The sequence below is a fragment of the Cervus canadensis genome, chromosome 6 (genome assembly GCF_019320065.1).
Source record: "Cervus canadensis isolate Bull #8, Minnesota chromosome 6, ASM1932006v1, whole genome shotgun sequence".
NCBI classification, from domain to species: Eukaryota; Metazoa; Chordata; class Mammalia; order Artiodactyla; family Cervidae; genus Cervus; species Cervus canadensis.
This window is the reverse complement of record NC_057391.1, coordinates 3,757,029-4,045,386: the sequence shown is the minus strand read 5'-3', so window position 1 is coordinate 4,045,386 and position 288,358 is coordinate 3,757,029. Positions and strand designations below refer to the sequence as shown.

At 41.1% G+C, this 288,358-nt stretch overlaps 4 protein-coding genes and 2 pseudogenes across 25 annotated transcripts in view; 3 read left to right on the top strand and 3 right to left on the bottom strand.

The window, feature by feature from the left end:
* The first annotated feature begins 48,952 nt into the window (after positions 1–48,952).
* LOC122442960 (SH3 domain-binding protein 1-like) lies at positions 48,953–139,334 on the top strand. Of its 17 annotated transcripts, XR_006269841.1 has the most exons (7): positions 49,172–50,860; positions 51,483–51,557; positions 53,448–53,516; positions 106,520–106,609; positions 106,771–106,893; positions 111,754–112,128; positions 113,577–113,627. XR_006269841.1 is itself a non-coding variant. In XM_043470650.1 (4 exons), the coding sequence occupies exons 1-4, from the start codon at positions 50,855–50,857 to the stop codon at positions 111,859–111,861; spliced, it is 273 nt and encodes a 90-aa protein (XP_043326585.1). In that variant the 5' UTR covers positions 49,172–50,854; the 3' UTR covers positions 111,862–112,266. The 17 variants fall into 17 exon arrangements, 2 of the variants coding, with proteins under 2 accessions (XP_043326585.1, XP_043326584.1); XR_006269840.1 differs by lacking the exon at positions 113,577–113,627 and having other exon boundaries at positions 111,754–112,266; XR_006269848.1 differs by lacking the exons at positions 49,172–50,860; positions 51,483–51,557; positions 53,448–53,516; positions 113,577–113,627 and adding an exon at positions 48,953–49,142 and having other exon boundaries at positions 111,754–112,266.
* On the top strand, positions 139,334–181,273 carry LOC122442957 (TIR domain-containing adapter molecule 2). 6 transcript variants are annotated; one of them, XM_043470648.1, is made up of 4 exons: positions 139,334–139,800; positions 144,799–145,044; positions 148,466–148,597; positions 178,737–181,273. In XM_043470648.1, exons 1-4 carry the CDS (start codon positions 139,606–139,608, stop codon positions 179,370–179,372), a joined length of 1,209 nt encoding a protein of 402 aa, XP_043326583.1. In that variant the 5' UTR covers positions 139,334–139,605; the 3' UTR covers positions 179,373–181,273. The 6 variants fall into 6 exon arrangements, with proteins under 6 accessions (XP_043326583.1, XP_043326577.1, XP_043326578.1 ...); XM_043470642.1 differs by lacking the exons at positions 139,334–139,800; positions 144,799–145,044; positions 148,466–148,597 and adding an exon at positions 164,056–164,207 and having other exon boundaries at positions 178,615–181,273; XM_043470643.1 differs by lacking the exons at positions 139,334–139,800; positions 144,799–145,044; positions 148,466–148,597 and adding an exon at positions 164,091–164,230 and having other exon boundaries at positions 178,615–181,273.
* An 11,772-nt stretch (positions 181,274–193,045) lies between these two features.
* Positions 193,046–196,510, bottom strand: LOC122444002 (annotated as a pseudogene).
* A 281-nt stretch (positions 196,511–196,791) lies between these two features.
* Positions 196,792–216,464, bottom strand: LOC122444001 (annotated as a pseudogene).
* A 2,982-nt stretch (positions 216,465–219,446) lies between these two features.
* On the top strand, positions 219,447–245,005 carry FEM1C (fem-1 homolog C). Its single transcript, XM_043470641.1, has 3 exons — positions 219,447–219,811; positions 220,665–221,397; positions 241,988–245,005. The coding sequence occupies exons 2-3, from the start codon at positions 220,854–220,856 to the stop codon at positions 243,295–243,297; spliced, it is 1,854 nt and encodes a 617-aa protein (XP_043326576.1). The 5' UTR covers positions 219,447–219,811; positions 220,665–220,853; the 3' UTR covers positions 243,298–245,005.
* Positions 245,006–283,481: 38,476 nt separating this feature from the next.
* Positions 283,482–288,358, bottom strand: part of LOC122444000 — a 5,841-nt gene continuing 964 nt past the window's right edge. Inside the window, exons 3-4 of the mRNA XM_043472811.1 lie at positions 284,441–284,557; positions 283,482–284,091 (exon numbers count right to left, since the gene is read on the bottom strand). Coding sequence (XP_043328746.1) covers positions 283,910–284,091; positions 284,441–284,557 — 299 coding nt within the window. The 3' untranslated portion in view covers positions 283,482–283,909. The remainder of the gene's footprint in view (positions 284,092–284,440; positions 284,558–288,358) is intronic.

Below are 288,358 nucleotides of genomic sequence, written 5' to 3'. Positions count from 1 at the left end.
CCTCTGCATTTTAGTCTGTTTCTCATTTGACTTTGTTTTCCTATCACAGCCCTGTGCTAGGAGGAATGGAAAGAATACTCAGTCAAGAGATATGGGCTTCTGACCTTGCTCTGTTACCAGCTTGTACTGGGCTTTTAACTTCTTTGGGCCCTGGTTTCTTCATCTTTCAGTTAGAAGAATTGAATTTTTAAATGCTGAGTTCCATTAAACCCTGGAACACTTGGATTTTTCCTCCAGACTCAAAGATTTAATGAAGGATAAAGGATAGACTAACAGTCTGGGATTAAGCCACCACCCCTCAACCCCCAACTCTTTCAGCAACCAAACCAGCTTGGTTTTGAATTTTTACTTTATAAGTTGCAATTCCAATAATAGTTTTGTTTCAGCAGAGGAGAGGCCTCACTACTGATTTTTAATTTTTTTGATCTGCAAGATTTAAAGAGATCTTTAAAAGATTCCCTTAATCTCTAGTGTCTGTGGTACCAAATCCTGGCTGGAATACCTAGCACAAACCCTTCCTCGTGGAATTATCTGTCCTATCTCACATTCAATCAATGGTGGCTCGCGTTATTAGCATGGGGAGAAAGGATCCACTCCTGGGAAGCATGCCGTGGTAAGAGCCAGAAGTGTGGGTAGGTGACAGGGGCAAGTGATAACCAGTGTTTACGGGGATCAGCTCAAGAGTCATTAAGCCTGACCATTGGTGAAGGACAACGCCCCATCCACTCCTGCCATCTCCACCAGAGTTACTGCTTCCCCTCCATGTCGCCCCCCTCACAGTGATGCCCCTGATAAGCTATCCACAAGTTGTGCAGATAGTGACAGCAGACTGTCCAGAGGACACTCAGAATGTTCAAAAGGCACAGTTCTCAAGACGAGATAAGATGGTTCCTCTGCGTTCTTTCTCTCTGTTCAAGGACAGAACGCTATCACCCCAGCAGAAAGTCCCTGGGACTGGCTGCAAACAAGGGAGACATACCCCAGTTTGAGCAGCCATGCCACGTTCGGTCATGGGAGAAAGCAATGGAGAGGTGAGCCAAATAAAAGAGTCACATGATCAGAGCTAGGTTTTAGGATGTTTTACCCAGTTCTTGGTGTGAGTCGGGCTGGGGAAGGAGAGAAGTTAAGACAGGGAGGTCATTTTAGAGGCCTCTGCAGGAGTCTTGACAGGGAGATCTGGACGAGGAGTTGACGCTTGAAAAGACAAAAGCTGAGGAAGAGAGGAGCTGTTGGCCAGACTGAATCCTCCATGAACTGGCTGGAGGGAGAAGTAATCAAAGATGACCCTGACATCTCCACCAGGCTCGAGGGAGGAGGAATAATTCATATTTACCATAGACAAGTCAGGAAGAAATATATCCTGTAAAGATAAAACTGTTTAATTTGGGGTATTTTCACATGGACACAAAATTAGAGCTGATCTGCTTTATATTAATTCTCTTATCAAGTTGACTGGTGCTGCCATCAGAATCTGCAGAGAAACATGAGTGAGGTAGAGTAACAAAAATGAATGAAGTCAGTGAAGATGCTTTACAAGGACAGCCAATTCTGTGTGAGTCACTAAGAATTCAGCATGTAGAGTCACTTCATTTCATTCTGTCAATAACTGTTTAACTTTGTTGAAGTAAAAATCATAACATATTTAATATACAGCATATGATGATTTGATATATTTGAACACTGTGAAAGAATTCCCACCATTGAGTTAACACATCCATCATCTCACTTATTTGCCTTTTCTTTTGGTGGAGGTGGCATGGAGGTAAGAACAATTCAGTTTTACTCTCTTAGCAAATTGCAGTTGTATAATCTAGTGTTGTTAGCTATAATCACCATGTTATGCATTAGATCCTCAAATGCTATTCATCTTACAAGTGAAAGTTTATACACTTTTATCAGCCTCTACCTGTTTCTCCCACCCCCAGCCCCTGGCAACCACTTTTCTACACTGTTTCTATGAGTTCAACTTAAAATATTCCACATATAAGATTCTCTTAATTTACTTGGGTAAATAGGTTATTGAACTAAATATAACTGAATCTAATTCTTAGGCAGGTGATGGAAAGAATTGCCAAACTAATTTCTTTTGGGAAAAAAATTCCTATGCAAGTCATAAAAGGTACTTTTAAGGCTGCCTGAAAAGCTAACTCTACTTAACTTTCTATGATTTATAGTTCTCCAAGATACAAACTTCCCTGCATGTGTTAATTCATCCCTTGTTTGCCAGACCATCAAGTTTTTTTCCCCATCTGCAATATTTTAAGTCCAGTTTTGAATCTGATGCATTCTTTCTTTATCCAGACCAAATATTGGCAGGAACTTCCAGTGGTCCTAACAGGGAAAAATTTGACTTTAATTTATGGGTTTTACTTTTAGTGTGGGTAGGTCAAACCCAACTTCGTGTTTTTTTATTTTTAACTTCAAAATCCAAGACGGTTGGAAATATAGAACTCTTCTACTTTAAAATTTTCAAATATTTTTGTATCTGAATAGACTATTCTGAATAGTTGCAAAATGATGTCTTTTGACTCCCTTTACTCTATCCTTGGGTTTTCCAGGCAGCTTAGTTGACATGGGTTTGGCCCCTGGGTCAAGAATAACTCCTGGAGAAGGAAATGGCAACCCACTCCGTTATTCTTGCCTGAGAAATCCCATGGACAGGGGAGCTTGGCAGGCTACAGTCCATAGGGTCGCAGAAGAGTCAGGCATGATTTAACAACTAAACAACAGCCCTATCCTCATTTCATAAAATGTGAAGAAACTGACCAAAATCATCTAAAGATAATTCAAAGATTCAAGTTAACAGAGGTCCAAAAAGCCAGTCCAGTCTACCTCCAGGCAGGAGGTTTAATCTTGGAAATGTCCTGGGTCTCAGCATGAGAGGGTGGTTTTGAAACTACAAAGCAAAGTCACATAAGAAAGAGCTAAAATAGGGGTCAGGGTGTTGAAACTGGTGTCCATAACCAGCTGAGTCCAGCTGGCCCCTGGCCTCCAGAGCATCTGCACAGATTGAGCTAATCCCTTCAAAAAATGAGAACAATAATAAAAAGTAAGAATCCCTACTGCAGCATAGCTACTTATGGTAGGCACTGCATGCGTTTCCACATGTCGCTTCACCCCATCTTGCAGCAGCCTTGTGAAGGGCGGCTTATATTCCTTCACAGACAAGGACAAGCTACATAGGCACAGGCTTCTGAATGGGATCAAGTTCTGGCTGCCTCCAAACTTCATGCTGCATGTATCCTGCTGCTCTGCCTTGCCAGCAGGTTTTTCTCACACTCTTGAGCTGGAGGCCAGATGAGCGTCCTGGCTTCAGCCTGAGCTGTTCGGATGCTGAGAGCCAAGAAACTGAGCCTTTGGGCATAAAACTGAGACTCTGTCCAAATTATCCTGGCAAATGGCCCTCATTTTAGTTCTTACTTATGTTTCCATTCCACTGGACGTTATTTTCTAATTTCTCCTACTCATAAAACATATATTTTTCTCTATATATTCCACTTTATATAAAAACAAGATACTAACGAGTTGCATTGCACTTCTACTCATCCTCATGGTTTTGCTTCCTCATTCACTAAAGGAGAACTTTAGGATGCAAATAATTCCCGTAGTTGGCCCTTTTGCCCAATTTCTATTGTCTGAGATCCTTTGCTATTTTAATTCTAAATGATTTTTAGATTTTTCACTTGCCATATGTGTCTTCAATGTCTTCAGTTTTGAGACTCTGTATTTGCCACTTACATTGCACATTTGTAACCTTTGTGCCGCTATTTATTTAAAATATAACAATATGAGACTTTTCTAGCAGTCCAGTGGTTAAGACTCTGCCCTTCCAATGCAGGGGGCACAGGTTCAATCCCTGGTTTGGGAACTAAAATTTTGCATGCTGCAAGGCAAGGCCAAAACAAATAAATAAAATATAACAATATGTATGTCAAGGTTCATTGCTTATCACTCTTAAATCTTCTCTTGAGCTTCCTTTAGCTTGAAACATTCTTTCTTAGTATTTTCCTCAGCTGAGATACACATGGGATATGTAAATCAGCCCATATTCACCAACAGGTTTCATCTTTCTCTGGGAGGTGGATGGCATCTTGGCTCAGAGCAGGCTTTTGAAATTGCCTTCCTTTCTTTCCATGCCCTGTACTTTTTATTCTGTCATCTCCTGGCTTCCATAGTTGCTGTTGTTACTTTTTATCTGTCTTTTGTCTGTTTGTCCTTGCACTTGAAAAAGTTCACCAGGATATTTCCAGGAATAGACATATTATTTATTTTTCTCAACCTGCCCAGAACTCAGTAAACTTTTTCAAGGTGATGACTTCAGTCTTTATTTAAATCAGAAATTTTGCTCTTTGTTTTGAGACATGTCTTGGTTAAAATCTCCCTTTAGCTCAGTTGGTAAAGAATCCGCCTGCAATGCAGGAGACTCTAGTTTGATTCCTGGGTCAAGAAGATCCCCTGGGGAAGAGATAGGTTACCCACTCCAGTATTCTTGAGCTTTCTTTGTGACTCAGCTGGTAAAGAATCCTCCTGCAATGTGGGAAACCTGGGTTCGATCCCTGGATTGGGAAGATCCCTTGGAGCTGGAGAAGGGATACCCACTCTAGTATTTTGGCCTGGAGAATTCCATGGACTGTATAGTCCATGGGGTCACAAAGAGTCAGACACGACTGAGTGACTTTCACGTTCATTTCACTTTCACAGCTTGATTATTACAACATCAGTTGGATTCTCAAATGCATCTCTTCTCTCCATTTTTTTCACTGAATAATTTAATTTCAAAATAGTACTTTTTAGGCCCAGAAAGTCCCATTTATGCTGTAATAGAACCTCCTTGAGTATCTGGTTGTTTATTATTAAAGTTGTCTTCTACACCAACAACCTGTTATGTGAATGGCTGGAACACGGTTAAGTTCAGGTTGGCACAGGCAGAGACAGATGGCAATCACAGCCCACTGTGAGTAGCCACTGCTTCATCCCAGCCACCAACGACCCACGGGGCTGTCCCACCTCCTCCGAGGTTTCACTGTTGTGCTTAGACTTGGTGGTAAAAGGTTCACGGCAATATAACAAGTTAATGAACTTGGAGTTTAAATTGTGTACATTTTTAAATTGTAAGATTTTTACTGTATATTGATGCATAGTGTGATTCAAATAAATTGCTTGTAATTTAAAAACTAAAAAAAAAATAAAGTTGTCTTCTAAACTATAAAACACTGATGAAAGAAATCAAAGAGGACACAAACAGATGGAGAAATATACTGTGTTCATGGATTGGAAGAATCAATATTGTGAAAATGAGTATACTACCCAAAGCAATCTATAGATTCAATGCAATCCCTATCAAGCTACCGGATGGTATTTTTCACAGAACTAGAACAAATAATTTCACAATTTGTATGGAAATACAAAAAACCTCAAATAGCCAAAGCAATCTTGAGAAAGAAGAATGGAACTGAAGGAATCAACCTGCCTGACTTCAGGCTCTACTACAAAGCCACAGTCATCAAGACAGTGTGGTACTGGCATGAAGACAGAAATATAGATCAATGGAACAAAATAGAAAGCCCAGAGATAAATCCACATACCTATGGACACCTTATCTTCGACAAAGGAGGCAAGAATATACAATGGAAAAAAGACAACCTCTTTAACAAGTGGTGCTGGGAAAACTGGTCAACCACTAGTAAAAGAATGAAACTAGAACACCTTCTAACACTATACACAAAAATAAACTCAAAATGGATTAAAGATCTAAATGCAAGACCAGAAACTATAAAACTCCTAGAGGAGAACATAGGCAAAACACTCTCCGACATGAATCACAGCAGGATCCTCTATGACCCACCTCCCAGAATATTGGAAATAAAAGCAAAAATAAACAAACAGGACCTAATTAAACTTAAAAGCTTTTTGCACAACAAAGGAAACTAAAGCAAGGTGAAAAGACAGCCTTCAGAATGGGAGAAAATAATAGCAAATGAAGCAACAGATAAAGGATTAATCTCAAAAATATACAAGCAGCTCCTACAGCTCAATTCCAGAAAAATAAATGACCCAATCTAAAAATGGGCCAAAGAACTAAACAGACATTTCTCCAAAGAAGAAATTCAGATGACTAACAAACACATGAAAAGATGCTCAACATCACTCATTATCAGAGAAATGCAAATCAAAACCTCAATGAGGTACCCTTACACACCAGTCAGGATGGCTGCTATCCAAAAGTCTACAAGCAATAAATGCTGGAGAGGGTGTGGAGAAAAGGGAACCCTCTTACCCTGTTGGTGGGAATGCAAACTAGTACAGCCGCTACAGAGAACAGTGTGGAGATTCCTTAAAAAACTGGAAATAGAACTGCCATATGACCCAGCAATCCCACTCCTGGGCATACACACTGAGGAAACCAGACCTGAAAGAGATACGTGTACCCCAATGTTCATCGCAGCACTGTTTATAATAGCTAGGACTGGAAGCAACCTAGATGTCCATCAGCAGACGAATGGATAAGAAAGCTGTGGTATATATACACAATGGAATATTACTCAGCCATTAAAAAGAATATATTTGAATCAGTTCTAATGAGATGGATGAAACTGGAGCCCATTATACAGAGTGAAGTAAGCCAGAAAGGTAAACACCAATATAGTATACTAACACATATATATGGAATTTTAAAAGATGATAACGATAACCTTATATGCAGGACAGAAAAAGAGACACAGATGTATAGAACAGACTTTTGGACTCTGTGGGAGAAGGCGAGGGTGAGATGATCTGAGAGAAAAGCATTGAAACATATATATTATCAAGTGTGAAAGAGATCACCAGTCCAGGTTGGATGCATGAGACAAGTGCTCAGGGCTGGTGCACTGGGAAGACCCAGAGGGATGGGATGGGGAGGGAGGTGGGAGGAGGTATCAGGACGGGGAACACATGTAAATCCATGGCTGATTCATGTCAATGTATGGTAAAAACCACTACAATATTGTAAAGTAATGAGCCTCCAACTAATAAAAATAAATGAAATAAACAAACAAAACAAAACAACAACAACAAAAAGTTGTCTTCTGTATCCTCTAGCAATGACTATTGTAGAAGCTAACCCAGTTCTGGGCTTCTGGCTGCTCTTTATTCAATTTTGGCTCTTGGATTGCTTAATACAAATTCTTTGACACAAGCTTTTAAAATTGACTAATCCAAATGTTATTATGCTGTTAGTATAAATTCTAACATAAGAGCATAAATTTATAACAATATCCTGGCAGTATCCATAGAAAGAACATCATACACTATTTGAGCAGAATAAAGCCAGGACAACCAACACAGTTAGGGGAGTCTCATTCTTTGCTTTAACTTTGAATGAACATTTTTGCACCTTTAAACAAACATCTGTATTATATACATCAAAAGCAGTGAAATTGATCTCATTAACTTCTAACTCAGTAAGAGAACCCTTGCTGAAATTTGCTAGTGTTTCTGAAGTCTTGTCTGGAAGAGATTTCACTCACAATGACCTTGTGAACAAGTCTTTTTCACATAAAGCAAGAACAGGAAAATTTTTTTTCTGGTTATGGTTATTTGTGGCTATGCTGCAAAAAGATGAGGAAGCATTTAGATTGTTGATAACCTGTGGTAGTAAATGCAGTAACACTTTATTATGGCCATAGATTTTGTCCCAGCCCTTGAGTATGTACTGGCAGTTTTGGAATCAGAAAATCCTCCTGGTAACAGTACATTTAAATATTCAAGCTAAAATGCAGCTGATGATATAGACCGTGAAGGCCATTATAACTTCTGCTGTGATTATTTTATCTTCATATGAATTTCTCTTAATCAAAAAATTTTAATATTTTATAATTTTCTTTGGTACTAGATGAGGAAATCATACATCTCTTATGCTCAGCCTTTATTATATGCTGGTTTATGCCTGACAGTTTTTATATTGAATAAACTGTTGTGTATTAAACAAAGGTTTCAAATGAAATTTTTTCTCATTTAATACATGTCCACTGTTTGGAAATTCATCTCAAAATTACTCTGTGTTTTGGCATTTGAGGTTTCAAATATACACAAATTTAAAAATCATTGATTTGTTATTATCAATCACTGCAAAATTTGAGACAACTGAACTTGATAATCTTATGGCCACATCAATTCCATTGGTCGCTCACAAATCTGAAATCATAAGGAACTACGAAAAGGGTTGCAAGGTTGCTGACCAATAATACACTGAACTCCATATCTGATGCAAAGTAGGTAATTGTTCTGCTTGCCTGCAAGGGAGAGCTACACTTGTAAGACAGTTTCCATGAGCAAAACCAGAGCTGACCTTACATAAGGTCTTGGGAAACTTGACATTCAGAGACTAAGAACTTTCAGAAGCAAGTGTGTACAGAGACTGAAGGACTTCCAGCTGCGTTGGTATGGTCACTGGAAGAAAGTGGCGGGTGGTCAGCTGACTGTGACTTCCAGGAGTGCTACTTGCTGGCTGGTATTGTATACAGAAGCACAGGCTAGCACAGAGCACTGACCTTCAGGACTGGGGATTTGTCACTGATTGGCTGGCCTTCAGAAACCAGGGCTGGTACTAATTTGCCTGCTTTTAGATGCTTGCAGCGAGGCTGTTGACTGGCCAGCTTCCAGAAGTAGGGCTATGGGAGTGAGGCGATAGCTATTTGGCTGATATTCAGAGCATATAAACTGGTACCAAGTTATTGTGAATTAACAGTGATTTCTTGTTCACAGCTTGGCAATTTGGCCAAAGAAGAATGTTCTCTTTTCTTGAATATGAAAAGTAAATATTTTTAATTCTCAGTTTCCCCTTTTTCTCTCCCCTCAACCAAACCTGTAGGAGCAACAGGAAGAGATTGTCCAGATGTTTGTTTATAGAGGTATAGTTTTCTGTGCCTCAATATGGAAATGCCTAGGATTGCCATTTAAGTGATTTAAGCACCAATCATTGTGACAGAAAAATAGCTCTAACTAATAAATATTTGTAATTTCTCCAAAAAAAAAAAAAAAAGCTGACTACAAGGCATTTAATGGGTTCCAACAAAGGCTATATAAAGGGTAGGCCATGTTTAAATACAGATCTTGTCCCATATATATAGGATGCCTGACAACCTGTTTAATATAATATTCTAGTTAAAACAAACATTAAACATTTTACATAATAGTAAAAAGATTTGCTTTCTAAAATTAAAAAAATATATCATTATTGACCTTAGTATCTTTAAAAACAGCAACTTAAACTGAGCTTATGCCTTTTTCTCTCTCTCTCATTTAATCTCCTCAAACTATACAGAGATATTTAAAATCTATTCTATTATATATGTGTGTTACTTGCTCAGCTGCATCCAGCTCTTTGTATCCGGTTGGACTGTGGCCCACCAAGCTCCTTTGTCCATGGAATTCTCCAGGCAAGAATACTGGAGTGGGTTGCCATTCCCTTCTCCAGGAAATCTTCCCAACTCATGGATCGAACCCAGGTCTCCTGAATTGCAAGCAGATTCTTTACCATCTGAGCCACAAGGGAAGTCCCCTATTGTATTAAAGGAGGTGTTCAATTTTTTTCTGATGTTGATGGTAATAGTTTCCTACTAAAAATTTCTTAAAATAAGATCTGAATTTGCATGTAACTGTTTTGCTTTTACTTACCTCTTTGCTTTATCAAAAGCTATAATTCTACTTTCTTGAGAAAAAGATATACCAATAAATAGGAGATCAGTAAATACAACCAAGAAAGTGATTCATGGCTAGTGTTGCCTTTTTAAAACAGCAGTCTGAGAATTTTACATTTCTTTAGAAATTTTTAAAAACAACTTTTGTAGGTCATAAAGCAAAAGATATTTTGCTTGTTTGTTTCTGGCCATGTGGCTCACAGGATCTTAGTTCCCAGGGATTGAACCTAGGCCCTCAGAAGTGAAAGTGTGGAGTCCTAACCTCCAGGGAATGCGACCCCATGAATCGCAGCACGCCAAGCCTCCCTGTCCATCGCCAACTCCCGGAGTCCACCCAAACCCATGTCCATTGAGTCGGTGATGCCATCCAGCCATCTCATCCTCTGTCGTCCCCTTCTCCTCCTGCCCTCAATCTCTCCCAGCATCAGGGTCTTTTCAAATGAGTCAGCTCTTCACATCAGGTGGCCAAAGTATTGGAATTTCAGCTTCAGCATCAGTCCTTCCAATGAACACCCAGGACTGATCTCCTTTAGGATGGACTGGTTGGATCTCCTTGCAGTCCAAGGGACTCTCAAGAGCCTTCTCCAACACCACAGTTCAAAAGCATCAATTCTTCTGCGCTCAGCTTTCTTTATAGTCCCACTCTCACATCCATACATGACCACTGGAAAAACCATAGCCCCAACTAGATGAACCTTTGTTGGCAAAGTAATGTCTCTGCTTTTTAATATGCTGTCTAGGTTGGTCATAACTTTCCTTCCAAGGAGTAAGCATCTTTTAATTTCATGGCTGCAGTCACCATCTGCAGTGATTTTGGAGCCCAGAAAAATAAAGTCAGCCACTGTTTCCACTGTTTCCTCATCTATTTGCCATGAACTGATGGGATCAGATGCCATGATCTTAGTTTTCTGAATGTTGAGCTTTAAGCCAACTTTTTCACTGTCCTCCTTCACTTTCATCAAGAGGCTTTTTAGTTCCTCTTCACTTTCTGCCATAAGAGTGGTGTCATCTGCATATCTGAGGTTAATGATATTTCTCCCAGCAACCTCGATTCCAGCTTGTGCTTCATCCAGCCCAGCGTTTCTCATGATGTACTCTGCATATAAGTTAAATAAGCAGGCTGACAATATACAGCCTTGACGTACTCCTTTTCCTACTTGGAACCAGTCCATTGTTCCATGTCCAGTTCTAACTGTTGCTTCCTGACCTGCATACAGGTTTCTCAAGAGGCAGGTCTGGTATTCCCACCTCTTTCAGAATTTTCCACAGTTTATTGTGATCCACACAGTCAAAGGCTTTGGCATAGTCAATAAAGCAGAAGTAGATGTTTTTCTGGAACTCTCTTGCTTTTTCGATGATCCAGCAGATGTTGGCAATTTGATCTCTGGTTCCTCTGCTTCTTCTAAAACCAGCTTGAACATCTCGAAGTTCACGGTTCACGTATTGTTGAAGCGTGGCTTGGAGAATTTTGACCATTACTTTACAGCATGTGAGATGAGTGCAATTGTGCATAGTTTGAGCATTCTTTGGCATTGCCTTTTTTGGGGATTAGAATGAAAACTGACCTTTTCCAGTCCTGTGGCCACTGCTGAGTTTGCCAAATTTGCTGGCATATTGAGTGCAGCACTTTCACAGCATCATCTTTCAGGATTTGAAATAGCTCAACGAATTCCATCACCTCCACGAGCTTTGTTCGTAGTGATGCTTCCTAAGGCCCACTTGACTTCACATTCCAGGATTTCTGGCTCCTGGTGAGTGATCACACCATCGGGATTATCTGGATCTCTCAATGGTGATAAAATCATAATAATACTGATATAAATGTGCTTCATTTTATGCAATGTGTAAATTCTCTAGAATAATATTTGCTGTTTAGAGGCAATCTGTTGTAAGTAACTGTGAAATCCAACTGTAGCTCCAGAAACCTGTAAGCCCATCCAACAGATGCCATTAAGCTGAGAGAGGCCACAGATGTTAATTAGGGAATCCTATGCAGAGCACACGGGTAGGTCAGCCCCTCCTCCTTCTTCCAACAGCAGCGGCAGCAGATGCGCTCAGTGAACCCTGGGGATAACGCAGCACAACAGCCCCACAGATCTGCTGACCCGGTGCGGCACAGAAAGACCTCTTACACCAAAGACGTCTGTTGGGATGTCTCCTCCTAGCCACATAGTCTGTCTCACCCACAGTCCCTGGAGCAGGCTGTAGAAAACAGAAGTAAAACCCACAAACATGTTTACACACAGCCATAGATACAAAGATAAGCACACAACTAAGAATCATCACTTGATTCTTGAAATGCTGTGAATTCTATTTCACTGTTTGAATACTGTGAAAGGGAGGCACCAATGTCAAAGAAACAGAGTGAAGAGAACAAATAGAAAAGAGTTTAAAACAGTTATAATTAATATATACAATAAGATAGGCAATTATTTGAAAACTCCAAAATTCTTAGAGATTAAAAATATGATCATAGACAATGTTAAAGCTCAGTGAATAAACTTAATAGAAAAATGGACAAAATTGAAGATTAAATATTGGTTAGAAGATCTGGTTGAAGAATTGACTTATTAATTAGCAACATCTAGAAATTCTGATGTCCACCTCAGAGGAGGGGTAGACAGAGGGAAATGGGGAGAGTGGTAGGGATTCTAAAAACATAATTTATTTTTTTAAAAGATTTAAGTAAGGAATTAATAAAAATAAAGTAACAAAATAACAGATCTTTAATAGATATTTGTAAATATTAACATGTTTAATGTATTTATTCATAGACTTCATTGTAATACAACATATTTTTCTTCTCAGCTAAATAGACAAGCAAGTCAGATGACTAGACTTATATGGGCTAATTTAGACTATAGAAAGCATTCCGGGCACACATAAAGATGAAAAGTTTCCTACCTCATTCTATTAGGCTCAAATACTACCACCACCACCACCACCACAAACAACAAACAAAGAAATAAAAATTATAGGCCAACCTCAATTGAGTACCCAGCTGAGGCAAAAAATGCACAAATGAAATACTAACAAATGAAGCTCACTGGTGTATTAGCAGGTAGGGTTTATCCCAGGGAGGCAGGATGATTCCATGTTAAAACATAGTCTAATGTTATTTACAATAGTAAGATGCATAAAGAAAAAATTTTATGATCTTGATGTGAGAAAGACATCACTTAAACAAGATTCAGTCAAAGCTTAGAAACCATGAAGGTTAAAAAGAAAATAAATTATATTTAAACTGTAAACATTTTAAAATTCTACAGTACAGAAATTACCATAAGCATGTAAAAGATAACAACCAACAGATTTTTCAGAAAATATCTGAAACATATCTGAAAGGATTAATATATCATATATATAAAGAGTTCATAGAATACATATGAAAAGGATGAAGATGGAATTAAAGGTGGAATTAAATTAGCAAGTCACAGAAGAAATTCAAGTGACTAAGAGCAAATGAAAAGATGCCCCACTTCATCAGTAATCCACAAACTGAATATTAAAACATATATTCTTCACTCCCAACACCAATACAAAGGTGGGGAAAGGGCCATTTTGTCAAATACATGAATAAAAGGTGTTCTCATCCTTTTTGTGAGAGTTCAAATTGAGTCAGGTTGTGTTTCCTTGTAGTGGTGGTAGTGGTTGTTGTTGCTTTTAGGGTAATTAAGCTGAATCTATTAACATATTAAATGTGCATACATTTTAAACCAGAAACTATACTTACAAGAAAGAGTCCTAAAGAAATTCTGGTTGCACAGATTCTCAAAGGTGTAGTTCTGTGAGGTGACAGTTTGTGAACTAGGACATTTTGGTTCACTTTCCAAAATCGATTCCATTTCTCTATTACTGGAAGCTGCCTGGCAGTTTGGGGAACTGAAGTCAGCAAGGATGGTGGGTCTGAAGAGTCTTAGTGACCCCAACCTTGCTGCCATTGACTGGTTCAGAAACAAGTAAATTTAGTGGGTGTTCATTGGAAGGGCTGGTGTTGAAGCTGAAGCTCCAATACTTTGGCCACCTGATGCAGAGAGCTGACTCATTTGAAAAGACCCTGATGCTGGGAAAGATTGAGGGCAGGAGGAGAAGGGGACGACAGAGGATGAGATGGTTAGATGGCATCACTGACACAACGGACATGGGTCTGGGTGGACTCTGGGAGGTGGTGATGGACAGGGAGGGCTGGTGTGCTGCAGTCCATGGTGTTGCAAAGAGTCGGACACGACTGAGCGACTGAACTGAACTGAACTGAGCCAATGAAATGTGAGGTACCTTTAGTAAAGGTTTCTGAAAAAGCTCCTTTTCACTCTTAAAAGAGAACTGTGAGAAGCAAATCTTTTCCCATTTGGCATGCAAATTAGAGAGCATATAGCTCTGGTCATTGTTGTCAGCCATTTTATGTCCGGAGGTGAGCTAGCCTTGAGATGAGAAGAATGCTGAGACTGGCAGGGTAGCCAGACAGAAAGGACCTGGCTCATGATGGTATCTTTTGTTTTTCAAAATTTATTTTATTTACATATAGGTGATTTATAATGTTGTATTATTTTCTGCTATGCAGCAAAGTAAAAATTTAGTTATATGTGTATATCCATTCTTTTTCATGTTCTTTTCTACTGTGGTTTATCACAAGATATTGAATATAATTCCTGGTATAGGACCTTGTTTATCCATTCAATATATAATAGTTTGCTTCTGCTAATTCCACACTCTCACTCCGCCTTGACAACTGCAAATCTATTCTCTGTGTCTGTGAGTCTGTCTCTGTTTGGTAAATAAGTTCATTTATGTCATTTTAGATTCCCATATATAAATCATATCATGTGGAATTTGTCTTTCTCCTTCTGACTTACTTCACTTTATATGCTAATCTTTAGGTCTATCCATGTCGCTGCAACTGACATTATTTCATCCTGTTTTAGAGCTTTCATTCCATTTGTATATGTACCACATCTTCTTTATCCATTCATCTGCCAATGGACATTTAGGTTGCTTTCATGTCTTGGCTATTGTGAATAGTGTTGCTGTGAACATAGGGATGTAAGTACCCTTTCAAATTATGGTTTTGTCTGGATACATGCCCAGGAGTGGGATTGCTGGATCATATGGCAACTCTATTTTTAGTTTTTTGAGGAACCTCCATACTGTTTTCCATAATGGCTGCACCAATTTATGCTCCCACCAACAGTGTAGGAGGGCTTCCTTTTCAACAGCACTTGTTATCCGTACAATTTTTAATGATGACCATTCTGACTGGTTTGAGGTGGTACCTCACTGTAGTTTTGACTTGCATTTTTATAATAATTAGTGATGTTGAGCATCTTTTCATGTGTCTGCTAGCCATCTGTATGTCTCCTTTGGAGAAATGTCTACTTAGGTCTTCTGACCATTTTTCAATTGGGTTGTTTGTTTTTTTGTTGAGTTGTATGAACTGTTTGTATACTTTGGAAATTAAGCCCTTGTCAGTCGCATCATTTGAAATCATTTTCTCCTAGTCTGTAGGTTATCTTTCCATTTTGTTTATTATTTCCTTTGCTATACAAAAGTCTGTAAGTTTGACCAAGTTACATTTGTTTATTTTTGCTTCCTTTTCTATTGCCTAGGGAGACTGACCCAAGAAAACATACCTATGTATGATTTACATCACAGAATGTTTTGCCTATGTTCTCTTCTAGGAGTTATTTGGTGTCATGTCTTTTGTGCAAGTCTTTAAGCCATTTTGAGTTTATTTTTGTGTGTGTTTTGAGAAAGTGTTCTAATTTCATTGATTTACATATCACTGTCCAACTTTCCCAACACCACTTGCTGAAGAGACTGTCTGTTCTCTACTGTATATTCTTGCCTCCTTGTTGAAGATTAATTGACCATAAGTGTGTGGGTTTATGTCTGGGCTCTCTGTCTTGTTCCATTGATCACTATGTCTGTTTCTGTGCCAGTATCATGCTGTTTTGGTTCCTGTAGCTTTGTAGTATTGTCTGAAGTCTGGGAGGGTTATGCTGCCTCCTTTGTTCTTTTTTCTCAGGATTGCTTTGGCGATTCTAGATCTTTTGTTGTTCTCTATCATTTTAGGATTATTTGTTCTGTGTGTGTGTCCTTAGTTGCTTAGACATGTCCAACTCTTTGCAACCCCATGGACTGTAGCCTGCCAGGCTCCTCTGTCCATGGGATTTTCCAGGCAAGAACACTGGAGTGAGTTGCCACTTCCTTCTCCTGGGGATCTTCCCAACCCAGGAATCGAACCCAGGTCTCCCACATTGCAGGCAGATGTGAAAAATATCAAGGGTACTTTTGATAGTGATTGCATTCGATCTGTAGATTGCTTTGACAGTATGGCCATTTTTATAATATTAATTCTTCCAGTCTAAGAGCATGCAATTCATGATGGCATTGTTGTGCCAATAAATCAACCAGCAATAAAGTTTGCTTAATCTATTTAATCCCAGTTATGTGAGCTATAAATTTCTTTATTGTTAAAGTAGTTTGAGTCAGAGTTTCTATTATTTTCAAATGCCTCCTAACTGATGTAATGTATACTGCAGCACTAGTAATAGAGAAGAATAGCTAAACAACCTAAATGCTTATAAGCAGCAGAATGGGTAGATAGATATAGCACATCCTATTGTGGAATATTATGTACAGATGTGTGAGTTGGACTGTGAAGAAAGCTGAGCACAGAAGAATTGATGCTTTTGAACTGTGGTGTTGGAGAAGACTCTTGAGAGTCCCTTGGACTGCAAGGAGATCCAACCAGTCCATCCTAAAGGAAATCAGTCCTGAGTGTTCATTGGAAGGACTGATGCTGAAGCTGAAACTCCAATACTTTGGGCACCTGATGTGAAGAGCTGACTCATTGGAAAAGACCCTGATGCTTGGAGGGATCGGGGGCAGGAGGAGAAGGGGACGACAGAGGATGAGATGGCTGGATGGCATCACTGACTAGATGGACATGAGTTTGAGTAAACTCCGGGAGTTGGTGATGGACAGGGAGGCCCAGCGTGCTGCGATTCATGCGGTCGAAAAGAGTAGGACATGACTGAGCGACTGAACTGAACTGAACTGAGGCAGCCACTAAAATAAAAAAGGCAGAGATGCATGCATGGATTTGCAAAATTCTTCAAGAGCTTGATAAGTGAAAAAAGAAAATGGTGAAATGTATATATACTATTTAATCTCTTTGATGTTTTAAAAATTATATATGTAAACATTTGCAGTCAACTGCGTAAAAATAGAACTAGAAGGATACACAGAACTGCAAAATAAAGTGGGAGTGTGGGTTGGAAGTTAGAGAACCCAGTTTTATTTATTTTTCATAATTTTGTATGTCTTGAATATTTTACAGTGTAATAAAGCTATATATTAATATTAATCTTATGTTTTAAAAATGCACAATTCATTGTACTACACAAAGCTGCACAACTGATCCTTCTTTTATAGCTTCCACATAAGACCTCATAGGTTGTAAGAAGCAATATTTATTTTTTCCTTTATTTTAGTAAGTGCTAACAGACAGCACCTCAAAGATGTTCAACATAGTTGACAATCACTGTTGCTCAACTCCAAGAAAGATTCTATATTTTGTATAAACACTAGCTTCTGACTATAAGCTCTGTCTTTTCATTGGCTATGCCTCTAATAGATAATATCATAAGCCTAAGGAAGATTTGGCTTTCCTATGGATTCCTTCACTGGTTAATTGTGTGAATAAACCCTGAAAACACCATCAACCAGAATTATCCTAGAAAATATTTCAGAGCAAATGGAAAGTCTCCAGCTAATTCCAGGAATAAATGAATTCCATCTTTCCCTAAGGCTAGTGGGGGTTTTTGTTAATCTCATAGCTAATTACAACAAGAATAAAAAATTGCAGCTTCAACATATGTAACTTTTTTGGTCACTGTTGAGGATGCTTGTGGCAGTAAGCGCATCCCTCGAGACCTAAAAGTTGCCTTGCTGTTTTGTAATTGTCTGTTCACGTGTTCATCTCTTTTGCTAGCCTATTTGCTCCCTGAAAACAGGGACCCCTTTACTAACACTTCACTTATTTATTTACTCATCCAGGACATATTTATTGCATGTTGTGATGATTAGTTTTTTGTGTCAGCTTGAGTAGGCTATAGTACTCAGCTGTTTAACCAAATATAAATCTAGGTGCTGCTATGAAGGTATTTTGTGAATGTGATTAACATATATGATCAGTTGACCTTAAATCAAGGGGAATATCCTAAATAATATGGGTACATATCATCCAGTCAGTTGAAAGACCTCAAGAGCAAAACCAAAGTTTCCCCGAGGAAGAAAAATTCTACTTAAGGGCTGCAGCTTTAGTGCCCGACCGAGCCTTTCCTGCCTGCCTTCCCACCTTATGGATTTCAGAGCTGCCTCAGCAGCCCTCAGAGGGCATAAGGCAATTCTCCCCGATAAATCTCACACACGTGTATGACATGTGCTCTTTGACAGAACCCTTGCTGAATCACATGGCCACTTTGTGATGGGCACTGAGTATTCAATGGTAAACAAAACAGAGATGAAATTTACAGCTTAGTATGGGCAGAAATGACAGATGCACAAGTAATGTATATTTGCAAGGTGTGGTGTGTACTAAGAAGGAAAATAAATAGGCACTACTGAAGAGGAAGTTAGAGGAGGAACCTGATTTAAATCAGGTGATCAGGGACAGGCTCTTGAGGAAGGTGACAGATGGTGTGAGGTATGAGGTGTGAGGAAGTATCAGTCTTGAAAAATGTGAAGAGAATAGAGTCCCAAGTAAAGCGAACAGTATGTACAAAGGCTTTGGGAGCAAATGAGTGCTTGGCCTGTTCCTGGAATTTCCAGAAGACTGAAATATAACGTATCCTGACCTCGCCTCCAAAATCCTGTCACCAACCCAATTATCTCTTTGGCTTACCCACATTTAATTGAACAGTTGGGTTTTGGTCTGTCTCTCCATTACTAAAATTAAAGTTCCATAAAGGCGGGGATTTATCTGTTTTGTTCCTCTGCTCCATCTTCAGGAATGAAAAGTTCCTGGTACTTAACAGGTGCTCATAAATATTGAAAAGTTCCTGGTACTTAGCAGGTGCTCATAAATATTGAATGAATAAATGAGTTAGTAATAATTCCAGGAGTCCAGGCATAAGATATTGTTGGCTTGGTTAAAGTGGAGGTGATGGGGGTTGAGAAGGGCCAACAAGCTTGAGATATCTTTTGGAGTTACAGTCAATAGCACTGGTTGATAGATGAGAAGTGAGGTGTAAAAGAAAAGAAGTCAAAAAAAAAAAAAAAAAGAAAGAAAAGAAGTCAAGTGGCTCACAGGTTTCCAACCTGAACAAATAGGTAAGTGATAGTGGCAGAAATGAGAGCGCCAACTGGTAAATAAGCTGACATTTCCAGGACCTTGCTTGCAAACTTTTAACTGTTTGATAAGTGAATGAATGAAATGATGAATTTAATCGCCATCACTATGTAAAGAAAAAAGTAGCTACCTTAATGTTCACAAAAAACTTTATTTTTTCTTAAAATTTTTAATAAGCTTTAATGATATCTTCAGCTCCTTCTAGAAGATAGCACTTTGGTTTTGTACTCTCATAATATAAAGTAAATATCCTACTAGGAGGCTGAAGAACTGTGTTTAGAAAACCTTAGAAGACTTTAAGCTATTATGAAACCCAGTGGACAGGAAAACTCTACAGGCCACACGCTCCCAAGAATACACGTTTCTGGTGCAATAATCACAGAACAGGCCCATGTATCTCCCAAGAAATGGGTCTCCCTTTTCTTGGTACCTCCTTCTGTTTTAGGTATTTTCTTTCATTTCTAATTTTAAAATTTCATCTCACTGAAATGTGTTTAAGTTTTGCAAACTACCTAAACTATTTTTTTTCCCCTCTAAAACAAATTTCTCAAATACTCTACCGTGGATAAGTACTACCTGTGGGCAGAGGAACAGGAGTGGAGACTTGCTAAAAGTGCATATTCTAGATCTCAGTTGAATTGAGTGTATCAGCTAATCTGGGGATGGAGGCCCAGAATCAGTATTTTAAATATGCCTCCTAAATGATTCTTAAGCACATGCACCAAAAATAGAGGACCATTGTTATAGGAATATGAAAACATATAAGTTTCTAGGGGGAAAAAACTTCAAAAGATAGTTTAATTTCATTTCCTGGCTTGTTTTTCAATACAAATTTATGGCTCTTGAAACTAGCAGTCTTCAGTGTGGTCCAGGGGATCCTTGGGATCCCTGAAGCCTTTTCATGGAATCCACAGATTGAAACAACTTTTGTAATAATAGACATTACTTGACTTTTTCATATGCATTCTTCTTTTAAAAAAATTTGTTTCGACATGTACACATTGCTATATTTGTTTATTTATTTTTGGCTGTGCTGGGTCTTCCTTGTTGCACGTGGGCTTTCTCTAATTGCAGAGAGTGGGGTCTGTTCTCTAGTTGTGCTCCAAGGGCTTCTGGTTGCAGTGGTTCTCTTGCCGCAGAGCACAGTCTCCAGGGTGCTCGGGCATCAGTAGTTGCGATTCCCAGACTCTAGAGCACAGGCTTAATGGTTGTGGCACCCAGGCTGAGTTGCTCCGTGGCGTGTGGGATCTTCCTGGACCAGGGATTGGAACCTGTGTCCCCTGCATTGGCAGGAAACTCCTATCCACTACGCCACCATGGAAGGCCTTCATGCAGTCTTTCATGGATATGCAGTGGAGTTTCCCAGAGGCTAAAGCTGAAACTCCAATACTTTGGCAAACTGATGTGAAGAGCTGACTCATTGGAAAAGACCCTGATGCGGGGAAAGATTGAAGATGGGAGGAGAAGGGGACGACAGAGGATGAGATGGTTGGATGGCATCACCAACTTGATGGAGATGAGTTTGAGCAAGCTTTGGGAGTTGGTGATGGACAGGGAAGCCTGGGGTGCTGTAGTCCATGGGGTCGCAAAGAGTACCACAGACTGAGCAACTGAACTGAACTGAACTGAAATGGTGAGTGGTATCACCACAAACTGAATGCAGAAGCAGAAAGGAGAATCTAGTCTCTCTCTGTTAAACTAGCTGGTTGTTAAAGAGATTTTCAAAAAATATAAAACAATGCCACACATTATTTATTTTTTGTTTGGAAAAAGTTTTATTTTTCATAAAACCATGTTATTTATGTTAACATGGGATGCAAGTTTTATTATTTTAAAATAATAAATATTTTTAAATACCTAATTTTAATTTCAAATACAGTAAATACAAGTAGATATAGATTCCCTGGTGGCTCAGAGGGTAAAGAATCTGCCTGCAGTGCAGGAGACCTGAGTTCAATCCCTGGGTCTGAAAGATCCCCTGGAGAAGGGAATGGCTACCTGCTCCAGTATTCTTGCCTGGAGAATTCCATGGACAGAGGGGCCTGGTGGGCTATATAGTCCATGGGGTTGCAAAGAGTCTGGATAGGACTGAGCAACTAACACTTTCACTTCTCATAATTTACATAAGCAAAAGCTGTTCGGGATGTTCAATAATTTTTAAGAGAGTAAAGTTGTCCTGAGCCAAAAAGTCTGAAACATCTATTGACCCAAATTTATTTTTCTTCTATAAAAGCATCCAAGGGGATCTCAGTGGAAACTCCTTCCTGGTCCCCGATCCACTTTGCTTTCTGAACTCTTGTGATTAATGACCAATCAACTGCCTGACCAGGTGAACAAATATACTGTAGGGACTTGGGTGAAGCCCTTTGTCAATTCGAGAGTCAATAGTGGATGGTTTCCATGAAGACTAAGTTAAAAACTAGAAAAACAAGCTCTCAGAATTCTATTCAAGTAGCCAACTCTAGTCAAATGCGGAAAAAGGAACAGATGAGACATTATTAAAACAAAGATGTTTTAGGCATTCATAATATGACACAGTAAAAACAGCATTGTCCTTGAAGCAAGCATTCTTGGAAGTTAAGATTTTATTTCTTGCTCTTCGACAGATCAAACCTCTCTGGGACTCAGTTTTTGCATCTGTGGTTTATACTAGAATCTAATATTCATTCATTCATCCACCTATTCATTCCTTCTTTCTTTAACTCAACAAATATTGATTAAACATCTCCTTGGCTCCAGATACATTAAGTATTGCAGATTTATAGGCCAATGAGCTAATATCTGACTCTGACAGTCTATATGAGGAAGATGAATTACTTAAACTTCTCTGACTAAAATAGCTCCCTGTGTTCACAACTATTAATCTCTTCAGCCTGCTAGGTATTTCTTCATAGCACTTATCATCACATGGTGTATTATACATATATTAGGGGAGGGGTACTCATGCCTCTGCTTCCCTGGTGGTTCAGTGGTAAAGAATCCGCCTTCCAGTGCAGGAGATGCAGGTTCAATCTCTGGGTCGAGAAGATCCCCTGGAGATGGAAATGGCAACCCACTCCAGTATTCTTGTCTGGAAAATCCCACAGACAGAGGAGCCTGGCAGGCTACAGTTCATGGGGTCAAAAATGAGTTAGATGCGACTTGAAGCAACTAAACTCATTTCTATGCTTCTCATCAAATTATCGGTCCCAGGAGGACAGCAACTTAGTCTTGTTGACCAAGGCTTTCCTGACACATGATTGGCATTCAGTAACTGTTTGTTGGATGAATAAAAGGAAAAAGGAGTAAAAAAAAAAAAAAAGAGTATAAATATAGGGGAAAAAAACAAAAAAAGTACAAGAGAAAAAGAGAATGCCTAGGAAAACATATCAGTATATTTATTAAGGAAAGAAGGATGAGTTAAAATTCAGTGAAGTATTGGAGAGACAGAAAGCATTTCAGGCAGGGGAAGAGCATGCATGAAGACTTAAAATGTGGAGTAACTTATGTAAGTCACTTATTGTAAGTCACTCAATGCAGAGAGCTGAAGTGTGTGATCTGCAGGGCAGGAGGAGGGCTGCAAGAGATGGACAGTTCTCACATTCTATGAATTTATGAAGGACCCAGCAATGTAGGCCAGGCTTCCACTTCCTTACCTGGACAATGTGGATTTCTCTGTGAACTGGACTGGCAGATACATGGTTTCATTGTGGGAAGGTTTTTAGGCTTTGAGAGGAAAAAGGTATGTTTTCCTTCTCTCCACACACACTACTCTTAAGACTTTACTTCTGGCCTCCAAATGTGTGGATTTTTTCCCCTTACACTGTCCAGTTCTCTAGCAACAACAATTTAACTCAATTTTGACACTATCTACCTAGAGTTAGCATCAAATGCCACAGGTTAAAGGGATCACTCCCACTCAATGAACATGAATTTGAGCAAACTCCGGGAGATAGTGGAGGACAAAGGAGCCTGTGTGCTGCAGTCTATGGGGTCGCAAAGAGGTGGGCACAACTTAGTCACCGAACGGCAACAGCAATCCACAAAACTAATCCCTCACTTCAGACACCAGTTACAAGTCTAGGTTGTCACTTGTGCTTCTTATTGACTGACTGTAAATCAGGAGTTCCCAAGACCCCCCGCTTCCCATTTGTTAATTTGTAAGAATAATTCAAGGAGTTCAGAGAAACAGTTTACATCCTAGGATGTTGTTTTATTATGAAAGAATACAACTCAGGAACAGCCAAATGGAAGAGATGCATTTGGGAAGGAGCACAGAGCTTCCATGCCCTCTCCAGGCACACCACCCTCCTAGCATCACCACATGTTCACCAAACTGGAAGCTCTCTGACCCCCAAGCTCCATGTGTGCATGCTAAGTTGCTCAGTCATGTCTGACTCTGTGTAACCCTATAGACTGTAGCCTGCCAGGATCCTCTGTCCACAGGATTCTGCAGGCAAGAATACTGGAGTGGGTTGCCGTGCCCTCCTCCAGGGGATCTTCCTGACCCAGGGATAGAACCCATGTCTGTTACAATTCCTTCATCGGCAGGTGGGTTCTTTACCATTAGCACTACCTACGAAGCTTAGGAACTTTTAGGAAAGCTTCATTATATAGGCATGGTTGATTAAATTATTGGCCATTAGTGATTAATTCAACCTCCAGTCCTTCTCTCCCTGAAGGGTGGAGGGTGAGGCTGAAATTTCAACCTTTAATCACATGGTTGGTTTCCTTGGCAACTAGCCCTTATCAGTAGTTATCTAGGGGCTTTCCAAAATTCACTTCAAGAGTGGTTGAAAGGAACTCTTTGTAAATAACAAAAGATACCTCTTTCATCTTTATTGCTCTAGAGCTGTTTCAGGAACCAGGACATAAAAAACAAAAGATGCTTCCATTTTTCTTATTACTTAGGAAATTACAAGGGTTTTAGGAGCAGTATGTAAGAGAGGAAGATCAAATTTATATTTCTTATTATAAATCATAGTATCATAGCCATCATCTAACAATGGGGATGATAGTATTATTATGATTATGTTTAATGTATACTGGATTCCTACTAAGTGAAGAGCACATATATATCACCTCCTCTTTAAATAACTTTAAGAATTAGAGACTATTACTAAATCCCACATTATAGATATGTACATTGGTGCTCAGAGGGATTAGAAAATCTTCCCAAAATAAGTGACAGAGCTAAACTACGGTAGTCAGTCTCTAAGGTGGCCTTCAATGATCGTTACCTCCTGAGATTCCCATCCATGGGCTTCCCAGGCGGCATTAGTGGTAAAGAACCTGCCTGCCAATGCAGGAAAAGTAAGGGACACAGATTTGATCCCTGGGTCAGGAAGATCCCCTAGAGAAAGGCGTGGCAGCCTACTCCAGTATTCATGCCTGGAGAATCCTATGGACAGAGGAGCCTGGTGGGCTACAGTCCATAGGGTCACACAGAGTCAGACACAACGGAGCACTTAGCATGTACACACGCATTCCCACTCATGTGTCATCTACTCTCATAGTGAAGTCAGAGCTGGTCTGTGTGTCCAAAAAAATGTGGCACAAGTGATGGTACGTGATTCAGAAACTAGGTTATGAGAGATATGGAGCTTCAACCTCACTTTTGAGTTGTGAATTATGAAGACACTCCAGCATCCCTGCGGAGAAGTCCATGCAAAGAGGAACTGAAGCCTCTAGTGAAGAGCCAGCAGCATTGGATTCTCCAGTCCCCATCAGGCCTTCAGATGACTTAAGTCCCAGCCAACATCTGACAGTAACTTCATGAGAGAACTCAAGCCAGACTGCCCACTCAAGCCGTGCCTGGATTCCTGATCCATAGGAATCATGTGTGTGTTGGTCCCTAGTCTTCTCTGTCCATGGGATTCTCCAGGCAAGAATACTGGAGTGGGTAGCCATTCCCTTCTCCAGGGGATCTTCACAACCCAGGGATCAAATCTGAGTCTCCTTCATTGCAGATGGATTCTTTACCATCTGAGCCACCATGGAAGCCCAATAGGAAACATAAGAGATAAAAAATGATTTTGGCTGTATTAAGTCACTAAATTTGGGGTTAATTTATTACATAGGAATAGATCATTAATACACTTGGGATTAGAAGTCAGATTTGTCTGAGTTGAGAACCAGATTTCTTCATCTTTTTTCTCTCAGTGTTTGCTTGGTCGCTCACTCACGTCTGACTCTGTGATCCCGTGGACTGTAGCCCGCCAGGCTCCTCTGTCCATGGGGATTCTCCAGGCAAGAATACTGGAGTGGGTTCTCATGCCCTCCTCCAGGGGACCTTCCGAACCCAGGAACTGAAGCAGGGTCTCCTACATTGCGGTGGATTCTTTACTGTCTGAGTCACCAGAGAAGCCCGAGAATACAGGAGTGGGTAACTGGGTAACCTATTCCCTTCTCTAAGGGAACTTGCCAACCCAGGCATCAAACGGGGGTCTCCTGCACTGCAGGCAGATTCTGGATTCTTTACCCTTCTTTTCTCTCACTACCTCTGATTTTTAAAATGTCTTGTCTTACTGAGTGCGACCTAAGCAATGGCCCCAGGAGTTATCAAATCCAGGAGAGTTATAGGACACTATGTTGTTGCTGTTTAGTTGCTAAGTCATGTCCAATTCTTGTGACCCTGTGGACTACAGCCTGCCAGGCTCCTTTGTTCATGGGACTTTCCAGGCAAGAATGCTGGGGCAGATAGCCATTTCCTGCTCCAGGGAATCAAACTCAAGTCTCCCGGATTGGCAGGTGGGTTCTTTATCACTGAACCACCAAGGAAACCCTATAGGACATGATACAAGATTCCAAAAGCACTCAATATGTCCAGATAAAAAGCAACTACAAATAGAAGCTGTTTTCCTAATTTCTCATTTTTTTAAAGTTTCAGGGGGCCATCTTGAATATGAAAACTTTTACTGAAGTAGATGAAATTTTGAAATGATTACTAAACCGTGTCGCTTAATAAATCTGTTATACAAATTGTAAATTACATATTATAGAAAATAATGTTCTAATTTAGAAATTTTATTTTCCCCCATTCTAACATATCCATAAACCATTCTACTCATATTTTTCATATGCATCTTTTACATCCTTGCTACAAATATCCATGGATTAACAGAATTGGCATCTTGGAGCTTGTCAGATACACAGAATCTCAAGATCTCTAGACCTACTGAGTCAAAATATGCATTTTAACTAGATACCTAGGTGATCTGAACAAATCTTGTGAAGCATCTGCTTTGTGCCAAGCATCATGAAGGTACTTTCACATGCACATTCACCTGCATGCAACAGACCCCTCCACGGAAGTTTACTTTACTCATCCGGTCAAAATATTGGGTTGGCTAAAAATTTTTTTCAGTTTTTCCATAAGATGGCTCTAGTAGAGCTTAGTTGTCTTTAACTTCATTTGAAACAATTTTGTTAGATTGCATGGTGATGGCTGCCATGTCAGCACTGCATTAAAAAAAAAAACTTATCAAAATTGGTGAATTTTTGTGTAGCCATTTTAAAATTGAAGATGAAAGGAAAAAAGCAACATTTTTGGCATACTATGCTTCATTACTTCAAGGAAGGTTAAAAACTCAACTGAAATGTAAAAAAAAAAAAAAAAAGATTTGTGCAGTGTATGGAGAAGTTGCTGTGACTGATCAAATGTGTCCCAAGCAGTTTGTGACGTTTCAGGCTGGAAATTTCTTGCTGGATGATGCTCCACATCCGGAGACCACTTGAAGTTGATAGTGATCAAGTTAAGACAGTAATTGAGAACAATGAATGGTGTACCATGTGGGAGATAGCCAACATACTCAAAATATCCAGATCAAGCATTGAAGATAATTTGCACCAGCTGAGTTATATTAATTGCTTTGATGTTTGCACATGGGTTTCCCTTGTGGCTCAACGGTAAAGAATCTTGCCAATGCAGGAGACATGGGTTTGATCCCTGGGTTGGGAAGATCCCTGGACAAGGGAATGGCAACCCACTCCAGTATTCTTGCCTGGAGAATTCCATGGACCGAGGAGCCTGGTGGGCTATAGCCCATGGAATCACAAAGAGTCAGACACTTTCACTTGGGTTTTCACTTGGGTTCCACATAATGCTGCTGCTACTGGTAAGTCACTTCAGTCGTGTCCGACTCTGTGTAATCCCATCCCTGGGATTCTCCAGGCAAGAACACTGGAGTGGGTTGCCATTTCCTTCTCCATGGGTTCCACATAAGCTAAGCAGAAAAAACTTTCTTGGCTGCATTTCTGCATGCAATTCTCTACTTAAACATAATGAAGATGTTTGGTTTTTAAAACAAATTGTGACAATGAAACAATTGTGGTGATGAAAAGTGGATACTGTAAAATAATGTAGAACAGAAGAGATCATCAGATAAGTGAAATGAACCTCTACCAACCACATCAAAGGCCAGCCTTCATCCAAAGATGGTGGTGTTATGTGTATGGTGGAATTGGAAGAGAATCTTCTATTATGAGCTCCTTCTGGAAAACCAAATGATTAATTCCAACACGTACTGCTCCCAATTGAACCAACTGAAAGCGGCACTTGATGAAAAGCACCCAGAATTAGTCAACAGAAAACACATAATCTTCTATCAGGATAATGATAACATAGGACCATGTGTTTCTTTGGTGACCAGGCAGAAATCGTTACAACTTGGCTGGGCAGTTCTCATTCACCCACCGTACTCACCAGGCACTGCACCTTCAGATTACTCTTTATTTCAGTCCTCACAAAATTCTCTTAATACAGAGTATTTCAATTCCCTGGAAGACTGTAAAAGGAACCTGGAATAGTTCTTTGCTCAAAAAGATCAAATGTCTTGGGAAGATGGAATTCTAAAGTTGCCTGAAAAATGACAGAAGGTAGCGGAACAAATTGGTGAATATGTTGTTCAATAAAGTTCTTGGTGAAAATGAAAAGTGTGTCTTTTATTTTTACTTGAAAAACAAGGAACTTTCCAGCCAACCCATAGAAGCCCCGCTGCGGCTCCTCCCAAGCGGTAGGTCTTGCGCCAATCATGCCCAGGAGGCTCCACCCCCGAGGGAGGAGCCAGAGGAGCCAGGAGCCGCTCGCTGGCTTTGGGAACCTGTCCGGTTGTCGCCTTCGCCCCCACAAGGCTTCTGGGTTAAGAATGCATTTTTTTTTTTCTGTAGAGTGCCTTTCATTACTATTACAGAACTATGCTGCTGCTGCTGCTGCTAAGTCACTTCAATCATATCCGACTCTGCAGCCCCATAGACGGCAGCCCACCAGGCTCCCCCGTCCCTCGGATTCTCCAGGCAAGAACACTGGAGTGGGTTGCCATTTCCTTCTCCAATGCATGAAAGTGAAAAGTGAAAGTGAAGTCGCTCAGTCGTGTCTGACTCTTAGCGACCCCATGGACTGCAGCCTACCAGGCTCCCCGTCCATGGGATTTTCCAGGCAAGAGTACTGGAGTGGGGTGCCATTGCCTTCTCCATTACAGAACTATACTTATGCCTAAAACAATCAATGCCCTTCATTAAATCCATATCTTTCCACTGAGAGATCTATTGCACATTAATTTCGTGTTGTTTTTAGTCGCTCAGTCGTGTCTGACTCTTTGTGACCCCATGGACTGTAGCCCACCAGGCTCCTCTGTCCATGGGATTCTCCAGGCAAGAACACTGGAGTGGGTTGCCATTTCCTTCTCCAGGGGATCTTCCTGACCCAGGGGTCGGATCTGCCTCTCCTGAGTTGTCAGGTGAATTCCTTACCGCTGAGCCATCAGGGAATATTAACTTCACCCGACTTTATATCTCACTTAAGGGAACGAGTGGGAGGAAGTCATGTAACAGAGAAATGGAAATAAAGAGGAATCCCACATTGTAGTTTGATCTCAAATCATGATGAGGTATTGGAGTTTAAAAAAAAATTTTTTTTAACATACCAGACCAATATTTCTCAAATTTGAGAGCTATATTAACCTTTTCAAGGAAAAAAACCTTCTTATAAAATCCCAAGAATAGGTTGACTTCAGTGGGAAAAACACTCACTTAAGAAACAGAAGTCTTATTTTACAGAAAGACTTTCTCTGGATATGAATTATCACTGCAGATGCATGATCTCTTGATAACAAGATGATGTTATGCTATCTTTAAAATAAAAAATTCAGCATTTAAAACTCCTCACAAAACTCCCAAGCCTCAAAGAAATAGCAAGTCCCTCTCACCTGCTGCCTAGTTTGAGAAAACCTGTAACAGCCCCAAGTCTATTTCTATACAAAAGCATTCCCAATCACACACAGGGTCTTTGGAGGCTTTAATAATGAAAGGAGCTGGACTTTTTCCTTTTGTGTGGTCTCAGGGGAATATATCACAGCCTCATGCTTGCGGTTTGTCTCTGGAGACTGTTGTTAATCTGCCTTCCGTTGGCCTGGGTTGGCTGGCTGGGTGACTGGCTGCTGTCACAGGCGCAGGTGAAACCTTCAGCTTTGTTTTGCACAAGCTTTTAAGCCCCACCTGCATTCCCAAGTGCCAGACTCCCCTCTGGGATGGGTTCTCTGACCTGGAGATACCCATTCCAACCAGTCAGTGGTGTTGCAAGCACTCCAGGGCCTTGGAGGAGCTTTGTCCTCTGAGGCTCTTGGCTGCCTGGAAATCTGAGTCATGCTTTTATGATGACATCTGGTTGCTTGCCATATGGTATCTCAAGGGGTCTGGAAACATTTTCTGCAAGAATTCAGCAAAGTCATGTTACAGTGTCCAGGGTCTAAGAGAGGCATTTGGCACTGATATGAGAAACACATTACTGGGTGACCTTCTTAGGCACCATATAGAAAAGGGGCAAACCTTGGGAAAGCTTGGGTTAACCCAGTAAGGGATGAAGCAAGAGAGGAATGGCTGGGATGCCCAACAAAATTCCTGTAGTTCAAAGGGCTCATGGTGGATTTATTCTAAAATATTGGACAGAAATTTCAGGGTGATACTTATTAATATATATATTGTTCCAATTGGTTCCTCTACACACTGTTGCTTAAAAAATACTGATCATTAAAAATCACATAGACAGCGTATTGTTATTTTTATGACTGGAAGGAACAGTGTCAGATCTGGCTGTTGTCTTTCAGCAATAGGATGACAAGTGACTTTTTTGTTGCTTCTGTGTATTTTGTGTAATTTCCAGATGAGCTGCGATGATGCAGGAGTAGGAATTCAGTCTCAGACATTTGGTTCCACTAACACCTATGTGGCCTTGGGCAAGTTACTAACTCACTCTACTTTCATTTCCTTCTGTAAAGAGTGGGATAATAATACTAATAATATCTGCCTTCATGAAGCTCTTGTGAGGGCTGAATGAGACAATACAAATAAAGAACTTAAACAGTGCCTGGCACATAGGAACTACACACAAATTTTAGCTTGTGTTACTATTATTATCGTATGCCATTGATTCTAAGATTCACTTTTTCTTGCTCCAATGTGTAGTTTCTTTCTAACCGGGATGTATCTTATATTAGATGGTGTGACATCACTTAAAGGACAGTTCTTTTTTCCTATCTTGGTGATACATGAGACAGAAACTCACCTGAGGTAGTATTTGGTGTTAGCTGAGTAGTTATTTCTGACTCTCTATTTCCTGTGATGGATGCGATGGGATAGCATTTAGCTCTGATTCTTTTGGCCTGTCTCTACCCGCTCCCTTCCTGCCTCCCCAGCTGGAGAGCATGGTGGAGCCTGGGCTGCAGGGACCCACTGCTTCCTTGCCTGGTCCTCTTGGACTGAGGATGGAGAGGCGAGTTGAATCTAGGGGAATGCTGGGCTTTGGGCATTTTCAGAGAACCTGGAGAAATATGTAAGGAGTAGAATTGATTTGGGTGCCAAGCCATCTTAGGTGGGGCCGCGTCACACGGATTTTTTGACCTTAGTGTTTGATGCAGTCTGCACAAGTCACCCCTAAGTGCTGCAGCCTGGACCAGAGTCTCTTTCCCCTGGGCCACGTGGTGTTTTGAACTTGCTGGTTACTGCTGCTTATGAGGTTTTAGCCAAAGGCCTGTGGTTGTCTTTTATGAAAGAGGAGACAGAGTAAGTGTAGGGGGTCCATGATTGGCCTCAGCAGACAGCCGTGAGGGGGGCTGGTGAGCAACCCAACCCCGGCCTTGCTGTCCTCCCCGGAGGTACTGTCCCCAGGTGGTGGCCTTGACATCCAGGCTGCAGTTCCTTGGATTACAAAGACACATGTGCTTCAGCCTCCTGGGCTTCCTGCAACACCAGTGAGCTTCAGAAGGATTGATAGTGGAGGGGCTGAGGCACTCATCCACTTACAGGGGAAAGAAATTGTTTTGGACACACTTATAAAGCAGCGTTCTTTTGCTGCTTTTAGAATGTGATGTGGCTGGTGTGTGTGTGTGTGTGTGTGTGTGTGTGTGTGTGACAGAGGGTTTCAATGATGAGTGCCAGACCTTGGTAGGGAGCATTAGCTGAGCTGTGTCAATTCCATTCTGCCTCCAGACCAAAGAAGTGAGCTGTCAAGGAGCTTGTGCACAGATTCAAGAATCACTCTCCACCATGTGATATTAATAAGGCTCAGATTACAAGGCAGGACTTTTAGGACTAGTGAACCCACAGCAAGAGGTAGTAGAAACAGCATCTACAGCCAAAGATGAGAAAGGCCTGCTCACAGAAGAATGTAAATGCTGTGTATTATAGCAAACTGGGGTCTACATTCAAATTAATATTGGGGTTCTAGTGAGGTAAAAGGTGCGCTCTAATAAAAAATTATGTAACCTTGTCCCATTTAGACTAACACACGCCTTTTGTGGTTATCCAATTCTGATTTCGTGGAGCTATTTTACAACTCTGTAAGTTGAAAATAACTGATGGCAACACAAAATAACTGTTGTCTGCTGACATGGAAATGATTCCTTCCATGGAGGGACAACACCTACCCCTCCATCCTAGGCAAAAGCCAATTTTGTATCTGTTTGTATATTCACTTCAACAATCCTTACTCTGTAAGAATTTGTGCTTCTTTGCCTTCTCCTTTGAACCAGTTGCTTATCTCTTTGGTTTACTCAGTGAGTTAAATAAAATCTTTACCTTGTATTCATTTTATATCTGTGTGTGAGTTATGATTTTGCATCTTTCGAAAATATCTTTTAACACTAGACACATGGAGTTTAAAGGCAAAATTGAAACTTAGGAAATGTTACATACATTAGGTAGAAATGAAAGTCCCCTCAAATAAGACTGGGGTTGCCACTAAGTCAAATTTTTAGACTTTGCTCAAAGCAGCAATGGTTTAAATGGTCTTCTCTGAGAAGACAGTAGGCATAGGCTTCTCTCCCAATCTAGAAAATTGATAGTTACAAAATAATCTCTTGCCAAGAGATATTTCCCAATTGATTTAAAGTTCACAGGTCATGGTCTCTGGACAACTGATAAAAACTCTGGTACACTGGCACAGCTCAAAACAAACTGGTACTTTTCTGTCAATGCTGTTGAATCTCTACTGTTTTCTTGCCAACTCTTTTTGGTTTGGACTAGGTGCTAAGTTCCGGGAATATAATTTTGTTCCAAGCTAACTGCCCAAGAGACTAGGGATTGAGTCATTTTCTAAATTTGGTAGCTGTGGGCCAGAGCTATCATAATCCTGTATGTCCTACTAGCAATTAACTCTGGACTTCTTTCAAGGGTGGTTTGTAAAGATTTGGCAATAAATAATACAGTTCTTATGAACTACATTGACTACAGTACAAGGCAGTTTACGCTATAGCTGCTGCAAGAATCACTTTACCCAGGATGGAGAATCCCTCTATTACAGCTGAACAAGATAAGAAATTAGGAAGGGTGCATTTTGAATGTTAATATCTTTTTAATTCTGAAAGGCAAGGGAAATTGATTTTCAACTTTTCATTTCTTTTGACCATAATGGCTCTAGATTCATTTTATAAGTAGGACTTAATTTATGGACCTCAACTCCTCTTTGAGAATGAAAGGAAGTTTATAGTCATATTTCTGTGTTGACCATTCTTTGTTGGACTAAATTTATATTGCCACTTGCTGTCATGGTGAACCTGTTACAAACTATGTTGGATGATGAGGCTGCTCAGGATTTGTGATGGGAAGCAAAAGGGGTAGTCAACATCTACAATTGGGTAGAAAGCAGCTTTGCCCTTAATCTACCTAATGTATTGTTCCGAGCCTCTGGAGGCAAAATCAAAGCTTCCATCAGTGGTTCCAGGATGCTCTTCAAAGGGGAAGGCATTGGTATTGGGAAGCGCTGATGGTGGGAGAGCCCCGAACGGTCCTGGCCAATGGCTGATATTTTCCCTCAAGGGAGTGGCCACACCCCAGGATGAGTGGTTAATAGGACACAGAATTAGAGAATATGTTTTTTCCCAAACATATTGGATGTTTCCTTCCACGTGAAGCACATTCATTAGGTACCACTTTCTCCACCCTCTGTCTTATCACACCCTTGAGTTCAGAGAAAGGAAATCAGCATGGGTGGCTTATACTCTTCATTTGAACCTCCCTTCTGAGAGTGAACGTCCCCAGAGAGAGCACATATGTGCCTTCCTCCTCCATGTGCAGAGAACAGCCCTGCCCGTGCTGTTGAAAGAGAGCCCAATTCCAGGTTCAGTACCAGGAAGTTTCCTGTCCACAAATATAGACCCGCCTTCTCCAGAATCAGTTTTTTCAGAAACAAAAGAGGTAATAGATCTCACATCTGGTTTTTGTTTGTTTTTCTGGTTCCCTAACAACTTGTCATTAATCTCAGAGCTAACGAGTGAGCACAGATTGACCTGACTGTAAATCTACTCTATCAGTGGTGTTATGGTTTATGAGCTGGTTTCTGCGAGTGAATGTTGGGCTTGTCTTGGGTCTGGCTGGTAGAGATCACGCGCTATTGACCCCTCGTGTGTTCCTGTGCACTCACGAGACGTAATCCATTTCTAAACACTTTTGCCAACTTGAGTGGCTCTAGACATTTTTTAACATCTCTTTGGTTTGGAAACCCCTCTCTCCCTCCCAGTAAAAGGAGGGGGGAGAACATCATGTTACTTACTTGAACTTCATAGTGGAGAAAAGGCTTTGCAGGCTTGTCTATTTCCTCCTATTGCACTGTCCTTTCTTCCTTTTCCCCTTTCTGTTTGATGTGGCATTTGGTATATCTATTTTATAGTAAAGCTCTACACCCTTTGTTATAAATACTGAAAATATTTATATCTGTTTCATTTAAATGTCATTTAAAAACTCAAGGAGAAGAAAGGTGTCATTTTTTAACTATCTTTGAATCCCAGTACTGTGCATTGTTATTTTAAATGGCACATGTATTTTATTTAAAATTATCTCTTAATTATTCAAAATACATTAATCACTTTCCAAATCAGTTTCTTATATCTAAAATTAGCCCCTGAACTAGTGTGTGTTCATATATGCATACACACACACACTATATATTCATTTTCAATATTTGAATGAGAGCTAATTTATCTAAGGAGATATTTTAATAATCCATTCAAGAAACAACAGCTTTGTAGGAAAATAAACCTTTATCTAAGGTCCCTGGATAAGGATCTAACCAAAATTCATCCACATTATAGCAGTTTTGTTATAGTCTCAGTCTCCGAATATATTATTGACCAAATAACTTCTCTTATAGTGAGATACAAAAAAACTGAACATGCACATATAATCACACAAGTGCACATATAAGAAAATTAAGTTACAGATTTCGCACATTGTAACCAGCTTTTCAGACCGTTATCTCTGTTTTTATTTCTTTCAGCTATTTGCTTCACTTTTATCTTCCTCCATTTCCCATATTACTTAAGAGAGTATATATATATATATATATAATATACATAAATACATGTACATACATATTACATATGTACATTATGTATATACATACACATATATATATTTATATTTTCTTCTTTCTTCACAGTTGATATTATGATACTACTTTTATTTCAAGTAGTAGTAGATATATTCCTTTTATCATCAGCGTAAGAGTTTGGGTGTCAAATCTTCAAGTGTTGCCAGTGTGAAAAACAGCAGTGGGTACTCCCTGGTGGTCCAGTGATTAGGACTCTGCTTTCACTGCAGAGGGCTTGGGTTTGTCCCTGGTTGGGGAAAAAAGACAACATAGGGTGTGGCCAAAGCCAACCAACCAACCAAAACACCACCAAGGAGAACAGCATAGAGAAAATAGAATCCATTCGACACCGCACAGTGAAGCTCTCAGCTTCCCCAAAGGGGTCTGAGACCCACTCATCTCAGGAGTGTCTGGCCCTTTCCCGTAGACCCCTGGAGGGTCTCCCCGGCTGCCCACACTCAGCGCTCTCAGCCACCGGGGAAAGGCTGCGTCAGTCCCCGACTCTCCGGGGCCCCTTTCAGGCCTGCCGGTAGGCGGGTAGGCGGCGTGTGGGGGACCAGCCGCGGGCACGGGCCGGGGCTGGGGGAGGGGAACCTCGGCCTCTCAGGATGCCCCTGCTCTCCTTCAGACACCTCTTTCCCGCACCTTCTTTTGCAGGTGCTCCCTTTTCCTGCGGTGAGTCTTTTTTTCACTCCGGGAGCCCTAGAGTCCTCTCCACGGGCCTGTCTTCTCATGATCACATAGCTCTGAGTCCTAGGTCAGCCTCAGCTGGGGCTCAAGCTAAGCCTCCTATTACGTTTCCTAATTGGTTGAGGTGTAAATAGTGAAACTTGTATTTGTTGGGAAACAGAAATTCAAAAAAGTTTTAGGTGGAAATGCAGTTCAGTCTTCACTAATGCCTCAGTGTAATCTGAACATGAGTCAAACTTTCCTCAATGACTCAAGATCAACATTATAAACATGATTTCTGACAGTTTTATAATATAGCTCTTTCCTGCCTGTTGAAGGGTGCAGCTGTTTGTCTCCACTCCTAAACTGCTATGCTGTTGCGTGTCCTGTTTGTTTTACTCATGGTTATATTGCCTCCCTTGCATCCTTTCTATCAGTTGTCATGTCTTGTAGTCAACATCCTTAGGAATTAGAAACTGGGAAAGAAATCTTAATGAACTAGGTGTAAAATAAATAAGAATTGCACTCATCTCCCCTGCTAGTAAGGTCATGCTTAAAATCTTGCAGGCTAGGCTTCAGCATTATGCAAACCAAGAACTTCCAGATGTCCAAGCTGGGTTTAGAAAAGGAAGAGGAACTAGAGACCAACTTGCAAACATTCACTGGATTATAGAGAAAGCAAGGGAATTTCAGAGAAACATCTATGTTTCATTGACTATGCTAAAGCCTTTGACTGTGTAGATCATGACAAACTGTGGAAAGCTCTTAGAGAGATGGGAATACCAGACCATCTGACCTGTTTCCTGAGAAACCTTGTGTGTGTCAAGAAGCAACAGTTAGAACCCTGTTTGGAACAACAGATTGGTTCAAGATGGAGTAAGGAGTACGACAGGGCTGTCTGCTGTTACCCTGTTTGTTTTATCTATACTCTGAGCACATCATGGACATGTCGGGCTGGATGAGTTACAAGCTGGAATGAAGATAGACAGGAGAAACAACAACCTCAAATATGTGGATGATACCATTCTAATGGCAGAAAGCCAAGAGGAACTAAAGATCTTCTTGAAGAGGGTGAAGGAGGAGAGTGAAAGAGCCTGCTTAAGACTAAATATTGAAAAAACTAAGATCACGGCATCTGGCCCCATTACTGCATGGCAAATAGAAGGGGAAAAGGTGGAAGCAGTGACAGATTTCCTCTTCTTGGGCTCCAAAATTATCAGAGACGATGACTGCAGCCATGAAACCGGAAGACTTGGCAGGAAAGTGATGACAAACCTAGACAGTGTGTTGAAAAGCAGAGACATTACTCTGCTGACAAAGGTCCATATAGTCAGGGCTATGATATTCCCAGTCAAGGCTGTGGTCTTCCCAGTGGTCACATAGAATTGATGCCTTCAAACTGTGGTGCTGGAGAAGATTCTTAAAAGTTCCTTGGACAGCAAGGAGATCAAACCAATCAATCTTAAGGGAGATCAGCCCTGAATAGTCACTGGAAGGACTGATGCTGAAGCTGAAGCTCCAGTATTTTGGTCATCTGATGAGAACAGATAATTCGTTGGAAAAATCCCTGATGCTGGGAAAAATTGAGGGCAGAAAGAGAAGAGCACATCAGAGGATGAGATGGCTGGATGGCATCACCGATGCAATGAACATGAACTTGAGCAAACTCCAGGAGATGGGGAGGGACAGGGAGGCCTGGCATGCTGCAGTCCACAGGGTCGCAGAGTCAGACACGACTGGGTGGCTGAACACCACCACCAACAAAATAAGATTAAATGGGCTCTGCTGAAAACTATTAGCGCTTCCCCATAAATACTACGCATGACCTTGAGTGAATTTGTGGATTCTTCATTTTGAGGTCTTCACTTTGGCTGCTCTGCTGCCTTTGTGGTTTCATGTTTGGATCACAGCTAAATCTCTGACCTGTGACTATATATCTAGCTTTTTCCATGAGAGTCCTGATGCCCTAGGGTAATATATTAATGGTGTCCAGTTTCATTCTCAAAAGTGTTCCACATACAATCACAGATTCAGTAGTCACCCTAAACATGAGTGATAACATCAGCATGATTAAATGCTCTAGTAATTTCTTCTCTGAGTGGTCTGTATATCAAGATTATACTCGGGTTCACAAAAGAAAAATTAAAAAGAAAACATGAAAATATATAGTGGCGCTCCATTCTAAAGATTTCTAGATTTGTCCACCCAACAGAAAACTGAGATGGAAGGAGGAGAGCTCATATTAATTACCTCCTGTTTACTTTGGTCTACATTAGATACATTCACATTTACCAAACTTGTTTAATCTTCAAAGTAGATGTAATTTCCTTTTACGTAGAAGAAGAATTAGCTCACAAACCTTAGAGATGACAGAAGGAAAGAAAAGATAAGTATTGTACCAGAGATGGACTTGTGTCAAAGTCTTTCATCCTGTTTCCAATCACAACATATGTTGATGTCATACAACCAGCTGGAGTATTTCTTCCTGGTAACTTTATAGATTGTCCTTACTCTTAGTTAAGGGGCAGAGGTACGGTATAAAAGAAGCTTTAATTTAATTCTGAAATATTTGGAAAGACTTAGTTTGGAGGAAGTGCTGAATATTAGATCATAGCTTTAGGTAATTGTGCCCGACTGATTACTGCTTTAGTTTCTAAGGTCTGTGGTTTGAAGAACATCTTAAAGTTTTTAATGAGTCAAGTGAATGGAAAATCATGAGGGAAAATGTGACCTTAACTATGCTGGATGTATCTGAAAATGCAAGCCTTCATTTTAACAAATGAAGGTTTAGAGCACAAAATAATAGTACTCTGAGGAATATGGGATGGCACACATATATCCATAATCATTTTTTAATGTATTAATATTTTAGAGCTTAACTAAGCCACCTGGGGGGGGGGTTGTTTGTTTTTTAAATTTTTGTCGGGGTATAGGCCACTTCAGTATTCTTGCCTGGAAGATTCCATGGACAGAGGAGCCTGGTGGGCTACAGTCCTTGGGGTCACAAAGGGTCAGACATGACCGAGCACGAATGCACGCATTGTTCACTTACAGGGCTGTGTTAGTTTCAGGGGTGCAGCAAAGCGAATCTGTTACACCAGTCACACATTCACTCTTTCTTAGGTTCCTTTCCCATATGGGTCATTACAGAGCATTGAGTAGAGTGTCCTGTGCTATACGGCAGGTCTTTATTAGTCACCTGTTTTATATATCGTAGTGTGTATGTGACAATCCCAGTCTTCCAATTTATCCCTCCCCCTTTGCCCCCAGTTACCGTAAGTTTGTTTTCTACATTTATAACTCTGTTTTGTTCTTTTAAGTTCACTTGTAGCCGTTTTTAAGATTCCACACATGAGTGGTATTATATGATATTTGTTTCTCTCCGACTTACTTCACTCGGTATGACACTCTTTAGGTTGCTGCAAATGACCTTATTTTGTTCTTTTTTTATTCCATTGTGTATATATACCACATCTTCTCCATCCATTCCTCTGCTGATGGACATTTAGGTCGTTTCCATGCCCTGGCTATTGTAAATAGTGCTGTACTGAGCATTGGAGTGAATGTGTCTTTTTGAATTATAGTTTTCTTTGGATATGTGCTCAGGAGTGGGATTGTTGAATCATATGGTAGCTCTATTTTTAATTTGTTAAGGAACCTCCATACTATTCTCCGCAGTGTCTGTACCAGTTTACATTCCCACCAACAGTGTAGGAGGGTTCCCTTTCTCCACATCATCTCCAGCATTAGTTGTTTACAGATTTTTTGATGATGCCCATTCTTGGATTCTGGGTTGACAGTCCTTTTAGCACTTGACAACTGTGAGTCACATCCTTCTGGCTTCTGTGGTTTCTGATGAGAAATCTATTATCAGTCAAACAGTCTTTTTCTTATTAGTGAAATATACTTTCTCTCTGGTTTTTTAAAGGTTTTCCCATATCTTTAGCTTTTAGAAGCTTGATGATGAGGTCTTGGTGGGAATTTCTTTAGGTTTATCCTATCTGAAATTCGTTTAGCTTCTTGAATATGTGCATTTTTGTCTCTTGCCAAATTTTGGAAAATTTTCAACCATTATTTCTTTGAATGCTTTTCCCCCCATTTTTTTCTCCCCTCATTCCAGAACTTCAATAATACAAACATTAGAATTTTTGTTATGGTCCTATAGGTGCTTGAGGCTCTGTTGATTTTTTTTTTTTTTTCCAGTTTATTTTCAGGTTCATTGTGCTGTCTTCCAGTTCACTAATTCCTTCCTCCTTCCTTTTCACTGTCTGTTGAGCCCATCAGCTGAGGCTCTCACTTTGGTTATTATATTTTTCAGCTCTGAAATTTCCTTTTGGTTCTCTGTCTTCTTCCTCTTTTTGGTTGTTTTTCGATAAGACTTTTTTTCCATTTGTTTCAAGTGTGATGGAAATCTTGTTGAAGTAATTTTATGATAGCTGTTTTAAAATGTTCGTCAGATAATTCTAATAACATATGTGTCACCTCAGTATTGGCATTTTTTTTTTTACTTCCCTTTCTTATTCAAGTTGAGATTTTCCTGGATTTTGTTATGAAATGACTTTTTTAATTGTATCTGGACACATTGGGTATTAAGCTGTAAAACTACGGGTCTTACTGGAATCTCCTGTTTTGGCAGGCTCCTCCAGCGTCCCACTAGCCGGGGAAGGCACTGTCAGGCCCCCAGTTCCCGTCTCCACCCCAAAAAGGGGAGAGGGCCCTTCCCAGTGAGCTGGGGGAGGGTGAAAACCTGAGCTCCCCACTGGAACTTTGCTGCCAGGGGTGAGGGTAGCGTTAGTTTTCCCCATGGTGTTGAGCTGGAGCTGGGTGGTTTTCATGGCAAATGTTCTGGCTTGCTAGGCTGACTTAGCTAGAGAGAGCAAGACTTTAGCCAGAGAGAATCGGTTTTTCTTACTGCATTTTTTGCCTGCGTCTGTTGCTGTTTCTGGGTTTCAGGCTTCTTCAGCACCTAGTCCAGAATATATCAGGCAAAAGAAAGCCGTGAGAATTCACTGCCCTGCTGTTTTTCAGGTTCCAAGGTCGCTAGCTGGTCTGTCTTCTTTCAGCCTTTCAGAGTTCTATTGCTTGTTCACATACGGTATATGCACAGGGATCTGGCTATACCTGGAGGAAGGAATAGGAAGAAATGCATCCACTCTAGCTTCTAGTCATGTTCTTTTAACTCTTTTGGTGTATGCTCGGGGTCCAAATATTTTGAAATAACTTGGCTCCAGAAAGTTCTATAAACAAGGTAAAATATATGGATTCCTGTTTAATTGGTTCCATCAACCAGTCGCATGAGTTTGAGTTGTCATTTGTAACTGGGGATATTAATGTAGGCACAAACTTACGTTGACTGACTTACCTTGCACTCATTTGCTTTTTCACACACTGCATTCTGCCAAATACTATTGGTCAAATTTGTTTTCTTTTCCAAAATCATATATAACTTTTTAGGCTAAGTTCCTAGCTTCTAATCTCCTCATTGGTGAATTAATTTCAGAGAAGTTTACTTTGGATGTAGAAGTGAAACTGCTTCCTTTAATCTCAAAGCACATTTCAAATAAGGGCTCCATTTGTAGAGTTTACCTCTGGGGTGTGGTTGCTAAGTAAATTTCAGGGTGTTACAAGTTCCTTTGCAAGAGATTATAAATTTTGCTGTCAGTGATGTGAGAGTCCTAAAGTAGGGCAGCGCCAGGTTGGGACCTAGAATAGATACCTGATTGGAGCCTCCAGAGTGGTGGCTTTGCAACAGGGAATTAGGGAAGACCCTAGGTGATGAGCGGAGAAGGCAATGGCACCCCACTCCAGTACTCTTGCCTGGAAAATCCCATGGACGGAGGAGCCTGGTAGGCTGCAGTCCCTGGGGTCGCTAAGAGTCAGACACGACTGAGCGACTTCACTTTCTAGGTGATTAGGGAGCTAAGGAATGACAAGCAGAGGAAAACAAATGCATGCTACAAGGAGTGAGAGAGTGCAGTGGTGCGGCTGAGGCTCCACAGGCTAGAGCGGGGAAACCAGCAAAGGTGGCATATCTCGGAAAGTTAGTCAGTATGACTGGCTTTGCCTATCAGGGTGGAGAAAGCCACATGTTTTGTCCTGTCTTATGATTTTCCTATGAACTGTCACAGGAATTGCAAACTCAGATGTCTACAGGGACCAAGAAGGGGACATGGCTATAAAAAATATTTCCTTTCCTTCTTAGCTCCACTAAAATCAACAACTTTACTGTGATTATTATTAGCAAAACATTTGAATGGCTTCTCATCTTACCCAGTAAATGACAATAGACTACAGGACCCATACCATCTCTACCTTATAATCTCTCTAATCTCTTACTTTATGTACGTCAGTCACTCAGTCATATCTGACTCTTTGCGACCCCATGGACTGCAGCATGCCTGTCTTCCCTGTCCATCACCAACTCCCAGAGGTTAATCAAACTCATGTCCATCAAGTTGGGGATGCCATCCAACCATGTCATCCTCTGTCATCCCCTTCTCTTCCTACCTTCAATCTTTCCAAGCATCAGGGTCTTTTCCATTGAGTCAGTTCTTTGCATCAGGTGGCCAAAGTATTGGAGTTTCAGTTTCAGCATCAGTCCTTCCAATGAATATTTAGGACTGATTCCTTTAGGATTGACTGGCTAGATCTCCTTGCAGTCCAAGGGACTCTCAAGAGTCTTCTCCAACACCACAGTTCAAAAGCATCATTACTTTGGTGCTCAGCTTTTTTATAGTCCAACTCTCACATCCATACATGACTACTGAAAAATCGTAGCTTTGACTAGACAGATCTTTGTTGGCAAAATAATGTCTCTGCTTTTTAATATGCTGTCTAGGTTGGGCATAGCTTTTCTTCCAAGGAGTAAGCATCTTTTAATTTCATGGCTACAATCGCCATCTACAGTGATTTTGGAGCCCCCCAAATAAAGTCTGTCACTGTTTCTGTCCTTTCCCCATCTATTTGCCATGAAGTGATGGGACCAGATGCCATGATCTTAGTTTTCTGAATGTTGAGTTTTAAGCCAACTTTTTCACTCTCCTGTTTCACTTTCATCAAGAGGCTTTTTAGTTCCTCTTCATTTTCTGCCATAAGGGTGGTGTCACCTGCATATCTGAGGTTATTGATATTTCTCCTGGCAATCCTGATTCCAGCTTGTGCTTCATCTAGCCCGGCATTTCACATGATGTACTCTGCATATAAGTTAAATGATCAGGGTGACAATATACAACCTTGACGTACTACTTTCCCTATCTGGAACCGGTCTGTTGTTCCATGTCCTGTTCTAACTGTTGCTTCTTGACCCGCATACAGATTTCTCAAGAGGCAGGTCAGGTGGCCTGGTATTCCCATCTGTTTCAGAATTTTCCACAGTTTGTTGTGATCCCCACAGTCAAAGGCTTTGGCATAGTCAATAAAGCAGAAGTAGATGTTTTTCTGGAACTCTCTTGCTTTTTCGATGATCCAGTGGATATTGGTAATTTGATCTCTGGTTCCTCTGCCTTTTCTAAAACCAGCTTGAACATCTGGAAGTTCATGGTTCATGTATTGTTGAAGCCTGGCTTGGAGAATTTTGAGCATTACTTTGCTAGCGTGTGAGATAAGTGCAATTGTGTGTAGTTTGAGCATTCTTTGGCATTGCCTTTCTTTGGGATTGGAATGAAAACGGACCTTTTCCAGTCCTGTGGCCACTGCTGAGTTTTCCAAATTTGTTGGCATGTTGAGTGCAGCACTTTCACAACATCATCTTTCAGGATTTGAAATAGCTCAACTGGAATTCCATCGCCTCTACTAGCTTTGTTCATAGTGATGCTTCCTAAGACCCACTTAACTTCATATTCCAGGATGTCTGACTCTAGGTGAGTGATCCCACCATCGTGATTATCTGGGTCATGAAGACCTTTTTTGTACAGTTCTGTGTATTCTTGCCACCGCTTCTTAATATCCTCTGCTTGTTAGGTCCATACCATTTCTGTCCTTTATTGTGCCCATCTTTTGTATCTCTAATTTTCTTGAGAAGATCCCTAGTCTTTCCCATTCTATTGTTTTCCTCTATTTCTTTGCAATGATCACTAAGGAAGGCTTTCTTATCTCTCCTTGCTATTCTTTGGAACTCTGCATTCAAATGGGTATATCTTTCCTTTATGTACTTAGTCCGCACCAAACCACTTTAGATTTTTTTTAATATATGTAATTTCAATTTAATTTTATTAATTCATTTTATTTTTGGGGTGTTGGGTCTTTGTTGCCGCACAGACTTTCTCTATTTGCAGGACAGTGGGGGCTACTCTCTAGTTGCAGTGTTCCGGCTTCTCACTGAGGTGGATTCTCTTGTTGCAGAGCATGGGCTCTAGGGCTCACGGGCTCAAAAGTTGCGGCACTCAGGCTTAGTTGCTCTGCGGCATGCGGAATCTTCCTGCATAAGGGATCAAACCCGTCTCCTGTATTGGCAGGTGGATTCTTTACCACTGAGCCACTAAGGGAACCCAAACCACATGAGCTTTTGATTGAAGACACTGGGCGACCTCCCTTGCTAAGAATCTTCCGCTGGGCTATTTCCTGTGCCTAGAATGTTCTTCCCTGGGATATATCCATAGTCACTCTCTCACCCCTTTAGGTGAGTGTTGCTGTTCTGTCACTAAATGGTGTCTGACTCTTGGTGACCCCATGGACTGCAGCTCCCCAGGTCTCCCTGTCCAGGGGATCTTCCCAACTCAGGGATCAAATCTGAGTCTCCTGCATTGCAGGCAGATTCTTTACCATCTGAGCCACCAGCGAAACCCCATATAAGTGCTAGATAATATTATTAATAAAATATTATTCAGGTGAGTGGCCTAAATTAAGCATAGCTGCAAGCCTAGTCTAGCCTGGGGCAAGCCAATTTGTCTGAGATCCTGAGATTCTTTTTCTCTCTGGAAACCTATGTCTTTAGTGTGGTTTTTCGCCTACGCAGGCCCTTTGAGACTTGACCCCAGATTTTGTATATTCCCCATCCTGAGGCTGTGAAGCCAGGTGAAGACCGTCGCAGGAGGCCATAGCTTACGGCCTTGGTAGTGCTCTTCACCCATGCACCCTCTGCAGAGGGGTGGGCTGTAAGGGGTGACCCTGCCACAACAAGGTTCAGCCTTGGTGAGAGAGTGTATTGGCGCAGCTCCATGGACTGGCCAGTGGGACAGTCATTCATAATCTACTTGGGGTGCTCACTTGGGTACTTCTGCCTGGTCTCCCACCGCTCCACCAAACAAGCAGACCGGGAGCCAGAGAGGCTTCTGCCCTCTCTGTGTGGGTGGCCCAGCCAGCCCCTCAGCTGCTCCAGGCAGCCTCTGCCCGGGCCTTGCAGCGAGACCTCCAGGAAGGCAGGCATCTCCTGTTCTCTGTAGCCTGAGAGGGAGGAGAAACTGCCCAACTGCTCTGGACATTAATCCCTATTTATTTTTTATCTTTCCTTTCTACCAAAGGTGGAAAGGGGAGGGGGAAAGCCACTATTGGCTCTGGAACGTACCAGGGTCCTTTGCAGTAGCTGCAAAAAAGCAAGTCAGTAGAAGGTCAGTTTGGGCAAAGATAAGGGGTGGTGGCCTTGGGAGACCTCTGGTCCTTTGGCTGAGGTGCTGGAGGGCATTGACCAGCAGGACTGTGGGGCTCTTTGAGGGCCACGTGAGGAGGGATGTCCTTTGGGCTCCTGGTGAGGCAGGTCACCGCAGGACAGACAACAAATGGGAGACTAATGTGGTACCCAAGATGGCTGGTTTTAGGGTGCCTGTGGGATGCCTCCCGCAGGCTCCTTAAACAATTTGGGGTAAATTAGAAGGGGCTGGGTTTCTGCAAGTCAGGTGTGAACGAATGCAGAGAAAAACTGCTTTGTTTTTAGTACTACACCTCTACCCTTTAAAATAAAAATAAGTTAAATTTTTTCCCTCTTATTCCAATAATAATACATGCTTTAAAAAATTCAGAAAATTTAGAAAAGTATGAAGAGTATAAAAGTCATTTGAACTTCCACTGAGTAGTAATAGCCCCTGATAACTTTTGAATAATTGCTTTCTGGATTTTTAAATATCCAGGGAGCCAGAGGATATTTTATACATATTTTATACATATATATATAATTATATATACACACATATACATGTACATATACAATACATATATATGATACATATATACACACATATCTAATGATAAAGAGAGAATCTTAGTCTATTACCTTCCTTCTGGGGCCAGATGTTGGGAGGCACCAAAGCTTCCCAGGAATCAATCAGGAGAATGGCTAAAGAGCTATTGAGATAGGAGTCCAAGTGCCAACCATCATTCTCCTTAAAACTTCAATAAAGTCAGCAAAAACTCAACAGAGGCTTAGTGTGAGTGGATTTATTGTGAAAGGACCAAGATTTACCTCTGAGTTTCATGAGGTGAAACAAGACAGGTACACAGTGGGTTAGAAGTGCCGAGGCAATTGGAAACATGAAGAAGTAACTTAGGGGAGGGTGTTGAACATTCAAAGATCTTGAAGTTCATGTTAATCTAATACAAGTTTCTAATACTGGATCCTCAAAGGCATTGGGATTGAACTGTCTGGCTCATTTTTTCTCTCTCTCTCCTTGTGTATGTATGTATCAATACATATACACATGTGTTAATGTATTTTGCAACCCCATGGACTATACAGTCCATGGAATTTTCCAGGCCAGAATCCTAGAGTGGGTCGCTGTTCCCTTCTCCAGGTGGTCTTCCCAACCCAGGGATCGATCCCAGGTCTCCCGCATTGCACATGGATTCTTTACCAGCTGAGCCGTCAGGGAAGTCCAAGATTACTGGAGTAGATAGCCTATCCTTTCTCCAGAAGATCTTCCCAACCCAGGAATGGAACCGGGGTCTCCTGCTTTGCAGATGGATTCTTTACCAGCTGAGCTACCAGGGGAGCTCATTAGCACACACATACATGTATAAATATGCATATATATCTAAATAAATGTAAAATAAGTTGTTATACATGTTTTGTTGTCTGATATCCTTTCTAATTTTTAGTTAATTTTATTTCTAAGATTCTTACTGAGATATAGTTGATTTACAGTGTTGTGTTAGTTTCAAGTATATAGCAGAGTGATTCAGTTATACATATATACTCCTTTTTTACACTCTCTTCCATTATAGGTTACTACAAAGTATTGAGTATAGTTCTCTATGCTATACAGTAGATCCATGTTGATTATTTTATATATAGTAGTGTGTATATTTTAACCCCAAACTCTTAATTTATTCCTCCTGGCCCTTTCCTCTTTGATAATCATAAATTTGTTTTCTATGTCTGTGATCTATTTCTGTTTTGTAAATAAGTTAGTCTATATCATTGTTTTAGATTCTACATAAAAACATGATATTCTTTTTATAAAAAAGAAATTATAAAATTGTTGTGTAATGGGATTTTCTGTAACTTGTTGTTTTTGTTCAGTCACTCAGTTGTGTCTTACTCTTTGTGACCCCATGGACTGCAGCACCCCAGGCTTCCCTGTCCCTCACCATCTCCTGGAACTTGCTCAAACTCATTTGAGTCGGTAATGCCATTGAACCATCTCATCTTCTGTTGTCCCCTTCTCCTCCTGCCTTCAATTTTTCCCAGCATCAGGGTCTTTTCTAGTGAGTCAACTCTTTGTATCAGATAGCCAAAGTATTGGAGCTTCAGCTTAAATAGCTTTCTGTGTCAGTAAAAGCATATTCACATTGTGATCTTTTTAATAGCAGCAGGATATTCTGCTATATGATTGGATCATCATATATTTAATTCATTCATATTCAACATTTAGATGATTTCAGTTTTCACTGTTATAAACAATGCCACAATAAATGTTTTGGACATAAATTTATTTGTGTTTTTCTAATAATTTTCTAGGATTAATTCCTACAAGTAGAGTTGCTGTGTCTATTTTGAAGGTTTTGTGGTACAAATTACCAAAGTGTCCTTCACAAAAATGGTAGCAATTATTCTCTCACCAGTCCTACATGAAGCTCATTTTCCTATATGCTTGCTGTAACTAAATATGATGAGGCTTATACTTTTTGGCCATCTGTTTAGCTGAGAAACTGTGGAACTTTTTAAAAAATTATTTTACTTATCTCTTTATAGCATGGATGTATTTCCTCCTTTTTGAACTGAATGACTATAGAAATGTAAATATCTCATACTTTAAAATATATTCTAGTTTTTAATTTTGACATTGTTTTATTGCACCTTTTGGCAATATAAAGTTTTCTTTTTTCATTCTTAAGTGTCCTTAAATGTAATCCTGTACTTCACGGTTCCGCCTTTGTGTCATGCTGAAAGACCTTTATTTACCTATGGGTGGAAAATGATCCACCTATTCCACACCTTTTCTACTATTTACATAGTTTAAAATTTTACTTAAATTTTTAAGCACACCTGTTGTATTTTTTCCATGGAGGGTTAAGGCAATGATTTAACTTTTTTTTCCCCCAATTAGATAGCCAGTTACCCCAACACCATTATTCCCTCTGTTCTGAAATGTTTGCTTTATGAAAATCTTTGGCCCCAAACTGGCACAAACTGAGAAATGTAAGAAGCACATGTGGCGCCAGCTTGTCCATGGCTAATGCTTACCCTTATGATATTAAACTTCTCCATCCCAGAGCTGCACCACACACTAACCCCACTATAATGCTTACTTGTTTGCTGCTTGAGTTCTACCCTAATAAGCTTGTGTGACTTTGAACGTATTACCCAGTCATTCTGTTCCCTAAGCAACCAGAAGGACTTGCCCAATTTTTCTTCTGAAGATCAAATACTTTTGCGATAAACTATCTGAAAATGAAAAATTACAAAAGAGACCTACTTGTGTGTCCGCTCTAGGTTTGGGGGGAAAAAAAAGGTAATTTTCTCTCTCTTCCAGGCCTTAGAGAAATTTCTTCTTTTGTACCAACTTGTAGAATACTTGTAGACAACTTGTAGACAGTAAGCTGGCAGCATGTTTAAATGACACTGTTTCTGCTCTTGGCAGCCAGCAGTTAAGACTTGCTGCTAAGTGCCTTGAATCTGGTTTTAGGCTGAGAACTACGATGGAATCTCCATTAACTTGGGCCTGTGGATCTGACATGTGAGAGAAAGTTCGCTATGCTCGAATTTCAAGACTCTTATTCTTAGTCATGTCAACCACAAGGCTTCAGGGAAGAGGAGAGCCTTCCATTTGAACACTGTTTACGAACTTTTTATTCTGTCACACTCTAAAATTATTTACCAAGAAAGTAGGTACTCATCAAATCTTTTTAGAAAATGTGAGCTCATGATTACACCCTACTTTATATTACAGTTATTTTTGTATTTCACTTCCTTACTAAATTACATACTTCTTAGGGGGCAGAGCCCTTGTCTTGTATGTATTTGTCTCCTCCTGGGGCACCTAATACAGAGCTGGGGATAAAGAAAGGTTTTTTAAAAAATGTTTGCTGTGGTATAGCTGCTTTCCAGTATTCCCTCAGTTTCTGCTGTACTGCAAAGTCGATCAGCCGTATGTGGACATGGACCCCCTGCTTTCTGGACTTCCCTCCCACTTAGTCACCACAGAGCACTGAGGAGGCTTCCCGGAGCCATCTAGTAGGTTTGCATTAGTTATCTATTTTATGCTTAGTAGTAATAGTTTATATATGTCAATCCCAATCTTCTAATTCATCCCTTCCCTTTCCCCTCTTGCTATCCTACATTTGTTCTCTGTGTCTCTGTTTCTGCTTTGTAAATAAGATCATCTGAGGCAGTGTCCTTAATACAGGCTTTAGCTTCAGACAGGACAGACGTAGCGGACTGTCTCCATCATCAGTCAAGCGTATGACTGTAGACAGGTTGCTTAAGCTCTTGGAGCCCTGCTTACTTATCTGCCAAATGAGGATTGTATTCTTTCTCTTCCCCCTTGCCTTCTCTTCCCTCTTTCCTCCTTTCACAAGCACTTACTGACCACTTCATGTCAGACACCAAGGGGATACAAGACAAAATAATATAGGGATGGTCTTTGTTCTCCTGGAACTGTTTTAAGATTTGGAAGGATGATGAGAATGAGTATGGTGAGGAAACAAAATGTGAGATAGCTAGATGAGAGATGGATAGGACTGGAGAGATATTATTCACTAAATGAGTTCGAATTGAGAGAGGCTAAGGGAATGTGACTGCCTTTATTTTATTTACTTCTGGCTGCACTGAATCTTCGTTGCTGTGCATGGGCTTTCTCTAACGGCGGTGAGCAGGGCCTGCTCTTCATTGCAGGGCACGGCCTTCTCACTACAGTGGCATGTGGGCTCACGGCACACGCGGACCCAGGAGTCGTGGCTCTCGTGTTCAGGAGCTATGGCACACAGGCTTAGCTGCTCCATGGCATGTGGGATCTTCCTGGACTAGGGATGGAGCCCATGTTCCCTGCAGTGGTGGATCCTTATCCACTGTACCATGAGAGAAGTCCATGATTCCTTTGAAAATGTCTGATTGATTACCAATGGAAGAGAAAGAGAAAAAGAAAGAATGAGATAGGAGAGGAATGAAAAGGAAATAGGAGATGTGGATGCAAATGAAAAGAGAAAGTACAGAACAGGGGAGATGAAAAACAGGCTGGTGGGTTTAAGCTGGTGAGTTAGCTGAGCTGTATGTAGATTTATCATCAGGATATAAAAGTGTTGCTAAATTGTAGCTGGAAATGTGGTTAGTAAACCTCCCAGTCCAGTACTCTCAACTCACTCATTGCTGGACCCTGTGAGCTGTCTTCCCTGTCCTTCTGGCTTAGAATTTCTGAGAGAATATAAAGAGACAGGAAGACCAAGGATAACTCAAAGATTGGGGGCTTGTGTGACCAGAGTAATAATGATATCACTCATAGAAACAGAAAAATGAGCCATAGAAATTAGGTCTCAAGTTTGGTTTAAAACCTAAGTTTCAGCTATGAGCAGCTTGTCCAGGTGGAGCTGGAGGTTGGAATGTGATTTGGGGCAAAGGTCCCTTTAGAAACATGCATCTGAAAAATGCACTTTGCGATCATGAAATCAGATAGTTCCTGAGGGAAAGAACAGAGACAAAGGTAAACCAAAGAGCAAATACTGAATTGGAGGGTTGTCACTTGGGGGTGACTAGGTTCCTTCAGGTCACAGGAGGAGGAAGGGCTACAACCAATGGAAACTGGAGTTGCCCATGAAAGAAGAGCCAAAGGAGTATCATATCAGTGAATCCAAGAGAAGAAATTTCAAGAGAAGGATGGCAAGTGACCACTGTGGAAAACAATACTGTGGACGGATTAAAGATGCTAAGAACAAAGGGACGAGCCATTGGATATGAGGGTAAGAAGATCAGTGGTGATTTTTAGGAACCATTTCAGGGAGGTGGAAGAAATGGTGAGGAATACATGAATAAAGTGAATGTGCTGACTGGAGAGTCCTCCACATGGGCATCACCCGGGTGCTCATTAGAAATGATGATTCTCTGGCCTTCACTGACTCAAAGTCTGCCTTCGAATGCAGATGCACTCTGGGTGATTTTCCTGCAAGCAATGTTGGAGCAGCTATAGGGTCCTTGTTCAGGGTGACTGGTAGGAAAAGAACATTGACGGTAGTATCTTGTAGTGACAGCACAGTGTCAAGAAGGGTCTCAGAACAGGGGAGATGGGTGCAAGTTTTTAGCCCAAAAGGAAGTTATAGGAAGAGGGGAAGATGGTCCAAAGGAGAAAAGAGAGACATCCCTAGTGGGCCAGTGGTTAAGCACCTGTGAATCTGCCTTCCAATGCAGAAGACGCAGGCTTAGTCCTTGGTTGGGGAACTAAGATCCCATGGAACCAGGAGTCAGAGAAAGAAGCTCATCCTCTGCAGGAAGGAAAAAGATGCCAGGGGTGGAGAGGGAGGGGTGGTCACAGAAGGTGGAGAAAAGATAGTGGTTTTCTCATACCATGCATGGCCTTGAGGACAGGGGCTGGCCTCCATCATGTTTGTGGACATCTGAGACACTGCCGCAGCTTCGTAATGACTCCTGAAAGGGAAACAGGTAAGCAGGTTAAATCTCAGGAAAAGCAGAATTATTCACCAGTGTTATGATTTCTAGGTCACTGCAAAGACACTGGTACCCATTTTGTTCCTTAGTCTTTTTTAAAAATGTGTTTCTTGTGAAATGTCCGTATTGCATCTTAAGGATATTTTAAAATAATATCTCTCTCACATGTGGTTTCTTGAAAATGGAGGGTTAAACTAAAATTAAATTTTCCTGAAGTTAATATGGATTTAGTATTCAAGCTTTGGGTTTGAGTCAGTAGTTATTTGTAAGTTTGTCTAATAAGTAAAACAAAAAATGAATGAAAAGGGACACAGGCTGGCTAAAAAACTCTGAAGATTTCTTTTAATGGAAAAATTAAAATTCAGTTTCTTTTGGTTTTCCTTTTGCTAAGTCCCTGCTGCTTAATGTTTGATACCCAAAAGAAAACTACAAAAACCTTCCATTGTAAAAATGGTTGCATCCTTTGAAAAAAAAATGTGCTCCAGGGAAGAAATAAGTCATAAGAATTTGTAAGGAGACACAGTCTTTCTTCCCTTGACCTTCTTTCCCTCACGTTCTTAAAATCAGTAGCAATTTTTGAACCAGAGCTTTTTAAAAAAGATTTTTGCAAGTTTCTTGTGCCTTCCCATTGGCCCATGCTTTGACAGGGGGAGGCTGAAGTGTGGAAGAACGTCTGATCATGAGAACTGTGGAGGGGGAGTGGTGGGCAGGACAGGCTGATAAAGATGAAGGAAGTACCGAGAAAAGAAAGTTTGTACCCCAAAGAGAAATTTCTCCTGTTTCACAGATTTTCTTTGGGTCACCCTAAAATGTTTCCCCTCAATTCATCTGCCTTTAATATTCATGTTACGTGAGTGGCCTGCTAGTTATTTGCAAACTTGTCTTTAAAATAATTCTAATTGTTTATCCATGGTTTTCATTTTTACTAACATGAAAGTTTAATATCCCAATGCCCAACTTGGAGTTAAGGTTGGAAATATGCTCCCCCTCCCTAGTTTTCCTCTCTTTTTAACCGATTGTGAAATAAAGCAGAGACGTGATGTACTCTGTACACTAGGCAGGGTTTGAGAGTTTTTAATCCAGTGTAAACATAGCAAGTTAATTGAAAAACATCCAGAATATTAAATCGTTTGTCAAACAAACATAGTGTGTCTGACTCAGAGTCACAGTGGTCCCAGCTTTTTTCATTTTATAACAAAACTAGTTTCATGCAATTTCACAGTAGAGATTATTTTTTAGTACTTTTTAAATTTGTAAAAATTTTATTGAAATATAGTTGAGTTACAATGTTGTGTGAATTTCTGCTATACAACAGTGATTCAGGTAGACATATACATATTCTTTTCCATTGCAGCCTATCACAGGATACTGAATATAGTTCCCTGCCTACGCAGTAGGATCTTGTTGTTATCCTGACTTCGCTCTTTTCTTTCTTTTTCCACAGTGGCGATTATTACATAAATTGAAATTAAGAAATCTTAACTTGTTCTCACCTACTTGGCCTCAGTTTAAGATCTTATAATATAGGCAGTGCGTGCACGCTAAGTCACTTCAGTCATGTCCAACTCTTTGTGACCCCAAGGACTGTAGCCCGCCAGGCTCCTCTGTCCATGGGATTCTCCAGGCAAGAATGCTGAAGTGGGTTTGCCATGCCCTCCCACAGGGGATCTTCCTGACTCAGGGATCGAACCTAAGTTTCCTGTGTCTCCTGCATTGCAGGCCGTTTCTTTACCGCTGAGCCACTGGGGAAGCCCAATTTAGCAGAGTTACAGAAACAAACTTCCAGCTAAAGAATGTAAGGAATATGTGATAGTTGGATGGGGGCCTGTTGTCACTTCACAGAAGTGTCTCAGTGCTATCTGTCACCACATATCTCTTCCGCAGGGTAGTTTCAGTGATCATACAGGCGTCTCACCCAAGTGGAAAATTCCTGTGCCTGACATGTGCCAGCAGGTAGGTGGGGTTTCAAAGACCTGCAACTGCTTGTATTAAAATTCTGCTGAGACAGAAACCATGCATTGCACACCCCAGAATATTTTTTTTCTTTTGCTCCAAGAAAAGGACTAGTTGAAAGTTAGAACGTGTGTGAACTAGGGTAGCAGGGTTTTAACGAAGTTCTGGTATTGCCAGTCACTGTGCAAGAGGACAGCCCAGTAGTACCTTCTCCCTTCGGCTTGAAGCAACTAAGTAAACAGCCCTCATCTCTGGAGTCCAGAGTCAAGGCCACCTGGCTTCATTAGTGGAGTGACTTTACTGGGGTCTGGTGAGCAGACCCTCTCATCTCCAGAGCCACCAAGCCTCCAAATCACTACTTGGAGGGAGGCTGGCAGCACTTGAGTTCTCTCTTAAGGATTCTTGCCAAAGTTTGCAAACTCGGATTCTGCAAGGGACAGACAAGTGATGTAATAGAGCAAGGCAGGCAGATGGAGAGCTGGAGAAAGCTTTTTGTTCCATACAAAGCCCCAGCACGGTGCAGAGAGGCCAGCCCTCTCAGCTCATCTCGTTGTTGTTCAGGGAGGGGGCTCCATGTTGCCAGATCTTTGGATGTGTCAAGAGAAGCCAGGTATTTTTGTAAAATATATTCATCATAAACTATTGGCAACAAATTCAGAAAATATTTTGAGCAGTTTAGAAAGTGTTCAAAAACTTTTTACCTCTTTCAATTCTTTGCTCAAATATTACCTTCTCAATAAGGATTCCCCTGACCACCCTATTGTAAATGACACCCCCTACTCCACTCTGGCCCTTCCTTATTCCCTTTCGCTGCTGTATCTTCCTCTACGGCACTTGTTACTATCCACTAAGGGCATAAAATTTTATCTGACTGCTCTCCTTCTGATGTCCACAATCAGGAACAGTGTCTGACTCTCAGAAGGTTCTCAGGAGCACTACTGGGTAAATGCAGATCTGAAACACAGAGACAGGACTAGGGTAAGGTGAGTGAGGCACCCAGGGTGCAAATTGAAGACACAGAGCTTCAGTGACCACGGAAGTGAGGACCTCCTTAAATTTTTTCATCTTAGATGCCACCCTCTCCTTACCCTAGTCACTGTCATGGTGAGGCAATTGCTACAGTGGTCTCTGATATAATTCTGAGGGCAGAGTGAGAGAGAGGGAAAGGGATTAGAGTGTTTAAAGATTAACATGCTACTGTTATTTTAAACAGTATGACTCCAATGGGTCTCTGATAAGTGCATCAACAGCACAGGTGATATTGACCAAGAATGGTGCAGTGATCTGCTGGTAGGATGCAGATCGTCTGGGGATTAGGAATTTGAGTTTATGCCTTCACCTGCATTCTAACTTAGGGAAATGTAAAACATGATGAGCTCATAGGAAAATTTTCCATCAGCAAGGAGAGACAGAATTGATTTCAGGTCTAAGCATAGGATGACCAGAGTTAAGAGTTCTTATTTACTAAAAACCACTAAAATGTGGAACGAATTGAAAAAAGAATCAATTTCTGCGGAAGAGGCATTACAATCCATTTTCAAATTGTAGTTAAAACAAAACTTTGAGAGAATTCCCTAGAGGTCCAGTGGTTAGCACTCAGCGCTTTCCCTATTAGAGCCCAGGTTCAATCCCTAATCAGGGAACTAAGGTCCTACAAGTCATGCATTACACCACACACACACACACAAAAATTGAATGAAAGAAAATAAACATGAGAAATTTTCCAGGTACTGTAACAAGGGCCAGACAACATTTTTAATATGTAGTTTTCCTGGCTGAGAGGCATGTCATTCTACACTTATACTCAAAGTGTCTGTCCAAGTGACAAGGAACCATAATATGTAGGCCTTATGTAATGGTGAATATTATAGGCTGTTAAGTAGGAAATGCGGACTGAGATTCTGAAATAGAATATCTATCAGGTACCAAAAAGGCTGAGGAGACAAATCAAAATGGAAGTTGCTGAAATTTAATGAGAAACTGTTGGTTTCTCAAGCAGAGTGAGGGACCTACCAAGGGAACTTCCAAGGAATCCACAGTGATCCCTATGGGAGAATCAGCTTTAAGCATCTCCCATGCCAGATAGCATGAAGCCCTTTAGAATGACACCAGTCAAGGAAGAACTTTCTACTCCTTTCCCTCTTCCCTCTAACCCCAAGGACCTACGGGCATTGCTTAGCAGGTTGGTAGTAAGAAAAGGCCCACCACCACCCTTGCTGGAACTCTGCCCTTGCTGGGAGAGGAAATCTAACACTAAATCAAAGAAAGAGTTCTTTGTATTGCGTGGAACGGGGCATCCTCACTATTGCATGGACACTGTTTCGTGACATAAAGTGACCTGAGATGGCCTGTTTCCCAAGAATGAGCGGTAAAGTCATGGAACATGCTGGATTTCATTCCCAGGAAAGGGAAACTGAGCTAATTTTAAAGGGACAGTTGGAGTCAGAGCTCAAGTTTCCTTTTGATTACCTCTCGTGAATGTGCTTGTTCACTGCACTATACGGAGAATTAAAGCAGGCCCTGCAGTCGTTCTATGGCCGTTCTCTGCCATTATTGTTAAATTACCTAAAAAACATGCTCTTAGGAAGAATAACTAAGAATAGCTTAAAAAGAGAGAAAGGAAGATGATGAGGTATAGTCTTTAGGTGCATTTGTATGGCTGTGCAGTAACTGGGGATCAAGTTTCTTAGTTCAGGCTATGGTAACAGAATACAATCCACAAAGTGTAGTAAACAACAGACGTTTATTTCTCACAGTTCTGGAGACTGGGAAACCCAAAATCAAGACATCTGGTGTCTGGTGGGGGATTCCTTCTGGTTTGCAGAATACCATCTACTAGTCATATCCTCATACCGCAGAGAGACCAGAGGGGAAGCAAATTCGCTCACGTCTCTTCTTAAAAACTCTCTAGTCCCATCTAGGGTTCCATCCTCATGACCTAATTGCCTCCCAAAGTCCTCATCTCCAAATACCATTAAACTGGGGATTAGGGTTTCAACACATGAGTTTTGGGGGCACACATTCAGTCTATAGTAACAAACGAAGGAGCTCAGAGTATAGGTCTCGGAGGGAAGAATGAAGCCAACTAGACCTGGGAGCTTGGTGGTGGGGTCCTCTCCTTCAGAATCCACTCCTCACCAGTTACAAAAGATGAGAGTCTCCCTTGTAAAATAGAATCTATCACTCTTGGTTCATACCTTTCAATTCAGGTGTTGTAAATGAGATTTTGAAGCACAATTAACAAACTCTAGAAAGTAAGATAGTAAGTGATATATTGCTGGATAAGATTAGGAAAATAAAATAAAATCATAGAAATAAAGACTATATGAAAAATTTTTTAAAAAGATGAGAAAGTGGAAGGAATAGAATTTTGGAAGGCAGAGTCAGATCTGCCTCTTAGGGCTCTGTGCATCTCAGTTTCCTCGTTGGTAAAAAGTATGGATATTAATACTGTTTTTAGGATTGTTGGGTGGATTAAATGAGAACATATATGTAAATAAATTGTCTTATACTATGTTGGTTCACAGGCAGCATCCAACAAATGAGAACTATTATTATCAAATGCTAGAAGACTCACCATCTACATTGGGAAAAATTATTTGTATCACTCGTATATTACTTACCTCTGTTGTCATCATCATTATGCAGTGACAGGCTTATGAACATTCTTGCAAAAAGCTTATATTGGAACATATGTGTTTACTTCGTGTAATTTGCTTTCCTTACATGAGTAATACAAGGAAGCATGTAACAAAATACTTGTATAATAGTCAAGGAAAGCCCCCCAAATATACTCCCCTAGAAAATTAGCTCTTTTCAATTTTATTTCACACACTAAAAAAAAAATGTTTGAAGTGTTTCAGTAATAACTTCAGCATTCCTTAAGAAAACTGAAGTGAAGTGAAAGTCGTTCGGTTGTGTTCGACTCTCTGCAACCCCATGGACTGTACAGTCCATGGGATTCTCCAGGCCAGAATGCTGGAGTGGGTAGCCTATCCCTTCTCCAGCTGATCTTCCCAACCCAAGGATCGAACCCAGGTCTCCTGCATTGCAGGCAGATTCTTTACCAGCTGAGCTACCAGGAAGCCCTTTAAGAAGATTAGGAGAGCTGTTCTAAAATGATTGATTTTTATGTCTTTAAAAGGGAAAAGCCTAGTTTATTTTTGGAGTGTGGAAACCTACCCTAATGCAGCTAATGTAATAACTTCTAATGCAAACAGTCTTATGACTTTGTTTTGTCTTTGCCATCTCAGTAAATATTTGTGGGGCCTGGCAAACTAAATTGCGCTGATTTCCCAGAGTCCCAGGAGATAATGGGAGACTTTTTTCTTTTAAATGAATGTCTATAGTTCTCAAGAGTTTCAATAAAATATAACGCAAGCTGTGGGTAATATAAAACAGCTATCCTCAATCCATGTACCAGTAAGTTAGTAGCATTGCATGCAATCAGTCAATAAAAACGGACGTTCAGATTCTGGCCCTTTCTTAACCAGTGTGATGTTGTGATCTTGATAGAGGTTACATAAATTTTTATAGGTAGACATGTGAGGACTGACATTAGGCTGTTCATGTATGTACCCCATGAATACATAAGACCCTTATTATCAATAAGCCATCCCTTTGTGAACCTACATTGTTCTGGGGACTGTTCTCCTGAAAGCTCAGGTTCTGGGTCCCTCAGTGAAGAACTAGTGTCTTTGTGAGCCCAGAGTGGGGATCCTTTGAGAATGCAAGAGCAGGACATACAGTGTTTGAAATTTTACTTTCTATTACCCAAACTGTATTTAATTTTAGTGGTAGTTACATGTATATCTGCACATTTGTCAAAACTCACTGAATTTCTAAAGGCATATGCTTTATTATATTTATAAGGACCTCCAAGGTGACTCAGTGGTAAAGAATCTGTGTGCTAGGCGGGAGGCTCAGGTTTGGTCCCTGGGTCAGGAAAATTGCCTGGAGAAGGAAATGGCAACCCATTCCAACATTCTTGCCTGGGAAATTCCATGCTTAAAGGAGCCTGGCTGGCTACAGTCCATGGGGTCGCAAAGAGTCAGACAAGACTTTGCGACTAAACAACAATACCTCAATAACATTGATTAAAAGTAATTATGCTCCAATCAGATTATTGAAAAGTAATAATTGACATAAAAAAAAAAACCTTCAGTGGCTCCCATTGGACTATGAGATTAAATTCACACTTCTAAAGATATTTAAAGCTCTCTGTTACATGGTTGAAGATCCTCTGGAGGAGGGGATGGCAGCCCACCCCAGTATTCTTGCCTGGAGAATCCTATGGATGGAGGAGCCTGGTAGGCTACAGTCCATAGGGTCACACATAGTCATACACGACTGAAGTGACTGTATGTTATGTGTGCATGTATGTTATATGGTTGCAAGCTACCTGCAGCAAAGGTTTTTAACCTATTTGGTGTCATGGCCACTTTTGATGGTCTAGTGAAAACTATGGGCTCCTTCTCAGAGTAATGTTTTAAAATGTGTAAATAAAACACATATGAGTATAAGGGAAACCATTTAGATGGAATTTATATCAAAATATGTATCAAATTTTTTATATAGTAAGATATTACTTCTTCATTAACTCATTAAATGACTAGATCTGGCTTAAGTCTCATAACTACTGTAATGTCAAAGTATTGAACATAGACAGTAGTTTAAGATTGATATGTGAAATCTGCAACAACTATTCATATGTGGAATCATCTGTGAATTTATTGGTGACAAAGTCACACATACTGCTCATACAATTTCATTCAAATACAAAAGGGAAGGAAATGCTAAATTTCAGCTAGAAGTTAGTGAAAATAAAAGTGGATTTTTTCCCCCATCAAATTCCCCCTTTTTCATACACCACTCCCCAGACTCTCTCTGCCTTAATTCCAGGTGATGATCTCCTGCCTGTTCCCTTGTTCCCCGACAAGCCCTCAGACACTCTCTACTTTAGTAAACAGGGTTCATCCCCTCCTAAAACCTATAGGACAGCAGCTAACACAAGTATGCGAATGCTAAGTCAGACAGTGGAGAAGGATGATGGATACACAGTCCATGTCCTTCCTCAGGGCATTCAAATACAACGTTTGTTTTTGGGGAAAAAAAAATACAATAATGTGCCAGCCAAGGGAAGATTAGTGCAGAGTTGGCCAGTGTACAACTGCTGCTTGATCAAGCAGAATGAACTGCCTGTTCTCCTCTGCCTGCGCTCCCACCGCCTCACCAGGGAGCTTCACTTGCGTAGAAAGTCCTCCCCTGCTAATCTCTGTCAATCAAAATACAGCTAGTTCAGAGGCTGGCATTTCCTGCTTCCCCTAGCTGGCATCATCTGACCTCTTTCTCTCTTCCCAGAACACTTGGTTCAAATATTTTTTTTTTCAAACAGAGGTGCCATTTGGCGTTGTATTGTGGTGACTGACGTCCACACTCATCTTCTGTCATCCATCCTAAGCCTGAGGGATCATGCCCCCCGTGTCTGTTTGCATCTCCCCTGGTACCTGTACTCTGGTGCACGCAGAGCCGCGGGGACCAGTGGATCAGACTGATCGCCCTGGGCCAGCCTCTGCCTCCCCCGCCCCTCTCCCTCACATCTTGGTGTCTTTTACTGATGGATTCTGATGCTTCCACTGCTGGAAACAAAGCCCTGACAGATTTCTCTTTCCTGGAAGGGCCTACCATAGAGCCGCAAAACCCCCGGCCAGAAAAGTAATTGATGTCCTTTAAAGCCTTCCTCCAGAAATTCACTCAATCATTCATTCAGGTCCTCTCTCATTCCCCTTAAAGGCCAGGTGAGAGCTTACTGTCTGAAATACATCAGCTGGGGACTGGCAGGATATACATATGTGATGCACGTTTGTGAAACTGTTTCTTAATAGCCTAGAGACAAGGACATTAATGCTTCTTCATGAAAGGCACACATTCCTCCTCAAATGAGGTGGAGCTGTCAAAGCAGCATCCTATGATTTATATTTTATTTTTAAATTGAAGAAGTGAAGTGAAGTGAAAGTCACTCAGTCATGTCCGATTCTTTGTGACCCCATGGACTATAGAGTCCATGGAATTCTCCAGGCCAGGATACTGAAGTGTGCAGCCTTTCCCTTCTCCAGGGGATCTTCCCAACCCGGGGATTGAACCCAGGTCTCCCACACTGTGGGCAGATTCTTTACCAGCTGAGCCACAAGGGAAGCTCAAGATTACTGGAGTGGGTAGCCTATCCCTTCTCCAGTAGATCTTCCTGACCCAGGAATCAAACCAGGGTCTCCTGCATTGCAGGTGGATTCTTTAGCAGCTGAGCAATCAGGGAAGCCTCTTTAAATTGAAGTATAGTTAATTTACAGTGTCATATTAGTTTCAAGTGTACAGTAAAGTGATTCATTTATATGTATATATATTCTTTTTCAGATTATTTTCCATTACAGGTTATTACAAGATAATGAATATAGTTCCTTGTGCTATGCAGTAGGTCCTCCAGGTTTACCTATATTATATATAAATACATCCTTTAAATACATGTAAATACATTAGGGCTTACCTGGGGGCTCAGACAGTAAAGAATCTGCCTGTAGTACAGGGAATCCTGGATCAGGAAGATCTCCTGGAGAAGGGAATGGCTACTCACTCTAGTATTCTTGCCTGGAAAATTCCAAGAACAGAGGAGACTGGGGCTATAGTCCATGGGGTCGCATAGAGTTGGACACAACTGAATGATTAACACACAAACACAAACATGTTAACCCCAAATTCCTAATTTGTCTTTCTCCTCACCCTGCTATCCTCTTTGGTAACCATAAGATTGTTTTCTATGTCTGTGAATCTGTTCCTGTTTTGTAAATAAGTTCATTTGTATCATTTTTTAGATTCCACAAGTGATATCATATATTTGTCTTTCTCTGTTTGACTTCACTTAATATGATTTCATTCTTTCATATGGCTAGGTAATATTCCATTGTATATGTATACCACAAGTAGCATCCTATTAATTTGGTCGGTCAGCAGTGCCCACGGCCCCACGGAATATCCATAGTTATGGTCTCTGTGAAGCTACATTTAAAAACATGAAAAACAATAGAATATGAGTTTGTATCCTGGCTTTTAATATTATTTGCAGTGTGACCTTGAGCAAGCTGTTGAAGATATTTAAGCCTCAGTTTTGTCATCTATAAATGTGGATGGTAAAAACGTCTACCCCTTAGGGTTGTTCGATGGCGAGATGAGTTAATACATGTACAGCCCTTACACCAGTGCCTGGCACATGATAAGTGCTCCATGAACCCCACACGTGTTCACTAAGACAACACGCCTCCCATGCATCTATTTTTTATTAAGTACTTCTATGGGCTAAGCACTGGGCTAGGCATTAGGGATTTAAATCTAAACAAAACATCGCTTTATCTTCAAGGAGCTCATGGCATAATGTAAGGTTTTTCAACCTGTAGACTGGAGATTCCTTAGGAAACCTTTTTCTGAGAATCTATTTGTTCATCTGACTGAGTAAATAATCTGCCTTAGATATATATGCTTTATTTTAAAAGTGTATATAGTTACTTTAGGATTAATAATTGTTAAAATCATTTAGAAGGATTCATTTCATATTTTTTTGTCATTACACATCATCTCAACCCATATGAGGGGAACAAATGTGATCATGTGATGGTGCCCAGCATATTTTTAGAGGATATTAAAAATAGCTTCTTGTGGTCAAGTTGGCTGCATCTACTGAGTAGATGGTACGTTTTGATAGAAGCCCAAACCATCCCGTCTGCTTAGGCCTAGAGGGAATTCTGCCCCTGCCAAGTGGCAGTCAGTGCCAAGATACTACGTGGGGGAGACTCTCAGGGAATACTTAGTCAAAAGTTTCCAGGTGCTCCCCCCTAAATTGGGAACACTTCACAAAGAAGAAAGATATAGAGGGAAACTCGCAAACTGACTCTACAAAGAGGGCTTCTGTTTAGGGAGTTTCTGTTTCTCTGGTCCAGCTGAAGTGGGAAAAGGTCTCCAAGATGACGAGGAGCAGCCCGTAGTTGCTAATGCTGGATTTCTGTGGATGCCTCTCGGATGTGGCTGCTGGTGGAGTCCCCGCAAACTGATGGAGGTGGCAGAGAGGCATATAATTGCCTTCTTCACGCTGCTGTTCTGCTACTGTAGAAATTACAGAATTGTTCGTGGCAGTTGCTGACCAGCAGGGTTTTTTTAGATCATCTCTTTTTGTGATTGATCGTATAGGGAGGTGGAGAAGCATCAGTGAGTTGGACTCTGATCCGTGTCGCAGTTTGAATTTTCAGTCTTGGCAGTCCTCCTCGGTAAAGTCTTTAAAAGACTGCAATGACTATTCTGGCAAAATTAGTGGGAACTACTGCCAACACTAAGAAACTCCTACCAGCAGAGACTGGATGAGAACCTCCTACCTTGTTCTTTACAGAGTCCCATGCCTTAAAGTAGTTATGGTGCAATGTTCCCTTAGAGAGGAGAGCATTAATATTTACTTTCTGGTCCAGAGCAGAAGATCGGTACACTTGGCTTGCAGACAAGTCTGGGTGATCTTTTGGTTGTTATATCATTCTCAAGCCATGAGTTGATCTCCATGGAAAAAAGAGGCTCCCCACTATGGGTTGTTTTGCTTTGTTTGACTTTTGTTTTTCTTGCCTGGGAACTCATGTCTTTAGTTCCTCCCAGAAAAACTAATTCAGCGCCAACTTTACTGGCTCACAGTAGCAGACACTCGGTCCAGATCTGTTGACTGACTGAAGAGGTGCTCATTCACACAGCAGTTAAACCTCCACCTGAGCCAGCCTTCCTGAGCCTCGGGCCCACCCCTGAGGGGTTTTCTTCTGGGCCCTTAGGTTCTTTTACCGAAAAAGTTGTTGTGGGCCTGATGAACAGGTGGGATTGTTTAGTAGTTAAGAGCATCAGCTTTGCAGTCAAACAGCACCTACATGTGATTTTGGGCTCTGCAAATAACTAGATGGGTGATCTTGAACAACAAACTATTTGAGCCTCAGTTGCGTCTTTGTGAAAATGTGCTGAATAAAACTTACCTCATAGAGTTGTTGATAGAATTAAATGAAATGAAGCAGATTTTCCCAGATTTCAGTCATTTGCAACTTACCCATACAAAAATGGCCTGTGTGATTTTTGCCATATTTAAATACCACCTGTACTATGATTCCTTTAATACTTTCTTTAAATTAACTTGGTTTTTAAGACAGATTAATTTTAAAAGATATATGGATATTCATCACCTCCCTAGTGATAGAAAATAAATGTCATGGAGACTAAACAATATTAAGTTCCAGCTTAATATTTATACCTCCTAAAGTCTCTGACCTAAGGTCTTCTGTCTTTGTTAGGAAGATTCCTGTCATGTGTTAAAGACATATTAGCCCCAGACTGACACTTTATTTTTCCTTTAATTGAAAGAACTAAAAAATGATCAAGAAGGAATAGCGTTTTCACTGTTTGATTCCATGTAACTTGATACCCTGCGTATTTTGTCTCAGATATTGCCAATGGCAATCACATTTTGGAAAGCTGAGCTAAAATTTGTGAAGATGTTGTGTTTCCAAGTGAAATGATAGAGACACCTTGAAAACGCAGCTGCACTGGGTCCCATGCAGGCACAATATCCACTCAGAAAGTACAGTTTGGCCAGAGAAAAGAGAAAAGGAAAGTCTGCTGGGGGTTCCCTCTGACTGTCGCATGAGTTTCTATGAAGGACTCTGAAGTCAATGGTAGACCCCACTGTGGTGCCTCAAATCAAGAAATCACTGCTGGCCTTAGGGGAGGTTGTGAACCTTTGCTCGTCTGCACAGCTCACAGCCAGGAGTGGTGGTGTGCAAATAATGGGGACACTGGAGAGCGAGAAGCACCTTTTGACAAATCCCATCTTGGTCTCCACTTCCTTGGAGTCTGTTGTGGGCTGAATAATCCGCACGCCTCAAAATGTGACTGTACTTGGAGAGGGGTGTTTAAAGAGGTAATTAATAGCAGCCATTCTGACTGGCGTGTAATGGTACCTCATTGAGGTTTTGATTTGCATTTCTCTGACAATGAATGATGTTGAGCATCTTTTCATGTGTTTGTTAGCCATCTGCATGTCTTCTTTGGAGAAATGTCTGTTTAGATCTTTGGCCCATTTTTCGATTGTGTTATTTATTTTTCTGGAATTGAGCTGGAGGAGTTGCCTGTATATTTTCGAGATTAATTATTTGTCTGTTTCTTCATTTGCTATTATTTTCTCCCATTCTGAAGGCTGTCTTTTCACCTTGCTTTAGTTTCCCTTGTAGTGCAAAAGCTTTTAAGTTTAATTAGGTCCCATTTGTTTATTTTTGCTTTTATTTCCAATATTCTGGGAGGTGGATCATAGAGGATCTTGCTGTGATTTATGCCGGAGAGTGTTTTGCCTATGTTTTTCTCTAAGAGTTTTATAGTTTCTGGTCTTACATTAAGATCTTTAATCCATTTTGAGTTTGTTTTTGTGTATGGTGTTAGAAAGTGTTCTAGTTTCATTCTTTTACAAGTGGTTAACCAGTTTTCCCAGCACCACTTGTTAAAGAGTTTGTCTTTTTTCCATTGTATATTCTTGCCTCCTTTGTCGAAGATAAGGTGTCCATAGGTACGTGGATTTATCTCTGAGCTTTCTATTTTGTTCCATTGATCTATATGTCTGTCTTTGTGCCAGTACCATACTGTCTTGATGACCACTCCTGGGCATACACACCAAGGAAACCAGATCTGAAAGAGACACATGTACCCCAATGTTCATCGCAGCACTGTTTATAATAGCCAGGACATGGAAGCAACCTAGATGCCCATCAGCAGACGAATGGATAAGAAAGCTGTGGTACATATACACAATGGAATATTACTCAGCCATTAAAAAGAATACATTTGAATCAGTTCTAATGAGATGGATAAAACTGGAGCCCATTATACAGAGTGAAGTAAGCCAGAAAGATAAACACCAATACAGTATACTAATGCATATATATGGAATTTAGAAAGATGGTAATGATAGCCCTATATGCAAGACAGAAAAAGAGACACAGATGTATAGAACAGACTTTTGGGCTCTATGGGAGAAGGTGAGGGTGGGATGATCTGAGAGAACAGCATCAAAACATCTATATTATCAAGTGTGAAACAGGTCACCAGTCCAGGTTGGATGCATGAGACAAGTGTTCGGGGCTGGTGCACTGGGATGACCCAGAGGGATGGGATGGGGAGGGAGGTGGGAGGGGGGTTCAGGATGGGGAACACATGTAAATCCATGGCTGATTCGTGTCAGTGTATGACAAAAACCACTACAATATTGTAAAGTCATTAGCCTCCAACTAATAAAAATAATTGGGAAAAAAAATAAAGAGGTAATTAAGGCAAAATGAGGCAGGTAGTCCTAATATGACTCGTGTCTTACAAGTAGAGTTTAGGACCCAGACGTACGCAGAGAAGGACCGTGTGAAGACACGGAGTAGACAGTCATCTCCGAGCCAAGGGCTGAGGCTGCGGAGGAAACCAGCCCCGCTGATGTCTTGATCTTGGACTTCTGGATTCCAGAACTGTGAGATGATGCATTTCTGTTGTTCAAATCACCCATTCTCTAGAACTTTGCAGTAACAGCACTAGCAGACTAAAAGAGTCAGTGCTTCCCCTTTGGACCAAGGGGATAAGGGCTGATTAGCTCATCACTCATAGACAGTGACATCCAAGCTCATAGACTGGCTGGTATGTCAGAGAGAGCCAGGCTTATTTGACTTTTTACATATGTTTTCTCATTACTGTGCTCTCGATCCATCCATCAAAATTCCTCTTTGGCGGGGTGGTGGTGGGCGGGGGGGGGGGAGAGCAGGTGGTTTAGAAAAGACTAATTTTGTCAGCTTAGAGGACAAATTTTAGTGAAGTTATAATCTTGATAAGATTTGGATTGTCTTAAATGTCAAAGCAGAATTCTGTTTCTAAGCCTGTTCAAGGTCCAGATAAACTGATTTTCCCTATTTTGACCTTTTCATTATTTTTATTCCTTAAGCACAAAAACAGCATTTCAACATTGTTGCAACGATGTCTTGTGCATCAGTTCTGATGTGACATTTACCCATTTATCATGTTTGTGTCCTTTCCCCTTCCCACTATGTCCTCGCTCCTTTTTATCATCATTGTATCAAGCAAAGGCTTTAATTCAAGTTCTTACACCATCTTCCCACCACTCTTGTGCATTTCTGAGTGTCCTTGGCGTGTATAAAATTCAACTAAATTGTCAGTTCACAGTTGTGTTCATTAAGTTTGTTATATATTCTTCCTACTCATGGTGTACTCAAAGAGTGCAGCACAGCCAGGGTCTCACAGACTCTCCTATCTAGAGCAAAGCGGAGCTTCTCTTTGTGCCTGCCTATCTTTGTAAATAGCTCCAAAAATTCTGACTGTCCCTAATTAACTTGTAAAATGTTTGCCATTGTACATTCTGTCTCTTGAGAAAAGCTCTCCTGGTTTCATGGGTTCAAACAAAGTTCAGTTATGACTTCTTTGAATATCATCTGTAATCACAAACATTGGCCAGAAGGCCCAGTGCTTGGAAAGGTCTTAAATGCTTCCAGCTCCCTACTTGGTGAGTTGGTTAGGAAGATGTTTGAACATTTTATGGAAGAATAATGAAAGTGTTTTGAGGCCCTTTATCCAACCAGTTTATCTAGAAGTAATGGGTGAGTGTTGGAGATAAGTGACATGTCTCATCGTTAGCCACATAGCACGTACTAGAGGAAAGGAACAAGACAAAGAAAGTTCTAAGACCCCTAGGTGAACAGTGGATCACTCACATCCTCAGAGCCTGTGGTGAGTGAGTGTGACCTGCTAGTGGCAAGATGAGACCTGCATGTTAGAAACCCCTAGTGTGAATAGCATCTGGGGAAGGAGACGCTGATTATTCACTGCTCTTCTGTGTTTTGTTTTTTGTGGTCACTGTTTCTTCTTTGGGAATAAATCCCTCCCTCTTAGAGTTTTTCCTGGCCTGATTTCAGGGCCTACCTCTTCGTTATACAGTATGTTGTGATTTGTAAGTTTTCGTGAGGGATCAGCCTGTAAATAGAGCTTTTGTCCTGTTTGAAAATTTCTGTGCAGTTAGAATTTAGAAAATCTGCTGGAGAGGAGGCCAAAGGCAGTCTCTGAGTTCTGATCCCTCTATTTTTCACGCATCTTGGGTTGTTATTGTTGTTGTTCAGTCACCCAGTCATGTCTGACTCTGCGACCCTGTGGACTGCAGCACGCCAGGTCTCCCTGTCCCCCACCATGTTCCGAGTTTGCCCAAGTTCATGTTCATTGCATCGGTGATGCCATCCAACCAACTCCTCCTCTGTCGCCCTCTTCTCCTTCTGCCCTCGGTCTTTCCCAGCATCAGGGACTTTTCCACTAAGTCAGCTGTTCACATCAGATGACCAAAATACAGGAGCTTCAGCTTCAGCGTCAGTCTTTCCAGTGAATATTCGGAGTCGATCTCCCTTAAGATTGACTGGCTTGATCTCTTTGCTGCCCAAGGGAATTGCATGAGTCTTCTGCAGCACCACCACTCGAAGGCATCAGTTCTTTGGCATTCTGCCTTCTCCTAACCATGTGTGACCACTGGGAAGACCATTTTGACTACATGGACCTTTGTCAACTGAGTAATGTCTCTGCTTTTCAACACACTGTCTAGGTCACCGTGTAGGAAAAGTCTAATATTTTTTTCTTCCCTCTTAACTCCTCATTTCTCCCCTTCATAACCGTGTGATTCATAGGAAGTGAGGCTGGGTGTGCTTTCCTGAATGCCTGTGTCTACCCTTGGAGACAAACACACTAGCATGTGAACACAGCCACAGCAGTGTTTTCCATGTTGAATTTGTCTAGCGTGACCGTTTGTCAATCAAACTTCTGCCCTGTTTCTGCACATTTTAAATTAATGGTGAGGGTCACACCCTGACTGTCTGCTGTGCTCTCCTCCTCGTGTCCCTGCTTCTGCACGTTTGCTTGCCCACAGCCTCACAGCCTGGGTCAGATTTAGTACAGCGAGACAGGCCTCACAGGAAACACTCTAGGGAAAACAGTCAAGTCCTCGGTGCTCCAAGCCATATCCGGTCTTAATCTTTAGCTGGATCTTTGAGCTGCTTTAATGCTAAAATTTTTCCTTATCGTTTCAGTCTCTCTGTCTTTCCATCTGTTTTCTCTTTGTGTCCAGTGTTGCTACCAGGAGAATGCAACTCAAAGAAAACTCTTCCTGAGGATTTTTAAGTTATAAATACTATAAAAAAGACAGACAGACACAGCACCCTTGTTAGTGTCTTTACAGCACTTTCAAAGTTTATGACAACAGAGCCTCCCAGAACAACCCGGGAGCCTGGGCTCCAAGCCCTCCTGAGAGCAGGTTGGGTTTCTGTCTACCAGAAAAGGAGACTTTTCCCCTCCTCTCTTATCTCCAGGCTCAATTTTCTAAACAGCTTCTTCACCTATAACCTTCTGTTGTAGAAGACAGACTGGTTAGCTAGGAGTGAAGAGACATCTTTACACATCAGATGTGTAAAGTCTTATTCTTGCCCATCATGTTTATTCCCCTTCTTTATCACATGCATGACACCAGAAATCATTCACTCACAGACAGACGTTCGTTGAGGAGGGGCACTGTTTTGGACTCCAGATACCTTCCTGAGCAGGTCAGACAGGGCTCCTGATCTCACCCGTTCACACTGTAGGTGAGTGCACCGAACAATTCTCTGAGGTGTCACAGGGCTTCCTTCAAGAGGGTCCCGAGAGACTCTGCGGTGGTCCATCACAGTCCCACGGTCTGGAGCTCATGTCCTCTGCTTGAATACCGGCTGACCCGTGACTGCCAACAGTAGAATGTGGCCAAAGTGAGAGAATGTCACCTTCTAGGCAAATAGCGTAGGGGCTCCCCAGAGCAAGAGAATCAGGCATGACTTTCCTGACATAACAGAGGCCATTTTTGTCCTAAGCCATTATGTGATCTAAGCTTGAACACAATGCTTGCCCTTGAACAGATAATGATCTTAAGGGAACAAAGCAGGTTCTCAACTGGTGCTAGTGGTAAAGAATCTGCCTGTTAATGCAAGAGACGCAATCCCTGGGTCAGGAAAATCCCCTGGAGAAAGAAATAGCAACCCACTCCAGTATTCTTGCCTGAAAAATTCCATGGACGGAGAAGATTGGCAGGCTACAGTCCATGGGGTCACAAAGTGTCAGACAACTGGAACCCAAGAAATGATGTTATTGACCTTTTCTGACCCTTGTAACTTCATTAACTAAAGCTTAAACTCCATTGACTGCCCGAGCCCCTTCATGAATATGCATATGTCCTTAGCTTAAAACTTCCCCAGTTTTGCTCTGAGAAAGATCCCCAGTGTTCTCCTTCCTTGTTGCAAGTAATAAATCCTTCTTTCTCCCCATCTTTGGCTTAGTTATGTCTTTTAACTTAGTATCCAACAAGAGACAAACCCAGTTTTTCAGGTAACGATTTCAGTGATCACAATAGGATGTCTTGCTTAGAGGGCCCTTCTGGGTACAATAGCCTCTCCATGTCCCCCATTTCTTGTTTGTAGAAAATAGGATTTGGTCTTCTAGGCCTTCCCTGAGTTTCAAAAAGGAAAATAGGCGATTACTAAATAGGGAAGGGAAGGAATGCAGAAACAAAGGAAAAGTCATTAAACAAGAGAAGTTCAGCAGTTAAAACAGAGTCCTCTTTTTCCACAGCAACTAAGACACCCTCCCCAGCCAGCTACCCGCCCACGGTGGCAGATGGTGACTACATGCTGAGCATAAGCACAGAGACTCCAGAGTGGTTGAACCAGAAGAATGGTTGAAATTCTTGAATCACCACCCTGTTACCTCACCACTAACCAATCAGAAGGAAGTCATGACTCTTGAAGCCCTCACTCCCAAATATTGCCTTTAAATGCTTTCCTGGGAAGGGATGGTTAGGGAGTTTGGGATTGGCATGTATACTGTGCTATATGTATTTTCTTGATGTATTTTTATTATGTATGTGTGTTTATTTGTGTCTGTGCTGGATTTCCATTGCTGCTTGGGCTTTTCTCCAGCTGTGGCGAGTGGGGGCTACCTCTCTAGCTGCTGTGTGCAGGCTGCTTATCGCAGTGGCTTCTCTTGCTGTGAAGCACAGGCTTTAGGACTCACGGGCTTCGGTGGTTGCAGCTCACGGGCTCTAGGGCACAGCCTCCATAGCTGTGGCACGCAGACTTAGTTGCTCAGCGGCATGTGGGATCTTCCCGCATCAGGGATCGAACCCACGTCTCCTGCATTGGCAGGCAGACTCTCTACCACTGCGCCACCAGGGAGGCCCCAGACTCTGCTGTATTTACAGTGGATAATCACAAGGCCCTACCGTACAGCCCGTGGAGCGCTGTCAGTGCTGTGAGGAAGTCTGGATGGGAGGGGAGTGTGGGGGAGAATGGATGCATGTGTGTGTACAGCTAGGGCCTGTCCTGTTCGCCTGAAACTATCATAGCATTCCTAATCAGCTATCCTCCGGTATAAACTAAAAAGTTGAAAAGTCTCCCTGAAGTTTGGGTCTTTCGAGCATAATATAAACCCTGTACTTCCCTTCTCCACAAACTGGTGCCAATAAACTGGCTTTGTTGCACAGCCGGTGAGCAGATGCAGGTCCACTTTGGTGACGCATATTCATTCTACAGGGGCTTTCCTGATGGCTCAGTTGGTAAAGAATCCTCCTGCAACGCAGCAGACCTGGGTTCGATCCCTGGGTTGGGAAGATTCCCCTGGAGAAGGGAACGGCTGCCCACTCCAGTATTCTGGCCTGGAGAATTCCGTGGACTGTATAGTCTATGGGGTCACAAAAAGTCGGACACGACTGAGCGACTTTCACTTCACTCATTCTAGAAACTCTGTAGCTGACTTTGAAGAAATGGGGGCTGTATTGGGAGGTTCATGAGACAAGCAACTGAGGCAGCTGCCGGTCAATGAGCAGCAAGAAGGCGCGGGCCTCAGGCCTCCAGGTGCCAGCACCCTGAGTGTGCTGTCAGACGAGAGCAAAGGCAGGACTCTGACTGAGCCTGTGAGGCCCAGGTAAACCATTCCTAGCCCCCTGATCCACAGAGTGGGAGATGATGTGTGGTGTTAGCTTAAGCTCCTGAGAATGCGGCAATGTGTCAAGTAGATAGAAAACTAATACAGAGACCCTGCATCCAAGAGGAAGACCCTGGCCTAGGACTGACCCACAGGCTTCTGGAGCTGTCTACACAGCTTCCTCTGTTTACCTCTACTATTTTCCATGGGGTCCTTGGATTGCAGAGCTGTGACTTCACCTTGGAACTTACGTGACCTGGGAAAACATGTTTACAACATCCCAACTGCTGGAACTCCTTAAAATTAGAAAAATGCTGAAGCAGAGTCGTCTGAAGCAAGACCACAGACAAAGAGAGATTCCTAAAAACTATAAGCTGGACACTGTGTCACTGAAGGGATTTAAAAGACTTGTCCTCTCCCACACTGGACTCCTTCACCGCCAAGTACCTTTCCAGACCCCAGATGGATTGTCTCAAGGTGATCCATTTACTTACATGTGGTAACTTTGCATCTTTCATTCATTAGTTCAACTAACAGGTTTAATTTCCTCATCTGTAAAGTGAGTACAACATTAGTGTCTACCTCAGAGAGTTGCCATGAGAGAAAATGAGTTAATACATGACAATTGTATATATAGTCGCTTAGCACACATTAAATACTATACAAATGCATGTTATTACTATTGACATGGTTTTGAGTGTGCTTATTTATTAGTATAGTGAGGCAGTGACCTAGAGCTTGGGAATACAGATAGATATATAAGCTATAGACTCGACCCTGCCTCTGGTTCCTTATCTATCTACTAGAGAGCTAAGTTTTGAAAAAAGAGACAAACTGGACAGGAGGTTTTATGGAATGGGAGCTTAAAATCAGTAATACAAATTCCAGAGCCACATAATGTGCCCTGGAAAAACACATTCTAAGTAGGTGAAGTCTGGAAGTGATAGATGTAAAAGATGGATCCAATAGCATCCTATGTCCTCTTGGTATCATAGGAGTCAATTAGGGCTGAAAGAGAAGAAATGGGTGAAGACAAGCTCACTCAAATTATCGTTCTCACTGAGCCAGCCCTGCTAATGCAAAAAAGAAAAAAAAATTAAACTACAAACACTTGGCATAGCTATAGCATTATTATTCACAGCAAATTATATGCCTGGTAAACACACAGTACAATAAACACTCATTTATGACTTCAGTTTAAGTCATGGAAACGTTAGATTGGATTGCTCTTTCAGGAAAGTTATGTAAGGGTGAAACAGTCTTTGGTGGGGGGCAGGAACTACAGTCTGGCCCCTGTTCTCCAGGATCATAGTTCCTTTTCATGAATAGTAGAACAAAAGGGAAATGGGCTGTCCTGCCCTTCATGAGACAATTAAAAATTAATCTCTTAGGGACAAGACTAGGCTTCCAAACAAACAAGTCATTTAAAATTAAATCCATGTTTCCTTGGGGTTTCTTGGTCAAGGTATCATCTAAGATAAGGATAAAAATGAGATTGTACCCTGATGAGAGCATGTCATATTTTAATTGCTGGCTGCTGAGTACATCTCAATCTGTGGCTGAATTTTTTATCCCTCCATTTTATCTCTATAGCTACCATGGTGTCTGCAAAGAGCAAAATATTCTATCTGTATTTACGAATAATGAGTCACCGAATGCTGATTAATACAACTAGACAAAGAATGGTTAAATAATCAAAAGAGGGGAAAAATAACTCATTACTCAATTGTTCTTATTTCTGTTTGCAGATTCCCACATTAAGGAAGTGTTTTGACCAATTTGAATACAATTTTGGTAGAAATAGAATTTCAGTCTAGAAGTGAGGGGACTTTGTTCAAATATTGCATCTATAGAAATAGTTTCTTGAGACTTCCCCTAGACCTTCTTACTACAAACAACAAGTGCTTTGTTTTTTTTTTTCTGGTGTAGAAAAGATGAAAAATAATTCTTTAGTGCTCTTCCCTTAAACTTCTGCTCTGCTGGGCTTTGTAAATATATGTGACCAAGTGAAACCAGATGTTTCAATTTCCTCTCCCCGCCCATCACAAGATGCCTTGATTTTCACCTTTGGGATTGTTTGTTACAGCTTGAGATCTTGTTATGAAAGGCCCTGTGATGGTTATTTTTATGTGTCAATTTGATTGGCTAAGCATACCCACATAGCTGAAAAATATTATTTTCAGATATATTTGTGAAGGTGTTTCCAGAAGAGATTACCATTGAGTTAGCAAACTGAGTCCAGAAAAGTGCTCTTACCGACATGGATGGATCATCCAGTCATTGAGGGCTCAAATAGAACAAATGGTGGAGGAAGGGTAGCTTTGCTCTGGGACATCCATATTCTGCTCATAGACATCATTGCTTCTGATTCTCCTAGATATTCTAGGGCCTTTAGACTGTGTCTGAAATTTATGTCACTGACCCCTATGAGTCTCAGGCCTTTGGATTCAAATTACGCCTCCAACTTTCAGGTTTTCCAGTTTGCAGGTTGTATACCCACAATTGTATGAGCTAATTCCTCATATATATGTAGCTACATATATATAGATATATCCTACTGGTTCTATTTCTCTGGAGAATCCTGACTAATATATATTTCTTTCCATATCAACTAGTGAATATATAAGCCTGAATTAAGTTTACTGTTTATTTCCTGGGGTAAAGGAAATATGTAAATGAGCCATCACAAGGAGATAGGATTTGCAATGGTTAAAAAGAGAGACTTGTAATAGAATCTGAGCTCTACCATTTACTGTCTTGAATGAACTGTTTAAACTTTCTAAACCTCCTCTTCCTCTAAATTGAGAATACAGTTACTGAATTTAGATCATATGGTAACTTAATGAGATAATTTGTCTGAAAATACTCAGTATATAGTAAACCAATCAATAACTATTTCTATTATGTTTTGATTGGAAAGCAGGAAAAGGAAAGAGTTGGAAGGGTTAAGAGCTTGGGTGCTGTCTAGCTCTGTACAGAAGAAGGAGGGGGTATAGGAGGGAAAATTTTAAAAGTGTTGATAGTAGAAAGCTATAAATTTCTCTAAATTCATCATCTCACAAAGGGCCAATTCTGGGTGTTTATACCTGTGCCAATGCATTCTATAAGAATATCATATCCGTTCCCCACCAAATTCTTGGGAATCAGGTGATTTTAATATACTTTGTCCAATAGTGTGTCATAGGCATAATGTGGCCCTCAAAGTTGTACATGTCCTAATTTGTAGAATTAAATATGTTACCTTACATGGCAAAAGAGACTTTGCAGATATAGTGAGGATTATGAATCTTGATATGGATCTTATTTGACTAGGATGCATCTAACTGTATAAGCTGTTAAAAGTGGGAGAAAGCAAAAGTCAGAGAGACATGTCAGAATTGGAATTTTCCAGGAGAGATTCAGTGCCTGAGAGGTACTCACCCAACCCCCTGTTTATGGCTTTGAGGTTGGAGGAAAGAGGTCATGAGTCAAGGAACACGGGCAACCTCTAGAACCAAGGCAAGCCCCTCCAGCTGACAGTCAGCAAAGAAGTGGGTACTTCAGTACTGCAACCATAAGGAACTGAGTTCTCCCAACTGTCCATGTGCTGGAGGATGTGAATTATCCCCTAGAGCCTTCAGAAAGAAATGCAGCCCTGCTGACACCTTGATTTTAACCAAGTGAGACTCATTCTAGACTTCTGACATGGAAAACTATAAGATAATAAATTTTTTGTTGCCTAAGAGACTAAAATAGTGGTAATTTGTTTGAGAAGCAATATAAAACTAATACATGGAAATAAAGACAAAAGCTTCATTTAATTTCATTCATTCATTTATTCAGTTTTCAACATTCATTGATCAGCTATAGTAAGCGAGGCTCTGAGCCAGTTGCTAGTAATAAAAGCATGAGTAAGATCCTGTCCTGGCTCTCAACTTATTTAGACAAAGTCAATGGAATGACCAGAAAAAATTTCAAACTACCTAAACAATTTGTTCTGGCTGAATTCTCTGAACTACTCCACCTCTCCTCTTGCCTGCAATTTCAAAACAATTAGTCATAGGAGAGGTGTGGCATGTTTTGCAAACTCACTGGCATGGATTTAGCATGAGCAATCTAAAGAAAAGCTAATGGATTTTCCCCCTTGTTCTATTTCCAATAAGATCTTGGCTTTGGTGCCCTTTGGGGTAGGGCTTCGGCCACTTAATAAACACATCATCATGCTGCCGGTGACACAGTGACATCCTTCTTCAGAAGAGTAGTCTGTTGGTGGTTGCCTAGGTCAGGGCTCCTCGAGCCTTGGTGTGCCTAAAAATCGTCTGGGAGGCTTGTTAAAACGCAGATTCCTGGGTTCCATTCCTGAGATTCTGATTCAGGAAGTCTGGCCTGGGGCCCAAGAATCTCGAATTCTTTTAAAATATTTGTTAATAAATAAATATTAATATGCATTTAATAATTTAAATATTAATATTAAAATATAGTAAATATTGAATTGTTCCAAGTCTTAGTTGTGACTTGAAGGATCTTTTTTTTTTTGGTTGCAATATGCGAGATCTTTAACAGCAATATGTGAACTCTTCACTTCAGCATGTGGGATCTAGTTCCCTGACCAGGGGTCAAAAACCAGGCCCTCTGCACTGGGAGCATGGCATCTTAGCCACAGGGTCACGGGGAGTCCCCAGAACCGGGCTTGCTAACCAGCTCCTGGATGATGCTTCCTGTCCACAGGCCTCACTTGCAGTGTCTTTGGTGGATCCCTCCTTATTTATTAATGAACATGGCTTATGGAGCCTGGATGGTCAGAAGCAGACAAACTTCGAGAACATGCAGCATCTCTGCCAGTTGGTGCCATACATTTGAACACCTGAGCCCTGACAGTCCTCCACCCTGGTCCTTCTCCTTTTGGTTCTCAGATGGGACTTCCCAGCCCTCCTTTGGTCACCCAAGATGCACAGCAACTTGCTGCAAACTCAGACCCCTGAGAGGTGAGGAAGAGGAGGACAGTATGCGTGGTGTTCTTCTAGCCTGTAAGTCTTGATGCCCTTGCATCATAAACAGCATCCTCACCGATAAGGCAAAATGAAACACTGAAGTCTTAACTTACGCAACTCAGCATGGGTGCAAAGGACGTGTCTCACTGAGGGACACGCAGAGGGATTACACAACACGCTCTGTACACTGAGACGACACATGATATGGCAGCCTCTCCTCAACTCCAGCAGTTAACCACTCACCAATCTCTGCTGTCCTTTATTTTCCTCCCTGCCGTCCTTCTATGAACTTTTTAAAGCCCAAGGATACCCTAGAATGTATTGACACAGACAACTGCGAATGAGTTACTGCTCAGTTCTCTGACATCGTCCTTCTCAGGATCAAGGACAAGATCTCATGTCCTTCCTGAGGTAGAAAATGGCCACAAGTCTTAATACATTCCAGGCAATAACCCTGGACTCCTAAAGTGAGTATTTGTACATATCTCATCATTTTGATTGGCTGTATGAATCCCAGTTCCTCTGTTTAAGATTCAGAAACATAAAATGGGATTTGGGTCTATTGCTTAGAACAATGCTGTTGAAATTCCCAGACACCCTCTTTGTCATTTAAAGAGGAAAAATATCATAAATAAGGGCTTTGTCAAATACTGCTTGCTTGATTAAAAGGAAAAAATCATGTTTCTTGTAAAAATTGGTTTTCACTGAAGTCTTCTTTCTAAACAAAAGATACTTCTAGAGTTTTAGGAAAATGGTTTATCTCTAGATGACTGTGGTATTATTTTCTTTATGCTCAGTCGCTTAGTTGTATCCAACTTTTTGTGACCCTTTCTTTATGCTAGGTTTTTACAAAATAAAAAAAACTTGGTTGACATATAGACTATTAATCTCATAGCAGGAGTAAAAGACCGTTATTTCTTTTATCTGTTAAATTAACGTTAGTGGGGTTTTTTGCTCATTTTTAAAAATTATAGTTGATGTAAAATATTGTATGTTACGGATTTGCAATATCGTGATTCAGTTTTTAAAGGCTATACTCCATTTATAGTTATTACCCTATACTGCCCCGCCCCCTTCCCTGTCCTAACTGGTAACCACTAGTTTGTTCTCTGTACCAGAGAGTCTGCCTCCTTTTTGTAATATTCACTAGTTTTGGGTTTTTTTTGATTCCACAAGTGAGTGATATACAGGATTTGTCTTTCTTTGTCTGACATTTCACTTAGCATAATGCCCTTCAAGTCTATCCATGTTGCTGCAAATGGCAAAATTTCATTCTTTTTAATGGTTGAGTAATATTCCATTGTACATATACAATAGACATATACAAACATCTTCTATATCCATTCATCTGTTGATGGATATTTAGGTTGATTCCATATAAGATTGCTTACCTTTCTTGGCATAAGAATTATTTATTGACATTAAAACTTTATATATCTGAACTTTAGTTTTATTTTGCTGTAAAGTAAAATTTCTTAACTTATTTTGTATCATGAACCTCTTTGGAAATCTGTTGATGTCTCCAGGCCTTTTCTAAGAATAATGTTTTATTTATTTATGTGTTTGGCTGGGCTGGGACTCAGCTATGGCATGTGGGATCTTCAATCTTTGTTGCAGCATTTTTTGCAGAGGGATCTTTTAGTTTCAGCCTGTGGGATCTTTGCAGCATGTGAACGCTTAGTTGCAGCATCTGGATCTAGTTCCTTGATCAGGGATAGAACCTGGGCCTCCTGCAATGGAGTGCAGAGTCTTGGCCACTGGACAACCAGGAAAGTTCCCAAGAATAATGCTTTAGATGCATTAAAAGCACCACTTATAGGGAAAAAATAAAAATAATTATTTAAAAATACAGTTACCTAAATATTAAATCAAATTTATGATACAGTAATATGCTTTTTTGGGCTTTCCTGGTAGCTAAGATGGTAAAGAAACTGCCTGCCGTGTGGGAGACCTGGGTTCGATCCCTGGTTGGGAAGATCCCCTGCAGCAGGGCCTGGCAGCCCTCTCCAGTATTCTTGCCTGGAGAATCCCATGGACAGGGAGCCTGGCGGGCTACAGTCCATGGGGTCGCAGAGAGTCGGACACGACTGAGCGACTAAGCACAGGTGCTTCTTTAAGTTATGGCCGAGCAGCCGGCTTACTGCCGACTGTAATGTTGATGTAGTGATGAGCAGAAACAGTATTTTGAGGTATCTGCAAGAACTAATGAATGGGTATGATTTCTGTTGGAGATATAAATACCCTTGTCTGTTACTGTGGTTTGCTGTCTGCATTCTTTTTTCTTAATTAGAGGATAATTACTCGACCATTGTGTGATTGTTTTTGCCATACTTTGACGTGAATCGGCATTAGGTACATGTGTGTCCCCTCCCTCTTCAATCCCGCTCCCACCTCCCTCCCCACCTCCGCTCTATGTTGTCCCAGAGCTCTGGCTCTGGGTTCCCGCGGCACACATCAGACGCCCGCTGGCTGGCTGTCTCACACATGGTAATGTGTATGTTCTCTCATATCATCCTACTTCTCCTTCCCGCTCTGGGTCCAAAGTGTCTGTGTCTCCTTTGCTGCCCTTTAAGTAGGGTCGTCAGTACTATCTTTCTAGATTCCATATTTATGCGTTAATATGTCTACATTTTTAATTGAAGGAAATTCTAAATTTCAAAGAGGTTAGTGAAAATACAATTATTCCCTTCCAGGCCCATAGCCTCCCTGCATGTTATGCTAAGTCACTTCAGTCATGTCTGACTTTGTGACCCTATGGACTGTAGCCTGCCAGGCTCGTCTGTCCATGAGATTCTCCAGGCAAGAATACTGGAGTGGATTGCCATTCCCTTCTCCAGGGGAACTTCCTGACTCATGGATCAAATCTGCATCTCTTACGTCTTTTCCTGAATTGGCAGGCGGGTTCTTTACCACTAGCACCACCTGGGAATCCTGAATTTTATCCATAAAACTGCATGGGGATCAGTAGACCACAGGTTGAGAAAATCAGCCTAAAGCCTCTTTTCATGAACTCTAAATTTTAATGCATTCCCAAAAGAGGATTTCTGTGAATCAGCCAGACTTTAATGAATGGAGACTATTGATGGAATTTCAGAAACTGTTATGATGAAAGTTTCTGACCCTCGTGAAGTTTTAATTACTCAGGTAACATAATGATTTATTGATTTTGACAATTTTCTAAAAAACACTGAAGTATGTATACCGAGTTATAAAAAATAGTTTATTCTCCCTCTCAACTTCCACTCTGTTACCAAGAAGGGAATCACTACTGACAGTGTGTTTGTGTGTGATCTATGTATTTTATAATTCTCTCACCATCATATGCCAGTGGGAACATGAGTGTATTACTTAGCAATAACTGGGGAGAAAAGACAATTTTTTTCCGCAAGTTTATATTTACAGTGCAGGTCCCAAAGAAAGATGAGCTGTATTTTCTCTCACATGCAAAAAAGTCCCAGGAAAGTTCTGTCAGATCTAGCTAGGGTCATATGTCAGCTTGGTCCAGGCACTTGGCTGGAAAGGTGTAGGGTTGGATCAGCTTAATACATGGGTACTTTTGCTGCAACCATGTAAATATGTGGGTTGAGCAATTCTGTGTTTCAGAAAGAACTGAGCAGATGTCTTCACTAACTGACCTTTAGAAAGCTGGTAACACTTTGTCCTCAGCCTGAAATAGAGCGGATATCTTCCTGGAGAATGAGAGAACCAGGTTTCCCTCTTCTTTCATTATGAACAAGGACCAAGAGCTCATTCTCTTTTAAAATAATCTCAGTGTTACATTTTCTGAGTAAAAAGTAATTCACAAGACATTGAGAATTTGAGGAAAAAATTTAAGTGCAGTAGAGCAGTAAAGTATCTTGCATCTTTTAAACCTGCTTATGCCCAGATCCCACTTCTGGTGCATGATCAGTTGTTTAGTCGTGTCCAACTCTTTGCGACCCCCTGGATTGTAACCCACCAGGCTTCTCTGTCCATGGCATTTTCCAGGCAAGAATACTGGAGCTGGTTGCCATTTCCTTCTCCAGGGCATCATCCCAACCTTGCATCTCCTGCATCTTCTTGCATTGGCAGGTGGATTCTTTACCACTGAGTCACCTGGAAAAGCCATCCCACTCCTGGAGACTCTGAAAAAATTTATTTGGGGTGTGCCCTGATCCTTGGGTATTTTAAAAATGTCCCAGGTTACTCTGACATCAAGCCCAAGTTGAGAAACTTTGACTCATCTCATATTCTTTTTAGCTATACAAGTAATGCATGAATACATTCTTGTTCATTTTTTCAAACATGGTTCTAATTTTCAAAGCATTTATCAAAGTACATGGAATCAGGAGTCTTAAAATCTGATGTGCAGTGGAATCACCTAGGAGAATATTTAACATGCAGATTTCCATGCTTGATCTGCTTTATTAAGTGTGAGGAGAGACCTAGGAATGTGTAATTTTTATAAATGCCCCTTTCCCCTTTTTTATTAAAACTTTTATTTTGAAATAATTTTATACTTACAGAAGAGTTGCAGAAAATTCCATTCATTGGGCCCCAAACATCTTACTTAACCATGGTACACTTAAAACCAAGAAGTTAACACTAATACAATACTATTAATTAAACTACAAACTTCACTTGGATTTCTCATTTTTCACACTCTTTTTTCTGTTCCAGGGTACCATATTACATTTAGTTGTCATTTCTCCTTAATCTTCATCAATCTATATGGTACTTGGGTCTTCACTTATCTTTCATAACCTTGATTCTTTTGAAGAATTTTAATTAGTTACCCCCAATTGATTTTGGTATGGAATTTTCCCAAGTTTTTTTTTTAATTGAAGAATAGTTGATTTACTCAGGTATACAACATAGTGATTCAAAATTTATATAGAATATACTCCATTTAGGTCTTCCCTTGTGGCTCAGCTGGTTAAGAATCCACCTGCAATGCAGGAAACCTGGGTTCCATCCCTGGGTTGGGAAGAGCCCCTGGAGAAGGGAAAGGCTACCCACGCCAGTATTCTGGCCTGGAGAATCCCATGGACTGTATAGCAAAGGAAAATCCCATGGACATGTGTCGCAAAGAGTCGGACACAACTGAGCGATTTTCACTTTCACAGTTTCACATACTCCATTTATAGTTACTGTAAGGTGTTGGCTATATTTCCTGTATGGTACAGTATTTTCTTGTGGTTTATGTATTATACACATAGTAGTTTGTACCTCTTAATTGCCTACCCCTATTTTGTCTTTCCCTCCTTCCTGCTCCTCACCGGTAACTACAAGTTCTGTGTATCAGTGAGTCTGTCTTGTTGTTGCTATTGTTAACTGTTGTTATATTCACTCATGTGTTTTATTTTTCAGATTCCACATAAGTGATAACATATAGAGCTTGTCTGTTTTGTCTGACATCTTTCACTAAGTATAACACCCTTCAGCATCCATGGTGCTGCAAATGGTAACACTTCATTCCTTGTATGACTGAGTAATGTTCCATTGCACATGTATACCACATCTTCCTATCCCGCTTTGGTGACCTCAAGTTTGCTTTCTATGTCTGTGAGTCTGTTTCTGCTTTGTAAATAAGTTCATTAGTATAAGATTCTAGATTCTACTTAATAAGTGATACCGTGATAGTTGTCTTTGTCTGACTTACTTCACTTAGTATGATAATCTCTAGGTTCATCCATGTTTATACCAATCCATTCTTTCTTTGGCTGAGTAATATTCCATTGTATATATATACCACATCCTCTTTATCTGTCAACGGATATTTAGGTTGCTTCCATGTTTTGGCTGTTATGAATAGTGCCGCTATGAACATTGGGGTGCGTGTATCATTTTGAATTAATTTTCTCCAAATGTATGCCTACGAGTTGGTTTGCTGGATCATATGGTAACTTTATTTTTTAAAGGAACTTTTGTACTATTACCCATAGTGGTTACACAAATTTACATTCCCACAAACAGTGTAGGAGGGTTCCTTTATCTTTATACCCTCTGCAGCATTTATTATTTGTAGACTTTTTGATAATGGCCATTCTGACTTGTATGAGGTGATATGTCGTTGTAATTTTGGTTTATATTTCTCTAATAATTAGTGATGTTGAGCATCTTTTCATGTGTCTATTTGTCATCTGTATTTCTTCTTTGAATACGTGTCTAATTAGGTCCTCCGTCCGTTTTTTTATTGGGTTGTTTGTTTTCTTGCTATTGAGCTGTGTTACTATTTGTATATTTTGGAAATTAAGCCCTTGTTGGTTGCATTGTTTGTAAATATTTTCTCCCATTCTGTAGGTTATTTTTGTTTTGCTTATGGTTTCCTTTCCTGTGCAAAACTTCAGAAGTTTGAATAGGTTTCATTTATTTATTTTTGCTTTTGTTTCTTTTGCCTTGGGAGACTGGCATAAGAAAACATTGGTACAATATATGTTACAGAATGTTTTTCCTATGTTCTCTTCCAGGAGTTTCATGGTTTCATGTCTTATATTTTAGTCTTTAAGCCATCTTGAGCTTTTTTTGTATGTGTTGTAAGGGAGTGCTCTAACTTCATGGATTTGCATGTGGCTACCCAGCTTCCCTACCACTTGCTGAAGAGACTGTCTTTTCCCCACTGTATATTCTTACTCCTTTGTCAACGATTAATTGACCATAGATGTGTGGATTTATTTCTGGGTTCTCTATTCTGTTGCCAGTACCACACTGTTTTGATTACTGTAGCTTTGTAGTATTGTCTGAAATCTGGAGGGATTATGCTTCCAATTTTGTTCTTTTTCCTCAGGATTGCCTTGGCAATTCTAGGTCTTTTGTTCCATATACATTTTAGGATTATTTGTTCTAGTTTTGTAAAAAATGTCATGGGTAACTTGATAGGGACTGCATTCAATCTGAAAATTGCTTTGTGTAGCATGTCCATTTTTAACAGTAGTAATTCCTCTACCCCAAGAGCATGGGCTGTCTTTCCACTTCTGTGAATTGTCCTCAGTTTCCTTTATTAATGTTTTACAGTTCTCAGCAGGTATGTCTTTCACCTCCTTCATCAGATTTATTCCTAAATGTTTTACTTTGTTTTTTATGCAATTTTAAATGAGATTCCTTAACTTTCTGATATTTCATTGTTAGCATAAGAAAATGCAACAGATTTCTGTATGTTAAACTGTGAGACTGTAGTAGTGAACAAAATAATGAGGTTCAAAGGAACTTATTTTGCATCAGGTACATTTTTTTTTAAATTTGGAAACATAAGACAAAATCATCTATGTGCCTCAGGAGATGAAGAAACAGATTAGGAGAGAAGGTGGCACTTGAGCCAGGTCTTGAAGAATGGATACATTTTTAGCAACTGAAAAATGAAGAAAGGGTTGTTTGAAGTACAAATTGGACACTTAATAAATGAAGTTGAAGTGCTTTCTAATAAACAATAGCAGTACAGCAAAATATCTGTCTTTTTGCAGTTCTTAAGAATAATCATTCATGATCATTTCCCCTTTTATTCTGAGCCAAGTGATTCCTTTGTTCTCTTCATTTCTTTATATTCTATAGGTAGTTGTTTTTTATTTAATAGAAATTCTCAGGTAAAGTACCTCGTTGGAAGCTTTGGATTTAGAGCTAACTAATATAAGAGGAGAATTTTTAATCAGTAAGCCCTAGAAAACACTAAGAAAAAACATTCTGACATTGAATTAGAAGTATGAAGTTATTCCACATTCTGGAAATGGAGGTGGTAGTGGTATGTATGTGAGTGTTTCACCTGTTCTGAGAATTTCTCAAATGAGCTGGTATTTCAATTAAGAAGTTAGTTAGCAGTTGTTTTAAAGGCCTTTCCCCAACCCCTTTTAAAGATAGACAGTGTACACCCACCCTTATCCCAAAACTCCTTCAACAAATAAGTTCTTTGACCTAATTGCTACCCTGAAAAAGTTCTAGACTGTCTTGAACTACATGTTTTATCTATCAGCTTCTCAAAATAACTAGATACCTAATAACACTTGTATTCATAAAGGTTTGGAATGGGAATTATCTAAGAAAAAAAATAATTCAATACAAATTAATTTAGTCTTATAGCCAGAGGGAAGATAGGGAGTACAAGTAAATTCTGAGGGCTTCGGTATTACATGAAATTACACATGAAGTGATTAGAACACAGTCAGTGTGCAGCTTGGCATCAAGTTTTAATTCTGCAGCAATTTGCCTTTAGTTAATGGAACTTTCCAGGTGGCGCTAGTGGTAAAGAATCCGCCAGCCAACGCAGGAGACGCAAGAGATGCGGGTTCAGTTCCCAGGTCGGGAAGATCCCCTGGTGTAGGAAATGGAAACCTGCTCCAGTATTCTTGCCTGGAAAATTCCAGGGACAGAGGAGCCTGGTGGGCTACAGTCCACTGGGCTGCAAAGAGCCGGACACGACTGAGCGACTGAGAACAGCAGCAGCCTTTAGCCAATAATAAATGTGACGGTAACCAGTAACTGTCCCTGGTTAATGTGAAACGATCCACGGAGGAGGAAGTACCAAGCATGTCATCACAGTGTATTTTCATTGTCTAAGATTGTTCAAACACAGCATCTAGCATTTCAAATGTCAGTAACTAAAAAACATTTTTAAAATGGAGCTCTTAACATTTTCATAGCACAGTAGCATCTCTTGTGTCACCCTGTCTTCAAAATCGTTTGTGAAAGTGGCAGACATTTGCGGTTGTCCTAATGACATCACTGAAAACCAAATGTTCTCAGTCTAGGACAGAGCCATCCATCAAGGAAGCTGCCATCGTCAAGTTACCAGATGGCAAAATGTTAGCTGTGACAGGGGCAGAACCGGAATGAGACCCAGGCTGTCCAGGCCTGGACTGTTTTTAAGGACACTGCCAGAACATCTTTTGAAAAGAGGGGGGAAAAAATCTTTAAAACATCTGTTAACCAACTTTTTGAGACACCAGCTCATCTGGCAAATTCTGGATACAGAGAAAATGCTCACATTCATGCCACCATCATTTCCATTTCCAGAAAGTTCTTAGTTTTGGTCTCTGTTAAACTGATTTCTCCTCCCCCCACGCACCACCCTCCCCCATGCTCTTCTGTGACAAAGCACCCTGTAAGCCCAGGAAAACAGCTTTGAAATTTCAGAACGCTGTGCTAGCACCTTCTCTCATAGGCACTCTGCTGTTTTCTCATGAGTCCACCTTGTTCTGCAGATTTTCCTCCTCTGTGGAAGTTTCCAGAAGGCCTTAATAAACCATAAGGGCAAGAGGGCCCAGTGTTTAGATCACTTCCCTGCTGAAAATTTTAGAATTCTCTGTGAATGGTCACTTTTTTATCTCACTGCCTGGCAGCATTCCTGACCCACCACATTCATTCAGTAGTATTTAAGTGAATAGATATATCAAATGTGTGTGTGTGTGTTTAATCTAGCCTGCTAAGGATGGTGAGGCTTTCCCCCCATATATTGTTTGTTATATCCCATGAATGGAAGTAATGATGTCAATTCAAGTTTTTTACCTCTTTTGCAAAGACAGATTAGTAAAACGGTCACTATTATTACATTGCACTACCTCTTCTAATACCAGAGCAGCTCAGAAACATGAATGTCTCCCCTCACTAAGTCTCACTTATATTACAGACAGCGTAGTACGCTTCTTTTCACCAGGAAATATGTGTTTCCCAGGCAGTGAGATGAAAGGGCTGATTTTTTTGCTTGTCCTGGAGTGGACTTCTCTTGGGGGTGGGTGAAAGAAGGAAAGGAGCAGATGGATCCCACCCTTACCTGCAGGCACACTGGTACTCTGGGCTAGACCCTAGACCCTGCTCCCAACCCCCGTGGGGAGCTGACAGTGTGTTAAAGCTGGTGGGACACTGAGGGAGTTTGTGTCCAATTGGCGGTTCTGCTGAGGCTGAAACGAGTTCAGGTAGGCGGGAAACTCCCTAGTTAGCTGTGGCGCAGGCAGGGAAGGCAACTGGGGCTCTTGGCCCTGTACACACGTGGAAGGCGCCTTCTTCCCGTGATGCGGCATGGCAGTCCTGAGTTTCCTCCACTTTTTGTTCCAGTTTAAGATTTTGCTCATGGAAACAATGTTCTAAACTTTCAGGTTCCTGGAGTTAGGAGGTGTTGTTATATTTCTTTCTGGATTGCAGAAAAATTGAAAAGCTGAATGATTAAAGAAAAAAATAACATATTTATGTGTTTTCTGTCATGTCAAGTTTTTTAAAAAAAGCAAGTTACAGAAAAATGTATAGAGATCAAACCCATTTTACATATGCGCAGTTTAAAAAAAGGTCTGAACTAAACTGTAAAAAGGTTATCCCTACAGGTGTGAGTAGGATTGGCTAGCAGGGTACGAGGGGGACTTTCATATTATTTTGCTAAATATTATTCTACTCTGTTATTTTTACAGTCACAGTGTAATCATGTATTCATGCGTAACTTGTTAAAAATTACATGAATTCAACAAAAAACCAGTATCTAAAATACACGGAGAACTCTCAAAACTCAATAGCACAAACAACAACCATTTCATTTAGAAAATGAGCAAAAAACCTGACAGACACATCACTGGGGAGGATATCCAGATGGCAAACAGCACATGAACAGATGTTCGATGTCATTAGGCATAAGAAAAATAAAAATTAAAACCACAATGAAATGTTATTACACACCAATCAGAATGGCTAAAGTAAAGGATAGTCAATACACCAAATTCTGACAAGCCTGTGAAAAAACTGGATCCCATTGCTTTTAGAAATGTGAAATGATGCAACCACGCTTGGAATTTTCTTACAAAACTAAACCTTGTACACTTAGGTGTTTATTCCAAAGAAATGAAAACTTCACGTAAAAATGATTGTTTGTAGCAGCTTTATTCATAATAGCTAAAAACTGGAATCGGCCCAGAGATCCTTTGATGGGTGAACAGCTTAACATATTGTGGTGTGCATGCTTCATGCAATCCCCTTGATACATGCAATGACTTGGATGCATCTCCATGGAATTATGCTGAATAAGAAAAACCAGTCTCAAAAGACTGCATTCTGTATGGTTCCATTTACCTAAGCCTTTGAGATGACAGAGTGGTGGTTGTCAGGGGTTAGAGGAATAGGAAGGGGGTGGAGGTGAGTGTGGTTATGAAAGGAATCCTTGTGATGGAACTGTTTTATATCCTGACTGTGGTTATGAACACATGAATTGACATGCAATAAAACCGCATATGACTAAATCCGCAGTACAAATGTGCCTGGGGAAATCCGATCAGCAGATTATGTCAGGATCACCAGATACGTCAATGCCAGTGTCATGGTGGTAGAACTGTACTATCGTTTTGCAAGATGTTGTTTGGAGAAAAACTAGGTAAAGAGCACATGGAATGTGTATCATTTCTTACCATTGCATGTGAACCCACAACTATCCCAAAACACTTTCCAATAAAAAAAAAAAAAGAACACCTCAAAGCGTTTAAATATATCTGTCAACTCTTGTCTGTAAAGTTGCAGGCAGAAGGCAGGTCCCGACTTCTGTACTGCCTCCAGTGAAAGGTTGAGGCATCTTTTCCACCTCACAGCAGACATTATCTTCCCAAACATGTTTCCCTTGCTCTTTCCCCTGAGCACAAAAGGGAGAACAGTGACTGATACTACCTCAGTGAATTCTTTTCTACAACCATACAATCTGATCATCATCTAGATCTAGATTTTCAGCCCCAGCTAAAGATGAGAACTATCGTGATTCCTTATTAACCTGCCAGTGGCAGCACCCTAACCCCAGATGATTAAGTCTCAGGAGTGAAATCTAGGCGCGGTGTTTCTGTCTGGTGTTTAAGCTTTCTGCATGATTGTGACGTCCAGCCAGGGTTGAGACTCACTCATCAGGGCAGTGATCACAGTGCTGGCTTTTAAAGGCACCCAGCCCGGATCCGCCTGTCTCACTTCAGCAACCTACACTTCTAGGACCAGAAGGGCATGTTTTTAGGGACTCACTTCCCTTCTGCAGTCAAAGCTGACACTGAGCATAAAACCTCAAGAGGAGGGTGTGTCCAGGGCAGAGCGGGTGGGGCAGTTCTAGAAGGCACACAGGCCTGTTCAGTGCTCTCCAGGTTGCGTACTTGGCGGAGTGTCTCTAAACCTGGCCGAAGCTCTGTTGCTGCTTCTGAGGTTGCTGAGAGGCCAAGCAAATAGTGGGCAGAGCCCTTGAGGAGTGGGAAGGGTCGGGGAGACGAACATCCTTGGGGGTTACAGGGCCTTCTTGGGCTCTGTCTCCATCTGAGAGCCTGTGGTCATACCACAGAAGGTTTTGGAATCTAAGGTTCTGAGACGGTCAGGGAGGGAAATGGGGGCTGGGGATTAATCTGCCTTCACAGTAGAAAAGAGGCTGAGGATTTGGTGTCCCCCTGCAGCGTATTGCTCGGTCAGGCAGTCACACTCCCAAACAGCCCTGGAGACCATGTAAAGGAAAACTCATTTAACAGCTCCTACCCATGGTGGGGCTTCCCAGGGGGCCTGCTAAGCAGGAGATGCAAGACATACATTTTTGATCTCTGGATGGGGAAGATTCCCTGGAGATGGAAATAGCGACCCACTGCAATACTCTTGCCTGGAGAATCCCATGGAAAAAGGACCCCGGTGGGTTACAGTCCATCGGGTCACAAAGACTTAGAAACAATTGAGGATGCATGCAACAATAACAATCTTGCAGCCATTCGCCTCTGGATGGCAAGCAGAGCTATTAAAAACTCTGCCCAATTATATCATAAGTACCTCAAGAATTTCTCAAATAACCCGAGCAAATTCCTCAGACTCTGCTAAAAGCTAAGCAGAGGAATAACAACTTTCTGGCCATTCACGCCTTCCCTCCACTGGTATTTATGAATTCCAGACATTTTCTTCATCTAAACCTAATTAATCTCCTGGTCTGAAGATCAGCGATATTAGTCTCTCCCACAACCCAACTGTGTCCCAGCATTCACAGTTGTCACCACTTAGATTCTGTCCCTAGGCTGCTGCTAAGGGTCCATTAAACAGTTTCCAAAAAGCCACATGCTACTTGACCCATATTCACTGTGTTTATAGAATCTCAAGTGCAGTTATTTAAACAGGTGCTGTTCATCTACATGCTGAGATTGTTTCATTTTGTTCTCTCACATGTTTGGCCTCCTTGCCTCATTTGGAGAAGGGAAGAAAATAAATTATTTTCTCTCATCCTTAGTTTTATTTATAATTGCAATCACTCCTCCTAAAAGACTGAAGGCGTCATTGTCAAGGGAAACAAAAGACTGAAAAGGCAAAGCAACTATTAATAGCCCCAGCTGCTTGTTACTGTCTGGACTGTGTGCAGAGGGATTCCAGGACTGCTGGTGCTGGCTGGGACCTTCCCTGGCTGTTCATTCTTAACCTCTTGCTCTTTCTTCTCTCCTCTGGTTTTGACCAAAAGTCACAAGGCAGTGATGTGTTTCTCCTAAAGCAGCTTCCAAACTAGGTGAAAACTCAGTCAAGGCTGTGGCAAATTCCCGCTTCTTACCTCTTTAGGTCAAAGTTGCTCAGGCTTTAAGATAAAACTTAAAAGATCAACCAGTCAGGCAGTATTTATGTGACCAAGTCCCAGTAAAACTCAGGCCACCGAGGCGCTGCCTTCAGCGTGTATGTGACACGTGGTTTCCAGAACAAATGAGCACTGCTCACAGCTCTGCTGGGAGAGGCAGCTGGAAGCTCCAGGGGTGGGACCCCGCTGGACACCACCCCAGGCCCCTCGTCCTGTAGCTGATCCTCATCTGTTTCTGCTTTCACTGTAACAAACCATAACCATCAGTGCAGCAGCTTTCAGCAAATTCTCAGAGTCCTTCTGGGAAACTATGGAGGCCAAGAATGGTCTTTCAGATCCCTACTCTTGCAGTTGTTCTCAGGGGTGGTCTTGTGGACATCGCTGACTTTTAGCTCTCATGATTAACGCTGAAACAGTCAAATGAACTTTTGGCCTTCAGCTAACTCATCTGGAAAGTGGGGACATGATCGTATCTGAGCTGCTGACCTTCACAGAATGAATAATAAGCTGAAACAACATATTTGAAAGTACATTGTGAGCCATAAAACACTTTGTAAATCTAAAGTTATTCATTGTGTCTCGCTGTCTGTTTCAAGGAATTCCTGGTGAGACAGTTAACTTTTAGATAGCAGAGCAGTAGAGGTTAATGGCCCAGGTTTTGGAGTCAGCCATGTCTGGCTTCAGTTTTTCCCATGTCTACTAATTATTGAGGCTACTTAATCTCTTAAGTTTTGCCTTCCTCATCTGCAACATAGAAGTAGTAATATTTGGCTCACACAGTCGTTGTAAGAATTAAATGACTCTCAAATGCTCAACACATAGAGTTATTATTTTTGATGACCCCCCACTATGTTGGCTAGCCAGTTATGGAGATGGGGGTTGGAGGATGGAGATAATTTGCTAAATTATTGCGTAAAACTCAACATATCATTGCTCTTTGCTTTACATTATTACTCCGATGTTTGTTAGTAAAGTTTTTTTAGAATACTAAGTAACTGCCTATATTAACAGAGTTAATATAACTTCGAAACTCTAATTTACCAGTAAAATATAATCAAGATTTCCTTTCATATGTCACTTTGGTTTTACTTAAGCACATATTGGTTGGTTGCTGTTTGATTGGTTAAGATTCCAGATTCTTCTTCATGCTGCTAATGACTGGATTCTAGTAAGAACTTATAGACTCACATAATAAGAATAGACACAGAAATTAGAATAGAGTTGGGGAAAATAGTGTGATGCCAGTATTTCTAAGAATATCTTTAAAATTTTTAGAGGACTTGATCAATTTTCCTTTCTTCTCTTGAAGACATGATTTCTTTCCCCTCTCCCTTCCCTCTTTCGAAGAAGAAAGTAATGTTTCCCTTTCCCCTAGAATGATTTGTGCCTGCCTTTCTCTGCATTTTTGTCCTTTTTTCCAACCTGACTCCTTGCTGAGAATTGGGTATGGTGTCATTGCCAGGCAGGGTTCTCATCTTCCTCTGAAGGGTACTCAAGCTGCTCTTGAAGAGCAAAATGTCCACAGACAAAACAGTCCACTTCTGTTTGAATGAATTGAAATTGGAATGGAGCACAATATTCTGACAACTCTGCCAGGACAGTCTTATCAAATGTGGGCCTAAGACAGACTTTCTATTTTGTTTTTCTTTTCTAACTCTTGAGTAGTGTGTGAAACTGATCTCAGTGTGTGAAACAGTATGTGAAGGGATCTGTTTCCACACCTCTTTTCACTGCTTCTGGCCCACATCTCAGCCTCTCTCTGGCCCTGAGCTTCACCCCATCTCTGGGGCTCACCTCTTCATGGGTTGTACCCTATTCTTCCCCCAACCCTGAGCTGCGCTCTCATTTCTGAGAGTCACCTGCCCTTGACTCCCGCTCCCATCTCTGAGCCTCCCTCTCTCTTACTTCCACCTTCCAGCCATCAGGAGAGAAGGAAGGAGAAAGGCATTACCATAACCCTTTAGGGATGACCACCGGAAAGCACACACGCCTCTTTTCGTATTCCACTGGTCACACTCAGGTTACAGGGCCACACTAAGCTGCAGGGCTCTTAATTCTGGTCTCCGTGCACATTCTCTGCCAGTACAAATTCACCTGCTTTACAGGGATTTTCTTTCTTCCTTTCTATTTTTTTAAAATGGACTTAGTGGGTTTTTAAAAAAATATTTATTTGGCTGTAGTGGGTCTTAGTTGTAGCACATAGGGTCTTTAGTTGCGGCATGTGGGGTCTACTTCCCTGACCAGGGATCAGACCTGGGCTCCCGGCACTGGGAATGCAGTGTCTTAGCCACTGGACCACTAGGGGAGTCCCTGCAGTGGTTTTCAACAGTATATTTTGTGTTGTTCCCTAGGATTTTGCACCATTTTTTTCCTGCTCATCAACGATATGTGGCCGCTGCAGAAAATTTAGAAAGCACATAAGGCTGCTAAGGGGGCAGTAAAAATACGACTTACGAGCTTATCATCCAGGAGGAGCATTTATTCCGATTTCTGGCATGTTTCCTTCCAGGACTTTCTCTCTACGTTTCTTTTCTCTACCTAGCTAGGGTTAAGTTGTAAATGCAATTTTGTACTTCTCCTGTTTTTTTTTTTTTTCCACTTATTGGTCCCTCTAGCGTCTAACTGGGTAGGGTTTTCACCTAAAAGAAGTGTCCCCAGTAACTGAGAGAGGGAGACAGGGACTCTGTCCTCAGAGCCCAGAGGAGGGAAATGGAAGGAGGATAAAGAACCGCAGTTCTGGATACTCAGGATGGCAGCCGCCTGTTCTCATTGCAGTCCACACCAGCTGGGGTTGGGGGTGGGGGGCTGTGCCCTGGGGAGGTGACCGGCCAGGCCTTTGAGAAGCGAACACCAGAAGGCCTTGAGCCAAAAGCATGTAGGCCAAGATGGAAGGAACGATGGCCTATGAACTCTGTTCAGGAGACTTGTTCGTGAACCCCAGGTGTCTGCACAGGGAAGACCAAGCCTCGGAGTGAACAAGGGCACCATCATGTGGCCAGGTCACCAGGTGTCAGTTCACCCCCAAATTCCTTCTCTGCTGGGAACAAGGCACTGGGGCAATTAGACATCTCAGTCCTCAAGGCAGCAGGACTGATGAGACCTGCCAGATTCCTGATGATTTTAACAAGGCTGGATCATGGGCAGGCCATAGCAGTAGAGAGATAGCCTCATAGTCGGAAGTGGACGGAGCATTGCCGCATAGTGTGATACACATGTTCTTCCAGCTGCATGTGTCTGGGGGCCACCAGGGAGGAGGAGACCAATCACAAACAGGGCAGGACTTGATGGGAAGAAGACATCATACCGGGCCTCCCGTAATACCAGGGAGTACAAGTGAATCCTCTTCTGTGCAAGTTTGCTTAAAGAGCAGTAGTAAAGTACTTAGAAAGTCATGCCTGAAAGTCTCTTGGATCAATATTCTCAAATTTTCTTGACCTCAATCAACTCTATGGATAAGAGAGCCCATTGTCTACCTAGATCAGTCTCCCACTGGGACACGAATTTGGGAGAGAATTAGGAGAGGGCCAGAATTATAATTTATATGGTCTTATTACAGTAACTGGAGAAAAAAAAACAAAATGATCAACAGAAATAAGACCTATAAGTAATTCTACAAATATAGTGTTAATATAAACCTTACGTAGTAATTGAAATCTTTGGCCCATGTACAGTTAAATGTGTCTCATCTAGAAGTTGTGGCAATCCCAAGTTTGTATTTGTGCAAAGCTTTGCAGTTAAAAAGCAATGTTAACCATTCAGCTTTATTTTATTGTTTAAATCCAATTTATTTTTTCCACTCTTTTTAAAAAACAATTTTATTAATCTGGTTTGGCTGTGCTGGGTCTTCATTGCGGTGTCAGCTTCTCTCTGGTTATGGAGAGCAGGGGCTACCGTCTAGCTGCTGTGTGCAGGCTTATCATTTTTGTGGTTTCTCACGTTGCAGCTCCGAGGCTCTGGAGCACCAGCTCAACAGTGTGATACATGGGATTAGTTGCTCTGTGGCATGTGAGGCCTTCTCATACCAGGGATCAAACCCGTGTCCCCCACATTACCACTGAGCCACCAGGGAAGCCCCTATTCAGCTTTATTTTAAATTACCAAATAATGTGGGCAATAGATACCCTTATCCTACACTGAATTCTTCCTTCCACCCCTGACCCTCACCTGAGTCTCTGATTCTTGCCCACCCTTTCTAGATTCCACCTCTACTCCTGGGCCACAGCCCCATCTTGAGCCCCAAGTAAATAACTTGATAACTTTGGTAAAGTAAAGGAGGAGTCTTATCTTTATGGCATCACAAACCAGGAATAAATGTAAAATATCACACAACTGTGATTACAACTGCTTGCTAGCCCCAGTTCTTCATCATTTAGCGTAAGATTAACCATAGACTTTGGCCCAAACAATTCAGATATTGTGGCAATAGAGGACCCACATTAGAAGTATGAAAAGATTTATCCTGAAATATTAAATATGTGGCACTGGCAAGAGGACTGAGGCAAAGGAAGAAACTGATACCTCAGTTATATGGTGTCACAGAAATTAGAGTGTTTCCTTGGTAAAGAACCAGCCTGCAATGTGGGAGACCTGGGTTTGATCCCTGGGTTGGGAAGATGCCCTGGAGAAGGGAAGAGCTACCCACTCCAGTATTCTGGCCTGGAGAACTCCATGGACTGTATAATCCACGGGGTCGCAGAGTCAGACTGAGCGGCTTTCACATCCACTTTCATGTGCACTATTCCTGAACAGCTTGTTGCATCAGAAATCTCTCATATATGGACATTAATTCGGTACACTACAATCTCAAATCAGTAAATACTTCATGACTCAAAGCAAAGACTTCACAGTACTTGAGAATGCTTATTCTTGTACATCAATAGGTCAGTTCAGGTCCTCTGGGAAACAGATGTCAGATGGAGTTAGAAGTTCAAGAGACTTCCTGGGGAGAATGCCTGTGAAGGATTAGAGGGAGAGGGAATTGGAGAGGCTTCCGACTGTGATGCTGGCCCAACACCTGTGAAAGGAAAGAGGGAAGGAGGACTGGGGGAGGAGCCTCAGCCTGCACACAGCTCCAAGAAAGTCAGCCAGCCCTGGAGCCCAGAGTGCTCATGCGACGAGTCCCACAACAGACAGACGCGCCCCGTCTCTGGGACCCCCACCGTGTTCAGTCACTGGGTACCGCCTGGAGCAGGGTTCCGTGTGGACAGCTAACTGCACTGCTTGCTGCGTGTTCTCTTGGAGGGAGATCTGAGCAGCCCACTCTGGCTTCCCCAGTCCGCCCCTGAGCTGCACAGATCCTTGGCCCCATATAGTCTGGGAACTGGAGGCGTCGCTTCCTGAGGGAACGTCCTGATGGCTTATCTGGGATTGTGACCCAAACCCTCATTGCTTCAGGGTCTGAGCTCTTGGGAGCTGTACCCATTTCAGGCTGCAGCTGCTGCCCGTGCCCATTCACCTTTTCAGCTGGGCAGGTGTTGTCAGGAGGAACCTAAGTGGACTGCCTGGGCCGCACATCGCTCTGCCTGCTCTCATGTAGAAGCATAAGATGGGCAGTCCTGCCTCATGGTCCTACTAGTCAGGTCAGTTATCCCTGCCATCATGGTGACTCTTCTCACCTGCTGGTGTGTGGGTCCAAGGAGTCCAAAGATCCCTGGCAGTAGCCATAGCAGGTATTTCAGTGGGACTCTTGCTGTGTCCCCTGGCAGGAGTGCGCCTCCTTGGATACTGGGAATGCAACTCTAAGCCCAGAGTTGTCCAGTAAGCACAAAGTCCCTTACTGGGTCATTGGGCTTGATGGCAAGCGGGACCTCTCTTGTTTCTACCCCTTAGGTCTCAGTTGCTTATATGTTTCCTCCAGGAGACACATCATCATACAGATTCTCTGATTTAGTGTCTATACTGCATCCCCAAGGAAGGCACCCCATTTTGTGCAGATTATTGTCTCCGAGATGGCACCTCAGTTGTACCTTTGGAAGGCTCCCAAAGGAAGGCCACTGCTTTTGTGTGGTGCTGTATATGACATAATGAATGGCCTCAGGTGAGTGTGGCCACCTGCACACCCCCTTTACTGTGAAATGCGTTTCCTGATTGGATGCTGTGTTGTGGGATTTTATGCCTGTGAATCAGGTATTCTCTAAGTCCCTACATGGCGGTGTTGGCTGAGACTCTTGTGGGCAAGAAAACAAACCCATTCTCCAAATAGGTATCTTTCCCTAGGAAGATGAACCACTGGGCCTTGCAGCATGGAAGGGGCCCAGTGTGGTTTATTTGCCATAAAATGATGGGTTGGTCTCCTCAAAGAATAATGCCATTTGGGAGACTCAAGTTGGTCTCTGTTGCTGGCAGGTTGGAACTTCCCAGGTGCCAGTAGCTAAATCAGCCTCAGTGATGGGCATACATGCTGTTGAGTCCAGGCATGGCCTCCGTCTCTGCCATTTTGGCCACTCCTTTCATGTGCGTAATGTGTCAGTACTGGGAGAGTCGATGATAAAGCCTTCGCAGAACTGACACGTCATGCACGTGAATGGTTGACTGGGCCATTGGTCCCTGCCCCGAAATCTGTATTTTTTCTCACCTAGGGCTACTTTTTCTTTCACACAAAGTCAATGACCAGATGCACCGATCCCAACTCTGCTTATTGAGATTTTTATCTCCACTTTGTTTCAAGGCCAACCCTGAATTTGGCCATAGTGCAACTGCTGTCCACTTTCAGCTTGCATTCGCATACCAGGCCAAGTCACCCCTCAAACCCAGTTTTCCTTTTCCTTTTTCATCTGGCTGTGTGAGATTCCTGCATAGGTGGCCATATGTGTGAGCGAAGGAGGGGCATTGGCATAAAGATGGTGGGTAACATGGAGTCTGGGATGCCTGCCCATGGTCCTTGCTCATACCTTCTGGTCCTATTTGACCTCAATCTCAGACATTTCATTTCCCTCTTACTGGGGACTGCTCCTGGACCTGTTCTACTCTATGACTTGGTGAGTCTAACAAAGCCCACCCCATAATGGGCAATTCTGAATCAACAGTCACTTGGCGCCCTCTGATCAAGTATTCCAGTTCTAACAGGGCCCAGTAACATGCCAGGAGCTCTTTCTCAAAAAGCATATAATTCTCTACTGCAAGTGGCATGGTCTTGCTCCAGAACCCCAAGGGTTTGCATTGCGAGTCTCTCACCAGGGCTTGCAGCAGTGCAACATTTTCCATCCCTGGCTGCGACCGCATGGACTGTAACCTACCAGACTCCTCTGTCCATGGGCTTCTCCAGACGAGAATACTGACGTAGGTTGCCGTTTCCTTCTCCACACCAACACCATAGGGTCTTCTAAATCGCATGGCTCCAGCAGCAGAGCTGCTTGCACTCAGCCCACATTTGCTGCAGAACTCATTTCTGCTCGGGGCACCACTCAGAGCTGGCAGCCTTCCATATTACTCTGTAAATGGGCTGGAGAAATATTTCTAGATGATACTGTGTTGCCTTCAGTCCAAAATGGCTCACCAAGTTCTTTGCTTCCATCTTTGAAATAAGAAATGCAAGAGTCAGGAATTTGTCTTTTACTTCTGAGAGGATGTCTTGGCAAACCCCTGACTACTGAACTTCTAAAAAAATTTACTCAGGTAGTAGTCTTGTCTCCCACCCTATGGAGCACAGGTGTCTATCAAGGCCTCTAGAGTGTTAGCCACCTCTTCTTGCTCAACCCATCCAACCAGCATGCTGTCACTGATGTGATGAATCAATGTAACATTCTGTGAGATGTCTGGAAACTCCAGATCACTTTAGACTGTGTCATGACCTGAGGCAGAGGAGGTAACAGAGCCCTCAGGCAAAACTGTGAAAGAACTGTTCTTATTAGGGAGTCTTGCATCAGACAGAAATGGCCTGGTTCTAGTACTGCCCCTCCCCTGCTCAGCTCAACCACTGGCTGAGCGGGGGTCAGGGGCGTGGCCTCAGGTGGATGAGTCGAGTACTCTGAAGGTGTGGACACTGGAGGCGGCCATCTCACTCCACTCCTTGCATAGTTAGAGAGGTGCCACTTCATGCTTCCCATCGTGTGTTTACAAAGGGTGATGTTTATTCACCTTAGTTTTATCCTGACTGTTGAAATACATTAGTTTTAGAAAAATGTGGGAAATGATATAACTTAGTAAAGAAGTGATTAGAAGTAATATCCAAATCTTAACATCCTTGGATAAATCGTGCTACTATTCTAGCACATTTTCTTTTTTTAATTCATTTTTAACTGGAGGAGAATTGCTTGACAGCATTGTGTTGGTTTCTGCCATATAGCACAAATCAGTGTTGTTGTATACACACACACACACAGGTTTCCCAGGTGGTGCAGTGGTAAAGAATCTGCCTGCCAATGCAGGAGACACAAAAGATGCTGGTTCAATCCCTAGGTGGGAAAGACCCCCTGGAGAAGGAAATGGCAACCTGCTCCAGTATTCTTGCTTGGAAAATTCCATGGACAGAAGAGCCTGGGGATCTACAGTTTATGGAGTCGCAAAGAGTCAGACATGACTGAGCGACTGAGCACACAAACATACACACACGTCTCTAAAACCTCTTCCTCTTGAGCGTCCCTTCCACCCCTTCCCCCAGTCCACCCCTCTAGGTCATCACAGAGCAGGCTGGGCTCCCTGTGTTTATAGCAGCTTCCCACTAGCTATCTATTTTACATATGTTAGTGTATATGTGTCAGTGTTAGTCTCTCAATTAGTCCCACCCTCTTTACCCCCCACTGTGTCCACAAGTCCATTCTCTAATCTGCATCTCTATTCCTCCCCTGCAAATAGATTCATGAATACAATTATTCTGGATTCCATATATATGCATTAATATAGGATATTTGCTTTTCTCTTTCTGCCTTAATTCACTCTGTATAATGTATTCTAGGTTCATCCACCTCACTTCAGCTGACTCACATTCTTTCCTTTTTATGACTGAGTAATACTCCATTGTGTATATGTACCCACAATTTCTTTATCCATTCACCTGTTGATGGGTATCTAGGTTGCTTCCATGTCCTGGCTATTGTAAATAGTGCTTTAATGAGCACTGGGGTAGATGTGTCCTTTTGAATTATGGCTTTCTCAGGGTACATGCCCAGTAGTGGGGTTGCTGGATAGTATTTACAGAATCTCCATACTGTTCTCCATGGTGGCTGTGTCAATCTACATTCCCACCAACCTTGCAAGAGGGGCCCCCTTTCTCCACATCCTCTCCAGCATTTATTGTTTGTAGACTTTTTTAATGGTGGTCATTCTGCCCAGTGTGAGTTTTGATTTGCATTCACTGTAGTTTTTATTTTTGTTCCTCTAATAGTGGGCGATATTGAGCATCTCTTCATGTATTGGTTGGTCATCTGTTTGTCTTCTTTAGAGAAATGTCTGTTTAGGTCTTCTGCCCATTTTTTTGATTGGGTTGTTTTTCTGATACTGAGCTTCATGAGCTGCTTGTATATTTTGTACATTAATCCTTTGTCAGTTGTTTCGTTTGCAACTATTTTCTCCCATTCTGAAGGCTGTCTTTTCATCTTGTTTATAGTTACCTTTGCTATGTAAATTAGACTTTTCTCTTACTTTTTTTCCCCTTTAAAAAGCTGTCATCAAAGTATGCCATTTCTTGCATAATTTTTTCCTCTTCAGTAAATTTCATCTAACAATAGTTTTACCCTTAAAAAAGTGTTACTCACCTGCTGAAAAGAAAATGGATGTCAGTCTGGGAGTTACTGGGATGGGATTACCTTCACTTCAGAAGGCAGAGAGACCTGGTTGGGGGAAGGGTGGCTGTCCCTCATAAATCAGGATATGTCAGGACCTACACCAGTATAGCCATTGAAACGGCAGGCTTGTGTTCAACACAGTGACCAGCAGTGAGTAGACTGGTAAAATGTTGAATTGCTGGAGAATAAAGGAGAATCAGGGCCAGTAGACAGTAAACCCTATGATGAGTTTTTAAAATTAGTTCCACGTCTAGAGTGAACTCCACGGAGAGAGACATGCCCTTGGGCAAGGGTCAATCCCCAAATTCATCATGTGGCAAGGGACAAGGCAGCAGAAAGTGAGGCAAATCAAATTTTCTACTGGCTCTCAGTGCAAGGTTGAACGATTAAGCCCTGGATACTCCTGGGCATCTCATGAGAGACTGGCCTACTGAGAAGAATGAAAAGCTTTTCTCATCACGTTAAGGTCAGAAGAATTAAGAGCTGTGTCCTTATTTTTTAAATTCCAAAGCACAGAAGGTGGTCATATAAGCTCAAATCAAAACATTTTTACTGTGCCTTTCAAAAAGTCTTCAAGTATGGGAATTACACATTAAATAATAAAATATGATTTAGCAAGTAAAAAAGAGTGAAATACTGATACATGCTACAACCTTGAAAACATTATTAAAAGGCCAGTCACAAAACAATTACACATTATATGATTCCATTTATATGAATACACAACTCTGAATATACTAAAATCTATTGAATTATACATTTTACATGTATGCAGAGTACATCATGCCAAATGCCGGGCTGGATGAAGCACAAACTGGAATCAAGATTGCTGGGAAAAATATCAACAGTATCAGATATGCAGATGATACCACCCTAATGGGAAAAAGTGAAGAGGAACTAAAGAGCCTCTTGATGAAGGCGAAAGAGGAGAGTGAAAAAGATGGCTTAAAACTCAACATTCAAAAACCTAAGATCATGGCATCTGGTCCCACCATTTCATGGCAAATAGATGGGGGAGAAATGGAAACAGTGGCAGATTTTATTTTCCTGGGCTCCAAAATCACTGCAGACAGTGAATGCAGCCATGAAAGTAAAAGATGCTTGCTCCTTGCAAGAAAAGCTATAATAAACCTAGAAAGCATATTAAAAAATAGAGACATCACTTTGCCAACAAAGGTCCATCTAGTCAAAGCTGTGGTTTTTCCAGTGGTCATGTATAGATGTGAGAGGTGGACCATAAAGAACACTGAGGGCCGAAGAATTGATGCTTTCAAATTGTGGTGCCAGAGGAGACTCTTGAAAGTCCCTTGGACAGCAAGGAGATGAAGCCAGTCACTTCTAAAGGAAATCAACTTTGAATGTTCATTGGAAGGACTGATGCTGAAGCTGAAACTCCAATACTTGGGCCATCTGATGCGATGAGCCCACTCGTTGGAAAAGACCCTGAGACTGGGAAAGATTGAAAGCATAAGGAGAAGCAGGTGACAGAGGATGAGATAGTTGGATAGCATCACTGACTCAACAGACGTGAATTTAAGCAAATTCTGAGAGATAATGGAGGACAGAGGAGCCTGGTGTGCTACAGTTCCTGGGGTCACAGAGTCAGATACAGTTTAGCAGCTGAACAACACTACATAAATCAAACTTTTTATATTAGAATTTGTTTCAATTCACAAGCTTTCCAGCACATGAGAAGTGGCTACGAGTATTTATTATTTAACATACTGACTACCCCAGTGTCATTTTCCCCTCTTAAAATGTGCCGCCAGAGTTTTAAGCTCATGGCACAAGCATTACTACAGATGTGTCTGCAGAGACAGGCGATTCTCTATAGTTTGAGGAAAGCAAAGCACAAGAGAAGGTTTATGACAGACCTCTACCTATGTAACTAAATTATCTGTCTTTTATGGAATAAGTAAGGAAAATTCAAATTAAAAAATGGAAGTAGCTTATGTGTACCTTGAAAATAAGTTAGATTATGTAGAATAAGAATCAAAAGCAAATTGTCATTCTGTGCCAAACTAGAAATTGCCACGGGCTATTTCCTTCCTTGAGTCAGACATACAAGAAATACTTTTAGAATTAAGCAAAATTTACTACTTTTGTTTGCTGAGAAGAGTAAATCCCTTTTATTCAGTCCATTTTGTATTTTTTTAAGAGTGCTTTGCTATTAAAGAAAGAAAGAAAGAAAAGAAAGAAGAAAGAACCAAAGAAAGAAAGGAAAAGAAATGAGCTTGAAAAGCTCATGCCATGTCCTTTTATTCAGTCCATAAGTGCTTTGCTACTAAAAAAAAAGAAAAGAAAGAAGAAAGAACCAAAGAAAGAAAGGAAAAGAAATGAGCTTGAAAAGCTCATGCCATGAAAAGGCATGGAAGAGCGTTAAGTTCAGGGTACTAAGTGAAAGACACCAATCTAAAAAGACTGTATACTGATTCCAGCCATGCGACATCTTGAAAAAGGTAAAACTATGGAGACAGTGAAAAGATCAGTCATTGAGGGATTGAAGGGGGCAGGAAAGGATTATTAAGAGAAGCACAGAGAATTTTTAGGGCAGTGAAAATATCTTGTATGGTACCATAAGGCTGCATACATATCATTACGCATTTGTCCAAACCCATACAGTGTACAAACACCAAAAATAAACTCTAAGGCAGGCTGTGTACTTGGGGTGCTAACGATGTGCAGGTTCATCAGTTGTAACAAAGGTATACTTGGGGCTGGGGATGGGGAAGATGTCGATAATGGGGGAGGCTATGCATCTGTGAGGGTAGAGGGTATACGGGAAATCTCTATATACCTTCCTCTTACTCTTGCTATGAATCTACAACTTCTCTAACAGAGAAGTCTTTTTGAAAAGCACTTGTGTAAAACAATATGTGTGTAACTGTATTTTGGAGAGTATAACTTATGGAAATGCGATATATTTGACAATACTGCACAGAGAACATAGGTGGGGGTAGAGTCGTGCTGGAATAAGAAGATAACACCAGATGGCAACTCAAACCCACAGGAACAAGTGAAGAGAACTGCATATGATGGATGAGAAAGTTAACATAACAAGCTCTATAAATATATACTTTTTCTCCTTTCTTCTCTCAACTTCTTTAAAATACATAGTAGTATATAAAGTAACGATTATAACAATGTATTGTCGGGTTTCTAACATGTATATGTAATATATGTATAACAATAACAGCACAAGAAGGGGAAATAAGAATAGAACTATATAGGGTAACATTTATATATCATAGTGAAATTAAGTTAGTATAAATCTGAAATATATGCTGATAAGTTAAAATGTATATGGTAAATCTGCCCTTATGATGCTTTAAATTAAAATGCCATCCAAATTTTTAAAAACATCATTAAAGGAATTAAAATGTTGTAGTGAAAATATAGACTTAACGCAAAAGAAAGCGGCAAAGAAAGAACAGTGGAACAAAGAAGGCATGACTCATGTAAGCAAAAACGAAGTAGAATATCAGATGTAAATCCAACTATATCAATAACAACATTGAATATAGTGATATGAAAAATTTAATCAAAAGGCAGAGATTGTCAAACTGAAATTTTTTTAAATAGCAAGATCCAACTATGTACTGTCTATTGTAAGCACACTTTTTAAAAACTTTTTATTTCATATTGGAGTATAGCCGATTAACAGGTTTCCTGGGTGGCTCAGTGGTAAAGAATCCACAAGCAGTTGCAGAAGATGTGGGTTCGATCCTTGGGTTGGGAAGATCCCCTGGAGAAGGAAATGGCAACCTACACCAGTATTCTTGCCTGGGAAATCTCATGGACAGTGGAGCCTGGCGGGCGACAGTCCATGGGGTCACAAAAGAGTTGGGCATGACTTAGCTGCTAAGCGGACTTCCCTGTGGCTCAGCTGGTAAAGAATCTGTCTGTAATGCAGGAGACCCCAGTTTGATTCCTTGGCTGGGAAGATCCCCTGGAGAAGGGAAAGGCTACCCACTCCAGTATTCGGCCTTGAGAATTCCATGGACTGTATAGTCCATGGGGTCGCAGAGAGTCGGACACATCTGAGCGACTTTCACTTTTCACTTTTAGCCACTGAGCAGCAACAACATGGCCAATTAACAACGTCGTAACAGTTTCAGGTGGGCAGCAAAGGGACTTAACTGTACATATATTCATTCTTTCCCAAACTCCCCTCCCATCCAGGCTGCCACATAACATTAAGCAGAGTTCCACGTGCTAAACAGTAGGACCTTATCCATTTTAAATATAGCAGAGTGTACATGTCAATCCCAAACTCCCTAACTATCCCTTCCTCTTACCCTCCCCCACCCCTGCCCCCGGTAACTATAAGTTCATTCACTAAGTCTGTGAGTCTGTTTTATAGTGAACATACTTTAGATTCAAAGATACAAATAGGTTGAAAGTAAAAGGGCAAAAAAAGAAAAATGTACCTTGCAAATAGCAATTATAGAAAGCTGGAAAGCTGGAGTGGCTATCCTAATATCAGACAACTCAGTGAAACAAAAAATGTTACCAAAAATAAAGTTGAACTTTTTATAATGATAAATATGTCAGTCTATCAGGAAGATATAATAATTATAGTAAGTAAGTGTTAGTTGCTCAGTCGTGTCCGACTCTTTGCGACCCCGTGGACTGCAGCCCACCAGGCTCCTCTGTCCATGGGATTCTCCAGGCAAGCATACTGGAGTGGGTTGCTATTTCCTTCTCCGGGGGATCTTCCCAACCTAGGGATCAAACCCAGGTCTCCTGCATTGCAGACAGATCTTTACCACCTGAGCCACCAGGGAAGCCCAATAATTATATATTCACCTAACAACAGGAACAAAAACACATGGAGCAGACTCTGACAGAAATGAAAGGAGAAACAGACAATTCGACAATAGTAAATGGAGATTTCAATATTCTATTTTCAATAATGTACAACCCAAGAGAATTAAAATATATGCTCACATAAAAATTTGTACACAAATGTTTATAGCAGCATTATTCCTAATAGCCAAAAGATGAAAACAATCCAAGTACCCATCAACTTATGGATGGATAAACAAAATGTGGTATATCCATACAATGCAATATTATTCAGCCATGAAAAAAGAATATCAACAGGGTTTCCCAGGTGGCTCAGTGGTAAAGAATCCGCCTGTAATGCAGGAGATATAGGTTTGATTCTTGGGTCAGAAAGATTCCCTGGAGAAGGACATGGCAGCCCTCTCCAGTATTCTTGACCGAGCAATCCCATGGACAGAGGAGCCTGGAGGGCTACAGTCCATGGGGTCGCAAAAGAGTCAGACACACCGTGGCAACTACGCATGCACGTGTGAAAAGAAGTCACAAGAGAATCTTAAAAATACTTTGACATGAATGAAAATGAAGACACCATGTAATAAAAGTTATGGGATGCCACTTAAGTAGTACTTAGAAATTTATAGGTATAAATGCTTATATTAAAAAACAAAGAAGATCTCACATGATCTATGTAAGTCAAATCATTATGTTATACACTATAAACTTATCCAATGCTGTATGTAAATTATATCTCAATAAAACTGGAAGAAAAAAATTTTTTAATAAAATAAGGTCTGACATTAATAGCCTAACCTTTTACCTTAGTACACTTAAGTGAAATGAAGTCGCTCAGTTGTGTCCGACTCTTTGCGACCCCATGGCCTGTAGCCCACCAGGCTCCTGGGTCTATGGGATTTTCCAGCATGAATACTGGAGTGGGTTGCCATTTCCTCCCCCAGGGGATCTTCCCGACCTAGGGATCGAACCCAGGTCTCCTACATTGTAGGCAGATGCTATACCGTCTGAGCTAAAACTAAAGCATGAAGAAGGAAGAAAACAATAAAGATTAGAATGGAATCTAATTTAATCAGGTAGAAAATAGAAACGACAGTAGAGAAAATCAACAAAACCAAAAGTTGGTTCTTCAAAAACTTAAACAAAAATTTAGCTAGATTGACCAAGAAAAAATTGGAGAAGACTCAAATTACTAAGATTAGGAATAAAAGAGGAGACATCACTACTGACCCTAGAGACAAAGAAATAAATGGATGCATCAGAATGAGGCTGCCAACCTTTCCAAAGTGAAAGTGAGCACAAATTTCCCATCCTCTGGCATCAGTCTCTTTGAAGCACAGAAGGAGAAACAGCTTACAAAGCCATTACTGAAAGCCCCTAAGCTTAGTGGTTTTACAATTGCTTGAAAATCTGCCAACATAATCAGGACAAAAGGTATTGCAGCTTACCTACCCAAGTTGTTCCCATCTCCCACTGGACAAAAGAACTTGGTGATAACAGTGACTTAAAAATGGTAACATTGTGGCAATTACACATAAAAAATTCCCATTACATAAAAACAAAATGATCCACAAAAGTAAAAAGCACTCATTTGTATTTATTATTTTAGGAACAGCAGCAGATTAAAGCCATGACCCACTCACATCAGCATTGTTGATGGAGATAATACAGTTCAGTCTGAGAATTATGGAGATTCTGGTCTTTGCATCAGATGTAGTGGAAATTTATGGCACTCAGTGGCAGCCAGGTGCCTTGTATTAGTCTTCAGTAAACTCTGCTAACTGGTTCATTTTAGTATTCACTTAGTAAAATAATCTATGTGAGTGTGCACTAGTCACTCATAGTAAAAAGAAAAACTTGCACAAAGGAGCCCCCAAGCCCATTAGTGTTTGGCGATATTATTTTGAGAATCGTTGCTTTGTTTTGCAGCTGCACATGGATTGCTGTGTATCTACTTGGAAATATAACATACAACCCAGTGTCAGCACTGCCTTCCACCTGTCCTTTCAGAAAAAAATGGTAAAGTTGACTTGAGTCCCAATCACATGGAAGCCTAAGCTCTTCTCATGATTTCTGTGGAGTTTCAGGGGTGGAGTGCAGGTGGATACATTTTACAGTCTCATGATCTCTTTCTTTTGATTCTCTGTTCTCCTTTTATGTGCTGCATAACAACAACACAGATACAAAATTCCATCCCTCTTTAAATCCCACCATCAACAACAAGATCCCCTCAGAAAGACATTCTGGGAAGATGTGTGGGAAGAAGGCAGAAGAGTGAAATGACAGCCACACAAACCCTTCAAGTAATGGATTAGTTTTCTCGTTCTTAAAATAGTTTTCAGCTACCACTTTCTCCACTCCCTTCTTTCCCCTTCTACCTGCCCCCTCTCCCAGTCTTGGAGGGACACTCCTCACCTCACCCCAGTCAGCCTCCGTCGTGTTTGTTCATCTTGATTCTCCTGTGCTCCCTGCTTTTATTCTTGCTTTCTCTCCCTTGTTTAGAACAACAAACAAATGTAATCAGCCTCTCAGAGAGAAGAGCTTTAATATTTTTCCCAAAGCATGGCACCTGTGAATGAATGCTCAGGTTTTTGGGGTCTCACCTTCAGCTTATTCCCAGGGTTGATATAAGAACTCTTCCTTGAGAATCAACTGTGATTGGCGTATAAGATTATGCGAGAACATGGGAAGTGGTGCCAGTTAGATAGGAGGGAGAAGAATTTCTCAAGAAAGGCTGTAATTTTCTCAGAAGAAGGTGGTGGGAGTGTGGTGCAAAAAAAGAACTAAATGTTTAGTAAATATTTGCTGAAGAAGGAGTTAATGGAGTAGGCAAGTTATGGGAAAGAGAGGCGTAATGGGACAGGATAAAAAGCTAGAGTAGAGAGGGAATTCCCTGGTGGCCCAGTGGTTGATACTCTGAGTTTCTACTGCAGGGGGTGTGGGTTCGATCCCTGATCGGCAGGTAAGATCTGAGATCCCACATGGCTGATAGCAGGGCCAGAAAAAGAAAAAAGCTAAAGTGGGGGGATTATCCCTCTTCAGGAGGAAGGGGCCTCTTTTATGGAGATAGCCTATAAGGATATTAGAGGCTACAAGTAAGATGCATTTGCAGGGGAGTAAGGGTGGTCATTTGAGGGCATACTTGTGCAGTGACTTGGATTTTCTCAATGAAGTCAGGAACAAGGTCATCTAGTGACTGAGGCCAGAGGTAGAAGGCTCAGCATTATGGCTGGAGGCCATTATTTACCCGTGTTTCTCAGCTATAACATTGTACAATCTCATCCACCATACACAGCCACCTATTAATAGGAGCAGATGAAACATATAATCATATGGATCCTGGGCTGTGGTTTTGTGAGTCCAGTAAAACAGAAGGACATGAAGACCACTCAGCAAACACAGCACGAACCAAAAATGCCATCTAGGGGGAGATGGTAAATTGGAAGAAAATTTAATAGTTCAGAGGACTGGCCATGGATAAGATGAGCTATATTGGGAGCAAAAAAGTAAGCTATAGAAATAAGAGATTGTTGGCAGAGAGTACTCTGTTAATATTTAGAGGGTATCGCTGAAGATCAGCATTACATTATGACAGAGTATGACCCATGGGAACACTTTCTGTGGGCTGTAAGTGAAAATGCCTGGCATTGAGAAGAATGAGGGACTCAGAAGCTAGGGTGTCGTCAGCTTGGATGAAGACTGAGCCAAGGGCACAGACCTCACAAGAGAGAAATCAGGAGGATGGATTTTGGCAACAACAACATTGTGGTGGAGGAGAAGAAAACTTTCATACCGCATAAAAATAATTTTATTTATTAAAATGAAGTCATAATTTGCATGGAGTAAATACCAAAATCACTCACTTTGTGTGGGAATCAGAGTTGATCCTCGAGTGATGATGGTTAAGAGAAAGTGTGAGGAGCCTGGCAGGCTACAGTCATAGTGTCGCAAAGAGCTGGACACGACTGGAGTGACTTAGCATGCACGTACCGCATAATAGCAGAGAGAAAAAGGTGATCACAACCACAGTGCTTGACTCTGGCGCTTCACAAAGATCAAGACAGAACTCTAAAGCCTGAAAGGATAGCGTGTCCAGATTTTGTTTTCTCAATAAAGGCTAAAATGGGTGTGGGTTGAACGCCTGCTTGCCCAAGTTGTGCTCTTAGGAAGCCTTATAGTGATGGATTTTGGGAGTTACTGAAACAGTTAATGTAAGGAATGCTGCTCTAAAACTGGGTAAACAAGAACAACAAAAGATGCAAGTGAGCTTATAGGGAAAACAGAAGTAGACCTACAGACATAGAAAACAAACTTATGGATACCGAAGGGGAGAGGTGGGGAATAAATTAGGATGGGACATATACACACTGCTATATACAAAACAGATAAACAAGGAGCAACTTTTGTGCAGCACAGGGAATTCTACTCAATATTCTGTAATAACCTATGGGGGAAAGAATGGTGAGCTATAGTCCGTAGGGTCACAAAGAGTTGGGCACGACTCAGGTGACTTAACACACACACAAGTTTATGTGTAACTGAACAACTTTGCTGTTTACCTGAAAATAAGACAACATTGTAATCAACTAGACTTCTTTAAAAAAAATATTTTCACAGACCCAAAAAAACTGGGTAAACAAATGCCTCATTAGAAACCAAACACATACACACATGCGTGCACACACACACACATATGCACACACACACGTGCACACACACACACACACACGCACACACACCCCTCTAAATCCTCACTCTAAAAGGCAGTTATCATGCAGAAGAAACAGATAGTTGAACAAATAACTTAAAAGTGCTTGAAAAAATTCTTCTTTCTAGATTAAAAATTCTTGGTGGAATTAATGAGATAAACTATGAAGGAACACGTATTCGGACATGTTGAGTAAAGCAGTATAAAAGCTCTGGAAACTTTTGCTCTGTTTCTTCAGAGCTCACTGTCCCTCAGGAAAAATGAAATTTTGCCTCTCATTTGACACTCTGACTTGAATTTGCAGATCTGCATCTTACAAAGTACTGTTTACCCATCCGTAAAAATTCCACCAATCAATGAACAGAGAAATTCTCTCAGGCTACCAAATTACCAGCTAATCCTAACAAAAAAGATAAATTTCCCTTCTCGATCATTACTCATAAGCTTTCTGGGACAAAATCTGAAAAAAGGAATAATTCCTGAAGAGAAAGACATCTGAACACGTGATTTCTGTTTATGACTTCAAGCAGCAAAGATTTAATTGCTAACTATAGGCAAATCAAAGCTATTAAAATTATACAAATAATGAAAAGTTTGTTTTAAATGCCAGAGTATGCTCTAAGAAGAAAGTGAAAATTTCCCTGATGAACTAGAATTCAATCCATTCATTGATTCACTTATTCAAGATATAGTTATACTAGACACCAGAGATAATAATGAGCATTAGTAAAAACAAAGTTATTTTTAGCAAAAGTTGCTTGCAGGTATTAAGGCCTAGATACTCCTAGTAGGAGACAGGTATGTTTCTTTTTTTCAGTCCTTTGGAGAAATTTGTGCTGTGTGTGCTCATTCGCCTTAGTTGGGTCCGATTCTTTGTGACCCTGTAGATTGTAGCCCTCCAGGTTCCTCCGTCCATGGGATTTACCAGGCAAGAATTCTGGTGTGAGTTGCCATTTCCTTCTCCAGGGGAATCTTCCCGACCCATGGATGGAACCTGCATCTCCTGCATTGCAGGCAGATTCTTTACCCACTGAGCTACCTGGGAAGTTCAATAGGTGAACCACAAGGGCCTTGTCTTGGAGAACTTTAGATGTGTTCTTATCTGAATTTATTCCAATAATTGAACATTTGTAAATCTGATCTGGCATACCACCTTACATTGGTGAACAACATCCGTGTTTAGAAATAAAAAGAGTCTGGCAGCAAGCCAGAAGAAATACTCCGATTGCTTGTCTGCTGAAAAAGTAGTTCATTTTCAGCATCTCCTAAAATGGGAATGTATCTTGTTTAGTCCAGGAAGAGGGGGGCGAAATCATATACACAAAACCCATCACAGCTACTGTGAGAGAACTTGTTTGCTTGGAGACTGCAGGATTGTCATTTGAATGGCTGTACATTTCACTGGTGAGACTCTAATTTAGAGGGAAGAATTATCCAGTCTTCTGCAGTCTCTAAAGTTCTGTGTGATTAACCACTGATTAGCATCAACTCAGAAGAAAGACCTGCTATCAAAATTCATGCTATTAAAACTGGAATTGAAAACCGTAGCAATGAAAATGGCAAGCTTTCTCAGTGTCATGTTACGTGCTTTGAAATCACCAGAGTCCTTTCAGTCTTCGTGGCGTGGGAATGCGGGCTTTTGTTCCGGAGGAGAGCACCTGGTGAGTGAGGGCACACGCAGTGTTAGCCAAGGACTCGGGCTGGGAGCAGATCCCAGGGCGACATGGATATTAGCTCAGCATTTATGCTACTGGCTCTGTTGGTATTGCTGAGATTTTTATTTCCTCTACTCATAGATTCTGCGGGGAATAGAGGATGGCACACAGAGGGTTTAAGTATTTGAAGAATAATGAGAACTCAACACAGTTTCTGAGAGCCCTGATTTCCCTGAGCATTTTGATTGTGGCAGTAATTATAAATCTCATTTTAGCAGCCTACGCCCAGGAGGTTCTGTGGAAGTAGGGAGAACGATTCTTCAGGGAAGCAGTATTTATACTCCAACTCCTGACATACTTGGGCCCTGCCAAACCACTTTATCTCTCAAATTTAAACTTAGGGCTACTGACTGAATCTTCTGAAAGTTCCAATAAAACCTCATGCAGTTGGCAAAAATTTTATACATGTTGATGCATAATATTGAAACCATAAACACTAATTTGAAAGGAAAAAAATAATTATAACATTAAGGGGAAACGTGTACAGAGATCCTGTGGGCTGCTGAAGAGCAGTGATATTTTAAAAAAGTAGTTGAGATAGATTTTTTTTATAATATTGTCAACAGTTATTAGGACATTGTGGGGGGGGGGGCGGAGAAGGACATTGGGTTGCAAGTGCAGATATCCAGAAGAAAAATGGTTTAAGCAAAAAGCCATTGATTATAGGTTCACCTCCTGCTAGATCCGGGGCCTCCCACATTGCTAGCAGTCACTCCTGCATCTTCTTTCTTGCTCTCCAGGTCTGCTCTGCTTTCCTCTATGTTGGCTTCATTCTCAAGCTAGGCATTCGTTCCATTGTGTTGGGAAGGTGGTTATCACCAACTCCAGGCTTAATTCAACCAGACTAGTAGCCACAAGGAAAGAGAGTGCCTTCTTCCCCGCGATTTCTGGAAAATCAGGAGTGACGTCGACTGGCCTGATGGGGCAGGCGCCATCCCTGACTCATCGCCTGTGAGCTGCGCTTTACATCATCACGCCGGGAGCACAGGCCCAGCCCAGAACTGAGAGAGTGGGTCGGCATCTCAGGAAACAAAACTGTGGGTAATCACAGTCTGGTTCCCAGGAGGCTCTATGGTATGCTGTTAGCAAAAGGAGAGGGAAAGGATGTCGGTCAGGTAAATGCAACAGGTTGCAAGAATTAGAGATAAAGTTCAGTGTACCTCTAATGATAAGATTTCATTGCAAAGATTCATGTGAAAAGAGGGAGGGCAGAAAACAACCTCAGCGGTGTTCATGGAGAAATGTAGTTCCCAATTCGGCTGGAGCTCCAGGGGTCCGACGGCAACCCTGGAACAGAACAGCCTCTCTGGAAACTGCCACGTTCTCGAGTCACATGCAGAGTAGACAGTAGGACTCATCCATTTTGGTGCTTCTGTTCCTTCTGTTCCGTAGCTGCTAATTCACTTCTGCTCTTCATTTTTTTTCTCTCTGTTGACTTCTGTTTATTGCTTTCTTTCAATGCATTTCTTCTCTTCTGTGCTACTAATTTTGTTGTCTATTACATTAATTTCTGCTTTCAACACATTTGCTTCAGTTTTCTTTAGAATTTATCTATGGTTCTCTTTATAGCAAAATTTTCCTTAAATAGCTCATTAATTTTCCATCTTTCTTGTTTTCTAATATATGCAATCAAGGCTATAAATTTCCTCCTAAGTTTTCCATTGGCTGTTTCTCACAAGTTTTGACATGTAGTGCTTTCTGTGTCATTTGAATATTTACAATTTTATTTTTACAATTTTACCATTTTATTGTATGTTTTTTTACAATTTTATTTTACATTTTTTACAATTACAATTTTACAATTTTATTATATTTTATTACTTTTACAATTTTATTATTTTTTTATATTTTACAATTTTATTATAAATTATTTTTTATTATAACTGTTTTCTTTATCCCACAACTTCCAAAAAATTCGTTATGGAGCTATACTGTACATAAAGTGTACAATTCTTAACTGAATAACCTAATAAAATGTTTGTATGTATACACCTGTTTAGTCACTGCTTAGATCAAGATATAGAACATTTTTAGCATCCCAAAGAACATCCTTATGCCACTTCTCCATAAATATATCCCTAGAGGTAACTACTGTTGACTTAAATATCATAGATTAGTTTTACCTCTTTTTGAACATCATCTGAATCATATATTCCATTTTCTGACTGCAAGATTTATCCATGTTGTAGCAATGATTGGCTATTCTTTCCTTGCCATTACTGGAAACAAATATACTCATTTGTCTATTCTAGTTGATGCATATTTGGGTTGTTTCTAGTTTGAGGCTATTATGAATAAAACTACTATGGATGTTCTTACAAATGTCTTTTGGTGGACCTATTTACTCATTTCTCTCACTGACTGACACTGACTTGTATATATAGCTAGCAGGAGAATTGCTACGTCATAGGATAGACATATATTTAGTTTTATTAGATACTTCCAAACAGTTTTCCATAGTGGTTTTTACCAGCTTACACTCCCACCAGTAATATGTGAGAGTTCTCATTGTTTCACATCCCATCAATATTTTATACTGTCCATTCTTCATTTTTAATTTTAGCTATTTTAATTGTGTGAATCACAATAAACTATGGAAAATTCTGAAACAGATGGGAATACCAGACCACCTGACCTGCCTCTTGAGAAACCTGTATACAGCTCAGGAAGCAACAGTTAGAACTGGACATGGAACAACAGACTGGTCCCAAATAGCAAAAGGAGTACATCAAGGCTGTATATTGTCACCCTGCTTATTTAACTTATATGCAGAGTACATCATGAGAAACGCTGGGCTGGAGGAAGCACAAGCTGGAATCCAGATTGCTGGGAGAAATATCAATAACCTCAGATATGCAGATGACACCACCCTATGGCAGAAAGTGAAGAAGAACTAAAGAGCCTCTTGATGAAAGTGAAAGAAGAAAGTGAAAAAACTGGCTTAAAGCTCAACAGTTAGAAAACTAAGATCATGGCATCTGGTCCCATCACTTCATGGCAAATAGATATGGAAACAGTGGAAACAGTGGCTGATTTTATTTTTCTGGGCTCCAAAATCACTGCAGATGGTGACTGCAGCCATGAAATTAAAAGATGCTTACTCCTTGGAAGGAAAGTTATGACCAACCTAGACAGCATATTAAAAAGCAGAGACATTACTTTGCCAACAAAGGTCCATCTGGTCAAGGCTATGGTTTTTCCAGTGGTCGTGTATGGATGTGAGAGTTGGACTGTGAAGAAAGCTGAGCACTGAAAAAATGGTGCTTTTGAACTGTGGTGTTGGAGAAGACTCTTGAGAGTCCTTTGGACTGCAAGGAGATCCAACCAGTCCATCCTAAAGATCAGTCCTGGGTGTTCACTGGAAGGACTGATGCTGAAGCTGAAACTCCAATACTTTGGCCACTTGATGCGGAGAGCTGACTCATTTGAAAAGATCCTGATGCTGGGAGGGATTGGGGGCAGGAGGAGAAGGGGACGACAGAGGATGGGATGGTTAGATGGCATCACTGACACAGTGGACATGGGTCTGGGTAGACTCTGGGAGGTGGTGATGGACAGGGAGGCCTGACATGCTCTGGTTCATGGGGTCACAAAGAGTCAGACACGACTGAGTAACTGAACTGAAGTGAATTTTAATTGCACAATATCTCAAAGTCTTTTTAGTCTGCATATCCCTGCTAATTATAATGTTGAACACCTTTTTATATATTTGTTGACCATTTACATATCTTCTTTTATGAACTATTTATTCAGAACTTTTGCCTATTTCTATAGTGGGTTATTTGTCTTCCTATCATTGAGTTGTAGGAATTCTTCATACAGTCTGATTATGAATCCTTTATCTGTTACATGTACTGTGAAATTTCTCCTCCCAGTCTTTTCATTCTTTAAATGATACTTTTTGATGAATTTGTTTATAACTCTTTGAAATATATTTCTTTTCTTTCAATGATAGTGCTTACTGTGTTCTGTTTAGGAAATCTTTGCCCACTCCAAAGTCATCAAGATCTTTTCTTCTAAAAGCTTCATTGTTTTGCCTTTCATGTTGAAGTTTATTACCCATTTCATTTTAATTTTTGTGTATTGTTTTATATAGGAATCAAAGTTCATTTTCTTTTCCATATGGTTAGCTAGCTGATCCAACACCACTTACTGAAAAGAATATTGAAAAGATAACCTCCTCCCACCACCAAAGAATTGCAGTGGTATTTTTCTGTGAGTCTGTTCCAGACTCTTATTTTGTTTCCATTATTTTAATTGACTACCCATGTGCCTAAAGCATATTGTCTTATTTAATATGCTATGTGGTAAGTGTTGAAATCTTTTAGTCTAAATCGTCAAATTTTTCTTTTGCAAGATTGATTTGGTCGTTCTAGATTCTTTGCATTACCATATTAATTTTTAAATCAGCTTGTCAATTTCCACAAACAAAAATCTGTTGGGATTTGACTGAGATTGTGTGGAATCTATAGATCAATTTGGCTAGAACTGACATTTAGTCAATATTCAGTCTTCTATTTCATGAAAGTGGCATATCTGTCTACTTATTTAGGCCTGCTTTAAATTACTCATTGATGTTTTATTTCCACCTATTAAAAATAATATTTAAAAGATTTTGTATTCAGATCTTCATTGTTAATATTATATAGAAATACAATTGATTTTTGCATATATTGACCTTACATCCAGTAACCTTACTAAATCCACATATGAATTTAAATAAGTTTTTGGTGTAGTGGGGGATAGTTTGGATTTTCTCCATACACACTCATGTTATATGCAAAATAGTGACAATTTTATTACTTCCTTTCAAAACTCTCTGCCTTTTATTTCTTCTTGCCTTATGGCACCCATGAATATTTTGTAGTGTACATCAAGAAATTCCAAAATATATAAGGGTTTCTTCTCTCTTTTTATTATTACTGTCTTTGCTGCACTCTTTTTGGGGAAAAAAATTGTATGATATTTGTTCTTAGGAATTTATTAAGCCCTGCTTTGTGGCCTAGTATATGATGAATTTTTGCACATGCTACATGTGACTTGTCCCCAGATTCATGCGATCTAACTGTGGAGGAAGATGCACCACGTACTGGCTGTTTATCCAAGGCATGTGCCGTATCCCGTACGAGAGTGTCCTGACCTTGAGGGCGCTTTGGCCAAAACTGTGTCTTCAGTAAGCTTTTCTGCTTTGCTAGCAATGCAGTGGCTAAATTGGAGATGGGGCACACAGCAAAATCAGTGAATTACAGCACTGTGAATTCATCAGCATACCTTCTTTGCTGTAAAGTGTGTCTCCACACTAGGACTCAGTGGCCAGGGTCCACTAGTTTTTCCATAAGTCTCCCTATTTTAATGTAACAGACTTCATGGTTTTGACAGTTTAACTGGTGCTGCAACTGATATAGTCAGACTCTAAGCTTGGTCCTCAGACACATCTTTTTCAACTGTAGGAAATAAGATACTCTTTAAAGCTGCTATCAAGATTTCTGACATAACCTGAGTTCTGATTAAGTTAGTTCACGTCTCTTTTTCCTTCCTTCTGCCCTCTAGGCAGATCAGAATAACCTAGAGGACATAATCCCTCAAATAATCCCTCAAATCATCATTGTTGTCACAGAAATCAGGTTCTGCAGCTACTTGATCCCCCAGTACTTTGCCCTTCCATGTCATCATCAGGGATAGTTTGAGTAATCATGATGCTATTGTTTGTCCAGGATTACCCATAGCCCCATTTCTCCTGTACTCTTTAAATATTGCAGACAGTTCTAATCTGATGCCATTTTGAAGATTCTGATTTGTTTTCTGGGTTATACTACCAATTACCATGCCAATTAGAGTCTCAACAGGAAATAGACAACACATTGAAACTGGATAATTTTGAAAAAGTTTTACAAAAGGACAATTTATAAAAGCTCAGGCAGAGTAAGGCAAACCACAAATAGTGCAATATTCTGGTACTATGAACAGTAGCATTCATGAAGAGGCAAGGAGAGGGGGCAGTCACCAGAATCTAGTTTAGAGAATTACCTGTTAGGTAAATAAGGACACTTTGAGCAAGAGATGCCACCCATGGCAGCTCTGAAGGGAGGTTTACATTGTTGAGTCGCCCGACTCCTTTGCAACCCAATGGACTGTAGCCTGCCAGGCTCCTCTGTCCTTGGAATTGTCCAGGCAAGAACACTGGAGTGGGTTGCCATTTCCTTCTCTAAGGGATCTGCCTGACCCAGGGATCAAAACTCCATCTCCTGCATCTCCTGCATTGGCAGGTGGATTCAGACACTCAGTGCTTAAAACTGATGCTCAGGATGCATTCTTCCTGGGCCCAAGAAGAACCAAGCCAACTGGTCTTGAGAATACAAGCACATGCTTTTTACAGCAGAAGAGATACAAACAGTGAGTAAGTATGAAAAGATGGTCAACCTCACCATTGATCAAAGAGACATAAATGGAATGACAATTTGCCTTTTATAAGTAGAGCTAGCAAAGAGTAAAATGATGCAACTGACAAGGGCTTAATTTTCAAAATATATAAATAGCTCATACAACTCTATAACAACAACAGCAAAAAACTCAAGCAACCCAATTAAAAAAAAATGGACAGAATACCTAAACAGGCCTTCTCCAAAGGAGACATATAGATGGCCAACAGGTACATAAAAAGAGGCTCAACATTGCTAATTAATAGAGAAATGCAAATCAAAACTTCAATGAGGTATCACCTTATACTGGTCAGAATGGCCATCATCAAAAAATCTGCAACTAATAAATACTGGAGAGGGTATGGAGAAAAGGGAACCCTCCTATGCTGTTTGTGGAAATGTAAATTTGTGCAGCCACTGTGGAAAACAGTCTGGAAATTCCTTTAATCCTTTAAAAAAGTTACCATTGATCTGGCAATCCTACTCCTGGGCATATTCCCAGAAGAGATGAAAACTCTAATTTAAAAAGATATATGCATTTCAGTATCCATAGCAGCACTATTTACAATAATCAAGACATGGAAGCAACCCAAATGTCCATCAACAGATGAATGGATAAAGAAGATATGGGACATACATACAACGGAATATTACTCAGCCACAAAAAGAATGAAATAATGCCATTTGTATGTAGCAACATGGATGGACCTAGAGATTATCATACTAAGTGAAGTAAATCAGAAAGAGAAAGATAAATATTATATAATACCAACTTATATGTGGAATCTAAAAAATAATATAAATGAACTTATTTACAAAACAGAAATAAATTCACAAAGGAAAAAAAAATAAGTTTACCAAAGAGGAAGCAGGGAGGGGTAAATTAGGAGTTTGGGTTAACAGGTATATACTACTATATGTAAAATATATAATATAACTAACAAGGTCCAACTATATAGCATAGGGAATTATACTCAATATATTGTAATAATCTAGAATGGAGAAGAATCTGAAAAAGTATACATGCTCAGTTGCTTCAGTCACATGTGACTCCTGGCAACCCTGTGGACTGTAGCCCGCCAGGCTCCACCATCCATGGGATTTTCCAGGCAAGAGTACTGGAGTGGGTTGCCATTGCCTTCTCCAGTATCCATTTCTACAGATGAGTAAATCAGAGATTGTTGAAGTTAAGTGAACATCTCAAATCGTACATTTCACCTGGATGAGTGGTTTGAGGGCCTGATGGACAAGTACAGGCAGCGCTGTCAGTCAGACTTCATCTCGTCAGCCTATGGGGCTATTTGGTGCTTACAATCACTTTAAATGTCCAAACTGTTGCCTGCATCAGTTAACAGTTGTTCTCAAAGTCTGCCCCCCACCCCAGATAAGAAGCATCAGCGTCCCCTGATAACTTGTTAGAAATGCAAGATCAGACCAGATAAAGTTCTGCAATCTGCCTTTTTTGATATAAAGATTTTATTTTGGGAAGTTATCCTTTAATCTATCAGCTTAAGGCATTTCTTTTTGAAAAAAGATAGAAAGTTTAATAAATTAAGCCAATTAAGAGATGTCCAGGCCTACCATACAGCAATGGACTTTTATTGTTTAATCAATTGAAAAATAATTAAATTTTTAAATAATCATTTTAGCATTAACCATCTTTTCAGATTTTCAGTATCTTCTTTTATTTTTTTTTTTTACAGTTTATTACAGGATATTGAAGGCAGATCCCTGTGTTATACAGTTGGACCTTGTTATTTATCCATCCTACATAAAATAGCTTACATCGTCTACCCCAAGCTCCCCGTCCATCCCTCCTCCACAGTCCTCCACTTGGCGCCTCCAGGTCTGCTCTTTGTGTCTGTGAGCCTGTTTCTGCTTGCTGGGTGAGTTCACTTGTGTCATGTTTTGGGCGCTGTCTGTGTCTTACCAAGCCCACCGTTGATTCTGTGCACGCTCAACTTTGCCACAGCACTGCTCCCGTGCACCGTGCAACTTCTCACCAGCTGAGCTGTCGCCTTACCAAGAAGCTGCTGAGTTGGTTCCCACACCTGTTTACACCAGCTGTATTCATCACTCTAGTTCCGTATTTTAATTTATTACACTTACCAATGAATGATGTGGGCAAAAAGAAAGAGAATTATTTCAATGAAAGTGAAATGGAATCTTTCAGAACGATTCAATGAACACAAGTCACTAAAAAATATTCTTGAAAGCAGGAAAAAAGAAATACCTAATGTTTTATACTTAGTATGTTTCATTTCAGTAAGCTTGTTCATTGCCTGACTTTATTCCTAGAGGAAAAAGTGTTCAGTGCCAGGCATCTTTGTGAGCATATTAAAAACAAATGTTCACAATTCTATGATAATGACACTGTTTTTTAAATCTAAACTTTAAACAATTGCATACAGAGATAGTTTACCGATTAGTAACAAAGGCCCTGAAACAGAAAGACATGAAATCCCAGTAGCGGACAGGAACAGTCGGACTGTCATAAAAAAATAATAATAATTTAAATGAAAGAAGAGGACAATTTGGACAATGTATTAGAGAAGAGACATTCAGACCAGAGTAGAATAGAGACTATTTTTTGGCTGTTCTTAGCCAATGGCATTTTAAAGCAATTCTTTATTGAAAAAGAAATTGGAAATTAATATTAGGAATAGTGTATACCATTTGTTTATTACACGTAATTATGGTTAAACTAGTTCTTACCTCATAGTGTAGATTCAGTCATTTCTCACAAATCCTGTTGGTACTTTAGTGAAATCTGGACTTGAATAACCCCTTAGGCCCCCACCTCACTCTTCTCTGGAGCACCATGGAATATAGCCAGTCACAGGCCTCCTGCCTGAAATGGCCAGGACTCGGTGCCCAGGGTGGGCAGTATCGCATCAGCAGTCCCTCTTAACTGAATACTTTGTTTATTCCCGTTTTATCGAGATACAGTTGACATACAGCACTGTATAATGAATGGTATTTTAACAGGCTGATTTCTGTCTAGGACTGTAACACACTCTAGAAATCATCTAAGTGTAGCAAAGGTTTCCTTCTGCACCCCTTCCCATGTGTGCCCTCCTAACCTCATTAAGAAAAGAAAACAGGGCTTCCCTGGTGCTGTAGTAGTTAAGAACCTGCCTGCCAGTGCGGGGGACACAGGATTGATCCCTGGCCCAGGAAGATACAGCGTGCCTCTGAGCAACTGAGGCCATGTGCCGCGATTACTGAGCGCGCGCTCTGGAGCCCGCGAGCCACAGCTATGAGCCCGCACACCCTCCTGAAGCCCGCCTGCCACGCGCCGCCACCACGATGAGAAGGCCACGCGCCGCCGCGGAGAACAGCACCCGCCTGCCACACCTCGGGAAAGCCCTTAACACAGCAACGCAGACCCAGCACAGCTGAAAATAAACGTCTTCAAAAAAAGAGAGAAAGAACACAGATGTGAAGACACGCCTCCTAAAGGAAGAGGGCTGGGACTCTGAACCGCTCAGGGCATTCCAGTCTGTGCGCTGGAGAAGGGCTTTGTGACTGAGGCGCAGAGGCGTCTGGGAAACGTGGCTAAGACACAGCTCAGAGGATCCGCGGCCTGGGGCTGGGTGCCGGGGCCTTTCTCTTACCCCTGCAACCAAGGTCTCTGCTTGGTGAAAAGGGGAAGTAAGCGTGGGATTCAGGTGACATGGGCTGAGGCAGAGTCTGATGGAAGGGCACGGTGAGACAGGGGAGGAAAAGAAGGTAACTGATAATAGGTCAGAGAGAGAGTGTTCATGCAGCTGGATGAGGGGGTGTGTGTGTGTGTGTGTGTGTGTGTGTGTGTGTGTGTGTGTGTGTGTGTGTGTGTGTGTGTGTCAGTAAGAGTCACGTGTGTGTATGTGTGTGTAAGTCAGTAAGAGTCACGTGTGCGCTTGCCCCAAGGACAGACTTTAGAGTAATTTGGTTTCAGTGTAATCAGACCACATCCATTTTGCTTACCTTTGTTTACCTTCTTGTTTATCTTGTTTACTTTTTGCAAAAACATTTTTAAAAGATTTAAAGGATTAAGAATTCAGAATCTGGTGTTGGACAGGCAAGGCTTCAATAAAATGGCTTTGCCACTAATTAGCTGTGTAAGCTTAGTTAAACCTCTCTAAACCTCTCTTCATTTAAAGTCAGTCATGGTAACTCCCATGTAATAGGACTGTCCTAAGAAACAAGATACCATGTGTAAAGTAATTAATAGTGTTTTATGCACAGTAAATGCTCTAAATGGCAGCTCCACTGACTGATTTTATGTATGGTATATTAAGAGCTGATTTGCATCAGCTCCTTTTTAAAAAGGTTACTGTCTTGACTGCAATTAAAGCTACCATTAGTTATGGTTTTCACGAGGTTTCATACTTTCTCCCTGTGTCCTGTTTCCCTGTGATTTTTACCCATCCGGAGAGTTGACATGGATGCTGTGAACATACTCTATATGAATCAATCTCATAAAACCTGTAGTCCAAATAGAAAAGAGTTACATTTCTTGTTTTCAGAACGACTTGGTTATGTTATGTAAATATAAATTTTTGAGTAGATGTGCAGTACACATAGGCACATGCATATATAAATTGTAAATATAATTACTTTAAAATTAATTTATCAAAGATATGCAAGAAAATAATCTTCATTATTCTGTTATCTCCTTTCTCTTTTCACTTCTTCCTCTAAAAAAAATAGCACTACCCAGTTAAATTCCCCACATTCCAGTGACATTTGGTTATTTCTTAAAAAATCATCTCCTTTCTTAAATCTAAAATTTTTCTATGCCAATAAATTTTTAAAAAATAGGGTGGTCACGAAGAAGGAGCCCCTGAGTCTTTTGCACTTTGAAGCATTCATTCTTCAGGCTACAATTTTGAGGGTAGGAGGACCGCATTGAGGTGTGGCACATGAGTTTAATCTAGTCTGTCACTTCATGGCAGCCTTTCATCCATATCCTTTGGTTTGCATCTCATACCCGAACTTCACTTGCCATACCACCTTCTCCAAAGAGTCACGGTTCTCTGTTGCAGCTCCTTGCCACATTTTGTAACAGGACCTCACACTGTGACCCCAATTATCCTAAAATTTTGGTTTCTGCCCCCTGAGCTAGTCTACCTGCTGTAGTATTTATTCTTGCATTTTGTCCTTGGAAACATAGTTTCTTTTATAAGTAAGTATAAAGTGGGCTTTATACTTATTCATAAAAGTGTAAATTATACTTTTTATTTATTTATAAAAGTATACATTATACTTTTATTTATAAAAGTATACCTGTAAAAACCATTATTATGTGTGGGCTTAGGAAAAACATAATATTATATAATAGTACATACAGATAATATAGACCAAAGTGACATAAAAATAATATATTATCTTTTATTCCTGTGTAGTATGAAAGCTCATGTGAGATTATTACCTAGACCCTAACCTTTTCTCTTTCATCTTCGCCTTTGACTCACTACCTTATTCTTTTTTTTTCCCTTGTCCTGTCTCTGAAGTGAATCTTCAAACCAAGTATATACATATGTATACCACAGGCTAATTCAGAAAGTGCATCCCTACATGTTTTAAAAGACATTTAAAAACTTATTATTGGGAACCCTCCCACACTGTTGATGGGAATGTAAATTGGTATGGCCACTATGAAGAACAGTATGGATGATCCTTAAATTAAAAACAGAGCTACCATATGACCCTGCAATCCCACTCCTGGACGTGTATTTGGAGAAAGAAAAGCATGATCCAAAAGGATACAGGCATGCCAATGTTCATTGCACGCTGTTTACAATAGCCAAGGTGTGGAAGCAGCCTAAATGTCCATCAACAGAGAGTAGATAGAGAAGATTTGGTGTATATATATACACACAATGGAATATTGTATATCTATATACAATTGTATATACTGTATATATTGTATGTACAATATATTGTATATCTATATACAATGGGATATTAGTCATTAAAAAGAATAAAATAATGCCTTTTGCAACAACATAGATGGACCCAGAGATTATCATACTGAGTGAAGTAAGTGAGACAGAGAAGGAGAAATATTGTATAACATCCCTTATATGTGGAATCTAAAAAGAAATGATACAAATGAATTTACTTACCAAACGAAGAGACTCACAGACTCAGAAAACGAACTTATGATTACTGGGGGGAAGGGATAGTTAGGGACTTTGGGAAGATCATGTACACACTGTTATATTTAAAATGGATGACGAACAAGGATCTATTGTATAGCACATGGGACTCTGCCCACTGTTCTGTACCAGCCTGGATAGGAGGAGCGTATGGTGAAGAATGGATACAGGTATATGCATGGCTGAGTCTCATCGCTGTTCACCTAAACTACCACAACATTATTAATCAGCTATAACCCAATACTAAAAGTTTAAAGTTTAAAGTCTGGAAAAAATTAAAACTAAAAAAAAAAAACTTATTATGGTTTAACATTAGGAAAGCTCAGTGATTTCACCAACCCTCAAGATTAACTATCTCATCACATGTAAGCAGTGAGTGAGGAACCAAGAATGGGTTAATTTTCAGCACAAATAAAATCACAAGTCTTAAAACTAAAGTTTACCCTATTCACCATCTGATTTAAGTAAATACCTAAAATATGAAATATAAGCACTCAGTATTATATCTAATGTTTGTCAAATTACTGGTGGATGTTTTTTCTTCTTGCCTAACCAGTTGTATGGTAAGAAATTTATATATTGGGCAGATAGCCAGTGCCTGCCATCTGGGCATGTCCAACAAACCTTTTCTTTATTTCTTCATAAAGGTCAGTGTACAGTTGTCTAATCATATTTATTTTCTGAAGGTGGTTATCTGGTATATATTATGTAATTCCTGGGTGCCTTTTCTTAATGGGGATCAGACTCTATGTGACACAAGTCATAGAAATTTAATAAACTATCATTCGTGGTGGTGATGGTTATTTAGTTGCTAAGTCCGACTCTTGTGACCCCTGGACTGTAAATTGTCAGGCTCCTCTGTCCATGAGATTTTCCAGGCAAGCATACTGGAGTAGATTGCCATTTCCTTCTCCAGGGGCTCTTCCTGACCCAGGAATCAAACCCCGGTCTCCTGCACTGCAGGCAGATTCTTTACTGACTGAGCTATGAGGGAAGCCCAAAAGCTAAAGGTAACAAAATGAGCCACTGATTATCAGAGTTTTTTTAACTTATGTGTGTCATATTTTAAAGTGGATTGAAGATGGGCAATTATTAGATGAAATTCTGAGCACATGTTGTCACACTATCTGATGAGCTATAGTCTCTGATGGGATGGCCTATCATCATTTTGTCAGGACTTTACAGACAAGTCCAAGAACTTATGTGTAATCAGCATAAATATCATAATGCCCAGTAACATAGGGCTTTGTTCAAATTTTTAAAAATCACAAGCCCCCCACCATCCCAAATGATTATTACAATATACTTGCATGCATATTCCCTAAAAAATCAAACTGAGGCAGTAACAAAAGTTCAGATTCCAGGCTGGGAGGCCAACACTCCAAGGTATCCAGTGATGAGACAGGCAATCTCCGATCTGTGTTCACCTGGAGCAAATCTCTGGGGTACGAGGCAAGAGAATGGTTCTCAACAGCACTCTCAAATCTTAAAAGTGAAAAGTGAAGTCGTGTCCGAGTCTTTGCAACCCCATGGACTGTAGCCTGCCAGGCTCCTCCATCCATGGGATTTTCCAGGCAAGAATACTGGAGTGGTTAGTCTTTCCCTTCTCCAGGGAATCTCCCCAACCCAGGGATTGAACCCAGGTCTCCCGCATCGCAGGCAGATTCTTCACTGTCTGAGCCAAAAGTTTTCCTCAAAGCACAGTACAAAACCTCAGATCTTTCCCATGATTGATGAAGCCTGAGGTCACTGAAAACCAAACCTAGAGATAAATTCTAGGGTGGTCTTATTATATTATTAGTTAAACTCACAACCTCACTATGTTTAAGTAAAATGACTAGGACAAGGATCAGGAAAATCTAGGATCCTGACAATTAGAAGAATGATTTTTAGGACATATCGAGGACTTAGAGAATCTATGCTCCACTCTGCCCTCAAATCTTCTGATATTCGCCCCACCCTGCCTTTGCTAGGAAAGCTCACCTCCCTGGCAGAAGAAAGCTGACAGTCATGCTCTGAGTCTCCACATGGTTTGGCTGATGACCGGAATTCAAACTCAGATAGAGTGAAACATAGAACCGGAGCACAGAGAATGAGGATTATAGGATAAGGAACTGCAGGAATTTACTACTTCACGTCAACATTTTTTATAATGTTAATGAAAATGGATTTTGAAGGTGCTCAGTTGAAGAGGGAGTATTTTCAGATAGCTTATATTTTGATGCAAGTGTTGCCATTCCCTGATCTGGCTCAGGAAACCACCTGTGATTCTAAGAGTGTGTTGACTGGATTAGCAAATAGAAGCCTACAACAAATGACCACGTTAAATGATACCAAAAGGGGGCAAGTTCCTTTGCACGGAGTGGAGGGATGAATTCACAGTCTTCAGGGGACACCCATGTTGGAGTCAGTGTTATAAGCATCCCTTCCATCCAGCCCCTCACCACCACTGCAGCCCTGAAGACTCTTCATCTTGCCATGAGCGTTAGATCGGTGAGGAAAGCACCACCATGAAAATGTGCTTTGAAAAGTGAAAGTGTTAGTCATTCAGTGGTGTCTGACTCTTTGCAACCATGTGGACTGTAGCCCAGCAGGTTCCTCTGCCCATGGAATTCTCCAGGCAAGAAGACCAGTTGGTTGGTTGGTAGTCACTCAGTCGTGTCCGACTCGCCTACTGGACTTCTCTGTCCATGGAATTCTCCAGGCAAGAATACTGGAGTGGGTTGCCATTCCCTTCTCCAGGGGATCTTGGCGACCCAAGGATCGAACCCAGGTCTCCTGCATTACAGGAAGATTCTTTTTTTTTTAATACTTTAAAAAAGTTATTTAATTGGAGGCTAATTACTTTACAATATTGTAGTGGTTTTTGCCATACATTGACAAGAATCAGCCATGGGTGTACATGTGTTCCCCATTCTGAACCCCCCTCCCACCTCCCTCCCCATCACATCCCTCTGGGTCATCCCAGTGCACCAGCCCTGAGCACCCTGCCTCATGCATCTAGCCTGGACTGGCGATCTGTTTCACACTTGATAATATACATGTTTCGATGCTATTCTCTCAAATCATCCCACCCTCGCCTTCTCCCACAGAGTCCAAAAGTCTGTTCTATACATCTGTGTCTCTTTTTCTGTCCTGCATATAGGGTTATCGTTACCATCTTTTTAAATTCCATATATATGCGTTAATATACTGTAATGGTCTTTATCTTTCTGGCTTACTTCACTCTGTATAATGGGCTCCAGTTTCACCCACCTCGTTAGAACTGATTCAAATGAATTCTTTTTAATGGCTGAGTAATATTCCATTGTGTATATGTACCATAGCTTTCTTATCCATTCGTCTGCTGATGGGCATCTAGGTTGCTTCCACGTCCTGGCTATTGTAAACAGAGCTGAGATGAACATTGGGGTGCACACGCCTCTTTTAATTCTGGTTTCCTTGGTGTGTGTGCCCAGCAGCAGGCAGATTCTTTACCAGCTGAGCCACAGTGGGTTGCCATTCCCTTCTACAGGGATCTTCTCAACCCAGGGATTGAATCCAGGTCTCCCGCATGGCAAGCAGATTCTTTACTGTCTGAGCAACCAGTGGAGCCCTAAAATGTGCTTCACTGTCTGTCTGTAGTAAGTTGGGAAGTCTGGTAGTAAAAGCTTTTAAAAAAAAAAAAAAAAAGGTGGGCTCTCTGAGCGCAGAGAGGTCAGCAGTGAAAGTGGAAGTTGCTCAGTTGTGTCTGACTTTTGTGATCCCCATGGAGGATCCAGGCCAGAATACTGGAGTGGGTAGCCATTCCCTTCTCCCTGTTGGGATCTTCCCAACAGAAGGGTCCCTAAAAGACAGTGTGTCTTAAAGAATATGGTTCTGCTCACTGTAACAGGCAGCAGAGTGGGTTTGTTAATTAGACCTAGAATAGAGTGTACTATGCAGAGATTTCTGGTTGTGGTTCATTCGTGGGGTCCACAGGAATAAAACTGGTAAGCAATCTACTAAAGTCCTATTGATTTACAGTCATGGACTACAAGTTTGGTGAAGACTGGGAGAAATCTGACCTGAACTTCCACTCCATAGTCATGGTCTTCTACTTTCAGACCTAAGTCAGTACCCAGTCCTAGAATGCTTTGAATACGAAGATGACTATCAGGCTTCTCTGGGGGGCCAGTGGTTAAGAATCCTCCTTGCAATGCAGGAGACACCAGTTCGATCCCTGGTCTGGGAAGAGTCCACGTGTCGTGGAGCAAGTAAGCCTGTGCTCCACAAGTGCTGAGCCCACATGCACACTGGCGGTCTCACACTGGAGCCCGTGCTCCGCCAGGACAGAAGCTACCACAGTCAGAAGCCTGCTCACCGCCGCTAGAGTAGCCCCCGTTCTCCACAGCTAGGGAAAGCCCGCCGGCAGCAACAAAGACCCAGCACGGTCAAGTAAATAAACTCAAAGAGAGAGAGAGAAGTTGAATATCCTCGAGAAAAGCCCTCTCCACGATCATATGTCTTGCCTTCCTTTTAGGGACTTTGGCCATTTACCTTGGAAATCACATACGTGGAGAAATAATTCAAATTTTGAGGATGATTGGATACTAACTCAGTTCAGTTCAGTTCAGTTGCTCAGTCGTGTCCGACTCTTTGTGACCCCATGAATCGCAGCACGCCAGGCCTCCCTGTCCATCACCAACTCCCAGAGTTTACTCAAACTCATGTCCATCGAGTCGGTGATGCCATCCAGCCATCTCATCCTCTGTCGTCCTCTTCTCTTCCTGCCCCCAATCCCTCCCAGCATCAGGGTCTTTTCCAATGAGTTAGCTCTTCGCATGAGGTGGCCAAAGTACTGGAGTTTCAGCTTCAGCATCAGTCCTTCCAATGAACACCCAGCACTGATCTCCTTTAGGATGGACTGGTTGGATCTCCTTGCAGTCCAAGGGACTCTCAAGTTCAAAAGCATCAATTTTTTGGCACTCAGCTTTCTTCACAGTCCAACTCTCACATCCATACATGACCACTGGAAAAACCATAGCCTTGACTAGACAGACCTTTGTTGGCAAAGTAATGTCTCTGCTTTTTAATATGCTACCCAGGTTGGTCATAACTTTCCTTCCAACAAGTAAGCGTCTTTTAATTTCATGGCTGCAATCACCATTTTTCTCAAGAGGCAGGTCAGGTGGTCTGGTATTCCCATCTCTTTCAGGATTCTCCACAGTTTATTGTGATCCACACAGTTGAAGGCTTTGGCGTAGTCAATAAAGCAGAAATAGATGTGTTTCTGGAACTCTCTTGCTTTTTTGATGATCCAGTGGATGTTGGCAATTTGATCTCTGGTTCCTCTGCCTTTTCTAAAACCAGCTTGAATATCTGGAAGTTCACGGTTCATATATTGCTGAAGCCTGGTTTGGAGAATTTTGAGCATTACTTTACTAGCGTGTGAGATGAGTGCAATTGTGTGGTAGTTTGAGCATTCTTTGGGATTGCCTTTCTTAGGGATTGGAATGAAAACTGACCTTTTCCAGTCCTGTGGCTACCGCTGAGTTTTCCAAATTTGCTGGCATATTGAGTGCAGCACTTTCACAGCATCATCTTTTGGGATTTGAAATAGCTCAACTGGAATTCCATCACATCCACTAGCTTTGTTCGTATGATTGTTTCTAAGGCCCACTTGACTTCACATTCCAGGATATCTGGCTCTAGGTGAGTGATCACACCATTGTGATTATCTGGGTCATGAAGATCTTTTTTGTACACTTCTTCTGTGTATTCTTGCCACCTGTTCTTAATATCTTCTGCTTCTGTTAGGTGCATACCATTTCTGTCCTTTATCGAACCCATCTTTGCCTGAAATTTTCCCTTGATATCTCGAAATTTCTTGAAGAGATCTCTAGTCTTTCCCATTCTGTTGTTTTCCTCTATTTCTTTGCATTGATCACTGAGGAAGGCTTTCTTATCTCTCCTTGCTATTCTTTGGAACTCTGCATTCAAATGGGAATATCTTTCCTTTTCTCCTTTGCCTTTCGCTTCTCTTCTTTTCACAGCTATTTGTAAGGCCTCCTCAGGCAACCATTTTGCCTTTTTGCATTTTTTTTCCATGGGGATGGTCTTGATCCCTGTCTCCTGTACAATGTCACGAACCTCCGTCGGTAGTTCATCAGGCTCTCTATCAGATCTAGTCCCTTAAATCTATTTCTTCTCGTGCTTGGGCATAAATATTAGAAAGGGAGCGGCGCCCCCTAGCGGTCAATATGGTGTTGATGTGGCCTGGAGGATAAGAGGTGAATCTGGAAACCTGAGTTTACTCTGAAGGCCACCGGCTCATTTACAAGGGGAGCTTCCTCCGCTATTGCTTCCTGCGTCTTGGAGAATGCAGGTTTGTTGTTCCCAAGGAATGTGGTGTATTTGTTGCTGTCTTCAACTTCAGTGTTTTAATATACAAAGATATTTTCAAATGCATATTTAAAATATTGCCCCATAACATGCTCATAACCTGAAATCCTAACTCTACAATGTTGAGAGGTTACTTTGGAGAGGGAAAAACAAGATCTGACTACAGCTTTCCAGTGAGCTACACTACAGTGTAGTAGATTCCTGGCTTCCAAAGATTCCGTGTTTTCTATTCAATCACTGGTGAGAGACTAGTGGCTTTGAATCTGTTCTTTTCTTGAGACATAAGTGTGATTTAAATGATTGGCCAACATGATTGGCTTCCTTGTGGTTTTGTTCTTTAATCACTATCAAGTAGGCAGTTGTTGTCAGCAAGATTCTAAAGCAGTTACATCAGTTTCTAAATTTCAAATGTATTGCCTCCTGTGGAAAACTTACATGTCTTAATAGTGCTCACAGATTTGGGTATTCACACGCGTCTGAACATGTACTCTTTCTGCTTATCTCTATGTCTGTCTCTTCAAGTGAATTAAGGAGCTATGAAGAATAATGAATTGATGTGCCCATTTGCCTTTCCCTTAAATATCAGAGATACCAGCTAAGTCTTTGAAGGTGAAAGTGTTAGTCACTCAGTCGTGTCCAGCTCTTTGTGACCCCATGGACTGTAGCCCACCAAGCTTCTCTGTCCATGGGATTTTCCAGGCGAGAATACTGGAGTGGAGTGGGTTGCCTTGCCCTCCTCAAGGGGATCTTTACAACCCAGGAACCGAACCCCGGGCAGGTCTCCTGCATTGTGGCCAGATTCTTTACCTTCTGAGTCACCAGGGAAGCCCCAGCCAAGTCTTTACTAGGAAGCGATCTCTAGGGGTTGGGCAAAAATATAGGTGTCCCTCGCTTTCTGAACTCTTGCCTTCTGAAGACTGCAAACAATTTTACTCCAAATTCACTCTAAATCAGAACTCACTGTAGTAAATCTATGTGCATTTGCCAGACATAATACAATACGTACGTCATGTACACTTCTGGAAGCAGAGGACACAGAGGACGCTGTGGGCCTAGCTCAGACCATTTTCAGATGAGTTGAATCCTTGATCTCCTTGCTGATATGGGTTGTACGTTGTCAATGTCATCTTCATATTATTAAGTTACAGCCTAACTCGAATGTTTGTGTCTCCTCCCCCTCCCAAAATTCATATTTTGACCTCCTAACCCTTGAAAAGTGATGATTCTAGAAGGTGGGAAGTGATTAGGTCATGCGGGTGGAGCCCTTATGAATGGGATTAGTGCTCTATCCCTTTGGAGATCTACCAGAAAAATTTCCACAGAGCTCCATAGCTCCTTCCATCTTGTGAGGACACAGTGAGAAGACACTGGCTTTGAGCCAGGGAAAGAGCTCCCTAGGTGACCAGGCTGGCACCTTAATCTTGCACTTCCCAGCCTCCAGGACTGTAACAAATTTTCGGTATTTACAAGCTACCTGGTCCGTGGTATTGTATTATAGAAGTCCAAGTGCACTGATATTAAATAAAATTATCTATCAACCTTACCAATTAGTTGCTAACTTAGAAGGCAATGGCACCCCACTCCAGTACTCTTGCCTGGAAAATCCCATGGATGGAGGAGCCTGGTAGGCTGCAGTCCATGGGGTCGAGAAGAGTCAGACATGACTGAGTGACTTCACTTTCACTTTTCAATTTTATGCACTGGAGAAGGAAATGGCAACCCACTCCAGTGTTCTTGCCTGGAGAATCCCAGGGATGGGGTCACATAGAGTTGGACACGACTGAAGTTACTTAGCAGTAGCATCAACATTTTGCAGAAGTGATTAAATTAAAGCAAAAAAATCACAGATGCTGCCAATCAAATATATATATTGCTAAGTATTGATATATGCATTTATATAACTCTAATATTATGTGTGTATGGCTGTAGATACATAGGGACAATGCTGAAGAACTTAAAGGAAACTTTTGCTCAACGTAAGGCCCAGAAGAAGAGGAAGAGAAGTACACAATGCTAGAGGTTTGATAGATATTTTAGGTCATGCACAGGAAATGACTGGCGCTATAAATAACTGTGATGATAGCATGAGCAGAAGTCTTACATTCAGAGATGCATTTCCATGCATAGCAATCTTATCACTGGGAGCCACGTAACTGCAATATTCAGTTCAGTTCAGTTGCTCAGTTGTGTCTGACTCTTTGGGACTCCATGGACTACAGCACACCAAGCTTCCCTGTCCATCACCAACTCCTGGAGCCTACACAAACTCATGTCCATCGCGTCAGTGATGCCATCCAACCATCTCATCCCCTGTCATCCCCTTCTCCTCCTGCCTTTACTCTTCCCCAGCATCAGGGTATTTCCAATGAATAGGTTCTTTGCATCAGGTGGCCAGAATATTGGAGTTTCAGCTTCAGCATCAGTCCTCCCAATGAATATTCAGTAATGATTTCCTTTAGGATGGACTGGTTGGATCTCCTTGCAGTGCAAGGGACTCTCAAGAGTCTTCTCCAACACCACAGTTCAAAAGCATCAATTCTTCAGCATTTAGTTTGCTTTATGGTCCAACTCTCACATCCATACATGACTACTGAAAAAACCATAGCTTTGACTAGACGGACCTTTGTTGGCAAAGTAATGTCCCTGCTTTTTAATACACTGTCTAGGTTGGTCATAGCTTTTCTTCCGAGGAGCAAGTGTCTTTTAATTTCATGGCTGCAGTCACCATCTACAGTGATTTTGGAGCCTAAGAAAATAAAGTCTCTCACTGTTTGCATTGTTTCCCCATCTATTATGCCATGAAGTGATGGGACCAGATGCCATGATCTTAGTTTTCTGAATGTTGAGTTTTAAGCCAACTTTTTCACTCTCCTCTTTCACTTTCATCAAGAGGCTCCTTAGTTCCTCTTTGCTTTCTGCCATAAGGGTGATGTCATCTGCGTATCTGAGGTTATTAATATTTCTCCCAGTGATCTTGATTCCAGCTTGTGCTTCATCCAGCCTGGCATTTCACATAATGTACTCTGCATATAAATTAAATAAGCAGGGTAACAATATACAGCCTTGATGTACTCCTTTCCCTATCTGGAACCAGTCTGTTGTTCCATGTCCAGTTCTAACTGTTGCTTCCTGACCTCCTGAGATTTCTCAGGAGGAGGTAAAATGGTTTGGTATTCCCATCTCTTAAAGAATTTTCCACAGTTTGTTGTGATCCCCACAGTCAAAGGCTTTGGCGTAGTCAATAATGCAGAAGTAGATGTTTTTCTGGAACTCTCTTGCTTTTTTGATGATTCATCAGATGTTGGCAATATGATCTCTGGTTCCTCTGCCTTTTCTAAATCCAGCTTGGACATCTGGAAGTTCACGGTTCATGTACTCTCGAAGCCTGGCTTGGAGAATTTTGAGCATTACTTTGCTAGTGTGTGAGGTGAACTGCACTATAACGGCATGCTCTCCATTTTGAGGGGTTGTTTTATTGATGTTTTAGTTTTGTGCTTTGACTTCAGGTGAGGATTCTCAAACACTGAGTCTCTACCGCCAGCTGGGTAAGACTGTCTACCTATTCCTTGACTTCAGACCTGGACCACCTGTGTATGTGCGGCATCACTTCACTCCTTCACTAGCTCACTCCTGCTCAGATTTCACTCATCAAACCAGTACCAAGACCGCAGTCCCTCTTCCCTCCTACCACCGAACCTTACTTGGGCAATTGGAAAGGAACTGTTTTTTACATTGCCTCATTTTATAAAAGTTTGGTTTCCTAAATTTTCGTATGTATCTTTAACATACCTCATCCTTGTTTGTTCATATTACAGTGCATGTTCACTACAATATAGAAGGAAACAGAGCTCAAATCTCATCCTCTATAGTATCTTTGAGAGCTGCATTCAAACATGCCATTGCTAAGCCCATACCATGTTGAAAAATGGGATGATTAGTATTTTATTTTTTTAGTTTTTTCTATTGAAGTACAGTTGATGAACAATGTTGTGTTAATTTCTGCTTACAGCAAAGTGATTCGTTATACACATATACATCCTTTTTTCATATTCTTTTCCATCCTGGTTTATTACAGAATATTGAATGGGCTTCCTGGTTAGCTCAGCTGGTAAAGACTCTCCCTGCAAAGCAGGAGATCCCGGTTCAATTCCTGGGTCAGGAAGATCCTCTGGAGAAGGGCATGGCAACCCACTCCCGTATTCTTGCCGGGTGACTCCCCATGACCTGAGGATCAGTTATACATATATACATTCTTTTGCATATTCTTTTCCATTTTGGTTTGTTACAGGATATTGAATATAGTTTCCTGGGCTGTACCATAGCCCCTTGTTGTTTATCCATTCTGTATGTAATAGTTTGCAGCTACTGGTCCCGAATTCCCAATCCATCCCTCCCCCTTGGCAACCACAAGTCTCTTCTCTATGTTTGTGAGTCTGTTTCTGTTTTGTAGATAAATTTATTTCTGTCATATTTTAGATTCTACATATAAGTGATAGGGTGACTAGTATTTAAAGTGCTTATCATGTAGATATACTTAATGAAATGTTACGTATGTTGAAGAGTATACTCAGTGATATTTAAGAAAATTGGTTAGATTTTTGTATGGATATGGAATCCATGACTATCTTTCCATTTAAAATACTAGAGCATACTGTCCTGACGACTGTCGCTTGGTAGTATAGTCTGAAGTCAGGAAGGTTGATTCCTCCAGTTCCATTCTTTTTTCTCAAGATTGCTTTGGCTCTTTAGGGTCTTTTGTGTTTCCACACAAACTGTCAAATTATTTGTTCTGATTCAGTGAAAAATACCATTGGTAATTTGATAGGGATTTCTTTTTTGCCTAGTTTCTATTTCATTACCCTTTGTAAGATTCCCCCATGTTGTCTTGTGTAACTGTAATATGTTCATTTTTATTTCTATGTAATGTCCTATTTTAGACTGTACTCAAATTTATGGATATTTGGGCTATTTCCAGTTTGGAATTATTATGAGACTTTGGCTTTAGGTATTCTTGCACATGTATCCTGGTATACCTACGCATAAGTGGTTCTCAATCTTTTGATTTCAGAATCTTAAAAATAAATGAATAAAAATTATTTAATTACAGATTTAAATTAAAGAGATCTGAGACACAAAATATTTTCTGAATAATTTATCTTAACAATAGTAAAACAATATATACACAGTGGACTATTACTCAGCCATAAAAGAGAATGAATTTGTGCCACTTGCAGCAACGTGGATATTCGAAAGTGTAATATAAATGAAATAAGTCAGAGAAAGACAAGTACTATATGACCTTGATCTTGGGTAGCTCAGCCTGCAGAGGCTTGGAGTGGGGCTTAAGTTTCTGGTCAGAGGTTGAGGTTGGGTCACAGTGATGAGAGCATCGAGTCCTAGCCACTAGACCAGAGGTCAATGACAAGGCCCTGGCTCTTTGGCTTTGCAGGAAAAGAATTCCCACACAGATGGAAAGTAGTGGAACAAGTAAAGTATTTATTAGGAGGAAAAAAGAAAAGTAGATAGACACACGAGTGGATTCCGAGTCTCGGAGTCGTGTCCTCATGGTGATGTGAATTACTTTCAGGGGGCATTTCTTCTGTTTCCTTTCGCCTGTCATTGTGATTTGTCTGGTTCAGAGTCTATATTTGGTATATTTCAGGATCCTTCCATGTGTGCAAATGCATCTTTCAGCCAAGGGGGATTCTACTGAAGGCGCCTTCGGGTAATTAGCATCACTCCCCTTTGGACCTCCGAGGAGCCTTTCTGAGCATGTGCCGAGTTGGGGCGGTCTCCTGACTTGCAGAATGAGAAGTATGTGGTCTCTTGTCTTCTATCTGGGCAGGGCCCAGCCTCCTTCCTCAACTGTGCTGAGATTCTCATCTTGGAGTATCTACTCTAGGAGGGCCTGTCTCAGTCTCACTTATATGTGGAATCTAAAAACAAAACAAATGAACGAACAAAACAGAGTGGCTGCCAGAAGGGAGGTAGGTGGGGGCTGGATGAAATAGGTGACGGGGATTAAGAGATACAAATTTCCAGTTATAAAATAAGTGAGTCATGGGAATATAATGTACAACATAGGGAATACAGTCAATAATACTGTAACAATTCTGTGTGGTGACAAATGGTTCCTGGAGTGTGGTGATCATTTTGCAATGTGTCTGACTGTCAGAGCATGACGGGGCATGCCTGAAACTGACATAATTTGTATGTCAGGTATACCTCAACAGGGGCTTCCCCAGTAGCTCATGGTAAAGAATCCTCCTGCAAGGCAGGAGCTGCAGGAGGCGCAGGTTGGATCCCTGGGTCGGGAAGATCCCCTGGAGGAAAGCACAGCAAACCACTCTGGTATTCTTGCCTGGAGAACCTTATGGAGAGAGGAACCTGGTAGGCCACAGTCCATGTCACACAGAGTCAGACACGACTGAAGCAACTTAGCACACACACATACTTCAATTAAAAATAATTAATTAATTAAAATAACAATAATATTTGTATTGATTTCCTGAGGCTGCCATATCAAACTGGCACTAATGTGATGATTTAAAACAAAGAAAAGTATACTCTCACAATTGTGGAGGTCAGAAGCCTGAAACTGAAGTATTGCTGGCTTCCAGGTGGTAAAGAATCTGCCTGCCAACAGAGGAGACGAAGGAGACGTGGGTTCCGTCCCTGGGGTTGGAAGATCCCCTGGAGTAGGAAATGGCAACCCACCCCAGTATTCTTGCCTAGAGAATGCCATGGACAGAGGGGTCTGGCAGGCTGCAGTCTATGGGGTCGCAAAGGGTCAGATACGACTGAGCACTCACACAGGGATGGTTCTCCTGGAGGCTCTGTGGGAGAATTTGTTCCACGCCGCTCTCCCAGCTGCTGGTGGCTGTGGACAGCCCTTGGCTAGTAGATGCATCACTACAACCTCTTTGTCTTCATATCGCATTCTCCCTGTGTGTCTGAGCTCTCCCTCTTCTTTCTCTTCTAAGGACACCAGTCATTGGATTTAGGGTCCACCCTAAGTCCAGGATGATTGCATCTTGAGATTCTTAACTTAATTACATCTCAGAAACCTTATTTCCTAGTGAGCTTGAATTCACAGGGCCTGGGAGTTAGGATTTGGACATGTGTTTTGGGGGATACAGTTTTACCTACTACATATGTTAACACAGACAACACATTTTAAAATGAAAAATAGAAATATTGCCCAAATAAAAATTTAGTGATAAGGGTCATATTGCTTTACATTTGTGTGAATCTCTTTAATATCTAGACTCATACAAGAAGCTGGGTACTCATCTGCTTTTACATTTAATATGTTATATGTTGTTTTGGTTGAGATGTATGATGAGAATCCAACCTCTCTTAGATAATCTCAGACCCTCTGAAGGGATTTCAAAGGCTCCCAAACATCTTTGGAGCACACTTGGAGAATCACTGCTGTAAAGTATATACTTTAAAGTATTTGCAAGTGGAACTTCTAGGTCATCCATGTATCTTCCACTTTATTAGACGATGCCACATTGTTTTCCAAAGTGGTTGTGTCAACTTACATATCCACCAGGGATGTACAAGGGATCTTGTTGTTCTATTTACTCACCAACATCTGGTATTGTATTTCTAAAAATTGGTCTATCTGCCTTTCTGGTGGTGTGTGCTATATTCATTATGGCCTTAATCTTTATTCATCCATTCTCTGTATTGCCACTTGATCCATGAAGAAATGGAGGTTTAGAAGAGCAATGTTACTTGCCAAAAGTGAAGAGTAAGAAAATAGAATCCAAGTTTTCTCCTTTGAAACTCAGTCTTCTTTCCACTCACAGATACAAATACTACTTCTTTTTCTGACCGAGTGTTACCGAAAGCGAGGTACAGCTGCTTGGCACTAGAAAGCTGAAACTCAAGAGCAAGATTGGTTGGAAGGGAAGGTTTGCTTTGTTTTGGAGACTGGCAATCAACAGGGAGAGGCAGACTTGTGTCCAAAGGCCAAAGCCCCACTGACAATGAGTGAGCAAGACCTTTTAAAGGGGAGTCTCAAGGGTGTATAGGTGGAGGGAGGGGGCTATACATGCAAAAACAGCAGTCAACTTTGACAGTCTTCTTGAAATCAGTCACGCAGTGGTCTGGTCAGTGTCATCTTGATTGTTTTAAGTACAGTAAATCTTCATCTCCAGTCAGTCTGTTCCTATTCCTTTGATGCCAGTTCTTGGAATCGTGGTAGCTTATGTCATGGGGAGTTTGTGACAGACAGGGAGGCCTGGCGTGCTGCGATTCATGGGGTCGCAAAGAGTCGGACGCGCCTGAGCGACTGAAATGAACTGAACTGATGTCATGGATACAGTCTGGTCATCATGTAGTTAATTTCTTCTAACTGGTGGGGGTTTCATTTTCTACAAGACAGCTCAAAGGATATGGCTCAGAATATTATCTATAGCCCTTGAGAAAGAACTAAAGGTCCTTGACATTGTTTAATAACTAAACTTTGTTATTTTGTCTTGTCTGTTTTCCTTTGTTTCTGCATTTTTTTCACTTCTCTGATTAGATTTATTTTTGACCAAAGTATTTCTACAGACTAAGGGCAGGCTGAGGACATTGGGAGTTGAGGGAAGGGGTTGTCTATCCTGGGAAGGCCCCATAGGGTCCTGCCCCCATTCACTTGTTCTCAGAAAGGTACAGTCTCCCCCAAATCTCATTTCCTAGGGGCTCCTTTTCCCCTGCAGAGGCTTTGGGCACCCAAGGCCATTAAAGATCCTACATCTCTCCATCCCCCTTTCCATAAGCCCCTCTTCCCTGCCTGGTTCCTACCCACGTGCTTATTATATGCTGCTTATTATATGACAAGACTCTTACACAGCATTTTTCAAATAGTAACCATCTGGGTTAAGTACTATTATTATCCTCATTTTACAGTTGCAAAGACTCAAAGAGAGAGCTTAAGCAGACAGTTTAAGGTCAAGCGGCTAATAAATAACAGAGTAGGGATTAGAAGTCCTGAAGTCTTGTGGTCAGAGAATTCGCACTCCCAGCAAAGCTGCTTCCCCTCAAATTTGTTATTATTCACAGGAAAACTCTCCGGAAATCGCGGAGCGCTCTCCTTCCGGGCACGCGCCCCTGAAGGCCAGGAGACCCCTTCCTTCCTCCCTCCCGGCAGCTCCCCCGGCGCTCAGCGGTTGCAGAAGCACGCCCCACCTACCGCCGGCCACGCCCCCTCTCCGGGCCCGCCCCGCCACGCACGCCACGCTGGCCCCGCCTCTCGGCCCGGGGCTGGCGGGGGCAGAGCTGACGCCTCGCGAGCTTCCACGTAGGCACTCCAACGCCTCTCCCCGCGGCCCGGGGCGAGTACATCCGGGTCGCGGGAGCAGGCGCCCCAGGCCCCGCCTCGTCTCCCCCGAGCCTTAGTACCCGCTTCCGGCCGTCGCAGGCCTTTTCCGCCTGTTTTCTGCCGGCCCTGTTTCCGCTCTCCGGGTCGTTCTGGCCTCTGCGCCCTGGTGCCTCAGTACTTTCCGCCGTAGCCAGGGACTCCCTCTGCATTTCGACTGTCTCCGGGGCTCGGAGCCACGCGGCGGTGCGTCTTGGCGGCGCCGCCCGGACCGAGGCCTGCCGCGCCGCGGCGAGTTCGTGCAGACCTGACCCCGTGTCTCCCCAGCTCCGTTGAGGCCGCCGCCTCGGGATGCCCTGGCTGGGGTCCGCGCCGCGCTGGGCGGCCGCCGCGGGCCGTTGGGGCTGCAGGCTGCTCGTGCTGCTGCTGTTCCTGGTGCCGGGCCCCGGCGGCGCCTCCGAGATCACCTTCGAGCTGCCGGACAATGCCAAGCAGTGTTTCTACGAGGACATCACGCAGGGCACCAAGTGCACTCTCGAGTTCCAGGTACTGCGGGCGCAGGCAGCTGCCGGCCGCAGCGCGCGGGTCCCGGGCCGAGGCCGTTTGCTCTTTCTGTCTCTCATTTCAGGATCACATCTAGGTAGCCGATGCAGGCCGTTTGGCTTTCCTTTCTGAAACCTTGAGCATTAGATAGTTAAGAACAGATATTAAGATATATGAATTCCAGAAATGCTTCCTGTGTGTGTGACTTTTCCATCCATTCTCTAATGTCCTTCATTTTGAACTTTTTTCCTTAAGAGCTAAAAAAAATATTACTCCTGTTCTGTAGTGCCCTACGTCAGTTCGCCACTCTCTAAACCACACCTCCATTTTCATAGTATTTCAAGTGCTGCCAGTATTTGACTCCATTGCTTTTCAGCTTTTCCATGGATGTTAGGACTATTGGTTAATGTCCCTGTCGTTGGAAGAGCTCTATTCCAGACCAGATGACCATCTGCCAGAGGTTTTGTAGAAGGAATTGCTGTGATAAGTAAAAGGCACTTTTTCTTTGGGATTATATAAAAGTGCTTATTTAACAGATGTAGTTTCTTAACTTGGAGAAGGACATGGCAACCCACTCCAGTGTTCTTGCTTGGAGAATCCCAGGGACGGCGGAGCCTGGTGGGCTGCCGTCTATGTGGTCGAGCAGAGTCGGACACGACTGAAGTGACTTAGCAGCAGCAGTAGCAGTTTCTTAACTTGGTTCATTTCAGTTCCGTTCAGTCGCTCAGTCGTGTCCGACGCTTTGCGACCCCATGAACCGCAGCACGCCAGGCCTCCCTGTCCATCACCAACTCCCGGAGTCCACCCAGACCCATGTCCATCGAGTCGGTGATGCCATCCAACCATCTCATCCTCTTGGTTAGAACATTCTTTACTCTCTTTTTCACTGATGTTGACTTCGCATATTTGAACAGCTATTGAGTACTAGTTGCTCAGAAGTGAAGAAAACATAAGATCGCTGCAGTCATTCTTGCTTCTCTACCCATACTACCTTCTTTTCTTTATTAGTACTAGTTCATTCTATAAAATTGTGCTTTAAGAGCAGTAAGAATAGGTGATAAACGTTCTGGTCTTTGGGATCTCTTGACTTCCTTTAGGAAGTGATTTGATACCAAACTGTAAAGGATAAGTTATAAATGCTTTGATAAGGAGAAAGAGGGAATGGACTTTGCAGGGTCATTATGGAAACCGTGACTGGGAATTTGAAGAACTGTGGTAATTACGACTAGAAATTTGAAGAAATACTGCAGCTGGGAATAAGGAGCCAGAAGAAGGGAGGTCAGCAGAGGCCAGACCATGTAGTGCCCAGCTGGTTGAGTTAAAGATTTTCGTTTTTCTTGAGAGTATGAGAAGCTATCTTGGGGTTGTAAGCAGTGCAATGGCAAGTTCTAAGTTTTCTGGGTAGCTGTAGGGATATTAACTTGAGCAGGTAGAGAAAGGATTGAGAGCTGCCAAGTAGATGTATCAGTAAAAGACTGATTAGGAGGCTGTTGTAGTGATTGAGGCTGAGGCTAGGGTGGTAGCAGCAGGGAGAAGGAAAGTGAAAGGTGAAAGGATGGGAGATACTCTTTTATGTAAAATCCACAGAAGTTGGTGGTAATTTGGCTACAGTGAGTGAGGGAGGCCAAGGATGACTCTAGCTTGCTTAACTTCATGAGGACAGACGAGATGATGGCAAGAATTGTAACATAAAGTGTCAGTGAAAAGTTTATTTCTTTGAACTTAAATATTTCTTGACTTCTGCATGCAGATGCTGTGCTTGGTGGTGAGAGTAGTATTACGGGCTAAAAAATCAGCATCTGTTGTGTGGCAGACAGTATACCAAGCATTTCAGGTGTAGTATTTAATTCCCTGGACAACCCGATATGAGATGGATAAAGCTTTTTTTATTACTCATTTACTAGTGATACCCAAGGTCCCAAACTGTAGCAGTAGCAGAATTAGTATGCAGTTCTAGGTTAAGTTCTTAACTGTTGTACTACCTCTGAAAGATAAATGAGGCTGACCTTGACCTCAGGGACCTGACAGGCACATGGTCATGTAACGTTACGTGCAGTAATGAAAGTACACCCCAAGTATTGTGCTGGCTGAAGATGGAGAATCATCAGGGGAGATTTAATGGAGGGTCTGCTGTGTGAGCTGAGTCTGGAGGGATAAATAATAGTTACTCTACAAGCTGGCAGAGGGGAAAAGGACTTCCTCAGCAGATATGTTATGTTTGTGAGACTTAGTTCCAACAAGCCTGAAAATTAGCCTGAGTCGGCACTGAAATATACTGAGAAGCAGTGTTGCTTTGTAATTGTGGATCTGAGGACCTTAGGGGTGATTTATACCAGTTTGTCGGCTTGTTCATTGGTAACAGTGAGACTGGTGATTTGTACGTGCTCAGTGTGAGTCCCCCGAGAGTCTGCTACTGAGAATGGTTACATGGCAGAAATATGCTTATGTGAACAGCAAAATATAAAAAACCCTGTCAAGACTCTTGTTTAGGGCTCACTAGTTCCAAAGTGTTCCCTGTACACTGGGTGGTTCCTGACCCCAGAGGGTTTACTCTGGCCTCGTTCCTCACAGCAAGGACAGGGGACCCCGGACTGACCTCTTGTGTCCTCTTGCCGTGAGACAGCTTTTGGCTATGATGTTTGATACTGTAGTCTCTTCCTCTAATCAATTGTAGATTTGTAAACATAATCATATTGGGTCCTGTGCTTCTTTAGCAAACAGACCCTGTGTAACTTGTCACTGTTAGTGCAGAGACTTGTTCAGAGAATTGTGGCATTCTGGTGTTTTTGGAACGCAGTGAGAAAGGGTATAAAAGGTGCTGAGACTTCCTTGAGGAAGTGCTGGGGAGCAGTATGCTGTCGATGACAGGTTTGGGTTTTTCTGTAGGCCACAGGAACTAGCAAAAGGTTTAAGACACATGGGGAGGGAGGTGTTACTCTCTTCTGGTGGAGATGCTGCCAAATGTGCTTCAGTGCGCAGGGCAGTGCAGCCCCTGCAGCAAAGACTGTTCACCCCAAATAATCCAACCGAGGTTAAGAAACCCTGGATTAGACAGAAGAGGGACTGGGTTCTGGGAAGACCTTTTAGGAAGTTGTGGCAGTAGTCCTGTCTGGACTGTGGATCAGGAACAAAAGAGATGGAGTGAATTTGAGAGAAGCAATCATGTTGACATTCTGTGACTAAACTGGGCAGGTAGGGACACATCATTCAAAGTGATCTCGTTTCTTTCTTACATGATCAGACGGATTGTTAGCCCCTGGTGGCTCAGTGGTAAAGAATCCTCTTGCCAATGCAGGAGATACAAGCAACATGGGTTCAATCCCCGGGTCGGGAAAATCCCCTAGAGAAGGAAATGGCAACCCATTCCAGTATTCTTGCCTGGGAAATCCCGTGGACAGAGGAGCCTGGTGGGTTACAGTCCGTGAGGTTGCAAAAAGTTGGACACGACTTAGCTACTAAACAACAACAGTCTTTATCTGAAGTAAGACTTATTTGTTTTAAAGTTTGGTAGAAGAAAAGTGGCAGGATAATCAGTTTTGGTTCTGTTTTTTGTTTGGATGTATGTTTTGATTATTTAAAGTACTGTGGTGTTAAGTGTGAATAATTGGGTCTGTAAAATGCAGTCAGTATTTCACCTGTAGGAAAGGTTGTTCACTTTTGGTGAAAAGGGGAATACCCAATTGATAATACATCATTTTTGTGTCAGATGTTACATCTCTATGTTAATATTTGCCTGTTTTACAGTTTCCTAAATGCCCAGTTACATTTCATTTAATTATCGAAATGATCTTGTAGTTTAGTTATTCATATCTCTTTAGTGACAAAGGTCATGTAAGTAACCAATCTTCTTTGAAGTCCAGAGTTTGATCTCTCGTTCTACAAATCTAGAATGTCAATACTGTGCTAGACCAGAAGGGTCAAGCTTGAAAACCTCAACACGTCCAGTGGTGGTGGGAAGCCCTCCTCCCGGTGTCTCTCCTCCTCGGGGGACACAGGCACCCTGGGACTCTCCCCTGTCCCCTCTCCCTCCTAGTGTTTCTCCTCTTTACTCCTTTGCTTTTTTCTCTGTTACACTTGCCCATTTGTGTAATTCAGATGGCTCAGATATGCTTATGCTGAATAAGCATAACCCCTTGAAAATAGTTCCAGAGTCCTCTTCAGAAGCATTTCACCTACCTCTGCTTTCCTGTTAAATACAGGCTTTGCAGATGAACAAAAGATTTATCTGCTTTTGCATTGTTCTGTTTTGGTTTTCCTTTAATCACACATGTTTAAGCAAAGTAGTTTAATCATTCATGCTTCTCTTGGAAACAAGTTTATAATAATGATATACTCTTAGAACAACCCACAAGTCAGTTCTCTTCAAACTGTAATTCAAAACAAAGTATGCATCAAATTCCATATAACTGACCTATAAAAGAACTTAAGAAACACAGTCTGTTTGTAATTTGGCAGTAAAATGAATTTCAATTCTATACGTATAATAGCTTGGGGTGTCAGGCTAAAGACTGATCTACTTTACGGCTTCACTGAACAGTCTGTGAGTGCTTGGATCATGCTAATGGGAAACAAGGTAAGGAAATTTGGGGAAGGAAAATACTACGTGGCAGTTAGCTTAGGGTCAAGAGTATAAGTTTGGCATTCAGCCTCTTATTAGGTGAGTAATCTTGGGGAGATGATTTATTTTAATTCAGGTTCTTCGTTTGTAAAATGAAGGGGAAATACCCTCTTGTAGGGTGGTGGGGAGAATTAAGTGATGTAACTGGAACGTGTTGGTTCATTCCCTCTCCTGTCATGAGGAAGTGTGTTCAGTTTCTGTAAAGCTTTAGTTGAACTGAAATCTGCCTCCCAGGACCCATCCACTGGTAGAAATCAAGAAGCATAAATTGGCTGTGATTGTTTTGAAAACCTTACAGCCGTTCTAACAGGAAACCTGACTGATTTCTCAGGCTTGTTACTGCAGTGGTGCCTTCATTTTCTGTTTGTTTTCCTCTTCTGTAGGTTATTACTGGCGGTCACTACGATGTAGACTGTCGACTAGAAGATCCTGACGGTAACGTGTTGTACAAGGAGATGAAGAAGCAGTATGACAGTTACACCTTCACAGCCTCCAAAAACGGGACATACAAATTTTGCTTTAGCAATGAATTTTCTACTTTCACACATAAAACTGTATATTTTGATTTTCAAGTTGGAGAAGACCCACCTTTGTTTCCTAGTGAGAACCGAGTCAGTGCTCTTACCCAGGTAATAAAAAGTCATGTTTAAATGTGGGAAAGGGCATAATATAATATGCATTAACTCATTGATGAAACACCAAATTTTGTGACTTTAACGCAATCTTTAAGACCTGTCTTAACTCTTACAGTATATTAGGCATTTCACAGAGAACTTCAGACTCTTTTAGTGAAGACCAGTTTTAAAGTATTTTATGAAAAGAAAATAGACATTAAAATAGGAGGATCACTTTGGTAGAAACGTCATTGACAAAGGAAGTTTAAGAGCCTAAACAGTGCTCCAGCATTCTGAAGCATTTTCTGTAATTTATGGAGGAATGTTGCTACTGTAACTTAGCAGGTTGATATAAGTGGAAGCAAAGTGATGCCATAATTAATATATACCTATGAATATATTTGCATACACACACTTTTGTACAAGTGTTTAGTGTTACGCAGACTGCTGTTAAAATAACTTGTGCTGTAACTGAAGGTTAAATAGTAAAGATTACTAGTAAGTCATCTAACAAAAACCTAAAATAGTTAAGGTAGCTAAATTGGGTTTTATTTTGAAGAAGAGTTTAATGAGAGAAAGATAGCAAGAGAAATTTAGAGTCAGTGAACAAATACTGCTCAGGTGATGAGAAGGGCTATTTTATTTCTAGTTCAGATACCGTAGGAGCTTAAAGTATGCCTAAGAGATACTCAGTTTGGTTTCCAAAAGAATTATTTACCACTTTGCTATTAAAACCTTGAGTTGGATTTCCTGTTTCCAGGTTCCAGGTAGTCTCTTGACCAAGATCACATAGTGATAGAGGCACTTTTTAAGAGTGTGTCAGAACCTTAATTCATAAACCTAGTATAAACATTAATAAGATGTGTTCAGATGTCCTTATTTTTAGTAATGTTCTTTTTATTTTAGCATCATGTGTGAACAGCACTTTGTACAAAGGTATTTTGGGGACCATTGTTTATAACTCAATCTTGAGCAGCTTTAATTTGTGTAATACGATAGCTTGCTTTAAAAACCTAAGTAGATAAATGCTTTTAGGATCACTTAACCTCCTTTATTTGTATCATATTTTTAAGCTTTTCTTATTTACATTTTTCCACTTTTAAAAAGTCTCCTATAAAGCAGCTGTTCATGCAGTAGAGTTTAAAAAAATTACCAGCTGAGAAATGGCCAAATAAATGGTGAGTGAGTGAGTGAAGTTGCTAGTGTTTTGCTAAATCACCATTTTTTCACCATTAATAAATAGAATGACTATAGTGTAAAGTAGATGGTGTTCGTATATAAAGACTGGTGGGGAATTTTATAACAGATAGATCTGATACCCCTAAATCTAATCATCATTCACAAATGCAGAGATAAGTAGATATTAGCATGTCTTCTGATAAAATGCAGTAAGTCCATTACATTGCCTGTGTGGTATTCCCATTCAGAATATTACAACTGAATCCCATGAAGTCTGTGGCTCCAACCATAATTTATAAGAAATATGGAGGATAGAGGAACACCAGGGGAATAATCAACAAAATCCAGAAAGTGGGAAATGCTAATGGAGAGAGGACCCCGTTTTTTCAACAAGTAGATGGGAAGGGGGTAAAAAAACAGGAAGAAAACCTAAAGATTAAAGAAGACTTGAAAGACATATCAGCTAAATTATATTGACCTTGTTTGCCTTCTGATTGGGAAACAACTTTTGTTGAGGTGTTTGGGGAAATCTGAACACTGTCTTTTTTCCTTCGGGTCATGCCGTGTGACTTGCGGGATCTTAGTTCCCTCCTCAGATCAAACCCAGGCCAAGACAGTGAAAGCTCTGAGTTCTAACCACTAGATGGTCAGGCAATTTCCACCGGCTTTATATCTGATAACTTTTAAGGAGTTATTTTTACTCTGTTACAGTGCCACTGGGATTATATTTTTTAAATTGTTACCTTTCAGAAATAAATATGAAATGTAGAAGTATAGCTGAAATGGTAAAATATATGAGATATACTTTAAAATAATTGGAATGGGGAGGAAGATAGGTGAAATGAGATTAGCCGTGTTTAATTATTGACATGGGGTTCATCATACTAGTCTCTACTTTTGAAGACATGAGAACATTTCCACTTTGAAGGTAGAATGAAAAAGAAAACTAACCCTACCTCAGAAATTGTATGAATCCATGTAAGTAGTTCTTTAATTTCTGTGATTTTCTCTAGTTCAGTAATTCTTAACCTGTGCCCTTTTGTCATGCTTCAAGAATTCCTTGAATGCTCTGAACTTGTGTCAAATCCTTGGTTTTTTTTTTTTTTTTTTAAATCCTTGTTTTTATACATACTTTTCAGAGGAAGAATTCTTAGACTGTTCGTCGTTTTGAGACAACGTAGAAAGCAAAGAAATGCTAGAAGCACCTGTCTACCTCTTACTAAAACTTAGGAATCATTCTTTTTAGTACATGGTGATCTTCCATTCCTAGGAACCAAAACAAAACAAGAAGCAAAAAAGTTTGAGTATTCTAATCAGTAAATTCAATTTGTAGACCTCCTAATCTCTCATGCTTTTTAAAGAAACTTTCTCTGAAATATTTTTGTAACTATTCCTTTTCTACTTATTTTGGTAGAATTTTATTAAGTGCTTAAATTATTTTCTAATGTCTATTATTAAAATTACAACAAACTCATTTTTTTAAAACTCCTAATATGTGGTTTGTGATGTGAAATAAGTATAATAAAACCTGTAGCCAACTACCAGGATTAAATTTTCAGCAGTAGAAAAATATTAAACTGGTTGTTTGTATACAACAACCAGAAAATTAGACTCTTAACCCTTCTCAAGCAAATAGTGTAATGTAGAAAAAGGTAAAATGTCATCAGATGAAGCCCACTGACTCACAGTGAAAGTAAGACTTACGTCCCATTGAGAATGTATATACTGGTTTTGTTGACTGGAATGAGGGAGAAACTTACTTAGCAAAGTGGTAAATGTGGGGGGGGGGAAAGTCCCCACTTTGAAGTTTCAGCTGTTTTTAAGATACTTGAAATAGCTTTGACTGACAGTCTACTTTTATGCCAGGTTTTGCTTACTTTTGTATATATATGGACTTTGATTCACATGCATATTATTGGTCAAATTTGCTGACCTGCCATTTTCTTCCTCCTGATTCTTCCTCTTGGAGAAACCTGGCCTTAACACTGTCGCCACCAGCCCTCACTGTCTCGTGGGTCCTCTGCCGCCACACAGATGCCGTAGCTGCCACACTCCAGTTTGGGGCAGCCAGCTGCCAGGCATCCTGGTGGGAGCGAGGGGCCAGGACCACTGACGCGAATGAGTGAGTGAATGAGGGCCAGTGCAGTGGGATGTTAGTCACGTGAGGACTTGCGATCAGGTTGAAGGAAACGATGGATATGCTAGATGGACTGTACAGAAAGTAGGAAACCTGCTAACTGAAACTCTTTCTCTTTAGATGGAATCTGCCTGTGTTTCAATCCATGAAGCTCTGAAATCTGTCATTGACTATCAGACTCACTTCCGCTTGAGAGAAGCTCAAGGCCGAAGCAGAGCCGAGGATCTAAACACGCGAGTGGCCTACTGGTCAGTAGGAGAAGCCCTCATTCTGCTGGTGGTTAGCATAGGGCAGGTGTTCCTTCTGAAAAGCTTTTTCTCCGATAAAAGAACCACAACAACTCGTGTTGGATCGTAATTTGAGAATTGATGCACCATTGCCGCTGTAATATTGCTGTCCTCTAATTAATTTTAGGTACCGAAGAACTTAATATGGCAACATTTTTAGAACCTTACTCATACACTTGTTGTGGGGGGGATGTACAATGCATATCCCCAAGCTGTGGAAAGGACACCTTTTTTTATTTGTAAAGGTAGAAAAACTTTGGGACTTATTTTGGGCAATTCATAAATATTCAACACAATGATCTATACTTTTCTGGGTTGTTTCTATCTACTCTTGGCACACTAAACTTTGGTAATTTTGATTCCTCTTATCCTTTTAAAAGTACTTTTCTTGTAAGCAGTGGATATTTTAAACAAAGCCTTCAATTTAATGCCGACGTGTTGTGGAGGAGGAAAATTACCTTTTAGTTGTTTATAGTAAATAAAGTTTTGTTTTTAAGAAAACCATATGTGATTAACTGTAGCCCAAACCCTATTCTGCATTGTTTAATTTTATGAGGAAAAAAATCTACCATAGAAATGTTAGTTAATATTGATATAATTTTAAATTGACACATCATGGTTTAATTTATTTCTCAGTAGCTTGGAAAATGTCATTTTGTTGTTTGGGTTTATTCTATGATCTATGACCAGATATGTTATTTTTTTTTCATAAAGACATTTTTACCACACAGGAGCTAGTATGTTTCAGTAACAGAGTTTACAGAGACCTTAAAAATCAGACTGTTGTTAACAGGTAGAATAATTACAGAATAATTTAAGACACTACAATGGGGAGCAAATGACATGAGAAAACTTTTAGTGAGTTATCAGCACACATTACATTTTCAGTGCTTTTACAAAGAAAAAAGGTGATCTGTTTCATTAAACATTGAATTGGCTAATTCTTGCTCTAATGTGGCTTTAATGTCGGGAGTCACTCCTAGCTTTAATTGACAGTTGTTAATATAAAAGTAAAAGTGTAACAGTGCCATACATTTTATTCTAGTGGGTGTGATGCACTGAGAAGTTAGGTTCTTTGGTTTTTTTCTTTTTCTTGTTTTTTTGGGTTTTTTTGTTTGTTTGTTTTTTGTCTTGCACATGTAATTTGTACAATCTCTGATTTAGCAGCCCTAAGATGATTTAAACATTTAGAATGCTGTGTGTGTGTTTCTTGTTTGATAATCTTCATTGATTGTACTGCATTTAATGAGTATTAAATAGTGCATTTTCTGTACACTATAGGATTTAGTCTGTGTTTGTATTTTATAACTTGCATAGATTGAGCTGACTGAAATAAGATTTTGTTCCAGGTATTCTAGGATAGAATACAAGATGATGCAAAATTGTGTTTAAAGCTCATGCTGTTTAAAAAAAAAAAAAATTACAACTGCTTTTTGCCATGTTTCCCGCCCCCCACCTGAAAGGGATGAGCGCTGAACATGACTGGCATATTTTTAGGACTTTGGTATGTGGTACTACAGAATACAGATTGGACAGCAATTTAAAACACTTAACTGCCACCAACTGAAAGTTAGCTCTTAATTCTAAGTTGTCTAAAATGCACATACACTTCTGCATGTAAGAGCAAGATGAATTCAGGTTGTCCTGCTTGCTAATTTAAAGTGCGACAGTGTAGCAAAGGATGAACATACTTTCAACCCTTTAATTCTAAAATGTGTGAAGACCAAATAGCTACTCCTTCAACAATATTTATCAATGGATTAAGAACTGAAGTTTAAGATTTTACAGACTGTTGGGGTTCTTGTCCTGCAGCTTTTTAAGTGTCCCTCTGTGTTTAGATTTTCAGATTTTAAACAGTCCTGTTAAAGTGATAAGCCTGAGAGCATGTTGGATGCCCTTTTCTGGTTGCCTGCCTGCTCTGCTGAGTTCTGACAGTTAACACCATAAGTAAGCAGAGTTGGGTATCATCAGAGTGCCAAGTTTGGCATAGATAATAGTTATTTAATCTGTACCTATCTAAACTTCATGATATTTAAAGACTATTACCACAAATAACTTGTGATAAAACTATTGAGGTATGTTAAAAAGTTTTACATCACCACTGTTACCTGTTGTAGAAAATAGTACTGACTTAGTCTAGTCTGTAACTGGTTAAAGTTTGATGGCTTGTCTATATTCAATTAGGTATGTATATAAAAATTAGAAAATACATATCTACCTGGATATGAATATTAAGTAGAACTTTTCCTTCTCCTATATAATTTGTAGCTCTTTTTTTTTTCTTTAATCCTTTCATAACTTGTTGCTGCAGTTTGAATTTCTCAAATGTTTATATTTGGACACGTGGCTCAGAATACTTATTTAAACATCATTAGCTGTATATATTTTTAAAGTAGAATAAATAATGGAAAGGGACATGATATGCAAGTTTATACTAAAATTCCAACTGTGTGATGATAACATTTAAAGATATTACTTTGTTAATAATCTAAACATTCTTTTTATTAAAGAAGCAGATGGTCTGGGGTTCACAGCTTTCATCCTGGCTTGATGATAATCAACTTTGAAAACACAGTAGACTGAAAAGCAATTTAAATTGCTTTAAATTCTTTTAAAGATTTTCTTTAAATCTCTACTATCCAGTTTTGCTTCAGTTTGTAAATGTGTAACATTTATGGTTAAATAGGACAAAGCAGACCCTATTGACTTTTGTTTTCAAAAATTAAACAAATTGATAAATAAATTATTTAGAGGGCGTTTTCATTTACTTTTGAAAAGAAAAAGAAATTTGTCTAAATGACACATGTTGGTTCTGCAGGATTGTACCAATCAATTCTTGTAGAATAAAAAAAAACTTTCAACAAACTGACTTCACTTATTTCTGTCAAGATTTAAGTCTTTTTAAAGCTCCTTATCAACTTAGACCTTGGAGTGCAGTTTTGTAGCAAGAGAGTGATAATTTATTTCATATTTCATGGAACATTTTAGGGACTGACCAACAAAGTAAGTTAAAGAAGAGGAATACAACCTCTAATCACCTCACTTTTTAACCTTCTTTTTGGTTTTCTTACTGAAAGTTGGGGGGAAAAGGAAGTTTAGCCTTCAATTCCCTAAAATGCTTCTTAGTTTTTAGGTAAGGTAACATTTGGTTGTATAATATAAAGTTTTCTCAATGTTGTTCCCCCTTTATAATGTCATGGGGGACACTCTGGCTCCTAGGCCCAAGTCTACAAAAGGAGCAGATAAATAACAGTAATACAGGTTAACATCAGTCTTTTACTTGTGTTGACCCATTGCATCTTTGCAATAATCCTCTGAAGTAAGGATATTATTCCCATTTTACAGATGAGGAAATGGAGGTTAAGGAACCTGACCGTATATCAGTAATTAGCAAAATATGAATATGAGTCATGGCACTGTGGTCCCAGACCCCTCTTTCTCAACCACTATGTGGTAGTACCTACAAATACCAATAAAGAGGGATCTCTGAAGGCTTAGCAGTATACCTCAGTAGTGGTTCAGTGCTTTGGTTTTGGAGTTATAGCCAAGATCAGATCATGGTTGGGTGATCTCACACAAATGATCTTGTCATAACTCCATATATTTCTGTTTCTTCATTTGTTAGTAAGCTTATTTCTACTACAATGAGAAGATAATGAGATGTTTATTATAAAGCACTTAGGCTCCATTCCTATCATATACAAGTGCTTAATAAATAATAGCTATGTTTTTGTCATTGGTTCAATTTAATCTATTGATCTTTAGTTCTTAAAGTTCTTACTGTAACCTAAGCTCATATGGCTCTTAAATAATATGCAACAAATACAGAATTCCATCGTGTACATAATAATCTGCTAGGAGTTTCAAAAATGAGTAAGATAATCTGACCTCCAGGAACATAACAGTTCGGGGAGATGAGATAGCTATGTAAGGAGCTAATGTTAAGTAAGTCATGAAGCAGAAAGAACTTGAGGTTTCTAAGATACCTAGAGGGTGCTAAAGGAGCAAGAAAATACATAGATCAAAAGACTTAGTCCGCATGGCATTTTGCTTTATCCTCTTCCAGAGTGTGGAGGGAGCATGGTTGTCTAGCTGGGCCAGCAGGTGAGTAAATTAATCTCTAAATCAGGGATGTCTATTTACTGGTACAGATCAAAAAATATTTTGTTACTAGTAAAGGTGATCTCCTGAAAAACTTCTCCATCTCAGTTGTTTCCAAATTCTGGAGGAAAATACAGGGATGCTATCGCAAACCACAATATATGCTATTTTTCAGTCTACATTTCTCCATTTTATCCACAAGGTAGCATCAATAGGATGCTTATGTTCCTTGCTGAAATCTAGAAATAACACAGGGTCTGGCATGGTATGTTTTTAGTGCTGTAATTCCTAGTGACTACTACTGCCTTGTGGCTCAGCTGGTAAAGAATCCACCTGCAATGTGGGAGACCTGGGTTCCATCTCTGGGTTGGGAAGATCCCCTGGAGAAGGGAAAGGTTACCCTCTCCAGTATTCTGGCCTGGAGAATTCTACGGTGTGTAAAGTCCATGGGATCGAAAAGAGTTGGACACGACTGAGCAACTTTCAGTCACTCACTCACTACTACCTTAAAAAGAGAAGGGAACACAGGAATTTCAGGAATTGTGGTTCACAGTAAAATTGACCAGTAGTCCACCATTTACTTTGATGTGTTTCAGTCTATAGATTATATATTTTTAAAGAATTGGTATCATCTATAACAAATTTTTAAAACTTTTAAGAATTGTAAACAAGGTATTAAACATGTACAGCTTAAAGAGAAATAAAATCATAAAGCACATACTCAATAACCCATGCTCAGATTAAGAAATGTAGTATTGCCAACACCATAGAAGTCTCTGTGTATCCTTTCCTGACTACATCACTGAATTTCTTCATTAGAGATAACCAGTGTTTCGCTTGTAATGAAAATTTTTTTTTCTTTTTACTAGTTACGTATGCTAGTTCTCACACTTTAAAACAATTTTCCAAGTAATCACAAACTCAGAGTTTTTTATTAGTAAATTCAAAATCATGTGTTTGAATATTTTGTTAATATCAAATTGCTGTCAGCCTGCCTAAATGCGTGCTTACTCACGTGCTCTGGTCCTCATCAGCCAGTAACAGTTCAGTATGGTCACTGGACAAGACTTTGAGGATACATCTAGGAGTGGAATGTTTGCTTAGAGAGTATGTGTCTTCACTAGGTGACATCTAACTTTTTAAAGCAATAGTATCAGTTAGTGCTTTCACCAGTAACAATGGAAAGTTCCACATTTGTGCTATTAGACTTTTAAAACTTTAGAAAGTCTCCTGGGTTTGTAATGTTGTAAAGGCAACACTAAAGAATTTGAGAGGAGCTTCCCTGGTGGCCCAGTGGCTAAGACTCCATGCTCCAAATGCAGGGGGCCTGGGTTCAATTCCTGGTCAGGAAACTAGATCCCACATGCTGCAACTAAGCCCCGTTGCAGCCAAAGAAAGAATTTGAGAAATAATGATTCGAAGAATAAAATCCACCCATAAGTCTGTTATCCATTTTTATGTTTTTCAGTTATTTTTCTAGATATATATGTATATTTTTAAAGAAACTGCTGTCAAACCTCACTGTTGAATCATATTTCTATGAGGTTATTTTTTTCCTCAGGTTTGTCTACCACATGGATTTCCTCTTTCGTGAAATCCTTGTTCAAATATTTTACCCATTTAAAAAAATTGAATGTCTTGATTAACAGGATTCCTTTACATATTCAGGAGATTAATCCTTTGGTTATAACTATTTCAAATATCTTCTCACAGTTTATCTTTCTGCTTCTAGTGAAATACATCAGTCTTTTCCCATCTTGTTGGTGTTTTAATGTGTTGTTAAAGAAACACTTCTCTATCCTGAGGTCATGAATATCTTCTGTACTATGTTTTAAAATATGATAGTTTTGTCTTCTACTTGAATTGAGTTTTGTATTTGGGATGAGGTAGGTGTACAGGTTTGCTCCCCCACCCCTTAAAAACTCATCTCTCTGTTGATTTGCCATGCCAAATCTTTCATCTGTTAAGTGCCCATATTTATCTGAGTCTATTTCTGGGCTCTGTTTTATTCCATTAACATTTTGTTCATACACCAGTAACATCCTATCTTAATTACTAAAGCTTTAACAGTTCTTGATATTGGTAAAACAAATGTTTCTACCTTGTTCTTCAAGATATTGGCTGTAATCTGTTCTTTACACTTTTAAAGTTCAGAGTTACACAAATTTCAAAATAAGTTTCAAAACAAAATAAATCTGTTAGAATTTTGATTAAAAATTGTATTTAGTGTATGAACAGTTTCCTTTTTTTAATAGTGCATTTTCCATTGTATGAACCTATTTGCATTGTTACGGTCTTTAGACCTTTTGATAAAGATTTGTAATCTTCTTCATAGATGAGTTCCGTATACTTCTGTTAAATTAATCTTGTTTTCTTTATATTTTTTTCATGCTATCTTAATCCTTAAATTGCTTATTTTTCATTTGTTGGCTGATACAAATACAGTATTGTGGAAATACAACTTATAGATTGATTCTTCTATTCAGCACTTTGCTAAATTCTTTTGTCAATTCTTGTAATTTGTATATTCTTTTGGACTTTTCTGTATATAGTTGTATCATCTGCAAGTCAGGACAGATTTGTCTTCCTATTTCTCACACCTTTCTTTTCTTTGTTTTCCTTGTCTAATTACATTTGCAGAGACCTCCACTACAATGCTGAATAGAAATCATTTCAGACATTCTTGTTTTTTTTCTGTTCTCTAGGAATGCTTTCCAAGGTATCCATAGACAGTTTATGGTATTTTTACTAAATTGAGAAATTTCCCGTCTATTCTTAGTTTGCAAAGAATTTTTTATGATCTAAATGCTGGTTAATTTTATCAAAAACTTTTTTCTGAATTTATTGAGGAAAATGATTGCCACCTTTATTCTCGTTATTCTTTTTATGTGGTCAGAGAATTGCTTTCCTATTATTAAACCAACCTTCTTCTGAAGTAAAACAAGTGTAGTCATGATGTGATGTTAGTTTTTGATAACTGGATTTGGTTTGTTTATCAAGAGTACATATCCATATATGATGTTAGAGTGGCTTTTTTCCCCTAGTTTCTGGAGGAGCTTCTGTAAGATTTACATTACTCTTCCTTAAATGTTTTATTACAAATCTAAGGTGAAGTATGTTTGGTTGGAGTCTGGTGTGGTTTTTGTGGGATGCTGATTTCACTTTTTTTAATTAGTAAGACTTTCTATTAATATGTAACACCGATAAATGGAATATTCCTGAAAGTCTGTCCATTTCATCTACATTTTCCAATTTATTAGCACAATATTATTTCTTCCTTTTTAAAGTTTATCCCAGATCTGTACTGATGTCCTGCTTTTCATTCCTAATACTACTATATGTAGTATACAAATTTATACCACTGTGTATTACATAAGATATTTATATCTTTCTTTTTTACTTGACCAGTCTTACCAGAGGCTTATCACTTTTGCTTTTTATTAATCCAAAAGCCAGTATTTTTTTCCCTTTTTATTGGAATATGATTGACATACAGCACTGTATAAATTTAAGGTGTGCAGCAGAATGATTTGACTTATATACATTGTGAAATGATTACGACAATAATTTCAGTCAACATCCATCATCTCATATAGATACATAATAAAAATGTTAAAAATTTTGTGATGAGAATTCTTATGAGTGATTAACAATTCTCTTAGCAACTTTCATGTATAATATACAGCAATGTTACTTATATTGATCATATACTTTACATCCTTAGTGCTTATTTATCTTATAACTGGTAGTTGATGCCTTTTGCCCACCTTCATTCAGTTCCCCCTCGTCCCCGAGAACAACATCTCTACCTCTGATAACCACAAATCTGATCTCATTTTCTATGAGGTGGTTTGGTTGTTGTCCTACAGCACTATGCCCAATTCTGGCATACAACATAGTGATTCAGTATTTCTGTACATTGTAAAATGGTCATTATGATGAGTCTAGCTTCCCTCTCTCACCATACAAACATGTTCTGTTGTTATTGAGTGTATTCCCCACACTGTACACTCCATCCCAGTAACTCATTTATTTTGTATGGAAATTTGTACCCCATAATTTCTCTCACCTGTTTCATTCATCCCTCTGCCCCCTTCCCTCTGACAACCACCTGTTTATTACCTGTATCTATGCCTATTTCTCTTTTTTTTTGTTCATTTGTGTTTTGGATTCCACATATAAGTGAAATACGGTATCTGCCTTTCTCTGTTTGACTGACTTTATCCTGTCTACCAGTTGTCGCAAATGGCAAGATTTCATTCCTTCTTATGGCTGAGTAATATTCCATTTTATATATACGAGAGCCACTATTTCCATTATTTTCCTTGGTATATATTTAATGTCTGTTTCATTGATTTCAGCTTTTTACGATTTTCTTTTTTTCTAGGTTGAGTTCAGGAAATATTAATAGTAAAGCCCTCTTTTGCCATGGGGTGGCTACCAATCTAGAGAAATAAGTTGAGAAGCAGAGTTGTATTTTCATCAACAAGAGTTGGAAAGACAAAGGTTGGGTTTGGTATCCACCAAAAGTGGTGAGGCACCCGTTGCTCTAGACTGGAGCCCAAGGGTGCTGCCCTGGAATGAGGGTACAAACTTCCTGAATTTGACAAGGTAAATTCTATCTTATGTCTTAAGGTATATATTGTTTTTCCTCATGTTTCATCTTAAGTGGAAACATTGTCCAAATGACCTGTTTTTTTATTTCCAACTTGTAGAAGTTTAAGGTTACAACTTAGTCATGAAAAAGATCTACAGTCTCTGTGCTTTCATTCTCTATTTTACATCACCCTTGGGTGACTCAAGGAATTCCAGATGATAACATCCTTTGACCAGTGACTCATTTATTCATTAAGCAGATATTTATTTAGTGCCAAGTATGCTCGCTCTGTCCTTTTTTCTAGTAATAGGGATTCAGTGATAAATAAGAACCTAGTGTTTTGTTTTAAGAAACAAAGTTTTTACATGAGAGTTTTTATAAGTCAGTTTTTATATGAGTTTTTTTTTTAAAAAAGGTGAACCCCTTAAAATTATTTGCAAGATTTAACATATCTTTAGTCTTCTGAAGAAAGTTTATAGTGTTTATCATATTCTTAAAGTTCATGATTCACAAAGTTTTATTAAAGAATCACTGCTCTATAAGAGTAATTTTAGCTTTTTTATATTAGTGCAAAGGTTTAAACTCCAAGCCTAATTTGTTACTTATTCTGCATGATGGGAATTGCAGAGCTGGATGTTGACTGACTTTAAATAAAGCTTTCTGTTATTTAATAGACGTTTGACTATCTACTGTGTGCTCAGCAGTGTGGATACTGAAGTAAATGTGATAGTTTGTAACTTCAAGGCACATGGACAAAGACCCCAAGCAGAAAACTATCAATCTTACTTAAAAACAATAGTTCTCAAATATTGGTGGTATAAGAATCACCTAGTCAGCTTGTAAAAAAAGCTTCCCATGACCATAAGACTGACTCAGTACGCCTGGAGTGAGTCTTGGACACCTGCCCAGAGTGCCAATGCAAGTGTTTGTAAAACACGTTTTGAGAAGTAGTAACAGTAAACAAACAAAAAAAGTAAAAATTGAAAGTGCTGCACTCAGTATGCCAGCAAATTTGGAAAACTCAGCAGTAGCCACAGGACTGGAAAAGGTCAGTTTTCATTCCAATCCCAAAAAACAGCAATGCCAAAGAATGTTCAAACTACCACACAATTGCACTCACCTCACATGCTAGCTAAGTAATGCTCAAAATTCTTCAAGCCAGGCTTCAAAAGTATGTGAACTGTGAACTTACATATGTTCAAGCTGGATTTAGAAAAGGCAGAGGAACCAGAGATCAAATTGCCAACATCTGCCAGATCAAAAAAGCAAGAGAGTGCCAGAGAAACAGCTGCTTTATTGACTATGCCAAAGACTTTGACTGTGTGGATCACAGCAAACTGTGTAAAATTCTTCAAGAGATGGGAATACCAGACCACCTGACTTACTTGAGAAACCTGTATGCAGGTCAGGAGGCAACAGTTAGAACTGAACATGGAACAGACTGGTTCCAAATAGGAAAAGGAGTACGTCAAGGCTGTATATTGTCACCCTGCTTATTTAACTTATATGCAGAGTACATCATGAGAAACGCTGGGTTGGAGGAAGCACAAGCTGGAATCAAGATTGCCGGGAGAAATATCAATAACTTCAAATATGCAGATGACACCACCCTTATGACAGAAATTGAAGAAGAACTAAAGAGCCTCTTGATGAAAGTGAAAGAGGAGAGTGAAAAAGTTAGCTTAAAACTCAACATTCAGAAAACTATGCATCATCTCTTCCCATCACTTCATGGCAAGTAGATGGGGAAACAGTGGAAACAGTGACAGACTTTATTTTCTTGGGCTCCATTAATCATTGCAGATGGTGACTGCAGTCATGAAATTAAAAGACACTTGCTCCTGGGAAGAAAAGTTATGACCAACCTAGACAGCATGTTAAAAAGCAGAGACATTACTTCGCCAACAAAGGTCCTAGTCTAGCCAAAGCTATGGTTTTTCCAGTAGTCATGTATGTATGTGAGAGTTGGACTGTAAAGGAATTTGAGCGCCGAAGAATTGATGCTTTTGAACTGTGGTGTTGAAGACTCTTGAGAGTCCCTTGGACTGCAAGGAGATCCAGCCAGTCCATCCTAGAGTAGATCAGTCCTGAGTGTTCATTGGAAGGACTGATGCTGAAGCTGAAACTCCCAATATTGCCACCTGATTCGAAGAGCTGACTCATTGGAAAAGACCCTGATGCTGGGAAAGATTGAGGGCAGGAGGGGAAGAGGATGACAGAGGAGATGGCTGGATGGCATCACCGACTCAATGGACATGAGTTTGAGTAAACTCCGGGAGTTGGTGATGGACAGGGAGGCCTCGCGTGCTGCAGTCCATGGGGTTGCAAAGTCGGACAGGACTGAGCAAGTGAACAGTGAACAGTTTAGAAATACTATATGCCTGCTGCACTGTGTTCTACATTCAGTATAATTTGTGTTCCTTTCAACACTGCTCTTTCCCACTCCACAGATTAAGAAACTGACACAGAGAATGATTAAACTGATTTGCCAAAGGTCACACAGTTAGTGCCAGAACCAGGGTTCAAACGCAGATATCTGCAGGGGCAGGCGTGTTTCTCCCTGTGTACATGTAACCTCCCAGTCACGCAAAGGTAAGTGATGAGCTGACCTTGACCTTCAGTGGGCTCGCTCATCTCCAGAATCGCCTAGTAGATTTTTGGCTAGTCCACTGGTCTGCTGTACACCTCACTTGAGTCACGACCTCAGGCTAAGAGCTGTGAGCTTTCCCCATTTATGTCCTCCCAAGTTTGCAGTTTTTATGACAGCACACCAGGTGTGGACTTGACAGAGCAGTATTTGGGCTCCTGGCTTTCATTGTTGGCCTCACGTGGTAGCGCTGCCCCAGTAAAGCTGAGGTGTGTACAAGGGTTGGGTGATGAGAACTGTTAGTTCCTGGCAAGAATGCCACAGATTCCAACCCAGAATTCAGCAGCATTTTTCAAAGTGATTATTAACTTGTTTGCGTCCGGTCAGTTTCCAGAGCCCTCGAGTGATAGTTTTTGACTGTTTTGTCCAGTTTACATTTGTTTTGTGGGGAGAGAATCTGATGGAATCTTTGGAATCACTGGAGTCCCTCATGTCCGTTTTGTCAGGTCTGGGATTTGATTTTACCCCACATACAATGCCTGTTACTGTTTGATGGATTCTGGCAGAAGATGCAAAACTCCTGGATCAGAAAAAATGTTTTGTTGCTCATGACACAGGAAGCAGCACTATTTTCAGCATATTTGCAGTGATTCCTCTTGCTCAGAAGTCCCCTGGGGGTGGCATGAGGCCCAAGTCGATGCTACACATGTGGTGGGTCTGTGTCACATCTGAGGAACACTGAGCTTAAGGAATCCACCACTCAGAGCAAGCAGTAAGCTTGCTTGTTCTCTGTGGAGGGCGACTGTGCCTCATATCTCACGGCTGCCCACTGTGAATACTGCCCTGAGAAATGGCTCAGGTAAATGGTAGCCAGGATCTTGCATGTACTCATTAAGACAGAGAGGAACATAAGAGACGAATGGACAACTCTCCTAGTTTATTTCACCTAGTTGATAGGAACAAAGTTGTTAATATCTTTCACATTTTAAATGTCTTAGGACCCCTGGTGATATTTCCTTTTTATTTCTAATACTGTTATTTGTATCTTTTGTTTCTTTCTTTCCTACTTAGTTTTACCAGTGGTTTATTAATTTTATTAATCTTTCTCAAAGAACCACATTTTGCTCTTGTTGGTCCTCTGTTATTTTTTCCTGTTTCTTTAATTTCTGGCCTTATTTTTGTTTTTTTCTGTCTTTTTATTTGGATTTCATTCCCTGGGTTTTTTTCTTCCCTTTTTTTTTTTAACCACCCTTTTATTGATTTACTTTTCAATACGTTTAAATCCTTGAAGAGTACAGCACACACAGATTCTGTGTCCAATGGCCTTTGTAAGAAGGTTGCTTGGTTTTATTAGATTTTTCCTCCAGGCATCACTGTGTGCATTCTTTGCTTTGTACACATAAGCACATCTCTTGCCTAGATAGAATTCAGTCATTTCGAGCATATACACCTTCAGTTTTCAAGAGAGTTGTGTGTTCCCTCTGGCTCCATAGACCCTGCTTATAGCCAGCAAAGATGGCCTTGGACCACAGCCTGCCAGACATATTTGTCGTTTTAAAAGTCCTGTTCCCAACAGGCCCCCACAGGGCCCAAGACGGTGGAAAGAGAATGGTTTGCTCCCTGATTGCCTGACGTGGTTGTTCAGATAAGTGACTCCCTGCTTTGTTTTCTGACATGCGTGTTTAGGAACAGAAATTCCTATTTTAGCTGTATCCTGCAAGTTTTGATATTTAGTATTTTTAGTAATATTCAAATGAAAATATTTGATTATTCACATTGTGATGTTTTGATCCATGGTATATTTTGGAGTCTGCCTTTTAATTTCCAAACATACAGGAGCTTTTCTTGTTTTTCTTTTTGCTTTGGTTTTCCAGATTAGTGGTTAGTGTAGATATTCATTTTATTTCAGTCTTTTGTTTTGATTTTGCTTTGTGTAGACTTTCTCAGTGGCCAAAAATATGATCTGATTTTTGTTAATGTTCTGTATGTATCTGAAAAGAATATTCTGAAATTGCATCAAGTGCCACAATCTATATATGTCAATGAGGTCAAGTTCATTAATCGTGTACTTATGCCCTTACTGACTGAGGTGAGTCTGCTGGACATATGTAAGATATCCAGGGAAATGGTAGAATAAGTGAAAGAGGACAGTAGGTCAACACCCTGAAAACACCAGCAAGGAATGCCAAGGGTTTCAGGGATGTGAAGCCACAGGAAAAACATCCTATGTGTCAGAGAAGCCATCTCCTTACTGACTTAATTAGCACTCCTCCCCACTTTACTCTGCTTTCTTCCATTCATTCATTCACTCTTTTCAGTGAGTAGATCAGAAATTGTAAACAGCGCCCCTTGTCTGTGTCCTGCTCTAGACTGCAAAAGCTCCATGAGGACTGGCACAGTGTCTGTCTTGGTCACATTTTATCCCTAGTGCCTAGCACATGGAAGACACTAAATATTCATACTTGTGGCATAAGTGATAGGTGCATTTTCTTAAAATGTGTACTGGATAATTTGAGAAGAAAACTTGTAACCAATTTGAAATTTTAGTACAGCATGTGAATATGAAGAACAATGCAAAATTTGGAGCAACTTAAAACCTAAAATGAGACAATTCAAGTCAATTTGTCCTTGACATGAGTCACTTTAGGTTCATTTATGCGTGTAATGTGGGTGATGAATGGGGAAGTAAATGTTTATCACCTTTGTCATTAATGGTATTTCAGTGAAAAGGTTTGGAAAGCAGTGATTTGAAAGGCTGCCAGAGGAAGAGGAACAGGCAGAAAAAAAACAGAATTTTAACAAGTTGGATGAGCATGAAGGCTCCCTGGGTTGTTAACATCAACGAAATTGAGTATCTGGAGGAGACAGTGGTCAAGCTTGTCAGTTGCCAAAGGAGACTGCCAGAGATAATGAAGGCAACAAAACTACCAGGGTTAGGAACAGGGAGGCCACTATTTACCTGAAAGGTTGAAACAGAGGGTGGAGGAAAAACCAGCTGTCAGTAGATAATGAATTGTGTTGACATAGGCTTAATAGGGCATTTCACCAAGTAAATAGTCTGCCAGTGACACCTTCTATGGCCCATCCTGATGTTAGGTAGTGGGGAGAGGGAGAGAAAATAATCTAGCTCTACCTCTACGTAGTAAGCCTGAGATCAAGCTGCTCCTCTGTCCATAGGATTCTCCAGGCAAGAATACTGGGGTGGGTTCCCTTCTCCAGGGGAGCTTTCTAACCCAGGGATGGAACCTGGGTCTCCTGAATTGCAGGTGGATTCTTTACTAGCTGAGCCATCAGGGAAGCTCCGGAGACCCAGGTACGGGCCTTCAATTCCAGTTTACTATTCATTGTCTTCTCTGAGGTTTCCTAATGGAGTGCTCCTCCTTCAGCAGTGAGTAGGGACTGCCTGAAAAGGGCCCGCATACACTGGGTAGGAGAGGTGGGGTGGTGGTGTATGTGATTTCTGAATTGGGGTCTTTGGGTATGATGATTAGGATTGGAAGCCTGAGAGATGGTAGGATTACGTATTTGGCTCTTCATCGTCTTAGATTACTTGGTTGCTTTTTTTGTTCTTCCTAAACATTCAGTGGCGTTTCAGCCCGTTTCGGCTGCGATACAGAATCTGAGAAAGGGATCTTTCTCAAGGTGGCTTTTGGCCGGGCATGTGTGCGTTTGGGGGGCGGGGACTGGTTACTGATGCGCCACCGTCTAACCAGGGATGTGGTTGATTGCAGCAGTAGTCAGTCGGAGAACCCCAAAGAGAGGAAGGAGAAACTGGAGAGTCGCTGTACCTCGAGGCGGGTCTTAGTTTGGATGAGACTGGCTGTCTCCTTCCTTTAGAGTCTAGAGGCTTCTGTCGGGAGCCCCGGGGCTTGCTGCAGGCTCAGTGTTTGGGCGCGCCGGGTAGGCGCAGAGGCCGCGCCTGCAGCTCCCACCCCAGCACCCAGGTCTGCAGGGAAGAGACAGTGGAGTCCTTTTTCCCTCCTAGCCTCCGAGGAGGGTCTCGCGGGCCTTCAAACAACAGTAACAACGAGGCAGCAGCGCAGGTGAACTCCCCTGGCCTCCACGCGGGCTGGGTGGACCCGCAAGCGGCTAAGCGGCGGCGCGCCTCCGAGGGCGGGACGCGGCGGCCCCCGGACTTCCGCGCGCCGCGCGTGCGGGGCCGGGCCGCGGGCGGGGGGCGGGTCCGCGCCGCCCGCCGGCCGTCTCCCCCCGCGCCCACCGGAAGTCGCGTACCGCTCGGCGGGGCGAGGAAGACGTCGCCTCGGGGCTGCGGAGCAGCGCGCCTACCCGGAAAGTAGCAGGCGTCCGCGAGGGTGGGTCGGGGGCCGGGGGCCGGGGGCCGGGGGCCGGGCGGGCGGGCTGCCACCTCGGGGGCCCGGGGGTGGGGGAACCGGCCGTCCTTTCGGCTGAGTCGGCTTCCTCTGAGGGGAGGATCCCTCTCGCAACTCAGCCTTTCTTGAAGCTTCATTTTGACTATAAAACCTTTTTTTTTTAAAAAGAAATTTCAGAACCCTAAGCAAAGAGCCCAGCGTTTCAGAAGGCTTAAAAGTTCTCCTGGTGAGAGCCTCCGCCAGGCACTCTTGAGTCTGTGCTGAAAGTTTTGGTTCTGGGTTGCTTATTTGGGACCTTGTCCAAAAGCCAATTTGGATGAAAAGAATTAGGGCTGGCAGCAGTGAGCTCGTTTTTAGTATTATGTTTGTTAGGACCTATCCAGTTTTTCATGGCAGTAAGCTTTAAAAATCCTTAAAAATATGGCACATTTTAACATTGTAAGTAATGCGTTGGTTACAGATGGAGTTAAGCAACTCACTGAAATCAAAAAGCAGATGAGCAGATGCAGAATAATGACTTACCTCCTCCTGAAGCGAAGTGAATATTCCTCAGTTGTCCAGCTGTGTGTTGGATCTTTTGCACCTCATCTGTAGAGTCATTTGCTCCCTGTGATATTTTTAAATTTATTCATTTAACAAATACATCCTGATAAATCAGTTATCTGTGCGAGTTTTCACTTCCTATGAATCAGTTATTTGCTCCCTCCTCCTCGATACTTTTTCCTTCATTTGGCCGTCGGGTCACCACCACTTTCTGAATGTCCTTCCGCCTCCCTGGTCACTCTTCATGTCTCCAGGCTTCTCTTCTCAGCCACCAAATGTTAGACTGCTACCGTATTTGGTTCTTGGCCAGATTCCCTTTTGAACCATAGTTTCTCCCAAGGCAGTTTCTACCCCAAGCCATGTTTCATGACTATAAATACCATGTATAAGCTGATGACTTCCAGATTTTTCTTTCTAGCTTCACTTCCCTCCTGAGCTCTAGATTAACATCTAGTATCTAGCTTAACATCTCCACTTGGAAGTCTGATGGGCATTTAAATTTAGTATGTCAAAAAGAATTACTGACAGGCACCCACCCAGTCCTCTCTTCTGTTCTCCTCTCATTTACCTTCCAGATCACAGAAAATGTTACTGCCATCCAGTGAGGCTGAAAGTTTAGGGATTGTCATTTAACTCCTCTTTTCAGCTCAGACCCCACATCCAAGCATCCAGCAAACTGTTGACTCTGCCTTGAAAAGATAGCTCAAATCCGATCATACGTTATGCCCTCTCTAAACAAACCGCAATCCTCTTTTACCCGGAAGACTGTGAAGACTGATCACATCTTCCCGCCTCTACCCTCGCTCTTGTCTTCAGTGTTTCTCCAAACAGCAGCTATTTTTAGAAATATCTAATCAGAGCTTTCCCCTCTCTTCGGAACCTTCTGGTGGCTTCTCATCAGAATCATAAAAACAAAATTCGGACCGTGGCTGCAGACCCTGTGTCATCACACCCCTGACTGCTTTCCTGGTCTCTTCTCTGGCTTCCCCATCCTGCTCACTGGGCTGGAGTGGCTCTGATTTGCTGCCATTCTCCTTGCCTGCAGGGGTCTGGTCTCTGCTAGACTGTCGTAGGCTGTACACCTTCACTTTGCCCATTCCCCCCTTCCGGCTGTCTCAAGGATTACTGCCTTAGTCCTAGTAACATCTTCTCGACCCTGACTGTCTGGGTCAGTGGCTGTTAGATACCCAACAGTACTCTCTAATATCCCATGAAGCTGATGGCAGTTCTAAATCATTATTGGTTGCTAAAGCTCTCTAGTGTTAAAAGAGCACAAGGATCTTCCTCTCATCTCATTCTGATAAAATGTACAGTTTGCTGTTACAGTCTGCGTTTTTGTAAAATGTTGTTCCTGGTTTTGAGAAGATTTGCCCTTTAAGGCCAGTTCTCATTTTGAAGTATAGAAAATGAAAGGAAAATCCTCCATTTACTGGAAAGAATATGCAATTTTTTTTTTCCAATTTCTTTTCTTCAGTGGGAAGCAGTAGTCTCTGACTTGGAGTCTTGTTGAATGGTTCCAGAAGCAAGTCATCATAACAGGAAGAGGAAAAATGAAGGTGCTTGTTCACAGGTTATTATATGCATTTTTAAGTTGTGTAGTGACTAAGCCAGTTCCACAGAATATCAAGCTTGCATAACAAAATTCAGTTCTCTTTTTAAAATATGTGGGAATGGAAATAAAAAGCAATATTTTCATCTTCTCAAAGAGCTGTTGGGGAATAAAAGATCATTTAATTTATAATGTTGATTTCCTATTTTAATCCCAAGCATCTAGTTCTGTGATATTATCAGTAGGGTATATCCTACCTTCCTCTCTTTTAAAAGAATAGAAAAAACCTTTTCTCATGTCAGGATTGGGATTTCAGATGTTTGATTAAATATTTACAATAGAAGATTAAATAAAAATTCAGAGTAAAGGGATTTGGAACATGGAAGATGTATGAGTAGGAGGGATAAAGGGAAGCCTTGAGGGAAGTTGGGATCAGAACTCCTGCCCCAGGCTTCTCTGTGTTGATCAGACGGCACTCATTGGCGTGGAGCATCTTAGCAGCTGAGAAAGAGACAGGCTCTGCAGGGGAAGGTCAGTGTGTGCCTTTTTGTTTTTCTACCTGATAGAAGCAGTTTTTTAAATTATTTTGTTTATTTATTTTGGCTACGTGGGATCTTCGTGGCTGCCTCCACTTTCTCTGGTTGAGCCGGGGCCGCTCTCTGGTTGTGGTGTGTGGACTTCTCATTGCAGTGTTTCTTTTGCTGCAGAACACTGGCTCTAGAGCATTAAGGCTTCAGCAGTTTCAGCTCCTGGGCTCTAGAGCACAGGCTTAATAGTTGTGGCATCTGAGCTTAGTTGTTCCCAGGCATGTGGAATCCTGGTCTTCCCCTGACCAGGGATTAAACCCATGTCTCCTGCATTGGCAGGTGGATTCTTTATACCACTGAGTCACCAGGAAAGCCTTGATAGAAGCAGTTTTTAAAAGTAATTAAACGTTTACTTGCTCAAGGATCTGTTTTAGGTACTGTGGAAATGAATATTCTGCCCTCTGGTGTGTGTGTGTTGTTCAGTGGGATATTGGAGGACCACTATTGGGTTTAGAGTTAGAAAACCCCAACTATTAAAAAGTTGTATATAGGTTTAAAAAAAAGGGTGGGGGGGAGATCAAGCAGACTTAAACCTGGATGTGGGTTAAACCCATCCAAAATCTGCACTTGTGGCACCTAAGGAATATACCCTCTGGGACATTGGGTTCACATGACCTCTATTTAGAAATACAAAACCTAGAGAACAACACATTTCCTTAAAAAAAAAAAAAAATCTTTTTTTTCCAGATTACATCCATACATCTACCATACACAGAAAATAACCAATGTTACCTTTTTGATGTACTTCTTTCCAATCTGTATTCTCTATAGTTTGTCTTTACAAAGCTAAGATCATACTATAGGATCATTAAAATTTCCTGTATATTATTAAAGTTTTCTTATGTCATTAAAATAATTCATAGCATTCGTAAACATTTTAATGATTTCATAGAGTTCAGTCATGTGAATAATATGACATAGTTTATGTTGCCATTCCCTACTATTTGAAAATTTTGATTATTTACCTCCAATAGAATGTTGGCTACCCTACAATACTGTATTCAAGTTCTCTAATAAGAAGTATATTGTCATGTGATTCATACTTCAAAATTGCAATAAAATAGTTCCCTAGATCCTGTGATAGGAGAAAGCTGAGCAAGTTTGAGAAATAAAACAAAACCCACTTGGCAGGGAACTGGGGGAGCAGAGGAGAAAGAAGCATGAGATGAGCTTGGAGCTGAAGGAGTCAGATCGTGAAGGGCATCCTTTGCCATATTAAGAAATTTTGATTCTAAGAGCAGTGGGAAGCCATTGCAGGGTTGTTCGGTTCAGTTCGGTCGCTCAGTTGTGTCTGACTCTTTGGGACCCCATAGACTGTAGCATGCCAGGCTTCTCTGTTCATCACCAACTCCCGGAGGTTGATCAAACTCATGTCCATTGAGTCAGTGATGCCATCCAACCATCTCATCCTCTGTCGTCCCCTTCTCCTCCTGCCTTCAGTCTTTCCCAGCTTCAGGGTCTTTTTCCAATGAGCCAGTTCTTTGCATCAGGTGGCCAAAGTATTGGAGTTTCAGCTTCAGCATCAGTCCTTCCAATGAATACCCAGGACTGATCTCCTTTAGGATGGACTGGTTGGATCTCCTTGCAATCCAAGGGACTCTCAAGAGTCTTCTCCAACACCACAGTTCAAAAGCATCAATTCTTCGGCCTTCAGCTTCCTTTATAGTCCAACTCTCACATCTGTACATGACTACTAAAAAAAACCATAGCTTAAAATTGTGTGGCTGCTGAGTGGAGAATGAATTAGACTGATCAGGAGTGGCCATAGAAGACCAGTTAGGAAGGAGCAGTGTAGTGGACTAGGGGAGAGAGATTGATCTAGAATGAAAATGCAATAAGGGGGGAAGTGGAACATTTTGAGATGTGTTTTGCAGGTTGACTTGGTGACAGCTTAGAAGTGAAAGTGTAGGAGTGGAAGGTACATTGTCAGTGATTCCTGAGGTGTCTGGCTGAGGTGACTGGGTAAATCAATGGTGCCATTTTCGATGGTGGAGAAGTCTGGGGAAATAAGGTGGAAGCTACCTCCCAGACCAGCAAGGAAGCCAAGTTAAAAGTACAGTGTAGTGCATATTATAAGAGATATGAGCAGGATATTATGGGCAGGTGGAGGCAACATGCTTAACTCAACCTGGAGATAAAATGAAATTTGTTGTGCAGTCGCTCAGTCATGTCTGACTCTTTGCGACCCCATGGACTGCAGCATGTCCATATTCTGATTGGGTCAATAATTTATATAATAAGGATGTTAAAGAGTTGTGTTTGGCTGTCTCTCAACCTGAAAAACTGTTAATCTTATATTTGAAATGTTATGATTCATTCGTTCATTCAAAAGGTATTGTTGATTGCTGACTGTTACAAGGCTCTGGAGATACAGTGACAAGAAAGCTTTGGTGTTAGCCCAGTAGAGTTTACGGGCTAATGGGAAAGATGAGAACCTAAGCAGATACTCACCCCATAGTAATTAACTGTCATGTGACGAGTGCCACGAAGGGAAGATGTAGGATGCCTAACCTTTCTAATGCCAGAGCTGGTACCTAAAGTGGAAAATACAAGCCCTGGTTTACTTTGACTCTAGTAAGTATCAATGGGTAGTAGTTTATACAATTAATCCTTTCATTTAGACTGGGCCTTCTCCATCCTTATGGATTCTATGGAACTCCCCCAAAGAATAAGTAAATGACAACTGACCTTTCATGCAAAGATGGGTACAATAAAGGACAGAAATGCTATGGAACTAACAGAAGCAGAAGATATTAAGAAGAGGTGGCAAGAATACACAGAAGAACTATACAAAAAATATCTTCACAACCCAGATAATCATGATGGTGTGATCACCAACCTAGAGCTAGACATCCTGGCATGCGAAGTCAAGTGGGCCTTAGGAAGCATCACTGTGAACAAAGCTAGTGGAAGTTATGGAATTCCAGTTGAGCTATTTCAAATCCTAAAAGAGGATGCTGTGAAAGTGCTGCACTCAGTATGTCAGCAAACTTGGAAAACTCATCAGTGGCCACAGGACTGGAAAAGATCAGTTTTCATTCCAGTCCAAAAGAAAGGCAATGCCAAAGAATGCTCAAACTACTGCACAGTTGCACTCATCTCACACACTAGTAAAGTAATGCTTAAAATTCTCCAAGCCAGGCTTCAACAGTATGTGAACCGTAAACTTCCGGATGTTCAAGCTGGATTTAAAAAGACAGAGGAACTAGAGATCAAATTGCCAACATCTGCTGAATCATCAAAAAAGCAAGAGAGTTCCAGAAAAACATCTACTTCTGCATTATTGACTGTGCCAAAGCCTTTGATTGTGTGGACCACAACAAACTCTGGAAAATTCTGGAAGAGATGGGAATACCAGACCACCTGACCTGCCTCTTGAGAAATCTGTATGCAGGTCAGGAAGCAACAGTTAGAACTGGACATGGAACAATAGACTGGTTCCAGATAGGGAAAGGAGTATGTCAAGGTTGTATATTTTCACCCTGCTTTTTTAACTTATATACAGAGTACATCATGAGAAATGCTGGGCTGGATGAAGCACAAGCTGGAATCAAGATTGCGGGAGGAATATCAATAACCTCAGATATGCAGATGACACTATCCTTATGGCAGAAAGTGAAGAAGAACTAAAGAGCCTCTTGATGAAAGTGAAAGAGGAGAGTGAAAAAGTTGGCTTAAAGCTCAACATTCAGAAAACTAAGATCATGGCATCTGGTCCCATCACTTCATGGCATAATAGATGGGGAAACAGTGGAAACAGTGACAGACTTTATTTTTTGGGGCTCCAGAATCACTGCAGATGGTGACTGCCGCCATGAAATTAAAAGACGCTTGCTCCTGGGAATAAAAGTTATGACCAACCTAGACAGCATGTTAAAAAGCAAAGACATTACTTTGCCAACAAAGGTCTGTCTAGTCAAAGCTATGGTTTTTCCAGTAGTCATGTATGGGTGTGAGAGTCAGACTATAAAGAAAGCTGAGTGCCGAAAAATTGATTGAATTGTGGTGTTTGAAAAGACTCTTGAATGTCCCTTGGACTGCAAGGAGATCCAATCAGTCCATCCTGAAGGAAATCAGTCCTGAATATTCATTGAAGGATGCTGAAGCTGAAACTCCAATACTTTGGCCACCTGGTGTGAAGAGCTGAATCATTTGAAAAGACCCTGATGCTGGGAAAGATTGAAGGCGGGAGAAGAAGGGGACAACAGAGGATGAGATGGTTGGATGGCATCACCAACTCAATGGACATGAGTTTGAGTAAACTCCGGGAGTTGGTGATGGACGGGGAGGCCTAGCATGATGCAGTTCATGGGGTTGCAAAGAGTCAGACACTACTGAACAACTGAACTGAACTGACCTTCAGTAAATGTTATTTCAGTAAAGATAAGGTGGAGTCGAATTCTACCCATCCTATTCCTGAATATATTGATCACCCTAGTGGGGATTTTAAAGTATTTTCAGGGTGTGGGTCTGACATAAAAGTCTGCATGATCCTCGTCTTAACTGGCACAGGTCTGTTCTGTCACGTCCTGGCAATAAATATCCTGGGTCATCCAGGCCATCCGGCTCCCACTGGAATTGCTCACCTCTGCCTCTCCAGCGTGAAATCTGCTGCAGACAGCACATGGATGAACGGTGTGGCTGTGTTGCAGTGAAACTTACAAAAGCAGATGGCTGTGCCATATTTTGCTACTGGCTTGCTGTAGTCTCATGGCCTGGATTTGGATGCTGTATCAATTAGTTGTTTAGTTGCAGAAAACAGAATCTACTCAAGCTAGTTTAAGCAGAAAGGTATACAGTAGCAGATATTACAAAAGGTACCCTATCATTGGGCGAGTTGAAGAGCTAGGCTCCAGGTGGAGTTTCTGGGAACACCTCGGAACACCACCTGCAGAGCTGGTCTAGTGGAGCAGGGGCTTTTGCCAAAACCGTGAACCCGCCTGCAGCTCAGCATGCTGCCAGCTCCTGAATCACACCAGTTCTGCAAAGTATTGCTTCATGCTCTGCCTCCCTTCATATTTAACTCAGACATGTTGGCAGAACATAAGTTACACCCAGTACCCTAACTTGAAGGAAGTCTGGGAAATACAGCTTTTAGTACTTGTAGTACAAGAAGGTTCACTAAAAGGAAGTTGGCATAAATTTTGGTTGAGCCCATCTGCTGTACCTGCTACAGAATGCCCCGTTGGCTACTTAACATCCATACCTTCCCCTTCCATTCCTAAGCCTCCAGACAAGGACCACAGGAGCAGCACGGTCTCTTCCGATATAATGCAGCCATGCCTCCTAAAAACCAAGTGTGCTCACTTTCTCCCAAGATGCTAAATCCCAGAGTCCTACAGGTCACCACGTCATCTGCAGTGTTCATCGCAGACTTTACCCTGAGACCTGGCACCCTGAGGAATTTGGTGGCTTCCCTCCTCCTCGCAGAGAACAGGGGAATAGGAGAGAGACAGGGCTGCCCAGTCACCAAGAGGAAAACAGCTCAGCCCTCAGAAGTTCCCACACACTTTTTCATCCTCTTTGTCTCTACCAGCCAGTTCCCTGTATTTCCAGGCATTCCAGGTTTCCCTCCTCTTAGTGACGTCATCTCCGTTTGTAGCTGTTGACCTCCTGTCCTTCTTACTAAGCTTCCCTCTCTCCTGCACATTTTCGTCTCCCCGTCACTGCTTGGTTGCGGGCTCTGCTTTCTCACCTCGGTTATTGCAGCAGCCTCTCATCCGATTCCTCTTCCTGTCCACAGCCTCACGGTCTCCTTACTCCAGCTATCTTAATCTGTCTAAAACAAGTCAGATCATGTCACTCCCCTACTTAACACCTGCCAGGGGCTCCCTGTCTGCCCACGGGATCAAATTCAAAGTCCTGAGCCTAATATTCTAGGTTCCTTACTCTCTAATCCTGCTGTCTGTCTATCCTGATGTCTAACACTATCCTATCCCCCTCCCATCCCTGCATATGGACTTGAGGCTTCTAAACACCAAGTGCAAAGCCATCCTAACATGCTGTGCCCTCTGGTGCCTCAAGTGTTTTTGCAAATACTGCTCCCACTGCCTGAAACCGTCCCTTCTCAGCCTTCCTGATGTGAGTGCTCCCTGCTGCAGTGTCCATCCTCAGTGCTCCAGTAGCACCTGTTACCTGGCGGGAGCACCTGTGCAGTGAGTCCTGTCTCTGCATCCTGGCTCCACATCCCTAAAACACAGCAGGGCTTGGTGCAGAGTAAGTTTTCAACAGCATTTACATTTATTAATAATGGCAAAGCCTGTTAATTAAGCAAAGAAACTAATTTTGTACATATTTGCCACAAGATGGTGCTATTCAGATAGGAAAAACAACTGAAAGTTTCTCCAGGGCAGAAGAAGCCAAGTACTAGATGCCTAAATGTTCGTCAGAGGCAGTGATTTAAACACATAAGCATTTTCAGTGGTGAACACAAGGACAGGTTGAAAATTGTGTATGAATGTGTATTTTGTTATCAAATTATTACCGGTCATTGTTTCACTTCCTGTTGTTTGGGAGTCTCTCTCTCTCGAAGTTGTCAAAATGTTTTTAAATAGCAAACAGTAACTCTTAATTCTAAGGGCAACAAACTTTTATGGAGGGTTATAGTTGGACTTTTCAGCGAAACAGAACCAGTAGGTTTCACAGGGAGAGAGGGAGGAAGGGTGGGAGGTTCACTTTAAGAAATTGACTCCTGTGACTGGCAGGGCTGGAAACTCAGATCAGAGTTGACTTTGCTGTCTTGCATCTGAAGACTGGAAATTCAGGTGGAATTTCTCTGTTGCCTTCCAAAGGCAGAATTCCTTTGGGAAACCTCATTATTGCTCTTAAGGCCTTCATTTATTGGCTACGTCTCACCCACACTATGGAGAGTAATCTGCTTTACTCAAAGTCTACTGCGTTATTCATTTACATTTTAAATTTAAGATAACAGTTGATTTACAATCTTATATTCAGCTAGACAGCAGAGTGACTCGGTATTTTTACAATTAAAGTCTACTGCTTTAAATGTCAGTCTCATCTAAAAATATCTGCAGGGCGACATCTGGACTGATGTTTGACCAAACAACTAGGCACTGTAGCCTTGCCCAGCTGACACCTACAATTAACAAAGGTCTAACAAAGGTCGTAAAGGTCTAGGTGAGGAAAGTAAACTTTGTATGAAGGAGAAATTCACACTGATGTTTCAGTTTTGAGTTAGGGCCAGGACAGAGAGGGCTGGCCGTAACCACCCCAAGGAACCTCCTGGGAAGTTTCTGCAGGAAGAGAGGCTGTGGTGGGATAGGATGCCCCGGGTGCTGCCCTGACCCTTCTCCAACCACAGAAGGCTTCTGCTGGGGGCACGAGGGCACATGGGGGCTAGTCAACACGCCAGTTCAGTCCCTGGGTCCGAAAGATCCCCAGGAGGAGGGAATGGCAACCCACTCCAGTATTCTTGCCTGGAGAATCCCATGGACAGAGGAGCCTGGCGGGCTGCAAAGAGTCAGACACGACTAAAGCGATTCAGCACACAGAAGCGTAAAGAAGAATAATAACCTTGTGGACACCCCAACAGCTTCCATCCTCTATCATTTAAGTTTTGTTTATGCTACAAGACTGAGGTTTGGGGCGGTCCTAAGGAAGGAGTTTTGCTTCCTCTTTTCCTGAGAATAATGAAATAGTCAAAGGGAAGTCGTGCTAGCATCCTCTGCCGCAGCCAACTCACCCCTCTGGATGCATATGGCTTAGTTCTGTGTTCTGTTACTAAAGTAAAACTGTGAAGTGTTTTTCAGCTTCTTTCTTATGTATTTAATAACAAAATTAACAGCTAAAAACTTAGGGAGCACTCTTCTAAGCCATTTGATCTTCCTGAAAACCTTAAAGGTAGATATTTTAATTACCACCATTTAACACACAATGAGATCAAAGCACAGAGATACACGTAAGTAACTTTGTGAAGTTTGCTCAGCGTTCAGTTGTTCTTTCGATGAATTTGTAGGGGAGAAAGTGGTCTCCTGGTCCTATTCCTCCACCATCTTGGCTCCTCCTTACACGTAAGTAACTTGTACAAAGTCTTGCAGTTGTTTTTTTATAGTAGGCCTGGGATTTATGTTCACACAGTCTGATTCCAGAGTGCATAATCTTAATGACAATGGAAATTTGTATTTGTCTGTTGCCTGCTATGATTCTTCTCTATATTCTTTCTTACTTCCTATAATATTTTTGCACACTTGCCACGTATGCATAGATACCATTCAGTTCTTTTCATCTCACTCCTGTTAAATGTGGGGGGATTCCATTGGCACCTTCTTTTGCCTGACTCTGCTGATCCTGGACCTGTTGCTTTTCCCTACAGAACTTCCTTTTAAGGGGTCCGTTCTGATAAGTTGTATCTTTCCACGTTTCTGTTGCCCTGAGGGAATGTGAATAGCTCCACTGGGCTGTGGTCAATAGTAATTGGTCCTTTTGGTCTTAGATCTTTTCTGGGGCATGGGTTGGAGGTGGGCATGTCATTCTGTCAAGTTAAAAGCAAAACAAAAAAATGTTCAGTCTTACAGAGAGCAGTTTTGCCAAATCTATCACTGTGACAAATGCATTTGTCCTTTGATATAGAAATTCCATTTGGCTCATTATTCTACAGATGACCTTGGATGTAAATGAAGTGGCCCTTGTACAAAGTTATTCATTGCAGCATTTTCATAATAGTTGTAGACTGGAAACAAATCACATAATCGAGAACAGGGGACAGTCAGGGTACATTCACATGTTGGGAGATTATGTTGTAAATAAGAATGTGGAGTTTCTCTGTATGCTGATATGGAAGGCTCTAAAGTTATATTATTAAGGGAAAAAGCAGTCACCTACCTATCTATCTATTACTCTTTGGCAGTGTATATGTATATATACGACGATACTTTTTTTAAAAAAGGAAAAAAATATATAGATATATTTATAAGGCAATATTGGAAGAACATAGGAGAAACTAATAAAAATAGTCACTAGTAGGAGGCCATGGGGGTAACAGGATGAACGGGGAAGACAAGGATGGCAGTAACACTTTTCAATATCAATATTTTCAAAATTTACCATTCCAAAAAAGTAAATTAAAAATGTATAAACATGCAAAACTGTGTACATACACACATTTTTATTCCTGTAAGCAATCCTGTGTGCCTTTCCCCAGAGGCCACCTTCACTCTGCTCCCACTTAGCTGAGGGGAAGGAGCTGAAACCTAAATCTCTTAACCCTGGTGCTGACTGTCTGTGATGGGGGAGGAAGATGTTGACAAGGCTTTGCAGGATTCTCTCCGCCAGCCTTCTTTCCTTCCCTGTTTCTTTCCGCATTCCCTGCCTTCCTTCTGTTCTTTTTGTTGATGGAGTTCATTAGCTCAGGGTGAGCACAGTCAGGCTCTCCCACCTACTTTGCAGCCTTGAGAACCCCTGTGATGAATCTGGAGCACTTCTCCATCTCTGGATCACGTGGTGATGGGAAAAGCAGATCTCTAGCACAGAAAAACTTCCTGCATCTTTTCCTCTTGGCTATCTCCTTACTGTCCTCCCCAAATTAGAAGTTTTCAGACACTGTCACTGACTTGTTTCTCGCTGGTCTGCTTCAGGCAGAGGTAGGCAGCAGTGCTTGGAAGGGGAAACAGCACATCATAGATTTCTGGAGTGTTTTGCTCTTTTCTGCCTACCAGCATTTAAGGAAAATGAGACATAAAATTGTAATTCTTATCCATGGTGTAATTCTTTCCTTTTGTTGTTGGCATGTGTGCTAAGTCACTTCATTCGTGTCTGACTCTTTGTGACCCCATGGACTGTAGCCCACCAGGCTCCTCTGTCCATGGGATTTTTCATGCAAGAATACTGGAGTGGGTTGCCATTCCCTTCTCCAGAGTATCTTCCTGACCCAGGGGTTGAACTCGTATCTCTTATGTCTCCTACATTTGCAGGCAAGTTCTTTACCATTAGCACCACCTGTTTATTTTGTATTTATTTCAAAAAGTTCGTGATCTAACTTGACACACCGTTTTCCTTAGAGGTTTTTGACACTTCTTAGGAAAATCTGCCATCTTAACTTCACATGCCCTCATCTTCAGCAACTAGTGTATAAGATTAAGTATAAGTTAAGTCGGTTTAAAAACCTATCTTAATGAGTAAGTGAAGATTATTTTAACTGACACTTTATATAGATTGAATAGTTTAACTTATTTTTAACGCAGGGGAAGCTTCTTTCTGCAATTTTGCATAGTAAAATTTTTTCATGATACAATAACAAAGCAGTAAATCCTAAGCAAGGATGAGAGTCTGAATTCATTTAGGTTTATTATTTGGGATGTATGTATGTAGCGTTGGAGGGTTGTCATGCCTTGGACTACCGCTGGGTGGCTGGCATGGTGTACTGTGGACCCAAACGTGACATACAGACAGAATAGATGACAGGTGGTAGCCAGCAATTCCTTCACTGTTCAGGGACGGTGGCAAACCTTTCACTCCTTAAGTACATTAGAAAGAAAATTCTCTTATTTTTTCTTCCCATGACAGTTTTTCACCAGTTTTGCTGCATGGCTTCTTCTAAACCTGAGTTATTTTGGCATATGTAATACACTTCATGTTACTTAGGTCATTATGAGTAAAACTCTTGTTTCTTCTTGAACTCTGGTTTTTGCCCATGAACAATAAATAAAAATGCTTGGAATATAGCCTATGGGCCCATATTTTGAAAACATGGAATTTATATTTATTCTAAGTTTTCTGTCTTTTGATAAAAGAATCCCCCTTGAAACTGCCTATTTTGGGAATTATTAGCAACACTGTGAACATTATCTGAATATTTATTTAAATTAGATTCACATGGAGTCCCTTTCACAGCTGATCTAATTCTTCCATCTGAATTTAGAATTTTTTAAATAAAAGAACAAGTATAGACTAGAATGATTATTTGTTAATTTCACTGATGAAAACCACAAGGCTGTTTGCAGATTTCATGTCCACACCAGGATGCTCATTGCTCCGTAGGGGAATAAGTATGTTTTCTTAAGTGTTCTGAGGATTAGCTGGAAAAAGATATTGCTTACTTTTCACAGTCCTTACTATAGTCTCTCTACCAGCCCCATTATAATGTGGCCTGACTGTAGACAAACAAAAAGACTAAACCAGTGAATCCTGGGCAACGTGTCATTTGACATTTCAGATCTTCTCTTTATTCTGAGTCAGTGGAGCTGCCTGCTAGCCATCTTTAGGATATTTGTATTGTTTTGTATTTGTGTTTGATACAAAAATAAATTTTGAATTTAATATTGGAATATTCTGTTTCTTTAGGTTTTGCACTTTCTAGTCCACACAATAATTTGTTAGAATAATGAAGTTGGATTTATACTGCATATGATCAGTACCTTTTCACTAAATACCAAAGTAATTTATTTTAATATGGAGGTTTATGGAGTGAATATAGTACCATTTAAAATTTCCAAATGCCTCCTATTGTATTAACTGGACCCTCTTTAACTTAGCCTTGACTACTTGTAATAGCCCTTGTGAAGCTCAAAAAAGACAAGTGATTTCATTTTCCAGTGATCTGTTTGACACTTCTTTCTTTAAGAACTTTATATTAGAATCCTCTTGAGGTTTTTCAGGTTGAATGAAATTTTCCACTTTTAATGTTTTGATTGAGTTTACAGTATACTTCTGCTTGTTATTTCTCCTTTTAGAACGAAATGAAATGCTGAGAAATAAGTAAAGCTTCCCTCTTCTGACTCGGATCTTTATAATGGGTATCGGAAAGTCTAAAACGGACCCCTGCCATCTCTCTGTGCCTTGGGGTAAAAGCCAGAGTGTGGATCCTAGTCAAAGCCGTCACACGCTGGATTCCAAGCAGTCGGAAGACATCTGCCTGCGTGGTGATGCTGTGTGCAGCAGTCCTGCAGAGATGCCAGCAGGGGAGCAGGAGGGGGTGGAGGAGAGGCTGGAAGAGGACACGGAAGAAGAGGTGTTCCTCAAATTTGTGATACTGCACGCTGAAGAAGACACAGGCGAAGCCCTCCGAGTCCAGAGTCTGCTGGAAAACGACTTCGGCATCAAACCTGGAATCATCTTTGCCGAGATGCCGTGTGGCAGACAGCATTTACAGAACTTGGATGATGCTGTCAACGGGTCTGCCTGGACTATCTTACTGTTGACCGAAAACTTCTTAAGGGACACCTGGTGTAAGTTCCAGTTCTATTCTTCCCTCATGAACTCCGTTAACAGGCAGCACAAGTACAACTCCGTCATCCCCATGCGGCCCCTGAACAAGCCCCTGCCCCGAGAGAGAACTCCCTTTGCTCTGCGAACCATCAACGCCCTGGAGGAAGAAAGTCGTGGCTTTCCTACCCAGGTGGAAAGGATTTTTCAGGAGTCTGTGTACAGGATACAGCAAGCTATATGGAAAGAGACCAGAAATACGGTACAAAGGCAGTCTGTTGCCTGAGACAGCACACACAACACGAGACAGACTCGTGTTTTGTAAAACAAAAAAAGCTTCACTTGCGAAAACAAGTTCCTAGGAGAGGTTTCAGTGAAAGAGAACCTTCCTGTTACAAAACCTGTGGAGCCCAAGAAAGATAAATGTCTGCAGGACAGTCCATAGAATTGTGGTATTTGATGTTTCCATAAACTGGAAATCATCCGAGTTTGAAGAGCTCTGTTTCCTCTCACAGTTTTCCTGGTTCATGATTACTACAAAGGGTATTTTAAATTGATCTTCCTTATGTTGAACTTGATCAAAAACTTAGAGACATTTAAAAAATGCAATTAATTACCCTTTGATTTTGTTCTCAAAGGACACACAGAAAAAAACAACCTTGAGAGATCTGACCAGCCTGCCTTTCGAGGTACCTGTCGCGAATGTTGCAACGAAGCACTGCCGGTGTTGTCACCCAGACACGGGGACAGCCAGGCTAGCACATTTAGAATGTTGAGTACTGATAAATGTGAAACCCAAAATAGATGCGGCAGTGGTGGGGCCCTTTAAATAATCCAGTCAAATGTCCTTCCCTTTCTGCTGCAGTTTACGTGCAGGCAGAACTGCAGGCAGTTCCCACCACATTTGTTGGTACTGTGATTAGGGACTCTGTGCCTGGTGTGGACATGACCCCTGGAGCCAGAAGCTCTCTATGTTGGTCGTCAGCTATGACCAGGACTTTATCTGAAGAGCTTCTGAAAGGTGTATGTGTCCTTGATCAGATGTTCTCTTTTAAAATCAATAACCTCTCCTCTGCAAGCTGTTAAAAATTCTTATCTCACACAGTGCTTTATCAAGGAAATATTTCTCAGTAGCCTGAGTGTGTGTGTGTGTGTGTAATGTGAGTGTGTGTTGTAGATTACTTTCAGACTTGAAGTGGGAAATGCATTTTATGGTTTCTTGTCCCACAATGATAGCAAATCGGAGGCTCCAAGCAGACCAGTTCCTTTCTTTCACAGCCCTTCTGCCCCAGCTGAGATTGACGGAGAACTATCAAGTGCAGACCACGAATGGGAGAGTGTGAGTCCGTCATGCTGGAATGAGAAAAGCACCCGATAGGGTATCAGAGCACCTGGTTCTTGTCCAGTCTTTTTCACTGAGGAGGAATGTGACCGTGGGCAAGCTACTACCCTCCTTCATCTGTGAAAAGAAAAGATTGGATTGATAAATCTGCAAAGGGCATTGTCCTCTTCCAGAATGTGAACAACTAGGAACCAGGAAAGGGAACAAGCAAACAAATGATAGAATTTCATAATATGATTTATAATTTAATAGATGCAGGAGGCTTCATGTATATGCTCACAATGAAAGGCTGTTGTATATGTTTATAGCGTAATTGGCTTCTAATGCTACCCATTATGCTTTTACAGTCACAGAAAAATATTACAATGCATGCTTGCTTAGATTTTTTTTAATTAAAAAATTTTTTTTTTCTAGAGACCTTTGCTGCAGAAACATTCTGCCCTATTTTTCTTTCTCTTTATCCCCACTTCTCCTCCATATCCCCTTGCTAACACTGGGGTTTGCTCACAGCTTTCTGCAGTCCGCCTCTTCACAGTCATGAACCAACATGTTTCATAATCTTGCAAGTAAGTCAGGCCTCCCCCGCTACTAGTACTTATGAAAGATGAGATTCCTCTCATTGCGTGGTGACTTAAAAGTCCCCTCCTGTCATAGTAGCTGACTCCTCACTTCTCGTGTTCAGTTCTAATGATAAGCTTTTTTTTGCCATACTGCTTGCTTCCTGTGTCTCCAGTTTCACATACAAATAAAACATTAACTGCTCACCCTTGCTTGCCTGCCTGCCTGCCAAAGTTGGAGCAGTTGATGCTGGATGGTGTTTTTTAAATAAATGTTTTTATTCTTTACCTTGACTAAACTTGATTATTTTCCTGTGTCAGTGAAGATTGTAGAAAAGTGTTTTGAAAAAAGGCGTCAATCTGTACTTCTCCACAGATCACCAGGCACAACGTCGTCACTTGATTTGGAGTTGAATACATTGAAAAATGTTAAGTACTGACTAACTGGTTATGTTGAAATTAACAATTATAATAAGGGGTTATCAAAATAACTGAGGATAAAAAGAGGTAAAGCTGTGGCCTTTGTCCTGTGAATGTGTATATGCATGTGTACATAGATTCAGACTTAAACACAGGGAAATTGGGTAAAATTTTGCTGCATGCTGGAGAATATCCATTCTGAGTGTCTGTGGGCCTCACTGCTCAGCCTGGAGCTTCACAGAACCTGAGCTGTGTCTTCTGTGTCAGGATTCTCAGCTGTAAGAGAGAGGAAAAGCCAATGCCGTGTGACCTGCACTATAAGGTAAACTTCCTAACTTAGCAAGGGGACCCCTAAGGTATGTGCTTCAAAGATGCCATTAAAAACCCAGTTCTTAGATACAGTGGAGTATCATGCCACCTTAAAAAGAAATAAAATTCTGACACATGCTATAACATGGAACCTTGGAAAGACGGTGCTACAGGAAGAAAGACACAAAAGGACAAGTTTGGTTCCACTTATATGAGGCGCCTAGAGTAGTAAATTCATAGAGAAAATAGAGGTGACTAGGGGCTAGGGAGGGAAAAAACAGGAATCAGGTTTTGTGGGTATAAAGTTTTATGTTTGGGATGATGAAGTTCTGGAAATGGATAGTGGTGATGGTTGCCCAACATTGCGAGTGTATTTAATGCCCCTGAATTGTATGCTTAAAGTGGTAAATTATATTTGCATTGTACTGCAATAATTTTTTAAAAACCAGGGTCTTTCCATCTTTCTGCTCTGCCGTCCTCAGTGTCCCAGTTGAGTTTTCCGTAAGAGTCGTACCATTGCCGCTTATCAGGCAACAGACATTGGAGCATCCAGCTGAATCAGATGGTGGGAGTGGTTTCACCCAAGTGAGGAAAGATATTTCTTCATTGCACTGTTGAAAATAGTTTATACTTGGTGATAATAAAAAGTCGTCTGACTTCTAATTGGTTTTATTATTATTTTAACATTTTCTCCACCTGCATCCAGGTGGACCCTGCCCATCACCTCCTGCCACCACACTGCTGTGGAGCAAGACTGCCTGGGGTTTTGTTTGTTTACTGTGTATCTTTTTAATTAGTTAATTTCTTTATTTTCGGCTGTGCTGGGTCTTCACTGTCCTACACGGGCTTTCTCTAGTTGCAGGGAGCAGGGGCTACTGCCTGGTCACTGTGGGCTCAGTGCTGTGGCGTCTCTCACAGCACGGGCACTGCCCACGGGCCTCGGTAACTGCTCCGTGTGGGCTCAGCGCTGGCTGCGTGTGGGCGCCAGAGGACAGGCTTGGTAGTTGCACGTGGGCTTAGCTGCCCTGCCGCATGTAGGACCTTCCTGGACTAGGGACTGAACCGGTGTACCCTGCATTGCAAAGTGAACCATCAGTGTTTACCATGTATCTTTATTCTCAGTTCTGTGGTATTTGAGTATTTACAGATACCATTTTACATTTACAGATACCTTTTACAATTTTTTAAAATTTTATATTGAAGTATAGTTGATTTACAATGTTGTGTTAGTTTCGGGTATATAGCAAAGTGATTCAGTTATCCATATACATAAATTCATTCTTTTTCAGATTCTTTTCCCATATAGGTTATTAGAAAATACTGAGTATACTTCCCTGTGCTACATCTAATAGGTCCTTGTGGATTATCTGATTTATGCATAGTGCGTGTATGTTAATCCCCGCCTCCTAGTTCTCTCCCCCATTCCCCTTTCCTATTTGAAAACAGACCACATTTGTTTTCTATGGCTAGTGAGTCTTTGTTTTGGAAATGAGTTCACTTGTATTTATTTTTCCAGGCCAGAATGCTGGAGTGGGTAACCGTTGCCTTCTCCAGGGGAATCTTCCCAACCCAGGGATCAAACCCAGGTCTCCTGCATTGCAGGTAGATTCTTTACCAGCTGAGCCACTGGGGAAGCCCTTAGATTCTACAGATAAGCAATATTATATGATATTTATCTTTGTCTGGCTTACTTCATTTAGTATGATAATATCTAGACCCGTTCATGTTGCTAGAAATGGTATTTTGTCATTCTTTTTAATGGCTAATATTCCATTGTATAAATGTACCACAACTTCTTTATCTGTTCATCTGTCAATGGACAGCTAGGTTGCTTCCATGTCTTGGCTATTGTACATAGTGCTGCAATGAAGTTTGGGGTTGAATCAGACCTATGTCCTCTACAAATTGTGATCTTCCTGGGTCTTGGTGTTCGCATCCAAAAATGAAGACAGTAATGCCTCCCTGGTAGGGTTATTTTGGGGGTTAAATGAAATAATACATGTGAGGTACTCAAATAGTGAGCAATATATGACTTAACCATACCACTTCTGTCCTACTAGAACTACTGTGGCCTATACACATTTACTCTGCAACATGGGATGGGGCAGAGGGCAAATATAATTACCCACAACCTTTTCTTGGAACCCTTGCAACTTGAATAGATTTTAAACAGAGAGGAAGCAAGATGCCGGGCCTTATTTCCATGTGCAGTTGTGTTCCCTTCCAGGCTCTGAGCTTTGAGAAGCCTGTCCTGATCAGCAGATGTGTAGATTACAGGTGTGGGTGTGGAGGAGGCTGGGGGCAGTTCCCATGACTAACAAGTTAAGGAGGCTGGACCATAGATTGGGAAAGTGGAGTCTTGGTGTGCCAGCTCTGAAGCCAGTTCAGGGGAATGGCTCTGGAGGGGAGGACTTCAGCTGTGTTTTGTTGCTCTTGAGGCTCAGAAGAGGTAGGTAAATGTTGCATATATTTGCATTGGAGCAAGGTAACCCCTTTAACTCAGCCCTCTTTCAGGATTGGCAGGATCATTTTGCCTGGTTTGGGAATACAGGCTGCTTGAAGCTGCTTAGACTGTTGCCCCTGAGAGGAGTGCTCATCTGCTATTCAGCTTCCCATCCTGACTGGCTTTTTGCCCTGAGTTCAGGGTTGCTTGCAGGACTTAATCCCTTCCAGTGCAGGTCAGAGCTGTTTTCCACTTCAGTCCTACGTCTTTTGCTTCTGCAGATCCCAAATTTAAAGCCTTAGTGGAGCCTTGGCGTGGACCCAAACCTCCTGCCAGGACCTCCTCGTGTAAGGATGGAGGGAGCTAGTCACAGAGACCACTTCCCTGGGTCCTCTCATCCCGTGCACTCATTTCTAAACCGCAGGCCTGTGCGGCTAGTGAGGTGAGCTTTAGCGTGTCTGCCCTGGGGTCGGCCCTGAGTCTGGGCCTTTCCGCCTCATCAGTCTTAGGTTACCTGGTCTCCTGTCACCTGATGGGCTATCACTGAACACGCCCGTGCCCTCTGTACTCGTGGGGAGGTCTGAAGGGGAGGAGGAGAGTTCAGAGAGCTGCCAGGCCGTAAAAATGACTATTGACATCTTTAAAGCAATGACCAAAAGGAATGAATACAGGAGAACCAGTGTTTTTGTCTATGGAACTGATGTTTCTCAGGAGATTCCAAGGAAAAAGAAATGTGTCAGATTTAGAATGTTTAGTGGCTGGATGAAGACAATATTCTTATGTAAATTTGTATTCCAAGTCATACTTGGCAACCCACATTGTCAATTAGCACATTAAGTATGAGTTGGAGTAAACAATACTTGGAAGTGCCATTAATTAATAACTTAAGAGTCTAAAAATGACTTGATGAAAAGCTAAGTTAACCTGTGGAGAAAAATAAAAGACACCGGTTCCCCCTCCTCTTTGCCAGTGTCCCAGCTTCCACATGGTTTACTCCATCTTCTGCCCTGGTTCACACCTCCCTCCCTTTCTGGCAGGAGTGAGAATAGTTCTGGGGGAAAAGAGTTCCTTTATTTGGTAGATCATGCCTCCCATCTCTCCAAATAGAGTCAGTTCTGAGTCATTTTACTCTGAGGTGAATAAATAGGAATGCTTTTTTTTTTTTTAACAAATAACAAGAACCTGCCTTTAAGCAGTTTCGCAATCTAATTGAAAATACTCCTTCCAGCTTTCCAGTCACCTCCTCAAAAAAACAAGCTTCAACAAGGAAATCTACAAACCAGCTTCTCCCAGGGGATTTCCGCAGTTACACTGGCTGAGACGCTGAGACACATTACCAACTTCACAGTTGTTCTAAGTATATTTATAAATAAAAACACTGTCACACGAATCTAGAGTTATGTTGGGGTTATGGTTGTACAATTTTTCAACTATACTAAAAACTGTTGAATTGTACACCTTAAATGGGTAAATGTTATGATATATAAAATATAGCTCAATAAAGAATGAACAAGCAAAACCCCATAAGCTGCAATAACAAAATTCTAGGATGATTTGGAATACTATTTGGCAGTTGATAGTGTTGTTGTAAGTGCGCATGTCTTGCGAACCGAGCAATCTCTCTTCTATATTTGTACCCTAGAGAAGCTCCCACAGGTACCCAAAGATGCACATGTGAGAAAGGTGTCTGTGGCAATATCCTTTGAATAGTAAAAAATATATACATATTGGAAATAATCTAAATGTCCCTCAGTAGAACACAGAAATATGTGGTGGGAGGTTCATACAATTGAATACTATATTTTATATTTAAAATAAGAGAGCTACAAATATCAACATAGGTACCTCCCAGAAACCTAATGTTGAGGAGGTACAGTAAACTGTAGAATAATATGGACAGTCTAATACCATTTATATAGTTATGAAGTATGAGATGACACTAATGGGGATACACATGGATGGTGGCTATTTTCTATGGTCTTGTGTGTGTCTGAATTAGTTGATAATCATTTTTTAAGTTAGCATATACTTATAGTCATGTTAAATGCTAGAGAATTTCCTTCCACCTGCAATGATTTGAGGAATGAAGAAAGGGAAAGACTCTACAGGGAAATCCGTGAAATCAATCATATGCTGGTACTAGTAGGTTTCATTTTTTATCACCTACTGTGTCAGGCACTTCCTTCATTATCTCCAGTGGTCCCCTGTTTCGAAATGGTTGGTCTTACTGTGTCCAATACAAGTTCTGGGAAACTGAAGCTGGAGACAAAAGTCATTAGCCAAGATAAGGGGCTGGTAGTTAACGGAGTCTTCAGACTATCACACCGTCTGGCTTCAAATCTTGGTCATCTTTAGGCTCCATAATGTGACTTCTTAATGGATCTGTCTGTTTTCTCAAGGTGGAGAATCTTAGGAGAGGTCTTTAGTACAAAGAGAAAATCATGACAGTTTCTAAGTAAAAACAAGAAATGACATGGTGAACTGGCCCTATCTTTAGTCTTCTTTGCCTGGTATGAGTAACTCCTGACTGGGAGTCGGGGAATCCACGTCCTAACTCCACTATGCTGCTGTCTAGCTCATGTTTCCAGTCTTCAGTCTTTAGGACAGAAATTTTGTCCTAAGGTTTGCTTTGGACTTTTGCTTTGATTTATTTGCTTTCTTTGCTTGTGCTAGATGTTACATATGTTAAATGAAACACTGCTTTGATTTAGAGGGCAGAAAAAACATGAGAGGGACTTCCATGGCACTCCAGTGGTTAGGACTCTACTTCCACTGCAAGGGGCGCAGGTTTGATTTCTGGTCAGCGAACTAAGATCCTGAAAGCCTTGCTATGTGGCCAATAAAAAATAAATAAATTTCCAAAAAGAAAAAAGAGACGGACCCTGTAAGTGGGAATCATATTTGTTTTAGGAAAATTAGTGTCGCAAAGCTCTTGCACACATGTAGCTATGTCTTTTTGTGTGTTCTTTAGAACGAAAAGGTTGTTCAGCAGTGTATGAAACATTGACTAAAGGAGACAAATATAGGACATTCACATATGAGTTTCATAAAGGCCTAGTTCGAACAAAAATAATTTTTGCAATGCTTAGATCATACTATAAAAGTGAAAATCACAAAGTCATGTCAGACTCTTTGTGACCCCATGGACTATACAGTCCATGGAATTCCCCCTGCCAGAATACTGGAGTGTGTGGCTGTTCCCTTCTCCAGGAGATCTTCCCAATTCAGGGATCAAACCCAGGTCTCCCATATTGCAGGCAGATTCTTCACCATCTGAACCACCAGGGAAGTATAAGAATCCTGGAGTGGGTAGCCTATCCCTTCTCCAGCGGATCTTCTGGACCCAGGAAAATTATTAATACCATGAAATAGAATGCCATACATTTTTTTTTGAGATCATGGCCTATAGAGACAAATTGGTGGTGTTCAGTTATTAAGTTCTGTCTGACTCTGCGACACCATGAACTATAGCAGGCTCCTCTCTGCTTAACTGTCCCCCAGAGTTTGCTCAAATTCATGTCCATTGAGTCAGTGATCCTATCTAACCATCTCAGTCTCCGCCGCCCCCTTCTTTTGCCTTCAGTCTTTCCAACATTAGAATCCAATGGTCGGCTCTTTGAATCAGGTGGCGGAAGTATTGGAGCCTCAGCTTCAGCATCAGTCCTTGCAATGAACATACAGGGTTGATTTCCCTTAGGATTGACAGGTTTGATCTCTTTGTAAATGGAGTCACATTATCTGTGCTCAATACTGGTTCTACTATTTACTTCTTGGGTGACTGGGCAAATTAAACTGTCCAGTTGCCTCACTTCTTTGTTTTTATTTTTTGGCTGTGCTTGGTCTTCATTGCTGTGTGCAGGCTTTCTCTAGTTGAGATGAGCAGGACTACTCTCTAGTTGTGGTGCAGGCTTCTCATTGCAGTGGCTTCTCCTGTTGCAGCACATGGGCTCTAGAGTGCCTGGGCTTAGTTGCCTTGTAGCATGTGGGATCTTATCAGACCAGGGATCAAACCCATGTTATCCCCCAGGGATCAAACCATGTGCATTAACAGGTGGATTTTTAGTCGATTCCACCACCAGGGAAATCATGGTTGCCTTATTTTTATAAAATGAAAATCACAGTAATGACTACATCTTAGATTCGTTGTAAAAGGTAATAAATGGGTTAAATACAGGTAAGGTGCTTCAGAGAGGAGGATAACACTTTCATCCTGACTTAGCCCACTATTCATGCCTGATGGCTAAGCTATTCAATAAGCGCATAGACCCAGATCTTGACTGTTGCTCTGTTTTTTCCCTTCCAGACATATGGGTTCACTTTCCTTTGTAAGGAACAATCCATCTGCCACTTAAACAAGAACAGATTTATTGCTTTCAACTTAAAAAAAGACATCTGTAAAGCGGAACTCCATCTTTGTAGGCCTCATCTCCTTGCCTCCTCCAGCCCTGCCTTGATGGCTGTCAGACATCCAGTCGCTAGAGGGAAGCCAAAGGAGAGAACTCAGAGGCTGTGCTCTGAAGGGGAGGTGACGTGAGGACCAGTAGTTAATGACCCTGGGAACTCCATTACTTTGTTTCACTGTCTTATGTTACCTGGAGAACCGGAAGCTTCCCAGCCATTCCTTCATTGGTCAGTCTCAGTGTGCACTGCAGTAGCTTTTTCATTTCTCTCTTCAAGCAAGGAGACGAAAGTGAGGGCAGTTTGAGGCCTGACTGTGGCAATTTGAGCCACTGGGGAAGTTCCGGCGTTGGTTAGTGTTCTGCGACATGGTTGGTGTGACAGCCGCTCAGTGGTGTCCGACTCTTTGAGACGTCATGGCTGCAGCCCACCAGGCTCCTCTGCCCACGGGGTTTTCCAGGCAAGAACACTGGAGTGGGTTGCCATTTCCTTCTCCAGGAGATCTTCCCAAACCAGGGATCAACTCAGGTCTCCTGCATTGCAGGTGGATTCTTTACTGTCTGAGCTATCAGGGAAGCCCTAATGTATAATATGATAATATAATTAACACTGCTTTATATTATATATGAAGCCCTATGGTTGGTGTGGGGAGTAGATAATTCAGACTGCCTGACAATTGAGGTCTTTGGGGAACAACAGGTCCTGGTTACTGACCTTTTGCTAAGATGTTTCCTTTATTTTTCTTGGGACTAACTCATTAGGACCCAAGCTGTTTTCTGTGATTATAACAACCTACTCAAATTTAGAAATTTAATGTAGTTCTATTTAATTTTTAGGATAGTATGTTCAAATGCTTAAAAATTCAGAAGTTTCCATGAAGCAGTCCAGTTTCCATTTTCAAAGTCAATATTGCCAGCTCACTGTGTTCTCTTCCAGCGATACTTGATACATATGCAATCAATAACACATGTGCACATGTAAATGATTTTATGTCTAGCTATCCATACCCAGTAATCGATCTATCTCAGCAGTCATCCCATTGCAATACATGGGGAGCTTTCTCCTTTTATTCTTCTTTTTGACTGTCTTAATATTTCATTGCTTCAGTGTATCATCTATTTTAACCAGCCCCTGTTGATGGACTTTTACGTTGTTTTCAATCTTTGCATTACAATGTTCCTATATAAACAAACTTCTATGTGTATGAAATTTTGTACAAGTGTGAATGACTATATCAGTAAGGTAAAAGACTAGTAGACTTGCTGAGTTAATAAAAATACGCATATGGACTTTGGTAGATTTTGTACTGTCAAAGTGCTTTTCACAAAGGTTGCATCAATTTATACTACCACTGTTTTCCCAGACTTTACTAAGAAAATGTCACTAAATGCATTCATCTTTGCCAATCTAATAAGTAAAAAATAGCATCTAAAAAAAATAGTATCTTATCCAGGTATAAATTGGCATTTTTCAAAAAGTGAGGATGAACATCTTTTCATAGGTCTAAGACAGAGGATGAGATGGTTGGATGGCATCACTGATTCAATGGACATGAATTTGGCTAGACTCTGGGAGTTGGTGATGGACAGGGAGACCTGGCGAGCTGCAGTCCTCGGGGGTCACAGGGTCAGACACGACTGAGCGACTGAACTGAACTGAAGAGCCTTTGGTGTTCCCTTCTCTGTGGACTATCTGTGTATACCTTTCCTCAAGTTTCTATTGAGTTATTGGTCTTTTCACATGGATTTAATAGGAGATCTTCATCTGTGGGATACATTAGCCATTGTCTGTGACTTAAGCTGCAAATATTTTTCTGAATGTTGGTTTTTACTTTGCTTGTTTTTTCCCATGGATATATTTTTTATTTGAAAATAATAGAATTTATCATTGTCTTTTATCTGGTCTTTTTTCTCTTTTTTTATGCTTAGGATGGATTCCCCATGTGAAGATTATTAAAGATTATACTCTGGTTTCTTCTAATACTTCTGTGGTTTTGTTGTTTACATTACAATCTTTGACCACTACAGAATTTATTTTGGTGTAAAGTATGAGATGTTGGTGTAATCACCTTTTTTTTCTAGCTGCTCTAGCATGTTTTTGTGATAATCTATCTTTCCCCAATAGTTTTAAATTCACCTTTATCATATATTAAGTGTTCATGTATGTATTATGGGTCTATCCCTGGACTTAATACTATTTCCTATTAATCTGTGACTCTGTTTATGCATACTTATCATACTTTTAATGGTAACGTTTTGTGTTTTATTTTACATATATGACATTGTATACAACATTCTGTAGCTTACTTTTTCCATTCAATATTTTGCTTTCACAGATAGCCAGTGGGAACCTGCTGTATAGCACAGGGAGCTCAGCTCGAGCTCAGACGTAGATGGATGGAATGGAGGTGGCGGCAGGAGGGAAGTCCAAAAGGGAGGGGACATGTGCAAACATATAGCTGATTCACTTCGTTGTACAGCAGAAATTAACACACAATTGTAACGCAATTATACCCCAACTAAAAAAGTACATGGTTCCAAGATCTATTCACATTGATCCATGTAAACCTAGTTCATTGATTTTTCACTGGTAAACAGTATTCTTCACCATATCAGTTCAGTCAGTTCAGTCACTCAGTCGTGTCGGACTCTTTGCGACCCCATGAATCACAGCATGCCAGGCCTCCCTGTCCATCACAAACTCCCGGAGTTTACTCAAACTCACGCCCATCGAGTCAGTGATGCCATCCAGCCATCTCATTGTCTGTCGTCCCCTTCTCCTTCTGCCCCCAATCCCTCCCAGCATCAGGGTCTTTTCCAATGAGTCAACTCTTCGCATGAGATGGCCAAAATACTGGAGTTTCAGCTTCAGCATCAGTCCTTCCAATGAACACCCAGGACTGATCTCCTTTAGGATGGACTGGTTGAATCTCCTTGCAGTCCAAGGGACTCTCAAGAGTCTTCTCCAACACCACAGTTCAAAAGCATCAATTTTTTGGCGCTCAGCTTTCTTCACAGTCCCACTCTCACATCCATACATGACCACTGGAAAAACCATAGCCTTGACTAGATGGACCTTTGTTGGCAAAGTAATGTCTCTGCTTTTTAATATGCTATCTAGGTTTGGTCATAACTTTCCTTCCAAGGAGTACGCGTCTTTTAATTTCATGGCTGCAATCACCATCTGCAGTGATTTTGGAGCCCAAAAAAATAAAGTCTGACACTGTTTCCACTGTTTCCCCATCTATTTCCCATGAAGTGATGGGACCAGATGCCATGATCTTAGTTTTCTGAATGTTGAGTTTTAAGCCAACTTTTTCACTCTCCTCTTTCACTTTCATCAAGAGTCTCTTTAGTTCCTCTTCACTTTCTTCCATAAGGGTGATGTCATCTGCCTATCTGAGGTTATTGATAGTTCTCCCGCAATCTTGATTTCAGCTTGTGCTTCCTCCAGTCCAGCGTTTCTCATGATGTACTCTGCATATAAGTTAAATAAGCAGGGTGACAATATACAGCGTTGGCGTACTCCTTTTCCTATTTGGGACCAGTCTGTTGTTCCATGTCCAGTTCTAACTGTTGCTTCCTGACCTGCATATAGGTTTCTCAAGAGGCAGGTCAGGTGATCTGGTATGCCCATCCCTTTCAGAATTTTCCACAGTTTATTGTGATCCACACAGTCAAAGGGTTTGGCATAGTCAATAAAGCAGAAATAGATGTTTTTCTGGAACTCTCTTGCCCTTTTGATGATCCAGCAGATGTTGTAAGCATACTTATACTATACTGTATTTATCAAATGCATTAGTTGATGGGAATTTGCACGGTTGAGTTTCTGGCTGATAGGGAATCTCTGCAGTGCTTGCCTGTACTCAGGGAATAGGCAGCATTCTAGGTGAGTATAATGAGAAAGAAGTGTCAGTTTGTCCTTACCACCATCCATATCTGACATGATAGCAAAGTGTCCAGTCACTTAATGGGTCAAGTTAAATACCTCCTGAATCTGACATCACAGTAAGTGGCACAGAGGAAACTTTGTCTAGGCTAAGACTCCTAAAGCGGTAACTGAAAGGATTGCCATCTCTCCTTGAGAAAGAACATACAGAGGAATAAAGAAAGAAGCACGCCCACTCTGACTAGAATGAAGATTCAACACAAAATAATTTTGCTCTGAATAGTAATGTCAGGAAGTTGCATTCTCATTTCTGAGCCTCTAGAAATGGATCAGGAAGTTTCTACAATATTTTCAAAGATATTTGAAGTTAACCTGGGATGGCAGAGGATAGCAAAGTCCGCTTCTGTAGCCATTATCCTCTGCCTCCTTGAACTTGAAGCACCTAAATGCTCATTAGCTAGTGTCTGACTTGGTGGGAAGGAGAAATCAGGAAGAGAAGAAAGAAGCCTCCTTGTTGGAGAATTGGGTGTCATTCTCCAGGATCTTGTCTCAAGTCGATGAAGGCCAGCTACAGCGTGTCCTCCTGGAACCCAGACACTGGGTCAGATCTGGTCAACTGTCCACATTCTCTGACATCCAAGTTGAACTGCTGTAATGCTTCCAAGGTGAGCTGTCTTACTTCAGCTTCCAGCAAAAGTTGCATCAAAGAAGTGGCTAAATGCTTGCAAGCTGACATACATGCAGTCTGGGTCACCTTTCCAGGAAGGTTGTGTGAACACAGCAAAGGTGCTATGTAGAAAGGCAATGACGTCTACTAGGTAATCACTTGTTTTGCTGCCCAAATCTCCTGTCATCCAGTCATAGCCACCCAGCTGTAGAAACTGGTCAATTTCCTGGTTTAAGTTGGTATGAATCTCTTCTTCAGCTGCATGTCTGGCAACCTTAAAAGACATGGTGCCATACAGCTTGGTAGCGTGGACCCTGGAAGCACATTAGTGATATTGGTGATAAATTCTTCAAAGTACTTACAGGATTTCTCCAGGTGTGTTGTATTGATAATAATCTGGACAAGCTCAGTAAGTCCAATATTCTTCCTTGTAATGATATTCTGCAGAGAGCTGTTTAGAGTCCTAGTCAGCTACAGGTCTGTAGATTTACGAATCATATCATCAACTTCAGCTGAGCTCAGATGAAGATCTGAAAACTTCAGACAGATGTAGATAAATTCTTTAATTTGATTGTACACTTTTGGCACAAATTCAAAAAATGGAAATTTTTGGAAATGGCTGCTTTTCCAGCTCTGTATCTTGGAATTGTCCTACCATCTTTTTATACATCTCAGGACTGTAGTTGTCAGAATCAAGTATGTTTCTGAAAATACCCGACCACTTCTTTAGCAAAGTTTAACTATACTGGTCTGTGATTTCTGGCAACATGTCCAAAAACTGACTTACAGGAAAACCATACAGCTGAGTGTCAACAAAAAGCATAGTGAGGTTCTTCAAATCTAACATGAGGTTTGGATCAGAGCAGTAAGACAAGTGAGTACGGAGTGCTGCAGTGGTTTTTGAAAGTGCCATTTCCCACAGTTCACCAATGTGGGCTCTATTTACTAAGTCCTGCATTGTATGTAAAATGCGATCTTCACAAAAGAAAAAAAAGCCAACAATTTGATTAGAATACTTCCTGTAGCCATCTAAAGTTTCATGCATGTTAGACAGAGGCTGGAGCACCAAACAAGCCTGTTTTCGCCAGTAGTTCTCAAATGTTTCCCAGGCCCCCAGGACAGAATATGTGTAGACACTGATAAACAGGAGAGAAATCAGCCAAATCTTGGGTCCCAGGTACCTCTTCATCATCTTCCTCATCTTCAACATCCAGAATTCCTGAATCCTGTTCAGAGTTGGGGCTAGTGCTTTCTATCTCTGTATCAAAAAACTGTAGATGCTTCTTTCTTAGATTTTCCTATTCTGAGTTGTTGCAAGATGATGTTATCCAGGTTTCTTTTTTGTTGAGCTTGCTTCATGGCAGTCTCTCAAATTTTGTCTGAATGTTGCAAATGCTCTCCAGAAAGTCTTTGAGATCAAACATAGACACATCCTTAATTTCTTCTCGAGGCTTGGGGATATTGTCTACCCTCACCTTGCAGAATCGACAGTGGCTTACTTGAGGCAGACAGGTATGTTCTACCTATGTTCCAGAGTTTTCAGTTCAGGATAATGCCTTTTAGTTTTCATCTGGTCCCTCAGTTGGCTATACATCTCCAGGACTAGAAGACACAAAATTAATTTATCAACAGTGGCAGAAATATTTCTCTGTTGTAGTTGACACTGCTTCAGCTCTTCCATTGCTATTACCAGTTCCTTTCCCTCATGTTGTAGTTTTCTATTAGTATCCGTCACTTGATGTTTGAGTTCCTGGGCTGCTTCTTTCATTTTCAGCAATTCTATTTTGGAGTCCACAAAGCCCTAACAAATGAAAGTTGCACAATTTCTCGGTCATGATTGCGGATGCGAGTTTCAAGCTTCTCCATGTTCTTTACCATCATTGACAGACCTGAGTGTGGGCCGGATGTGGGCCGTGTGGGTTCTCCGGATCTCTCTCTCTCTCTGTTTTTATTTTTGGCTTCACAGTGGTTTAACATGAACAGAGTTGAATATGACATTGTCTGACAGAAGAATGAATATGTTGCTGAATAAAAGCCCCGAGTCAGGGTATATACACAGCAGAAATGGGGCCTCAAGTTTCTCAGCACTTGTGCACAATGAAAGAAGGAATCTTTAAAAACAAATAGTCAATAACAGAGGATACAGATGAAAAAGACAGCACCACCACCAATACTGGAAAGGTGGGAAAGGGAGCAGAGCCTCTCTCTAGAGGCTGCTCAGGCCCAGCAGCCAGAGAGCTGGTTTGTCTCAGGGAGCTTCAACATTTAGACGGACTTAAACCCCATATTAAAATCCAATCCTTAATCTCTCTGTTCAGGGTCTTGTCAGAATCAGTAATCCTTTTCCCCAAGACTATATAAAGAACTCCAATCCTTCCATGATAGGAAGTCTAATAAGCAAAGAGCCCCCACTTTTGACTTGACACCACAGTTAACCTGCTCCTATCCCACAACTTGGGATAGACATCGGGCCCCAGCAAACCAATGACCACCTCCTAGAGAGAAGCCCAAGAAAGCTGCCGGCCTCAAGAAGCTGCTTCAGACTCTAAGATTTAGGAAATCTATGCCCAGCAGCTAACCCTAGCTCAACTTCTGGGGAGAATGCTGGGTTTCCATGGGAAACAAGTATAGGCAGCTCAATAACCCTGTGACCAAGCTGGGGAGGGCAGCCACACCTCTTGCCCCTAAGCCCATTCAACAGCTCAAAGTACTCAGAAGTCAGACTGTGTGGTCTGTTCATGTGTTTCTACCTTGTGACAGCACTAAATAGGATGAGGGGGTAGGGAGAATGGAAGGAAGAGAGTGGTGATGTCCTTCCCTACCACTGGGAGGTACCTAGAAAATGATCCACTCCCACCCTTCAGGGAGTTAATCTGGCCGTGGTGAGTTTCCCCCAGCCCCCAAGCCACCAAACCTGCAAAGCTAACCCATAAAAGTAGCAAGGGCTTGGGGAGTGAGAGCTTCTGGCGCAGCCCATACGGACTCACCTGCTGGTGAGCAAGAAACAGGCAACCAGAGTGGGGCACCACAAAGGAGGGGCTAGGCAACAGGATCTCCCCGACTTTCCTATGGCTTTCTTCTGATTCTGAAGCAGCCAAGATGATGGACTCAAAAAATCCACACACCTTGTTCCATACAACAAACTGCTTACACTCTAAAATTACTGCCCTGAAAAGCAACAAGGGAGAAAGAATAGCAAAAGAAAACTGGGAAAATGCCTAGAGGAAATGAGAGTTTCAGGGATCTCTTCCACCTTCCCTAAAGGAAAAAGTTCATGCAGGTAGTAAAGGCAGGGTCTTTCCCTGCTCAGCGTTCCTGGTTAAACCTAAGAGTAAGAAAACGCCCCTGGACTTGCAGGATCAGTGTGTACCCAAGTGTCCCACCAGCACAAGAACCCCATCCCCCGGTTAGCCTTCTGGTATGGGTAAATGCTCAAGAAATTGCCTTCCAGTCCAATACCCCCATCCACTACCCAACCCCAAGCAGAGGGCATCTGCCTGTGGTTTCCCACCTCTCCTCAGAGAAAAGGATCCTAGTAGAGCACCCGCGGTATAGTCAGGTACCAAGAGACACAATGCCAGACAGTCTATCAGGCCAGGGGATGGGCAGACAACTTCAGATCAAAGAGAGAGAGAGGCTTCGTGCAAAATCCAATGTCAGTTCAGCAGGAAAGCAGAAGGCAAGTGGTGAGAGAGGCTCCTACTGGCGCACCTTCCTGGGGACGTAGTTCCTGTCAATTGCCTCCTCCTGCAGGAACATGTGTAGGCAGCGTTCCTTCTGAGCCAGTGGGTGCCCAGCAGTTTTGTTAATAAACTATTGCAGGCCCTGCCTCCTTTCTTCAATAAAGGACTCCTCAAAGATCCCTTCATCTCCTCGGAGAGGGAGCTGCCGCTTCGAGGCTTTCCCAGGGAGTGGTGGTACTACAATCCTACTATCTCGCTCCAGCTCATTTTTTAGCCACTCAAAGTCACTGTAGCGTCGTCGTACACGGGACTGCTTCAGTCTGAAGGAGTCCTGCCGTTTGTCCGCAAGCGAACCTCACAGGCGGTGAGGCGCGCGCGGCCCAGGCCCACCGTCTGTGGGTAAAGATGGCGGCCTCCAGGCAGTTACTCGGAGGCGTCGGTCAGGTCCTGCGGACCTTTGTCACTCTTCGTTTTAAGTATTTTCTTTTCCTATACTATCATATTTCATATGAGTATAAAATACTAATTTTTACCATATTATTAAAACATGTGTACATTACTTCAAAAATCCTTTTATTACTTTTATTAGGACTGCCTTACAATATGGCTTAGTTTACAAAGATTTGATATCTTTTTTTGAAGTATTGCTGGTTTACAACGGTTAGTTTCTTGCATACTGCAGCAGAGTGATTTAGATACATATATATATTCCTTTTCAGACTCTTTTCCATTGAGAGTTTCGGGTTAGTAAGTACACACTATTACTATATATAAAATAGATAAGCAACAAGGACTACTGTATAGCATGGGATATTATATTTAATATCTTATAATAACCTCTGAGATAGTATATTTAATATCTTAAGATATAGTATATAGTTATATAATAAACATAATTACTATAATTACTAATTAATTATAGTATAATTGTTATATATAGTATATATAGTATATTAGTATATACTATATATCTATATATAATAGTACAACTATGTAAGAATTACATAATTACTATATAACTAATAATTATAATTAAAGTATATATTATTAAATTATATAATGAAATATAATTGAATTATAGTAAATGTTATATATGACTATTATAGAATTAATAATTGTTAATAATTGCATATAGTTATATATAACAACTATCTAGTGCTTATGTAATATATTGAGATATTAAATGTAGTCTCCCGTGCTCTACAGGGGCCCTCGCTGCTTCTCTGCTTTATGCACAGTCGTGTGTGTCTGTCAGCCCCAAACTCGCAATTCATGCCTCCATTCCCCCTCCTCTGGCAACCATAAGTTTGTTTTCTTTGTGCATCTGTTTCCATTTTGTAAATAAGTTTATTTGTATCATTTTTTTTTAGATTCTGTGATATCACATGATACTTGTCTTTCTCTAATTTATTTCACTTAGTATGATAAAAAGATATGGTATCTTGAAGATAAAGATCTCAGACGTGTGTCTTCCTGTCTAGCAATATCTTATGCCAAAGAGTAACATGGGTACCATTCTGGGAGCTTTTAACAAAAAATGTCAAGCTTTTGGATGCATTATGTGCCAAGGATTTAAAGTGGGCCTTGTATAAGTGCACCAATAATTTCTACTTTAGGACTTGGACAGGCATCTTGATTCTCTGTGTTATGGTTATGTCTCTAAAATTAATACTAAGCATTTTAAATTTAAATACATATAAAGAACCTTAAAAATTCATATTCTAGTAATGTTTGAAAACAATAATATAATTAAAGATATGTAGAAATATTATATATAAGAATGCTTAGTATAGTATTTTTCATAACAACAAAAATTGGAAATAGTGTAAATGCATACTAGTGGAGGATTGATTAAATTATGGTAACCTTTATCTTAAAATACTATTCAGTGAGTCAAAATTTTTCTTTTCATAAATATTTATTACCATAAATATTCTAGTTATAATTTTAATGTAAAAGCAAAAGTTTAATTAGTATGTTTCTAATATGTTTTTAAAAGTTGAATGTGTATGTATTATGTATTCTTTGAAAAAAGACAAAAAGTCAGTAAACCAAAATGTTAGCATTCGCCATCTACAGAGTTGGATTGTATTTAATTTTATTTTTTCTTTGTGTTTTGTTGTATTTCTCATTTTCTGTAAGAAGCAGTATTATTTTATAGTAATTAATTCTTAATGAAATCCTTAACAATGAGCTTTCATAACAAGGTTGTGGTGGAAGAGCAGGCATAGGAGGTGTATCAGTAGTTGAAAAATATTTCCTGAAATCCAGAACAGCGTATAAATGCTGAGTGATCCTCCACTTTATTTATGGCATATTTGCCTTTCTGAAGGGCACTGCGAGTTTGCAAAGTCCTGGAATCATGGTTCCTTTATTGAATAGCTGATATATAAAAACATAGCTTCAAAAATGGTGGCTTGTGGGAAAAAAACATGAAAGAAACACAATAGTAAAGTTAGATGTGCAAAATTAGAAAAAAAGGAATCACTGGCTAATTTTATTATTTGCCAGTGGCTTGACTGCACACATTTTGTAAAACATAACAACAATAGAGAAATCAACCACTGTTACAGTTTTACTGTCCAAAAAAACAGTCTTAACCATCTGTAAATTAGCAAAAAGAAAAAGAGGCTAATTACATGATTGTGATGTGGATCAAGAGCAGACGAGGACGACAACATGTCTGCTCTGTCTTGACTGCCGCCAAAATGCCTGCTTCCCATTGTGTGTCTCTGTGCTCTCAGGATGAATGTTGTCAACTCTCTGTTGCTATTCTTGTGCTGTTTACTGCCCTCAGACACAAGAGAACAACGCGAAAACTTACTTGAATTCAGTCTTAAGAAGTAAAGATTTCTCTTTTGTTAGGTTCTATTTGAAATATTTATGGAAATGCATTTTCCTTTTATCCCCAAATTCTTTTATTGCTGAGTTTTTGAATGTTTTTTCCTGAATTTTGTAAGAAATTAAATTTATAAGACACATGGATTTTTTTCAGGAGACTTCAATAACTAACTACTGTGGGCTGAAATTTTGTTGACACATGAGTGTAACTTTTAATCAATGGAAGAGCATCAGGGTTTAAAATGAAAGATTTACAATGGCAACCCTTTGTTTGTGTGGGTAGGGGGGCAGATGGGGAGAATAAAATTTTTCCTTAAAAATGTGTGGTTTTTATTCACTGCTGACCCTTGACCTTCCAACATGAGATATTTATAATCAAATGTTTTTCTAGGAAATGGTGATTTTTCTCAGGTTGAGAAATAGGACTCACAGTTCTCAAACTGTTGCAGTATAGAATTATTTCTATCCTCACCTACAGCTTCATTCAAAATCTGTTATTGAACACATACTATATGCAAGAGCCTGAAGATGTAAAGATGAATAAGACATGGTTGATGCTCCTAAGAAGGGTTAAGATGAGTGAAAGGCACAAACCAGGTAAGAATATGGTCATAGTATAAACTCCATTTACCTGGTATTGTGAAAGATGAAAGAGGAGCACTTCGACTCTGACCCGATATAGAAATTTCATCCAGTGGGTGGCAGCCTCAGTGGAATGGAGTAATAATGCTAATAATGATTGACAGCGAAGACAACAGTGATAACAAGGCCAGACATTGTGCTCAATACTTTACACATATTAATATATTACCTGTTTAGGCTTTGCCATAGTTCAATGAAGTAGGTGGTACAGTAATTTCTTTTTACAAATGATGAAACAAGAGGCACAGCTAAGATGCAAACCTGGGTCCATTTTATTCGGAGTCCAAACCCTTAAAAAGTTCATGCTTTGAAATTCCATACACTAAATATTCTCGCTGAATACCTACTGGTAAGTTACTTCACCTCTTTAAGCTTTGGTTTCCTGCTTTGTAAAATCGTGATATTAATAACACCCGAGAACGCTGACTGCTTCCTACCTGATAGCTACCTCTCCTTCTTTCTTCCATGCCAATAGAGCTCACCTCCAGTCACTAAAGCTGAACATTCCAGATGCTCATGTTCTCAGCTGCCCTTATAGCAAGGGCCTGGACGCATGACCAAGTCCTGGCCCATGGAACCTGAGAGGGAAATCAAGGGGAGGAACAGTTCATCTCTATTAAAAATTAATGCTAGGAATCTACTTTCACTTCCTGTGCTGAAGCCCGATACTACTGTAGCCAACCTGCAATCCTAAAGAGCCGCCATGGACACGCTGAGGAGAGCTCCCAGAAGGCGGTGAGCAGAGGAGTCGGTGTTAACATCATAGAGTGATGTGGACAGTAATTTTCTTCCTTATTTAAACCACTTTTAATTGGATATTCTGTGACTCAAAGGTATTCCAAATTTATTGAGTTTTAGATGAGCTAAAGAGTGTACAAAGCACTTAGTATAATATTTGCATACAGTAAGTGCTCAAGAATAGAGGGTCTTATCATCTGCTTGGTCAAAGTTTTCTAAGTATGATTTTTGTTAGCTTTTGATCATTAGTAAAATACAGAGTTTTCTTTTCTCTTTTTAAATAACCATTTCTAAATTGACCAAATCTAGACTTATAAATAATATGTAGACCAAATCACTGATACTCTTTGACTTCTCAAGGGGTTAAGCGCAGTGAAAGTAACAACCGGGGGCTTTGTAGGTGGTGCAGTGGTAAAGAATCCACCTAGCAATACAGGAGACTCAGGAGACTCATGTTCCATCTCTGGGTTGGGAAGATCCTCTGGAGTAGGCAATGGCAACCCATTCTAGTGTTCTTGCCTGGAAAATCCCATCCTGGTGGGCTATAGTCCGTGCGGTCACAAAGAATCGGACACGACTGAGCACACAGGCAGAAATTAACAACTGAGTTGGCCCAGAGCAGTGGCTATCAGATTCGCTGCTGGATCAATCATTAAATCCAGATCCACTCCAGAACTTGTATTAAAGGGTTATAGGCATCCTTGTGCATGCATGCTAAGTCACTTCAGTCATGTCTGACTCTGTGTGACCCTATGGACTGTAGCCTGCCAGGCTCCCCTATCTATGGGGATTCTCCAGGCAAGAACACTGGAGTGGGCTGCCATGACCTCCTCCAGGGGATCTTCCCGACCCAGGGATCGAACCTGAGTCTCTAATGTCTCCTGCATTGGCAAGTGTGTTCTTTACTACTAATGCCACCTGGGAAGCCCAGGCATACTCATAAAGAGGCTTTTGTCTTTTTAAATTAAAATAACATACAAGAATGCACCTGGAACTCCACTTTCCACCAGGTGAGCACTGTAGAAGTCATCAGTCTGCAACCTGAAAGAGGGCCCTCACCTGAACTCAACCATGCTGGCCCCGAGGTCTCAGACTTCCGGTCTCCAAAATGGTGAGAAATGCATTTCTGTTGTTTGTGAACAAAAATAAGAATGCACCTTTAGTTAGACAAGGTGGGTTTATTACTCAGTGCAGAGAGGGAGAACATATATCATGGGGAATGATGGAGCACCTCAGTGAATGGGTGTTAGGATGGTACTACAGGATTGGGACTTGGGTTAGGTAATTTGGAGACTCTAAGGAGATGGGGGTTTGTTCCAGGTCATATGATGTAAGAAAGCAAGAGCAATTCTATGATTGGGCATCAACAAATCTTACCTATAGAGAGGGGAGTTTAGACTGAGGATAGAGTTGTCACTGGCCTAATAAGTAGTAATCAGTCATCTTGGCCAAGCAAAGAGATGTTTGGCATTTTCAGGTAATACAGTGCCTTTATTTCTGTTCGTACTTAGAAAAAATTATGTAGAGACCTTATTTGGTCTCATTTTATTATGATCTTGGCGTAACCTTGCCTGAGGTTGATGTTCTGTGAGAGAGATCCACATCTAATAGAATAACATGGCCTCACTGTGAGGAAAAGGTAAACTTTTGGATGTCAGGGGCTGTCATTTTTGTTTTTATCTCGATTCAAAATGCAATGATCTTAGATGCACACGTGCTTCACTATATGTAATGCTGTATTTTGAAATCCAGAATTAAAATCAGTATGGGGATGGTGTGTGTGTGTGTGTGTGTGTGCTCAGCTGTGTCCTACTCTTTGCAGCCCCATGGACTGTAGCCTGCCAGGCTACTCTGCTTATGGAGTTTTCCGGGCAAGAATACTGGAGTGGGTTGCCATTTCCTTCTCCAGGGGATCTTCCCGACCCAGGGATCAAACCCACGTCTCTTGCGTCTCCTGCATTGGCAGGTGAATTCTTTACCGCTGAGCCACCTGGGAAGCTTCCACCTGGGATGGTACTTTAATGTAAAGGGAACAAGAGCAAAATCCTGTTGTTTCTATAAATGGTCCAAGTTGGGAAGATTCTGTAATTCTTTTTGGCTGATGTAAGGAAGTTAGAGAAGGAGTACCCCAACAATAGCAGAAAAATACTTCCTCAGAAAGGGTGTAGTCTCCAGCTAGCCACATACTCCTTCATCCCTGGACAGAAGATAAAGAAGGAATATTCTACTTTGTTTGATTCATTCACATTTATTTTTTGACAGTCAAATCCCAGCTATCATTCTAAGTTGTTGGTTTTGTTTTGTTTTTTTAAATCTTGTGTTTATTTTTAAAAAGACCTTCACCTGTCCTTGGTTTCTCCCTTTCTATCTGTTCTTGTTCATATCTTTAACGAATGATTACAAAAGACCATGATAATGAGAATAACTTAAGTGTTGTTCAGGAAATGGTATTATAAGTTAAGATGAGCTGCAGTTGATGTGTTTCAGTTCTAGAAAAATTTTCATAACATGTGGCCAGCTGCAAACTGACAATAAACCATGAAGACTTAGGGGTAGGAATAATGACAAAAAGTTCTGGATTACAAGTTGGAAAATACATTTTCACACGGAAAAGTCAAGGAGACACTTAATGAAAGCATGTTAGTAACTGTCATTTCTGAAAGAAATAAAAATAAATAGTGCTTGGATGATAAAGGGAGTAGATGTTCAGTTACTGCCCCTAAATAAGCACAAAACTCTGTCACACTCCCTCTCACTCCTAATATGTGATTTTTAACTCAAGATTTTCTTATCTCATCTATGTATCAAAAACAATTTTCTTCATTCAGAAGAACTATTGAAACACTTATATTTTAAAATCTTTTTCATGTGAGATATCCCATCCTCAAGGGTGAGGATTACCCGAAGTCGTTCTCATTGCTGGGTTTTCCATTTTTTGTGCCTGGCTATATTAAGTTACTGTTTGTTTTTCCCTTCTCTTCTATAACATATTTAACTTAGATTTATTCCCACAATAATAATTTATAATCTATTGCAAACTTGTCTTGAATTAATAGGTATATATGCAGCTCAACAGTAATCTGCTTTATGATATATCCAAGTTGCAGAGCAAAATGAACAGCATTTTGACTGTTGCTGCCTTCCCACGTGTCCTGACAGAGGATCTCCTGTGAGAACAGCGGAAGCTGGCTCATGGGGAAAGAGGAAGCTAGGCTGGGGGCTTGGTTCTGTGGCTTTCAGGATGCTCGCTAGTGGGAAGGAAGGCTGAGGGCACCGCTGCTGCTTCTCATGCTTCAATGTGCATCGAAATGACCAGAGGCTGTGTTAACACATCAGATGCTGAGCCTTACCTCCAAGAGTTTCTGTTTCCTTAGGTCTCCAGGCTGGAGAATTTGTAATTCCAATGAATTCCCAGGTGATGCTGTTACTACTAATGCAGGTAAATAAAGTAAATACAATTTACTTTATCAGTGTATAGTTGATTTGCAATATTGTATTAGTTTCTCTTGCACAGCAAAGAAATTCAGATATACATATATCATTCCTTTTCAAATTATTTTCCCATATAAGTTATTACAGAATACTGAATATAGTTCCCTATGCTATATAGTAGGACCTTATTGTTTAATCCATCCTATATATAGTAGTTTGCATCTGCTAATCCCAAACTCCCAATTTATCACTCCTTATCCTTGGGCAACCCCAAGTTTATTCTCTATGTCTGTGAGTCTCTTTCTGTTTCATAGATAAGTTAATTTGTGTCATACTTTGAATTCCACATGTAAGTGATATCATAAAGTACTTGTCCTTCTCTTTCTGACTTCACTTAGTACAGTCATTTCTAGGTCCATCCACGTTGCTGCAAATGGCATTATTGCATTCTTTCTTATGACTGAGTAGTATTCCATTGTGTTTATATATATGTATACATGTACCACATCTTCTTTATTCATCTGTTGATGGATGTTTGTTTCCATGGCTTGGTTATTGTAAATAGTGCTTCTATGAACATGGGGTGCATGTATGTTTTTAAATTGCCATTTTGTCTAGATATATGCCCAGGAGTGGGATTGCTGGATCATATGGCAATTCTATTTTTAGTTTTTTGAGGAACCTCCATACTGTTTTCCATAGTGGCTGCACTAATTTACTTTCCCACCAATAGTGTAGGAGGGAAGAACCACATTTTAAAAACCTTTACCCGTGTTGATAAATGTCTATCTGTTGATCCCCCAGCTATGTGGGTCATAGGTTCCTCCTTTCCTGTATAACTTCTTACCATGCCGAGATAAGTTGGGAGTGGACTAATCTCATGTTTCCTCTGCTAGCTTGCTTCCTGGACCTCTGGTCTAGAGCCTGAAGCTTGGTGTCTTCTTAGGCTGGGTCCTAATTTTGCAGGCTCTTTGCTCATGTCCCTGAGTCTTCATTTCTCTAATATCTTAGACTGGATACTGAATCACTGAAACATCTTCTCTTGGCCTTAACCTCTAGCCTGTCTCCCATACCCATGTGACTTACAGTGCCTGTCAACCCGTCTGTCTGTCTGCATCAATCATTCTTGGCCTGCCATGTAAATGGCAACCCACTCCAATATTCTTGCCTGGAAAATTCCATGGACAGGGAAGCCTGGCTGGCTACAGTCCATGGGTGGCAAAGAGTTAGACACAACTGAGCATGTGCATGCATGTTCTGTTATCATCTACGTCTCTTGTGAAACTTACCACCTACAGAATTCTGATTTCACTCAGTTCCATTACCATGATAAATATAATGAATTAGAGTCCTTGGGAACTCAAAGGACACAGAAACATGTGATCTGATTGAGTCTGAAAGAAGCAATATATGGTTGTTAGTTGTTGTCATCAGAGCTAATAAGACAATGAGAAATTAATATGAATTAATAATTGACTTCAGTTACAGAAAGGCATATTTAACATTGTACATGGTCAACACATACTTAGAGACTGTATTTGTTTTCTCATGCTCTATGATCAGTTCAGTTCAGTCGCTCAGTCATGTCTGACTCTTTGCAACCCCATGAACCACAGCAGCTAGGCTTCCCTGTCCATCACCAACTCCCAGAGCTTACTCAAACTCATGTCCATTGAGTCAGTGATGCCATCCAACCATCTCATCCTCTGTCGTCCCCTTCTCCTCCTGCCTTCAATCTTTCCCAGCATCAGGGTCTTTTCTAATGAGTCAGCTCTTTACATCACGTGGCCAAAGTATTGGAGCTTCAGCATCAGTCCTACCAATGAATATTCAGGACTGATTTCCTTTAGGATGGACTGGTTGGATCTCCTTGCAATCCAAGGGACTCTCAAGAGTCTTCTCCAACTGCTCTGTGATAAATCACCATAAACTTGGTATCTTCAAGTAACACCCATTTATTAGCTCACAGTTTTGTTTGTCAGAAGTCTGGAAAGCAGAGCTGGTCCACTCCTGGGAACCACACAGAGGTGAAATCAAAATGTTGACTGGTGGCATGCTCTTCTGGAGGCCTGACCAAGGAAGAACCTGCTTCCAAGCTCATTTATGTTATTAGCAGAACGCAGTTCCTCCTGGTTATAGGACAGAGGTAGGACAGAGGTCAGACAGAGGACAGTCAGCCAGGGACCATTCTCTGCTTGTACACAGCTCATGTAATTCCTTGATTAGGCCCAGCTGAACAATCTCTGTTTTGACATTTAACATAATCATGGGGATATAATCACATTCTTAGTTTCCACCAGCACTTAAAGAGGCAGATTATTTGATTATACAAGACTGAAAGACACTGGGGTAGAGTTCTGACTACTGCAGTCCACCCTCTCCCCCACAACAATCCACATGTTTCACACGCAAAATACCTGTACCTGCTCCAAAGTTTCCCAAGGGTCCTGTCCCTTTTAAGTATCAACTCAAAAGTCCCCCCCCCCCAAAAAAAAATCATCTAAATCAGGTTCTGATGGGGCTTCTAGGGCACACTCCCTCTCTAACTGTGGCCCTGTGGAACTATAGAGACAAGTAGTTTGCCCACACACTCTTAAGATACAATGGTGGGACAGGCACGAGACAACAGTTCAGGCATTTCGGCTCAAATGGGGTGAAAATGGAAAACACAAAGGAGTTATCAGTCCAAAGCAGTTTTGACATTCAGCTTGGCTGACTCATTAGGCTTGAAAGCCAGAGAATAATTCTCTTTGACTTTTTGTTTTACTCTCTTGGTTCTTGGTTCTGCCCTCTGAGTAAGGGTTACTAGGGGTCATTATTAGACTAATGTTACTGTAGTAATAATTTGATTTTTGGTGTAGACTGCATTTTAGGTATCTTGAGGAATTCATGGCAGACACATAGGAATGCATGATATTTATATTAGTAAGCACAATTCAAACATTTATAAAGCTAACAAAATGGCACCCCAATTTTTAACCACAATGATATTAACCACCTATGTCAGTCATTCCCCCAAGCCATGAGCTCATAAGATGATGACTTCTAGGAGTAAAGAGCATCCATTAGGAATGGTCATCTGATAGATGACTTTCTCAGTGAAGAAATAGGCGGAAATCAAAGAACTGAGAAAACAAGTTTACAGTAATGCTTTAAATAAAGCCTACTATTTTTTATATTAACCCTTTGTCTATTGCTTCATTTGCTGTTATTTTCTCCCAATCTGAGGGCTGTCTTTTCACCTTACTTATAGTTTCCTTTGTTGTGCAAAAGCTTTTAAGTTTCATTAGGTCCCATTTGTTTATTTTTGCTTTTATTTCCAATATTCTTGGAGGTGGGTCATAGAGGATCCTACTGTGATTTATGTCAGAGAGTGTTTTGCCTATGTTCTCCTCTAGGAGTTTTATAGTTTCTGGTCTTACATTTAGATCTTTAATCCATTTTGAGTTTATTTTTGTGTATGGTGTTAGAAAGTGTTCTAGTTTCATTCTTTTACAAGTGGTTGACCAGTTTTCCCAGCACCACTTGTTAAAGAGGTTGTCTTTTTTCCATTGTATATCCTTGCCTCCTTTGTCAAAGATAAGGTGTCCATAGGTTCATGGATTTATCTCTGGGCTTTCTATTTTGTTCCATTGATCTATATTTCTGTCTTTGTGCCAGTACCATACTGTCTTGATGACTGTGGCTTTGTAGTAGAGCCTGAAGTCAGGCAGGTTGATTCCTCCAGTTCCATTCTTCTTTCTCAAGATTACTTTGGCTATTTGAGGTTTTTTGTATTTCCATACAAATTGTGAAATTATTTGTTCTAGTTCTGTGACAAATACCGTTGGTAGCTTGATAGGGATTGCATTGAATCTATAGATTGCTTTGGGTAGAATAGCCATTTTGACAATATTGATTCTTCCAATCCATGAACACGGTATATTTCTCCATCTGTTTGTGTCCTCTTTGATTTCTTTCATCAGTGTTTTATAGTTTTCTATGTATAGGTCTTTTGTTTCTTTAGGTAGATATACTCCTAAGTATTTTATTCTTTTTGTTGCAATGGTGAATGGTATTGTTTCCTTAATTTCTCTTTCTGTTTTCTCATTGTTAGTGTATAGGAATGCAAGGGATTTCTGTGTGTTAATTTTATATCCTGCAAAAATATACAAGCAACTCCTGCAGCTCAAGTCCAGAAAAATAAATGACCCAATCAAAAAATGGACCAAAGAACTAAACAGACATTTCTCCAAAGAAGACATACAGATGGCTAACAAACACATGAAAAGATGCTCAACATTACTCATTATCAGAGAAATGCAAATCAAAACCACAATGAGGTACCATTACATGCCAGTCAGGATGGCTGCTATCAAAAGTCTACAAGCAATAAATGCTGGAGAGGGTGTGGAGAAAAGGGAACCCTCTTACACTGTTGGTGGGAATGCAAACTAGTACAGCTGCTATGGAAAACAGTGTGGAGATTTCTTAAAAAACTGGAAATAGAACTGCCATATGACCCAGCAATCCCACTTCTGGGCATACACACCAAGGAAACCAGACCTGAAAGAGACACGTGCACCCCAATGTTCATCGCAGCACTGTTTATAATAGCCAGGACATGGAAGCAACCTAGATGCCCATCAGCAGATGAATGGATAAGGAAGCTGTGGTACATATACACCATGGAATATTACTCAGCCTTTAAAAAGAATTCATTTGAATCAGTCCTAATGAGATGGATGAAACTGGAGCCCATTATACAGAGTGAAGTAAGCCAGAAAGATAAAGAACATTACAGCATACTAACACATATATATGGAATTTAGAAAGATGGTAATGATAACCCTATATGCAAAACAGAAAAAGAGACACAGATGTACAGAACAGACTTTTGGACTCTGTGGGAGAAGGCGAGGGTGGGATGTTTTGAGAGAACAGCATTGAAACATGTATATTATCTATGCTGAAACAGATCACCAGCCCAGGTTGGATGCATGAGACAAGTGCTCGGGCCTGGTGCACTGGGAAGACCCAGAGGGATCAGGTGGAGAGGGAGGTGGGAGGTGGGATCGGGATGGGGAATACATGTAAATCCATGGCTGATTCATGTCAATATATGGCAAAAACCACTACAATATTGTAAAGTAATTAGCCTCCAACTAATAAAAATAAATGGGAAAAAATAAATAAATAAAATTAAAATACATAAATAAATACATAAGTAAAGCCTACTAGCATGTCCTTAAGCCAACTTTTCTCTAACATAGTCAAATGTCGTCAGGAGGAAAAAACCAACCAAAGGCCATATATTTGCGTACTTGTTAACATCAAAAAAGAGACCCCTAAGACCTAATCAAGGACCAGTGTCCAGTACATGGATGACTCTCTGAAGTTATTTTGGCAGTGGCCTCTAAAGCATACAACCTTGGAGACCTCTTCTACACGAGGCTGTCCTGAATGTGACCCTTAGACGAAGCCACAAGAAGGCTGCTACAGACAAAACAGAGAGAAGATCTTTAGTCTAATGATTTGCAGCAGACAGGGGAAAGCTGAGGAAAAAGTTACAGTGATAATGTAGACATTTCATTATGTAGAAAAATGTAGACATTTCACAGTGGCCCAGACCCACTGTGAGCACAGAACGTTCTTTGAGATGTTTTTCAAGTTGCAATTGTGGATTTGTGCTAATATGGTCATCATTTCTTGTCCAGTCTCTCCGGTGAACAAGGGCAAGTATTACAGTGGGTTATTGTTAAAATTACTACCGTGATAGGGTCGTGTGATAATTCAGTTTGTAGTGGGAGAACGAGACACACTCAGCCAGGCACAGAAAGAACAAGAACTCTGGGTTCTGGCCTTGTTCGACAGCCTAATGGACACCATTTACGGCATGCCCTCTGTGTGTAAAACACTGTCATGTATTTTACAAACGTTATCACATTCAGTTCTCAGAGCCATCCTTAGGCAATAGGAACTTTGATTCAGTTTCATATTTGTAGACACTGGAGCTCTGAGAGAGGTTGCCATTTGCCCGAGGACACACAGTTAGTAGGTGATGGTTGCCTCTGGAGCACTCTGCGTAGTTTCATCATAGCTTGCCCATTATGTTGAAATTACCTGTTCAAGTGTTGCCCACACCAGACTATAAGGTCACAAGGAGACGGATTCTGTCTTACTTGAAACCTAGTGCAGGCAATATATGTGTGTTGAACTTAACTGTCAGCCCCTAAAGCCCGTGCTCTTATCATCTGTCAGGATGTGCTAACTTCCTAACGTGATAAAAATGTGGCAGAGAGATAACCAGGGCTTGGAGACAAGGAGGGTGCAGAGTTTTGGTGTTAGAAGACCTTCTAGAAATGACCTACATCTGTCTCTTAAGAAGAATTCATTCTTGAAAGTCTTCATTCATGCAAATTCTTGTTGATGAAAAACTATCTCCATGAACAATACATAGAGAACTGTTGTAGAAATTCTCTCTTCCTCTAATTTCCTCCCCCACCCAGAGCACATGGAAAACAATAGAAATTGGACAAGCTATTTTTTGCATTTTTCCTATGTTCCTGTCGATGCTGCTCAAGAGAGATTTGGTAAATGGGTAACAAGGCACAGAATAGGTCAAGTACCTCTACCATGTGTCTGCCATCCAGACCCTGGGGCTATAGCCACCCCTAGGCCCTTTTTACCTTGAGGCTGAAATGATCTGGGCACAAACATATTCTGGATATACACTAACCACTGTCTGAGGCCTGACATCCTGGCCATAAGCTAGTATGGACACCCCATGGAAGCTTATAACAGGGGGCATGTTTCAGAGAGTGGAATTTCCTGGGTGTGATATTTACTCAAAGAAGCCAGAAACAGCAAAATAAAAGGGGCCAGTGCAAACCATAGTTCATATGAGCCATCCACTGTGTTCCAGTGAGACACGGTCACATGTCAGGTCTGAAGGCAAATCTATCTGCAAATGGACAGTAAATCCAGTTCTGGGGCCAGGCCTGAAAAGGCAGGTGGGAAGCAATTAAGGGATACAAACCATGAGCAGGACCCAGGTGGAGGCCTGTTCTCATGGGTGTTTCTGCAGTGGTAGAGGGGCAGGCCCAGAAAGGCAGAGTCCTTGAAGGAACCAACTCTGTTCAGAAGCTCGGTCCCAGGACCCAGAGAGCCAGGGGGCTGGGCAAGTGGCAACTTGAAAAGAAGACATGCATTACTGAGAAAGTACCTGGGGAAGGCATGTATTGAGCTGGCCAAAAAGTTCACTGGAGTTTTTCCATAAAATTGATTTTTTAAAGTTTTTATTGAATTTGTTACAACACTGCTTATATTTTTTTTAATTGGAGGATAATTGCTTTACAATGTTTTGTTGGTTTCTGCCGCACAACATGAATCGGCCCGAGGTCTACACATGTCCCCTTCTTGAACCTCCCTGCCACCCTCCTTCCCATCCCACCCCTCCAAGTGATCACAGAGCATGGCGTGAGCTCCCTGTGTTACACAGTGACTTCCCACTAGCTGGTTTGCACACGGTAATGTATATGTTTCAGTGCTACTCTCTGCATTCTTCTCCACCCCCTCCTCCCCGGTTGTGTCCTCTTTGTCTGCGTCTCTGTTCTTACCCTGCAAACAGGTTCATCAGTACCATTTTTCTAGATTCTCTGTATATGTGTTAATGTCCAATATTAATGTATAATACGTTTTTCTCTTTCTGACTTACTTAACTCTGTATAACAGGCTCTAGTTTCATCCACCTCACTGGAAGTGACTGCTTCTGTTTTTTGTGTTTTGGTTTTTTTGGCCTCGAGACATGCGGGATCTTATCTCCTTGACCAGGGATGGAACACACACTCCCTGCATTGGAAGGCAAAGTCTTAACCACTGGGCCACCAGGGAAGTTCTGGGTGTTTCCATAATATCTTAACAAATGAACATTTTGGCCAACGCAGTAGCACCATGATTCAGAACTTGAGTTCTGGAGTCAAATTATCTGGATACCAAATGCACCTGCCACAACTGACCGTGTGATTTTTCTTGACTTATTCAATCTCTCAATCCCTGTCTTTCTCCAGCTGTGTAATAGTACTCACAGCATTCATTATAAAAACAATAAAGCAGCAATCCTAAAGCTTTTTTGCAGAACCCCTTGCACACTGAAGTACTAAATACATGCCTAGTGTATTGTCTACACTACATGTGTAGCTATCAAGGAAGTTTTTATAGTGTATTGTCAGTAGCAGCAAATCACAGTACTGCTGCTGCTGCTGCTAAGTCGCTTCAGTGGTGTCCAACTCTGTGCGACCCCACAGACGGCAGCCCACCAGGCTCCCCCGTCCCTGGGATTCTCCAGGCAAGAACACTGGAGTGGGTTGCCATTTCCTTCTCCAATGCATGCAAGTGAAAAGTGAAAGTGAAGTCGTGCAGTCATATCTGACTCTTAGCGACCCCATGGACTGCAGCCTACCAGGCTCCCCCGTCCATGGGATTTTCTAGGCAAGAGCACTGGAGTGGGGTGCCATTGCCTTCTCCGAATTACAGTACTAGTTAGCAACAAAAAAATATCCTGTGGACAGAGGATCTTGGTGGGCTACAGCCCATGGGGTTGCAGAGTTGGACACGAATGAGCAACTGAGCACACAGCAAACACACACACACGCGTGTGCATAATTAGCAACAAAGGAAACTTACGAACAAATTGGAAACCCGTGGTCAGCACTGGAGCCCTCAGTGCCCACGCTTTGCACACAGTGCTCCGCGTGCCTTCCCCAGGTCAGAGTCTCCTGAGTGGTGATGGAGGGCTTGAGAGAAGGCAGCTTTGAAGTAATGGTCTGGAACTGATGCAGGATGTGAACACGCCAAAGGAGTGAAGGCTGTGAAAGTAAAATTCATCTCCTGGGCCCTGTGAGAAGGAAGGCACCAATGGATCACTTGGGTGTTCAGGGTGCGGCAAACAGGAACCTAGGAGTGGTGTCTGAGGCTCTGTCCCCATGGCTGGGTCAGAGGGCAGGACTGCCCCCGACCCAGGTTGTGGGGCAGTAGGGGACCTAGATGGACTGCTGCTTATAAGCCATCCGATTCCTCCCTCTTCAATGAAGTGTGGCTCCTAAGACTTGGGTGGGGTGTCATGTGCTCGTACCTGACAAGATCCTGGCCTGTCTGATATCAGTATGGGTGGTGGCAGAATCAACACCAGGGTTCCTCACTTAGGGTGGGACTCACTGGGCTAATTCTCCAGTAAGCTGTTCTTGAGACATTGCTGGGGTGATCCATCAGCCAGAAAGACGCATGCTTGGGCCTGAGCTAAAGAATTCTATGGTGGTTTTAGGTTTTCTGCCCAGTGAGTCCTTCTGAGAAGACACCGATGTGATTAGAGGAAGCGTGGTTTCTAAGATTTGTTTACAATGCAGACTCTTGTGCTTCACTTTAACTCTTAGTGAATCTGAATTTCTGAGAGTGTGGCCCAGGAAGCCTCATTTTAATCAACTTTCCTTGGTGATTCTTATTCCTGAGGTCTGTGGGCCACATTCTAAGAAACAATGATGTAGAGGCTCATTTTGCTACAGCAAGTGGAGATGGATTTTCCATTTTATGAAGACCGAATGAAACCTGGCCCAATTCTGTTCATCTATGATGGCTTAGATGTGGTTGTAAGGAGTTTGGAGGAGGTGTGGTCATCAGACTTTGCCATAACTGATAAAGATGAGATAAAATGAATAGATGTTGATGGTAAAATTTCTGGACTCATCAGGCCAACTGGGGACGAGGCCAAGGAATTACTGGCGAGGTGGAGCTACTTCTGGTTAAATGGATAGACATCCACACGGGCAGGGGCAGCTAGTCAGGGGAATGGACTCAGGAAGGACTCAGACTGAAGCTGCAGCCAAGGTCATCAACACATGGGGCTCTTTTCCGGCTGCTCTTAATGTGCTGACAGGAGTGTGCAGCTGACATGGGCCTCGTATCTGGGATGGCTCTGACTTCCTTCATCTGTCCCACACCTGGGAGTCTCTTTTAAGCTATTAAAAAAAAAAAACCCAAATCCTCAGAACAGATTCCCAGCTCTGAGTTATCAACTGAATCCTCATCTCTTCAAGAAACTTGAGCTTCTATGCCAAAACTGCTAAACAATACTCAGGTGGCATGGGTTGGGATGTGAGTGGGGAGGCTACCAGGGGCTGGAAGCTGATTCTTAAGAATCTTTGGAATCTTTCTCATTCATTGCTCCTGGAAGGCTACAGCCCTGACAACTTCAGGAAGAGAAATGACACAGAAACAGACACTTTTACAACAACGTGAGATTTCTAGCTCGAGATAATTCGACCCAGAGAAAACTGTCAGAATATGGTGACCTAGTTGCTGCCTCCTCTTCTTACACTGTTCAAGGAAGTAAAGAGAAGCTCAACTGAAATACACTGCGGGGGGGGGGGGGGGGGGGGGGGGGCGGGGTCCGGAAATTTCTCAGCTAAAAGAATCCTGCCCTGCACACTTCTACAGTTTTAAGACTCATCTGAGCTTACAAGTTTCCTTTTTAAAATGCTAGTACCCCAAGGATGTCTTCTTGCTTGAAGCAGGTCACTTTCCCCAGGCCACACATCTCCTAAAACCTCTAGGAGGATAACTGCACTGGGGGAAAGTAAATCCTAGTTGAGCTGCAGAAACAGGAAACTGTGGATTATAATGTACTTCATGGTGGGGAGTAGAGACTTTGTACATTCAGAAGGTCGTCTAGTTTTCCACTCTCTACCTGGGCAGGAAGTGGGAAGAAAGAAAGAAAGGGCCATCTCTTGTGTTTTTTCAGCTCCCTGTTTCTCAATGGGGTTTCTGGTCTTTCCCATTGCCTTTTGACTGGGCTTCCTCCCACTAATCCTTGAAGATCCTGTTTAACCATCGCCTCCTTTCAGATTTGCCCAAGGAGAATTAGTGGCTCTGTCCTTTGAGCTCTCACAATTGTATACATTATTTCACTCTGGTCTGTTTATTGCCACATTTCTCCCACCATGAATTCCTTGAAAGCAGGGATCATACTCATTAGCATCTAACACACTATACAATAAGATTCAGTAACAAGTGACATGATGAATTAATTTACCACAAAATACTCTGGTAAAACAAATTATCATTGTTAATAAAATAGATTTCTTTTATAAGACAGGCATTTCTAAATAGTTTGGGGAGCATATACATTACTATTCTTGTGTAACTTTTATATTCACTTAAGTAGGTTGCTTTCATACTTTTCTGAATTAAACTTTTCTGAATTAACTGTTCAGTTAGTTACTAAAAATAAGAAGTATTTTGCCATTCATCCTATCTTTTCCCTAAATTAGACCAAGTTAACAAAGTTTACCAAAACCGTGCAAGCTGACTCTTTCATTGAGGCTTCTGGTTTAAGCAGAGAGCGGCAAGAATGAAATATTTGAAAAATCTTCAAAGGAAAACTTTGGAAGGAATACTTTACTAATTATAGGAGATTATATGGAGCCCCTCCCGCAAAATCACAAGGTCCAGGCAAATTTGGGAAATTTTGAGGTACTATTTTACACATACCAAGTTAGCAAGAACTTTAAGAATTTAGCATACTCTCCTGCCACTAATATAGCAGATTGCCCTAACTCTTTGGGAAAATGATACAATATGTATGAGAAACCAGAAAGATGTTCCATAATCCAACTCCTGGAAATTTATCCCAAAGCAATATATGAAAAGAAGAACACAGCTTAGACAACATGAGCATCTTTGTTGTTCTAGTAGTAAGAATACCCCTTCTCTGCTAGTCCAGTTCCTTTCCATCACCCTTTCAGGATGGGGTGGTGTCCCCTCTGGGCTTATGGTGTCTTGGGGGCTTTGCCAGGAGTTGCCTTCAGAGGCACTTGTAATGTCCTGGGTCTCAGGCAAGACCAGTGAGTCAGAGCTGTGGACGCAGGGACACAAGGCTTCCCCTCAGAGACAAACTGGGTGTTCGACTCTGCTCCTCCAAGTGCTTCCTCTTTTGACTGTCCTCTCCTGGGCACTTACCAGAATGGGTTTATCCAGAGGCTCCATCTGGTCCTTGCCCTCCTTCTTCCACTCTAGTTCTCACCTGTACCACCTGCAGGCTCCTTGACCATGAGTCCATGGTTCTCCTTGTTAAATCCCTAAAAGCATTCTGCAGTTTTCAGGAAGACAGTAATTACTGATTAAACCAGAGTCCAAAACCTTAGCGACCAAAGCAGTCCAAACCAAACCAAGCAAACCAACAGAACAGTTTTTCTTTCCAGTCATAGAAGGTGCCCTAGGAGATGGGTGTTCAGGAGCACAATGTAAGATCGTTCCACAAAAAAGAAAAAGGAATTTTAGTTATCTCTATGTAAGAAAACAAAAAACTAAAAACAAAGATTGGAAGAACAATACAGCCAAAATCTTTAGAAAGGGAGAAGGCCTCCAGTAGGAGGTTGATGAATAAATCAGATGTTTTTGTTCACATATATGAAATATTATTTACCCTCTTGCATATTTCTAGGTTAACATTTAAATTTTTTTGTCTTATGTTAAGCAGTTCCAAAGGATGAAATTTCCTGCATATTGTAAAAATGACATTTTAAAGTCACTACTTTAAAATGTTATTTTTCCAATATGGAGGAAATTGCGGGCTTCCCTGGTGCTCACTGGTAAAAAACCCGCCCAGTCATGCAGACCTCATGGTTCCATCCCTGTGTCAGAAAGATCCCCTGGATCCTGGCAACCTACTCCTGTGTTCTTGCCTGGGAAATCCCATGGACAGAGGACCCTGGCAGGCTACAGTGCACAGGGTTGAATACAAGTAGACACAACTTAGTGACTAAACAACACAGCAAGTAACTCTTTCAAATGAATCCAATGAAATCTAGTTATCATAGCAATTATGCCTGTTATCAGCCATTTACAAAACATACGACCTCTTCTTTACCTTCAGTACATTTTATGTAATTTATTTTTCTTTTCACACTTATAACTCCATTCCACATCCCCACCCCTCAAGAGTTCATCCTAATTTAATGTATTTTTATGTTTGTATTTTATTGATCATCCTATTATATTTCTCTTCATTGAAAATATCTTTTAATTTTAAATTTCCATTTTCTAGATTGAGAATTATTATATTTACTAGTAATGATGAGGTATTCCAATAATACAAAATATGTTTATGATTACTAAACATGTAACTTTTTACAATTAGTACACACAATTGTTGTTAAATACTGCATCTTATAAAAATGAGATAAGAGTTTAGCATCAAATGTTTTTCTCAATTTTTAATTTTTACAAGTCCTAAGAAAATGTTTTTACAAGTGTTGATATGTTATCATATCAATGTCACTCAATTCTTTGAACTACTTCTAATATATAAACTCACTTAGTGATCTTAAGGTCATACTTTGCTGTAAGCAATTACTTGCTCTGCAAATCAATCACCTGGCTTGCAAAAAAATTTGTTATCCAGTCATTAGAAGTATACTCTTAGTCCAGTCCAATATTTTAAATTGATTAAGAACTGACAGAGGTTGCCTGAGGTTTTTACATTTTGGAACAATGCACCATTTTAAGATTCTCAGTGAGTGAAAGTTATGGCCTTTCTTTTTGAAATTTGAGAAATATAGGGCTATTGTGGAAGAGTTGGGAAAGGAAACAGGGAGACACCTTACTGCATTCCTTTACCAGCAGATCAATTTTAGGGAATCCTATAGATGCAAATTGAAGATTTCAGAAACTGGTGGCCTTAAAACTAAGTGTACACCTATCCCTTGAACATCTCCTGGGGGATGCACATGTGAGACTGAAGACCACTGATGTCAATTTTTACATCATCTTATTGAATTTGATAAGAAAGATATGTCAGCTCAGGTTAGGCCCTGACTGGGAAACTGTACTCTGGTGTTTACTCTTTGGGAGCATAGAACTGTGGCCTGTAACACTAGGGATAAAACAGCCAATCCCTCTTGATTGTTTGAATTTTTATTGATAGCTGCTCTCATCCTTTCTACTCTGTCCTGTATTTTTTTCTCAGTGGTAATAACTTTTAACTTCAATTGTGGGGTAGTGATGTTAAGTTTACATGCTGATGGCCTGAGGCAAATATAATGCTCCACTTAAAAATGATTATTAAGATCATAAAAATTAAATCTTTACAGTGTATTAAAAGGGAAAAAGCAAAATTTGTAGTTGTATGAAAATTATTTCAGTTCTACGAAGCTACATAAACTTCTGAATAATAAATCAATATGCAAAAACGAAGTTGTGATTTTTTAAAATAAAATGTCTTTAGTGTTACATTACTTTTAAAGTGATAATGCTGATAACATATACGATACTGAGGGGGTCAGATAATCTAATACTTTTTTTTTCTCAGCGGTATCAAGAAACTGTGAGTTTAAGTTCCCCAGGAGACTGAAAACTACTGTTTCTTTCAAAACTATTTTCTCATCATGATTCACTATGCATGTTATTCTCCAAACACATTTAAACTCTTCCTCAATCGAGTTTAATACATCCCACGTGTTAGCGTCACGAGTCGAAGTAGCAATTCTTCTCATTCACATTAACTTTTTAGCCTCCTCTCATTTCCTGGTTTTATTGCTTAGAGTCAAGAATTCGACCATGTTGACTTACACTGGTCTCATTTTATCATTCCTTGAATCTTTATAGTTTTAAGGGTTTGTCTTTTTAAAAAATAAGTTTGACACCCGCTAAAAGGAATCTTTTTCTCAAGTTTGTATCCTGCGTTGTTCTTGTTTGGCTTTTTCGAACCTTCCCAACGAGCTCGGTATATTCCAGGGCCCACCAAAGGAATAAGCCTTAGAAGAGGCTGGTTTGAGACAGTTTATGTCTGTGAAAAAAGAATATAACGACTACCACCCCTCCGGGGGTTATGGCCGTGGGACTCCAAGGCCCCCGAAACTAGCACCCAGAAGCGGGGCGCGGAGAAGCCCGCGAGATCTCAGCGGCGTGTCCGCCAACCTCCGGCCGCCGCCGCCTACGTGGCCACGCCCCCTTCCGGACGGCCCCGCCCCGCCCCGCCCCTAGGCAGTTGCTCGCGGCGGCCGCCGCCTTCCCCCGGCCCAATGGCTAGGCTGCCGCGTCAGTGATGTGAAGCCGTGCTCTGGCTTGTCCGGCCCCCGGCCCTCAGCCCCATTACACCATCCGCCGCGGCAGCCGCTGCAGCCTCTGCCACCCGCGCAGCCTGGGAGGGCGGGAGGCAGCTCGGCGTGGCGGGGCGGGGCGAGCGGCGCGGCCGGATTCATTCCTGTGGGGCGCGGGGCATGGCGGAGCCGGGCGGCCGCAGGCAGAGCGGGGCGGCCCGGACGGCGGCGCGGACAACGGTTTCACTTTGAAGGGACGGCCGGCGGCGGCGGGGAAGACTAACCCCCGGGCAGGTAGTGGCGGCGGCGGTGGTGGCCTGGCGGAGCCCAGGCTGCGGCCTGAGGGGCCTGAGGGGAGGCCTGGGCGGGAAGGGGAAGGAGGGCGCCCCCAGCCGCGGAATGCGGGAGGCGGGCTGGAGGCCCTGGGCTGGGCGGCCCGCCGAGAGCGGGTCGCGGCGGGTCGAGGAGCTTGGCGGGTGGGGGGGAGACTGCCTGTGTCTGGAAATGGTACAGGTGAAGGTTATGTAGGGGCGATCATGGTTTGGGGAACTTAAGGATCCCTTGGCGGGGAGGATCAAAACGGGGCGGATGAAGTTAGCTCAAAGGCAGCCGGATTTCCTGAGTCTCGAGTAGTTTTAAAGGGAGGAGAACCTTTCGGGTGAGGGTTTTGGCGTTAGCTGGCTGCAGTTTGTTGGGTCCGACCTTTTTTTTGTTCCTTCTCGAAAGCCCTCCAGGCGACATCAGGGCCTTCCAGCCGCGCGCACTTGGCCGGCTCTGCTCTGCAGATGTGAGAAAGGGAAACATTTCTGCACCCGCGCCTCCTGCCTCTGTCGGTTGTACTCTCCCTGGGCGTGTGCAGAGCAAAAACTAGAACAAAGCTTGGCTGCTTAGGAGGCGAGAAAACCGGTTGCCTGTCGTGTTTAGATATACCGTATATAGAGACTGCCTCCCACCAAAACATTTGGGTCTCTGTATCTTTTTGTATTCTCCTTTCCCACCTTTTTCGGGGCCGGGGGCGGGGGGGTGCGGCGTAGACCCCAAAGAAAGTATGGCTCCCTTTCCCAGAAGTAGAAATTAAGAAAATCTACTGTTTCCGCCTTTACTTCTGGAAAATTCAAAACTGCGACTTTTTTTTTTCTTTTTCTAGTTTGGTGCTCTGGTTGTCGGATGTTGGAAGGCAGTAGACAGAACATACTCTCCGTGGTTTTATATCCATTCTGGGATGCAGTGATTAACACTGAACTTTGGTTCCTCTAACTCTTGCCTGGGTCGATAGAGTTAAGCTGCAGCTTTGCTTCGAAGGATAAATAAAGCACAGCCTCTCAACTGGACATAAATGGATCTAAAGACAGCAGTATTTAACGCAGCTCGAGATGGCAAACTCCGGCTTCTCACCAAATTGTTGGCAAGCAAATCCAAAGAGGAGGTTTCCTCCTTGATCTCTGAGAAAACAAATGGGGCCACGCCACTCTTGATGGCCGCCAGGTATGGGCATCTTGACATGGTGGAATTCCTCCTAGAGCAGTGCAGTGCCTCCATAGAAGTCGGGGGCTCTGTCAATTTCGATGGGGAAACCATTGAGGGGGCTCCGCCTTTGTGGGCCGCTTCTGCAGCAGGACATCTGAAGGTGGTTCAGTCTTTGTTAAATCACGGAGCGTCTGTCAACAACACGACTTTAACCAATTCAACGCCTCTTCGAGCTGCCTGTTTCGATGGCCATTTGGAAATAGTCAAGTACCTGGTAGAACACAAAGCTGATTTGGAAGTGTCAAACCGACATGGGCATACGTGCTTGATGATCTCATGTTACAAAGGACACAAAGAGATTGCTCAGTATTTACTTGAAAAGGGGGCCGATGTCAATAGGAAAAGTGTTAAAGGTGAGTTCATCTTCATTTTTTTTTAAGTGTTTGCCACTTATTTTCAGGAAGTGTGATGCATAATTTTAAGCAGTGGTGTTGAGTAAGCCAGCATTGACAGACCTGTTTTGATTAGGTGTCCCTTCCTTAAAAAGACCTCTATCACTGTGTTAAGCAGCATCTTCTCTTTTTTATTTGGAGTGACTTCCAATTCTTGAAAAGTGGGTTCCCCAAAGTTTAGAGCATGTTAGTGGTAGTTGATCTGAGCCATTAGACTTGTGTTTGCTTAAGAATATACTTTGATGTGATGCATTATTCTAGGTTTTATTTTTTTAGAACACCCTTGGAGTAGAAACTACTATATTTAGTGAGTCATTGTTTTGTTTATTTTAGGTAGGCATTTCATTTGTTATTCCATCAGAGAAGACCAGGCCATACTACTTGGAAGGATTAATATCATTGAAAAGGAGAAAATCTGTTTCTTTATTCCCTACTTATTGTGTGGCCAATAGAAAATCCTTTCATTAAATATAGCAAGAGGGAAGGCAGATTTTTTTAAACTGCTACAGTGCTGACAGCAAAACAAGGACTAGCTTAAGCAGATGTGGATTTGTTGACTAGCAACAGTGTAAATATCTTTGTCCAGAAGAGGAGCTCAGGTTTATGGTTGTATATACTTTTTTAGGATATATTTAACTGTTAAAAACAACTGCTATGATAGTATAATATTGATACTTAATATTATTTTCCTTACACATGTTTGTTTATACAAAGGAAAGTAATTCACTAATATTAAAAAACCATAAAATTTAAAGGAGCATACATACATGATAAAAAAAGAATCATACAATACAAATGGGTTTATAGTGTTTGCTATGAAAAATAAGTCTTACTACCTTTCCTTTCTAGACCTCCAACCATTATTTACAGTGTTTCGTGTGTCCTCAAGATAGTCTATGCAAATAAAAGTATATTTGTCTGTATATCTCTCTCTTCCTTCTTTGTTACTTGATATATACTGTTCTTTCTTTTTTTTTTTTTTAATTTATCTTGGATATCATTCAACTCCACACACATAACTACCTCATTCTGTTTTATGGCTACACAGTGTTTCATTGTATGAGTGTGCATAATTTATCTAGTCCCTGTTGATGGGCAGTTAGGTCACATCCAGAATAAACAGTGCTGCTATGAATATTCTTGAACAAATGTGTGTCTTTGCACACTTCTGTGAAAACGGCTCTATTGTAAATACCTATCAGTGGATTTGCAAAATTAAAGTGAATGCTCACTTGTCATTGTGTTAGTGACTGATTGCCTCTCAGAGCAGCTAAACCTCAAAATTACGGGACTCTACAAAGTTACTGGAGATACTTACTGAAGTCAGTATAATCTTTTTTAAAAAGATATGTCATAAAAATGATAACAGCCTCATTGTGATTTTTTAATAATTTTTTTCCCCAAGCAAGTATAAAAATCTCACAGAATTCCAGCACTTAGAGATAATCCTCCCAAAGATACTGAATTTTGCATTTAGATATATGTATGCAATTTTATTTTATATGCTCTTCTGTACCTATTTTTTAGCTTAATAAATGTTATCCTTAATGTCATTAATTATAGCTCTTTAATTTCAATAGCTGCTTACTCTTCTGCTGATGGAGTTTTACATTGCTTTGCTTCTGGCTTCTCACTATAAGAAATGTTTCTGTAAACATTCTTTCTTGTAAATTCATTGTTCCTGATTATCTTTGAGGTAGGTATTGAGTCAAAGGACAGCATGACTTTTTTTTTTCTGAAACAGTCACCATTCTTTTAAAGAATGATTGTTTTGAAAGAACAAATTACGCTTAATTGGCCATGTTAGTATTGGGAATGCTTTGAAATCATACCCAGAAGAGAATGGGTTAAAAGATATGGCTGCATGTTAGGCTTGTTGAATTTTTAGTTTGTTTTGGCTTTTTATTCATCAACCTAATGATGTACAGATTGTTGGTAAACTCATGTATTTAAATAAATTTGGAGCATATTTTAAACTCATGTCACTGGAGGGATGAATACTGGTACTATTTCCCTTCTGTTTTTCGAAATTTTTTATACTTTTAAAGATATAATGTTTGGGAGAACTGTACTGTAAATAGCCCATATTTTAGTGAGCATTTCTCCTTAGTAAACTGAACAATATTTAACTTGATTACCTTTGGTATTTAAGAAGACTGTTCCTTTAAATACAGTCATCATACAGTTTTGTACTTGAGGATGTATATGCTCCCTCTTGGCTAATTCTAGAGTTTTTTTTTTTTAATATACTTTTTTTAAAAGTACATGTAATTTTTTAATACCAAAAATTGTTTTATATAGTCTTAATTATATATACACATATATAGAAACAAACACATATGTATTATGATACATATATATAATATATCATTTTGTGTGCAGTATTTGAATTTTTGTATGGTGCCTTTAAATTTGACAGTGAGTCTTAATTAATGAATTTTGGGCGCAGATTAAAGTACATTTGTACCTCCCCCATTCTGATCCTGAAGTTTCCATTCTTTGATAATTACTCTCTCATCTACTATTCAGATTTTTTCATTTTTTAATTTTATGGGTTTGGGGTAATAGAAAAACAGGAACCAGTTGAAACTGAGGCAGAAACACTATACAAGGATCTGGTAGAGCATCAAGAAAGGATTTTTCCCACGGTTTTTATCCTCATCCAAAAAATGGGGAAAACTGATAAGACTAGGGGTAAAATAATTTCTTAGGAAATTTTATTTTATATTTCAGCTGTTGGAAATGGTTCTGGAGAAAGAAAATGCCAGTAGATTATGCTTGGTCTGCTAAAATGTAAAATTCATGTGACTTCTACCTTCCATTACTTTTTAACAGGCAGTTGGTATTTGAATATATTAGTTAACCTCTTTCCATTACTTTTTAACAGGCTGTTGAAGTTTTGAACATGTTTTAACCTAAGGTGGAATTGATTCATTAATTGAGAGTATTTATTGAGTTCCTTGAGTGTGCCAGGCTGTTAGGAAGGAAATGGCAACACACTCCAGTATTCTTACCTGGAAAATCCCATGGACAGAGGAGCCTGGTGGGCTACAGTCCGTAGGTCGCAAGAGTCGGACATGACTTAGCGACTAAACCACCAGCTTACAGAGATGAGTAAGACAAGATTCAGTCCTTGATTCCCTGCTCTTGAGGAGCTCATGGTTTGATTGGAGAGACAGGTTCATAAGCAGATACTTAAACCACAATATGGTAAGTGCAACAGTAGTGTTTTTTTGTCTTAGATTTTTGGAAATACTTTATCCCCAACTAACTCATTATCTGAGGGGACAGTGGGTTCCCATGGCATTCAAAAAGGAGAAAAGCTGAGATATTTTAAGTGCTTCTCCAGTTTAACACAGCAGTTGATTTTTGAGACAGGAAAGTTGGTTGCTATTTAAACAGAGTCCCTAAATGAGAAGTGATTAGACAAGCCCATCTTAAAGCCATCCACATTTATATCAGTACTTTATAGTTATAGTCACTTTTGACTTTAATTGGTCCTTTTTTATTTGAGTTTTTTGTTTTTGTTTTTTTGTTCTGTTTTTATTTGAGGTTTTTTTTTTGGTTTGTTTTCAAATGCCAAAAACAAACAAAAGGCTTAGAGTAGGACTTTGCAGATCTATGGAAAACTTAAGTCCCTAATTCAGCTGGAAATTGAGCAGCTGAAAGTGATTGAGTGCTAGAGACCTATAGAATGGCTCTCAGTTGGAATTGGGGAGACTGGCCCCAGAGGACACACTATCCTTAGGCATGGGTCGATCACTTTTAATTATCCAGGGTAATTAAATAAATTGGTAATCAGATAATTCCTGTGTATTTTCTGTCAGCAAGGTATTGTGTCAAGACATTGTGGAAGCTTTGAAAAGATAGAGCACATCACATATGTTCCCTGTTAAAGGAATAGTATAAATTCATTCTATAGGATTTTGGAAGAGTAAACTAACTGGAAAGGCTTCATGGAGAAGTTACCTGGGCTTTAAAAGGATTGCTGGAGTTCAGATCTGCAGAAGGGATTTGATTCAGTTTTTAAGCCTTAAGGAATGACATAAGGAAAGGTGCATTGAGAAATATGCTTGGAGGGTACAGAAATTGGAAAGTAGGCATATTTGGACCAGTGGGCACTCAGGGCTAAACTTTATAGGACATTGACTTCCGGGTAAAGGACTTTGATTTTATTCTTTATGCCGGTGAATAAGCCGGTGAATGTTTCCAGTAAGGAATGACTGAGTTTTTTTTTTCAAAGAGAACCCTATCTTACAACCTTCTAATTCTATTACATTGTGAGCTCTTTGAGGTTAGAGACCTGGTGTTTGTATCCATGTGTTAGAAAGAGAAATCCCAAAAACATTGGGCATTTGGTCAATAAGCTTGTTGACTGAATGTGTTGCATTTAAGAGAGGAAAGCTCTTTGATGGCAAGGACTGTGTTTTCTAGTCATTTTAGTACAGAAATACATACATGAAGACATTGGGACAGTGATTGTGAAAAATAAGTCGTACAGGTGGAACTCTATAGCAGTTCAGAAAACAGAAGTTCATGTAGGCTCGTTAAGTATAGACTAGGTTGGTGAAAAAGTAATTTTGGCTTCAGACCATGAATTTTAAATCATTATAACTAGGTTCAAACACATACTTATTAATCAAAATAGGAACCATTACAGTCAACACATTTTTGCCAACAAGTTTGTTTATTCCTGTAGCATAAACATTTGTGCTTCAGGATTCAGTGAACTCTTGGAAAGCATTTTCTGCCTCCTGGAAAGCATCTTATGCCTCCTTGTTGTGGAAGCATTTTTCCTGCAGAAAGTTGTGGTGATCCTTGAAGACATGGTAGTCAGTTGGTCAGGTGAATATGGCAGATGAGACAAAACTTCGTAGCCCAGTTTGTTCAACTTTTTGAAGCATGGTTGTGTGACGTGCTGTTGGGCGTTGTTGTGGGGAAGAAGTGGGCCCATTCTGTTGGCCAGTGCCAGCTGCAGGCATCACAGTTTTCTATGCATCTCCTCTATTTGCTGAGCATACCTCTCAGATGTAATGGTTTCGCCAGGATTCAGAAAGCTGTAGGGATCAGACGGGCAGCAAGCCAGCAAACAGTGACCATGACTCTTTTGGGGTGCAAGTTTGGATTTGGAAAGTGCTTTGGGGCTTCTTCGTCCAGCCACGAGTCTGGCCGTCACTAGTTTCTTACAATATCCACTTTTCACTGCATGTCACAGTCCAATCGAGAAATGCTTCATTGTTGTTGCATAGATTAAGAGAAGACAACACTTGAAAATGCAGCATTTGTGATTTTTGGTCAGCTCATAAGGTATCTACTTTTTCACCTTTCCAATTTGCTTCTAATGCCGAAACCATAGAAGGGCCAACGTTGAGTTCTTCGGTAACTTCTCGTGTAGTTTTAAGAGGATCAGCTTTGATGATCCTCTCAGTTGGTCATTGTCAACTTCCAGTGGCCAGCCACTATGCTTCTCATCTTCAAGGCTTTCGTCTCCTTTGCAAAATTTCTTGAACCACCACTGCGCTGTATGTTCAATAGCAGTTCCTGGGCCAGATGCATTGTTGATGTTGCGAGTTGTCTCCACAGCTTTATGACCCATATTGGACTCAAATAAGAAGATCGCTTGAAATTGCTTTTTGTCTAGCATCACTTCCCTAACTCTAAAATAAACAGCAGGTAATAAGTCATTAGCAAAAAACATAAAGTGAGAAAGGCACATTAAAATGATGTATAACATAACCACATTTATTTAAGAATGTATTCCAGTATCAAATGGCAAAGTTCAACTGCAGTTATTTTTGCACCAACCTGAATAGCTTTAAAAGGGTTTGAGAGAGAGCTGGTTCAGGCAGTTTATTTGCCTTTTTATTATGGACATTTTCTAACTTAAGTGCAAGTGGAGAAAGCAGAAGAATACCTTAAACTGCTGTGTACTACCATCTTGCTTCAACATTTATCCATATTTGCCAGTGTACGTTAAAAAATACATTTCCTTCATCCACTTATTTTGTTATCTACAGTAGTTTAAAGCAAACCCCAGGCATTATTTCTCTCCCACAGTATAGGCAGTTTTAGGTATAGATGTATTTCAATCAAGATGAATTTTTTTTAAAAATCTTTTTTTTTGTTACCCACTGTAAATCCAAAAAGAATACATAAAAGAAAATCTCCACTGTAAATTAAGAATGGTTGGAAATAAGGTAATGGACAAAGATAATGACTTGCCATGTAAATAGGTTATTTGTATACTTCAGGACTTAAGTCCTGATAGCTCAGTTGGTAAAGAATCTGCCTGCAATGCCAGAGACCCCAGTTCGATTCCTGGGTTGGGAAGATCCCCTGGAGAAGGGATAGGCTACCCACTCCAGTATTCTTGGGCTTCCCTTGTGGCTCAGCTGGTAAAGAGTCTGCCTGCAATGTGGAAGACCTGGGTTCGATTCCTGGTTTGGGAAGATCCCCTGGAGAAGGGAAAGGCTACCCACTCCACTATTCTGGCCTGGAGAATTCCATGGACTATATAGTCCATGGGGTCCCAAGGAGTCAGACATGACTAAGCAACTTTCACTCTACTCCACTCAGGACTTAAGAGTGTTGGAAGCTGAAATTCTCTTTCTCTTTGAGAACTCTAGCTCAGGTCTTGGTTACCTCAGAATACACCTACTAGCAGAGGAGAGTAAAAGAGAGGGATTTAAAATTTTCTACTTGTAGCATTCTGCATTTATTTTGATTTAATAATAACATTTAATAGTTGAATTAGTTATTTTATTTATTTTATTTTTTTTGGGCCACACCACACGGCATGTGAGATCTTAGTTCCCCAACCAAGGATTGGACCTAAGGAGTCTTAACCATCGGACCACCAGGGAAGTCCCAAATTCATTTAACGTTTTAATCACAGATCAGGTTACTCCCACAAGCTGTTTCTTGTTCACTCCTTTCCTTCCTGAATCCCCTGGCACACTTTTTCTGTGTCCTCAGGGAGACTTGGCATCCTAGTCGGGCAGGCTAAGCTGTAGATGGTGTGTCAGTTGAGTGCAGTAGGAAACTATCCATTGTGCTCCTCTGTCCCTGGAATGAGATTGGGAGCTGTGCTCCTTTAATATCCTAAAGGGTTCCTCTCTACCCTTTCCCACCTGCTCACTTAACACATGTTGCTGCTGTTGATTAGTTGCTAAGTCATGTCTGATTTGTGACCCCATGAAATGTAGCCCGCCAGGCTCCTCTGTCCATGGAATTTCCCAGGCAAGAATACTGAAGTGGGTTGCCATTTCCTTCTCCAGGGGATTTTCCCAACCCAGGGATCAAATTCATGTCTCCTTACCAATTAGCTATTGGTATAAATAGCTAATACCAGGAATAAATACAGGAATAAAATGCTTGAAATCAGTATTTTTATGTAGTTGAACTATATACCTCCCTCCCAGTCTTCATAGGTAGACCTCCTTTAAAGACTCAGCTTAGCCCCAGCTGCAGGGTTGCAAAATGGATGCCAAGCACAGTAGGCTAAAGAGGAGGGGTGAGAACTGTTTTTGTCCATTTCCAGATGAATCTATTACAATAGATGACCTTTTAATTGCTGCTTTTATCAGTCAAAACTTACACTTTACTAGAGACACACTTTGGTTTTAAAACAGCTTTGACACATAACTCATATACCATTCACCCATTTAAAGGGTGCACAATCGCTGATTTTTAGTATAGTCATAGATTTGTGCAGCCATCACCACAATTAGTTTTTCATCCCCCCACCCCCCAAAGACCTCTTACCCATTAATAATCACTCCCAATCTCCCCTTCACTCCATTCTCACCCCCAGGTGCACTAGTCTTAGGCAACCACTAATATTTCTGTCTTTGTAAATTTGCCTGCTCTGCACATTTCTGGTAAGTGGAATCATACTATGTAGTCTTTTGCAGCTTTCACTTAGGGTAGTGTTTTCAAGACACCCATTTTGCAGCATCAGTGCTTTTTATTGCTGAATAATCCATTCTGTACATACACTGCATTTATCCTCATCACTTAATGGGCATTTGGGTTGTTTCTACGTTTTGGCTATTATGAACAATACTGCTATGAATATTTGTGCACAAATTCTTCTGTGGATATATATTTTTCATTTCCCTCAGGCATATATGTAGGAATAGAATTTCGGGGTCATATGGTAACTATTTTTTTTTTTTAACGAACTGCCAAACTGGGTCTTTCAAAGTGGCTGCATTCCTATCAGCACAGAAGAAGGGTTCTGATTCTTCCACACCTTTACGAACATGTTATTACCCTTTTTTAAAATAATAAGTTTTTATTTATTTTTGGTTGCACTGGGTCTTTGTTGTTGCTCATGAGCTTGCTTTCGTTTTGGCAAGTAGGGGCTACTCTGTAGTTGCAGCCTTTTCATTTCAGTGGCTTCTCTCACTGCGGAGCTCAGGCTCTTGGGTGCACGGGCTTCAGTAGTTGCAGCTCGTGGGATTAGTTGCTCTGCTGCATATGGAATCTTCCTGAAGCGGGATCGAACCCATGTCCCCTGTGTTGGCAGGCAGATTCTTAACCACTGGACCCCCAGGGAAGTCCCCCTTCTTTTTTAACATAGTTTTCTTAGTGGCTGTGAAATGGTGTCTCACTGCGGTTTTGATTTCTTTTTCTCCAGTGGTTAATGATGTTGAGCATCTTCTCACGTGCTTACTGGCCATTTGTATATCTTCTTTAGAGAAATGTCTTCTTATCCTTTGCATGCTTTAAAATTGGGTAATTTATCTTTTTATTACTGAGTTGTAAGAGTAATTTACAACTCTTGTTGGAGTTGTAACATCACCGACTTGATGGACGTGAGTTGGCATCATCAATTGGAGTTGGCATCACCAACTTGATGGACATGAGTTTGACTAAGCTTGGGGATTGGTGATGGACAGGGAAGCCTGGCATGCTGCAGCTCGTGGGGTCACAAAGAGTCGGACATGACTGAGCAACTGAAGAGTAATTTATATATTCTGAATACAAGTCTTTACCAGATATATGATTTACAAATACTTTCTCCTATCCTGTGGATTTTCACTCTTTTGATGGTATTGTCGAGCAATTTGGATTTTCTTTTACAAATTAATTTTTTAAAAAATCTGACTTTGGATTACTTCGATTTGACTTAAAATTGTTAAAGATAGTCTAAAATAGTCTGCAGGGTTTACTGATACCTTTTACTACATGGCTAAAAACTTTCTGTGGATTAAGCTATAATCTAGTAGACCCACCCTATTCCTGCTATGGCATATAATGTTTAAATTTAGAATAAAGAGGGATGGAGAATTGTCATTTCTGTATGATATAAAACAGGTCTGTTTTAAACTTCTATTCTTAACACTTGATATAGTTACTGGACATGTTAGCTATATGGCAAATATCTATATAGCAAACAAGAAAATAAGATTCTTTTTCTATTTCCTTTCTGCTCGAAGTAGCGAAGACCAGGAGTATAGTCATCACTTGGACCCATCTTGGCTCACCTGAATCAGAATCTGTATTTTGCTATGATCCTCTGGTGTTTTTTACTTTAAAGTTTGAGAAGCACAACATTATTTGACATATACGAAAAACATACACAAAGTTTGAACTCTGTGAAGACTTGAAGAAAAGTGGAATCTGTTGAATTGATATTGTTAGAAAAAGCAGTTTAAATTATAATGGACATTTTGCATTTGTTAAATATTTTACAGCTTTTATGAAGACTTTTTCATTTCATTAAAAAGATAAATTCTGTTTGCTACTTGGGAGTACTTTAAAAACTGGCAATTCTGATCCTAGTGAATCTTAAGTAGTTTTACCCAAATTGAGTTGTTTATAATGCTGTATTGAAGTTATTGTATGATTTAAGTGGTTGGTGACAATCACTTATTTATTGTTTAGTCAATCCCTAAACATCTGGTTTGGAGCAAGGGAACTCAGAGTAATCCTTATGCAGAATACTAGTATGTTTTTGGATTATTAATTTTAAAAACATCTTAATTCCACCGTTAGGTACCTTTCACAATTGAGCATAAATTCCTATCTTTTTTGAGCCTGCTATCAAAAATTACAAGTCTCTTTTAAGTTATCAGCATTTAGGACTGACACTTCACACCAGTCTTGAGGAATACCATCATACTTTAATGCGTGAGCACTTACCCCACTCTCCTTCCCATAGTAGCCATCTCCAAAATAGCCCAGTGAACATGGCTATTTTTTTTCCTTCATGTTTTTTAAAGCACTGTTTCTGTATTATTATACAGTTGAAAACTAGTGTATTTGGATGGTTACTATGTTAACTTTCTTTGGAAATAACTTTTAACACTTAATGTATCACCAGTTGGATTTTATAGAAATGTCCATATAATAGACACATCTTTTGAGAAATCGTAAAAAATTTGCCATTATGAATTCAGTACCAGAAATTTTATTTTTCTCCAGAAATTTATTTTTTCTTAATCAGGCAATGAGAATTGTATAATAAGGTACTGGTGACCCTTGAACAACATGGGTTCGAGCTGCAGGGGCCCATTTATATATGAATTATTTTCAATAATAGCTATAATACACACTGTCTGAGGATGAGGAACCATGGATACCAAGGGCTGACTGTAAGTTGTCTACACTTGAATTTTCCACTGCATGGAGTGTTGGTGAGCTGCTCTTAATTTTTTTTGTTTAACTGAAGGTAAATTCATTAAATTTTAATGCTAAATGTCCTTTATTTCACTTTTTAGAAGAGATAGGTATTTTTAATTAACTTCTGGCTGTGCTGGGTCTCATTGCTGCCCACGAGCGTTCTCTGCTGTGGCGGGTGGAGGCTCCTCCCTAGTTGTGGCGCGCGGGCTCCTCTCGTTGCAGAAGAGGGACTCGGGGGCTTGCAGGCTTCTGTATGTGGCGCACGGGCTCAGCCCTTGTGGCTCATGGGCTTAGTTGCCCTGTGGCGTGTCGTGAGGGATCTTAGTTTCCAGACCAGGGATCCAACCCATGTCCCCTGCATTGATAGTGGATTCTAAGAGGCACGTAACCCAGGGAAAATGCCTGAGTTGAATCTTCAGTAGTACCTGGCAAATAATATTATGCATTAAAAGTTGAAATCAGTGACGTTTCCTAGCAAGAGTTAGATGTGATCTTACTGGATCTTTGGCATATATAGTTTAGCACAGACTACTCACAAGGCCATGGTAACTTGATTTTTAAATTCAGCTTGTTATATTTTTTCATGGGACCTTTCATTTATAGTGTATCTAATTCTTGAATGAAAGAACAAAGGAAAATATATGCAGTAAATATAAGAGACTATTATATACATATATCATTTTATAAAGTACTTATATGTTGAAAATCAGACTTACCCCAGAAACGGGAACATAAATATACATGTCCTGAAAGAAAATAAAGTTTGTGAACAGACATGGGAAAATATTCTGTATACCTAGGTATAGAGGTAGTATAATTACAGTTAATTCCAGTGCTGGAAGGAATACCGTAGAAGCATGCTTTTGAAGGAATTTATAATCCTTTTGAATTATAAAGATTCAAAAGAATCTTTTGAAAGATTTTATGACTCCATTGGAAGTGAATTAAAGATGTCTCTTAAGCTGTCACACATTTCTGGTTCTAAGGTAGGAATTAATTTTTATATCATTTGTTTATTGAATTACACTTCATGTACAATAAAATCCATCCTTTTCAGTGTATAGTTCTCTAAGTTTTGATGAACATAAATAGTAATTTAACCACCACTACAGTATAGATGGAATGAAAAACTCCTGTATTGCCCCTTTGCATTCTCACAGCGCCCACCCTCTGGCAATCACTGGTCCCTTATCCTTACAGTTTTTTAGGCATTAGTTTTAATAGTGAAAATTCTAAAGCAGTGCAAATGTCCATCAGCAAAGTGTTTATGCAAATTGTGACATGCCTACTTCCTTGAATTGTAACCAAAAAGCCTGTAAGAGTGATCAGTTAGATAGTTTCTATGTAGTTCATGTAGACTGTGTACATGGGACATGAGAGAATGACTCAGATGTAGGTGAAAAGCAGGAAACAGTTGTATATTTTCAGATTACAGCTTTATAAAAATATACTATGTAAAAAGACTTGGAGACATGACATAGTTGCTTTAAAATTATGCTTTTCGGACTTCCCTGGTGGCACATTGGATTAGAATCTGCTTGCCAGTGCAGGGGACATGGGTTCAATCCCTGGTCCAGGAGGGCTTCACAGGCAGAGCAGTTAATCCTGTGGACCACAACTTCTGAATCTGCTGCAGAGCCCGCCTGCTGCAGCTGCCCTCCCTGTGTGCTGCAGCTCCCGAAGTCCGCGAGCCTGTACTCTGCAGGGAGAAGCCCGCACACCGCAGCGAAGAGCGGCCCCAGCTTGTGGCAGCTGGAGAAAACCCATGCAAAGCAACGAAGACCCCGTGAAGCCACAAATGAATAAATAAAACTAGGCTTTTGTTTTGTTTTGGATTTTGGTGGGATTTTTTTTTTTTTAACCTGTTTTCTAAACTTTTAAGTAATGGACTAGGCTATAATTTGAAAAAGTTTTTAGGGCTTCCAGGGCAGGGGCATGAAAGTATGGTGATTATATACTTGTTAGAATAAAGACCATATCCTCCTGCTAAGATTTTACTTTTTAAAGTTATTTTGTCCTTATTTGAAATCATGTTTTGTGATATCAAGTGTTAAAAATTTAAGAATCTACCTTAAAAAAAAAAGAATCTACCTTAGCTTTGATATTGTGCTAACTGCTATCTGGGACATAAAGGAAATACAGGCTCTGTGTCCTTTTAGGAATAGGCCATTTAGGTAAGAAAACCTATTTGTGAGGCCAGAACATATTATGTTACTTCCCTTGTGGCTCAGAAAAGAAAGAATCTGTTGCAGTATGGGAGACTTGAGTTCGATGCCTGGGTCAGGAAGATCCCCTGGGAGAAGGGAATGCCTGCCCACTCCAGTATCCTTGCCTGGAGAACTCAAAGGCGAACACAACCGAGCAGCTAACACAGCAACAGCATGTTACGTGGGCTTCTCCAGCGGCCAGTGGTCAAGAGCCCACCTGCCAGCGCAGGAGGTGCGTGTGTGATCCTGGGACTGGGACGATCCCCTGGAGAAGGAAATGTCAACCCACACCAGCATTCTTGGCCTGGGGAATCCCACGGACAGAGGCGCCTGGGGTGCTGCAGTCCCTGGGGTCACAGAGAGGCGAAGACGACTTGGTGCCTAAACAACAGCAGCAACATACTGTGCAGTGTATTACATGAGGTGTTACATGAGTGCTTATCAGGATGAGTGAAACACTCGCTCACCAGACATTCTCAAGATGATAAACTAATATAGTGTAACCGAGAAAGCCTCTTTGAACAGCTAAAATCTGTTGAAACATGGCAGAAGGGAAGTTAAAAAAGTAAAGAAGCAGGAGTATAATACAGCAAAATTAAGAGGCGTGGAGGTGGAAGTAAGCAGGACTGTTTGTGGGGCTAGAAGAGGTAACTTAGGATAGAGTGACGGGAAGGCTAAGCAGCTTCTCTGCCTTGTGTATAGCAGGTATTGATAATGGCCTTTGGGTCAGAGTAGGTGTTGGCACACTGTGCCCCAGAGGTCAAATTCTTCCCACCACCTGTTTTTTTACTGCCTGAGAACTAAGATACGGATTTTGTAATTTTTTAGTGGTTGAAAAAAATCAAAATAATATTTCAGGACCCAAAAGCTGTATTTTGGCGTCCATAAATAAAGTTTTGTTGGATAACGGCCATTCTGTTAATTTAACCAATTGCCTGTGGATACTTTTTGTTATATGGTGGAGATGACCGATTAAAACAAAGACCGTATGGCCTGCAGAACCTTGAATACTATCTAGTCCTTTACAGATCAAGTTTGTGGCTCCTGGGCTAGATACACAGAGCAGTGTTCATACTGGAGGTGATGAGAAGTGTGAAGCTGGTAGGGTAGGGAAACACTTCTCTTTTCAAAAATCTGTCACCCGTAGTGTTTGTTCTGATGTGTGTTTCCACTACCAAGATTAAGCTTTACTTCACGTAACATGCCTTCTAAAACTAGAATTCCGCTTTGTTGCTTTCTTACCCTCTCACAGATAATGATTTGAGAATCAGTGCTGTAGAATTTTTAAATCTTAAAGGTTTTCAGCTGTTTCCTTAGAGGAAGCATAAAAGCTTTTGAGCTGGAAAGTAATGTGATTGGTAGAAGTTTTGTTATGAGGTTTGTTTTTATTAGAAATAACTTATTCACAGGAGTATAGTATGACTAGCATTTAAAATATCACCTTAGATATGTGCAGTACATTGAAATGGCAAATGGGAGGCATGGATTTTGATTTTAATACTAATTCCTCTGGTTTCTATTTGTAGAACAAATTTATCTTCTCTAGTTTGCATAGTTACTAGTATAAGATTACAGGAGGGCAATAGTTAATAAAATTACTGGTACCTTTTTTCTTCATTTATATCTGTTTTTTATTATTCACTTCTAGTTTGTCTAGGCTTACTTTACTTTTTCCCCTATAACTTCTTGAGATGGAAACTTAGCTGTTTTTTCAGAAAGTCTTTCTTTTTTATATCATCCAGCTAAAAATATTTTCTATCCTTTGGGATTCCTCCTTTGACCCATGTGCTATTTAGAAGTGTATTTTTAAATTTCAAGTATGTGGAGATTTTTCTAGGGTTTTTTTTTCTCTTTTGGCTGTACTGGGTCTTTGCTGCTGCACATGGGCTTTCTCTAGTTGAGGCAAGCCGGCGCTACTCTAGTGCATGGGCTTCTCACCGCAGCAGCTTCTTCTGTTGCGGCTCCCGGCTCCCAGGCTCTAGAGCAAAGGCGCCGGAGGGGTGGTGCACAGGCTTAATAGGCTTGTGGATGTGGAATCTCCTGGACCAGGGGTTGAAGCTATGTCCCCCTGCATTGGCAGGTGGATTCTTAACCACTGGACCACCAGGGAAGTTCCATTTGTTTTTAATCTGACTTGTGTGAACTTACAACATATTCAGTGGTTTCAGTCCCTTGACATTTATGTGAGTCTTATTTTATGGCCTAGAATGTGGTCAATATTTATATATGCTCCAAGTATCCTTTCCAAAAAAAAAAAAAAATGAAACTGTAGTGTTCATTATGTGAAGTCAAGTGGGCCTTAGGAAGCATCACTACAAACAAAGCTAGTGGAGGTGATGGAATTCCAGTTGAGCTATTTCAAATCCTGAAAGATGATGCTGTGAAAGTGCTGCACTCAATATGCCAGCAAATTTGGAAAACTCGGCAGTAGCCACAGAACTGGAGAAGGTCAGTTTTCATTCCAGTTGCAAAGAAAGGCAATATCAAAGAATGCTCAAACTACTGCACAATTGCACTCATCTCACACGCAAGCAAAGTAATGCTTAAAATTCTCCAAGCCAAGCTTCAACAGTATGTGAACTATGAACTTCCAGATGTTCAAGCTGGATTTAGAAAAGGCAGAGGAACCAGAGATCAAATTGCCAACATCTGCTGAATCATCGAAAAAGCAAGAGAGTTCCAGAAAACACCTATTTCTGCTTTATTGACTGTGCCAAAGCCTCTGACTGTGTGGATCACAACAAATTGTGGAAAATTCTGGAAGAGATGGGAATACCAGGCCACCTGACCTGCCTCCTACGAAATCTGTATGCAGGTCAGAAGCAACAGTTAGAACTGGACATGGAACAACACACTGGTTCCAAATAGGAAAAGGAGTACGTCAAGGCTGTATATTGTCACCCTGCTCATTTAACTTATATGCAGAGTACATCATGAGAAATGCCGGACTGGATGAAGCACAAGCTGCCATCAGGATTGCTTGGAGAAATATCAATAACCTCAGATAGGCAGATGATACCACTCTTAAGGCAGAAAGTGAAGCAGAACTAAAGAGCCTCTTGATGAAAGTGAAAGAGGAGAGTGAAAAAGTTGGCTTACAACTCAACATTCAGAAAACTTAAGATCATGGCATCCAGTCCCATCACTTCATGGCAAGTAGATGGGGAAACAGTGAGAGACTTTATTTTTTTAGGCTCCATCACTGCAGATGGTGACTGCAGCCATGAAATTAAAAGATGCTTGCTCCTTGGAAGAAAAGTTATGACCAACCTAGACAGCATATTAAAAAGCAGAGACATTACTTGGCCAACAAAGGTCTGTCTAGTCAGAACTTTTGTTTTTTCAGTAGTCACGTATGGATGTGAGAGTTGGACTATAAAGAAAGCTGAGTACCGAAGAATTGATGCTTTTGAACTGTGGTGTTGAAGAAGACTCTTGAGAGTCCCTTGGACAGCAGGGAGATCTAACTAAGGGAAATCAGTCCTGAATATTCATTGGGAGGACTGATGCTGAAGCTGAAACTCCAATACTTTGACCACCTGACGCAAAGAACTAACTCATTGGAAAAGACCCTGATGCTGGGAAAGATTGAAGGCGGGAGGAGAAGGGGATGACAGAGGATGAGATGGCTGGATGGCATCACCAACTCAATGGACATGAGTTTGAGTAAACCCCGGGAGTTGGTGATGGACAGGGAGGCCTCGCGTGCTGCAGTCCATGGGGTTGCAAAGAGTCGGATACGACTGAGTGACTGAACTGAACTGATAGTGTTCATTTAATTTTCTGTATCCTTACTGGTTTTGGTCTTCTATACTGAGAAAGGTGTGTTGAAATGTATTATGTAGTTATGTTGATTTTTGCTTTATTTTGCTGTGTTTTAAATGAAAACAAACTTAGAATTATATCTTTATGTTGTTTTGAATTTTATATTATTATAAAATGTTTCTTTATCTCTAAACATGCATTTTGTTTTAAAGTCTACTTAATCTGATATTTTAATATCAGACAGCTTTCTCATGGTTAGTTTTTGCATAAGATATATATATTTTTTCATCATTTTACATCAGACTTTTTCTCTTCTTACATTTAAGGTATTTCATGTAAGCAGCATGTAGTTTATGTGTTTGTATTTTTAGTCTGATAGTTTTTGTATTTTTGGCATATTTCGTTTGTTGTATTTAATATAACTACTTATGTATTTGAGTTTTAATCTCCTAGCTACTTAGAACTAATTTTTATTTGTCCTACCTGTTTTATAGTCTTTGTTTCTGTCATCATTTGGATTAGTTTTCATTTTTTCAATTTTTTTCTGTATTGTAGGATATGTAGTAATTATCTGCATGTATGCCCTCTATTATTTTAGTGGTTCTTCTAGATAGTACTACTTTGACTTATTAAAGGCTAACATAAATTACTGATTTTACCTTTTTATAAGCAATGGAGAAATCTTAGAATACTTTAGCTTGTTACCATCATTACTTGTATGCTATTTCTATCAAACATTTTTCTTCTATACAGGTCTCAAACCCTGTTATAATGTTTAAAGTAAATATTTATTTAGATATCTCACAAATAAGTTGGCATTTATTTTCCTTTACTGCTTTAAGGCTTCTTTTGTTTCTAATTAGAACTTTGCTATCAATCTAATTGTTGTTCTTTTGCTGGTCATTTCTACCTATTCTTTTGTTTTAAGAATTTTCTCTTTGTCTTTAGTATTCAGCAGTTTTGCTGTAGTGCCTCGGTATAAGTTTCTTTTTTATCTAGCCTTCTTGTTTGTAAAACTTTATAAATTTGTGGCTTAATGGTTGTTCAGCTTCAGAAAATTCTCAGAGTTTATCTCTATAAATATTGCCTTGCCTTGGGCCCTTTTTTCTTCCTCTAGAATTCTGGTTTTAAGTATATTAATCCTTCTGACATTATTTCGTCTGTCGACAGTCTCCTGCTTTTTCATCCTTTTACTTTCACGCGTCTTTCTGTGTGTTTTCATCTGACTTATTTTCTAGTTCACTGATTCTCTAGTCAGGTGTGTGTCGTCTACTCTTAAAGCCACCCATTGAGTTTTTCAGTTCTAAAATGTTCATCATCTAGGTCCTCTGTTGGGCTTCTCTCTTAGCGCTTATTTCTCTTGGTTTTTGTGTTGTGGCTCCTGGTTTTCTTTTCTGTCCATTATGTTTGATTAGATACCAGGCCTTATAGATGAAGAATATGTATATAAATAATTTGAACCTAGTGTGATAATTGCTTCATCTAAATAGTATTTGTATTTGCTTCTGGCTTTTGATTACATATGCCAGCAGTCCTGGATTACTTTAATTCCATATCAAGATGATTTTAATTTCCATTTCAGTTCCTGTGATGATGGGTTTATTTGTGCTTCATCTTAACTCCTAGAGAGCAGCCCCACAGAGCTGTACCCTGAAGTGTAGAGGGATTTCTTAATGGGCTCTGGACTTTAGTTTTCTCCTCTAACCCAACAAATCAGAAGCTCTGCTCAGTTTTCCAGCTGCCTCTTCCACAATCAGTAGAGGTCGTTGGGGGAAATTTCCCCAAATCTGGACTTAACTAATTTTTTTTATTCTCCTGGATGTTGTCTCCATGTGAGCCCTTACCTGCTGTCATACGGATTTTTTAAAATGCACTTCTCAGCTTTTCTGCTTCTTAGTGGGAGGGGATCCTATTACCTCTGCCGTTACTAGATGTGAGTCTCGTAGTCCTTTAAAAAAAAAAAACAAAAAACATTTTTTTCAGCATATGGTGTATTCAACATATATGTATATTCTGCATTTTTCCAATACAGCAATTCAGTTAATTAAAAGACTGGCTTTTGCTGCATTTTTATTCTTGATTTCATTACTATGAATGGACAAGAATGCCATCTAAGCTGTCGCTTTATTACACTCTATTTCTTAGAGAAAAAGGAAGTATTATGGATCTAATTCAAGAGATTTTTAAACAATATACTTAGTAGTAGTCATGTTTAACTGAAACTATTTTGAGCAAATAAACAGGAGTAGTCAGAAGTTCTGGGCTCTCGAGTGCTTGGTTACTGTACACGTTGCTAAAACCTTCCATCAGACACTGTGAAATGCTGAGTCAGAATAAATACACAGATGTTGTCAATGTAATCCCTGTAGATACAGAAGACAAAGAAGCAGGATACATTTGTGAAGAGATTAAAGTCCTATTATAACTTGTGCTTTTTTGAATTTTAGTTGTAGATTTGTTACGTGAAGGATTCAGGTTTAAACTACTTTCTAGAACATATCCTGCACCTGGGGTTCCCATGGCCACCCCCACGTTTGGAGTTAACACACAGTCGTACTCATGGCTAAGATTTATTTCAGTGATGTAGTAAGGACATAAATCTGGATCATAAGAGGAAAGGTACAGGGGGGTCTAGGGGACTCTTGTGCAGGCTTGTTTATGCTCTGTCCTTGTGGGAGGTTCTCCTAGCAATGTAAATGTATGCATGTCATGTTCCTGCCCAGGGAATCCCATTTGATTGATTAGACACTCAGTGCCCAAGTTTTTATTGGGTGCTTGTTACGTAGGCATCCTCTGCTGAGCACATATTCAAAATTCCAGACTCCCAGAAGGAAAGCAGGTAGTCCGCATGAATTCACCCTTATCATTTAGGGAAACTTATATCTTGGAACTGTTTACCAAACAGCATTCCAGATGCCAGCCAAGGGCCATCCTTGCAAGCAGGTCTTTCTAAGAATAGCTGTCTCAGCCAGCTAGGTTAGCTCTTTTCCACACACATGCCTAAAATGACTCGCTGTTGAAATTTTGTGTAAACACTATGTAAATACCAAAGATCTGCATGATAATTTCTGTTTTGACCATAAGTAGAATGTTTATCATTAAACTTAGGTAGCTAAAAATAACTTGAGTGGTTATTATGTCTTAGAATGTTCCATCCATACAGGGCTTTTTATTAATCTGCCAGTGCCTGTTGTCAGTTTTAATCCATGTGTGGGAAGAAGTGGACAGTATTAGAACATTTAGTACATCTAAAAAGAATGTTTAAAAAAATTAAATTACAGTGGGAAGTAATTTATTATGAAAGGACACTTCAGATGTCTCCTTTTAAAGTTCATATTCAACCACCCACATGTTCTTTAGATTTCAGTGGATTTGTTTTTCTTATGGGAGTTTTTTGAAGAAAGTACTTTGTTACCAATAGTTTTGACTAAAGCCGAAGTTCACTTGGCAATCTGGAAATACTGAAAAAATAACTTCTCACTCTTAGAATCAAATTGAAGAATCTTAGATACTTATAGACTAGATTTCTTGTTTATAAATGTGGAATCTGACTCAGAAAGTTATGTGACTGTCAGCAAAACTGCACAGCTGGTTAATTTCATTAGTTTTTAGTTGTAGAATATACACTTGAAATCATTATCAAAAAATACCAAATGGGCCATGGACTAGTTTTGAATTTCATTTAGTGACTTTGAATATCTTTTCATGCCTAATTTGGTCATTTCATTTATTCAAAGAACTTAACCAATATTATTTTTCCCTTGCTGTGTGTCAGACGTTAATTTTAGGTGCTGGGGATCTTTTTTCCTTATTTGGAAGCAAATTAAAGTATGTCCCATTGAGGGTGGCTTGGAGCTGCCTACTTTTCTTTAGATTTTAAAGTACATTTATATATTACATTGTATCCTGGTTCCTCAAAATATGTTATTTCTTTTTTCCTTCTCCTTAAGGTAATACTGCATTGCATGATTGTGCAGAGTCTGGAAGTTTGGACATTATGAAGATGCTTCTTATGTATTGTGCCAAGATGGAAAAGGATGGTTATGGAATGACTCCTCTTCTCTCTGCAAGTGTGACTGGTCACACAAATATTGTGGATTTTCTGACTCACCATGCACAGACCAGCAAGACAGAACGGATCAATGCACTAGAGCTCCTGGGAGCTACATTTGTAGACAAAAAAAGAGACCTCCTTGGGGCTTTGAAATACTGGAAAAAGGCAATGAACATGAGGTACAGTGATAGGACTAATATCATTAGCAAACCAGTACCGCAGACACTAATAATGGCTTATGATTATGCCAAGGAGGTAAACAGTGCAGAAGAGCTAGAAGGTCTTATTGCTGATCCTGATGAGATGAGAATGCAGGCACTATTAATTAGAGAGCGTATTCTCGGTCCTTCTCATCCTGACACCTCTTACTATATTAGATATAGAGGTGCTGTCTATGCAGACTCTGGAAATTTCAAACGATGCATCAACCTATGGAAGTATGCTTTGGATATGCAGCAGAACAATTTGGACCCTCTCAGCCCAATGACCGCCAGCAGCCTATTATCTTTTGCAGAACTGTTCTCTTTCATGCTGCAGGATAGGGCTAAAGGCCTGCTGGGCACCACTGTTACCTTTGATGATCTTATGGGCATACTGTGCAAAAGTGTCCTTGAAATAGAGCGAGCTATCAAACAAACTCAGTGTCCAGCTGACCCATTACAGTTAAATAAGGCTCTTTCCATCATTTTGCACTTGATTTGCTTATTAGAAAAAGTTCCTTGTACTCTAGAGCAGGACCATTTCAAAAAGCAGACTATATACAGGTTTCTTAAGCTGCACCCAAGGGGGAAGAATAACTTCAGCCCTCTTCACCTGGCTGTGGACAAGAATACTACCTGTGTCGGGCGGTACCCTGTTTGTAAGTTTCCATCTCTGCAAGTTACTGCAATACTGATAGAGTGCGGTGCTGATGTGAACGTCAGAGACTCCGATGACAACAGTCCGCTCCATATCGCTGCTCTGAACAACCACCCAGACATCATGAATCTCCTCATTAAATCAGGTGCCCATTTTGACGCCACAAACTTGCACAAACAAACTGCTAGTGACTTGCTGGACGAGAAGGAAATAGCCAAGAGTTTGATCCAGCCTATAAACCACACCACGCTGCAGTGTCTTGCTGCCCGTGTCATAGTGACTCATAGAGTGCACTATAAAGGGCACATCCCAGAAAAGCTAGAGGCCTTCGTTTCACTTCACAGATGATGTTTGACTGTTAAGGCATGAATTGGTCACAGTTGTTGCATAAATGAGCACTCTTGTGATAACACCAGCATTCATTTAGCTTGATTCCATTGTGCTCTCATTGGCTAAAGCGTTGTAAGCATCAAATTTACAGGATTGGTTTCCCAGTATTTAATATAAATATACCATATAATATATTGTTTGTGAATTACTGAGAAATGAAATGTCATATTCAACTTCTAAAATTGTCTGCCAAAGGCTTATCCATTCTGGTTTTGTTTGCGTTGGGTGTTTGGGACAGAATTAACCATTTTTCAGTGGTGTCTTTATACTTTTCTGATTTGTGAATTTTATACAATTGAAGGTCTTTTTTCCTGCTTCTTCCCTCTTTTCTCCAAACTTCTCTCCTGTTTCCACTTTATTTTTAACTTAACCATTTCTACTTAGCAATTTTTCTCCCCTCATGGACCCATGTTAAATTGTACAAACTTTATGGACTTGTTACCATTTGCAGTTTACCATAAGTGCTTTATCTTCTCTATGCACGGGCTTCAACTTGACTGTTGTATGTTAGCATATTTCTATGCAGCAGTTGGTCAGCTTCAACTCTGAAACACTGTTAGATATGTTACAAAGTTCATTTTATGAAAGTACTCTTGTAGCATGACAATTTGTAGAGCTACAGGTTAGCTACCAGAGCTTGAGCTTTTTTGTTGTTTTTTTCTTTACATCTGAGATTTCTTTTTCTAATCCACTGAAATTATTGTGTGCTAAATTTGGGGAGCAAATCTATTCTAACTCATTAACCCGGTTGAGATCTAGGTCTGTCATCTTAATGTATCATGCAGTAAGAGAAGGACTCTTCATAAAGAAACCCACCTTTCACGCCAGCATCATCCTGCTTGTGCTGATGGTGTGATTAAGTGTAGAGAGTTTGCTTACATTTAACCTCAGAGTGTATCACACAGCTTAATGAGTCACACTGAAATACTCAGCAATTGAACTGCAAATCACTTTCAGTTACTAAAAGAGCTGAAGCATGTCAGTGGCCTGATGCTTGCCAAGCCAGACCTAGGCGTCTAGGATAATTAGGGTATTTTAGTATGCAGTTTACTGCCATAGTATCAAAGGTCAGTAACAGTGCTCTTTCTTTCTTCAAGCTTAAGTATGCCTTTGACAATGACCTGCATGGATTACTTCGGTCTCAATATTTGTCACCATAATTAAACACAAGGTTGCAGTGCTTCCTGTTCCTTTGCTGAAAATTAACTTTTTTCTTTCTTTTTTTTCTTCCTTTCTTTCCCTTGCTTCCTCCCTTCTTTCTTTCGTTTTTTTAACAGCTTTGCTAATGCCACAGAAAGGGCTCTTTTAACTTAAGAAAAAATAAGTGAAAAGTACTAAAAAAGTTCAGGTAATTATCATTCAGCACTTTATTGTTACTCAGAATAAAATTTATGATGGCATATTTGCCTTGCCAATGTCTTAATGAAATTGTTCTGAATAAAAAGCTCCTTATTGGTTTGAGAAAAACTCAGTTTACCTGTGAGTTTAATGAGCTGGATCACTTGAGTTTTTGTGTTGACATTTTATTCTGAGGGTGGATGTAGTGGTATTAAGAGTTGTCATCGCAAACAGTCATGTTAGGTTTATTTCATCTTTACTCAGTAAAAAACTTGTAATGAAGAATCGTAAATAAATAAAGCTTTAGACTCACTTTCTGGTTAAAAAATTGAAGTTTAATTTTTTAAAAGAGATACCCTTACTCATTTTACTAGGTTGTACATTTCATTTCACCATTGAAAAAAGTGGTTTGGATATACATGGTTACTCTCCAAACTTTTGATGAGGAGATTTGCATATCATGTTTACTGTGGGCAAATTTGATGAAATATTTGAACTGCCACCATATGTTATGACTAATTTGTGATTTAGAGAAATGTTCTAGAAATATCAGACGTCAATTTTTGAAGTCATTTGCCTCTAACCCTGTGGTATAAGAATTATATATGCATAAACTACTTTTTTAAAAAAAATGAAAACTTTGTAAGTATAGTAAATTTGCATTAGTTAATCTCAATAATTTACGGATGAAAGGTGAGCAATTGGATTTTAAGTGACTTATTAGTCTTTTTGGGGATGGGGTAGGAGGACTTTACATGATCTTATAGTAAGGCACATCTCACACTACTTTATAGGTGAATTTGAATTGTGCAACTTGAGTATAAAACAAGGATTTCTTTACATAGCATTTTCCCACCACTGACTATAGATAACTTAGAATTATTCTTCAGTTTTGATAACTGAAACGCATTATTTCAATTAGGATACAGTTCTGTTTGCCATCTCCCCAAATGCTGTTAGGAGCTCTTGAAAAATCAGTTAGTTTAAAAGGTCAAAATTATCCATTTTATTTTAAAGGAAGTTGTTTCATAAATGTGACCTCAGACACTGTTTAAGGCCTTTGTCAGAAAGTAATCTCAAAATTATGAGGCTGAATTTTTTAAAAGCATTTGTGTCATTTTTTAAACCCTCAGATGAGTAACTTAATACTTAATGAGCTAATTGTATTCTCTACTGTACACTGTAGCATGGTAATGTTGACTGGAGCTAATGTATAAATTGATTATATTTCCATGGAAGTTCTCAGTTAAGGCCTGATGAATTTTAGATGTTCCACTCTTGATCGTTTCTGTAAAAGAAAAGAAATGGTAATTTTACTCAGATTAGATACCAGTCTACTTTATAAAGACAAGTGGATTATAGATTTTAAAAATAGTCCTTTTCTTCCCATTAATTGGACAGGGACATAAGCCTACATCACCAAAAGGTAATTTGGTGCCCAGGATGATTTTGCAGTTAAGTGATTGCTCATTTGTAAAGTGACTACCTTAAGGTATAATGTTTTCAAGACCCCTATCTACTGTGACTTGGGAAAACTGTTTAGGTTATATTTGAAAAAGTAGCTTTTTAAAATCATATAGCCCAGCAGAAACCTTAGGTTGAATTTTACAGGTATAATAATCCTTGTAATTTTCCCAGAATTGTGGGGCCTGGATGAAATAATAACCATATTCTTGTGCATTGTAACAGCAGTTTTACTGCTTGGACCTTTAACCATTTTAGAGTTAGATACTAAGGAAAGTAAAATTGTTGTCATGGTTCCCCCCACCCCATATCACTAAACTAGTTCCCCTACCCTTTTGTCAATTCCCATTGTGTGTTTTTCCAAAAAGTACTGTATTCTGGTGCCAGCCAATAAATTGTCACACAATGGAAAATGATATTCATTGTAAGGTTTAATAAAATTAAATTTGCACCAAATACTAGTGTATTATTATTAACTCAATACTTGATTGATATTATCTTAGTGAACTCCTGTCTCAAAAACACCCACTGGTAATGTATAGTTAGAACTCATGAGATAGCACTTATTATTATACTTCTGTGTGAAAAACAGGGATGATTTTTCTAATTTTTTTTTCCATTTGTAACCACAGAAACTAAAGATACAGTAAGATTTTTTTTGTGAGATGAATGGGAGAGGGACTGCTTTTACCTCTTGTTTTTTAACTAAACTCAAGTTTTAAGTAGTCATTATCTTTCCCTTATGTGTAAGTTCCCCCATATAAGAAGTTTTCATAGATCCAGAAAATGCATACTTTCTAAACTCCAGGCATAAATTATAATCTTCAGTTGTATGGGCTTTCCTCTTGAAAATTTGAATTTGTTATATTTTGAATATATTATTGAAAATTTGAATTTATCCGTAACAGATGTGGATATGTCTTTGTCATCATTGTGACAGGACTCTTCAGAGTTAGTACTCTTTACCCTTGGTCACATGGTCGTTCTCAACTACAGCCAGAGACACTTATAAGGAAGTCTTACCAAACTTATAAGGATAAGCATATTTTTAAGGATCTGAGCCAAAGAAAAGTTATTATATCCTTTTTTCCCTCCATCTCTGCACTTTGTCAGAAAATTCTTTGTTGAGTAATATTGGGATTGTGGGAGAACTGTGAAGTTATTGGTTTCTGTGTGCCATGTCATCTTACATTCTATTATAAGGCTCTTTTAAATAATATTTTTTCCTAAAATTAATTCAGTTTTTAAATACTTATCTCAATTTAGTTTCTTAATATGTCTGATTTAAAAAATAAAAATACAGTTCCATGCCTTTAAAAAATTGAAAATTTAAACTTTAAAAAGAAATACACTTCAGACATATGTTTACATTAAAGGATTTAATTTAGTCCCACTAAAAGAATTTGTGTGCTTATCAATCATTATATTTTGGTGTAAGTCAAGAAGTGGAGTGGTATAAAGTACTTGACATCGCCAAAAATATGAAGAAAAGATAATTTTCCTGGTGGCTCAGATGGTAAAGAATGTGCCTGCAATGCAGACCTGGGTTCAATCCCTGGGTCAGGAAGAATGGAGAATGGAATGACACTCACTCCAGTCTTCTTGCCTGGAGAATCCTATGAACAGAGTAGCCTGGTGGGCTACAGTCCACAGGATTGCAGAGTCAGACATGACTGAGGGACTTAAAAACAAAGCCCCAGTAAAATAATTTGAAGGTATTTTGTTGTAAGTCAAGGAATGGAATGGTATAAGATATTTGACATTGCCAAAAATATGAAAAGAAGTTGTTATGGCCTATCACTGAAAAATTACTTAACAGAACTTCCCAGTAATGTTTTTCTAAAGTGAGGTCTACTTGATTTATTTTAGACATTTGAGCCTTATTAATTTATTTTTTTCCTTTTCCAGAAGAAGATTTTGTTAATAGCAGTCTCCCTTTTTGTTTACATATAGCCATATTAATTTATCCTAGGATTGATACTTCTAAAATACCTTCATCTATATAAATGAATGGGTTTGTAGATTATATAGCTTTATAAGGATACTTGTGATAATACTTGGTTCTAAAAGTTAGAAGGTACCTGTTTGTTTTATATATTTCTTTTAAAAAACAAAATTATCTAACTTATTACAAGGACTCAGCTGAAGACAACTGAAAAAGCTAAAATGACACACAGCTTTTTAACAAATCAAAGAAAGGACAGACCATCTAAGGAATAACCAAGGCAACACAGTGAAAGAGGCTGGACAGTTGGAACCGGGGTTCTTAAGTGGAGGGTGACCTGCTCTAACCGCAATTTCTCGGCAGGTACTTAAAGGTGGTGGGTGTTTCCAGAATTTAGCAGCGTGTGTGTTCTGAGACCTGTCGATGTTGGGTTCTACCAGGTTCTACGTGGAGAGCAGGTGGTCCTGACGTCACGCAGGTGGACCCACTTGCCCTCCAAGCACTTGAGCCCGACGTGAGCCTGGCGTCCACATGGCACCGGGGCAGGGCTGAGGAGCTTCACTGCGCACGCGCTGCCATGGAAGCTGCCCGGGAACCCCAGGGACAGACCTGGGGTCTTCACGGACCGTTCCCGCTGCGCTGGGGATGGTCCCCCACCCATTTGGAAAGCTCTGATGCAGGGTAGGCAACAATTTCCTTGTCTCCAGACTTCCTGGGGGTCACCAGCTCCTACTGGAGCGTCTCGTCCACGGGCCGTCGCCGCCTCCGCTGGGGGACATCCCATTCCTTTAAAGGAGTGGCTGCGGGGTCTTGGATCCAATCGGTCACCTTGATTCTTTAATAGCAAAAGTAATACCAGTTCAGTATTCAGTCAATAATATTGAATTTCTGCAGTACCAGACGTTGTCAAATGATTGTTTTACTCACTATGGAAGATTTTCAAAGATGATCAAAAAGAAACCAATTAACCCATACCTCCCAGTTACACACAGTTAATGCTTAAGTATTTTTATTTTTCTGTTTTCAATCTTAAGTTCTTTCAAGACAAATTCTTAAAGTAGTGGATTGTAGCTAAAACTCGGAAAATTCTGAAAATAGAGTTAGGTCACAATGAATTTGGATGAGTGTGACCTGTTTATAATTGAGTGTTAAGGGAAATGTAGGCATATTCTCCTTGCCCTTTCAGCGTAATCTTCACAAAAAAATCAATTGGCAAAATGAGAACACGTTCTTTGTCAGTGGGTAACAATTCACTCCTGTTTATCTCTGAAATAGCTGATGTTAGGACAGCTTCTAGACACCTAAATATAACTTATTAAAGAAAACATGGAAACTTTAGTTACATAAACAGCTTATAAAATACATTTAATTCTTTCTGATTTTTCTATAATCCTTAAAAATAAGATATTTCTAGTATTTAGTTCTTTTCCTACACAGACTGACTTTGAACAGGATATATTTGAACTACAAAAATTTTATTTTACAGATGAATTACACAAATTAGTAAGAGTTGTAGAATATTTTTATTTCTATGAATACACGGAAACTTTTAAAAGTTTTGGAGTAATTTTAGATTTAGAGAAAAGTTGCAAAGATAGTACCGAGAGCTCATATATATCCTTCATCTAGCTTTGCCTAGTGTTAACATGCTACATAACATGGTACCTGTTCAGCAAAGTTTTGTTTGTGAAAACCAAGAAATTAACATTGGTGTAATGGTATACTAAATTAATGTTATACCAAACTATAGACTTTACTTGGAATTCACAGTTTTCCACTAATGTCCTTTTTCTGTTCCTGGATGAAATTTAAGCCACCACAATTGGATTTAGTCATTGTGTTTCCTTAGCCTGTTAACAGTTTAGACTTTGAAGTTTTTGAGGACTACTGGTCAGATATTTTGTAGAATGCCCCTCAAATTGGATCTGTCTGATGTTTTCTCATGATGTTAGTGGGATTGTGATTTTCTGGGGAGGAATACGACCAGAGATGAGGTGCCCTTATCCTTACATCACATCAGGAGTATGTGGTACCAACAGGACAAGACTGATGACACTGACCTTGATCACTTGGTTAAGATAGTATCTGGTGCGTTCCTTTCTTTATTTGAGAGGTGCATTTTTCTATTCCATAGGCTACTCTTTGGAAGTGAGTTGCTAAATCCATCCCTTGTTTGAGGAGGAGAGGAATTAAGCTCCTCTTTCTTGACGGAGGTTGTGTGTGTGTGTTATTTCTAATTCTAATGGAAAGGAAGTTTGTCTCTTTTCCCTCGTTCAGTCATTTTTCAGTTATAGGCTCATGGGTATATATTTTATTTTTGTGTGTTATAATTAAATGCTGTGACTGTTTTGTTGCTCAGATTGTTTCAGCTTTGGCCATTGGGAGCCATGCCATTTTGACATGACCCCCTTTTTCCTCCTTAGCCTTCCTTCCTTTCTGTAAGCATACTCCAGACTCATGTTGTATTTTTTCTGCCCTAGCCCTAGAATCATCCATTTCTCTAGAGCCCTGTTGTCTTAACTGGAGAATGGTATTTACAGCCGAAGCCTTGATTGTTGGGTGTGCTTGTTGAATGTGTATTAACACGTGTAAACACACGTATCTTTAGTTGTTTCTGCATCTGTGGGTGTGTAAAATAAACCCGAGTTCAGGCTGACGTCTCCTGCACCTGGTCTGACAGCACAGGATTTGTTACTGCTTCCTTCTTTCTCTGCTTTGAACTTCTTTTCTGTCAGTGATAAACCTGAGTCCCATTATCTACACTTTGTTTACTTATTTTTTTCAGCTCCAGTACACACATGAAGTACTTTTAAAATGGCTAACCCAGTATCCTTGTGAGAAATTTACCTGTTAGAGTACGGTGCTCATGTACATTTTGTTTTCTACTTTTGTTGTTAGCTTTATAGTATTTAGTCAAAACTCCGTATCCCAAGATACCTTAAGGCAGCATCTTTTATCCCCACGACTTTTTTAATGCCTATTTTGTAACAGATATCAAAGAGAGTAACTTTAATGTTCTAACTGCAAGTTATAGCTCTGTAAAACAAGGAAGTGTATAAAAGACATAATGTATATAAATGTTAAAGTAAAATTATATATATTCAACCTCTAACTAAAATTGTCCCCTTTTTCCTGTCTCAGCTGATTGTTCAACCAAGCTCACTCCAGTATCTTTTCACTACTTTTGCTGATTTGCTAGTTTTTTTAAATGTTAAATTTAGAAATTGTGATTACTGAAATAGAATCAAAATGTCAGTTGGTGAAATTCATTGTCTGATATTTTGAGTAGGCCTTAAAAAATGAGGTGATGTTTGAGTATTGTTTGAAGTAGATGGGAGCAAGGTTAGAGAAAACTCGTTTATCTTTTTAAGAAAGATTAAAGGAAACTATTCTCTGTGTTTAAATTCTGAAACACTTTAATTATTTGTGCTAAGAGCCAAAATAAGGGAGTTGCTGGTAACCACTATAACAATTTATAGGATCTGTAGTGAAGGCACTGGCTTTTCTTTAGACCCCATCTACTTCATCTGCATGCAGCAACATGAGGCCAAGTTCAAACTTCTCTAGCCTACCAGCGGACTGAAAGTTTAGGGAAAAGAGTCCTTATGACCGAAGGGAAATAAATTTGGGAGGAGTTTATCATGTAAATTCACACATTCAGTAAATGTGTTGGCCCTGCAGTGAGTGTATTCAGTGAGTCTTCAGTATAAAGACTAATGATACAAGTCTGCCACTGAAAAGAGCAGTATTTTTAAGGAAGCAAATGAAGCTCTTTCAACTGTATTCTGAAGGGTGGAGGGTTTTTCTGACTTTAGGTGAGAAAAGAATTGAGAAGGATCTTGAATTAAAATTGCTTATACGTTACATTGTACACTAAAAAAAAAAAACCGTCCATATTTTTAAGACTGGCTATTTCATCTTTTTATCAAAATGAGGTTTAGAGGAAAAGTGCATAGTCCACTGACTTGAATTTTCCTCATCATTTTGACATCACTGTTGTGTTAAAATTTGTACTTTGTATTTTATTTTGAAGTTTGTCCTTTTCCTTACATAATGTTGTAGGAGCTGTCCTTTGAGTGAGAGAGTGTGTGTGTGGGTTTCCAAGTAACGTCTTTTGTATTCTGAACTTGTTAAATCTGGCCTGTGCTGTGCATTCAGAATTTGTGCTCACCAGGATTGAAAATCAGTCAGAGCCTACCAGTTTCATTAGCAAGATCTGTTCTCTAAAGTCTGGAATTTCAAAGAAATTTTATTTTATTAAGACATAGAATTGCAGAAGAAAAAAATTTGTGTGAGGGGTCAAAAATAAATCTCACAGTTTTAACCTTTTGCTAATCTTTTAAGCCATCTGAAACTATGTTTTAATCTTAAAACTGATCCAGAAAACTTAACTCCTTAATTACCACTAGAATGGGGGAATGACTAGAATGACTAGAATGACTAGAATGGGGGAAATTTGGTTTGAAAACAGTTTTTTTCCTTTTTTCTATTTTGTAACCTTTGTTTATAGTCTGGTCTTGGTGTTATCGCAGGTGAAAATGATTTCAGCATATTAATCAAATGAGAATGTCTGCCTTGGTAAACTAAGTTGCTGAGGAAGGTATTAAAGAGAATGGGACCCAAGTGTGAATATTCTGATCAACAATAGTACATGTGGGTTTTATTTAATTTTTAATTTAATCTGAAGTTGTCTTTTAACAATTGCAGTTTAACTTATTTACACTTACTTTCTAATTCCTTTGGACTTAATTTCTAGCATCTTATTTTACCATGCTTTTATTTAGCTTTTATTTCTCATTTCCTACTTCAGGGAGATTGTTTTCTATATTTCTTTTTCCCTCTGTTTGGAAGTTTTGCATTCCATTAGGAAAACACATTTTTAATGGCTACCTTTTTAACATGTGCACTGGGTTAAATTGTGGTCTCTAAAGATACGTCTGCCCAGTACCTGGGAATGTGACCTTTTTTGGCTTACGGGTTGCAGATACAACTAAGGATCTTGAGATGAGATCATCCTGGATTAGACTGGGCTCTAAATCCAGGGAGTGTCGAGAAGGCAGTGTCAGAGGGGCACGGGATGGAAGGCTGTGTGAGGCTGGGGCAGGGAATGGGGTGGCACGGCCCCAGGTTAAGGCACACCAAGGGTTGTTGGCAGCCCTCGAAAGCTGGGGCCAGGTTCTCAGAGACCCCAGAAGGGGCTAGGCCTCTCGACACTTTGATTTAGCACTTTGGCTTCCACAACTGAGAGAGAATGTATTACTGTTGTTTTAATTACATTTGTGGTAAACTGTTTACGGCAGTCCTAGAAAACTAGTCCAGCATGAGCCCTGGCCTCACAGAGCTATGCATACTGTAAGGGCCTTCGAATGTTTTAACTCCTGTCACCTTTCTCTTCTTGTTACTGTTTAGTTTCTAAGACATGTTGGACTCTCTGTGGCCTCATGGACTGTAGCCTTCCAGGCTCCTCCATCCATGGGATTTTCCAGGCAGGAATACTGGAGTGGGGTGCCATTGCCTTCTCCAGGGGATCTTCCTGACTTGGGATCGAACCCACGTCTCCTGCAAAGGCAGGCAGATTCTTCAGTGCTGAACCTTCTGAAAAGCCACTCTCGTCTTCTTTTTGTTTGTTCAGTTGCTAAGTTGTGTCCCACTCTTTGTGAACCCATGGACTGCATCACATCGGCCTGCCCTGTCCTTCACCAGCTCCTGAAGTTTGCTCAAACTCCTGTCCATTGCGTTGGTGACGCCATCCAGCCATCTCATACTTTCTAGGTTGTTACAAATCTAAGATAATGGTCCACCTTGGTTTAACCTCCCTCCCATCCAAATGAATCATTGTGTTGTTTTACTTTGTACTCATGTACACTTATTTACCATTTTTATTAATAGTACTACTCATTACTTGAGCCCCATTTCTTCTTTTTGGGAACATTTGTCTTCTTTGTAAAGCACTTCTGATATTTTAAAAATGTATATTAAAATACCTTTAATATTATTCTTTTGTTAGTGGGGGTGGGTATTGTGTGTTATGTCTCACTCTGACAGCTTGTCCCTCAGCATTTTGAAGATACTCTTACATTATCTTTTGGCCTCTAATGTTGCTGCGAAGTTCTGTCTTTCTCTGTTCCATTGTGGTAATTATTTTTAAAAATCTCATTTACATTGAGATTGTCTCTGTCTCCAGCATTTTGCTGTTTCCTTCTTAAGGGACTAGGTTGGGATTTATTTGCTTAGCTTGCTTGTGACTTAGCATGAGTCTTCAGCCTGTGGGCTGCTGTCTTACTTCAGCTTTGGAAAATTATCCATGAGTGGGCTTCCCCGGTGGCTCAGCTGGTAAAGAATCCACTTGCCATGCCAGAGACCTGGGTTCGATCCTGGGTCAGGAAGATCCCCTGGAGAAGGGAATGGCAACCCACTCCAGTATTCTTGCCTGGAGAATCCCATGGACAGAGGAGCCTGGTGGGCTACAGTCCATGGGGTCGCAACTAAATGACTAACACACACATGTATCGACTCTTCCTCAGTCTCTTTTTTCTTTCCTTCTGGATCTCTTATCAGACATATTCTTAGACTTATCTGATCGCCTGTCTTTTACTTTTTCTCAAATCTTCAGTCTCTCTGTACCAGACTCTGGTTTTCTGAAACCGTTCTTCCCTTCACTTACCCTGTCGTTTCTGTCTAATCTGCTAACACAACAATGAAGTTTGAAAATTTCAATGCTTGTATTTTTATTTTTAGAAGTTCTGTTTCGTTCATGATTTCCTATTCCTTTTTCAGTTTCCACCTCCTCATCATCTTGCACGTTTTCACTTTACCATCCCCTGCAGTTAGGCCTGCCCGCTCCCCTGTTTCCAGTGCTGCTCCCTTCGGGATGGCTCCTCTCCTCCTGGACGTTGTAACGGGGTTTTTGTGGCTGTCTTCAGCATGCAGTGTTTCTTCAGGAGGAAGACCTGTGTGTCCAGGGTTTTGCGAGTAGCCCATAGAGAAGCAGGGCCCCGGGGGGTCCAGAACAAGTTTTTATAGTAAACCTTCAACTTGGGCACCCTAGAGGAAGGGCCCGTCTCCTCAGCGGGCGTGTCTCCTGGGTTCCTTACTTTCCGTGTGGAGTTCAGTTCCAGCTCCCTGTCTAACTGGGACTCAAGCAGATGCCTCTGTGGGTGCGAAGCCCTCACCGCCTCGTTGTTAGACATCCCTGCCCCATCAGTGTCGCATCAGCTCACGCACTTAGGCCGTGAATTGCCCTCTTCACTTCTGAAATGGAAACGCTCTCCTTTCTCAGCTCAGCTCTGCCTTAGAAGCGGGGGAGCTTTCTCTGTCGGCGCTTCCGCGTTTGGAGGGAGAGCGGCCCAGCCTGCACGCACGTTGGGGTGAGAGCGGCCCGGCCCCCCGCGCACCTCGGGCTGAGAGCGGCCCGGCCCCCCGCGCACCTCGGGCTGAGAGCGGCCCGGCCCCGCGCGCACCTCGGGCTGAGAGCGGCCCGGCCCGCGCGCTTCTCGGGCTGAGAGCGGCCCGGCCTGCGCGCACGTTGGGGTGAGAGCGGCCTGCCTGTGGGCACCTCGGGGTGAGAGCGGCCAGCCTGTGGGTACCTCGGGGTGAGAGCGGCCTGGCCCGCGCGCATGTTGGGGTGAGAGCGGCCTGGCCTGCGCGCATGTTGGGGTGAGAGCGGCCCGGCCTGCGCGCACCTCCGGCTGAGAGCGGCCTGCCTGCACGCACCTTCGGGTGAGAGCGGCCCGGCCCCCGCGCTCCTCGGGGTGAGAGCGGCCTGGCCTGTGCGCACGTTGGGGTGAGAGCGGCCTGCCTGCGCGCTCCTCGGGGTGAGAGCGGCCTGCCTGTGGGCACTTCGGGGTGAGAGCTGCCTGGCCTGCGCGCACCTCGGGGTGAGAGCGGCCTGCCTGCGCGCACCCACCCGCCCTGCCTCCTGGTCTCTGGCACTGTGCTGGGTCACCAGTGCCAGAGGCGACTCAGGGGTTTTCAGGTTTAGAAATTACGGTTGAATCAAGGTTATTTTTATGTTGACTTTCTCCTTAGAAGTCAGCTGCACTTTGTTAATGGACCAGGGAAGCGTAGGATTAGAATCGCGACCCTGGGTATGCCCACAGAGCTCTGCTCTGAATGTGAACGGTGTTTTTCCTCTGCCACAAGAATCCGAAGTTGCTTAGAGCAGCCTGTGCTCAGGCCACGACTTGGGGCTGAAAACCTTTGAGCCACAGAGCAGTCTTCATTTCATAGTCAGAGACTGCGGGCTTAGCTAGTAAACCCTGCTGCAATTTCCAGGGCAAGAAGGAAGATGAGAGTTTGTATAATGTGTTTTCTCTGATTTACTAGAAAAATTCACTCATGGGTTATTTAAGGGTAGAAAATACATCTTTTCTTTCTCTTTACATGTATCCGAAGCACTTAGTGTTTCATGATTGTATGCCTCTAGCGGTGAACTAGTATCTCAAGATACCTAAAAGAAGAAATGTGTATTTAATGTATCCTTTCATCATAAACATTCCATTACATGTGTGTTATATGTTGACCCATAAGACACTCCATTTAATATGCACATATAAAAATATAAATATATATATACACACATACTATACATAAATGTGTATATGTGTTTGTGTGTGTATGTATATATATATATAGAGAGAGAAGAAAGATCCTTCTCAAAACATGATTAAATATATGACTAAGAAGTAATGCACTTTGTTGGACTGTACCAACAGCATCACAGATAGTATATTTGTTAGAGTGCTTGTGTTCAAGTCAAAGAGTGACGTATTTAGTTATAATGGCAGCACTGTCTTTAGCCCTAGAAAATGAGAGCCATTCAAAGGTCAGGTGTCTCAGACCAAATGGGGTCCATCGGATGGGAACACACTTTAAATACTTGTGACCACGTTTGTGTTGCTTGCTTGTCTCCCGTCACACAAGCCCAGGACAGCCGTGCAGCTGCAGGGAGGAGGTGGTCAATCACCCCGGCTATCAAACAGCTGCGAAAATAGTTTGGCTCCGGTAGTGAGTGAGAAACTTCGGTTTAGAAAATAAATCAAAGCTCATTGGAGATTTTTCACTGCAGTGAATTCATTCAGCATACCTTCTTTGTAACATACCATTACAGTGTTAAAGGATTAAGTGTTAATTATGGATGTTCAGTTTTCTTAGGTAGCTACTGAATATTGCCTTCTCAAGAAATGTAAAATTCCATGTGATTTTATTTATTCATTCAGTTAGACTCAACAAGTCAGGTCAATGGCGGTGATGAGCAGAACACAAAATTTAAAACAAATAATTTATTGGACTGTAAAGATTAATATATTACTTGACACATGGGTCTCTGTTACTAGCTCTGTAACCTTGAGCTTCAGTTCCATAGTTCATGAGAGTTGATGCCAGCCTCACAAGGTTTTTCTGAGGAGTAAATGAAGCATTTCAAGTGCTAAGTAGAACACCTGGCACATAATAATTTTTTTTAATAAATACAAGTAGCTGTTACTATTTTTTGGTGGAATAGTAGATAACAAATGCTGAATTTATTTGTATTATTTATTTTGTATTTTATTTGTATTTATTTGTATTTTAATTTAATTTATTTGTATTTATTTGTATTTTAATTTATTTGTATTTTATTTGTATTTTAATCCTCAAACAAACTTAATAGGTACAGTGAGGTTATTTTATACTTGATCAAAAATGTGAATTTTTTATTTTCTGAAATCCAGAATATAAAACTGAAGAGTGCAGCTGGTTTTCGAGACTAGTAAGTTGTACTTTCTTGAGAGATGAACTTGGAACATATAGTAGGAGGAGAGAGCTTAGAATTAAAGAAGCTTCTTTCTTAATTTTGAATCACGAAGAGCCAGGCTGTGAGATCTAATACATCAAAATTCTGTAATATCTGTAAGATCGAGCCCTGCAGTAGCAGGTCCTGGAATGAGAAATGTGCCTAAATTTTCAAAGCTTTGCTTCGAAGGATCCCAATTGTATTGTCTTTCAGACAGGGAGACCTGATTTCTATTCTGCGTATAAGAGGAAATTGGCCATATTTTCAGTATTATATGGAGAAGGAAATGGCAACCCACTCCAGTGTTCTTGCCTGGAGAATCCCATGGACAGAGGAGCATGGTAGGCTAAAGTCCATGGGGTTGCAAAGAGTCGGACACGACTGAGCGACTTCACTTTGTAGCAGATTCCTAATGTCCAAAGGGAATTATGTTCTGTCTTTTATTGCCTGTGGGAGGGGTGTTGCTAAGAAACAGAATTCCTGATACATTCTGAGGAAGGCAGTTTGTCATTTTAGTGATGCACTGAGAATAAAACAGACTGAATACAATGTAAATTCAAAATCTAAAGCTGTTACTATCCAGAGGAGACGGTATCTCTAGACAGTTAGATGTAGCTCATCTGACCAGGCAAGGCTCAGAAAATGGCCTGCCAAGTCATTCTTTTATGAGTGTCTGAAGGACGAAAGACAGTGACCTCCAGCTTGAAGGCTGAAGGAAGCAAGCATGCACCGAGGACTTCCATGTAAGCACTGGGCTGGACTTGGTCAGTCATACCTTGCTGACGCTCCATGGTAACCTGTCAGGTCGGGGCCATAGTCTCCACTTTACACATAAGGGGATGAGTTCATCTGAAATGACCAGTCACAAGACCACTGAGTGTCATTACTTATAACTTCAGACTTACGTTTTCTCACTCCAAGTGCGGAGTTCTTGCCACTACACTTACCATCTACTGACTTCCGTTTTTAGAGACTAAACTAGGGTCACAACTGCAGGGGAGATCAGACAGCGTCTGTGATGTCAGGACACAGGCCTAAATATTCTGGATGGCCTCGATTTCTGGTTCCCTTGGCTGCTAAAGAACAGGTGCTTCCTCATATTTCATCCTCTGAATTACTGTACCCTCAAGTGAATAGGAATTCTTGGCAAAGATCTTTAAGGTACAGAAGTCAGGGAAGTACTGTCAGCCTACCAGTGGCTGTGTGATCTGGTGCCGTGTAGGAGGCTCTCTGAAATGACTGGGGCCTCTCAGGGCCCACCCAGTTCTGTGTCTCACATACCACCACATTTTCAGGCACCTGTTCTCGCCTTTATGGCACGCAGGTAAGCTTTCTCTGTTATGATACCTGGGGTCATAAATCGTTCATGGAAATAAACATGGTAGGAGAATTCATTCATCCAGCTGGTATTGATGGAGAGCATGCCATGTGAAAGGCAGTGTCGTAGGAACTGGGAATCAGCAGGAAAGACAAAGTTCCTGTTCTCAAGGGGCTTATCTTCTGATAGAAGAGAGACATATATATATAATTTAAGATATTCTTATGTGCTCTGCAGGAAAAAAATAAGGGCAATGTGGAGGGATGGAGAGTGAGTAGGGACGGGGATGGGGAGCGGGTTTAGAGGATTGGTCTGCAGGTGGGTCCACTGTTTGTGCTGAGACCTGAGGGGTAGCAGGGAGGGAGTTGTATCACCCTCAGGAGACAGAGTGTTTGAGACAGAGATAATAGCAGCGTAAGGTCCTGAGATGGGTGCTCCAGCCTGGTTATTTAAGGGGTGGCAGGGACATAGCACCCAGGCGGGAGGGGCTGGCAGGTGCGGGGTGTCTGTCTGCATGGGCGCGTGGAGGAATCTGGGTCTTCTTTGGGGTGTGATGGACGGGAAGTCACTAGAGGTTTCTGATCTGTTATTGAATGATAAGTCTGGCCGCTGTTGGGAGAATCAGTTGTTTGAGTGGAAGCTGGGAAACCTATAGAAGGCTCTTACTCGAGTCGGGATGAAAGATGGTGCTGCCGGTAATGGGCCTGGAAATGGAAGGATGCAGGCTAATGCTTAGAGGTAGTTCTTGAAGGACTGCTGATGGACTGAGTCATGACTATGAGGGCAAGGAGTCAGGGACTCTATAAACAAATGCTTGGCGACTTGTCACTTTCTTAACAGTTGTAAAACAGAACACCCAATCTTTTCTGCCACTCTCTGAAACCCAGCAGCGGTGACTGGCTCTACACTCTACTTGTGAGTGATGATGAGATTTTCTAAATTGAAGCTTTAAGTGCCTTTCCTTTCATTCCTGCCCTCATGTGGTCTGTACACCCAGATCAGGCCCAGAATGTACCTTCTACGTGCACTTCTGGAGACCTTTGTCTCTTTGTCCTTGCTGTCGGGATTTAACTGGTTATAAGGCAGGAATTTCCTTTGGTACTGACTGGTAAGTTTGGGGGTACTGACTGGTAAGTTTGGGGTAGTCTGGAAGCCCAGCCTCTTCTGCAAGTGGGTCCTAAGATCCAGACCCAGGAAGCAAGTGGTATAAAGTCTGTCTCGAGGTCACCCTGATTCAAGGCAAGCACACGTGCTGTGAAGAAATCCCAGCAGTCCTAGGGGTGAGAGGGCAGGGGGTAAAGGAGATAGGGTAGTTAGGGAAGACCCCTCTTAGGACGTGAGGTTTAAGGTGACACGTGAATATGGGAAAGGAGGAAGCTATTGTGAAGATTTGTGGACAGAGTTTTTGGGGCAGAGGACTCAGCAAAAGTAAAGTCCTTGATGGGAAATCAGCTCAGATGTTCCAGAAGTAGCAGGAAGACCAGGGGAGGTGAGTGGTAGGACAGAAGTTCAGAAAGAGGAGCAGGGGAGCGTGTCATGCCTCTGAGACCCTGGTTCAGTCACTTCAGGTCAGCTGCTCAGTCGTGTCTGACACTTTGTGACCCCATGGACTGCAGCACGCCAGGCTTCCCTGTCCATGACCAACTGCCAGAGCCTACTCAAACTTATGTCCATTGTGTCAGTAATGCCATCCAACCATCTCATCCTCTGTTGTCCCCTTCTCCTCCTGCCTTCAGTCTTTCCCAGCATCAGGGTCTTTTCCAACGAGTTGGTTCTTCTCATCAGGTGGCAAAAGTATTGGAGTTTCAGCTTCAGCATCAGTCCTTCCAATGAACACCCAGGACTGATTTCCTTTAGGATGGACTGGTTGGATCTCCTTGCAGTCCAAGGGACTCTCAAGAGTCTTCTCCAACACCACAGTTCAAAAGCATCAATTCTTCGGGGCTCAGCTTTCTTTATAGTCCAACTCTCACATCCATACATGACCACTGGGAAAACCATAGCCTTGACTAGATGGACCTTTGTTGGCAAAGTAATGTCTCTGCTTTTTAATATTCTGTCTAGGTTGGTCATAACTTTCCTTCCAAGGAGCAACCGTCCTTTAATTTCATGGCTGCAGTCACCATCTGCAGTGATTTTGGAGCCCCCCAAAATAAAGTCTGTCACTGTTTCCATTGTTTCCCCATCTATTTGCCATGAATTAGGCCCTGATTAGGAGTTTGGATTTTATTCTGAGCATGATGAAAACCACAGGAGAGTGTCGAGTACAGAGCGATGCAGTCGGATCCGTGTTTGAAGATGCCACTGACAGCTCTAGGGAGAAGAGATGGAGAGGAGCTAGGATGGAGGGAGACAAGGTGGTGGAAGTGATCAGTGGACAGAGCTGGGATATATTTTGGATATGACTGATACATCTTGTTAAAGTTTTGAATATTAGATATGAAGGAATAAGAGGGAATCAAGGATGCCTTCTAAGTATTGAGCCTGAGCAACTAGGTATATGGTGGTACCATTAATTAAGATGGGTGAGTGGAGTGGGGAGAGGGTGGGAGTGGAAGGCAGAGTTCTGTCTGGGATGTTACACTTGGGATCTTATTGGACATCCAAGAAGAAATGTGAAGTGTAGTCCAGTCTGTAACTCTGAGGAGAGGTTGGGGCTGGAATATAGCTGTCAGTGTCAGGATGATGATATTTCAAGTCATGGGTCTGGCTGATCTCACCTATGGGGAGATTTACACAGGCAAGATTTTTGAGAACTCAACATTAGAATGCTGTCGTCATTTAGATTGGAAAATGGAGGCTGAAAAGGAGACTGAGAAAAAAGTTGTTAGGATCTTCCAGAGAAACAGAATCGATAGGATATGAATGTATAGAGAAAGAGATTTATTTGTTTCATAAAATGTAAACTTTTTATATTGTATTGGGGTATAGCCAATTCACTAGGCTTCCTTGGTGGCTCAGACAGTAAAGAATCTGCCAGCAGTGCTGGAGACCCAGGTTTGATTCCTGGGTCGAGAAGATCTCGTGGAGAAGGGAATGGCTACCCACTCCAGTATTCTTGCCTAGAGAATTCCATGGACAGAGGAGCCTGGTGGGCTACAGTCCATGGGATTGCAAGAGTTGGACACGACTGAGCGACTAACACTTTCATAGCCGATTAACCATGTTGTGATCTTCAGGTGAACAGTCAAGGGACTCAGCCATACAGATACCTGTATCCATTCTCTCCCCAACCCCCTCCCATCCAGGCTGGCACATAATGATGAGTAGAGTTCCTTGTGCTATATGATAGGTCCTTGTTGGTGATCCATTTTTAATATAACAGTTTAACTGTGTACATGGCCTTCCCAAACTCTCTAAGTATCCCATCACCAGCCCCCCCACCAACTCACCAGCAACCATAAGTTCACTTTCTAAGCCTGTGAGTCTCTGGAGAAAGATTTGTTATAAGGAATTGGCTCACACAGTTGTAAAGGTTGGCAGGTCCAAGTGTGCAGGGGGGGGCAGCTGGTCAAGACTGGGGCGAGCTATTGGTGCAGATCAAGCCCCAAGGCTGTCTACTGGAGAATTCTCTTTCACTTGAGGGAGGGTCATGAGGCCCACCCACATTAGGGAGAGTAATTCGCCTTACTGATTAAAATGTTAGTCTAATGTTAAACCTATTGATATAAATGTTAATTCCACCCCAAAACATATAGAAATACACAGACCAAATATCCAGGCATCCTGTGGCCTAGTCAAGTTGATGCATGAAATTAACCATCACAGTGGTACAGTCAGGTAAGAAAGTGGGTTTCTTGACTCTTGATACGTAACAGTTTCTCATGCATATGTAAATGAGCTGAACAGAAGTGGCAGAGAAAAATGGCTCGTTTGAGTCTACTTTTCAGCAAGAAGCATAAGACCCTGGAAGAGACCGTAAAGGTCAACTTTCCATCCAATTTTTTAATCTCCGCTAAAACATTTGCAGTGCTAAGGTGCTCACTACTTTCTAAGATTAAAAATTCTGTTGATTTGACTCTCTGTTTCTTAAGGAAAAAAAAAGTTATCCTCATGTTGCGCACAAGTCTTCTTTACGAAGCCTGCATAGCTGTCAGCTTCCAGGCAGGTAGTACGGATGCGAAGCTGCCAGATCACCGCTGCCAAGGCTTGCGCCAGTTCTGGAGCTTTGTGGAGTTTGGAGAGCTTTATCAGTGCTGGAACACAAGGCTCTTTCTCCCCAGGACACCGACATGCCACCCAGGTAGCTAGGTCAGGATGGATGAAAGTATTGCTTATCTGAAACCACTTACCAGACACTCAGGCCTTACTGCTAAATCTGCCGGCTGCTTCAAACGGTGAGCATGTTCCCAGATGCCTCTCTGACCCCAGCAGCTGACATCTGTCAAAGCTGAAGGCTGTCAACTCTGACAGCATAAGTCTGAGCCAACTATGGACATGCTGCCTTTTTTTTTTTTTTTTTTTTAATTTCTCAGCCTATGTTTAGGTCAGTAGAAGTGAATAGATTGGAAGAAGGAGACACGTGGTTTAGGTGACACAGGTTTCCAAATCCCTGTGCAGACATTAGCTCCATTCTCCCTGGAGATGCTGTAGTTGGGAGGACCACACATTGCTTCTGGTTTTGTTCCTTGGTGACACAACCCTTTTTATAGCCAGTAGACTCAGCTTTGCCCTAATACCAGCTCCATTTTTATAAAAATGCGAGCAAGTTGCAACCTAGACATCGATGAAACAAGACGGCTTCTTTGTGAGTGAAGCCCGGGAATGTAAACACATTCCAGAGGCTGCCAGATTTCCAGTGCTGGTGGAGACACAGGCCTCTGAACTGTGCGGGTGCCACTCCAGTAAGACTCGTGGATTGGAAAATTGACCACAAGCCCAGGAGAGAATTGTCATATAAGCCAAAGGAAGAGGATTAGGACAGGATTAGGTCCCACTGCTTTAAAGTCTTGCTTTCTACCTGAGTAAATGAAAGCTCTTAGAAAAAAGCAGTGCAGGAGGGGCCTGGCTCTGGTGTTAGGAACCCTGCTGGGCACTCTTTTCAGCCAGCTCTTTGCAAATGTTGGGTGTGATGCTCAGGAGGAACGTTTGTGTCCTCCACCCCCACATTCATCCACTGAAACCCTATCCCCAGTGTGACGGTATCAGGAGGTGAGACTTTTGGGAGGCAGTTAGGTGGTAAGGCAGAGCCCTCATGAACGGGATTGGTGTCCCCAGAAAAGAGACCTCAGAGAGCTCCCCACCCCCTCCGGCCCGGGAGGACACAGTGAGAAGACTGCCTCCAGTCTTCGTACAGGAAACAGGCCCTAAACACCGAGTCTCCCAGAACCTTGATCTCAGACATCCAGCCTCCAGAACTGTGAGAGATAATTTCTGTTGTTGATAAGCACTCAGTCTCTGGTATTTTATTATAACAACCTAAACAGACTGACACATATAACATCTTTTGTCTTTTGTTTTTTTGGAAAATGCAGTGGCCATAACTTTTTCGACATGTTGTCAAAAAAGAGCAACACGTCAAAAGAGGGCTTGGTACGCAAATAATCACCAATGATATGTTTGATTATTGAGTTCTATAAATTGAGGACACTGCTGAACTGAGGTCTGGTAAACAGGAACCACTCTGGGTGTGAGTCTTTTATTTTCTTCACTACAAGGCAGTGTTCACCGTTCAAATCCTCCCCAGCCCCACCGCCCCTCACGGGATAATAAACTGTCCATTCAGTAATTACAGGCGCACATCAGCATTCACACCTCTTTCCTCAAAAACAAACAGTTCCTCTTAACACAGATACTCTAAGAACACTTATGCCTTTTGTAGAGTTTGTAGTGACATCATTGGCTATTCGGTTTTGTTGATTCAGCTGTGACCTTGAGAAGAGGATGGTATCTCAAATATCTTTTTAGGTGCATATATTCGCAAAGCGTCAGACTAACATTTTCACATATTTTAAATACAGTCCTGAACTTAATGAACTATACATATTTAATGAAGGGGTAAAAATAATAAATGCATTATAAAGAGATTCCTATGTACTGATATCTCTTGGTAGTAAATTGCACTTTGTTTAAAAAAGGATGATATATACATAGTATATACAGTTGGCCTTCTGTATTCACAGGTTCACATTTGCAGACCCAACCAATTGTGAATAGAAAGTATTCAGAATAATAATTCCAGAAAGGATCAAAAAGCAGCACTTGAGCTTGTTGTGCCCTGGTAACTACTTCCATGGCATTTACATTGTGTTATATATTGTAAATAACCTAGGGATGATTTAAAGTATACACAGGGGATGTGCATAGGTTATAGGCAAATGCTATGTATGCCATTTAATACAGTATAAGGGACTTGAGTATCTGTGGATTTTGTGCTTCAGGGGTCCTGAACCCAGTTCTCTGAAGATACTGAAGGACAGCTATATATATTTTTGAAATTAAAAAAAAAATGACTGTCATTATAATTCCACTGTCCAAGTGTAACAATTACTGAAACTTTGTTGTGTTTACTTTAGTCCCGGATTAGTGGAATTATTAATACCGCATCAAACAACTTTCATTATAAGTCAAACTCTCCTTGTGTAATTGTGCTGTTTCCAGCTCTTAGTTCACAGTAATGAACTATTAATGGTTGAAAATAAGCTAATGTGATTTCATTGGTTTGCTTTGTTTAAGAGAATCCTCTGTGTTCAGGGGCAGGTAGCTTTATTAACATGGCCCTTCAGGACTGAGAGGTATGTGCATTGTTTAGAAAAAGCAGCTCCTCACCACACCCTATTGAACTGCAGGGTTTCAGGATATGTCTATAAGTACGAAAAATGACTGAAGTGATTATTCAGATTTTAAGGGTTTTTTTGGGGTGGGAGGTGGGGGTTGTTAATTTGTTTCTTACCTTTTGCCTTAATGATCAGGTAGAACTTTTTGAGGTCTGAATTACCTGAGTAAAAAGTTCTACAGTATTCAGTTGAAATATTCCGGTGGTGTCAACCCTCCAGGCACCCCTTGGATCTGCTACTTTTCTTTTTAGAAATGTGCTTATGCCACAGATCCTGAGGCCAACGCTTCCTTGTCCTCTGGAACAGTCGGAACAGGTGTAGAGATAAAGGGGAAGAGCTCTGGGCCTCCCGATTCTCAGGGAAGGTGCCGGAAACTGGTTTACTCAGCACGCACTCCAATGCCCTTTTCTCTTGACTTCTGATCAGAGAGGCTGCAGCGCAGAGCATTTCTTTCCCACCCGCCTGGCCCCGAGGGCTCTCTGCGTGTGATGCTGCTTCAGCTCAATCCGGGGATCTGTGAGCCGAAGAGTGGGTGCAAGCTGGCAGGCAGCGGCTAGGCCTGGGAGTGGGCTGGAGCGCGTCCTTTGGACGGCGTGGTGCTGGAGGCGTCCGCTCTTCTGGGGCCAATGAGGCGGCGTTTCTAGCGTCCAGCCCCCGCTGGTGTGGATTCAGGCGGTCGAGAGGCCTGTGTTCCGCCAGCAATCAGGGGTGCGGGGTGGCTTTCTTCTAGCGCTTACTTCTCTGTACTCCCAGATTCCACGAACTTCTAGGAGCTTTTCAGTAATCCCTTCTGTTCATCCTAAATAGAAAGGACTCTCTTGACCTTAAATAAGAATCGGGTTGTAGAATGACATCTCTGGGCTTGAACCGTAGTAGTTCTCCGCTGTTTGAATTTCTTGGATAGAAAAAATTTTCCAAGAAGTGTTTTGGAATTCCATCAGTGTGCCCAACTTTTCTTTTTCCAGGAAGGGATATTGACAATACAAAGTGAATAATTTGCTATAAACCATATTTTACCTGAAGAAATACTTTTGAAGACTGAAAAAGTAAGGAAGGAAATAGATGCAGAAGAAAGGACAGCTTTTAAGATGAAAAAAATTAGCATTATGAAAAGCTTCACAGAAACATCCTTATATTTTCTTTTATTGCCCTTGGTGAAAGGTATTCTTGGGAAGTCACTGGGCAGGAGACCGGTGGTCTAGAAGGAGTCAGCACGGGTCAACCGCACCACTGACTGTTTCGGTTTTTAGTATTTCTTTGCTGCAATAGGTCTTACTTGCAGCACGTGGGATCTTCTGTCTCTGTTGTGGTTTGCAGGATCTTTACTTGCAGCATGCAAACTCAGTTGCAGCATATGGGTTTTACTTAGTTCCCTGCCAAGGGATCAAACCCAGGACCTCCTGCATTGGGAGCTCCTGGAGTCTTAGCCCCTGAACCACCAGGGAGGTCCCACCACTGATCTTTTTTTTTTGTTTTGGTGCATGAAGTTTTCTTGGAACCCAACCGGGCTCATTCACAAATGTTCCTTCCCTAGGGCTGTTTTCATGGGTGGCAGCAGACGTGAATAGTCATGGCCGTGACTGTAAGGCCTACAAAGTCTGAAATACAACTATCCGGTCCTTTAGCAAAAATTTGCCAACTCTGAGTGACTTCCAGGACTCCTTCTATCTGGAAGAGTCTCAGAACCTTGAGTACTCTCTTTCAGAGCAAATCCTTTGTACTCCCCAGAATCGTTGGGGAATTCACTCCTTCAGCAAACTTTGATCGAATATCTGTATGTGCCAGGCTGTCTTCTAGATGCTGGGACACGAGAATGAATTGCAAAGACAAGTTCTCTAACCTCACAGAAATCATGTTGTAAGAACAGATGGATGCTAAACAATTACATGAAAAAATGAACAAGACTATTTCATTTAGTAATAAATGTTTCCATGAAAATAAAATAGGTTCAGTGATGATGAAGACTGACCCAAGAGGAGGATGCCTGTGTATTCAGTTTGGGTGGGAAATGAGGGGGTAATTATCAACTCTCATGTCTCCTTATGCTGAATGGGTTAAACCATAAAGGTCCTAGTTGTAAATCATGTAGAAGCACTTCTGCCTGGGCCAGTACATGCTTGTGAGTGGGGCAGAAAAAGGAGATGCAGAAACACGTAATCCAGAGAATGTAGACACTGGTTACCAATAATATAAGTTCCTCAACCTGGGGGAAAAAGATCAGATGACAGGGAGCTATACAACTTGATCCTAGCTCTATTTTTTAGATTTTTTCCTGTATCAGGACACAAAAACAAGTTTAAAATCAAAATGTTTTACTCTGCACAGAATATTGTGATACAGTTTTTGAGTTGAGAGGGACACATAATTTCTGGTACTTTTCTATACTTTGTGTATTTTTGTAAAGCCACTGTGGTGAAGGTGGGGACATTCTATGACCAGGTTGAGAATCTCCTAAACAGAAAATAAAAGGTGATACTAAACTGGCAGACAGGAGTGTTATAGAAACCTTGTTCTCGGGAGAACTGTGGTTGCACACTATAAGTGATTTCACTTATTCTGCTGGTATTTCTCATTATTTAAATAATAAGGCATGCTCTTCTACCTAATTCAATGACACAAAATAAATCAGCTTAATTAGACTCATCTATTCCAGCCTGAATTTCTGGTCGGTCAACTTTGGAAAGCAAAAAACAAAGTCAAAATAGTCTGAGTCTGCTTTTCTGAACTTTAACACTGGTATAATACCTTTTCAGGAAGGGGAACACATCTTGTTTATAGTTTCCTTTGATCAAATTCCTCAGATCATAACCAATGCTAAAATACAGTCTTGACTAGCACCCTGCCAGAGGGCTTGGAAGTGATGGTATAGAGTGGACTTGAAGCATCTGATCTCTTGCTTGTTTTGAAACAGAGAGCCCCATATTGTAAAAATGGCAGAGTTCTTACGGTCCCTGGTTGAGCATAGCTAATTCCCAATCCGTGGGAGCATGTTTGTATTACAGTGATCCTAATTTACCCATAAATAAATTATTCTCCTCTGAAGCCCATAATAAATATAGTTTTAATTGCATGCCAACTGTTAGACCCTAAAATTAGATCACTTCGGTCCTCCTTTGCCAATGGGAGGAGGTGTTCCAGAATACTTGAGTGGAGATGTTCTATGGTTCCAGAGGCACTTTGGGAGAAAGGAGAGGCAGAGATATTTTGGGTGAATGTCTGAACAGATTTCAGTTGTAGAAGCCTGATTTCTGGGTCAGACAGAAGCCATGTTCAGATGTTTTTCAGCCATTTGAAGAGTGGTATTCCAGCCATGCGTTTGATCATCTTGCTTCTTTTGAATCCCCAGGGTCCATTTTCATAGAGGAAGCCAAAGAGGGTGAGTCAGAAACTGCCCTCCTGCCCTGTCCAGCTCTCAGTCTGCCTTCATTAGCAGAAACAGTACCCATTAGAAAATATGTTTGTGCCCTGGTGACGAAGAGCCTTCAAATAGCGTCACTCTCTAAGGGGAAATGTAGGACAATCTTACAAATTAACTTGGGCACAAGGGAATATAGGCCATGTGTGAAATTAGGTTGGCCCTGATAGAAGTGAGGTTAAGGCGCTTGGGGGGAGATTCTGAGCTACCCCACCCCCATCCGTCCCCCCTTCCCCGCCCCCTCCAAGCGTGGCAGCTCGCAGGAGCTGAGTGACTTCAGGCAAGTACCTAACCTCCTGACACCTGTTTCTTCAGTTGAAAAGCAGAATAACAGTCCCTTGGACTGCAAGGAGATCAACCAGCCCATCCTAAAGGAAATCAGTCCTGAATATTCGTTGGAAGGACTGACGCTGAAGCTGAAACTCCAATACTTTGGCCACCTGATGTGAAGAACTAACTCATTGGAAAAAACCCTGATGCTGGGAAAGATTGAAGGCAAAAGGAGAAGGGGGCACCGGAGGATGAGATGGTTAGACAGCATCACCTACTCAACGGACATGAGTTTGAGTAAACTCTGGGATGTGGTGATGGACAGGGAGGCCTGGCGTGCTGCAGTCCATGGGGTCGCAAAGAGTCGGACACGACTGAGCAACTGAACTGGACTGAACGGAACAGTGCCTGCTTCCCTGAGTGGTTGTAAGGATTAAATCAGATGCTGTTTGTAAAGTCACCCCGCTCCCACGAGGGTCATTAGAAGTTACCGCTGGCTTCTCGCCTTTCTTCTATAGTGAGTTACCCCCTAGCCCCGTTCTTCCTTTGCTTCCCACCTTCCTCTATGCCCACATTTTCCTTCTGTGCAATGATGAAGACAGATGCGCCAGGTAAGTTTCTTTCGAGAGAAGGGGATTGTGTACTAATACTGGACGCAAAGCCCTGTAGTTCTTATTTAATGCACCAGTTGATAGAAACCCCGGTTGGAGCTGATCCAGGATCCTGGGGGCGCCTCAGGATCATTGCCGTGATGGCAATCAGGACATTCTTGTCTGCTATCACTGTGGCATTCTGGACGTTTCCCTAACCCCTAGACTTATTTTGGAGTGAAGCACCAAGTGTCCTCTTACTCCTCAGTTCACATTTTTAACAGACAAGAATAAATCTTTTAAAACAATTTTGAAGCCATGTTCTTTCAAACAGTATCATCTTTCTTGCCCTTTTACTAATTGAAACTCTATTTAAATACTTAGGAATATTCAGAACTTTAACATACCTGCAACTCTTCTTTTTGTTTTTTACAACTGTAGGGTAAATATTCTGTTAATAGATCAATAATTTGAATTCCTCATTTCTCTCCTCTTTGGAAAGAGTGTAGGTTTTGATTTCTTTTTCATGATAGTCTTTGTTCACCTTTGCCATGCCTTCAAATTTCCTTTCTCTTTGGCATATCTGCCCTTCCACATTTCTGAGCACATTTAAGAAATTTCCGAGTAATTGGCTAAAGCATTTGAGTACTTCTTTTTTCTTGTGCCTCTTGGCTTCTTAGAATTTCCTTTGTCCATGTTTAATTATTTCTCCAAATATTAGAAAATAATGTTGCTGATTTTTTTTTTTTTTGCTTCCTCTACATAAGGAATAAACAGGAAGCAAGAGAAACAAAGGAAATAAATTCTGGAAGCAAATTCCAGGTCTCAATTAATCATACATCAGTCAAGGAACTCAGGATTTCCCAATGATTTTGTCTGCAGGGAAGAGCCAATTTTGACTCAATGTTGGATCTGTTTCTTTAATCTTTGCTTCCCATTGCTTTTTGCTAAAAGAATACTGTTTATACATAATGGCATGCCTCAGAGAACCCTGCCCCTCTGCTTGAATGTTAAACCAAAGTGCCTTTGTTCAGAACTTTGGGCTTCCAGGGTGGCCCAGTGGTAAAGAACCTGCCTGCCTGCCAACCCGTAAGAGACATGGGTTTGATCCCTAGGTCAGAGGGCTAGCCATTCCAGGAGGTATTTGTAAGATTAATGGCCTTTTAAACTTTAATTCCTCACCTCCACCCTTCTCTGTTTTTTTAAGAGAACCTGGCATCCAGACCCCATAAGATGATTATTTTGAGACATTAGTCTGCCATCTTTTCAGTCTGCCAGTTTTCAAAATAAAGTCATATTCCTTGCCTCAACAGCTCATGTTGGATATATTGGCTTATCATGTAGAATGAGCTTGGACTTGGTAGCAATTTCTTTTAAAATATTCCATTTGCTTGACTTTGCTTCTTGGAGGATGTATTCTCTGACAGGGTTTGGGGCATCCTTGTTAACGTCCAGTCCTGCAGCTGACTTTCCTTGTATAGTTTGAACAGATAACATATATACATGTTCTGTTCTTTTATGAATCTCTGGGGTAATAGTATGGACAAGGGCATCTCAGCTTTTGTTTCCTTTGCTTTCACATCACTTTCCCTCCCTTTCCAGTTCCCTCACCACCAGTTCCTGCTACCACTTTCATTAATTTACTCATATACCTTCCAGGATACTTTAAACACATGCAGGTATGAATGTACTTGTAATTCTTCCTTATTTTCACATAGTTCTCCCCATACTTGTCACAGTGTTCGGCAGCTTGCCTTTTCCAGGTAACAATATGTGTAACGAATCAGTACACACAGGCTTCTGTGTTTCTGAAGATGACCTCCTTCCCTCCTTGTTACCTGCATACATGTGAAGCTTTCATTAAATAGTTTATTTTGCACGTTCAGTACCTAGGTCTCTCTGTTTTATAAGTAGGGGACTGGACATAGAAACTTAAGGCGTCTGACCGTTTAGTGAGAATCCTCTGATGCTCTAAGCTCCTTCTCTGCTTGTTGCGGTATGTGAATTAGCATGCCCAATGATGCACAGTGAGGCCTGACAGACTGAAATTCCAGAGTTTGGAGCAGAGGCTGGCTTATTGCAGGGCCATGCAAGGAGATGGGTGGCTCATGACCCCAAAACCTCAACCTCCCAGAAGGGTTTCAGCAAGGGATTTTCAAAGGCAAGGTGAGGGAGGAACATGGTTGGTTGCTGCAAACTTCTTGGTGTAGGAATCCTTTGTTGTTGCAGTTGTCCACAGAGGTCAGGTCGTGATGTTCCTGTAAAACTCCAATAAAATCTGTTATTCTCTCTTATGTAACTTTTTACCTCTATGTGAATGGACTCTTTTTTTTAAAAAAAATTTTAATTGGAGGCTAATTACTTTACAATATTGTAGTGGTTTTTGCCATACATTGACATGAATCAGCCATGGGTGTACATGTGTCCCCGTCCTGAACCCCCCTCCCACCTCCCTCCCCATCCCATCCCTCTGGGTCATCCCAGTGCACCAGCCCTGAGCACCCGGTCAAATGCATTGAACCTAGACTGGTGATCTATTTCACAAGATGATATACATGTTTCAGTGCTATTCTTTCAAATTATCCCACCCTCGCCTTCTCCCACAGAGTCCAAAAGACTGTTCTTTACATCTGTATCTCTTTTGCTGTCTCACATATAGGGTAATCGTTACCATCTTTCTAAATTCCATATATATGCGTTCAGTTCAGTCGCTCAGCCATGTCTGACTCTTTGCAACCCCATGAATCACAGCACGCCAGGCCTCCTTGTCCATCACCAACTCCCGGAGGTTACTCTAACTCATATCCATCGAGTCGGTGATGCCATCCAGCCATCTCATCCTCTGTCGTCCCCTTCTCCTCCTGCCCCCAATCCCTCCCAGCATCAGGGTCTTTTCCAGTGAGTCAGCCCTTTGCATGAGGTGGCCAAAGTATTGGAGTTTCAGCTTCTGCATCCATCCTTCCAGTGAACACCCAGGACTGATCTCCTTTAGGATGGACTGGTTGGATCTCCTTGCAGTCCAAGGGACTCTCAAGAGGCTTTTCCAACACCACAGTTCAAAAGCATCAATTCTTCGGGGCTCAGCTTTCTTCACAGTCCAACTCTCACATCCACACATGACCACTGGAAAAACCATAGCCTTGACTAGATAGACCTTTGTTGGCAAAGTGATGTCTCTGCTTTTTAATATTCTGTCTAGGTTGGTCATAACTTTCCTTCCAAGGAGTAAGCCTCTTTTAATTTCATGGCTGCAATCACCATTATTACATATGCGTTAGTATACTGTATTGGTGTTTTTCTTTCTGACTTACTTCACTCTCTATAATAGGCTCCAGTTACATCCACCTCATTAGAACTGATTCAAATGCATTCTTTTTAATGGCTGAGTAATATTCCATCGTGTATATGTACCACAGCTTTCTTATCCATTCGTCTGCCGATGGATATCTAGGTTGCTTCCATGTCTTGGCTGTTGTAAACAGTGCTGCGATGAACATTGGGTTACACGTGTCTCTTTCAATTCTGGTTTCCTTGGTGTGTATGTCCAGTAGTGGGATTGCTGGGTCATATGGCAGTTCTATTTCTACTTTTTTAAGGAATCTCCACACTGTTCTCCATAGCGGCTGTACTAGTTTGCATTCCCACCAACAGTGTAAGAGGGTTCCCTTTTCTCCGCACCCTCTCCAGCATTTACTGTTTGTAGACTTTTTGATAGCAGCCATGTGAATGGACTCTTAAAGGTCAGAGCCTCGAGAATAGCCTTACCTGCATAATTCAGGCTATAGGCAACATTCTTTTTACAAAAGATGCAGAGCCAGCATGACTAAGCCCAGGCAACAGAGTGCAAAGGTTGAAGTAACAGGAACAGGTCTAATATGGCATCAGACTTGTTTTTCCCTATTGCATGCTGTTTCCCTCCCTGCCTTGGGTCTTGGGTATATGTCCAGGACAGTATATTGGTCAGGAGGGAGCCACGGTGGATGTTTCTGTTGTAGATCCCATTCTAGCCCTGTCTTGTCCTAGAACTGTGTTTCTCCTTGTTGCCATAGTCAAAGGATTCTTGTGCCTATCTGAGGGATTTTTAAACTGATAGTCTATGATACCTTTCTTCATTCTCTTGTTTATTTACATTAGTTCCAAGGGAGTGGAGACTTTGGGGGTGGGGGTTGGGGTTATGTGGAAAGAAGTAGAAAGGTAGGTTGATGTGATGTCAGCAGTGATTAAATAAACACTCTTTGGCCTCTGATCTTGGGGTGTACTAAAAATTTTTGGTATTGACTACAGATCTGTTTTCTTTTGGGTGGGATTGGTGATAGGCATGCTCCAAGAACACAGAGTACATAGCTATTATGAATTGAGAAGTGCTTACGAGTGAAAATGAGTGAAAAATTGAAAACAAGTCTTAAGTGCTGCCATAAGTTTTTGTTGCTTTAGGACTGTTTGGCCAATCGCCTGTGCCCACAGTGCCCTGGTTTTTTTCTTTTGTTGATTGTCTTGGGAGGAAGCCCAAGGACGCAGGTGATGCCTCTTCCTTGGAATAGCCTTGGTGGGGACAGGTGGCAGGTTTGGCCATTGGCGGCTGGTATCTCCCTTTCCTAGGCCTAGGCAAGAGGACGCCACTGTTATTTCTCTGGCTTCACCTCTGTCCACCGGGATCCCATATCCTCTTTTCTAGATCATTATCTGGGTATACCATGCCCCAAGCTGTGAGGTCAAATCAGGCCACAGTGTTTACACTCCCAGGTCCAAAGGGTAGCTGAGAGCATGTTTTGGAAGGGGAGTGGTGTATAGAAGGAGCTTGGATGAGAGCTTCTCACCAGTGTGTAAAGGCCCCTTGTGGAGTGAAATGCGGTGCAGCTCGCCACAAAGGTCCATCTAGCCAAGGCTGTGGTTTTTCCAGTAGTCATATATGGATGTGAGAGTTGGACTATAAAGGAAGCTGAGCGCTGAAGAATTGATGCTTTTGAACTGTGTTGTTGGAGAAGACTCTTGAGAGTCCCTTGGACTGCAACGATATCCAACTGGTCAATCCTAAAGGAAATCAGTCCTGAATATTCATTGGAAGCATTGATGCTGAAGCTGAAACTCCAATACTTTGGCCACCTGATTCGAAGAGCTGACTCATTGGAAAAGACCCTGATGCTGGGAAAGATTGAAGGCAGGAGGAGAAGGGGACAACAGAGGATGAGATGGTTGGATGGCATCACCAACTGGATGGACATGAGTTTGAGTAAGCTCCCGGAGTTGGTGATGGACAGGGAAGCCTGGCGTGCTGCAGTCCATGGGGTCACAAAGAGTCAGACACGACTGAGTGAACTGAACTAGAATGAGACAGGGTCATGAGCACAGGCCCTGGGCCCCATTTGTAGGCTTGTCATGGGTCCCGTGAATGTTAAGAGTGAGCCTGGCTGGACCCTGATGCCTTAGACTCTCTGGAGCAGCCTTGATTCCAGCCTGTTTTCAAAGCCTGAACTTCAGCCTCCTGTGAATTCTGTGAGTTCCTGGTAACCTTTTGAATGGTTTTGCTTGAGACAGTCTGAGTTGGTTTCTGCTATGTCAAAAGCCACAAAGAACACAGACTGTAACTGAAATCTGAAAGGGAATTTCATTCCACTTTCCATCCAGTAAACACTTTTTCTCCCCATCACCCTGGGGAGCATCCTTTTTTCTGGGGCTGAACACCTGGCTTAGAGGCCAAAGTCACCATTGCCATGCTCATACCCAGCCTCTGCTTCACCTTCAAGCCAGATCAGAAAAGGATAAACAAATGAAACCTGTGAGTATTTATACTTGTAACAAGTTATCATCTGGGTTTCACTGTTCTGGAAAAAAATGACACAGTCTCAAACATTTGAAATATTAAAGGTTGAATATTAAAGGTTGTTAGAGAAAATTTGCCTTCTCATGCATTTTCAGTGACTTTCATTTCAAAACCATTGAAATTCATCATTCTTTCTAAAAGGCCTTTATTACTTTAGATATTTATTTGAGTAGTTATATGTGTAATGTTTGTGTGTGTGTGTACTCAGCCCACCAGGCTCCTCTGTCCCTGAAATTTTCCAGGCAGGCATACTGAAGTGGGTTGCCATTTCCTCCTCCAGGGGATCTTCCTGCTCCAGGATCAAACCGATGTCTCCTGTGTCTCCTGCATTGGCCAGAGGATTCTCTACTACTAGCGCCACCTGGGTAGCTCATGGGTAATGTTTGTTGTTGTTCAGTCGCCCAGTTGTGTCCGACTCTTTGCGACCCCATGGACTGCAGCACGCCAGGCTTCCCTGTACCTCACCATCTCCCGGAGTTTGCCCAAGTTCATGTTCATTGCATTGGTGATGCTGTCCAGCCATCTCATCCTCTATTGCCCTCTTTTCCTTCTGCCCTCAGTCTTTCCCAGCACCAGGGACTTTTCCAATGAGTTGTCTCTTTGCATCAGATGAGCAAAATACTGGAGCTTCACCTTCCAGTGACTATTCAGGGTTGATCTCCCTTAAGATTGACTGGTTTGATCTCCTTGCTGTCCAAGGGCAGAGAAGGCAATGGCACCCCACTCCAGTACTCTTCCCTGGAAAATCCCATGGACGGAGGAGCCTTGTAGGCTACAGTCCATGGGGTTGCGAAGAGTCGGACACAACTGAATGACTTCACTTTCCCTTTTCACTTTCATGCATTGGAGAAGGAAATGGCAACCCACTCCAGTGTTCTTGCCTGGAGAATCCCAGGGACGGCAGAGCCTGGTGGGCTGCCGTCTATGGGGTCGCATAGAGTTGGACATGACTGAAGCGACTTAGCAGCAGCAGCAGCAGCAGCTGTCCTAGGGACTTTCAGGAGTCTTCTCCAGCACCACAGTTCAAAGGCATTCTGCCTTCTTTATGGTCCAGGTCTCACAACTGTATGTGACCCCTGGGAAGACCATAGCCTTGACGATACGGACCTTTGTTGGCAGAGTAATGTCTGCTTTTCAACACAGTGTCTAGGTTTGTCATTGTTTTCCTGTCGAGAATCAATTGTCTTCTGATTTCATGGATGCGATCACCATCTGCAGTGATTTTGGAACCCAGGAGAAGGAAATCTGTCACAACTTCCACCTTTTCCTTAGTGACAAGTCTTCACTCCCAGACTGGAGTAGGATATCTCTTTGAGGGCAGGAGCTGTTTCTGAGTCATCTCAGGAGCTTAGTCCCCTGCACACAGTAGGACTTCAGCAATATGTATATTGACATCATATATTTTACTTAGCATTTATGATAAGGGCTACCATGTGCCTACTATTAATAACATTTTGCATATGCTGATTCAGCACTAGTTCCTGTGGGCTGGGGGAAGTAGATTGAATTTTTAAAAAATTAAAAAGAATACATATACAGGTATTTACCACCATCCCAGAGTAACAAGTTCGAGGCACATTTGAAAGGTTATTAGTAGTGATGTGTGAAGATTTGGGTAGAAGGGAAAGTGGAATGATTGAAGATGATGATAAGTCACGACGTAGTAGGAAAGAAAGTTCCAGGCAGGAAGCCAGAGAAGAGCATGGGTGATAAAGAGAAAGACAAGCATCAGAATTATCAGAAGTATAAATAAGGTGACATTATATGTTGAGTTTTGGTCTTCAAAACTTTGTATTCAGAGCCTTTCATCTCTAGAGAGGTAGATGGGCTGACCACATATCTGATGAAGCATCTGATGATGTCCTGACACCGTGAAGTTTTTTAAGAGAAGGAACAAGAATTGAAAGCCAGGTTTTCCCTCTGCTGCTCTTATAGTGACAATTTGCCAAGTGAGTGAGAGACAGACTAGATTAAGGGCATCCTTATTACAAAAGGAGAAAACCCGCTAATGATAGCTGATCTTTGTTGACAGTTTACATGGCAGGCATTTGTATTAACTTGTTTAATCCCACGACTTAATGCCTATGAAAAAACTGAAGCAAGAGGTGATTCAATAACTTCTCCAAGGTGACATAGCTCCTAAATGGTAGCAGTGGAAGCAGATTGAATCCTGTTTGGTTCTATAGCCACATTCCTAGTCTCTTCCCTCAGTCTGAACGTGCTTCTGCGGCCCCAGAGAAGGAGTTCTCCACCGTGGTAGCACACACAGACACGGACGCCACCGCTCCTGTGCCTGTAGGCATAGCCACTGATCTGACACTGTGCTGATTGCTAGGCCAGAAGTGCTAAGGATAGTTTCACTTATTTATTACTTACTTACTCTGTGTGGCTTAATTTTATTCTCAAACATCCTTTAGATATTGACCTAAGCTGTAGAAACAAAGGCATAAATGGTGAATAATTGTACAGGTTCACACAATGAGAAAGTGGCAAAGCCAAGATTTGGGGTATAACTTTGTGACTCCAAGGATTCCTCTCTTAAAATTTACAGGAAACAACTGAGGTGCCTCTCTACTCTCTCCCACACACAGCTCTCCTCTCTGTAGTCCCTGCCCGGAGTTTTCATCACCATTACTGTAGTGACTGATGGTTGCCTTCTCAGCAGCCGTGCCCAGCTTCTTCCTTGCCAGCAGAACCATGATGTTGTTTATCTCTTGAGAGGCCAGTGATGGTCTTAGGCATTAGCATGCGTATGCAGTTCTGGCTAGTGAGTCCAGTGTCCTTCAGCCAGTAAATTGAGAGGTGAGTTGTTGGGGCAAGGAATAGCAACCTTCTTTGAAAAGCGAGCAGATCAAGATGGTGGACTTACGTCCCAAAGAACCATCTTGCCTGAGTTAGAATTCATTCTTCTTTAATACCTAAAAGAGGGAGAGTAAAGCCAAACATTTCCTGTTAGGGTCAGCCTCTGGAGGGGATGTGTTCATTTCTTCCTTCCTGCAGTCATTCATAGGTTGGCCTGGTCAGGATGTTTCCTGTGAGCTAAACAAAGGTATTTTAGCTCATTACCTGGGAGGCAGGGTTCTGAGAGATAGGCTATATACATAATGTGAGCTTATAGGCAACATCCTTGTAGTAGTCAATTTTTGTTGTTCAGTCTCTCAGTCATGTCCGACTCTGCGACCCCATGGACTGCAGCATGCCAGGCTTCCCTTTCCTTCACCATCTCCCAGAGCTTGCTCAAACCCATGACCATCGAGTTGCTGATGCCATCCAACCATCTCGTACTCTGTTGTCCCCTTCTCCTCCTGCCTTTAATTTTCCCCAGCATCAGGGTCTTTTCGAATGAGACAGCTGTTTGCATCAGGTGATCAAAGTATCGGAGTTTCAGTTTCAGCATCAGTCCTTCCAGTGAATATTCAGGACTGATTTCCTTTAGGATGGACTGATTGGATCTCATTGCAGCCTAAGGGACTCTCAAGAGTCTTCTCCAACACCACAGTTCAAAAGCATCAATTCTGAGAAGGTTCTCAGCCTTTTTTAAGGTCCAACTCTCACATCCACACATGACTAGTGGAAAAACCATAGCTTTGACTAGACGGACCTTTGTTGGCAAAGTAATGTCTCTGCTTTTTCATATGTTATCTAGGTTGGTCATAGCTTTTCTTCCAAGGAGCAAGCATCTTTTAATTTCATGGCTGCAATCACCATCTGCAGTGATTTTGGAGCCCAAGAAAATAAAGTCTGTCACTGTTTCCATTGTTTCCTCATCTATTTGGCATGAAGTGATGGGACCAGATGCCATGATCTTAGTTTTTTGAATGTCAAGTTTCAAGCCAGCTTTTTCACTGTCCTCTTTCACCTTCATCAAGAGGCTCTTTAGTCCCTCTTCTCTTTTTGCCTTAAGGATGGTGTCATCTGCATTTCTGAGGTTATTGATATTTCTCCCGGCAATCTTGATTCCAGCTTGTACTTCATCCAACCCAGTGTTTCTCATGATGTTCTCTGCATATAAGTTAAATAAGCAGGGTGACAATATACAGCCTTAATGTATTCCTTTCCGAATTTGGAACCAGTCCTTTGTCCATGTCCAGTTCTAACTGTTGCTTCTTGACCTGCATACAGGTTTCTCAGGAGACAGGTAAGGTGGTCTGGTATTACTGTCTCTTGAAGAATTTTCCACAGTTTATTGTGATCCACACAGTCAAAGGCTTTAGCATAGTCAATAAAGCAGAAATAGATGTTTTTCTAGAACTCTTGCATTTTCAATGATCCAACGGATGTTGGCAATTTGATCTCTGGTTCCTCTGCCTTTTTTCGATCCAGCTTGAACATCTGGAAGTTCTTGGTTAATGTACTGCTGAAGCCTCACTTGGAGAATTTTGAGTGTTACTCTGCTAGCATGTGAGATGACTGCAATTGTGCGGTACTTTGAACATTTTTTGGCATTGCCCTTCTTTGGGCTTCGAATGGAAACTGACCTTTTCCAGTCTTGTGGCCACTGCTTTTTCCAAATTTGCTGGCATACTGAGTGCAGCACTTTCACAGCATCATCTTTGAGGATTTGAAATAGCTCAATTGGAATTCCATCACGTCCACTAGCTTTGATCATAGTGATGCTTCCTAAGGCCTGCTTGACTTCACACTCTAGAATGTCTGGCTCTAGGTGAGTGATCACACCATCGTGGTTATCTGGGTCATGAAGATCTTTTTTGTATAGTTCTTCTGTGTATTCTTGACACCTCTTCTTAATATCTTCTGCTTCTGTTAGGTCCAAAGCATACCAATTAATTTATTATAGAATACAAAGCTTCTTCCTTGTTACACTATGAGGGAAAGTCTGCTGATAGAGGGTTTCCAGAAAATGTTTCCAGAAAATGTTTCTGTTTCCTTGGAAAAGAAAGATGTGATCTCCTCCACCTTTGGAGAGTGTTAGAAGAGGATGTGGTATTTGGAGTTGTCGTCCACCATCTTGCCCCGGCGAGCTTTAACCCAGGGTAGGTCACAGCCTACGTGTTGAGAAACTCACAGTGAAGGCAGGAAAGAGTGTGACTCCTTGATGACATTTTTGAGTCAATGAATTACTCATTCTGGAGCTTCTTGACCTTGGGACTTCTCGTCATGTGAGTAATAGCATTTCCTTACAGGTGAAGTCACTTCTGTTTGGGTTTTCTGTCACGTACAGTTGCAGGCATCCACACTGTACAGTTAATATCCGCAGCATCACCACCATCATCTCTAACACAGGTTGACTGCTTACTGTTGCTAGAAGCTGTGGAATTTGTGGGTGTGTTATCTAATCTGAACTACAACCCTAGGAGCTAGATGCTTCCATCATTTTATTTTTACAGATGAGGAAGTTGTAGCTTAAAGAGGTTAATCTGTCCCAAGACCTTGGTGAGGGAGTGCAAAAAAAATAAATAAATAATGTGTAGAACTCGGACTTTACTTCCTTCTTCTTTATTAATGTTTGCAATAAAAACAGGTTTTATGGTCCATGTTTTATTGATGAGGAACTTGCAGTTTAAAGAGATTAAGTTCTGCCTCCCAGCTTTTAAGCACAGATTCAAACTGAGGTTCTTTTTTTTTTTTTTTTTTTGGTTGTACAACCTGATTTTTTTAAATGATGTATAATTTGATGGTTTAATACATGTACATAGCGAAATGATTACCATAATCAAATTAACTAATAAATCCATCACTTCATATAGTTGCTGCTTTTTATGTGTGGTGAGAACACTTACAATCTATTACCTTCGCAAATTTCAGCAAATATGGTACAGTATTAATAGCCATATTCAGCACACCGTACATTAGATCCCCAGAATTTATTCATCTTATAGCTGAAAGTCTGTGCCCTGTGACTAAAGTGAGGTCTTTGTGACTGCAAACGCATGTTTTTACTGCCCTTTCCAAACTGAAGAGCACCATGCTGTGAGCCTTTTGTTTATTTCTTCCAGTTAACATTTTTATTGGAGCATAATTGCTCCACCATGTTGTGTTAGTGTTTGCTGTATGAACAACTGGACCAGCTACATGTGGACACACGTCCCCTCCCTCTTCAGCGCCCCTCCCCCCCCACTTCCACCACCTCCTACCCGTCTTGTGCCCCAGTCCGCCCTTGCTTTCTCCCAGGTGCGAATAGGCACTAATCTCTGCTTACAAGTGATCTACCTAATCTGCTGCCTTTCCTAGCAATAGGATGGCTTACATCTGCTAACATGCACCTGTCTCTTGGCCGCCCTGAAATCTCAATGTAAGGATGCCGGGTGTGGCAGGCCCATGACGGGGGGAAGCGTGAGGGCCCCGCCTGCTTCAGACCACTGTGTGCTGGCATCCTGTTGAGAATGCTTTCCTGTGTGAGGCTTAAACCCTGCTCCTCAAGCAATGAGAACACAAGACACAAAAACCTGGATTTAGCCCAAAGCAGAGTGAAAATATGGACAGTGTTAAAACATCAGAGGAAGATCAGAGAAGGAAGAGGACAGACAAGAGTTAGTCATTACTCTTAGTGATGGAGCCTTTGTGTGGTCCCTCAAATTCCTTTCCACTTGTGCCCATGTGTCACCCCTTCTCCTAGAGGCTGAGGGCCCTCAGAAGCTGGGGCCAGTCTCCTAGCCGGGACTCTCGCAGAGCTGCGTGGTTCCTGCCGCCTCTTTCCATCTAGTCCTACCCATTTTTCAAGACTCGGGGTAAGTCCTGTTCTCTACGAAACACAGTGACTCACCGGTGTCTCTAAGTTTCCCTGAATTCAGGTTGCCATTTAGGAGTTGTGACGATTCAGCTGCTAAGTGTAGATTGCTTATGAAATTTGTTCCCTGCTCTCTCCAGAGCCTTGGAGCTTATGAGCCATGGCCGTGACCAGTCTTTGGAACTGCTGACCTGTGAGCTGTCCCTGCCTGTAACCTCAGCAATCTTGTCTACTCAGACCACCACACGCCCCTGCTGAGGGCATGTCCTGCTGTTGTTTGACCTCCGTTCATTCCATCTTCTGGTATCATTGCCTCAGTTTCCCTTTGAGGCAGCAGTGTACACGTGTTCAGTCGCTCACTCGTGTCTGGGTCTTTGCGACCCCACAGACTGTAGCCCGCCAGGCTCCTCTGTCCATGGACTTTTCCAGGCAAGAATACTGGAGTAAGTTGGCGTTTCCTACTCCAGGGGATCTTCCTGGCCCAAGGACTGAACCTAGATCTCTTCTGTCTCCTGCACTGGCAGGCAGATTCTTTACTACTATTGCCACCTGGGAAGCCCTTGGAATAGCAGGAGGAGGGCCAGACCCAACCAGTCTGCTCATTTCATTTTTCAGACCTTCTGATTTGTTTAAGCAGACAGGACACACTATGCAGGTTAGTGAGATGAAGCACTCCTGGGACTAACGTGGAGCTATTCAGAAGAAGAGAAGCACTCTTTCCTTAGCCGAGCTGAATGGAAGCCTGGATTCTTCGAGCCTTCACATGAGGGTGTGCTGAGAATGAAAGCCGCAAAGAGGAATTTGAATGAAGAGTTAGCAAGAGAAAGATTGACTCCTGGCCTCGTTTGATCTGAGTTAGGTATCCAGCCAGACCCACCCCTGAAATGTTTAGCACATGCCTGCTAAGCAAGGGGATTTTTCTCAGCTGGAACTCAGAGTCCCAGCAGATTCATCCACCCAACATGTGGGGCTTCCTAAAGCCATTATTGAACCTGTGCTCTAAGTTCGCAGCTGCTTGAGAAAAAAAAAATACTATCATCCCCCAAAACAAATGCTATAGTTCTTCCTTGTTTCCCTCCCTTCTCCTCAGAGTCCAGAAAAGGGTAGCAGGGCCCAGCATGTGGTCTTGAAAACCCTGGCTTTGGACTTGTCCGCGGACCAGTGACTCCATGCTTAGAGGAAACCGAGGCTGGTTCTCCAGACCTTGATACAGCCGCTCCGGGCCCAGTGAGATGCTTGGGCCAAAAGGCCTCTGCTCTCGGGGGACGCTGGTGGCAGGTCTTTCCTGGAATCACCCAGCATTCCAGACCTTCTGCACAGACTGAGATGATAGGGGCATGTTCTCAGCTTGGCAGCTGTTGGAGATACAGCAACAAGAAGGCATTTTCAGAGAAAGAACAGTGAATTTTCAGTAGTCTCACTACTATAGTGGTAGGGATTTTTGAACAAGTTTATATCCTCTACAGGAATGGCAAGTTCCAGGGCTCTTTCAGTAAAGGAAGAAAGCTGGAGAGGCAAAGCAGAGAGGACGTTGTAGATAGTGAAGCAATATTCAACCGGAAAATGTAGCAACTGCATAAAAACCCCAAAAAACAAAAGAAAACAGAACTGATACTTCCTTGCTTGCTCTTACTGCAGAAGCACTTTTTTTTTGTAGAACAAATTTAAAAAAAATCAAGTCATCAGATTGTTCCAAGGGTTTACCAAGCAAGAGGAGAATTATTTGACTGTGCGTTGATTCCCAGTGACCCCTCTGCCTTGGGTCCTTGTATTGGAGGGACTGTGGGTAGGCGCCTGAAGTCTCTGGGCTCAGCTTCTCCTCTGGAAGAAGGAAAAAGGCTTGGATGAGTGACCCAGAGCTTGGGCGTCGCCTCCCTTCATGCAGGTGCCTGGACCTTGAATCCGGGAGGAAAGGCACCGAGGCTGACAGTGGGTTTCTAGGTGAGGCTGGCGGGAGGCTGCCGTGGTGGGCGAGGCGGAGGACGCTGCAGGCAGAGATGGCTGGCATTTTTCTCAGCCAAATGACTCACTGGACAAAGACTTGTCAACTGACCGGTTAGATTGGCATCTTTTAGGCCCCGCCTCACCCTGCAAGTCACCTCACTGGTATTTAAATATAAGGGCTTTGTTCTCTGGGGCTTTTGACTATGCCTCCCAGATTCCTTAAAGCATGTTTGAGACCATGTTTTCTTTCTTTTTCTGTTGTTAACTCTATTCTTAAAATTACACAAAGAACTCATTCTAGAAACAAGACAAAATTCAGAAAAACAAATTGAAGAAGTAATAATAAGCCCAGAGATCATCTTTGTTAGCATTTTGTTACATGTATTTTTCTTTTTGTGTGTGTTGCTTGGTAGTCTTTTTCTTTTAAGTGAGTATAATCTAGACATCTTTCTTTGTTAATAAATTATACTTTGATACAGTCATTTTAAAGGTTGGCTGCATTGTGTTGTCCAGGAGGTAGAAATTTCCTGCCTACCAGTTCTTTGAGTTCTTTGGGTTGGTCTAATAATTAAATTGCCACAAGACTGATGAACTGGAGAAAAAACCAACTTAATTCATATACACAAAGGTCTCATAGAAATGTGTGCGTGCTCAGTTGTGTCCCATTTTTGCAACCCCATGGACCGTACTCCACCAGGCTTCTCTGTCTATGGAATTTTCCAGGCAAGAATACTGGAGTGTGTTGCCATTTCCTACTCCAGGGGATCTGCCTGACCCAAGGATCGAACCCACGTCTCCTGTGTCTCTTGCCTTGGCAGGCAAATTCTTTACCACTGAACCACCATGGACAGAGGAGCCAGGTGGGCTATAGTCCTTAAGGTTGCAAAGAGTCAGACACAACTGAAGCGACTTGGCATGCATGCACAAGCGACCTGGGAAGCCCCTCATAGAAATGACCCGACAAAGTGATGAAATCAAGCTGTTTATATATCACTTTCAGACCAAGAAAAAATCATTTGTGAAGAGTTAACCAAGAGACTTGTGCTTGGGGTACCAGACTAATGGAGAAGCAACACAGTTTGTTTATACAGTGTTCTTAGCCTTAAATTCCCCAACTCTGGTGACAAGGATGCTTTCTATACTCCTGGTACGGGAAAGTTACTTTCACAGGGGAGATTTATTTTCCCCTTTCTGGGGGTGGGGTAAGGAGAGGCGTCAGAATATCTTTTTTATTCATCCCCTCCACCCGCCAATGACTGTTTCTGAAGTAACTTTAATTCAAAATAATCAGTAGGCCATTGTGGCATATCTCAGGGCAACCTTCTCTGAGCCCAAACGCTGCGACATTGTCTGGATTTACATATTTATTTGCATGTCCCTGTTGTTGGATGAGAAGGTGGTTTCTGGTTTGGGTTTTTTTTTTTGTATGTTACATCCTGATAGGTGTGTATTGTATTTGTGCACTGACGTGAATTTTTCACATAACTTCCTTGACTCAGAATTTTGAGTGAAATCATGCTTGTTCTAAGGTTTTTATGCCCTTTGTCCAGTTGGGCCGGTTATAAGTGCTGTTACTTGAACACCAGTTTTCAGGTATTGATGGTAATTCTGCTCAGGTTGCACCTCCAAGGGCCACCAAGCATACAGAATGCCTTTGTTTTCCTATGTATTTCCATCTTCTTTGTGATTTCTTCTTTGTGATGGTCCTGGATACAGTAAGACCTTCCAGAAAAATGGAGACATCTTGCCCCTCCACATGTGTAAGGAATATCTGCTAGGTGCCAGTTACGAGCTCAGGCTGGGGGCTCAGCAGAGCCGCATGCAGGACCCAGGTGCTGCTCTCCGGGGCTTGCAGCCTGATAGTGGTAGCTGGGACCAGAATCTCACATGAGTGATAACCAGTTTGTGCACAGTAATTGTTAGTTTCCTCTTGATAGGTAGTGCCTCTTTTAGATCGTATAGCAACACTCATCCCAGTATTACTATCCCCATTTTATGGATGAAGACATCAAGGCAAAAAGATACCAGCTGAACCAGCTGAAACAACACAGAGTAGTTACTCTGCATCTCATGCTCCTTCTGTTCTACCCCTAAGAGAGCAGAGGGGAAAGAAGGGATTATATTATGGAAAGTAGAAAGGCCTGCTAACACAGAGTGCTTTGTCTCGTCTTTCTTCTCTGAAGATCCTTCATGCACTTCTTTATGGTAAACCTTATCTCCTGAGCTGTACTTTTTGTTAAGAGGTGAATAGACATAAAGCCCCAAGAAAAACAGCAATGTCTATAGGTTTCTCTTTATGGGAATGTCTAAGAGTGGAGGTTGAGTTGCAGAAACTCCAAAGAAGATGAATGTATTTGATGCTGCTAAACTGTACACTTAAAAATGGTAATTTTAATGTTAGGTATATATATGTATATGTGGTCACACCCAATTTTAAAAATCACCACAAACAAATAAATAGAGAAGCAGATGCTATCATCTGTTGGGTTTAAAAAAACAAACAGGAGGGTAGCATTTCAGGATATGAGCATTGCCTACCTCATATTTAGCATACACGGGCCCTTTCACCATAATTATTGGAACTCTAATATTGAAATGATTTCTATTTTAAGAGATGTCAGTTTTTAAAGTTATTTGACAGTTCAAGTCCAATGTTGTTCAGTCACTGAGTTGTTTCTGACTCTTTGTGACCCCCATGGAGAGCAGCACGCCAGGCTTCCCTGTCCTTCAGTGTCTGCTGGAGTTTGCTCAGATTCATGTCCATTGAGTCATGGATGCCATCCAACCATCTCATCCACTGCTGCTCCCTTCTCCTCCTGTCCTCAGTCTTTCCCAGCATCAGGATCTTTTTCCAGTGAGTTGGCTCTTCACATCAGGTGACCAAAGTATTGGAGCTTCAGCTTCAGCATCAGTCCTTCCAATGAGTATTCAGGGTTGATTTTTTTTTTTTAGGATTGACTGGTTTGATCTTCTTGCAGTCCAAGGGACTCTTAAGAGCCTTCTCCAGCACCACAGTTCAAAAACATTCTTTGATGCTCAGCCTTCTTTATTGTCCAACTCAAAATGGCAACCCATCCAGTACTCTTGCCTTGAAAATCCCATGGACAGAGGAGCCTGGTAGGCTACAGTCCATGCAGTCACAAAGAGTTGGACACAACTGAACGACCTCACTTTCTTTCTTTCTCACATCCATACATGACTACTGGAAAAACCATACCCTTAACTGAACGGACCTTTGTTGGAAAAGTGATGTCTCTGATTTTAATATGCTGTCTAGGTTTGTCATACCTTTCTTCCAGGGAGCAAGTGTCTTTTAATTTCGTGGCTGCAGTCACTGTGGACAGTGATTTTGGAGCCCAAGAAAATAAAATCTGTCACTTGTTTCCACTGTTTCCCCTCCTATTTGCCATGAAGTGATGGGACTGGATGCCATGATCTTAGTTTTTTGAATGCTGAGTTTTAAGCCAGCTTTTTCACTCTCCTCTTTCACCTTCATCTAGAGGCTCTTTAGTTCCTCTTCGCTTTCTGCTATTAGAGTGGTATCATCTGCATATCTGAGGTTGTTGACATTTCTCCTGGCAATCTTGATTCCAGCTTGTGATTCATCCAGCCCAGGATTTCACATGATGTACCCTCCATATAAGTTAAATAAGCAGATTAACAATATATAGCCTTGTG

Coding starts and splice junctions, on each gene's coding strand:
- FEM1C (XM_043470641.1), top strand. CDS start 220,854: ATGGATCTAAAGACAGCAGTATTTAACGCAGCTCGAGATGGCAAACTC. Junction 221,398..241,987: donor CAATAGGAAAAGTGTTAAAG/GTGAGTTCATCT, acceptor CTTCTCCTTAAG/GTAATACTGCATTGCATGAT.
- LOC122442957 (XM_043470648.1), top strand. CDS start 139,606: ATGCCCTGGCTGGGGTCCGCGCCGCGCTGGGCGGCCGCCGCGGGCCGT. Junction 145,045..148,465: donor GAGTCAGTGCTCTTACCCAG/GTAATAAAAAGT, acceptor CTTTCTCTTTAG/ATGGAATCTGCCTGTGTTTC. Junction 148,598..178,736: donor CGCGAGTGGCCTACTGGTCA/GTAGGAGAAGCC, acceptor GGTAAAAGCCAG/AGTGTGGATCCTAGTCAAAG.